This window comes from Micromys minutus (genome assembly GCF_963924665.1).
Source record: "Micromys minutus genome assembly, chromosome: 10".
Classification (NCBI taxonomy): Eukaryota; Metazoa; Chordata; class Mammalia; order Rodentia; family Muridae; genus Micromys; species Micromys minutus.
The window spans coordinates 14449914-14716632 of record NC_137979.1 but is presented as its reverse complement, the minus strand read 5'-3'; the positions used below and the strand labels follow the sequence as shown (position 1 = coordinate 14716632).

Below are 266719 nucleotides of genomic sequence, written 5' to 3'. Positions count from 1 at the left end.
AAGCTGTTTGATCCCACCATTGAATGTAAGCTCACAACCCTCTGCAACTTTAGACCCAGAGGACACTCTCTTTTGATCTCTGAGGTGACCAGAGCACAAGGCACAGATATATATATAATCTGGCAAAACACTTATGCACATAAAAATAAATAAATCTTAAAAAAAAAAAACGGGGGGGGGAGAGATGATGCAGAGAAGCAAAGACTTTCTCAAAGCCCTCCTTGGACTTAGGGTTCAAATGCTTTTCCTGTCTCCAAGTAAAGAAAACCTCTCCCTGTTTCTCAGGGCTGGCTGGTATGGCTCAGTGTTAGAGTGCTTGCTGGCATATGGGAAACTCATAACCCAGCACCCCCACTCTGCAAAATACAAATTTCTCGAGCTAGCTTCAGTCTATGCCCTATTATGCCTTTATTTCATCTCATGGGCTGTAGCTTTTTGTAAATGTTTCTTTTATTTGAATTTATTTTCACATAGACTGGTTGGCTAGTTGATGTGGGGTTTTCAAGACAAGATTATCTTTGGACGCACGCTGTAGACCAGGGTGGCCTCGAACTTGTAGAGTTCCACCTGCCTCTCCATCCTAAGTGCTGGAATCAAAGGCCCGCACCTGTCCTTTACATAGATTCTTTATTCCGTTTTAATTTTGCTTTATGAATATGGGTGTTTTGCCTACATGCATAGTTGTGCACCTCGTGTGAGCAGCAGTTCCCCCAGAAGTAGAATCACAGGCAGTGAGAGCTACTATGTGGATACTGGGTATCAAACTGAGGTTACCCTGGAGGAGCAGCCAGTGCTCTTAACCACTGAGCCATTTCTCCGGCCCCATAGATCATGATTTAATATATATATATATATATATATATATATATATATATATATATATGTATGTATGTATGTATGTATGTATGCATGTATGTATGAATACTCATAGAAATGTGTAGCCTAGGTATCTTCTGGAGAGGGAAGCAATGTCAGAGACAAAAGGCAACTTCCTTATAGCAGTGTTTCCTAAACTGTTTGAAATCACTGTCATCGGATTTATGTGGGAGAGAAGAGGTCACTGGGACTTAGAATAAGGAAAAGTGGGGCCTCTTAGAGTCCTAATTTAACAAGCCAGGACCTGGACTTACTGACTTTTTCTTTGTACCAATCCCCAAACTTGCTTAGAGCCAGAGAACAGTCTGTGTCTACAGGCCAGATGGAGCATGTTGAAGCTGAGTGTCTGATACTGACAAAAAGAAGGGGAGGAGGAGGAGGAGGAGGAGGAAGAAAAGCCAGTTTCCTTAGACTGAATGCTGAACAGGCTTCTGGGATCGAGGGTGGTGAGAATGGGTGTGGTGTGAGAGGTTTAAAACACAGAATTCACAGAAAAAGTGCCCTTAAAGGATCTGTCTTCAAAACCAAAGATCCCTTCTGGAGATAGAGAGCAAAGTCTACCCGGCTAAGGACAATGTGCAGGGCCTGGGAGAATCCCTATTCTCACAGAAAGTAGATTGCTCCTTCCTACCCCTCCCTAGGGAGCCTCTACACAGAGAAGTCTGGATGTGCCTCTTTCTCTCTCTCTCTCTCTCTCTCTCTCTTTCTCTCTCTCTCTCTTTCTCTCTCTCTTTCTCTCTCTCTCTCTTTCTCTCTCTCTCTCTTTCTCTCTCTCTCTCTTCTCTCTCTCTCTCTCTCTCTCTCTCTCTCTCTCTCTCTCTCTCTCTCTCTCTCTCTCTCTCTCTCTCTCTCTCAGGACCCAGAATAGCCCCAGGAAGGCCCCAGGCTAACTTTGAGACCCAGATCCAAGCCCTGACCTCTCTTGGGAATTTTTATTCCAGTCACTGCCTAAAAATGGACATCTGGTTTTAGCATGAGAAGGTCAAGACAGGAAGATGTTTCCTGTCTCCGTAACAGCAACAGATAAAACTGGGAGGGAATCTGATTAGTGGCAAAGAGGGAGCAGAAAGACTATTCCAGGTAGAAAACTGATCCTGGGTCGGAATGACAAAGGACAGGCAGCTCAATCTGGGCCAAAGGTGCATCAGACTGAGGCAGAAAGATGGCTACAACTCAGGAAACAGCCCAGCCTAGAAAGGACCTGGGGAAGCCGAAGGCAGGTGACAGCCCCACTTTACTGCACTCAACCACTCAACACACACCTGAAGCCCACTTCCTCACCCTGCACCCACTACCCAGGTCCCTCCCACTCTGTATCCTCCTCATCCCTTCCTCTCTCCCCTCCCACTCACCCATCTTCTCCCGAACTCCCCGCCCTTGCCCCTGCCTCCTGCACACCCCCAACTCTCCTGCCAACCCCTTCCCACCCATTCCAACCTAGACCTTCCGCTCCCCTCCAGCATCCTTTCCCTTTCCTATGCCTCCTTCTGTGGCCTGCACTTGGACCTCTGCTCTAAGAAGTCAAGGCCTTCCTTTGGACCTCCCTCCTGCTCCACTCCCCACCTACCCAACAAGTCTCAGGGCAGGACCTCCAGGGTGTCAGCCTGGGACTCACATCTCTGCAAGGGAGCTTGGTGGGTGCTGAGGTGGGAAGGGACCATCTAGCTAGCACATCTCCCTCTGACTTTACAGAGCTCAGGGGCTTCTCGAACAAGGTCCTACTAGTATCTTACACATTAAGAGGGACATACATAGAGAAGTGTATTCTGTGGTTAGCTAATTAGATGGGAGGCAACAAAAACCTGTTTGTAAATGGCAGCTAGCGCTGAACCCAGTGGTCAGGTTAATTTCCATGCACTAGATGGGAGCTGCTGGAACTTTTGACTTGCAATTCTGTTTTGCCTGAGGGGGATTTTTTTTTTTTCTTTCTCCAAGCAAAGTCTCTCTATGTAGTTCTAGTTGTCCTGGAGTTTCCTATGCACCAAACTGGCCTCGAACTCACAGAGAAATCTCCTGATTCTGCTTCCTGAGTGTAAGATCAAATCTGTGTACCCCCACACCTGGCTGAGAAACTTTTATGTGGCCCTAGGTGTTTAGATATATGAAATAAGTATATAAATAAAACCCTTGCCAATATAAATAAAAGAATTTTAGACAATCCATCTATCTAATTGTATGCCATTTTTAATTAATTAATTTATATTTGGTTTTTCGAGATAAGGTTTTTTAGTGTAACTAGCCCTGGCTATCCTGGACTTACTTTGTAGACAAGACTAGCCTCAAACTCAGAGATCCACCTGCCTCTGCTTTCCAGGTGCTGGTAAAGGCTTGAGCCACCATACCCAGCTTGTATACTATTTATTAGAGATGACAGCTGATCACATACCAAGATGGAAGAGCTTACTTATGGCTGCAAAAGAACTAAATCTTAGCTGGATTTTTGATACTACACGATGTGAAGCCTTCTCAACTTTATTCAGAGCTGATTGATATTTTGATATTGTATTAATATCAAAGCTAAGAACATGGCTTCACATAAACATAGGGTACAAAATAATAAGATGTTTTAAAGCCATTTCAGAGATTTTTGGAAATTCTAATTCCAAGTCAAAATTCATTTAGTGACTTTAAAAGGAAGCATACAGTCAGCAGAGGCTGGGAATGGAGATGAGTTAGTGAGTGCTTGCTGAGGCTGTGCAGCTCAGTTGGTAATGCCTTTGCCTGGCATTCATGAAGCCCTTTGTTCAGTACCCAGCGTAGCGTAAAAACAGATATGGCGGGACTCAAGTCATCTCAGCTACTCCAAACAGGAGGTAAGAAGACAGAAAATTCAAGGCCTACCTGGGCTACAGACTAATTTCAAGGCCAGCCTCGGTGGTTTAGTGAAACTATTGTAAAACAAAAAGTTGCCAAAGGCCAAGACCTTCACTCCTCCTTGTTTCTGTATTAATCAGAGTCCTCTAAAGAAACAAAACTGATAAAGTGAATATATACATATTAAAATTGGGATGTATTAGCTTGATTTACATGGTGTTGTTTATATCGTCTAACAAAGGCTGTGTTACACTTCAGAGGCCAAAAATTTTGTAGTGACTCATTTTTTTTTTTTTTTGTAAGATTGATTTATTTAATGTATCTAAGTACACTGTGGCTGTCTTCAGACACACCAGAAGAGGGCATCAGATCCATTACAGATGGCTGTGAGCCACCATGTGCTTTCTGGGAATTGAACTCAGGACCTCTGAAGAGCGGTCAGTGTTCTTAACCACTGAGCCACCTCTCCAGCCCCTGAGCACCCATTTCTTGAGGCTGGATGTCTCAGCAGTCCCAATCTGATAGTGCTGGAGCCTTAAGAATGACTGAAGAGTTAGTGGATTTTATGGGGCAGGAGGCAGGGAACCAAGGGAGCCAACCACACTTTAAAGTTTATTTTCTTGCCTCGTCTACAGAGTGAGTTCCAGGATAGCCAAGGCTACACAGAGAAACCCTGTCTTGAAAAATAAAATAAAACAAGACTTTCTTTTCTCTTTTGTCTAATTCATCATCATCATCACCTCCACCATCATCATTGTTTTTGTGTGTATGTGCATGAATACACACAAATGATGGAGCGGGGGCAGAGCACAATGCACCCTAGGGCATGTGTGTTGAGGTCAGAGGATAGCTTTGTGGAGTCGGTTCTCTTCAACCCTTATGTGGGTACCTGGGATCAAAAGCAGCTCTATCCACTAAGCCATCTGGTGACCCTGAGATGTCTGTAACTCTCTTGTTTATTTCTCATTTTGTGGATGTTTGGGATCAAGCACTTGCAACAATTTATGCAAGAGTCTGCTGGTATTTTCCTTGTATTCCTCCAGGGCCATCTGGGTAGGGAGGGGGTTAACTCAGAACAAGCCAATCATTAACATTCCCTGTGTGCTAAGCTAGCAATAGCATGTACTCTTGGATTCCTTTTTGTGACTTGGCACACAAATATGTCTTTTTAAAAAATTAATGTTTTAGGGCTGGAGGGATGGCCCATCAATTAAGAGCATTGACTGCTCTTCCAGAGGTCCTGAGTTCAATTCTCAGCAACCACATGGTGGCTCACATCTGCAATGGGATCTTGGCACCCTCTTCTGGTGTGTCTGAAGATAGCTACAGTGTACTCATATACATTAAATAAATAAATCTTTTTAAAAATTAATTTTTTAGAAGAGAACATTAGGGGGCTGGAGAGATGGCTCAGCGGTTAAGAGCACTGACTGCTCTTCCAGAGATCCTGAGTTCAAATCCCAGCAACCACATGGTGGCTCACAACCATCTGAAATGGGATCTGATGCCCTCTTCTGGTGTGTCTGAGGACAGTGACCGTGTATATAAATAAAGTAAATTAAAAAAAAAAAGAGGAGAGAACGTTAGATTCCCTCCTGAGACGGGGGTTACAGACAGTTTTAAGCCACCATGTGGATACTGGGAATTGAACCTTTGGAAGAGCAGCCGGTGCTCCTAACCAGTAAACCATCTCTCCAGCTGCCTGTCTGGTACTCTTCTTTTACAGAGTTCAGGAGCAGGAAGGGTTTAGTTGTTAGGGGCTTAATTTCAAATTTTCCTATCCTTATTATGCATGTACCCCAAAACAGTTAGGTCTGGATTAGCTCTCTACCATTTGTACTAGGAAATATCAGGAATATGTAAGAATAGAAACTATCCAAATTTGATAATCCTTAAGAGAAAAACTTGTTCCATTGTTTGGGGTGTGGTACAGCCTGATGCAGTTGGAAGTGGAATCTCTGGGGGGCTAACAATTTGCTAGGTACATTGTTTAGAGAGGGCATGTAATACAGCTCAGTGAGTGGAAGTTAGGCTTTCTTGTTGCTAGCAGGTTGCTAGGTAGATTGTTTGGAATGGGGTGTGTATACACAGTGTATGAAGGTCGTGTTCTCAGGCTGCCAAGTGCATTATTAGAATAGGGGTATGTACATAGCCAAAGCCAAGTGGAGTCCTGGGTGGCTAAACTATTCCCCATGCTTGCTTGCCTCTCCTCTGTTTCTATCATGTTTTTCATCTAGAAAAGGTTATTTTATTTTATTTACTTTTAAACCGACTGTGGTGACACATGCCTTTAACCCCCTCACTCTGGAGGCAGAGGCAGGTGGATCTCTGGGAGTTTGAGGCTACCCTGGTCTATAATGTGAATTCCAGTGCAACCGGGAGTGTAGAATGTCAGAGTCTCTGGAGCAGGAGTTACAGGCCATTGTGAGTCTCCAGAAGACCAGAAGGTTAGTTTTGAAACCAATAGCAGAGTCCTCTAGCAGAGTAGGAAGTTCTCTGAACTTCTGAGACATTTCTCCAGCCGACCCAGCATCCATAGAATTCTTATTCTGAAAATAAGACAGTTATAAATTTTTTCTTTAAAAAGTGGCGATGCTCTTGATAACCCGTGTGAGTTGGGAATTCATTTCCTGCAGGGGGCCGTGCGCAGTCAGGCAACTTCCTGTTCTCTCAGAGATGGGGATAGGGTGAGGTAGAGAGAGGGGTGCTGGAAAACATTAACTCCCAAAACAGATTGTCACATTTTGATTTCCAGGGAGCAAGAACATAGGATTCACCCCTAAAAAGTAACAGGGCTCCTGATTATTATTTGGAGTGGGAAGGAAAAGTCGGCAGTTGCTGAAAGTCAGCTGATGCCTGAGTTTTCTTAGAATTAACCGGATCCCAGAACCAGAGGGCAGCCCTGGTTACAAGCCAAATGTGCCAGAGTAGAGGTCTGAGTCACTGGAGATGTGGAGGATAGAAGCTAGTACTCTGTTCGAGTCATGGGGCAGAACCCCACCATTCCATGTTATCTTTCTAAGTCAGCCCAGAATCTTTTCCAGAAGACTGGCCTGACCCAGGGTCCGTATTCCTTGTGCTAATGTATCTGTTACTTCTCTGTAACTGGGCACGTTTCCTGGGAAGCCGGGTGGTGAGAAAGACCAATTTTACTTTTACAAATGTGAGCCGTAGAAGACCCAGGTTCTACTTTATTGTACATCTTTAGGCTCAGGGTCTCGTTAAGTTATAGTTCTACATTAGATTTCCATATTAGAAAATCTGTATCAGGCACCGCTCACTTCAACCCGGTGAACGGAGTTTGAGGCTTCTGTGTGCTCCTCTAAACGGAAGTGGAGAGGACAGTTTACAGTGAAACAGAATTATCTTGGGTGCATGAAATCAGTCTTTCAGTGAAGTAGCCGCTTAGAGAAATTCAACGCATTGCTGGCAACTAAAAAAATAGCCTTACCCTGAGGCCTTGTGGGTTTGTAGCAATAAGAAAAAACAGCCTTGGGGGGGGGTATAGAGATTTAGTTCAGTGGTAGAGAACTTGCCTAGCAAGCTCGAGTCCCTGGGTTCGGTTGGTCCTCAGCTCTGGGGGGGGGGGGGGGGGTGGAAGAAAAAAGAAAAAACAGCCGGGTACCAATTACATGGTAGTAGCCAAGGCCCAGAGAGGCAAGGCAGGTGAGATGTGCCTCTCCTCAGACTTTTTAGGCATGAATGTTGCTCCTCAGATACTCTTTCCCTCCCTCTCTCCTTCCCTCCCCCCCTTCCTCCTCTGCCTCTCCCTGTCTCCAGGGCTGAAGAGTTGACTATGTAGTTAAAAACACTGCTCTTATAGAAGACCTGGGTTCCATTTCTAGCACCTACCTCAGGTGACTCAGCGCTGCAACTCCAGATCCAGGTGTAGTTCCAGCCGTATCTGATGCCCTCTGTCCTCTGAGGGAACACATACACATAAACACATACATATAAATAGAAACAGCTTTACAACTACTATTGTGGTCTGCGTGTGACACACATGTACTTGAGAGTGCAAGAGCACACACACAAAGCCTGCCTATGCTTGCCACGTGAACAAGGAGAGGTTAGAGAACAACTTCAGAAATCATCTTTCCTTCAGTCATGGTTTCCAGGATTGAACTCAGGTCCTCAGAATTGTAGAGCGAGCGCTTTTACAGCTAAGTTTTTACTAGCTAAACCAACAACAGGTTGGTCTTAAACTGTGCAGCTGAGGATGACTTCAACGTTTTTTCTTTTCTTTTCTTTTTTTTTTTTTTTTTTGAGATAGGGTCCTCTCTATGTATGTTGGTGGCTGCTGGCTTATTCGCTGTGTACAGTTTATTTAGTACTCGAGGCTGGAACCAGGGCTTTGTGCATGTTAGTGCTCTACCAAATGTGCGGAAGCCTCAACCCACACCACCCCTTATTTTTAATTTGGAGATTGTCTCACTAAAGTGCTCAGACTGGCCTTGAACTCAGGAAGACTTTGAACTTCCATTTCTCCTACTCCACCATCCCATATAAATAGAATTATAAGTCTGCTTCTCCGGGCCTGGCTTTTTTTTTTTTTTTTTTTTTTTTTTGAGATAGGGCTCTTTATAGCCCTGGCTGTCCTGGAACGCACTTTGCAGACCAAGTTGGCCTCAAACTCAGAGATCTGCCTATCTTTGCCTCCTGAGTGCTGGAATCAAGGCCATCCTATCCAGGCTCCTTTTAAGGTTTTAAATAACATAATTCTAACATATTTCTAGGGTTCCGTCTGACCTTTCCATACAAAGGTGCTGCTCTGACCAGGGTAACTGGCAGAGCTTTCACTCTAGGCATGACCATTTTATGTTGGGAGTATTAACTATTCTACTAGCTATGTTGAAATATCTAATTATTGTCTACAACACCCACTAGTTCTCATCCTTCCTAATCCTGCAATCCTTTAATATTGTTTGTTATGGTGACCCCCAACCATAAAATTATTTTTGCTACTTGATTAACTGTAATTTTGCTAGTTATGAATTTAATGTAAATGTTTTTCAATGTCTTAGGTGACCCGTGTCATTCAATACCCTCTCACCCACAGTGGTCAAAACCTACAGGTTGGGAACCGAGAAGCACTAGTCAATCTCTACTAAAAGCACCTGCTTTTCTTTTTCTCTGCCAGACCTTGAATTTGCTAAACCTGCCTCTGCCTCTGCCTCTGCCTCTGGAGTGTTGGAAATAAAGGTATATGCTACCACATTCAGCTATGTCCTGGTTTCTCTAAGCTTCCTGGATACGTGCCTTCTCCTTTCTCAAGGTCTTGGCTACTGTGGGAATAGGAACCATACATACTATTCCAGTAAATTGTGTTGCCTGCTTCCAAGAAAAGCCCAAGAGTGAGAGGAGTCAGGCTGATCTAAAAATCAATTTAAAAAATTACTCTGTACTGAAGTGTTGGCTGTAAAAGAGCAGGCCATCTTCTGAGGGAGATATCTCAGGCTGCTGTTCTGGGAAGCTCAGGCTAGAGTGTATGTTGGTGGCTGCTGGTTTAATCACATAAGACCTGAATTTGGTCCCCAGTAGAAGTGAAAGGCCTTCCCTTCACACACTCACAGAATAATTAAAAAATTTAAAGGAGCCCAGAGTCATGTGTGGTGGAACATTCCTGTAATCCCAGCAGTTGGGAGGTGGATGCAGAATAAGGCCATCTCAAAAAAACAAAATAAAAAAAACAAAAACTATGGAGGCCTGAGCTATGGTGTGGTGTCATACTCAGCAAAACACACATTCATGAGAGGGAGGGGGGAACAACCCCTTTATTGAATTCCTTCTTAGAGGGAAAATGAGGTTATTACTGAGGGTACCAGCTTGTTCTGTGAATTTTAAGGTAAATGATGTGTCATGCAAATTGTTCTCCATATTAACCATCATGACTTAAGGGTCTATGAGGGGGACTGATGCCAGTCCACCCTTTTTTTTTTCTTAGACAAGGTCTCTATGTAGCCCTGGCTGTTCTTGTCTCACTTTGTAAGTCAGGATGGCTGCACAAAGACACCTGTCTTTCCCTCCCAAATACTGGGGTTAAAGGCATATGCTACTTACTAGGACAGTCCCATGCTTGAATTTGTTTTAGAGAAAAGGTTTCACTATGAAACTAGCCCAGAGCTTACTATTTGACTGGACTAGTCTCACTCAGCTGGAATTGAAGACATGTACCACCCAGATGAGTGCATATTCTTTAGCATCTAGTCTAAGGTTCAAACCAACATTATTTCTAGCAGCTAGAGAACCTGAAAGAGCCATGGCTCCTAGGCTTTTAGAATTGTTTATTCATACATGCATTTATGTTAGAAGACACCATGTGGATCCTACTTGCTACAAAATGGTTCAGCCTAGCCTGGAGCAGCAGTACTGCCTCAGCTTTCAGGGTACTGAGGTTACAGGTATGAACCACCGCACCCAGCTTCAAGAAATCTTACCAACTCTTCTCTTTCTACACTAATCTTATAACAAAGGTCCTAGACACCTTTCCCCATAGAGCTGTACAGGTATTTCTTCCAAAACCAAGAGAATCTGGGACCACAAAGTACACATGCACTTCAATGTGGGGGAATGGAGGCCAACAGCCTTGCTCTCACCCTGACCTTCAACCATAGGTGATCCTGTTTTTGCTTGCAATACTTTTAACAGCTGTCTCTTGTATGCGAAGTTCATCAAGACCTGCAAGGTCCTTAAAGGTTCCCTGGTCAGAGCCATGTGTGGGTAGCACAGGTCTTTATTCTCAGCACTCAGGAAGCAGATGCAGGCAAATCTGAGTTCAGACCAGTCTGGTAACTCCAAGATAGCTAAGACTACATAGAAAAACCATCTGGGGGGGGGGGGGGGATCTAGGTAAGATGACACATTTCTAATACTAACATTTGGGAAGCAGAAACAGTGGATCTCTGAGTTTTAGGCTAGCCTGCACAATGTGTACCACACCAACCAGGGATAAAAATCCATCAAACCACTTGCAGTGGCAGTTTATGCTAAGAGGCAGAGGTAGGGTTAGAAATAGCCTGGGCTTTATGTTGTGGTAAAATTAAAAAGGGATGAGCATCCAATAGAAGGCTGGTGAGATAGCTCTGATTAAGCTGTTTGCCTTAAAGCTAAAGCACTTGGTTTGATCCCCAGAATGCATGTTACACCCACCTTTAAAACTCTTAAATTGGTTTACTACTGGAATGCATATATTTCATATATAGAAAGCTGACATAGGCTAGCACTGAACGAGATTGTAATCTCATTTTATTTTACAGACTGTCTATATACAGCCTTGGAATTCAGTGTAGATTAAGGAGTTCTGCCACTGCTTGCCCAGTGTTAATACTTAGGGCTTTTTTTTTTTTAAACTGCAGCCCTGGGACTGAATGCAGGGATTTCTTCTACTCTACAAACCTTATCTCCAGCTAAAGTACCAGCTACCAAAGCATTTTAAAAATCTTAGGACGTTAACTACAATTAAGTAATTTGGCAGGTTCCAGTTCTTGGTGAACTCCCAAGATATAGCCTTATAAGTTACATTTGAAAATGTAACTATAAAACTGGGAAATCGTTGAGTCTGAGTTGTAGACTAGAGGCACAGAGACAGACCATCTCAAAAATGTTGCTAAAAATGTCTGGGATTGAGGGGATGCAAACATTTCCAATGACAGGTGTTTAAATTTTGTGTTACTTACCACTTCTCCAAGTAGGGGGTCTTCTTCCTTCCTACTCAAAATAATTACCACAGAACACACAACCAGCATTAAGAAATCCAACCTGCCCATATCTTACCCAAGCAATAGTTATGCACACTTCAGTGTAATCTAGAAACCAAACCAACTCAAAGTACTACTGAACCAAAACTTTGGTTGTTTTCCTCTTAACAGAGTCGTTGATGCAGTTCAGCCAAGTATGTTTGCTTTCTCCCAATTATACAAAGGCTGTATGACAAGCAAGCCCCACCCCTTCTGTGGCAAACTGACATTAAGGTTTGCCATTAACCTTTAAAATTTCCATTTTATCAAAGCTGTAAGCAATGTAAATTTTGGTCAATACCAATTTAAATCATGCCCAAAACCACCAATTAAGAGCCCTACTCCCCAAGCCACCAAAGAATTTCACAAGTGACACCATGTATGCTTACCATGCAACAAAACCTTTATTAACATTTTTAACAGAGGTTCAGCTATTATTGGAACTTGTAATTTCTAAACTTAAATTGGGGCAAATGGCTAAGGTGCAGAGTAATGCCATCACTGCCCACTGGGAATGCAGACTGAATAATTAATAGCCACCCCTCAGGCGGAGAACCAGGTGCAGGGTCGACTCCTTCTGGATGTTGTAATCAGAGAGGGTGCGGCCATCTTCCAGCTGCTTGCCGGCAAAGATGAGCCTCTGCTGGTCAGGGGGGATGCCTTCTTTATCCTGGATCTTGGCCTTCACGTTCTCAATGGTGTCACTGGGTTCCACCTCCAGGGTGATGGTCTTGCCGGTCAGGGTCTTCACGAAGATCTGCATGCCACCTCTCAGGCGGAGGACCAGGTGCAGGGTCGACTCCTTCTGGATGTTGTAATCAGAGAGGGTGCGGCCATCTTCCAGCTGCTTGCCGGCAAAGATGAGCCTCTGCTGGTCAGGTGGGATGCCTTCTTTATCCTGGATCTTAGCTTTCACGTTCTCGATGGTGTCACTGGGTTCCACCTCCAGGGTGATGGTCTTGCCGGTCAGGGTCTTCACGAAGATCTGCATGCCACCCCTCAGGCGGAGGACCAGGTGCAGGGTCGACTCCTTCTGGATGTTGTAATCAGAGAGGGTGCGGCCATCTTCCAGCTGCTTGCCGGCAAAGATGAGCCTCTGCTGGTCAGGGGGGATGCCTTCTTTATCCTGGATCTTGGCCTTCACGTTCTCGATGGTGTCACTGGGTTCCACCTCCAGGGTGATGGTCTTACCGGTCAAGGTCTTCACGAAGATCTGCATGCCACCTCTCAGGCGGAGGACCAGGTGCAGGGTCGACTCCTTCTGGATGTTGTAATCAGAGAGGGTGCGGCCATCTTCCAGCTGCTTGCCGGCAAAGATGAGCCTCTGCTGGTCAGGGGGGATGCCTTCTTTATCCTGGATCTTAGCTTTCACGTTTTCGATGGTGTCACTGGGTTCCACCTCCAGGGTGATGGTCTTGCCGGTCAGGGTCTTCACGAAGATCTGCATGCCACCCCTCAGGCGGAGGACCAGGTGCAGGGTCGACTCCTTCTGGATGTTGTAATCAGAGAGGGTGCGGCCATCTTCCAGCTGCTTGCCGGCAAAGATGAGCCTCTGCTGGTCAGGGGGGATGCCTTCTTTATCCTGGATCTTGGCTTTCACGTTCTCGATGGTGTCACTGGGTTCCACCTCCAGGGTGATGGTCTTGCCGGTCAGGGTCTTCACGAAGATCTGCATTTTGACCTTGAATTTTAAAAGGTAAAAATTTAAAGGCCTATAAAAAATTTCGACTCCCTACAAAAATACCTCTCCTGAAAACTCCCGTTTTCGTCACAACACAAAATGCGAAAGCATTTCAAAACCCTAAACAGGCACTCGGAGCATTCATCAACTGCGGGATATAACCCAAGTCGGCTAACAATAGACCTGATACGTTGAAAACAAAACAAAACAAAAAAGAATCCAAACCAGAAACCTCTAATAAAAATTCGCGCAGAAACCTTGCCCAAGTCAGAGGTACCTCTTTCCTGCCTTCCCCCACTGAAATAACCCCGATGGACTCTCCATCGGTTAAGCGTCCGTTAAGCTCCCTGGCGCGCGCGCCAGGGCCGCCCCCGCTCCGCGCACGCGACCAAGGCCCACTCTTCCCGGAAGGCCTGTTGCCGCGTCACGTCACCTCGCTCTCCCCTCCCCCACCCCAAGAAAATAAACCCGCTTAGCCTCACGCAAGCCCCCTCTCTGGCCTGTCCATGATTCAAACGCCGCAGACGGGTACCTGTTAACGAATGTGATGAAAGCACAAACCGCCCAGCGCGTCGAACCACCTCCACGGAAGAGCCGCCGAACCGGACAAAGCCTCTCTTCACTGAGCCGCGGGGCCGCGCGAGCCGCTTTTTATGCAGCGTCTGTGGCGTGACTGCTCACGTCTACGTAGCTGTGGTCTTCCTGCGCCAGGGAAAGTAGTTCCGCGGTCCTCGCCTCCTGCCGACAAATTAGGCTCTCCAGCTGAGCTCCCGAGTCCTCAGAACCGAAGCAAAGAACACTACCAAACGAGAGCCCTTGTATTCCGACGATCCGTCTCCTCTCATACCAAAATAATGATAAAACCGTCACGCGGATGAATCCAAGGTAAAGGGTCCTCCCTCGAAAGCTCTGGAAACTTCCTTGCGGCGCCAGCGCTGATTGGTGAGGAGACAAAGATGAGGCCTGCGCTGATTGGTGGCGGTCGCGGGCCGCTCGATTGTTGCTGGGCTTGGCTCTCGGGCAGTTTAACGTCGACGTTGCTAAGTAACCGAGCGCGCATGCGCGGCCGCTGGGCTTGGAGAAATACCGACGTGTCCTGCTTGGGGTGGGGGAAGGGCGCCCTCTCTTCCCGCGCCCCGAACCCGGGGTCTCGACTTCCCCGTGGTCCTTTCGCACCCCTCGCTGGGCGGGTTTACCCCACCAGCAGAACTGCGACCCCACGCTGCTCGCCCTGGCTAGACTCTAGCTTTGTCCAGGTCCCTCCAGTGTGGACACTGATGCTCCTGTTTTTAGTTGCTTTGTCTTGTTGCTGGCCGCTTACAGGCCCAGGTGTGGGTGGGAGTGGGGTGGCTGCGGGGCTGGAAGCTGAGGACGTAGCTAGAGACCCAGCCCAGAGCCCCGCCGGCCCTGCGAATTCTCTACCTCTTCGGCAATCTACGAACAAAGGAAGGAAAAGGGAGAACTGCCTATTAGACTCAGTACCCGGGTTCACTCCCCTCTCCTCTTGAGGTGCCTATTGTGCAAAGGACGGGAAGGGACCAGTTAATCCTAGAACCTCAGGACTAGGTTCCGAGGTCTTGGGTGTGGTTGCTTTTCCTTCATCGAAATAAACACGGAAGGAGCCGAGCTGCTGGGATTGCGTTGTCATGCGGAGTCACGAGGGGTGGCCATGTAAATAACCTTGAAAACAGCTTTGTTTGCACAGGCTACCGACTTCCGTACTGTGAGACGTCTAGAATTGTTCACAAATTAGATAACCTTCACTCTGGAAAGGTGTACAGCTGCTGAAGGGAACGTTGGGAACATACCTGGTTTTCCTAGCACGAACCAAAAGCCCCGGTGTGATTCCGCAGCCCAAAGTCTGCTTTCTAGAATAAAGAGCTGGTAGAATTTTATTTGAAGTGAATTGAAATTTAGAAAATGTGTACTTCGCATAGTATTTTATTTTTGTTAGGCTGTCTGAATTGGACCTTGTTCCAACAGAGCATGTCCCTGAGTCAGACATTTTGAGACACAGATTGAACTAGAACGTAGATCTTATGACTGATGTGATGACTTCACTGTGGGGTAAGTTCCAGCAAGTGCCAGAGCTGGTTACTGCTTCCTAGTTTCTCGTTTGTTTGTTTGTTTTTTTTTTTTTAAGTAGATCATTGGTGACGTCAACAGTAATGTTTCAAAAGAATGGCTTCTGGACTCCCGCAGTGGATGAGAAAGATTTTTTTCTTTGTTGTTTGTGCTGTGCTGTCCTGCAGGGACGCGGATAGCAGAATAAACTCCATTTTGTTCTTAAGACGCCATTCTTACTTAACTTGACCTTAGAGAGGCATGGCCCCGTCCCTTGAGGTCAGAGAAAAATCACGAATTGTCCCTGGCAGCTGCAAACTAGACACAGCAGCTGCAGCTGACTGATAACGACAGAGTGGACTAAGAAAACATGTCTTTCCCAGGTCAAGGTGCTCCTTTTTGATGTATATACTTTCTCCTTGTGGTTAAACCACATGCTGTAACCAAACAGCTTAAAGACCAACATTTTGTTACCCTTCATGTAATGCCAAGGCTTGAAAACCCCTGCTTGTGTTTTTTTCCTTTATAAAGCCCCTTCACTTAGACCTGGGGGCTCACTCTCTGTTTTATCAGGAAGGTTGGTGGCTCAAACTTGAATAAAAACCCTCCATGTGCTTACATTGGAATTGTGGGTCCTAGTGGTCTCTTAGGGGTTTTTACAATCTGAGCACCACAATCCCCCAGCCCCACCTCATCGAAACTGGGCGCCTGTAACTACTATGTAAGCCATGAGCTCACAGAGATCCTCTTGGTTGTGTCTTCTGAGTGCTGGAATTAAAGACATGGACTATCATGCCCAGAATGATGTAAACAGATTTTTAAAAAGTATTTTATGTCTATGAGTGTTCCTTGTATGTATGTCTATATACTTCCTGTGCACCTAGTACCTGAAGAGCTCAGAGGAGGGTATCACATACCCTAGATCTATATAGACCGTGTGAGGATTCATGTGGGTGCTTGAGAATTGAACAGCTAATGCTCATAACTGCTGAGCAGTCTCTCCAGCCCTCTATACACAGATTAAAAAGAAAAACAAAACAGGACAGTAGAAATTTTGTGATTAGAAATTTAGTGACTTAACATTGTGCTCAACAATGTTTCTTCAATGAAAAAAGAACTGTTTTCCATTTTTGTTCATCTAAAAAAAAAGTTGTGTCATCTTTAGGTACTAAAGACCATCGTGTGTGTGTGTGTGTGTGTGTGTGTGTGTGTGTGTGTGTGTGTGTCACTCTGGCCTCCCATCTCAGAGATCCCCTTGCCTCTGCCTCTGGAGTGCTGAAACTAAATGCATGTGGAAAATATTTATTGGCCAAGCAGTAGTGACACATGTCTTTAATCCAGAAGTAGGGAAGCGGAGGCAGGTGTATCTCTGAGTTTAAGATAGGAAGCTTGAGGATAGCCAGGAATGCACAAAGAATACATTCTGCTTCAATAACAAAAGGAAGAAAGGAAGGAAAAGATTTATTTATTGAAACAGGGTCTTATGTAGTTCAGGCTGGCCTTGAACTCACTATGTAGCCCAGGTTCATGATCCTCCTACCTCTACCTAAGTGCTGGGACCCCAGGCATGTACCACCATAACTGGACTGGCAGGAAGAAGGTATGCTCAGATACCGGTTCTTGCCTCATCGAAATGTCTCTCTTAGGAAGAGATTTCACCTACCTTGAAGGAGAAACTGGAGTCCAGACAGTGTTGACTGTGGAGACCACACTTGGATCATAGCTGTTTAGTTATGCATATAACTGCCTCATACTTAAAAGTTTTTCTCACTTTTAATTATGTGTATATGTGTGGGTACATCCCTGTATGCATGTAAGTACAGGTAGGTGTCGGCAGAGGGCACAAGAGGGTGTTGGATACCTCTGAAGCTGTAGTTACCCCTGAAGCTGTAGTTACCCCTTGAGTTGTAGTTACCCCCTTGAGTTGTAGTTACCCCTGGAACTATAGTTACAGGTGGTTATGAGGCGCCTGATGTGGGTGCTGGGAACTAAATTCAGGTTCAGTGCAAGAGCATCAACTGTCCTTAACCGCATAGCCATCTCTTCAGCCCCTTTATTTAAATCTAAACCTCATGTTGGCTCTTTGAAGATATACTTGAGGGAAGGCACTGTATGCCTTTATATGTTACTCTCCAGTGGCACCACATTGAGTAAATTTCCCTTTTCTGTTTTTCATTATTACTTGTCTGATTGGCCTGTTGAAGACAGGTGGCCGAGCCTAACTTATTAGGACTGTCAGGGCCCAGGCTTTGACTATAACTTTTCAGGTCTGTGATAATATTTAAAATGTAATATTAAGAGGCAGGAGAGATAGCTCAGGAATTGAGCCCTTACTACTCTTGCAGAGGACTTCAGTTTGGTTCCCAGCACCTATATCAGGTGGTACTCTCTCTGTGTGTGGGCACCTGTGTGCACAGGTCTATGTAGCTATTTGTTTAACATAGTTAGGTGACTTACTACAAGTCAGAAATTTTAAAGTAGGTGTAGTCACTCATGCCTGTGAATCCCAATATGTGCAGAGCTGGGACAAAAGGATTGTTAAGAGTTTGATTCTTGCCTAGTAGTACAGTGCTTCCTTAGTAGGCCCAAAAGAATCCTCAGCATATAAACTGTGTTGAGGTCATCCTCTGCTACATAGGATGGAGGACCAGAAACTGAAGGTCATTCTGGCTACTTAGTGAGCCTAAGGGAAGAGTGGGATACATTAGATTGTCTCAAAAACTTAAAAAGGCAGACATTTTTATAACAAGTACCCAAATGAACAAAATTCTATAATGAATCTCTCTCTCTCTTTGAGGTCTCACTACATAGCCCTGGCTAGCCTGGAACTCAATCTGTAGACCAGCCTGGCCTTGAAACTCATAGAAATCCACTTTCCTCTACCTTCCAAGTCCTTAAAGGCTGTGCACCATCATTGCCCAAGAATGTTAGGAAGTCTTGCTTTTCTCACAGAGAGCTAGAATTCAATTCAGTTCCTAACACTTACATGGGATGACTTATACTCTCCAGCTCTAGGGGATCTGTCGCCCTCTTCTAGCTTCTGCAAGCACCTGCACATTTGTATAGACAAATATTTATTTACTTTATATATGAGCACACTGTAGCTGCCTTCAGACACACCAGAAGAGGGCATTAAATCTCATTACAAATGGTTGTGAGCCACCATGTAGTTGCTGGGATTTGAACTCAGGATCTCTGGGAGAGCAGTCAGCGCTCTTAACCACTGAGCCATCTCTCCAGCCCAAACACATGCATTTTTAAGATAAACATTTTTCCTTTCAGTTGTGGTAAGATACAGTATACATAAAAATTACAGTTTTAAACATTGTTTTCAGGAAGTAGTTTCACTATGTTGTCCAGATGGGCTCACAGTCCTGAACTCTCCTGCTTCAGCCTCCTCTTGCTGGGATTATAGGAATTCAATTTCATACCTCCCTTTTTTCCCTCTTTATTTTTTTGAAAAAGTTTTTTAATGTTTTTTTTAAAGATTTTTTTGCTTATTATAGACACTGTAGCTGTCTTCAGACACATCAGAAGAGGACATCAGATCTCATTACAGATGGTTGATTTTTTTTTTGTTGTTTGTTTGTTTGTTTTTTGGAAAATTTAAAAATTACATTGATTTGTGTGTATGTGAAGTGGAAACTTAAGGGTTCTTTGGGAAGTCAGTTGGATGGTGGTTTTGCTGGGACAAACAACACATGAAGGAGTGTTTTCTTAAAGTAGGCACAGGTGAAAGACTAAGGTAGACCTTTGAAGTCACGTTTAAATGAAGAAAACACAGGAGAGAGGATGTTCTGCTAAAGCATGTGATCAAGGATTCTTTGCTAACAACACAAATGTGTTGGTCTGCCATACACTGTGTAGTCGAGCTGCATTTGTCAGGACTAGACAGAAAGAAATGCACCAAAAAACTTGTGGTGTGATGCAGCTTCTCGGACTCAGGCTGATTGGCCGAGTGACGTCAGCTGAGACAGGTACACACACTAAGCCAAGACACATGCAGAGGAAAGACCCACAGAGGACATGCAGTATTTGGAGAATATAAGTAAGACTCCGCAGACAGTGACGGAGGCCGAGCTTGGCTTGATTAAGAAGCTAGCTGTGTAACACTTGTGGGTCTCTCCTCATCCACTGATCCTTGCTTCCCTGAGAGAGACACAGCTGAGAACCCCTGGTTTCTCCTACTGACCAAGGCTGGGGCCTGACTCTACTAGGTAGTACCCCCTGTTGATTTGTGTTTACTATCCTGACTTTAGTGAACTGGACTGGTGGTGTATCCTTGAAGTGTTTTCGAGTGGATCGAGCTGCCGCTGCTGACCTGTGACCTGAACTGCCGATTTTCAGACAACACAGACAGGAGTTGCTCCAAAGAACCTTTCTAAACAGGTCCATTTCCCTGCCCCAAACCTATCTTTTCCACTACCTCTGGTGGGTGGTGGGCTACAAGAGAGGTTAACATCTTTAAGAACCATCATTTAAAAATAGGTTTAAAAAAGTTAAAGTTACATGTATGTGCCACAGTGGATGAAGGTCAGGGAGCAGCCTGAGGGAATTGGTGTTTTTTCCTTCTACTATGTGGACTCCTGAAATCACACTGAGATCATCAAGCTTGGAGTCAAGCACTTTACCCATGGAGCCATCTGGCTGGCTTCATTTTTTCTTTTAGACATTTGAGATGTAGATCTATTTTATTAAATATGTTCATATCATTGTATAATTATCCCTGCTCTCTGGCTTCCAGACTTTTCATCTTGAACGCTGAAACTGACTTCGGAACAAGCAACTACCTCTTCCCATGTCCATAGACCTCATACAGCCCTCATAAAACCATAAAACAACCCTTATACAAGCCCCACACAACCCTCACACAACACCCACACAATCCTCACACAGCCCTTACACAACACCCATACAACCCCCACATAACACCCATATAACCTTCACACAACACCCATACAACCTTCACACAACACCCACACAGTCCTCACACAGTCCTCACACAACACCCACACAGTTTTTACACAACCGCCACACAGCTCTTACCTAACACCCACACAGCCCTAACAAAGCTCTCACACAACACCCTGAGTACTACTCTAGTTTGATCTCTATGAAATTAACTATTTTAAGACAAAAATGACACTTTGTGTCTTCTTTTTTTAAAGTACATTTTTTAATGTGTGTATGCTTGCTTGTTTGTTTTGTATTTTGAGGCAGGATTTCTCTGTGTACCTCTGAATGTCCTGAAACTTACTCTGAAGACTAGGCTAGCTGTGAACTCATAGATCTGCCTGCTTCTGTCTCCAAAATTCTGGGATTAAAGAAGTGTGCCACAGTGTCCTGCTGTTATTTATATTTTATGGGTGTGGCTGATTTGCTTGTATGTATGTCTGTGCACTATATAGTGTAGTACCAAAGGACAGAAGAGGGTGTTGGACCCCCTGGGACTGGAGTTACAGACAGTTTTGAGTAACTGTGCAGGAATTGAACCTGGGACCCTCTGGACCAGCAGCACTGAGCCATCTCTCCAGCTTCCCCCCTTTTTAAAGATTTATTTATTTATTTTATGGAAGTACACTGTAGCTGTCTTCAGACACACCAGAAGAGGACATCAGATCCATTACAGATGGTTGTGAGCCACCATGTGGTTGCTGGGAATTGAACTCAGGACCTCTGGAAGAACAGTCAGTGGTCTTAACCACTGAGCTATTTCTCCAGCCCTCTCCAGCTCCTTTTTATTTTCATGAAAGGACTTTTATTTATTAGTAATTATTACTAGCATTATTTTGATGTTTTAAGACAATGTTTCTCTGTTAAGTCCTGGGCTGTCCTGGGACCCACTTTGTAGACCAGGCTGGCCTCAAACTCCTGAGTGCCTGCCTCTGCCTCCTGAGTGCTGGGGTTAAAGGTGTGTGTCACCATAGCACAGCTTGTATGGACTTTTTATATTGGAAATCTTTTCTCATATACTTCTACCATATGCAATTATAAGACATCGTCTTTTTCCCTTATTTAAAATCCAGGACTTTTTAAGAGGTTTTATGTTTAAATTATGTTTCTGTAGAGGATGTCCAGGAGAATGAAGGTGCCAGCAGAGGCCAGAGGTGTCATATCCTCTGGAGCTAGAATTCCAAGCAGTTGTGGGTCACTGATCAGGGTGCTGGGAACTGTGCTAGGCTAGCGGCTCCTAACTGCTCTTCAGCTTTGGGACAAAATTTTTTATGTAAAGTTTGCATAAGCAAATCTTTTTTTTTCAACCTAAGCCAGCCTTGAACTTACTTTGTAACCTCTTTCTCCAGACTGTTGAGATTGTAAGCAAATGTTATCATGCCCAGTTTTATATGTGGTACTGAGGCTTATATCCAAGACTTCTTGTATGCCAGGCAAACATACCAATTGATCTGTGCCTGCAGCCCATTTTAACATTATTTCTGAAATGTACAGTGCATTGGCATTAAGTACAGAACTTTCTAAAGATTTATGAGTACACTGTCGCTGTCTTCAGACACCCAGAAGATGGCATCAGATCCATTACAGATGGTTGTGAGCCATCATGTGGGAGCTGGGAATTGAACTCAGAACCTCTAGAAGACCAGTCAGTGCTCTTAACTGCTGAGCCATCTCTCCAGCCCCAAGTATAGAACTTTAAGTCAGATGGTGTTGGCTCATGCCTTTAAGAGGCAGAGGCAGTTGGAGCAGGCAGGGGCAGGTGGAACTCTGTGTGTTTGAGGCTGATCTAGTTTACACAGAGAGTCAGAGCTTCATAATGAAGCCCTGTCTCAAAACAAGAAAGAAACAGGAACCCTGAAGTTATTAAATGACTCCTGTTCCCTTTTTCTCAACCTCTAGTAACCTGTTTTTATATTCTGTTTCTAAGAATTTGAATCCAGGCAGAATTTAGTGTCTTCTCTGGTAGGGAACATTTGAACTGGCTGTAGAAGTAGATGGGTTTCCCACTGTCAAATAGGACTCTTCCATTTAGAGGATAGCCCATGTTAAATAGAAGCTATAATCTGACAGTCTCATGGGTGCTGTTAAAAGGGGAAGGCGTCCAGAAATGATGCAGATAGAAAACATAGGCAATCTTAGCTTGGTGCTAGCAGTGCACGTCCTTAGTCCCAGCACTGGGGAGGAAGAGGTAGGTGAATGTCTGCATCCTAGGACAGCCTTGTCTACAGAGTGAGTTCTGGAACAGCCAGGGTGACACAGAGAAACACTGTCTCAAAAAAGAAACAAAAAGAAGTAAAACATGAGATCCTATGATGAGTCACTGAGTTCAGTTTGTGGGTTTTGTTTGGTTTTGTTTCAATACTGGAGATTGAACTCTGGCCTCATATATCATGGATACTAAGGGCCCTACCGCTGCTTTATTCCCAGCTTTGTTTTTACTTAAATGATTATTTTAGCTGTTATTTGTGTATGTGTGTATGAGGCAGACAGAGAGATAAGGGAAAGACACACATGGGCGTATGACTGTGAGCACACCAATGTGGTGGATCACACAGGAGGTCAGAAGACATCTTGGTTCTCTTCTTCCATAATGAGTTCCAGACCTTGAGCTTGTATGGCAAGCACTCTGCCTTCTGAGCCATCTGGATGGCCCATTGTTTACTTTTTATTTTGAGACAGAATTTCAGGGTCTTCCTCTGTGTCCTCAGCTGGCCTTAAACTTGTGGTCCTTCTGCCGCAGCTTCCCTAGTTGCTGGAATGACAGGTCTGTGCCACCATATTAAGCAAGTTTATTCTTTTTCTGTGGTTATATTTTCTTAGTTTTTTATTATATAAATGCAAATTTGGTTTCTGTTTTCTTTGTCAAGTTTTAAAAGCCATTCATCTTGTTTATACAATTTAAAAAATGTTCTAGAAAAATTCCTGAGCTTCATACATAAAAGGAGAAACATATAGATTTAAACACTGAAGGAAGAGACCTGTTTTATGAAAGAAAGCAGGTAAAACTAGTGTGGAAATTCTTGTTAGCTGCACTAAAAGCCAGAAAGTAGAATGTTATGTACAAATTTTGAAGAGAGAGACTATGACAAAAAATATATATTCTAAATAAATCTCATGACATTTTGCGCAAAGGGAAGGCAATTTTAAAATCAAGAGCTCAGAACATTCATCAGCCATGACTCTAGCTAAGGCCATTGTATAATCAATTGATACCTGTATCAGAAAACTGATAAGTATGGCACTGTGAGCAGTTGATATTGTAATTACCTAAGAAGGTAGTTCAGTGATTCATCAAAGGCAGCCTTATGCAGGCTCTGTTCTAACAGTATCAAACTTATAGATGAGGTGAAAAGTATCTCCTGTGAAGGTTCAGGAACAAGTCAAATGGCATGCTTACAGGAACTGGCCATGGCTCCATGGGAAAGTAAGAAGAAAACACAATGTCTGTGTGTGTGTGTGTTATTTTCGTCTGTGTGTGAGCACATGTGTGTTCAGAAGCCAGAGGGAAATGCCTGCTGTTCTGCTGAGACAGTCTCTCACTGAACCTGGAGCTGGGCTGCTAGCCAGTGAGCTCTAGAACCCTCCTGTGTCTGCACTCCTCACCCCCACCCCGACACTGTCCCTACTACTGGGTTGCAAGTGTGCACAGCCACACAGAGTTTTACCCAGGTGCTGCGGATTTGAATTTAGAGGAACTTTATCTGACTTTATAAATAAGGTCTGCCCTGCGTCGGAACGGAAGCAGGACCCCCACCTAACCGTACATAAAGATAGTGGTATTAGTAGGAGGATCGGCAAAATACCAGCAGTGGAGTAGAATGGAAGGTTAAGATAGACTAAAGGGGATGGTCCATTGATATTTGACATGCCAGATGGAATGAGGGGGCTGGAGAGGTGGCTCTGAGATTAAGAGCACTTCTTGCAGAGGACCCAGTTTAGTTCCCAGCACCTATGTGAAGCATCATGACCATCCATACTAGAATTCCAGTTCTAGGGGATTTGACACCCTCTTCTCACTTCTGTGGGCACCAGCATGTGAACGGTATACATAAGTGTAAGCAAAGCCCTCATACACATAAACCAAAAATAAACTTGAGGTAGAAAATAGACAAACATATGAGAAATAACTGTGAAATGCAGTGACCTGTGAGGTAGGTAGAATTCTGTGTAAACTAAAAAATACCATGAAAGAATTTACAAGTTGAACTTCCTCAAAATAATTTCCACTCATCAAAAAGTGATGTTAGGAAAGACAAGGCTGCCAGTGGGAGCTCATCCTCATCATAGGTGTCTGGCAGACACAGAGAATTGTGTATCAGACTGTGCTGGTTAGTTGTTGTTTTGTTTTCTTGTCAACAAACTAGAGTCACCAGGGAGGAGGGAACCTTAGTTGAGAAAATGCCTCCATCAGATGGGTGGGTAGACAAGTGTAGCAGTTCGGATGAGAATGCCTCTCACGTATTTTGAACACGTGGTCCTCGGGTGTTTAAAAATGATCAGATGCATGGCCTTGCTAGAGGATGCTACTGAGGGTGGGCATTGAAGTTTCAAAAGCCTGGACCAGTCCAGTCTCTCTCTCTCTGCTGACTGCTTTTGAACCAGATGTGAACTCTCAGCTACTGGGCCAGTGCCATCCCTGCCTGCCTGCCACCATGCTCCCTGCTGTGAAGATTGTAGACTTTAACCCTCTGCAACTGTAAGCCCTCAGTAAACTAGTATAAATTGCCTTGGTCGTGTGTCTTACCACACCAATAGAAAAATAACGAAGACAGTAAAGTCTGTAGGGCATTTTTTTTTTATACATGATTGATAGGAGAGGGCCCAGCCCATTGTGGGGAGTGTAGCTTTTGACAGATTTTGTAGGTTGTATAAAAAAAGCAACCCAAGAGAGTCATTCATCCATGGTCTCTGCTTCAGCTCCTAACTCCAGGTTCCTGCCTTGTCTTCCTTCTCTGACTTCCCTCAGTGATGGACTGTAAGTTGTAAGAAGAAATAAACATTTTCCACCCCAAGTTTCTTTTGGTCATGGTGTTTATTCCAGCAATAGAAAGCAACCCAAGACATAAACCTGACTTAGAAATGGAGTGTCTTTTTAAAAGCGATTTATTTTCAGTTGTGTCTGTGGCTGTGTGTGTGCATGGGTGTAGGTACCCAAGAAGGACACATCATATCCTTAAGCTCATAGTCAGTTGTGAGCTGCCGGAAGTGTGTGTGTGACCCAGCTAGAGTCCTTTACAAGAGCAGTACCAACTCTTAAGCCCAAAAGGATTCTCAAACAGAAACTGTCCAAATGTTCAAAAGAAGTATGAAAAGGTAGCATTACTACAGGACAAAGAAGTTCGTGAAAGTAATGTCATCACACAGCCACAGAAAGGCTAAGTGTAAAGACCAGCAGTGTGAGTTCTATGAGGTAAGGGGCAACCGCAGTCCTCATACAGTGCTGGTAGAATATCAAACGGGCCAGCCTAGCTAAAATCTGTTTAGCAGTTCCTTAAAAAGAATGGCACTAGCTGGGCCTGGTGGCATGTGCCTGTAGTCCTAACATTTGTGGCAGGTAGAGGCAGGCTGAGATGAAGAGAACACTGACAACCTAAGACTTCGTCACAACACAGTCTTAACCTGGGAACCAGAAATTCCACTGTGAATGTTTGGAGAAACTGATCTACCAAAAGACTTGAATACTAGCTTTATCACATTTGCACAAATTAGAAACAGCTCAAGTATTCATTAAGAGAATAAATTTAAGGGGATTAGGGGACAGCCTGCCACACAAGCACGAAGCCCTAAGTTTGGATCTCTAGCACCCATATAAAGTGGGCACTGGGTCACAAATCTAAACCCCACCACTGTGGGGCTGCTAGGGATAGTCACCTTGAGTTCAGTGGACTTCCATTATAGCCAGAATGTGAGCTCCAGTTTCAGTAAGGAACCCAATCTCCAAATGAAGGTGGGGAACCACGGATGAAGACACCCATCATTGATGGTGACTCTGACACACACACACACACACACACACACTCGAGAAAATAAACAGTGACTTATTCAAATGTTAATTTTCTCCTCTGCTGTGCCACACCAAAAAGTGAGAAGGAACAACTCCCAGTTCGTATTCATTGAGAGACGTCAGGGCAGAAACTGACTCAGAAGCCACGAAGGAACACTGCTTACTGGCTTGCTCCCCATGGCTTATTCAGCCTGCTCTCACAGAGCCCACCATCCCTGGGGTGACAGTGCCCACTCCCCCATCAATCATCAATCAAGGAAATGTCCTACAGACTTACCTATCCACCCACTCCTCTGATAGCTTTTCTTTTTTTTCAGTTAAGGTTCCTTCTCTGATGACCCTTACTTGTGTTGCATTGACAAAAGCCAATCCACACAGATCATACTAACATCATTATATCAACACACACACACACACACACACACAATCAATTTCTAAAATGTTGAGAAGTATTAGACTTAACAGTGTGCATGCTATTTTTGAAATGACATTCAAAGACAGGCCAAAGTAGTGTGGTAGATCACACCTGTGATTCTAGCACTTGAGAGGTTGAGGCTGGAGAACTGCTACAGGTTTGAAGCTAGCCTTAGCTACTTGGTGAGTGAGTCTAGGGTTAGACCAGGCTAGACTAGGCTACAGAGTGAAGTCCTGACTGACTCAAGCAGGCCAGACAGCCTTTTGGTGGAAGAGAACTGAATGTGTAGACTCTTCTTCTCCCTGTGCACCTGAACACCTGCTCCCATCCTGAATAAAGGTTTTTAAAAGCGTAATGTGTTTCAGGAGGCAGAGGCAGGCAGATCACACAGTAAGTTCAAGAGGAGCCTGAGTTGCATAGAGAGTTCCGGGCCAGCCAGGGCTGCACAGTTAGACCTTGTCTCTAAATAAACACACACACACACACACACACACACACACACACACACACACAAAACAGGCAAAAGTAATTCTCAGTGATAAAAAGTCAAAACAGAAGTCACTTCTGTTTTCTCTCTGGAGATATTCAAGTGGGCTAGGTTATGTCACATCTGAATTGTGGATGCAAATCTGTACATTTAAGATACAGGGCACTTTGTTCTATGTAAACTATAACGCAAAGGAAACATCAAAACAAGCTGTGTACCTAGGAAATTTCAATTGTTGAGAACTTTGCGTTAAAACTTAATGATTTATAAATGAATCAGACTGTATTTGGGGAAACCCACAAATGGATTCTATATTCTTTTTTTTTTTTTTTTTAATGTAGTTTATTGGACTCGGACAAACAGCACAAGGCCCAGCACCGAAGCTTGCCCGGATGGAGTCTGAGCTGCTCTGATGACTAGAGCCCTCCTCCATCAAGACGCTTTCTTCTGCTTCTTCTTTTCATTTTCTTCTTTCTCCTTCTCAATTTCGGCAACATACTTCTCAATTTCTTCAGGATTTAGAATCTTGAGGGGCTGATCCGGCCTCATGACAGCAAGTTCAATGTTTTCGCCACCTGACTGGACCACTTCCAGCAGTGCCTGGATCACTAGTTTGATGGTCAGATCATCTGTTTCGATGGCATCATCAGTGTAGTTCTTCTCCAGAAATTCACGCACCGACTTGGCACCCCGGCCTATGGCATTGGCCTTCCAAGCATGGTATGTGCCCGAGGGGTCAGTCTGATAGAGTCTGGGGGTGCCATCAAAGTCAAAACCCACAATTAGGGCAGAGATACCAAATGGCCTGCGCCCATTGCTCTGTGTGTAACGCTGCTTCAGACTGGCAATGTAGCGGGTGATGTACTCCACAGTCACTGGGTCCTCCACGGTCAGCCGGTGGCTCTGGCACTCCACCCGGGCTCTGTTGATGACTATCCTTGCATCTGCAGTGAGACCTGCAAAGGCCACACAGACGTTATCGTCCAACGCACAGATTTTCCGTACTGTCCTTTCATCTTGTAGCTTGGCCACGGATTTTTTCTCCACACCAAGAACGACAATGTCCCTCCCTCGTACACCAACCGCGGTGGAACCCTTCTTGACTGCCTCCTGCGCGTACTCCACTTGGAAGAGGTGGCCGTTGGGCAACACACTCAGCGTCAGCGCCCCGCCCGCCCGGGCCACGCTCTATATTCTAATTAACTTACAAATCAACAAAAATAAAACTGTGTTGAAAAGAAAAAAATGAGTAAAAGAAAACTTTTTGTTTTTAAAAGTATGAACAACTAAAAGTTTGGAGACTCTCTGGGATGTCCCAGTGGGTGGTTCTTGTGATTTTTTTGTCTTTAAACTTCACTACCGTGTTCTGCAAAAGCATGTGAACGGAATATAATCCCGGATCCATTCATTTACTTAGAATTGAAAACAAAATCTGGGGCTGGGAATGTGGCTCAGTGGTAGAGTGCTTGCACAAGGTTCTGGGTCCTATTCGCAAAACCCCCCCAAACAAACAACAAAAACCTGTTGACTCTTGATCAAACTGATTCCAGCTGTCATTTATGCTTCAAGAAGCAGGTGTCCGATAATTTACACACGTTAGCTCACATTAGATACACGACGGCTTCTGCACAGTTGGTAGTGTTACCACCTTGGGGACCACTAAGTCACCCAAGCTTGTCAGCTCTGATGAGGCTATGAATTTATGAATTGAGGCCTGACCCAGGAGTGTGTGGTTGGTAGTTAGTGGAGACCGGAAGTGCCTTTGTGGATCAACCGGGTCGGCTACCTGCAAGCGCAGATGGGGGCGCGGTCTCGTTAGACCCTCAGCACTCGGACACACGGCCCAGGGTCTCTCGTTGGGTCCCGAGCTCGCGTGTTCTGTAGCGCCGCGCACCACCCCCGGGGCCTTCAGGTTGTTGGAAGCGGGGACGCGCATCGGCCGGCGGGAGCGCGCAGAGCGGAGAGGCCTGTGAGCCGGGCTGAGGGAGACATGCGGCGGACTCGCAGCGCCTTGGCCGCCGGCCCGCGGGAGCAGCGGCGCTCGGGGGCCTCCGGGGGCCTGAGCCGCGGCGAAAGTCGCGCGCGGCGCTCCCTGAGCAAGACTAAGGCCGGGGGCGGGGGCGGGGCGGCCGGCCCTCAGCGGTCGGCAAAGCCTCTGCCCAAGCCACCGCCGCGGGCCCAGGAGGCGGCCGCCGAGGAGCCGCCGCCGGCGGACTCCTCCTCCGTCTCGGTGTCGGCGCTCGACCTGGGGGAGCAGCGGGAACGCTGGGAGACGTTCCAGAAGCGGCAACGGCTCAGCTTCGAGGGCGCCGCCAAGCTGCTGCTAGACACCTTGTGAGTGTCGGGGGCGGCGGGCGAGCAACGGGCGGTGGGACCCGAGTCTGAGTGTGGAGCCGCGGCGGGCTGCGTGCGCAGGAGGGCCCCTCCGGGTGAAAAAAAGGCGTCCCTCGGTCTCCCCGCTACCACGACCGTTTTGCCCGAGTTTGCACGTGCCTTCGGGGAGTGGGCGGGAGGAAAGGTCGAAGTGGAGAATTTAGTGGTCCGGGGAGCGGAGGCCGGTTGTTCCTGATCAGTTTCCCGGAGGGAGGTTGCTGGGTACCGTTATTGATCTTGGAGGGATCCGCGCGCAAAGCGCAACGCAGGGGGAACGGGGAGCTGAGGCTTTTATGCTCTCCTCTCGGGTCCGAACTGGCAGGCTTTACTTTACGCTCCTCTCAGACTGTGCTTCTGAAGTGTTTCTAGCTTCTTTGATGGCCCAAGGAGCATCTCAGAGTCCGTTATTGGGAAAAAAGGGCTGATAACTACTCTGGCCAGATGTCTGCTCTTTGCCAAATGTGATGCGTACCCCTTCCTCCTTTACCCATTATGCTCCAAGAAAGGAGTAACCCTAGTCATAGCTCTCACTCGCAGACGAATTAAAAAAGAACAATAAAAGACGAAGAAAACTAATATTACCCTTACAGTTACTTAACAATCTGAACTACTTTTTCATAACAACAAGATGTTCTTTTTGTCTTTGTTCCAGAAGAAATTCTCTTGGTTTTGGTGCATCCTCTCAGAAACAGATTATTTAGCTTGCCATGTTTCCTTTATTCAGTTTTATCCTCTTGTGCTATAAAACGTTTTATGCTTTAAAATATTAAAACAAAAATCAGTTAAAACTTAAACATAACACCGAGTATCTGTTGTTTAGTAGCTACTGGGAGCTCTAAATGATACTATATAAAACTCCATAGAGCTTGGCACGGTAGCACGTGCTTATAATCCTAGCATTCAGGAGGCAGAGGCGGAGGAGTACAGTGATTTCAAGGGCAGCCTGGGCTACAGAGATAGATCCTTTCTCCGAAGAGAGAAAGGAAAATAGAAACAAGCCAGTGAGAAGGTGGAAAGCAGGAAGATCTACAAGTTCAAGGTCATCCTTGTCCACACAGTTAATTTGAGGCCAGCAGAGGCGGAGGAGTACAGTGATTTCAAGGGCAGCCTGGGCTACAGAGATAGATCCTTTCTCCGAAGAGAGAAAGGAAAATAGAAACAAGCCAGTGAGAAGGTGGAAAGCAGGAAGATCTACAAGTTCAAGGTCATCCTTGTCCACACAGTTAATTTGAGGCCAGGTTGAGCGGCAATGACACCCTGTCTCAAAAGGAAACTAAAAAGCCCCAATCCTTAGAAACACAAAGCAAAAATTTGAGGTAATATTTTCCCCTAAAACATAATGGTTTAAAAAAAGATACTAAAAATATTGGCAGGAAAAGAGGAGTTTCACCAGATTAGCATGCTGTATGCTCGCCTACATTTACTTTATGTCCACAAAGCTAACTTTCATATGAAGAAAATGTATGTTATATACATTAACATTTGGTTCAAATATCACATAGAAAATATTGGAGGATCGTATAGCAAATGCAGGCTCTCTTAGTGGGATGGTCTCAGCGGGGGTAGGGGGCTCTCACTTTATTATTAAACTGTTTGGATTTTTTTTTTTTTTTTACAATAAGTATTGTATATGGAAGAAGAAAATGAGATGCTTGTTAGAGAAACTTGCAGGAGCTTTCAGTCTTGCCTTTAATCAGATGGCAAGTTGAAGCTGCCGTGAGCTGTTTTCCCTGTGGTGGGTATTCAGAAGTCACGGGGAAACATTCTCTCGTTTATTTTCGGAAAGAATGTTTAGTCTTTTGGGGAAGGGGCTTCATGATGTTCTTTGAATCTTAGCGTTCAGTTAAGAGGTTCCAACTGTATACAGTTGTGTGAAAAATCATACACTTGAGAAACACAAGGAAAGTGAATGGAGTTAGAGAAGTCTTTGTGGTCCCCTCAGAAGGCAATTGGGCAACCCGTCTTACTTTTTCACAGCCATTTGTACTATCTTTATTATAGTCAACACTGAATATTGTTTGACCAATTTGCCTAGTGGCTGCTTAAGGCTTATAGGGTTTCTTCTTTGTCCTTAGCTTGTAGTTTTTGGGTTTTTTTTCTTTTTTTTTAAGCTAATCAGTTGACATATAAGTAAAAATGTCGGGGGGGTGGGGGCAAACGAGCCAGGCTTCTCTCCTATCCTCATATTTACTGAATCCTGGGAATATTTTATTTTGCAATCCTAAAACTCAAGGCCAATCACAATGAAAGTACTGAACCTCTTTTCTGAAATGCACCTGGTTGTCCTATTTTAAAAAAAAAAAGAAAGACTTTTGTCCCAGGTTGGCTTTATTTTAAGGACAAAGGACAGCGTGAAGGATCAGCCTAAAGCCCCCTGCTTGTCTGTTAGAAATTTTTATGCTCTAGTTTTTATTTCATTTAGTGAGTACCAGGGCCTGGTGAAGCACACAGGAGGCTGTCACTGCGGAGCAGTTCGTTTTGAAGTTTGGGCTTCAGCAGACTTGCACATCTTTGACTGCAAGTGAGTATTTCACCTTCCCAAATCGGCTTAGAAGACTTGAAGAGCCAAAGGCCTGTGTTTCAGACCAATGTGGGGAGTCGGGTACAGATGAAACAGTGCTGGCCAGGAGGTGATAACACTACGTCAGGTACTGAGGGCACCGAGGTTCATTGGCCTGGCCTTTGCCGTGTGTACGACTTGGAATTTTCAGTGACAACTTTAAAACTGTGTCATATGTTATTCATCTGGTGAGTAGATCAGAGGACAAGTTGTGGGATGGAGTCTGTTCCTCCTGGTCCAGTCATCAGGCTGGTGGCAGGTACTTTTACCTGCCGAGGCATCTCACTGGTCTGATTTTTTTTTTTTTTTTTTTTAAAGAGGGGGAAGGCTAAACGTTCTGAGTCGGGCAGAGTAACACACAGTTTGAATGTTCAGGAGCCTGTGTGTGCTTGTCCCAGAGTTACACAGCAGCACAATCACGTGACAAAAAGCAGGGCTTCTAGGGTTGTGGCTTATAGGCTCATGCCTCCAGCTGGTCCCACTGATTTAGGGGTGATTAGAAGAGGTGGATCAGGCTGGCTGAGCTCCCTGTTGGGTTGCTTGGACTCCCACTTTGAGCAGATTCTGTCAGTGAAGATAAATGGAAGTAATCGAATGGAGAGCATTTCTACCTGGAAGCTGTTTGTGTACTGATTCCTTCTGATCTTGGCATGAGGCCCATGATACTACCCTGAACAGCGGGAGGCCTGCTTTTTTTTAAAAGAATTATTTATTTTCTTTATGTATGAGTACATGTTCACTGTCTTCAGACACATCAGAAGAGGGGCATCAGATCTCATTACAGATGGTTGTGAGCCACCATGTGGTTGCTGGGATTTGAACTCAGGACTTCTGGAAGAGCAGTCAGTGCTCTTAACCACTGAGCCATCTCTCCCACTTCCAAAGGCCTGCTTCTTATCTTCCCTGGTATTATGCTAGAGCAGGAACAGGCTTTGCCTTCTGGACTGGCTATGGGCGTGGACTTAATTGCTCAAGAGGGTCAAGTCCTTTTTCCTCTAATGGTACCTAAATCTTACGTGAATAATAAATATTATACATATTGTTTATTATATAAATTACAAATACTCAAGTGTAGAACTGGCTAGGCTACCAATCAAGTCCATACTTGGAAAGAAGCGTTATGGCCTAATTTCTTGGAGAATTCTGTACTAAGTCAGAATACTTTAAAGTGTAAATTCGGGCTGGAGGCAGAGCGTTTGCCTGATATGTACAAAGCTGGGTTTGATCCCCACTGTTGTATAAACTTGGCATGATTATATGCCTGTAATCCCAGGGGAGGTAGAGACAGGAGAATCGGAAGTTTAGGGTTGTCCTCAGCTGCATCAGTGTTTGTGACCAGCTTACGTACATGAGACTCTTCTCAAAATGAGCAAGCAAAGAAGTTCAAGGCCGTCTTCAGCTCTAGTAAGTGTGAAGCCAGCCTGGGGATGCACGAGAACCTGTCTCAAAAAATAAAATAAAGTTACATTTTTATCAGGACCTCTTTATCTCAAAGAACAGAATAAAGTTAAAAATTGTTAAAATGTACTTTATGCATGTAAATGTTTTGCATTCATTTATGTCTATACTGAACACCCCCAAAATTCAGAAAGGGGTGTTTGATACCCTGTAACTGTGAGGTAGATACTGGGAATTGAAGTGGAGTCTGCTCTTCTTAACTGCTGAGCCATCTCTAGTCCCAAGTTTAAGTTTCTTAAAAATGGTGGAGGTGTACTCTAGTAGTAGAGTGCTGCTTAATATGCATGGTACCCGGCTTTCAGTATCCCTAGGGTAGACAGACAAAAATAGTGAGTGGGCTGAGAACAACAAGATATGGACTCAACTCCCAGTTTGGTATTTCTGGGTAAAATGCTTGGAGCTTGATTTTCTTACGAATTAGAGGAAACCTAAGGTTTTCTTTGGTTCTGATATGCCCATCTAAAGAAGCACAAGAGTATAGCAGTGTCTGAAATTAATTTTCTGAGTGTCTTTTAAGTCCACTGTTTCTCTTCAGGGTCGGGAGGGGGGGCAACAGAAGTGAGGTCCAGGATTGTTGAATGCTGTGTGGTCGTCCCTGCTGGCTCTGTCACCAGTAGGCTTCACTGCCACGAAGAGCTGAGGCTTCAGGTGGCCTGTCCAGCTGCCTGAGTCCTCTTCCTTGGATGGTGCTGAGAAGGCTGTCCCACTTGAGGTCAGCTGGTTCTGCAGGCATTGGGCTGGGCTGCTTGGGCATGTGGACAGTGCAGCTGACACTCACAGTCCCGCTCTTGCTCTCTGTAGCTGTAGCATTTGCAAGAAGAAGCAGAACAGACACTTCATCGTTCCAGCTTCTCGCTTCAAACTCCTGAAGGTACGACTCAGACGTAAGGGCCAAAAGCCCCTGCCCGTGTTTAGTCTGCTTTCTGTACAGTGTGAGGGACAGAGAGCTCAGCAGGACATATTAAGGGCTTTGAGATCCTCTTTTTACCCCTTAAATGGAGCCTCAGAGAGTAGCCTAGGCTAAGCCTCAAACTTACAGTCCTCTTACCTAAGCCTCTCAAGTTCTGGGATCACAGAGTTGTGTCACTATTCCTAGTTGATTATTTTTCACGTCTTTGTGTGTGTGTGTGTATGTCTGTGTGTGTTGGGTATTGAACTTGGGCCTGAACAATGTTGCTCGTAGCTTTGCCACTGAACGCTGTCTCTAGCCTACAGGTGTACTTTAACTTAGTTGTTTTTCTTGTAAACTTTTCATTTGCATTTTTTATTTATTAGTGGGTAGGCATGGCACAGCACAGGTGGAACCAGTTTTCTCCTCCTCCTTCCACGGGATTTTAGGCATCAGACTCAAATCACAGTTTCTGTGCTGAGCACCCTTCTCCTGTTGAGGCACTAGTCCCAATTTAGTTACTTTTTCAATTGATAAATTGTTTGTTTTGAGACAGCTTGGCTAGCCTTAAATTCCTGACCTTCCTGCTTCTGCCTCAGGAGGGCTGGGCTCACAGGTGTATACCACTATGCCTGTCTTTTTTTTTTTTTTTTTTTTTTCCAAAGATTATCTGATAACATTGTAGAAACATTTTTAAATTCAGAAATCCAGAAAAATAAACATAATTTTGAAAACTAAAATATCTGAATAACTTGTATTACTTTTGAAAAAATATAAGAAATAAAATCATTCAAAGGTAATCACTGCTATTTTTGACACACTTTTTAATACATTATTCTTCCTCTCCTCCCCTCACCCCTCTCTCTGACTGAGTCTCATGTGTCCCAGGCTGATATTGAACTTCTGATCCTTCTGCCTCCATCTAAGTGCTGGGATTAAAGGTCTCTGCCACCATGCCCAGCTTATGCAGTGCTGGGGTTTGAACCTAGGGCTTCATGAATGCTAGGCAGGCCCTAAAGTAACTTGAGTTATGTTTCTGGCCCTGTACATAACTATTTTTATGTAGATATGTATCTAAACATCTAAGTCATCTGAGTCATTTTACATTTATTTATTGATTTTTAAATATGGGATCTTGCTCTGTGGCCCAGACTGTGTCCTGGGTGTCTAAAAGACACATCTGGCTCAGTCTCCTAGATACTTAACACTAGTGCATGTGACCTTGTTGGTTTGATTATCATATATTTTTTATCAAAATATTACATAAGCCAATGTGCTGGCTAGTTTTATGTTAACTTCACACAAGCTAGAGTTACTAGAGAGAAGGGACTCTTCATTGAGAAAATGGCTCAGTAATACTGGGCAATAGGCACTTCTGTAGAGCATTTTCTTAATTAGTAATTGATGTGAAAGGGCCTGGTCCTTGGTGGGTGTGGCCAATTATATGCTGTCTCAAAAAAAAAAAAAAAAAAAAAAAAAAAAAAAAAAAGGTTGTGGTTGAGGAAGCAAATAACTCTTCTGGCCAGGTGTGGTGGTGCAGCCTTTATCCACTGCTTGTCTGGCCAGGGCCAGCCAGGGCCAAACAGGAATCCTGTCTAGAAAAAACAAAAACTAAAACAGAAAAGCTGTTCTGTTTATAAACTTCTTTTATCATTTCCTAGTTGGAAAACATCATAGTTTTTATTTTATTTTTTTAACTCAGTGTTAGTGTATGCACTGTAACACTGAACATTTTAAGTTTAATCTCCTCATCATGAACTTGTGCGGGTCACTCCCTCTCTCACAGGCCTGTTCCCTGGCTGGCTTGCCCTATGTTGGATTTGCAGCAGTGCAGTGCACTCCTGGCTTGATTTCATTTCAGTTACGAGCACTGGCTGCTCCTGTAAAGGACTCAGGTTTGATTTCCAACACCCACATAGCAGCTCACAACTATCTGTAACTCCTGTTGCAGGGGATGTGACACCTCCTGGTCTCTGGGGGCACTGCACGCATGTGTACAGACACACACACATAGAATAATACAGTTTCTTAAATGAAACCAAGCCAGGAATACACTGCTGGGAATCCAAGAACTAGGTGGTCCCAGTGATATCCAAATCCTCTTAACCTATGTGCCCACCAATTTGATTCCATGTGCTTTGCTCCTTACTAGAATGCATGGCCTGCCATTATCAAAATTTGCTACACGGAGCTAGGTGTGGTGATGCATACCTTTAGTCCCAGCACAGAGGAGGCAGAGGCAGGCAGATCTCTGTGTTTGAGGCCAGCCTGGTCTACAGTGAGTTTCATCATTAGACTCTTGCTTGGAAAAAACAAAAAACTGCCACATGGGTCAGTCCTTGATTTCTTGCCAGGCAGAAAACACCAGTGACAAATCCAGTGACCTCATCGTCTGTCTTTCTTTGGCCTGTGCTGGAAATTTTTATATCAACTTCACACAAACTAGGATCATCGGAGAAAAGAATACCTTACTTAAGAAAAAGCCTCAATAAGATCAATCTGTAGGCAAGTCAGGAGGGCTTGTTTAAACTTTGAAACACATGAATCCTTAAGAGCCAAACCTATTCTAACCACCACAAGGGCCTCACTGACCCTGGTAGTTCTGATGCACCCAGTATGCATAACAAGAGGCCTTGAAGCTGTAGTTACAGGAGGTCCTTGTGTGCACGAATGGCTCCAATTCAGAAGACCTTAGGAAGCTCAGAAGCTTTCTTCCTGCAGTAGATGGCATGTAGTGTGGTCCAGGAGGAAGTATGGGAGAAGTCAGTAATACTGAGTCTGGCTGCAGTTAACTCAGTGGATAAAAGTTGAGTGTGAGCCGGGACCCAGTGTTCCTGATTTCCCCAAGCACCAATAAACACATACACAAAATTAAAAATAAATCTTAAAAAACAAAACAAAACAAAACACCTTAGGGGCTGGAGAGAAGGTTAAGATCACTGGCTGAAAACCTGGGTGCTGTAGACCCAGGGGTCTGATGCCCTCTTCTTATCTTCATGGAATCAGACATGCTCTAAGTGCATATACATACATGTAGTCTAAACACCCAAATACATAAAATGTGAGATAAATTTGAAAATTAAATATATGGGATTGGAGAGATGGCTTAGTGGTTAAGAACACTGGGCGCTCTTCCAGAGGACTCAACTTCAGTTCCCAGCACTCACATGATGGCTCACAGGTGTCTATACCTCTGGTTCTAGGGGATCTGACACCCACATTTAGGCATACATGCAGACAAAGCATAATGCTCATAAAATAAAAATACACTTAAGAATTTTTATGTATGTATGAGTCCTTGTGTGTTTGCATGTATGTGTCTGTATGTGTAAATATGCAGAGGCCCATAGAGACCAGAAGAAAGCATTGGGTTGCTGGGAGCTGGAGTTGCAAGAAATTGTGAGGTGTGCAAAAGTATGGGGCTTTTTACACCCTTCCTTGTTCTCAAATGATGTGACACAGACACCTTTATATTTACTAGAAGCTTCTTGCACTATAGCTGGGCAGATACTCATCTGTTCTAACCTGACTATGCTGATATGACCTACTTCTCAGTCAAATAGCCTGTTATCTGCCATCTTAGCCTGGGCCATGGCCTCCTCTTCCTCCTCCTCCTCCTCCTCCTCCTCCTCCTCCTCCTCCTCCTCCTCATCTTCTCCATTGCCCAGTCCCACCTGAAACCACCCCAGTCCTCTGAAAGAGCAAGAAGTACTTTTCACCATGGAACCATCTAGCCACTCACTGTCACGATTGCTGTTCATTCTTTTTTGAGACAAGACCTCATGCAGCCCAACCTGGCCTTGAGCTAGCTTGGGTTGATATGGACTCTCTGATCCTCCTGTCTCCACCTCCCACGTGCTAACATTACAGGCCTGCAACACTCCCACTGGCTGAGTGTATTTCTGTATCTGCTCTTCAATGCCATGTTAACTATCACTGATTTTTTAAATCATTTTCATTTCATGTGCACTGGCATGTATGTCTTCAGTGTGAGTGTGTTGGATCCTCTGGAACTGGAGCTACAAACGACCATGAGCTGAGTTGCTGTATGGGTGCTGGGTCCTTTGGAAAAGCAGCCAATGCTCCCAAACCTGAGCTATCCCTTCAGCCTCCACAATTTGTGATTTAAAAAAAAAAAGATTTATTTATATTTTTATGCGTATGTGTGCATTTTTATTAAGCACATCAACTTGCCAGTGTCCACAGAGGCCAGAGAGATGTTAGGCCGGTTGCTCTTTTGTATGTGCATGCACACAAGTGCATGGGAGTGCAGGTGCCTGTGTAGGCACTGGCTTGCTGTGCAGCAGGAGTTACAGGCAGTTTCAAGCTGCCTGAAGTTGGTGCTGGGAACAAAACTCACAGGTCTTCTACAAAAGCACTATGTGTTCTAACTGCTGAGCTATCTCTCCAGCCTCATGTTTGTGATTTTTTAAATCCCTTTTCACCAAGTAATGAGAAATATCTTGTAGGTCATCCATGTAAGCATCATTTCATATGTCCTGTTCTTTCTCTCAGTTGTCCATTCTTATACTTTGTCCATTGTTTTCATTTATATTGTCCATTAAGTACACTAACCGTGAGCTGGAGAGACAGCTCAGTGGTTGGGAGCACTAGGTATTCCTTTAAAGGAGCTGTGTTCAGTTCCTAGCACTCACATAGCAGCTCACAAACGTCTGCAACTCTAGACCCAGGGGATCTGACAGCCTCATACAGATACACAAAAGCAAAACACCAATCCACATAAAGTTAAATGAATTATTTCTAAAAAATCTCAGGACATAATCTCCACCTATAAGGGTCTGGGCCCTCCCACATTAAAAAGAAAAAGGAAGAAAGCTCTGTCTATGACATGTAGCACAGCGTTTTTTTTTCCTACTTTATCTTTAATAAATAATTCAAGTATAGTCAGTAGTGCCCTTAAGATCTTGGCCACTGTTTTTGGGAGGCAGAGAGCCAGTCCCTCAGATCTCTTACGGGTCTTGTGTTTGAGTGCACATCAGTGAGGCCTGAGGGCGGTTCGTTCAGTGTGCAGTTGGCATGAGAGGTCCACAGACTGGTGCTCCAGCATGAACCGTGTCTGGGGAGTACAGTCAGGTCCCTGACTTGAAGAAGCTCTCAGTCTTTTCTAGGATCCAGGAGGTGTCCCCATAACCCAGAGAACTGTACAAAAGGGCATCCCCCACTAGTCTTTCAAAAGATTGACTTTGAACAAAATTAAATGATCAATTTGTCCCTGTTCTCCCAGGGTGCTGAGAGCATAACCACGTACACGTTTAACACGCACAAAGCCCAGCACACCTTCTGTAAGAAATGTGGTGTCCAGAGCTTCTATACTCCGCGTTCCAACCCTGGAGGCTTTGGTAAGTGATGAATGGGAGTGTCTGCAGGCTTGGGTCCCTGAGGTACCTAGGGTGCTTGTGGTTGGACAGATGGGCCCTGGCATTTGTCAGAAGAACAAGATTCCTTTGATGTTCGGGCATATGATAAAGTTTTCCATCTGTAGGTGAGTTTTTATCACTGGTACTGTAGGGCTTTGGGGACACCTGTGACATATTGAGAAGATAGGTGGGAAGGGGCTGGAGAGAGGCTGGGTGGTTAAGACCACTGGCTGTTCTTCCAGAGGACTAGTGTTTGATTCCCAATCTCTATCTGTAACTCCAGTCTTTGGGATCTGACACTCTTGTCTCTGTGGGCACTGCAGGCATGTGGTGCACAAACATATCTGCAGGCTAAACACTTAATACACATAAAACATGTATTAAAAAATGGGTAGGAAATGGGCGTGTGGCTTCAGGGGAGGGCACTGGCACAGTGACAGTGGACAGGAGGGACGAGGCCAAATGTTGCCTGTTGCTGGTACTATTTTCAAACAAAAGTAAGGGCTGTGGCTGCCGCTCAGTGGTAGACTGAGCACTTGCCTGGCATGCATGATCCTCACCCTGTCCCTAAATAAATAAATAAAGTTTAGTTCATCTCCAAAAAATAGTCCTCTACAATGGCTACTGCATTGCACGAACTGTATACTGGAGGAAGAGCCAAGTGTGGATGTAGTGGCAAACATCTTTGATCCTAGAACTTAAAAGGTAGAGGCAGGTGCATCTCTGAGTTCTAAGCCAGCCTGATCTACAGATTGAGTTCCAGAACAGCCAAGGCCACATAGTGGGGCCCTATCTCAAAAAAAAAAAAAAAAGCAAGAAAGCAAGGTGTGCAGGTGCCTAACCCTACCACTTGAGAGGTAAAGCCAGAGTGACCAAAAGTTCAAGGTCACCTTCAGCTATGTTACTACTTTGTGGTTAGCCTAGGCTAGAGACCCCCTGTCTTGAAAATAAAGATATGGGGGAGTTGGAAAGTCAGCTCAGTGGTTAGGTTCTCTGGATGATCTTACAGAGGACCTGGGTTTGGTTTTCAGCACCAAAGGGTAAATCAGGGTCCAGTGCTCTTATTCTCTGCAGGCACCACACATACATGTATGCATATGCATGTACACAGACACAGATACAGGAAAAAATACCCATACACAGAAGATGCATATATTTATTTAAAGAGAAGCAAGAGGAGCCTCTAGAGCCCTTAGAGACTGACTGTCCCTGTGTAATAGCCCCGCATGAAACAGTGTGCGGGGTGCAACTGTGACTATGCCTACACCTCTTCTGGCGCAGAGACGAGAAGGCACAGCGTCACGACAGTCTCCTCACCCATGTCTTCAGCTGCTACTGCGAGTCCTGGTCCACCAAACCCTGGGACCTTGGAACAAGAAAGGAGTTTTTGTTGTTCATTTGTTGGATTGTTTTGTGTTTGTTTTGGGAACTGTCTTTTACTGTGTAGCCCAGGCTAGCCTCAAGGCAGGCCTCCTGCTTCTGAGGCCTAAGTGCTGAGATTATGGCATGTGGCCTCATGCCTGATCAGGAGAAAGTTTTTATAGTGATAAAATCCTGTATAAATTGGGAAGTATTTAATTCTTTATCTAAACCCAGGAAAAGCCTGAGGATTTTTCATGCTGCCACTCAAAACTGATTGTGTAGGCCTGAACCTTCCTCATACTTTGTATATTAATAGCCCCACCCCTCTTTGTCCTAGAGACTGAAGACGGCCTCGTGCATACCAGGCAAGTGTTCTGCCACTGAGCTATGCCCCCATGCCTCAGTGTAGTTTTGAAATGCTGTGTAGCATTGGTTGGCATTGAGATCATTCAGGGCCTAAGATCTTCATGTGGAGGAGAGGACCATAAGCCAGAAGGCTGAAGGTGTAGGCCAACAAAAGCAGTTAGTATATCAGCAGGCCACAAGTCATGAGGATGAGCTCATGTGTGGGATAATGGTGCTTGCAGGTGAGAGCTTGTCTGACACATTCTCTGGTCTTTCCACACTTGGAACCTCTCTCTGTTCTACTTGCACCTAGGTATTGCCCCCCACTGCCTGGATGAAGGCACCGTGCGGAGTGTGGTCACTGAGGAATTCAATGGCAGTGACTGGGAACAAGCCATGAAGGAGCACAAGACCATCAAGAATATGTCTAAGGAGTGAGCAGGGCAGGAGCCCTGTAGGCTGCATGGGTGTGTGTCGCTGTGCAGGCCTGGGCTGCCATCTCCACTCCCCGTGTCCCTGCAGTTCGCTCCAGCCACCATTTCTTTAGGCAGCTCTGCCCTTAACCCAGGTTTTATGTAAGACAGTTAACCTTCTCCCTTCCTACTAACTTTTGTGTGATCTTTTAGAAAATAAACATTTCTGACATTAATAGTGTTAATATGACATATTTCTCTGAACTTTGACTTTTGCTTCTGAGGTTTATCACTTCACAGCAGATTAACATAGCAGGCACTTTCAAGATGCCTGCAGCCACACTGAGAAAGAGACGAGACTCAAACAGCAGTTACAGCCAGAAGACTGAATGATCACAGTCCATGTGAAGTGTGAAGATGTGGACTCTTAAGTGCTCTGAGTGCACAGCGCTAGTCCAGGAGGACCTGGGAGGCCGTGACAGGGGTCACTCTGGACATGTGCTTTAGTTAATTTCTTGACTATGTATTTAATTCTTTTTGTTACAGTGGGCTCTTTGTTGGCAGTCTTTCTCTGTTTCCTCTCCTGTAGCCCAGGCCGACCTGCGTATGCATGCCTCAGACTCCTGTGTGCTAGGTTATAAGCATGCACAACTGTGCCCGTCCACATTTCTTAAAAATAAGGTAAAGCAGCAGCTTTGTTTTGATTTTCTGTTGTCAAGTGCTGTGGTTCGATGCTAGCGCCACATGCATGCTAGGCAACAGCCTTGAGCACTTCTGTTCCCTCTCTGTGGTAAGACAGATGCAACACAACATGGAGCATCTTAACCACACACTAAACACACACCACACAAATATACATCCATGAAATGAAAAAGGACCATCAGTTATTTATCCGCTGAGGTTTTAGTATCAGAAGTTTGGCTTTTATTATAAAGGTAATTGAGAAACTGAAAACAGCTTTGAATAAGACAGTCAGGCTGTTTTACAAAAATTTTAATGTAATACTCATTTATTGAATACTTAATATTTTCCAAGAACTATTTAATGTAGTTGAATGAATAACTTGGTCATTTCTTTTTAAAATTAGCAAAGTTTTTTAGCTTCACTACAGCAGTTAAAAAAAAAAAATTAAGCTGGGTATGGTGGCTCATGCTTTTAATCCTAGCACTGGGCAGACAGAGGCAGGCAGATCTCCAAGTTTGAGGCCAGCCTGGTCTACAGAGCGAGTTCCAGGACAGCCAGGGCTACACAGAGAAACCCTGTCTCCAAAGGGGGGAGAAACCATTAGTGTGCTATAACCTGCCTTGACAAATGCTTATTAAATCCTTAGGTCTGTCCAGTACTTCACGGAGAGGTTTGAGGGAAGCCACATGATGGAAGAACAGAGAGAGACATGGAGCCAAGAAAAGACTGCAGGGAGAAAGTCTCCACTCAGAACATGCCGTACTTTACAACTCAGACGCTGAAAGCATGACAACTGCAGCCGGACCCCAGGAACCCTGGGGAAGAGAGAACCCACTCCTGAAGTTGTTCTCTGACCACCACATGCTTGTAGGGTAGACTGTATATCAACTAGACTATCAGAATCAGTCCTAGGGCTACACGATCCATAGAAACTGGATTTTCAGAGTCTGAACTTTATGGTTGCCCATGTCTGTAATCTCAGGATACAGGAGGCAGAGGCAGGAGGATTGTGACAAGCTCCATGCCAATCAGTCTAAGCAGATTTCAGACAATCCAGACTTCATAGTAAGACATAATATGTCTCTAAACAGACAAAGGTGAAGTGGTTCTTTGGAAAGTCAGTTGTGTTTTGCTGGGGCAAACGTGAAGGAGTTTTCACGTTTTCTTGACGTAGACACAGGTGATAGACTAACAGACTCATGAAGGAGTATTCAGCTGAAGCAGACACAGGTGAGAGGATGCTAAAGCAAGCACTTGAAGGAACACGTGATGAAGGGTTCTTTGCCAACAACACACATGTATCTGCCTTACACTGTGTAGTTGAGCTACATCCGTTGGGACTCCATAGAGATTGATGTTAGCTGAGACAGAAGCCACAGAGGACTCATGTTCGGAGGGTATAAATAGGACTTGAGGGACAGTGACAGAGGCTAAGGTAGGCTTGCTTATAGAGCTCGCTGTTAAATGCTTGTGGCTCTTCCGTTGATCTTAGCTTCCCTGAGAGAGTCACAGCCAAGAACTCTTCCTGGCATTTCTCCTGGTCCCTCCTGCTGACTTAAGCTGAGGCTGAGTCTCTGCTAGGTCATGCCACCGCTGCTGATTCCTGTTTGCTATCCCAACTACTAAACTGGACTGCTGGTGTGTCTGTGAAATGTTTGCAAGTGGATCAGGCTGGCTGCTGCTGCTGACCTGTGAACTGAACTGCTGATTTCCAGACAACACGGACAGGAGCTGCTCCAAAGAACCTTCCTAAACAGGTCCACACCCCCCCATCCTTTCTTTTCCACTACTGGTCTGTGGTTGGCTACAAGAAAGATTAAAATGTTTAAGATCCATCATTAAAAACAGACATTAAAAAATTAAAGTTGCAGGAAGGGCCCAGAGAAATGATGCAGTAGTTACGAGCACTGGATGCTTTTCAAGAGGACCCAGGTTCAATTCCCAGCACCCACATGGCAGCTCACACCTGTCTGTAACACAAGTTCCAGGGGATCCGACACACATGCAAACAAAATACCAATAAACATGAAATAAAAAACAACACTGTCTGGAGAGATGGCTCAATGGTTAAGAGCACTGACTGCTCTTTCTGGGGTCCTGAGTTCAAATCCCAACACCACATGGTGGATCACAACCGTCTATAACGGAATCTGACGCCCTTTTCTGGTGTGTCTGAAGACAGCTACACTGTGCTCATATAAATAAAATATTAATAACAAAAAATACCAAAAATTTTAGGCATTCTGAACTTTTAAAGTTTAAAACATTTTAAAGTTTTTAAATTTAATTTTCTAAAAAAGGTTTATATATTTTATGTATATGAGTGATTTATATGCATGTACACTCATATGCCAGAAGAGGGCATCAGGTCCCATTACAGATGGTTGATGAGCCACCATGGAGGTGCTGAGAATTGAACTCAGAGTCTCTGAAATGGTAGCCAGTGTTCTTATCTGCTGAGCCATCTCTCTAGCCCTAAAATTTTGTTTTGTTTTTAGACAGGGTTTCTCTGTGTATTTCTGGCTGCCCTGGAACTTGCTCTGAAGACTATACTAGGGTAGCCTCAAACTCAGAGATCTGTTTGCCTCCTGCTTCCTGAGCTCTGTGATTAAAGGAGTCGCCGGCACCAATACCGACTTTTTGTTTATTTTTTGAGTCCCCTTCCTCCACCCTCTCTGCCCTGCTAGATTTTGTAAAAGGTATAAGGGAGGAGTTTACATCCTACCATTAAAATGGGTAATAATTTATACTGTGTATCTGTGGGGCGCTGCCTGCACATTCTCCATTACAAGATGGCGCTGACATCCGGCTGGAGTTAGCAGTAAACAAGCCATGTGCGCACGTGCTGGGTAACTTTCCACTCCTTGAGCTCTGCCTCTCCCGTGGCGTCATAGGGCCTGATGAGTTTCAACCAATCGGGGGCTCTGCGTCCAAGGCAAGGACTGATCCCTTTATAAGGGGACGGGCTAAATAGTTCCTCTCTCTCGTTGATCTCATCGTCTCGTGGATCTCGTTCGTCTTGTTCGTCCTGTTCGTCTTCTTGGACTTCTTGGTCTTCTTCGTCTTTTTCGTCACGTGTAGCAAGTACTGGTTCTCGAGAGCAATAAAGTTTACCGCAGAAGGATTCTATTTCGTGTGCCGCGTCGTTCTTGCAGGCGAGACGGTTGCTCGGGACATGTATCTTCACACGTATGTGCGTGTGTGCCTCCGCAGTCTATGGCATGCTTAGAGGTAAGGGGACAGCTTGCAGAATCATTTTCTCCTTTGCCCGTGTGGCTTAGGTCATCAGGATAGTGACAAGCATCTTTGCTCACTGGCCCAAGCCTGCATTCTTTGTTGTGAGACAACATCTTACTGTGTAGTCCTTGCTGCCCTGGAACGGGCTTGAATCTGCCTCTTCCACCGACAGGCCTGGGATTCAAGGGGTGATGGCTGATCTTGGTTATCAACTTGTCTACGTCTAGGATCTTCGAAAAACTCAGCTTGGCATGCCTATGGGAGACTTATACTTGATTGGATCATTTGAGGAAAGAAGACTCACCCTAAATTAGGGACATATTTTATGGTGGCAACGCATATGGAAGGAAAATTAAGAAAGAAACTTGACCCACCATTTTGTGGACGCCGCCCGACCGAGAGCATCTGTGGTGGCCGAGCCAGAGGGAAGCGGGTGGGCCTGTCGGAACGTTAGGATTTGAGCTTGGGCCTTTTGAGTCCAGGATCTCAAAATGCATCGTGATTCTTGTCGCGTGGACTGTAAGGTTTATGTAGGTAGTCTTGGAAACAGGAAACAAGACTGAATTAGAACGGGTTCTTGGCTGTTATGGACCACTCCGAAGTGTGTGGGTTGCTCGGAACCCTCCTGGCTTTGCTTTCATCAAATTTGAGGATCCCCGAGATGCTGCTGATGCTGTCGAGAGCTTGATGGGAGAGCACTATGGGGCTGCCGCGTAAGAGTGGAACTGTGGAATGGTGAAAAGAGAAGTCTGGATCGCGGCCCGCCTCCCTCTTGGGGTCGTCGTCCTCGAGATGATTACGACAGGAGGAGTCCTCCACCTCGGCGCAGATCCCCAAGAAGGAGAAGCTTTTCCCGAAGCTGGAGCAGCTCACTTTCTAGAGATAGGAGAACAGAAAGGTCTCTGTCTCATGAGAGAAATCACAAGCTGTCTCGATTCCCCTCTAGGTCTCGTAGCCGACCTAGGTCAAGCGAAAGGAAATAGAAGACCGGTTTGCAAAAGTGTACAGGAAATAACTTCATTTGACAGGAGTATGTACAGGAAATTACAGTTTTGTTTGAGACTTTATAAGCTTGGTGCATTTTAAAAATGTTTTAGCTGTTCAAATTTGTTTTGTCTCTTGGAACAGTGACACACAAAAGGATGTAATTCTTTATGGTTTCAAATGGATCATATGAGGCATCGAGAATTGTTACTTTACAATGTTCCTTTAAGTGAGATTGAATTTTCTTTGAACTTTAGTTTTCATAGACTGAAATAAACCTAGATCCTGCCCAATGTTAAGTGCGATGCACTAATGATATAAAGCAACTGGTGGAAATTGAATAAAGCTGTTGTTCCTGGAGAGAGAGAGAGAGAGAGAGAGAGAGAGAGAGAGAGAGAGAGAGAGAGAGAGAGAGAGAGAGAGAGAGAGAGAGAGAGAGAGAGAGAGAGAGAAGGAAGGAAGGAGAGAAGAAACTTGCCTCCTTTTCCTTGCTTGCAAGACCATCTATTGCTGCCAAGGCCTTATCCGCTATTATTAGAATATATTCCTTCCTTCGGGATTCCAACTTAAGCCTTAGGACTGCTGGCACTGCAGCCTTGTAAACGGAACAGCCACCAGATTCTTAGCCTTCCTGTTTCAAGGCGGCAGTTGTTGCATTTGCCAGACCACAGCCTGAAACCCACTCTCATAAATCTCTCTCTCTCACACACACAGATACAACACACACACACACACACACCATATACACACAGAGAAACACAACACACCATACACACACAGACACACAGAAACACAACACACCATATACACACAGAGAAACACAACACACCATAGACACACACACACACAGAAACACAACACACCATATACACACAGAGAAACACAACACACCATACACACACAGACACACAGAAACACAACACACCATACACACACACACACACACAGAAACACAACACACCATATACACACAGAGAAACACAACACACCATACACACACAGACACACACACACACCTATCACAATTGTCTTTCTGATTTATGGTTATTGGTTTTCTACTGTTTTACCTTTTTAGAGTATATTTTAGTTGTCAAAAACTCAAGTCGGGGGGCTGGAAAGATGGCTCAGTGGTTAAGAGCACTAACTACTCTTCCAGAGGTCCTGAGTTCAATTCCCAGCAACCACATGGTGGCTCACAACCATCTGTAATGGGATGTGGTGCCCTCTTCTGGTGTGTCTGAAGACAGCGACAGTGTACTTATATGTAATAAATAAATCTTAAAAACAAACAAAAAACTCAAACTGGGCAGCAGTAGTGCTTGCCTTTAATCCCAGTACTTGAGAGGCAGAAGCAGGAGAATCTCTGTGAGTTTGAGGCCAGCCTGGTCTGCAGGGTGAGTTCCAGGACAGCCAGGGCTACACAGAGAAACCCTGTCTTGAAAAGCCAGGAAAATAAATCTCATTGGTAAAGCCTCGGGCCGTTGCATATAACTCTGTTGTCAACTGGCTCCAGGTCCTTGAAGAGCTCTTATTTTGACACAGTGGCTAATTTTAAGCTCTTTCTATAGCATAGTATTGTGTGAGTGAATTCAACTGAAACTGGCTTCCCAGTTTGGAACTGCTGTTTATTGCCTGTGTTTTCATTGTGTGAGGACAAAGGAGCAATCTGACTCTTCAGTGTAAAAGACACTTTCTCAACATTTGTCTGCCAGTCCCACACAGGCCTGGACTTATCCTCCTTTTCTCCCTTCCTCCTCATGACAGGAGCTCCCCAGCCTTGTGATCCTGAGTCCCTGCATGTGTCTCTTACAGCCCCTCCTAAGCCAAGTCAGGGTATCAGGACTCGGGAGACCTGGAATTGTCTCCATGGATGCTTGTCTTATTTACTTTTCTATTATTGTGGCAAAACACCATGACCAAGGAGTTTAGAAAGGAAAGTATTTAATTGCCCTTATGGTTTCAGAGGGTTAAAGTCCGTAGCAGAGCAAGGGGACAGTGGCAGAGGCATCTTGATCTATAAGCAGGAGGCAGCTGGGCTGGAGGTGCCTGGCATGAGCTTTTACAACCTTAAAGCCCCAGTAACACACCTCCTCCAACAGGACTATACCTAATCCCTCCCAAATAGTCTTTCAACTGGGGAATCAAGTACTCTAACTGATGAGCCTTTGGGGTGCTATTTCCACTCAAGCCACCATGGTGCTCACTACCAAGGCTCTGGAAGGTCCTAGGACCCTGATTCCCATGTGGAAATGCAGTCTGTCTTATGACATTGAACTGCTGGGATTTGTGGTATTCTAACATTGGTTTAGGAAACCATCTGCTTCCTGCTTGGTTGCCATGAGATTATAAACAGGTTTCTAGTGGTGATTTAATCTGCCTTAGAAACTGCTTCTGCTTTCTTATTTTAATTTAGCATTTTCATGTGCTGGCTTATTCTCTCCCTCTCTCACTTCCCTCCCCTCCCCCTCCTCTCTCTCCCCTCTCTCTTACTGTCTCCCCTTCTCTTTCTTCCTGGAGCAGAACTGAACCCAGGGCCTTGCTAGGTCATTGCTCTACCGCTGAGCTAAATCACCAACTTCATTTTATTTAATTTCTCAAAGAAAGTGGATCCTTTCTACCATTTTTTTTGTTTTTATCTATTTTTATTTTTATTTTAAGATTTACTTATTTATTTTACATATGTGGGTACACCATTGCTGTCCTCAGACACACCAGAAGAGGGCATCAGATCCCATTACAGATGGTTGTGAGCTGTTTGGCCTGGTCCTCTGCAGGAACAGTGGGTACTTAGCCTGAGAGTCCTCCCTAGCCCAGAGCTGATGTTTCTAAGGGCTGTGTTTGAATTTGACTGGTTTGTTAGGTTCTGGATGAGAGCTTCCAGCTATTATGGTGGTTTTGTTTGTTTTGTTTTACTTTTTGCTTTTTGAGACAGAGTCTCTGTCTTAAACTCACAAACTGTCTTCCTCTTCCCCAATGTTGGGATTAAAGGCATGTGCTACCATGAGCTGCCTTACTATTGTGGGCTGTTTTGTTTGTTTGTTTGTTTTTTGTTTTATGAAGATATTTATTTTTAAGTTTCGTTTTATGATCTGGATTCTGTGGTATGTGTACATGTCTTCTCATGGTATGAACCTGTTATGAAAATATGCACCTTTAGCTTAATGGTTTTATTTTTCCTGGAAAAAGGTAGGTGGTTCATGTTTTAATTTTTAACCTTTGTCCCTTATGGATATAGTATGTTCTGGTGGAGAAATTCACCACTTAGCATTTTTTGGCAGTAACTGATACCCAACTCTCTTTTCTGTTACTCCCATTACATTTATTATAGTTTTGCATTTTAGATTTTCTTTTCTCCTTTGTCTTTTGCTTTGAAAGCTGTTTGTTTATATATAGCCAAGCTCCTGAATTCCAGGGTAGCCTCCACTCTGAATGAGGGAGAGCACAACCTTGAACTTCTTCTGGTGCCCCTGCCTTCACCTCTTGAGTGCTGAGCTCACCGGCCTGCAGGCCACACAGCACTAACCAGACACCGGGCTCTATGTATCCTAGGCAACCACTCCTGACCCACATCCCCAGCTGTTGCAGGCTTCATGTTTCCCCTGGATACAATGCTTTCCCACTCACAGAACCCCGTTATTTGTCCCTCAGCATGGTAACACTTTACCCCCTCCCTCAGCAGGCCTCTGCTCCAGAAGAGATCCTTAGAATGCTTTTTATCCCCCTCCTGGCCTGGCAGCACTAACAGGCTAATGAAGCTAATTGAAAGGTGTCTGTCTGGTCACTGGATTTAAGCTTGGGCTCTGCAGATGCAACTGTGACGGGGAGGCTGTTTTTGAGAGTCTGCTGGCCTCGGGTTCCTCACAGGTTGAACGAGGACCTGGAAAGCTAATGAGGTGAATGTGAGCTTATGTTATGTTTGGGTTTTATAGAGAAGGTTTTGCCACTTAGCTCAGCTTTAAATTTGAACATTTAAATTTGAAATGCTTCAACATCCTGAGAGTGCACCACCATGTGGGCTCTCTATGCAGCCGTGGCTGTCCCAGAACTTTGCTGTGTAGACCAGGCTGGCCTATTTATCACCGCCGTCATCTTCATCGTCATCATTAGTAGTAGTAGTTTTCAAGTACTGAGAACTTGATTTTTAAGACTGGGTTTCTCTGTGTAGCCCTGGCTGTCCTGGAACTCACTCTGTAGACCAGCTTGGCACTGAACTCACAGAGACCTGCCATCCTGGGCTTTCTATGTGCCAGGACTAAAGGTGCACACTACCACTGCCTGGCTTTTTTTTTTTTTTTTAAACAAATGAAAGCTGCTTGTGATTGGATGAGTTCTGATGGATTGACTTGTCCTGTTCCAATTATAGACATGGATTTTTACTGTCCCTTCCCACCTGTGGCCTTGTCCTCTTCTGGGGCTTTTCTCACTGATATCAAGACACCTACCTCTTCTAGCAAGACTTCTACTTCTGGGCTTTCCCCACTCTCTCCTCTCAGATACATCTTGCACTTGTGTTATTTTTAAAACAAAATCCCAAACATTCAATTTACCAAATGAAGACTCAGGAGTCAGACACTGTGGTAAAAACCTGCTAGCTCAGGGAGGCAGAGAAAGCATTTAGCTGGTCTTCCTACTCTGCTGACATCCCAGAAGAAAGCTCTGTCTCTTTCCCCATGCAGTCTTAAATTCTCTTCAACTCAAAGACCCTCCTTTTACTTTCTTTTTTTTTCTTTTTAAGCTTGCTGTCAACTGGTTGCTTGCTCTGCCACTTGACCTATATCACTGATTTTATTTAGCTCTTGTTTATATAGAAAGCTCTTGGGTGAGGTGCACTAGGGCTGAGCCACACCTCAACAAAAAACATGTTTACCGGGGCTGGAGAGATGGCTCAGCGGTTAAGAGCACTGACTGCTCTTCCAGAGGTCCTGAGTTCAATTCCCAGAAACCACATGGTGGCTGGCTCACAACCATCTGTAATGAGATCTGATGCCCTCTTCTGATGTGTCTGAAGATGACAGTATATTTACATTAAAAAAAAACAAAAACATGTTTACCTTTGTACAGTCTCAGAGTTCACAATGTGACTAAATACCCTGCAATATACACTTGCTAGTATAGATCAGCCCAATGAGATCCATCCATCTAGCATATCCATGCATTCTTTTTAATTAACTAATTTATTTTTTGGGATGTAAGAAAGAACTAAACTAAAGCCATTTGAACATTTTGAATAAGGGTCAAATAAAGTTTAAGTTTCCAAGACCTCCCTGGGTAACTAACATCCTGCTTGGCAGAAAGAGACTTATATGTGGGTAATGGATATCCTGGTTGGCAAGTTGAAACTTGAATGCTAGGCTAGTTGTCCTGCCACAGTTAGAAAACCCAACCAGTGGGAACAGGGTAAATATACCACAAAGACATAGTCCTAAGGAAGTCCTAAGTCCTGATTGGTGGGAAAATGTAACCTGCCACAGATGTTTGTGGTTTTCACACTTAAAAACTCTGTAACATTCTGGCTTGTGGTGGGATGAGGGGCAGTGCAGCTCAGCTCCTGAGTCTGTCCTGTGGCCCTGACCCATCAGTAGGGAACCGAGCACAGTAACATTTTGTAACATTTGCCTAAATGCTTACTGAGATCAAAGTTCAAAGGTACAGTCCACTCCAGAATCTGTGCAGTTGTTTCTAACCTGTCTGTTTCTCCTGCCTAGCTCAAATAAAGATTTTCTTGCTTTGCATCTTTAAAAAAAAGATTTATTATTTATTATATATAAGTACACTGTAGCTGTCTTCAGACACACCAGAAGAGGGCATTAGATCCCATTACAGATGGTTGTGAGCCACCATATGGTTGCTGGGATTTGAACTCAGGACCTCTGGAAGAGCAGTCGGTACTCTTAACCACTGAGCTATCTCTCCAGTCCCCTATGCTTCTTTTTAATGTCTAAGATTTGAAAATTTTTTTCATAGGTTGTACTGTATGTATATCATAAAAAACTCAAAAGGGTATTGTCAACAAAGCAATAGTTCTCACGTCAAAGAGGATGTGAGGTAGTTTTTCCTGGAGTGAAATATGTGACAGTGTCTCAGGACACACATTCAGGTTACCCCAGTTCCCTGTACCAATGTGGAAACAGTCTCATGAAGTTTTATAGCAGCAGAACAACTTAAGTCATACATGGGCACTTTTCACACACACAGTGGGAGCATCAGGTAGCAGATAACAGGAAAGCAAGAAATCTGAGCTGTAGGCATCAGATGCTACCTGAAAGAATCCTTAGCCTTTTGGTTGGTGGGAACTAGGGAGCTGCTTCTGTATTTCCAAGTATTTACCTAAGGGTCACAAAGATGTTATGTCAGATACAAAAGTGGGGAGTAGACAGATATTAAGATGTCTAAGGACACCCCGATATAATTTGGTTCTGGACTTGCAGCCTTTCAACCTCTCTGTATCATTGCTAATCAGTGACTCAGTTTTGCAGAGGGATCACTGCAGGAGCACAGAACAAAAGGAATCTTTGAAGACATGCTCCACAGGCATGAGGCAACCTCTGCTTGTTTATACTTGTGGGTACGGGAAGGCAGTTTTTCTCCCAAACAAATTAGGTAAAGAAAATGATTTGTACACTATCATGCAGACTTACTTGTGGGTATATTGCTTTATGTAAATATAGTTTATCACTATCTGTCCTATCAGAATACTCATATTTATTTCAGGTTATTTACTTTTTAAAATAAGATTTGAGCCATCTCTCCAGCCCCAGTTTTTACTCTTTGAAGAGTCTTATCATGTAGCCCCAGCTGTCCTGGAACACACTGTGGAGACCAGGCTGGTCACAGACTTACAGATGTCTACCTGTCTGCCTTCTGAATGCTGGGGTTAGACACACACCACTACACAGCTTCCCATACTTTATTTTATACTGGTTCAATATTTCACTATCAGAATGATGCTTATCTTTTCTTTCCATTTTCTATCCTTTTTTAAAATTTTTATTATTATTATTATTACTATTATTATTATTATTATTATTATTGTTATGTTGAGACAGGGTCTTTCTCTGAGGCCTGGTTGTGATGGAGCTCACTGTATAGACTAGGCTGGCCTTAAACTCACAGAGATCCACCCATGTCTGCCTCCAAGTGCAGGGATTAAAAGTGTGGGCCCAGCTCCTACTTTGAAAAGGCAGAGAACCAAGATGTTTATTTGTTCTCTAAAAGGGAGGACCCCCACATGATCATTTCTACACATCAGAACTACCATGGTGGTAAGGTATGGCTTCCTCAGACTGTTAAATTCTCATAAGGGGGACACTAAAACCCAAGGAATTATGGTTGAAGCACCTGAAGACTGTATGTGTGTGGGGTGTGTGTGTGTCTGTCTGTGATAAACCTGTGTTAGGTTTGGCTGTGTCCCCTGGAATTCAAGTGTATTCAAAGCCTCAGTGTGTAGGGTGAGGCCTTTTGGAAGTGACTGAGTATTTGTTGCAGGCATGGCTTTGTTCTAAAGGAGCACTCTGGCTCACTGGCTCCATCTTGCGGTGGCTGACTGCCTCTGCCTTTAAGATGCAGCTGGAGGCCCCTCCCCAGCTGTCCTGTAGAGGCTGCTATGCTCTTGGACTTCACAGGTTTCAGAACCAAGATCCAAGTAAACCACAGATTTACAGATGTTCTGTGAGTGGTGTTTCAGCTACTAAAACAACCTGGTTTGGAAGCAATGTAAAAATCACACCAACCTGCGTAGGCTTTGCTAGATGTTTGGTGCAAACTCTGGTACGCAAACTATGTTGTTGAGAATTGGTATTATTGTGTTGGTGTAGGCTTAGTTTTGGCAGGTTTCAGGTTTTCCCCAGAAGAGGAAGCTGGGTTGGGGTGACCCATTGTCCACCTGGTTCTTGTTAGGCAGAGGCTGCTTTGCTGGGGGTCTCCCTGGGTCAAGCAGCAGGTAAGTCAGTCCGAAGCCTGGCCGGGGGACTTCTTGCTCTGCTTCTCCCTTTTGTTCTGAGGATCTGACAACTCTCTGAGGCTTCAGAGGAAGTGCAGCGAGTTGATTCTCATGTATCTGGAGAAGAGGATGTAGAGGTGACGGAACCAGAGGAGCTGACTACGGTGGCAGGACATGGCTTTCTGGAAGAACCAAGAAGACGTGATGGAACTCACTCTGGCTGTCACTTGCAGACCTTTCCGCTCACCTGCCCCACAGCCAGCTCTCCTTAGATTTATATGTATGTCTGAGCTTGAGTGCATGTACGTGCACCCCTTGTGTGTAGTACCCATAGGGGACAGATCCCCTAGAACTGGAGTCACAGATGGTTGTGTGTGCAGGGAGTTGAAACCGGATCTCCTACAAGAGCATCAAGTGCCCTTAACCACCGAGACAGCTCTCCACCCTTTGTTTTCACTTTACTGATGATGATATGTGTGTCTAAGTTTCTTAAAATGAGCATGTACCAATTATTTACTTATAAATTTTATGATGAGAAAAAAAGCCCAAGTCATTGAAAATGTGTTCCAGTCAGGTATAGCTGGACTAATGTAGCACGTGGGGCAGTGTTGGTACCTGTGGAGACTGCTTTGCAGGTGGTGGGGCTTTGAAGAGCCAAGGGACCTGAGGCTGGGGTCACAGTGCAGTGTCCAGGAGATGCATATCTTACCTTGGCCTGCACCAGTTCTTTGCTGGTGAGCACAAAGAGAACATCCTGGGGCGACAGTAGAGTCCAGGGAAGATCCAGGAGGAAGACATACTTCCGCAGCACGTTCACAGACTGGAGTGTGAGCACAGAGCACCCTGGGCAAGGAGGAATGGCAGATGGGATCATTGTGCTGCTCTTAGCCACATGCTTCCCTGAGCACCCTCCCGCTCCTCATGGCTCAAGGCAGGCAGGGCAGTTGCTCTTCAGCTGCCAGGTACCTCGTGACACCAGAGATCCTCTCTGACCAGTACACACAGGGGTTGGGGGCGGGATGTTGGTGGGACAGGGCTGCCAGTGACAGAAGCACGCCACAGCTGTGAGTGTCCTGGCAAGAGGAAGGGGCTGCTAGAGGGTGGAGGAAAGAGGACAGACAGGAATTTCTGAGTCTAAAGACTCATTCCAGCTCTGCCCTGACTCCAGGTGCTGCCCTCTCACCTGTAATCCCAGCAGTTGGCAGAGTAGGCATAAGGCTTCTTTGTATAATAATGTACATATTTCTGCATTCCTCTGTTCCTCCTGGTTAAAAGTACTCCCTAACGTTAATGACTCCATGATATTCAGAGATGGCACTAGTCCAGGAGGTATAGGTGTGGCTAATGTTTCAGCAAAATGGTAAATGCTGCGATCTACAGGACAGCCCTTAAGGCTGTGAAAAGAACTATAAAACCATGAGTTTGAAAATATGTAACTTCTCAACTATGCAAAACATAAGGATGCAATATAAATTGTGTAAGGAGCCTCACAGATCTAAAGGAACAGAGGCGGCTGTAGGTGAGCCAACTGGTCAGTTATGTAGGGAGGAGATAAAGAGATTTAGGGAGTGGTGATCTCACCCAGCTAAGTTTTGTTGTTGTTTATGCTTACCAAGATTCCAGAGTTCAAGATCAGCCCAGGACAGGAAATTTAGGTCCAAGCCCAACCTAGGTAGAACTGGTCATTTCTGGGTCCCACCCAGTTAGTTTATTGTTTTGCTTAAAAGAAGCAGGCCGGTTGGTCTCTAAATTCTTTTGCAATGTTAAAAAATGTGCTGGCTCTCTGAAAGAATCTCACTGGTTGCTGATTCTTAGGAATAATGAGAAGGAAGCCTGGAGTAAATGGCTGGGTTGATATGTAAAATAAGAGACCGGATTATGATCTGCGGGAGATGAGCTACCCAGAGAATTTTTTAGAATAGCAAAAGAACAGCTGGGAGAACTGGGTCTAGAACAGAGAGAACTGGCTAAAGATCTCCAGAGAAGGAGAAGCAGAGAAGGCAGACTAGAAAGCAGAACCTGAGTCTTTTGTTTCATCAGCCCCCCCCCCCCCCCCCCCCGGAACCTTCCTCAAGCTGAGGCTGGTCCTGGGCACTCTATCACTGAGGACATTTTGGCATGGAAAGTCCCTTAACTGCTCTGGAGTTTAGCTTCCTAGTTGGTAAAGCGGTGTGGACAGTGCAGCCTTACCCACCTCACGTGGTGGGCGGAGAGCCAAACGGAGGCCAGGGGTGTCATAAGGCCTCAGTCTGAAGAGAGAACTCATCTCCTGTGTTTCTCTCATGTCACCCCTGTGATGCAGGCCAGCCTAGGACTTACTCAGAGAGTAGAGTAGGACAGCAGGACAGAAATGGCCAGTGGGGTCCTGAGCCTCCCAGGGATTTAGAAAGTATTACTATTTCAAGTTCATCCATCTGTCAAGAATCTGTGAGGCTCATTAGGTGGGGGATGGGAGGTGAGTCTGGACAGACTAACAAAATGCCAGCAGAGGAAGAGCTCCCTTCTGTGAAGAAATGAGATAGAGCATTTGGCAGTGGATACAGTCTGAACCTGCCATGCACACACAGCTGACTTATAACACTGCACAGCCTAGGGCCACTGTGTATAGGTGTCCTTCAGACACAGCAGTGCTGTTCTAGGACTGCCACAAATATATCAATTACGGATGCCCAAATCTTTCACATAAAATGATGCAGTATTTACATAGGGCCTATCCACAACCTCTTGTATACATTCATTCATCTCTAGGTTACTTATAATCTCTAACATGAATAAATGCTGTAGAAATAGTTGCTGTGTTGCATTGTCTAGGACTAACAAGGAGAAAAATATCTGCATGTTCAGTACAGGTGCCATTTTTTTCCTCCTTGTATATTTAAAAACATTTTTATTTGTGTATGCGTGTGCTTGCATGAGTTTATGTGCACCACACTCATGCATAGCATGTCTGACCACCCTGGAACTGTTGTTACAGGTTGTAGTCTGCTTGATATGGGTACTGGGAACTGAGCCCAGGTCTTCTGCAAAAGCAGTGCTTTGAACTGGGGAGCCAGGTCTCCACATCCTCTTGAATAATTTTGTTCCCACGGTGTTAAGTCCATAGATAATAGAAATGAATAGATATGGAGGGCTGACAATATCTGCAAATTTCCTTGGTAAGTTTCTTACAGGGGTAACCCCCCCCCCGCCCAAAAAAAAAAAAAAAAAAAAACCCCAACCCAGGCCTTCTTTACCTTTAGGCAGCTCCCCTCCTGAGTGCAGGGCCCTGGAAGATGAAGAGGACAAGCATTAGAGTATGAGACACCTGCTCTTCTGTGTGGACAGGAGGAACCTTCAGAGCAAGGCCTGCATGGCCCATGCCTCAAGAAGCACAAAGACTCCCAGTGGTTTCTATTGCGTAAGTCAACATCTAAATCTACAGGATTCCATACTTCTGAGGGGACCAGAGTGGCCACTTCATTCCCATGCAGCTTAGTCCAGAAGTTGGACTGTGGATTATGGAACAATCTGACCTCACGTTTTGCCCATTAGAGAGGAGAATAACTACCCTCAAATTTTTTTTTCTCTAAAAATTGATTAGTATACTAATTAGCTTTCTGTTGCTATGATAAAGACATGACCAAACTCAACTTTGGGAGGAGAGGGTTGATTCCATCTTAAAACTCCCAGATCACAGTCCCTCAAGGAGGGAAGTCAGGACAGGAACTAACAGGAACCTGGAGGTAGGGACTGAAGCAGATGCCATGGAGGAATGCTGCATACTGGCTTGCTCAGCCTGCTTTCTTACACACTATGGTCCACCTGTCCTGAGGGCACCACCCACAGTTGTTTGAACCTTTCCACATCAATCATCAACAAGAAAAATGCCCCACAGACTTGCCTACAGGTCAATTTGATGGAGGCTTTTTCTTGACTGACATTCCCTCTTCCCAGATGGCCCTAGCTTGTGTCAAACTGACAAAAAGCCACAGGCACAAGCCAGAGACCCATTCAAGGGCCCTATCCACTGTTTGCAGAGGTGTTTTTTTTTTTTTTTTGGTAGTAAACTTGGTCTGATTGTGTGTGTGTGTGTGTGGACCCCCGTTGCTACCCAGCAACAGTTTACTTTCCAGAAGTTTCCAGCAGCCCAGTCCTTAGAATAACCATTTGGCTAAAATTCCATTCCTGGGATGTACACTTTTCTGTGTATCTTCACCAGAAAACTGTATCTTCGACTGTAACCTATGGTGTGTCTTTCTTGACTGTGAATGAACCTGATGCAACTGAGAATACATAGCTCTATCAGTGACCTCTGTGGGGCCACAAAGCGAACGATTTTTACAAGAGGGGAGAGGACTGGGGCCTCTCATCATGTCACAGTCAAGGAATTAGGATGAACTGTCTGGGAAAAATGTATGAGAACTATAATGTCCGGTATCTTTCAAAGCTCCATACAATTAAAGACAAGGTGGGGAGCCATCAGGTCAGGTCTGCCTGCATGTGAGCCTCACGGAGGCACCTCACTGAAGGGAGAACAGGATGGCATCCATGAAAGCAAAACACACATATTTTTAAAAAAAGGATGTGGTGAGGTAGGTGAGCATCAGAGCTGACTCTATGTGACACAGGAGTACATTTTCTGGGTGCAGACAATAGGCAGAAAGTGTTTAGTAACTGACTCTTGAGCAGATGGAGGAACCCTTCTCACATCCGTTACCCAGACAAGCATACCTCACAGCTTCGTACAAAGCAATATGGTTGCTGTGACCACTGACTCCTTCTGCATCAAAAGTCACCACCTGTAGGGACAGACCCGGGAGGAGGGGCTTATTCAGAGGTGTTGAATGGCTTCTCCACTGCCTCAGCTTCAAGGTAGTCTTCACCATTCCTTTGGGGGAAGGAAAGGGCAGAGCCCTGAAACTTCTCAAATTTTGTTTTTGTTAGTTACTCTATAGCCTTCATTCACGTGGAGCCCAGTAACCATCCTAAGGGTGACTTGTCTTTTAACCGGTCCCATTTGTCAAAACTAAGAAGCACCTTTTCCTTCTTCCTTGTTTTTGTAGTAAAGAGATTCAAACCCAGGAGACTTGTGCATACTAAGCAAGTATTTACCCACTGGGCTGAAACTCCGAAGCTTTCTGGCATAGGCCTCCTATCATTCATTGGTCTCAAACCATCTTTAGGAAGTATCCTGGAGCCAGGTACCCTGCTGAGGAATTTTTCTAGGGCCAGGCATCAGAACCGGTGAAAGAACTCATTTGTTTCCCCATAACCACAGTAGATCCTTGACCTGCCACTTCGAGATTCAACCCATCAGTACAAAGCTTAGGACCAGTTAAGAGACAAGTCACCCTTGGGATGGTTACTGGGCTCCCTGTGAATGAAGGCTATGGAGTAAGGCTGCTTGTGTTCTGTTGCCCTGAGACCTGAGTTGTTGCTTCATTTAGAAAAGGGATTTTGTAAATGTTATTGAAGATTTCAAGATGAAAAGGCTACTCCAGATGTGGGCTCAATGTAATCACAACGGTCCTAAAAATAGGGGCACAGAGGGTCAGAGGAGAAGGCCACAATTTGAAGATGGAGGAAGAAGAAAGAGATGGGACATGTTCATGCCTGTCATCCCTTACTGAGTACTCCTCTCCCTGAGCTGCAATACAAGAAACTCAGCTTCTCAATGAGGATGAACCCTGTTCTCCCATGTTCAGGATCATAAGGGCCTGATCAAGACAGGCCATGACTCCCAAAACTGAAATGATGAATTTCCCCTACAAATGAGGTGAACGGTACAACAGTTCTAACACTCCGGGATGAGGGCCAGGACTGGAGTTAGTCCTGGGAAAGCCACTACCGTAAGAAATCAGGGTGCTGAAGTAAATGGATGGCTCAGTGGCTAAGAGTGTTTACTCCTCTTCCAGGAGACCCAGGTTCTAATCTCAGCACTCATGTGCAGCTCACAACCACCTCCAACTCTAGTTCCAGGGGACCCAACACCCTTTTCTGGCCTCCATGAGCTTCTCCTGAAAGGCGTGGCTACTCTTCAGTGGGGTTAGCAGAGAGCCTTTTAGAGTGGGCTTGGAGCAGAGCTGGGAGTAGGAGGCAGCCATGAGGCAAACAGCAGAACATAGTCCTGTGATAGAGAGGAGACCCAGGCTTTCTACTGAGAGTGGCACTCCCTTACCAAGTTGGTGCCATTGGCATGTATATGCTGGAGGATGGTCCTGGCCACATGCTCCGTGTCCCACTGCACTTTTGGATTATCTGGAAACTCCCTGCAAGAGAGAAGCACACAAGAACCCTTCTTAAGGTGGGAATAAACCTTTTTTTTTTTTTGCCTTTTTTTAAAAATTTGTTCTGGTTGTTTTCAAGACAGAGTTTTTCTGTGTAGCCCTTGCTGTTCTGAAACTTGCTCTGTAGACCAGACTGGCCTTGAACTCACAGAGATCCAGTCTATGCCTCCTGAGTGCTGGGATTAAAGGCATGTGCCCTTGTCACCACCAGCACCACCACCTGGGCTGGAATAACCTTTTGAGACCCAGTGGGTGTGCCCATCTTTGTGAGGAATTCTATCAGTATGGGGAACCCCCCATTCTTCATGTGCCCAGATTTCAGGTAAGGAAATAGTTTACAGACATGAAACTACTAGAAACTCTTGCCCATCACACACAACACACACAGCTCTCCTTGCTCCTTACCAGGAAAGTTGCCAACACACCCTATGGTGAGGGCCAATAACTAACCTTAGAAATCTGGACCAAGGAGAGTCACATGGTTTTTCAACAGAAAAATGACAGGAGTCTCATCACTAAAATTTATGTCATTATTTCCTTTGATTCATTAGCCACCTCTACCCAGCTCCCCCCACTTTCCATAGAGAACCCGTTCTGTCAGCACATTCGGAGGTTCCTGCATGTGAGCATGACAGAGAGCCTTCAAGTAGAGCTGGGCTTAGAGAGAGGTACAAAATGAGTACAAAATCCAGCCTTGCTCTGTCAAGGTCTGTAAACTTTGCTCTACTCTGGGCCTCTTATTAACACTTCACCCTGTTCATTTCTACTGCTTTTGTCTAACCAACATGTTCCATCCAATACAAGGCCCTCACCCCCTTTAGTGCTACTTCCTCCACTGGGTCTTCTGCAAGGGGCGTGAGGCCATAATTAGTTTAGTGAGTACAGTCCCCTACACTGCCTCTACTGTTCTAAAAGTAAATTTCTTTACTTACTGGGAGATGCACACATGTGCACCAGTGTGTGTGTGTGTGTGTGTGTGTGTGTGTGTGTGTGTGTATGTAGCTTGCAGGAACTAGATGTCTCCTCCCACCATGTAGGTCCCTGGGATTGAATTCAGGTCATCAGGCTTAGCAGCAAGTACCTTTACTGCTGAGCCCTGCCTTGATTTTTAATACTAACTTCAAGTTTAGAAGTCTCCCTAAACCATCAACAATTCACTAGAGATACATAAACTACTCACTGGTAACTGTTCCATGAATGATTAAGCAAAGGTATAGATTAAAGTCAGTCAAAGAGAGGCCTCAGGCAGAGACTAGGCATGCAGATGTTTCCAGACGCAGAGATCCCATTGCGCTTCCTGTGGAGGCAGGACATGTTGGTCCAGCTTCAACATGTGGCAAAACATGGGAGCACTGTCAACCAGGTGAGTTCAACCAAGCTTTGGTGTTCAGAGTTTTAGTGACTGGCTGATTGCCTATGGCTGATCTCAGCCTCCAAGTGACAGATACCATATTGCCCAAAGTCTGCACTGAAGCTAAGACTAGTAGCTCTGACACAGATCATTTCCCAGAACCAAAGGTAAAGTCAAATTCTTTACTGTAGACTATCCTTGTGTATAAGAACCTTCACTGTCCCCCTCTATCAACTACGGCCTGTATTATGTTTGTATAAAGCAAAAATATAAGAATAAAGCTATTTCTTTTGTACTTTGTATAATTCAAGGGAAGGACAATTATTTAAACAAACAGTAAGAATCCATGCCTCCCCATGTGCAAGGCACATTCCCTAATGCACATCAGTTGGTTGTAACTTTCATCTGGCTAAGCCACAGGAAGTTATGCTGGCCTCTTGGTGAGAACTTAGAAAGATAGCACTTTTAAAAATCGATCTTGTTGAGCACGGCAGTACACACCTTTAATACAGCACTCATGAGGCAGCAACAGGCAGATAGATCTCTGAGTTTGAGGCCAGCCCGGTCTACAGAGAGAGTTCTGGGACAGCCAGGGCTACACAGGGAAACCTTGCCTCAAAATAAAGCAAAGCAAAACAAATCTGACAAACTGGATATGTTGGTACATGTCTGGAATCCTCAGGCCTAGGAGGCAGAAGCAGGAGGATTTTCTGTAAGTTTGAGGCTAGCCTGGTCTACATTGAGTTCCAGGACAGACAGGACAGCAAAACTTTACTAGAAAACAAAATCAAGGGCTGGAGATGGTGGCTCCTGACGTAATCTTAGCAGTTGGGAGGCTGAAGGTTTTCATGAGTTTGAGGCTAGCCTGGCTACAATAGTGAGTTTACTATAGAGTAAAACTTTGTCTCAATAACCTCCACCACTGCCAAAACACAGATTTGAATTCAAAAGTGCTAACACACACACACACACACACACACACACACACACACACACACACACACACACACACAAATTCCCTTCAAACCAAATGAGTTATCCTTTGCAGATAGTGCACTTCTAATTAGTACAAAACCTGGGTCTGGGCATCACCTTGGCCCCTTTGCCCGATTTTTATCTTCTCTGGTGGAGCAGGAGTTCTGCTTTGGCAACAGTGCTGATAGAGCAGGTGTGTTAGAGGCAGTCTTTGTACCCTAGAGAAACAGTTGGTGAATGACCTGCGTTCAGTTTTCTTTCCTCCTAATGTCTGAGGTTTACACATGCCAACTAGAATTATACTAGCCATTTTGGTTCACAGAATAGTCAGGTATGAAAAGACAGATACAAAAGAGTGACAAAAGGGAACACAGACACTAAGGGCCCTGGAAAGTCAGCCATACAACTGTCTCAGGTGGCACAGTGGCTTCTACTATTGTAGGTCTTCTGATATCTACAGCACAGAAGCAATTTCTAACTTAAGAATTGATTATGGGGAGCTGGAGAGATGGCTCAGCAGGTAAGAACACTGACTGCTTTTCCAGAGGTCCTGAGTTCAATTCCCAGCAATCACATGGTGGCTCACAACCATCTGTAGTGGGATCTGATGCCCTCTTCTTGTGTGTCTGAAGATAACTACAATGTAATAAATAAATATCTCTTGATTGTGGTGTTGTGTGTCTGTGTAATTGTTGGGGGCACACACATATGAAGGAGCATGTACCCATGTATATGCACGATGACTAGAGAGGACACTGGAAATCCTGCCCTACCATTTTTTATTCCTTAAAGACAGGGTTTCTCACTAAACCAAGAGTTAGGCATGTGTAGCCAGTGAACCCCAACTTTCCCCTCTCCATGCTGGGGTTACAGGCATGTGCAGCCATGCTTGCTTTTTTTTTTTTTTTTTTTTTCTTAACATGGCTATGGCTACTATAGCTTTGAAATTCAGGAAGCATTCTTACCCAATGAGACACTTCCTAAGCTTTGGATTTAATTTTTAAAAAGTTCCACATGATCAGTTATTAGGTTGTTTCCTGTGTTTATTATTGTACTAAGATTATAACAAGCACCCAACACATATAACTCTGTATGTGGCTCTCAATAGTTCCTTGTGATAAAATCAGTGAAATTCAATTTCTGAGTCAAAGGTGAAGTGAGGAGTATGTGTGTAGACCAATTCTTACAAGAACCCTGTTATGGAGAGTAGGTGAAAACTGTTGACAAAGGTGGGGGAGAGTGACAGCGGGTGGGGGTGCTGAGCTGTGCATTTTACAGGCTGAAAGGAAAAACGAGTAAGCACAACACACATCATGCCTGCTCTAAGTATCTATGGGGTGTATGTGTGTGCGTGTTTCTGAGGACCGAGCCTACTGTCTGTTAGACAAGTGCTCTACTGCTGGGAATTGAACTCAGGACCTCTGGAAGAGCAGCAGTGCTCTTAACCACCGAGCCACCTGCCCAGCCCAGGCAGACAGGTATTCTAAAGCAGTTCCCTTGTAATTTATTACCAGCCAAGTCCATATTTCTGGAAGCCTCCCAGAAGGGAGCATTATCGAGCTTTGAGTTCCTAAAAAGTTCCATGACTGAATGCAAGGTGATGGCTTGCACCTTAACAATCTGATCTTACCTGGATCAACCCTGTGATGTTTCCTGAAGGAGCCGGCAACAGAAACTGAACAGAAAAGGCTTAACTTTGAATGGTGTGCCCAAAGAAAGATGAGGACTATTTAAACGTTCTAGTTCTAAAACAAATTAAGTTTCATTTACTTTGTGTGAAGGCATATGTGTATTCGTGTGTGCGTGTATGCATGAGCGCCTGCCATGGTGTGCATGCCGTGGTCAGCAGACAAACTGTGGGAGCTGGCTCCTGCTGGCTCCCTCTTTCCACCATGAGGGTCCTGGGATCGAATTCAGATTACCTGCTGAGCCAACTTGTATACCCTCAGACAGTCTCACTATGTAACTCTGGCTGACCTGGAATTTACTATAGAAATTAGGCTGGCCTTGAACTCACTGAGGTCCACCTGCCTCTGTTTCCCTTGCTGGGATTAAAAGTCACCACTCATGAATAAAAAATATTTTTAATTAAAAATGTTTTAATATGCTGTATGTGTAAATATTGGCTTCATTCATGTCTCTGCACTTGTGTGCCTGGTCCCTGAGGAAGCCATAGAGAAGATGAAATCCTCTGGGACTGAGAATTACAAATGGCTGTGCCTGGATGACAGGCCAAGGCTGTGCAGGTAGGGATGTGTCTTAGGGTTTTACTGCTGTGAACAGATACCATGACCAAGGCAAGTCTTATAAAGATCGACATTTAACTGGGGCAGCTTACAGGTTCAGTCTGTCATCAAGGTGGGGCAGAATCTAGGCAGATATGGTATAGGCAGAGCTGAGAGGGCTACATCTTTACGTAAAGGCTGCTAGTGGAAGACTGGCTTCCAGGCAACTAGGATAAAAGTCTTAAAGCCCATGCCCACAGTGACACAGCTACTTCAACAAGACCACACCTCCAAATAGTGCCACTCCCTGGGCCAAGCATATTCAGACCATGACAGGGTGTGACCATGCAAAGTCAGGCAAATTGTGGCAATGTGCGTCACTACCCAAATAGTCTTTAAAACACTACTGGGGGTTGTGGCTGAAGAGGTGACTTATCCACTAAGAAAACTAGGCTCTTTCAGAGGACCTGAGTTCAATTCCCAGCACCAACATGGCAACTCACAACTGTCTGGTGCTCCAATCCCAGGTGATCTGATATTCTCACACAGACAAAACTCCAATACACACAAAATAAGATTAAATATATCTTTTCTAGAAAAGTCTGTTAAGAGGGCTGGAGAGATGTCTCAGAAGTCAATAATATGTTTTCTGCTCTTTTGGAGGATATGAGTTTGGTTCCAGCACCATGTTAGACAGCCCATACTTGCTTATAACTCCACATGCAGGGAATCTGATGCCATCTTCTGGCCTCCACAGACACCTGTAAACATGTACTCTCACATACCTATTCAGATATACATATGTACATTTCAAAGAATCTTGTAAATAAAGAGTTATTATCCTGATGTGACATGGACGTTGACTTCCTTCCTTCCTTCCTTCCTTCCTTCCTTCCTTCCTTCCTTCCTTCCTTCCTTTTCTTTCTTTTGAGGCAGGGTCTCACCAAGTAGCCTTTGCTGGCCTTGAACTCTATGTAGACAGCCTGCCTCGGCTTCCTGAGTGCTGAGATTAAAGGCTCCAGCCACCACACCCAGCCTGACATTGCATTCTTAAACTCTCAGCACTTGTGATTATGAGCATAAAACCTGCGTAAGATTGAGGTCATCCAGAATTTAGGAGGCCCTACCCAGCCCTGAGGATCTAGAGAGGGTTAATGGTTGTTGGGAGAGGAAGAGACATTTTCTCCAGTGGTGTAAGCATTGGTGAGGTGCCTGTATTCCTATAAATAACCCTCTACCCACTCTTCTGAAACAGCCTTAAGTAAATTCATTGTGTCAAACACACAAACAAAAGAAGACAAAAAGGAAGCCGTGGAAGAGGAGCTGGGAAGAGAGAAGCAGTGGGACAGGAGAGGTGACAAGGGAAGGCCATGGGGGCTGCTGCTCAAAGTACATCATATACACGTTTGAAAATGTCAAAATGAAACTCATTACTATGTGAATTAACATATGCCAGCAAAAACGTAAAAGCCCGAAAGATGGTCGGAAGCTGAATCCGACTCAGAAGACTGAGGCGAGAGTGCACGTTTGAGGCCAGCCTGGGTTAGAACAGAGAAAAGATCATTTAAGGAAAACAGGCAAATGACAAGGAAGGAATGCAAACTCTCGAAATAGAATGTAGTTTTCTGATTCTCAGAAAGAATACAAGAAATGCAAAATTAAAGCAAGATGCCTGTGGAGAAGGGCACAGGCAGAGTTCAAATGGCTACTGTGAGCCTGGCCCTATACTACTAGAAAATTATGTTAAGGAAGTGGAGAAGCTTAAAGGACATAGTCAAGCAAGTAGAGCCAACAACTACATTCGCCAGTTACCAAAGGGCTGACAGTTCTGCAGCTTCACCACCAGGGGGCAATTTCTCTACCCTCTTGCTTAGTGGTTTGCAAAGGTAACACAGATTGATGGGCTTGTTCAGAATGAAAGGAAGGATATACCCAAGACATGGAATATTAATGTTTACACCAGAAAGAGCCCCCAGCCCTGAAACCTTTGCTTGTTTCATAAAGAATAACTCACATGAAAGAAATAGTAAAAGAAATCAAAATTTCAAAACAAGACAACCAAGTGGGAGAGCTTCCAAATGAAAAGCTCCCAATAGATTGAAGTCTTGAGATAACCAAGTCTCAGCTTCTCAGAAAGCAGAGCCTAGACCAAAGCCACACCGAGTGTAATCTGGAGACAAGGACTGTGGAGGGCAGTGAGCCATAGAGGGGGAAATCAGGGAGGGAGGGTGGTTTGACTGATCTGATACAATTACAGACGTGGCTTGTGAGATCCCATGGGTGTCTAAAACGCTGTAGCTACCTTTACACAGAGAACAGACTTTCTCCAGATTTCAGGGTGAGCTCACCTGGGCACTCCAGAACTGAGAGAGCACAGAAGCCCTGAGCTAGAAGCAGGAGATAGAGTGAGCCTGAGCCATGGGTTTGTCAGACAGCAGTGGGCATCTGGAGGTAAGGGCGCAAGGGACCCCAAAGTATCAGTGCAAGGTTCTGAGACTAAGTTCAGTGTGCATTTAAGTACATGCTTATGTACCATACCCAAGGCTATATCCAAACATGGATATAGGTCACTGTTCAATCTCTCAGGATGCTTAGTGGGGCTGAGGTTTGGGATCTTGCAGGATCAAGGAATTTCCCAGGGAAAGGAGAGCCATGAGGCCAGGAATTCCAAGCCAGGCGGTAGACTAGTTGGCGCATGAGCGGCTGGAAGCTCAGGGCATCGCAGGCTGAGGGCAGTGTTTCTGGCAACCATCCAGTGCAGCAGAGGAAGACCGTGACCAGGCCTTGTTTTGACAAGCCCTTGAGAGTGAGGAGAGGGTGGAGTTAGAAAACAGTGTTAGTACTACAGGAAAATGCTCCCAACTCCCAGCTCCACCCTGGACTTCTGTGTTTAGTAAACAACTGGCCTCAGCCTGTGACGCTTGCTTTTCTAACAGTGAAATATCCTCAAACTCTGACCTTCTCCACACATTCTAATGACTCATCCTTACTGGTACCTTTTACAGTCCCTCAGCTGTCCCATGGACAGACTCCGGAAAAAGTGATGCAGCAGACTCCTCTAGTCAGTAGATATAAGGGAGGTCCCTACACTCCACTAGCAAGAGGAGGCTTGGTCTGTCTTCCCTCAGACAGAGCCTCTGCAGAAGCGTCCAGGGTGGATGCTGCACTGGAGCTCCAGCAGGGTTAGGTAACTTCCCTGAGAACTGAGACCTACTTTTGCACACTGCACTCTGAACTCTCATACAGATGGAAGTGGTTCACACACCCTTATTTGGTCTTGTGGCTTGTGTAGCACAGTGCTGGCAGAATCAGCTGCCCCTCCTCCACCCACTTCAGGCTCATTTCTAAGCTTAATTACTTCCTTTGTCATCTAAAGTGGGCAAAGGTCAGTAGGGTTCAGTGTAACTGCTTAGGCAGGCCCAGGGCCTGAAAAGCTTAGCTGGGGCCTAGCACTTGGTTCTTCCCTGCCAAGGGCTTTCAGGGAGGTAGGGACTATCTCCACAAGCTGAGACCATCTGCAGTGTTCCTGCTGGAACACAGAAGAACCAGGGAAGTACAAGGAAAATGGATCTAAGCTAAAAGGTTGGACCCAACATTTGAAAACAGTGTTTAGCAACTTCTGTGGGGGTCTAGAGCAGTGGTTCTCAATTTGTGGGTCTTGACCCCTTTGGGGTTGCATATGAGATATTGTGCATATCAGATGCTTATACTATGATTCTTTGGTGTTTTCTCAAGACAGAGTTTCTCTATGTAACCATGGCTGTCCTAGAACTCATCTGTAGACCAGAACTACAGAATTCTGCCTACTTCTGCTTCCTGAGCACTGTGACCAGGGTGTGTGCTACCACCACCCGGCTAATTTGCATATTTCTAATGGCTAGTTATACATACATGTTCCTTAGCCATTACATTATGATTCATGATTCATAACAGTAGCAAAATTAAAATTATGAGATAGCAGCCAAGTAATGTTATGGTTGGGGGTCACCACAACGTGAGGAACTGTATTAAAGGACCTCAGCATTAGGAAGGTTGAGAAGCACTGCTCTAGAGTGAGACAAATGAGGAGGGGACAATAAAAAATGATGAGGAGAAGGAAAAACATGGTCTGAGAGGTGTAACAAGGAGGTCCCAGAAGTCAGTGTACTTATGCAGTACCTGCCCTGATGAGGGCCTCACCTTCAAGCAATTTAGGAGCCAAACAGATTAAATATCCCAACAGGCCCTTTTCTACACAGGGCTTCAGTCTCCCAAACGGAATCATAACACAGCCTTTTCCTTTCTCCTTTGATGAAAAATGAGCCAGGAAATCACACATGAGGGAGACATTCCCTTAATACTGTCTGCAGGTCACAGGACCTTGTCCTTGCAGATATGATGAAGCTTTATAGGCTGATGATGCAGGAGGGTTAATGTCCACTTACCTTCCTCCAAGACAACAAACAGGAAGAAGGCCTGGTGCAAAAGGGGTTGTACCAATTAGTAGTTAGTTCAGCCTGGAACATTGGGACACTGTTTCTCTCTGCTCTACATACATGTAAGTAATGCTTCTGCTTGTAGACCGGAGACTCTTGTGTGATTTATGAAAGATGCCCACAGTCCTGTGGAGGCCTTTGGCTTTTTTCCCCTGATTTCTCACGAGAGCGATCCCTGGCTGTCCTCATACTCAGACATCCACCTGTGCGTTAATCCCGAGTGCTGGGGTTAAAGGCATGTGCCACCACTGCATGGCCTTTTCTTTGGCATTTTGAAAACGGTACCCAGAGGCTGCTGAGGCTTTGTGCTTGAATGATGGTGCTGTACAGAATCAGTAGTCTAAAACTTCTCCTCCTTCATATTATTGCAACAGGGTTTGCGGAGCTCTTATAGGAAGTTTTGCTTCAGAGTTTGCCAGTGTGGTGTTTAGTGTGTGGTGTTAAGAGCAGGTTGAGATCTGCTATTCTCACAATATAAAACTGTTTTTTTCCCCTTGTCTTGTCCTAAGAGACTCTAATTTACAAGTAACTCTCGACTCAATTTTAAGGAAGAAAGATGCTGGCAGCCCCTGGGTTCACTATCGAACTACTGTCTGTCAGGTACAACTAAGCCAGCACAGGCTGCTGAATGACTTATCCCTGGGTGAAGAAAGGGAGCCACCTTGGGCTGAGAGATGGCTCAGTGATTTAGAACATTGTTCTTTCAGAGGACCAGAGAGGTGTATTCCGAGCACTAACAAGGTGGTTCAAAACCCTTTGTAACTCTAGTCCCAAGGAATCTGACACCTCTTCTGCCCAAAGCAGGCACTGCATACAGGTGTAGGCAAAACACCCACACACATAAAACAAACAAACAAACAAACCACCAAACACAAAACAACAACTAGGGCTGGAGAGATGGCTCAGTGGTTAAGAGCAGCGATTGCTCTTCTAGAGGTCCTGAGTTCAATTCCCAGCAACCACATGGTGGCTCACAACCATCTGTAACGGGATCTGATGCCCTCTTTTGGTGTAGCTGAAGACAGCTACAGTGTACTCATATATAATAAATAAATAAATCTTTAAAAACAACAACAGCAAAACCCCAAAAGGATAAAAAGAAAGAATCCTCACTACTTGTTAAGTTTTAGCATTGAATACAAGATGGACACCCCTTAAAAAGAGGGGTGAAGTGAGATAGTAGGGGCACATGGTTGTATTGAAATTATAACCAGGCTAAAGAACGTATCAGACATACCAGACTAAGGAAAGGGTTTCACTCTCTTGCCTGGACCCTACATGGACACTCACACTGTGATAGCATGGCCTCACAACATCCAGTCATGTATTGATATCTGATACCTGGTATGTATTGACGATGACCTAACAGTCCCTGGAGCTCCAGCTCAGGCTGGTCAACACCAGTCAACCTTGCTGTTGATGAAGCCTATTCTCCTTAGCTTGCTTGGCACCAGTTTCCAGTCAGATCCTGACTCCCTGTTTGTTACTCTTGACCCAGTCTGGCCTTCCATATCTGGGTGCTATATAGCTTTGCTCTCTCCAGCCCTGACTCCAGCAGCTCCTGAGGTAGCCCTTCCTGAACAACCACTAGTCCAGTTGTTCATTATCTTGTAGATACAGACTTCCTCTCAGTCCACTTCTAGATCTTCTGCACTCTGCCGCCACCTCTTTAGCTTGTGACTGTTCTGTCAGCCACACATGTTCATGCTGATACACATTTACTGAATGCTGTGGTGTGAGAGTTCAGATCGCCAAGTGTGGCACACACCTTTAATGTCTGTCTTCATTCTGTCTGTCTCTTTTACTTGCATTCTGCCCAGCTTCACAAGTAGGTACCCTAATAACTGATGGGGCAGGGGGACTGGGTATGTAGTTTAGTGGTGAAGTGCATGTAAAACATGTATGAGATTCTAGACTTGGCATACTGGCTGGGGTAGGGTGAGGGAGAGATTATACCTAAGGCTAGGGGTACAAAGAGGGTTTGCCCTACACTGATCAAAAACATCTCAGACTCCCTCCCAATGAAGGCAAGACTGAAGTGGGAAGAGAGGCTGCAGCCCCTCCCTGGCAGGAACAATCATTGCATGTGAGCTAGGCACAAGTAGGACTCAGCAGGCACAAGTAGGCTAGAGATGAGCAATGGCTAACTAGCCTCAGTCTGACTAAGACTGCCTCTTCATGTGCACACCTGCTCCATGACTGCCTCCTAAACTGGAGAGAGTATGATCATAATGAAAAACAAATTTCTTTCTGTCATGACTTTTCTATTGTTAATGACCAGACCTAATCTGTTGGGTCGCCCTGAGTTGAAGAATACTTAGAAATACATAAAAACAGAAACAAAAATCTGAGCAGAAGGTTGTGCTATCTTGTTTCTAATGGAGAAGAAAGTAGCTTAACCTCTGACTGCACTTAAATTCCTCTTTATTTGCAGGGTGGTGGTGTAGCACGCCTTTGATCCCAGCGCTCAGGGCAGAGGCAGGAGGATCTCTTCCAGGCTGATGTAGAGAGTAAGTTTCAGGACAGCCAGGGTTATAGTTAGAAATAGGGGCTCCTGTAGCCTGGCCTTTACTATGTAGATGAGAATGACAGTGAACTTGTACTCCTGCCTCCTCTTCCCAGTTGCTGAAATGAAGGTGCATTTCCTTTATGCCCTGCTAGGGTTGGGACCCAAGCTAGGCAAGCACACATCCACATGACCCACATCCTGGGTTTAAAGTCTTCCTCCTCCTTCTCCCTTTCTTCTTCTTCCTCCTTCTTCTTTCTAGACAAGGTTCCTTTGTATAGCTTTGGTTGTCCTAGAACTAGCTCTATTGGCTAGGCTGGCCTTGAACTCAGAGACCCACCTGCCTTTGCCTCCTGAGTGCTGAAACTAAAGGTATGCGCCACCATGCCCAGCTAAATTCTTCATTTTAATAAAACCAAAACTACAGTCACCTCATTGAAGGGAGTATTTGATTTTTTTTTTTTTTTAAAGACAGGTTCTCATTTAGACAGAGCTCTCCTGTTAAAAAAGGGTGGCCCCGAACTCCCTCTCCTCCTGTCTCTGTCATATTAAGCAATGGATTGATTACAAATATGTTATCCTACACATTTTATTTTCTTCAATTTTTATTTCTGAAATAAATTTTATTTTATTCTGTTTTCCTAGACAGGGTTTTTCTGTGCAGCCCTGACAACGTGGAATTCACTCTGAGACCAGGGTGGTCTCAAACTCAGAAATTCACCTGCCTCTGCCTCCTGAGTGCTGGGACTAAAGGCACGTGCCACCACCATCTGACCAATTTTTTGTTTTTGATTTTGATAAGTGCCTGAAGTACCTTCATGAGTCAAAGAAATAAGACAAGGCAGAAAGTCAGAGAACAGAGCCCCGAATTCTTACAAACTCCCAATCATTGAATGGTTAGCACCAGGCTACCCACTGGAATCTAAGAGAGCAAGAGAAAAACAGGAAAGCTTTTCCTAGAAATGTGCTTCTGAGTTTTGGGCTCGACTGAGCTGCTAAGCACTGTGAGAGATAAAATAAGGGAGACAGATAGACAGAAGCAAAGTTTTCATAAAATGACATCTCAGATAGAGAAAGGATTGCAAGAAAATGACCAAAATGCTCTGGAGTTTTGTGCAGGAAGACGAAGCTTCTGGAGTACAAAGCAAACGCGGTTTGGTGGGCTGGAGGCATCAGCAGGAGGGCGGGTGCAGCAGAGCTCAGGTTTGCCACCCCAGCTTCACAAAGGAAGAAGCTTTGCTGGAGTAGGATGAAAAGACCCTTCAAGGAAAGGCTGGAGAAGGAGGGTGGGGCTGGGGGAGAGGGACGCAGCTGCTGGAGAACAGGAAATTCAGTTTGCCTGGGGTATGAGATACCTGCCCTGTCACTGACAAATAGTGTCCACTGAGGAATCATGAACAGGTTTTAATAGGGGAGTAGCCAGGTCAAGTATGCCTTAGAACACAAACCTGGAGGATGAAATTGAGGAAGTGGAGAATATTTAGGAACTACGATGGTCTAACCCAAAGGCAAATGCAGAGAGCCGACAGCTGTCCTTAAAGACTACTGGAGTCAGCAGCAAAAGAGATCTTAGGAACAAGGAAGAACATGAGACCAAGGAGGAGTCTAGGGCTCAGCAGGGAGCTCAGTAGCAGGCCATCTGTCTAACACGGTGGAGACCCTCGTTCACTGCCTGAGCTCCTGCATTAGAAGCACTACAGCCTCTCACACACTACCATGTTATTTAATCACAATGTGGCAAGACAGTCTGAAGGACAAGAGGCAAAAGATTTGGTGGTTCTTAGGTGACACCACACTTCTAGTTGAAGGTCTCCATAATTAAACTAGCATTTAGGAGTAGGGAAATGGCTCAGTAGGTCAAAGTGATTTCCATACATGTCTAAGACCTGAGTTCAAGCCCCAGGACCTACATTAAAACAAACCAACTACCCTGGATGTTGTACTGAGCTCCATACCCCAGCATTCCCTCAGAGAGATGGCAAGCAGAGGCGAGAAGCTTTGGAAAGCTCACTGCAGGTGGAAGCAAGAGCCAACTCCTCAAAGTCATTCTTCACCTACATGCAACTCTATCTGCACATGCACATGCACACAACAAATATACACAACACATTTTCAAAATAGAATATTAAAAATACGCTCATAAACCCAGATGCTCTGTTAATTCCAGTTGTGTAGGAGGGTGGGGTAGAAGGACCAAAAACTCCAGACTGGCTTGGGCAGTGGAGAAAGATCTCGTCTCTACTTGTTTTTTCTTTCTGAGACAGGGTCTCCTGTGTCTCACGCTGACTCTGGACCTGCCATGTAACTAAGGCTGACATTGAGCTTCTGATTTGTCTGCATTCTCCCAAGTGCTGGGATTATGGGAGTGTGTTTTAATACCGCACCTGTTTTAATGGGATGCTTGAGACTGAAGCTAGGGCTTTGTGCATGCGCAACAAACTGAGCTAACATCTGTTCCTGTTTTTTTTTTTTTTAATTAAATTTATTTTAATTAATTTTATCATTTTTGTTTTATGGGTGGGAGGGTAGGGGTCAGAGGACAACTTGTGGGAGTCAGTTCTCTCCTATCATGTGGGTCCCAGGAATTGAACTCTGGTAATCAGGCTTGGCAGCAAGCACCCTTACCTGCTGAGGTATCTTGCCAGACCCTATTTAAATGATGAGAAAACTTACATAGATATTGAAAGAGCTGAAAACAATAAAATTTCAGAGGTAAATGAAAATGTCTACTAAGGAATATTCCAAGCAGAAGGAATTATGTGGTAAAGGTCAGTGGTGAAGCTGTAAATTACAGATGTGTCAGGTGGAGTATTGGCAGCTGGTTTTAGGAAATAGGTCACCGGTAACTTTCCTCCCTGAATTCTGGGAATTTGTTTAATAGGTAAACAACAGAGTAAGCAGTAATTTGATATGCACAATCTGTTTCCAGCTAAGCAGATAAAAGACAGGTTGAGCCAGCAAGATAGCTTAGAAGGGATAGGTACTTGCTGCTGACCACGGTGGGGAGAATGACTCCTGCAAGCTGGCCTTTCCTCTCCACACGTGCTGTAGTGCTACACAAGTGTGTGCTGTCACACACACACACACACACACACACACGCACACACACACACACGCACACACGGAAGAATGAGAGGGGGCAGGGAAAGACTGGAGAACTTGCATAACATCTGTGAAGCCCTAAGGACCCTAAGTGCCATTAAAATTCAAGTTTCAGGCCTGGACCGGTGGCTGTGAAAGTCTTTCATCCATCACTCAGGCAAGTGAGTCTCTGAGTTCCAGGCCAGTCTAGTGAAAGGCTATAAAATAAGATGCTGTGTTGGAAAAACAAACCCTAAAACTGCATGGACTAATGGCTCATGCTTGTAGTCTCAGCACTGGGCAGGCTGAGACAGGGCTGCCATAGATTTGAACTACTCAAGGTTACAACTGAGTCAATTCTAAATAACAGCTTGGTACAGTGTAAGATCTTGTTTACAAACAAAACAAAAAATGTGAAAAAGATATGAATTTCAGTTAGATCATCAATAACCTTTTTTTTTTTTTAAATTTGTACTACTATGGCTAATGATTGTGGGCTAGTTTCTTTCTTTCTTTTAAAATATTTATTTTTATGAGTACATTACAATTGGTTGTAAGCCACCATGTGGCTGCTGGGAATTGAACTCAGGACCTCTGAAACTCAGTGCTCTAAACCACTGAGCCATCTTTCCAGCACCCTATCAATAATTTTTTAAGATAATTATATTTCATGAAAAGCTAGGGTAATGTTTACCATTAAATAAAGATTTAAACTAAAGCACAAGTGTAATTGGGCATTTTATATTTTATTCCTGAAGCACATACCTTTTTGCAGGTCAATTGTTCTGTCTGGTAAGCAATAAAGTGGTTGTAAAAAAAAAAAAAAGAGATAATTTAAGAGAACATGTATTTTATGAACAGAGGACTGGAGATGGGAGTGTGTGGGTGTGTCTGCTTGCCTCATGGGCCATGGGAGTCCAGATCTAAAGTCCTGCTGCTAGAGATAATTTCCAGGTCTGCTAAGTTTGTTTGCTTGAGATAGTATCTTACACTACAGTCCAAGTAGGCCATGGACTTCCAGCAATCCTCCTGCCTCAGCCTCTCAAGTGCTGGAATTATAGGCATGTGCTACTGTGCTTTGCCCAAGTCTATTTTGAAAATTACTTTGTTTGGGGATGAGAGATGTCTTACCCCTAGAAACACTTACTTCTCTTCCAGAGGACCCAGATTCAATTTCCAGCACTCACAGGAGTCTGTTACAAGTCTCACGTGATCTGATGCTCTCTTCTGACCTCTTCAGGCCAATGCCACATGCATAAGTAAATTAACTGTTAAGAACTAGTTTTATTTATTTGTGGGTGTGCACGAGTACACGTGCATGAATGCTACAGTGCGTGAAGGTCGGAGGACAACTTACAGAAGTCAGTTCTCTCCTTCCATGTGGGTCTAGGGACCAAACCCAGGTTGTTAGCTTTACCTGTTTGTGTGTGTGTGTGCGCCTGTCTGTCTATCTACCTATCTTATCCACCTATTTTTGTTTTTTGAGACAGGGTTTCTCTGTGTAATCCTGACTATCCTGGAACTCACTCTGTAGACCAGGTTGGTCTTGAACTCACAGAGATCTGCCAACTCTGCCTCCCAAGCGCTGGGATTAAAGGTAAAAACCTGGCCCCAACTTTCTTTTTAACCTAGTTTCTGGAGATGATAAAATCATCTGGGATATCAAATTTTTATTTATTTACATTTTACTCTGTTTTGTGTGTGTGTGTGTGTGTGCATGCGTGCGCGCGTGCGCAGGTGAAGACTGAACCCACAAAACCTTATGACAGACAGGCAAACACTCTTAACATTACACCTCCAATCCTAAAATTAATTTTAACAATTCTTTAAAAGAGGAATAAAGGGATGGGAGTTTTAGAGTCAGTGGTAGACCTTAGCATGCCTAAGGTTCTGGGTTTAATCCTAGTAACAACACAGAAAAGAGAGACAGAGAGGAGAAGGGATGTAGGGAAGGAGGGAGGGAAAAGAGGAGGGGCTGGAGAAAGGGCTAAGCACTTAAGAGAGAGTGCTGTTCTTGCAGAGGACCTGGGTTTGGCTCCAATACTCATGACAGGTGCTCACAACCACCTGTAACTCTAGCTCCAGGAGATCTGACACCTTCTCTGCCTTTGTGAACACTGCACTTGTGTTCACAAATACTCTCTCACACAAACACATAATTAAAATAGTATTTAATTTTATTTTTTAATTTTTTAAAGGGTCTCACTATGTAGCTTTGGCTGTGCTGGAGCTGACACCGAGATCTACCTGCCTCAGTGGTACTAAAGGCATGGCCATCAGGTCTGTTTGTCTGTGTGTCTATATATCTACACACATGTATAAAACAGCCATATCTCCGTCCCCTGGCAGAATCTTTTATTTTTAAAATGTTTCTATTTATTTATTTATTTTCTGAAGTTGGGTTTCTCTGTGTAGAGCTGGAAGTTCTGGAACCTTCTCTGTAAACTAGGCTGGCCTGGAACTCACAGAGATATGCCTGCCTCTGCCTCCTGGGTGCTGGGCTAACAAAATCTTTTTAAGGAAAGAAATAATACATATCCTATAATGTCTTTAGAAGCTACTAAGGAACCTCTGTGTGTGTGTGTGTATGTGTGTGTGTGTGTATTGCTAAGGATCAAACCCATTGTCTCACATGTTTAAAATATGCATGCTACACTGAAGTACATAAACCTTTAGGAATTTCCTGAGTCCAGGAACACAGCACTTTCTAGTACACTGTATCTTCTGCACATACTTTACTTCTATCCTTTATCTGCTCGTCAGTACTTCTCTAAAATGAAAGGGTCTCCTGTAGCTCAGCTGGTAGAGGGCTTGCCTAGCATAAAGTCCTAGCTTCCAACCTCAGCCCCATAACTGGGCATGGTGCCACGTACCTGTAATCCTTGCATTTAGGACGTAGGGGCAGAAAGATTACAATTTTGAGGTCAAAAAAAAAAAAAAAAAAACCCAAACAAACAAACAATATTCAATTACTGAAAGCAAAATGATTTGGTGGAACTGCTTTGAGAAATTCCTGAAATCAGGTGGGGAAATGGTTCAGTGTAGTTCTTGAGTTTGGATCCCCCAAATCAATGCAAAAACCCAGAAGTGGCTGTGCCTCTGTTAACACTAGGGGAGCAGAGACAGGGGATCCTCCAGAGGTACTGGCTAGCCAGTCTAGCTCCAACTGCGAGCCCCAGGTTCGATGAGATCTGGTCTCCAAAAATATGGTGGGGAGCATCCAGAAAGACAGCTGATGTTGACTGCTGACCCCCATGATCATATCTGTATTTACACCTGCACACATGTACGAATATATATGTGCATAGACAGAAAGACAGACAGACAGACAGACTCCTCCCTCCTGTATTCTGATCTGTTTGTCTGAATTTGTAGATGTAGAACTTGTCGGCATAGAGTGCTAACACAATCCATTAAGTATACAGGTGACAGAGATCTTCCCCCTCCAATCACTGTCTCTGTCCCTCCCTTAGGAAAGGGTCTCACTGGTCCAGGCTGGCCTCTGACCTGCTACACTTATCTGGAGATGACTTTGAGATCCAGATCTTCCTCTGCCTCCAACACTTTTGCTGGAATCACAGGCATGTGCCACCATGTGAGACTACAGATATTTTTATTAATTAAAATATTTATTTTCTGTGTCATCAGTGTTATGCCGAGTATATGTAAGTTTACCTTGTGTGTGCTGTGCTTGATATGTCAGAAGACGGCACTTTATCCCCTAGAGCTGGAGTTACAAACAGTTGTGAACCACCATGTAGATACTGAGATTCCAACCTGGGTCCTGTGAAAGAGCAACAAGAACTCTTAACCATGGAGCCATGAATAGCTCCAGCCCATTCAGATACTCTGAAGTATATAAAACTTTAGCAATCAAAGGGTTGGGAAGATGGCTCAGGAGTTAAGAGCGTTTACAGCAAAAGCACAGGGACTGGCATTTGGATCCTAGGAAATCTGATGCCTCTTCTGGCCTCTATGTGTGTGTGTGTGTGTGTGTGTGTGTACATGTGTGTTTGTGCTTCTGTATGTGTACACTTGTGTGTATTTGTGTGTGTGTGAGTGCACACACTGCATCCATGCATTTTCCACTCTTCAAAAACTATTGGGGCTGGAGAGATGGCTCAGTGGTTAAGAGCACTGACTGCTCTTTCAGTGGTCCTGAGTTCAATTCCCAGCAACCACATGGTGGCTCACAACCATCTGTAATGAGGTCTGATGCCCTCTTCTGGTGTGTCTGAAGACAGCTACAGTGTACTTAAATAAATAAATAAATAAATAAATAAATAAATAAATAAATAAATAAACAAATCTTTAAAAAATTTGGTGAGTCAGTGAATTTCTGTAAAGTCAATGAAGAGTAAAAGCCAGGAATTGAGAAGTGGTCAATCATGATTAAAGACAATTGTTCTCTGATTAATTCACATACGGTTAAGAACAAACAATTGAGAGAACCCTTTTTCCCCTTTTCTTTTTAAAAATAAGCAGAGATTATTTTTAATATCTCTGGAGGCTTCAGAGTCCAAGATCTGGTAACCAGTGTCTGGTGACAAAACTTCTAGAAAAGAATGTGTCATAAACACCAGCAAAGCTCAAGTGATTCCACTGTGAGGGTTTGTGGAAGTCACTGGGAACTTGTTCAGGTATGCACAGAAAATAGGTTAATTTGCTAACCTGAAACACAGGCCAAAATAGCAACAATAACAACAGCTCTCTAACTGCATTCTCAGGGCTTTTCATTTGAATTATTCTGGACTTAGTTTCCTCTCTCTGAGTGGTATATGTCTGTATCCATGTCTGTGTCCATGTCTGCCTCCAGGTACATGTGTTTTCTACATGCAGAGGCCAGGAGAGGCCATCCAATGTCTTCTGTTTCCTTGAGACTGAACCTAGAGCTGTTTCACTGAACCTAGAGCTGAGCATGTTTTGGCTGGGGACTGGCAAGTACCATAACCTTATTCTCATCCCTCTGTCTCAAGACAGGGGTGGGGGGGAGGGGAAGGGGAGGGGAGGGGGGGAGGGTGGGGGGAGGATTACAGGCACATGTTTTTTGTTTTTTGTGCTGGGAATTCTTCATGCTTGCATGGCAAATGCTGTTAGCCCCTGAGCAAGAGATCCTCTTGTACACATAAGCACAAGAGAAGCCAGGAAAGTTAAACACACAGGCTTGTCTCTTCAAAGAAAGAAGAGGTTTACCTTCCTTCCTCCTAGAAACTGGAAAAGGATGTTTTTATAACCCGGTGACCCTTTGTCATCTGGAGGGCAGGCTTCCGCTGTATCCCCCAGAATATTATGTTTGTTTATTCCAGATTCTGCCCCACCTAAATCTTAAGCATTGCTTCTCAGTCCATATAACCCATCCTATGAGAGATGTCACTTGCACTTACAACAGCCGAAGTAACATTTATGTTATTTAGGGCCAGGCCAATCCTGACTCCCACTGGCAGTATCTTCACCTCAGTCATTAACCCTAGACCTGTATGTTGAGCATTGTTTCTGAATCAACAGTACCCATCTTTATGGAAGAATCCATATATACTTGGTAAAAAATTATAGTGTAATCACATCTTGAGCTTTGTTGTACACATGGGACTGAGTTAACTGTCACCAGAAAACTTTTTTTTCCCCCTCACAATTGTGCTGTGAAAGTTTGGCCCAGCAGCTGCTAAGTCAGGCTGAACCAAGTCTCATCCCTGCTTCACCTAGATCAGTCCCTTCCAGCCCTGAGGCTTGCAGGGACACACACGGAACCAGCTCCCATCTCAGCCCTCATTTTGCTTCTGAATTTTGGATTAAAAAGAAAAAACCTCCTTAATTACTTACATTACTTAATTTATCATACGTAAAATTTTAAGTTTTATTGTATCTAAGCATATCAGGTGTGTGTCAAATGCCCTCCCTAGCTAGACAAGACCACAGGATCCCTGGGACCGGGGGAGTTACAGATGGCTGTGAGCTGCCCTGTGTGCTGGGAGCTTTAATCCAGGTCCTCTGCAAGAGCAGCAAGTACTCAACTGCTGAGCCATCTCTAGCCCCCCTTTTTTATTTTGAGGTAGAATTTTCAATGACCTCACTATTTACTTATTATTTACTGTCATGGTTACTTTTTTGTTAATGTGACATAAGCTAGAATCTTTTGGGAAGAGAGACTCTTAATTGAGAAAATGCCTCTATAGACCAACCTATAGGAAAGTGTGATGGTTTGCATACACTTGGCTCAGGAAGTGGCACTACTGGAAGGTGTGGCCTTGGAAGAAGTGTGTCACTCTGGGGGTGGGCTTGGAGACACTCCTCCTAGCTGCCTGAGGATGTTCAGTCTGTTCCTGGATTCCTTTGGATGAAGACGTAGAACTCTCAGCTCCTCCTGCACCATGCCTGCCTGGATGCTGCCATGCTCTTGTCTTGATGATAATGGACTACACCTCTGAACCTGTAAGCCAGCCCCAATTAAATGTTGTCTTTTATAAGACTTGTATTGGTCATGGTGTCTGTTCACAGCAATAAAACCCTAACTAAGACAGAAAGTCTGCTGGGCATTTTATTGATTACTGATTAATGTGGGAGGGCCTAGCCCATTGTGGATGCTGCTGGTTTGGGGCAAGTGGCTGTAACTTGTATAAGGAAGCAATGCTGAGCTGGGCGGTGGTGGTGCATGCTTTTAATTCTAGCACTTGGAGAGGCAGAAGCAGGTGGATCTCTGAAATTGGGACCAACCTGGTCTATACAGGGAGTTCCAGGATAATCAAGGGCTACACAATAAAACTCTGTCTAAAAAGATAAAGAAAGAAAGGAAAGCCAGGAAAGCCATGGACGGCAAGCAGTACTCTTCTGTGGTGTTTGTTTCAGTTCCTACTTCAAGGTTCCTGCAACAAGCCCTTTCCTCATCAAGTTGCTATTGGTGACAGTGTTTGATCACAGAAATAGAAACCAAAACTAACTAGCTTAGGCTGGTCTTGAACTTGAGACCCGTTCTCTTCAGCTTCTGGAATAGGCATGAAGCTCACTCTTATGAGTTGGTAGACATTGGTAGTGAGGGCCACTGAGATTAAACCCAGAACTTCATGAGAGTTAGGCAATGTTTTAGATCTAAGCTGTATCCCAGACTTCCTTTTTCATGTTTTATATTGAGAGTGGGCCTTACTAAGTTACCCAGTATGGATATGAACTCACTGTGTAGCCCAGGCAGGCCTTGAACTTGTAATTCTCTTGCCTCAGTCTCTTAAATACCTGAGAATACAGCCTCATATCATCATGCCTGAACTTCTTGTTTTTTTTTTTAAGATTTATTTTTATTTTATGCATGTGAATATACTGTCACTCTCTTCAGACACACCAGACAAGGGGATGGGATCCCATTATAGATAGTTGCTGGGAACTGAACTCAGGACCTAACAGCCAGTGCTCTTAACCTCTGAGCTATCTCTTCAGCCCTTTGTTTTTTTCTTGTTTTGAAACAGGATCTCATGAAACCCAAGTTGGCTTCAAAAATGCTAAGTAGCAGAGGCTGTCCTTGAACACCTATCTTCCTGTTATCTTCACCCCTCTAGTGGTAGAAGGTGGTTAGCTTGTCTTTTCATAACGCATGCACACAGGCATGCAGAGGATTTTTTTTTTTAAAAACAAAATATCAATTGTTCCATTTTACCAATGAAGACTTGGGAGCCAGATGCTGGGGTGAATGCCTGCTAGCTTTTCAAACCAGACTCCTCAAACTCAATATCCTTTCCTCTGCTTCCTGTGAATGCTCTCTATCTGTCCTCTTGACTCCCTCTTATTCTCTAGGGTTTTTTCCTTAATAATCCTATGTTCATTTCCTGTCAACTGGTTGCTTGCTCTGCCTCTTGACCTATGGTTGACTTTATTTAATCCTGTTTACAATACTCAAGCAGAAAGATGCTGGATTAAAGGTGTATGTTAAGGCTGAGCCACACAACTAAGAACAGGTTTTTCCAGTAAATAACACAATCTTGAGGTTAACAGTATGATCAAATATCCTGCAACACACACACACACACACACACACACACACACACACACACACACACACTTTTATTTTTATTTTATGTGGCCATGCATGCACTTGTATGTTTGGCATGTATGTATGTCTGTACACTACCTGTGTAAGGTGCTTGAGATGACCCAATGCTTTCATCTGGCTCTGCTGGAACTAGAGTTATAGATGTTTGTGAAATGCCAGGTGCAGGTTGGAACTAGAACCTGGAACTAGGACCTGGGTCCTCTGGAAGATCATTCAGTGTTACTAACCACTGAACTATCTATCCAGCCCGACTCTTCATTTATTTATTTTATTTATGAGTACACTGTAGTTGTCTTCAGACACACCAGAAGAGGTCATCAGAGCCACCATGTGGTTGCTGGGACTGAACTCAGGACCTCTGGGAGAGCAGTCAGTGCTCTTAACCGCTGAGCCACCTCTCCAGCCCTGGATTCTTTATAAAAAAATAAAAATAAAAATAATGGACAAATAAGATACATTTGATAATGATATAAAATAAGTCTAATCTAATTTTTATTAAACCTATAAAAACATAGCTGTAATAAAGAAAGTATTTTAAAATTCATATTACACTTGAACAATGTCTATGGTTATTAAATATGCACAGCAATCTCTGGATTATGGTTGTCTTAATCACTTAGTCACTGTTCTATTGCTGTTTAGAGTTACCATGTCCAAGGCAACTCTTAGGGGCTTGCTCGAATTACAGACGCTTAGTCCATTATCATGTCAGGGGACATGGTTGCATGCATGGTGCTGGAGCAAAAGCTGAGATTATATCCTGGTCCAAATGTAGAGACAGAGAGGGACAGAGAGACACAGGAAGCCTGGCTTGCTTGGATTTTTGAAACCTTAAAGCCCATCTTCAGTGACACACTTCCTCCATTAAGGTCATACCTCTTAGTCCTAATCTTTTCAAATAGTGCTACTCACTGGTGACTAACATTTACATGTATGTGCCTGTGGGAGCCATTTTTATTCAAACTACCACAAAGATTTATTAATGGCCTACTGAGAGACGGTTGGCAACTACTTGCTATTTTACGCATTAATGAAGGCCATAATAGACAATATCACTTCAAATCCTACTTTTATAATATTTGAAAACCTTCTCTAAACTTTCAGTCTACAGCATCAGTCTGAGTTTGGTGACATACACCTGCAAGGGTAAGAGGAACACTGCAGATAGGTCTCATAGAAAGTTCCATGTCAGCTAGGCCTATAGAGTGAGACTCTGTTTCAGAATAAACAAACCAAGGGCTGGCCAGATGGATCTGTGGGTAAAAGCCTTTGCTGCCAAGCCTGATGATCTGAGTTCAACCTCCCAAGGCTCATACAGTGAGAGGAAAAAACCAACTCCCAAAAGTTGTCCTCTGGCATCTACGTATGCACTTTGGCATGTGTCTTTTCACTCAAAAAAACCAAACCAAACCAAAACAAAAACCAAACAAAAAACCAGCATGTAATTTAAAATTAAGTACAATTAAAAACATGTTATAGTTAACCATAAAATCCCCACATGTATTTGTTTATATGCTTTTTGCATATGTAGAGGTCACAGGACAACTTGCCAGAGTTCTTTCTACCACCTAGGCTCTAGGACATGAACTTTGGTCCTTATACTTGGTATCAAGTGCCTTTACTCACTGAGCTATCTTGCCAATTCCACAATTATCAATTTGATAGGATTTTGAATCACTATGGAAACAGATCCCTGCCTACATCTGTGAGATTATCTAGATTAGTTTAACTGAATTAAAAAGAACTATCCTAAATTTGGGTGGCGCCACTCCATGGGCTAGAATCCCAGTCTGAGAAGGGGTTAGGGCAAGCTGAGCATTTACCACCATGGGATCCCTGGCTGCAGATGAAATGCCAAGTAGCTACTTCCTGCTCCTACTGCCTGCCCTGACCTAATGAACTTCACCCCCTTGGAAATGTAAATAATAATAATAATAATAAAAGGTAAAACCCCAAACAAACCAACAAACAAACCCCTTCCTTCTTCAGGTTGCCTCTGGAGGGGGAAAGTAACACAGCAGACCTCACAGACGCATAAGACATGCTTCCTTAAGTGGGTCCCTCCTTAGACCCAACTCACTTCTTTTGCATTGACTCCTCTAATGTCATGTGGAAACCCAGCCTCTTGTTAGTTCTCAGAAAAATCTGAGTTAAAGAAATAGGACAGCAGCCTGAGCGTTCACATGGTGACTTTATCAGAAGGTCCACTGTGGTCTCCTTTGCTGCTTTCTTTTCTAGGAAACATTCTTGTCCTTTGCTTCCTCTTGGCAGCAGGGAGCCCAGTCTTGCCAGCAGTGCTGAAATCATGTCTTTGAACCCTAGCCCAGGCCCTCTGAGAATTTGGAAAAAAAGGACTACAGGTTTTATCTCACACATGTAAGAGGGTGCTAGGTCAGACCACTTTGGCTTCAAGTTTACTACTCTCTTTTGGTTTCCTACTGAAGGAGGAAGGTTGTGGGACAGGAGGAGCAGGGGCTGAGGTATATAACAAACAGGCCAATGGTTCTATGCTCTGCCTCCTGGATTCTCTGCCACTGTATGATCTGTATGGATTTATTGGAGAAGAGTTCCAGGAAGTGCTAGCAAGCCAGCCTAATGTATGCTCCTTAGTGGACAAAAGATAATATTTCCTTGCTCAGCTAAATTATTAAAGCTATAGGCTTTCTAATACCACACTGCTGTTAAGATAAGCAATGGGAAAGAGGAAGATGTTTTAATGTGCTGAACCCTTAGAATTATGTAGGCTAATCAACAAAATGGGAAAATAAATAGACGCAGAAAGATCCTTTCGGGGCTGAGGCTATAACCCTGGCAGACCACTTGCCCAGATTGCATGAGGTCCTGGGTTCCATCCCCAGTACCACAAACAAAAAAATCCAGCAGGCAGCAAACAGGCACGAGACACCAGACACTCCTGTACAATTTTCTACAAGGTTAAGAAGACAACTGTCAAGCTAAGGATTCACATTTTAATTGAGGAAAACGATGAGGCATCAGGGCTCAGTTGACTCACACATGCTCAGTGTGACCAATGTGGTCATGGTGATGGAGCCATCTGTGCCTACTTTCGTATTCTATACGTTAAATTGTTTTTCTTTTTTCCAAAATGTTGCACGGCACTTTATTTATTCTAGACTTTTAGTGACATTTGCAGAACTGTTTTTTTTTTCTTCTTACTGTTTTCGTTTTGTTATTTTCAAAACAGGTCTCTTTGTGTAGACTTGGCTGTCCTGGAACTCACTCTGTAGACCGCCAGGCCTCAAACTCAGAGATCCTTTTACCTTACCACCATACAGACTTTCTGTGTTTGTTTTTTGTCATTGTTGTTTTGTTTTGATTTTTGAGACAGAGCCTTACTATCTAGGTCTATCTTCGAACCCCCTATGTAGACCAGGTTGACCTCAAACTCACAGAACTCTTTCTACCTCTGTGAGTAGCAGGATTAAAGGTGTGTGCTAACAGGCCTGGTTCTCTTTCTATTCTGACAGAGTTTCCTTATGCAGCCCAGGCTAGCCTCCAACCATAGAATAAACTAGCCCTGAATTTAAATTCCTCTTGTCTCTGCCTCCTAAGTGATGAAATTACAGCTGTGCACAACTGTGCCTTATTTTGAGACATGCATTTTAATGCTTTCTTTTATGCAGTGATTAGTGCATTATTATATGACTCACTAAATTAGCAAAATTTACCTTTAAAGGAGCCCTGTAAGTAATCATTTAGTCCCTAATGACTGAGACTATTCTGTCCTAGTTTGCTGTTGCTATGCTCAAGCATGAGCAAAAGCGTGGTACAAAGGAAAGGTTTCATTTGCCTTACAGCTCATAGGCCATCATTGAAGAAAGCCAGAAATGCAAAGCAGTAACCTTTAGGACCTAAAGTAGAGGCCACAGAAGTGCGACTTACTGGACTGCTCCCCGTGGCTTGCTCAGCCTGCCTCGCTGTAGTACCCAGGACCACCTGCCCTGGCAGGCCAACCATGTGTTTGGCCCTTCCACATCAATCCTTAATTTAAAAAATGATCTACACATATTTCCCTAGGCCAATCTGATGGAGGCAATTCCTCAACTGTGGTCCCTCTTTCCAGATGGCTCTAATTTGTACGTGTAAGAGGTAGATGGATCTGAGTTCAAGGCCCGCACTATCTACAGGGTGAGTTCCAGGACAGCCAAGGCTACACAGAGAAACACTGTCTTAAAAAAACAAACAAACAAACAAAAACAGTTTCAAAACCTAGCTAACATACACTTTCCTTGAAAGTTGGTTTTCCCACCAAGGGTTTATTTGGGTGTTCACTCAGCTGGTTAAATGTATATCCTTGAAATCAAGCATTGGGGCTCAGAGCAGCAAGAACAAACAGCTGACCTGGCACAAAGCACTTTAAACCTATGATGGTCTTTCAAATACACTAACAAGGCTGTGACCTATTTCTCTCTAGAAAGCCAGGATCTATTTCATCTCCCTTTCTGTCTTTGAACCTTAGCTAGCACTGACATTTCGTAAATGTGCGTCTTCAGACTCTTTTCTCTGAGCTCTTGTTTCTTTATGTGCAACACAACAAAGGAAGATCATAAAAGCTGTCTTGTGGAGTGAGCCTACGAGTTAAGTGGTGTGACCTTTGGAATCATGCATGCAGCCCTGTGTCTGGGCTCCGTACTTTGAGAGGACTGAGTAGCCAGTCCTCTGGTTGAAACTGCAGCCTGATGGTCTCCCTGCAGTTGCCAGGGCTCCGGCCTTGCAGCTGAGTGACCTTGAGCAAACCACTCAGCCTCACCAGGCTCAAACGTTTTATCAGTAAAATGGAAACTAATTGGATCACCTTCAGGATTAAGCAAGATCATGTATTAAGTATGTGTTTGGCACGGATAGGATTTTCTATCAGCTTATTATCATCACAGGTTACAGGTCCTCTATAAAGCTTCCTTCTTCCCTTTCCCTTTCAGTTTTCCTTGTGACACATCTAAAGAGTCTCAGGAAATGAGATGCTATGAGGCTTGCCTATTTCTATGGATTAAATTGTGCTTTCCCTCGGTTCATAGTAAGTTAAGGCACTATTCCCCAGAGTAACTCTTAGGAGGCAAATAAGATTAAACGAGCACACAACTTGTCCCACATGAAGGCACAGCGTGAAGGTGGCCATCTGCAAAGGAGAGGACCTTCACCAGAGACTAGCTTTCCTACTTCCAGTATGAAGAACTGGGAGAATCTATATTTCTGTCTAGGCTGCCTGTATTTTGTTATGGCAGCCCAGGCAGAATGAGTAATAACTAAAAAGGTGGACATGGCTTTGGAGCTTTGGAGCAAGGAAACAGTAGCGGCTGGCTGGCCTTTGCTAGTGCATCAGGTCTTTTTCTTCCTTTGTCAACTTGATGCAAGCTAGGGTGATCTGGGAAGAAGGAACTTTGACTGAGAAAATGCCCCCCATCAGAGAGGTCTGTGAGCATATCCATAGGGCAGTTTCTTAATGATTGAGGTGGGAGAGTCCAGTAACTGGGGGCGGTGCCCCCCTGGGCAGGTATCCCTGACTTGAACCCTTTTCTCCCTTAGTTGCTTTTGGTTGTGTTTTTAATTTCATTTTATTGTTGTTGTTGTTATTATTATTATTAACCACAGCAATAAAATACAAAGTAGGAGTGTTAGAAGAAGCTTAGGTTATTTTGAAAGGAGGGTCAATAGAAATATGAACATAAAAGGCTACTCTGGGGCTGGGAAGACAGATCAGTGGGTACAGTGCTTGCCATGTAAAAGTGGGGACCAGAGTTAGGATCCTCAGAACTCACATACATGCCAGCTGGGTATGGTGGACTGTCATGATTCTAGCACATGATGTCAACCTCAAGCCTCTCTCTATGTGTGTGTATATGAACATGCTCACATATATGTGTGTCTCAACACATGAGAATACACATCCATGCAAACTATAACACATAAGCATGTGATGTGAAATAAATACATACAAATTAAAACAAAACAAAACAAAAACAAAAGGATAAACCTATTCTGGCCTGATCTCTGGAGAATCAGCTTCTGCAATCTGTCTTTTGATTTCCATGTTCACATACACACATAACATGGTATCAATGTATATTATATGCATGTACACACAACTGTAAACATAATAAAACAGTTAAAAAGCAGACCAATAAAAAATCTTATTCAGCTTTAGCAACGGGGATATCTCTAAGGTCTGCCCTGCTCAGGACAGCAGACAGTGTGGAATTCTACAAACTTTCCCCAACCATCTGAATAAAGTGTTTCAACAACAACAAAAAAATCTTATTCACAACCGTAGCAAAACTTAAAATTACTCAAAACCAACAGCAAGAACGCTTTAGCTCCTACATGAGGAGAACTGCAGGGCTGCAGAGGAGTGGAGCAGGCCACTGGCTGAGCAGCACAGGTTTGGTCTCCTGCAGGGTGGAAAAAAAAATTAAGTCTTATTCTTTGACCTGCTAAATTGTTACTGGGTAACCTAATGGTTTAAAGATTTATTATAACATGTAAGTCATTAGAAAAAAATCTAAGTAGCAGGAAAATATAAAATAAATTATGATAGATTGCCTAGACTGGCCTCAAAGCCACAATCCTCCTTGCTGGCTTGCATTATAGGAATGTACCACCATGCTAGGCTAATTATGGTGTCTTTATGGTAAAATCTTCACAACCACTGTAGAGTTTTGATGATGCTACTGAGCTACACTGGACTCACTCTGTCTCAGGATGACTGGCAGAGCACAGATGATACTATTAAAAACTGTCTTAAAACAATTGCAGCAGATCAAGCATTCATTTGTAATCTATCACTCCCTTCTCTTTCTTTTCCAGGAACATTAAGATCCTAATCTTCTATGGTCAAGAAACAAGCTGCCCCAACCCCAATCCAAAACAGATGGAGATTAAGTTTGTTGGAAAGATGTAAAAAATAAAAATAAACAAGTGGTAAGGATGATGTATCCCTTCTAGGTGTCTAGACTGGAGAGGTCTTTGCTTGGCAGGCCTTCCTGTCCTTTGCAATGTGTGTATCCATTAGATGAGTGAATCTTGTCTTTCTCCTAGGCTCCTTTGTATGCTCCAAAACATGACATCAGATATGTTTGCAAAGTTACCAGTTCACCTTCACCATTGACTAGAGTTTCCCTGCCAACACTAAACTAGGGTTAGCTCTTGGACTGTGAGCATTGAGAGACAGCAAAATAGAACTTCCAGTAAAGAAACTATCCCTGACTCAGAGGGTGATAGCAGTTGCCACCAAACCTGATGATTTGACTGAAATTTTTGTTCTTAATTTATTTTTTTTTTGTGTGTACAGGTGGTTTGTCTGTATGTTATCACATGTGTGGTGTGTGGAGAAGGGGGTGTCAGATTTCCCCTGGAACTGGAGTTTTAGACAGTTCTGAGCTGGCACATGTGTGCTGGGATTGAACATGGACAGTTCGTGTTTACTGTTGGACCATCTCTCCAGCCTACAATTTAAAATGTTTAAAATGCAAATTTATTTTTGTGTATGTATGAGTCACATAACCATGCCCGGAGATCAGTTCTCACTTTCTACTACATGGTTCTACGGGATTAAACTCAAGTTGTCCAGGTACCATCATCCTCTGACCCTTTGTAGCTTTACACTGGCCTTGAACTCAAGGCACTATTTCTACATCAGCCTCCCTAGAGGCAGAATATTTTAAGAAACATTTAAAAATTACTGGTTAGAAATTGGATGTGGTGGCAAATGCTTTAACCCCAGCACCAGGGAGGCAGAGACAAACATATCTCTGTGATTTCAAGTTCTAAGACAGTCAGGGATACACAATGAGAACTTACTTCAATAGTAAATAAATGAACCCTAAGCACAAACCTCAGTATGTGGCAAACTGGTAAGGCACAGGGGGCTTTAAGCTCTCAAACTGTGAAACTCACAAAACCCACTGGCACACTGCAAGTTTTTTAAGCCCAAAATTTTGTGACACTCATGAATCCATTGCCTGGTTTTGTAAAAACAAGTAAGCAGCAATAAGTATATTTATATAGAAAAGTATATATGGTATTTAAAAGTTTTAGTTCTTTTCATTTTTGAATGAGTGTTTGCGCATGGGCATGTGTGATGCTACACAGACGTAAGTCAGAGAACATCTGCAGAGGATGACTTTAGGAACAGTGCTCATTTCCCATCTTAAGACAGGGTCTCTACCTGTCCCTCCACTCCTGGCGATTCTCCTGTCTCCATCTTTCATCTTACTCTGGATGTGTGGGACTGACTTTCACTTTTACTATGTTGAGGGTCTAAACTCAGAGTCTTGGGCTTACACAGCAAACATGAGTCAGCTATCTCCTTAGACTTCCTCACAATATTAGAAAATAAAATGAGTAATTATGTTCTTGTTGTTGGAAGCAAGATGGTCAGTGTAGGAGAAAAAAAATTCAATTGTAAAAAATCAGGGACTTTAAATAAAGACCCTGAAATACTAGTGTTTTATTGTAACCATCAGTATAAATTCCCGATTCTTTCAACTCTTAAATAGATGTCCTAGCCTTTTCATTGCCAAGGTAACAATGAGAAATAACGACACTGTACAAATGGATACACTTCGCAGGTACGAATCTACACTTTTCCCTGCTAAGAAAAGCCAAGCCTTGTGGAAATTGCTGCTTCCAGGCCTGGGAAAGGAAGCTTACAAGAAGGTCTAGAGGCTGGAGATGCAGCTGGGTTAGTTAGTACTTACAGCGTGTGCAAAGTCCTGGGTTTGATGCCAACACAGCACACACCTGCAGGTGGATCAGAAGCTTAAAGTCATCCTTACATAGTTACACAGGGTGTTCAAGGCCAGGTTGAAAAACCAACAAACCAAATAACAACAAATGTAATGATTTTTTATTTTTTGGACGTAAGATTGATTTATACTGGGATGGAGAGATGGCTCGGTGGTTAAGAGCATTGACTGCTCTTCCAGAAGTCCTGAGTTCAAATCCCAGCAACCACATGGTGGCTCACAACCATCCGTAATGGGATCTGATGCCCTCTTCTGGTATGTCTGAAGACAGCCACAGTGTATTTATATATAATAAATAAATAAATCTTAAAAAAAAGAGATGGATTTATACTGACATTAGGTTTTGTGTTTTTTCAATGTACCAATGTATACTTATTACCAACAGATTTCTATATTATTAAAGGACAAATTACCTCTTGTCAATAATCATTACACGGGAAGGTGGAATCCCCAAGACAGCACAGCTCTGCACAAGTTCTTTCTTCCGAATCTCACCTTGATTGTAGTAATTTCCTGAGGAGACAGATAGAAGGGTATGTAATCCACAGAGGCTGGTCTGCTCACATATCCCATCTTGTTCCCTGGGGGATTTAAAGTGTCTGAAAAAGCCATGAGTATAAGAAGCTGAAGAAAATGGAAATTTAATGTTGAGGTATCCCTATTAGCAGATGACCAAACATTTTAGCACCACCATTTACAATGCTTATGTATCAAATCATGTATACATTAATACATAAATCTATCTATCTATCTATCTATCTATCTATCATCTATCTATCTATCATCTATCTATCTATCTATCTGACCTCCAGCTTCACCTTTATAGACAAAACTGTCTCCAGATTAAGACTAGTTTAAAGAAAAAAAAAAAAACTAGTTTAAAGGATAGGGTGCTACTTTTAGGTGTTACAGGAAAATATGCAGGCACTGTTTACGAAGATATGCTGGCTAGTTTTCTGTTAACGTGGTACAAGCTAAAGTTATTTGAGAGGAGGGAAACACAATTAAGAAAACACCTCCAGAAGACTGGCATATAGGCAAGCCTGTAGGGCATTTTCTTAATCAGTAATTGATGGGGGAGGGCCCAGTCCATTGTACCACTGGGTTGGTGGTCCTGGGGTCTATAAGGAAGCAGACTGAGCAGGCCACGGAGTGCAGGCCAGTATGTAGTACCCTTCCCTGGCCTCTGCATCAGCGCCTACCTCCAGGTTTCTGCCCTGCATGAGTTTTTGCCCTCACTGCTTTTGATGATGAACTGTTATACAGAACTGTCAGATAAACCCTTTTTCTTCCTCGAGTTGCCTTTAGTCATGCTGTTGTATCACAGCAATGTTAATCCTTACCCCAAGACAGAAAACTAGCTCTGTCTGTCTGTCCGTCTGAGACAGGGTTTCTCTTATGTAGCTCCAGCTGTTCTAGAACTCCCTATGTAGACCAAGCTGATAGAAATCCACTTTCCTTTGACTCCTGAGTGCTGGGATTAAAGTCTTGTACCAGTATACCTGGCACATTCTCTTTTTAAAAGTTTAATAGCCAGTTGCCCATCAATACCAGAAGAAGTTTATAGATATTCTTTACTTTCCCAATATATTTACTACAGCCCCTATGAATTAATTCTCCTCTGTAACAGATAATAATACAATGAAGTTTTGGTGTCACTTAAAATGCACTCATTTTGAGCATTACCTAATTAAATTTCCTGAAAGTAGTTGCATGTATGGTTTGTGTTCTTTGACTTGTAGTGTGTGGATAATGACTAATTCACAAGGTTTCCTGGAAGGTTACTTAACACACATTAAAGCACTCAGTCAAGCAGTGTTGGCTCTTTTCTTCCTTTACCATCTTTGTTTGAGATAGGGTATTGATGTGCAGTCCTGGCTGGCCTGAAACTTATGATCAATTAATTTTGAAGTGCATTTGGAAGAAAAAGGTTCAAATTTCTACCACTATAAAATGAGGAATTACAGTCCTGATGACACAGTCTCCTAGAATAATGGAACTACACTGCTTACTTAAGACAATAACAACTCAATAAAGACTTTCACATATACTACTGGGGGACTAACAGGAACTAGTGACATGACTAACATACTGAATGCAGCATAAAAACTACTCAAGCTATTAGAAAAATACAAATCAATAGAGACCACTTCATACCAACTAGGATGGGTGGAGTTCCAAAGTGTAAGTTGTGAGTGTTGATGAGGATGTAGAACAAGCAGGGACAACAGCACGTTGCTGGTGGGAACATAGAAGGGAACAGCTGCTGCTATGTGCCAATCATTCAGAAATTTATTTATTTATTTATTTATTTATTTATTTATTTATTTATTTGAGGCAGGGTTTCACTCTGTATAGCCCTGGCCTAGAACTTGCTATGAAGACCAGGCTAGGTTCACCTGCCTCTGCTGGGACTAAAGTCATGTACCATCAAGCCTAACCTATTCTAGAAATGTGAACACTACCACAATATGACTCAAAAGTTACATTCACAAGAACATACTTAAAAGACTTGGAAGCTGGTATGCCAATAGGTACTTGTAGGACTTAAGTTTATCCAGTCCTTGTTCACAGAAGCCAGGGTAGAAAAAGCCAACTGTGCAGCATCAACAGAGGAATGAGGAAAAAAATGAAACATACACAAAACAAAAACATTATTCAGCTTCCAACACAAACGAAGTGAGGCTGGTATATAGCTCAATGATTGAGGGCTTGCCTAGCATATGTGAGGCTCTGGGTTCAAATCCTGGTACTGTAACACCTGCCTCACCTACAAAATAGGGATAAAGTAGATGGGCATGATGGTATAGGCCATAATTCCAGTACTCTGGGAGCTAAGACAGGAGGATTGTGACTGTGAGGCCATCCTAGGTCACGCACTAAGTTTTAAGCCAGTCTAGAATAGATAGGAGATCATAATACAAACAAAACAAAGTTCTGAAACATTCTACTGTCAATAATGATGAGCTTAAAGATACTGAGGTAATAAAAGCCATATATAAAATAACAACAACCACAAAATGCTATTTATATGAAGCACCTAAACAGACAAAGCCACAGAACAAAGTAGAATTGTAGTCATCGAGCTAGAGGAAGGAAGAGATGGAAATTATTGCTTAATGCATTACAGGGTTTCTCTCTGGAGTGATGAAATCGGAGTGGCGGTTACATAATCTTGTGAAGGTACCTTAAGAATGTTCAAAACACAAATGAAAGAAATGTTAAAAACAAACAGAATTTCACTCTATAAAACTCTTCAAGGGGGAGTCTGGGACAGGATCCTTCCAGTTTCCACCTGCATCTGGAGCTGACCTGGTGCCAAAGAACTCTGTACCCAGACCCTGCTAGGAGAGAGCTGGTCCCCCAGAAATGCTGACACACCTGAGAACACAGGAGAGTCAAACCACTGTTAGATTCAGTGAGAATAGCTAACACCAGAAATAAGCAGATGGTGAGAGGTAAGTCCAAGAACCTAAGCAACAGAAACCAAGGCCACTTGGCATCATCAGAACCAAGGTGTCCCATAACAGCAAGTCCTGGATACCCTAACACACCAGAAAAGCAAGATTCTGATTTAAAATCACAACTCATGATGATGTTAGAGGACTTTAAGAAAGTCATAAATAATTCCCTTAAAGAAAAAGGACAACATAGGTAGAAGCCCTTGAAGAGGAAACAAAAAAATCAACCAAACAGGTGAAAGAACTGAACAAAACCATTCAGGATCTAAAAATGAAAATAGAAACAATAAAGAAATCACAAAGAGAGACAACCCTGGAGATAGAAAACCTAGGAAAGAGATCAGGAGTCATAGGCGCAAGCATCACCAACAGAATACAAGAGATAGAAGAGAGAGAATCTAAGGGGCAGAAGATACCATAGAAAACATTGACACAACAATCAGAGAAAATGCAAAATGCAAAAAGCTCCTAACAGAAAACACACAGGAAATCCAGAACACAATGAGAAGATCAAACCTGAGGATAATAGGCATAGAAGAGAGTAAAGATTCCCAACTTAAAGGGTCAGTGAATATTTTTAACAAAATTATAGAAGAAAACTTCCCCAACCTAACAAAAGAGATGCCCATTAACATACAAGAAGCCTACAGAACTCCAAATAGATTAGACCAGAAAAGAAATTCCTCATGTCACATAATAGAGTTAAAACACCAAATGAAGAAAACAAAGAAAAAATATTAAAAGCAGTAAGGGAAAAGTATCAAGTAAACTATAAAGGCAGACCTATCAGAATCACACTAGACTTCTCAACAGAGACTATGAAAGCTAGAAGATCCTGAGTAGATGTTATATAGATTCTAAGAGAACACAAATCCCAGCCCAGGCTACTATATCCAGCAAAACTTTCAATTAACATAGATGGAGAAACCAAGATATTCCATGACAAAAAACAAATTTACACAATATCTTTCCACAAATCCAGACCTACAAAAAATAATAGGTGAAGAACTCTAAAACAAAGAGGGAAACTACACCCTAGAAAAAGAAAGAAAGTAATCTTTCAACTAACACAAAAGAAGCCACACAAACATAATTCCACCTCTAACAACAAAAATAACAGGAAACAACAATCATTCATTCCTAGTATCTCTCAACATCAATGGACTCAATTTTCCAATAAAAAGACACTGACTAACAGACTGGATACGTAAAGAGAACCCAACATTTTGCTGCATATGGGAAACACACCTCAGTGACAAAGACAGACATTACCTCAGAGTAAAAGGCTGGGAAAAAACTTTCCAAGCAAATGGGCCCAAGAAACAAGCTGGAATAAGCCATTCTAATATCAAATAAAATTGACTTTCAACCAAAAGTTATCAAAGGGGGTGGGGGGAGGCTACTTCATACTTATCAAAGGAAAAAGTCACCAAGATGGAATTTCAATTTTGAATACCTATCCTCCAAATGCAAGGACAACTACATTCATAAAAACAAAAACAAAACAACAACAATAACAATAACAAAAAACTTACTAAAGTTCAGAGCACACATTGCACCTCACACAATAATTGTGGGAGACTTCAACACCCTACTCTTACCAATTGACAGATAATGAAAACAGAAACTAAACAGAGACAGTGAAACTAACAGAAGTTATGAACCAAATGGATTTAACAGATATCAATAGGACATTTCACCCTAAAACAAAAGAATATACCGTCTTCTCAGCAATTTATGGTACCTTCTCCAAAACTGACCATATAATCGGTCACAAAACAGGCCTCAACAGATACAAGAAGATTAAAATAATTCCATGCATCCTATCTGATCACCATGGACTAAGACTAGTCTTCAATAACAATAAAAACAGCAGAAAGCCACCATACACACGGAAGCTGAACAATGCTCTACTCAGTGATAACATGGTCAAGGAAGAAATAAAGAAAGAAATTAAAGACCTTTTAGAATTTAATGAAAATGAAGGCACAACATACCGAAACTTACGGGACACAATGAAAGCAGTGCTAAGAGGAAAACTCATAGCTCTGAGTGCCTCCAAAACGAAGCTGGAGAGAGCATACACTAGCAGCTTGATAGCACATCTAAAAGCTCTAGAACAAAAAGAAGCAAATGCACCCAGAAGGAGTAGAGGGCAGCAAATAATCAAACTCAGGGCTGAAATCAACCAAGTAGAAACAAAAAGAACTATACAAAGAATCAACAAAACCAGGAACTGGTTCTTTGAGAAAGTCAACAAGATAGATAAAGCCTTTGCCAGACTAACCAGAGGGCACAGAGGCAGTATTCAAATTGTCAAAATCAGAAATGGAAAGAAAGACATAACAACAGAAACTGAAGAAATTTAAAAAAATCATCAGATACTACAAAAGCCTAAATTCAACAAAACTGGAAAATCTGGATGAAATGGACAATTTTCTAGATACATACCAGGTACCAAAGTTAAATCAGGATCAGATAAACCATTTAAACAGTCCCATAGCCCCTAAAGAAATAGAAGCAGTCATCAAAAGTCTCCCAACCAAAAAAAAAAAAAAAAAAAGCCCAGGACCAGACGGGTTTAGTACAGAATTCTATCAGACCTTCATAGAAGACCTAATACCAATACTCTCCAAAATATTCCACAAAATAGAAATAGAAGGAACACAACCCAATTCTTTCTATGAAGCCACAATTATGCTTATACCTAAACCACACAAAGACCCAACAAAGAAAGAAAACTTCAGACCAATTTCCCTTATGAATATTGATGCAAAAATACTCAGTAAAATTCTTACAAACCGAACCTAAGAACACATCAAAATGATCATCCAAGTAGGCTTCATCCCAGGGATGCAGGGATGGTTCAATGTATGAAAATCTGTCAACATAATCCACTCTATAAGCAAACTCAAAGGAAAAAAAAAAAAATGACAATCTCATTAGATGCTGAGAAAGCATTTGATAAAATTCAACATCCCTACATGTTAAAAGTCTTGGAAAAATCAGGAATTCAAGGTCCATACCTAAACACAGTAAACAATATACAGCAAACCAGTAGCCAGTATCAAACTAAATGGAGAGAAACTTGAAGCAATCCCACTAAAATCAGGAACTAGCCAAGGATGCCCACTCTCTCCCTACCTATTCACCATAGTAATCAACCTCCACATAAAGCCAGATACATTTAACTAATAGAAGAGAAAGTAGGGAAGAGTCTTGAACACATGCGCACTGGGGAAATTTTTCTGAACAGAACACTAATGGCTTATGCTCTAAGATCAAGAATAGACAAATAGCACCTCATAAAATTGCAAAGCTTCTGTAAGGCAAAAGATACTGTCATTAGGACAAAATGGCATGGGAACAGATCTTTTCCAATCCTACATCTGATTGAGGGCTAACATCCAATATACACAAAATACTCAAGAAGTTAGACTCCAGAGAATCAAATAACCCTATTAAGAAAGTGGACTATATTTATATTTTTACTCACAGGAATACCAATGTTAGTTTCTCTGGCTGTCTTTTTCTCATAACAATAGGTATATATACCCCAGACAGAATAAGATGTCTGAATGAAAGCAGTGCCTGCTCACTGAAGTACAGGTCCAAAGTGTTTCCAGTACTAAGTTCTTCAAGGCTCCTGATGTTTATTTGACCATATCTATTCTACACTTCCAACAGAGGAATGCTATTAGCATTTTATTTGTCTACACCTGAATCTTTAAGGTTCACAGGTAATGTTTGTCACTGTAGAATTTCACTTTGATCTCTTCAACTAACATTTTTTTTTTTTTAAAATAGCTTTCCACAGTTTAATAAAATCTTCCAGTTTTACACATAAGTCTAATTTGGGGTCTGGGTTCTGACACAGTTGGGTAGAGTGCTTAGCTAGCCAGCATGACTCCCTGGGGTTAACACCCAGGACTTGGGAAATGGAGTCAGAAGGATAAGAAGCTTACGGTTATTTTCAGCTACATAGTGAGTTTGAGGCTAGTCCCGGTTAGATGAGACCCTGTAGCAACACAAAAACAAACAAGTACACACCTACCACACAGACACAAAATAAAATAGCCTTTCCCATATCTAACTCAGTTGGGGATGTAGCTCAGTAGCAAGATACTAGACTCAGTCTCCAAGACTGCAAAAACAAAACATTACAAAACATCAAAACAAAACAAAAAGACAGCAATATTATATTTACTTATATAAACTTACATTTACTTATTTGTGTGTGTCTGACTGTCTGTGTGTGTGTGTCTGTGTGTGTGTGTGCACATGCATGCATGTTACAGCATGCATTTAGAAGCTTAGAGAAAACTTTTGGGAGCTGGTTATTTCCTTCTACCATTTAGATCTTGGGGATCTAAACTCAGGTGTCAGGCTTGGTTACTGGTGTCTTTAGCTGCTGATCGATCTTACCAGCCCAGCATTTCTTTCTGAGACAGGTATGTTGCTCAGACTAGTCCTGAATTCCTGACCTCAAGTGATCCCTCTTCCTTCAGCCTTCCAAGTAGCTAGAACTCTAGGCAGGTCCAACTAACACCAATGCTTTCTTTTTCTTCTCTCTCTCCCATATTTCCTTCTTCACTCTGACTGTTTGTCTATCTGAGATAAGTCTCAGGTATCCTGTAGCCTAGGCTGCCTTTGATCTAGCTATGCAGCCAAGGATGCACTTGATCTCTTGATCTTCTTGCTTCCACCTCCCAACTGCTTGGGTTACCGGCCTGCACCTGACTTAACAATAACATTTTTACAAGCACTTATACACTGTTTTTTGTTTGTAGACAAGAGTTTCCTCTGTGTAGCTCTAACTGTCCTAGAGCTCACTCTGTGGAGTAGGCTAGAATTTACATAGATCTGCCTGCCTCTGACTCCCAAGTACTGACTAGGATTAAAGGTGTATGTCGGTCTCTCTGTCTCTCTGCCTCTCTTGTACACATAAACACAAATGTTAAAAAAAAATAGGGCTGAAGTATAGGGTTATTAGGCATATATTTTTTTTTAAATGAAAATAAGCTTTATACATCAAGTAATAAATACAAAGATGCAACGGTTTCAGTCGTTTATTTCCAGATGTTGTGATTGGCTCACAGTAAACACGGAACTAAGATCTACAGTCTCAGGACGGACATTTGCAGGGTGCTTGGTAGGTTGGGTAGATTGCTCTTTCTTCTGTATTTATAACCTGTGCATTGTAAAGATTGACTTCAAAGCACTCAGTCATGCAAATGTTTAAGCAGAGAAGCTCCATGAAGCAGGGGCTAAGCAAACGTGCTGTGGTTTGTACTCAACTCCTGAGAGGCAGGTGAGCTCATGGAAAGGAAGTGAACTGGGGTGATGTAAATGGAAAATGTATTCAAAGGGAAGTTAAAGGGGACACTGGTATTTGGGGACAAACAATAGCTTGCTGTGAAGTGGCTTCACAAACATCTTTCAAATGCTTGAAAAGAAAAGAGCTGGGTCATTCCTAACTACTTAAAATGCACATCATCAGTTACTGCAAAATATTTTCCCAATCTTTTGAGCCTGGGTTCAGAGCTTAATGACTGTGGTAGAAAAATTACTGCCATTTTTAACAAAGCTTCTCATCTCCATGGGGTAGCAAGATGGGCCTTCAGACTGACCAGGGGCTAGGACCTGGCAAGCACTCCCGAACCAGGCTTCAGGCATGAATGATGCCCCGTTTTAGCCTCTCCATGGCGCTCTTGCTCCCTGTGTACGTGGGTCTGATCTCTTTCCTCAACTCTTCAATGATGGCCAGCAGCTCTGCATATTTACTCTGAGGCACCTGGCTATTTCCAGTTCCCTGGGTGTAACCTAGGGATGGAGGCCCATAGTCACTCAGCAGCTGACAATATTGGAAGGAGGTCGCCATGCTAGAAGACGGTTAATGCACACTTCCGGCGGGCGCGGTCAACTTCGGCTGGTATGACATCCCCGCCGGCAGAACCGGGCCAGGCCAATAGCGTGACAGCGGCTGCAAGGCCGAGGCCCCGGCCGGCGGCCCTGCGTCCCTGCGTCCCCGCACCTGTCCGAGCGCCTGCCGGGAGCCCGCGCACATTTTGTTGTCAGGCATATAATTTCTAAGGTAATTATAGTTATAAGGAAAAGAAAAGTAAACAAACATTTTTCAAATACACAAAGTCCTAATAAGGAGCTGGAGAGATGGCTCAGTGGTTAAGAACACTTACTGCTCTTGTACTTGGATCTAGTTTCAACCATCCATAAGGTACCTCATAACTGCCTTTAACTAGTTCCAGGCCATTTGATGCCTCTTCAGGCAACAGGCATGCATGTGGAACACTTGTGTGTAAGAAAACATATTCATACACATAAAAAAAACTTTTATTCTAATAAATAATCTAGCAGTCAGTCTGTCAGCACAAGAGCTCATGAAGGGGCATTTCCTTCTGTTAGTCACCAGGTAGCTCTGTACTCTTGGTTGCTGTGATCACATGGTAACCATATCATGCTGTGATGAAGCTATTTCCTCTTGGGACTGATACTCTCTCTGTAGGCCATCATGGAAGCAGACGGAGGTAGTGACCTATATCTAGCCATGGCAACAAAATAAGCAGAACAGCGATAAGTAGGTCTGAGGTAAAGAATGACCCTGTTAACACTCCCTGCAATGCAGGGAGTGTCATAAGACCCTCACTTGAGACTCAGCCTCTACTTCCTATGCCTGGCTGCTTGTGGCCATGCTGTCCCTCTCAAGCCCCCAGCATCTAGGATGGAGAAGGCTGGAAGTAGTCACCGTTTCTGGGATGGGGCTTTCTGGTGATGCATTTGCCTTCGAGTCACCTATGTAAGGCCACTGGCTCATCACCTCGACTTGGAAAGAATCACTTCTTTGGTCTGCTGGTCTGGGGTCAATATTTATGTCTTCCCAGGAGAGGCCATGGGATATAGTCTGTGTATTTAGACAGTGATGTGTTGTACATGCCTGTGTTCATGCAGGAGGAGGCCAGAGGCAATGTTAACTGTCTTCCTTTATCATTATCCACATTCTTTTATCTTTTGGTTTCTCAAGACAGGTTTCTCTGTATAGCTCTGGCTGTCCTGGAACTTGTTCTTAGACCAGGCTGGCCTTGAACTCAGAGACAGGGTTTCTCACTGAACCTGTAGCTTCCCATGGGCAAAGCTGGATGGCCAATGAGCTCCAGGGATCTAATTTTCTTGTTCTCTCCCATCCCGGCAGCGCTGAGTTTATAGGTATGTGCCAAGATCTATGTGGCAGCTGGGGACCTGAACTCAGGTTCTTATGCTTACTCCCGACTGAGCGCTCTCCCCAGCCAAGATATCATACTCTCATGTTTTCCTAGCTCATGACATTACTAATTTATTCAATTCCTTTAAAATAGTTTTAAAGTCCTTATTAAATTTATTCATTTTATATGTGTGTTTTTAGCCTGCCTACATGTATGTGCACCATGTGCATACTTGATGTCCATGGAGGTCTGATGAAGGCATCGGACTCCCTGGAAATGGAATTATGGCTGTGAACCACCATGTGGGTGCTGGGAATTGAACCTGGGTCCTCTGCAAGAACAGCAATCTCTCTTATTCAATGAGCCATCTTTCTGCTCGAAAGTTATTCCATTCTTATCAGAATACAATCAATACTTAGGATTGTTTTTAACAAAAAGAAATTTCAAATGCATTGGTTAGAAAAAACAGTGTTAAATTGTCATTTCTCTCTCTTCGTCCCACTTGAAGATGAGGTCTTATGTAACCCAAGCTGGTCTTAAATCAGTATGTAGAAAGGATAACCCTGAACTTAATCCTTCCACTGCTACCTTCCAATCAAGTACTAGGGTTATAGCTATTGCATGTGCCTTAGACTACACCTTTAGGCTGAGTTTAAATGTTTCTTAAGAAGCAAAACTGTGAAGAGTTGTTAATGACTAAAAAGGAATTATTTAAAATAACCTAGTAATCTTTATTTTAGGAAATATGGTGAGTCAGATGTCTGCTGAAACTCTGACCATAATGAGATCAGAGGCAAATGTGTTTGAGAATATATGACTGAGGGGAAATTTTTGAAGGATGGAGACAAAGTAGCCTGAGTCCCAAAGGAGTGTGTCATAGACCCAGGGCACTTAGAGGACATCTTCACACCTTGTTTTGCAGTAGGGCTTGGACCTTAGCTACAAATAGAGACCTCTTCACAAAGAAAGCCTCAGAAGCCTCCACTTTCAGAGATGGACAAACACCAACTACAAAGCCCACCCTACACAGGGATGCTTGGACTTCACTTGGTCATGAGGCAAATTAACAAAAATGTTAGCCCTCTGGTTTAAACTCCCACTCAACTTTCCTTGCTGTTAAACAGATTTGTGTATAATTCAATTTTAATAATTATAGTATAAAACATAAGACCAGGGGGCAAGAGAGATGGATGGTTGCCGTTTAGAGCACTCAGCGCTCTTCCAGAGGACCCAGAACTCAGTTCCCTGCACTCTCTACCTTCCCCAGGGTTTCTTTGTGTACTCTGGCAGTCCTAGAACTCCCTCTCTAGACCAGGCTGGCCTTGAACTCAGACCTGCCTGCCTCTGGAATGCTGGGACACCACAGCCCAGCAAGTTCCCAGCACTTTATCAGAGTTCACAACTGGCTATAATTCCTGTTCCAGGCACTCCAACATCCTCTTTGTGCACACCAGGCACACAAGCACTGTGCATTACATGCACACAGGTAAAATATTCATACACATAAAATATATCTAAAAAGAGGGTACTCTTTCTTTGTTTGGAGCCTCTCCACTCTCAGGAGTTTTATTTATTTATTTATTAATCACTTTTCTTTAATAAACCTGCATTAACTGTTTAAAAACCAAGAATAATTCTCCCAAATTCAGCCAATTTTAAAAATCGGTCCTGATGACAGTTATCTAGAATAACGTCTAGCAACGATATATACTAAGTAAATTGAAAGTGGTGCTAAGGGAAAAGAATGTATAAAATGTGATTTTTGTGAAAAATCTGTTATTAAAAAGCAAATGGAACAACACACAATCACATGGGAAAAGAGGTCCTGAGCAATTATGAAAATCAGCTTTCTTGAGGTATACTTTGATATACCATAAAATTCACCCATTGTATGTATACACTTTAAAACTTGCAGTCCTCACCATATTTAGGTATCATGGTTTTCTTGTTTGTTTTTGTCTGTCATTATGCAAGACTTACTTTTGAAGAATTCTTTTAATAAAAGTTGGGTGCAGATGAACTCTAAAATTATCTCTCTATATAATTTCTATTTGAGGTTTAAAAATATCTTCCAATTTGACATGCACATCTTTGTAGTGGAAAATGAATTTCAAAGCAACAGGCAGGTCTCTTGCTGTTATTAGGAAAGAAACTTGGTGGGTTGAGCAGACACCACACAGCTCAGATTGTTTGGTGCACTATTATATTTGATCCTTCTGCAAATAGCTCCTCAGGATAACAAGTCAGGCACAGTGGCTCACGCCTGAGAAGCTAGGCTGCAATGAGACTGTTTTAAAACAAAACAAAATAAACAAAAACCCCCAAAACATCCAATACAGTCGCAGTTCCCAAAGGACGTGAACAGAACCAGTGATGAACAACGACTTTTCTGCTCTTCGATTTGGCTAGGGAAGAGTGGAATTCGCTCGGGGTTCCCCAACCATTCTGAGAAGCCGGCTGTTTCTGTCCCCAGTCTGTGACAAGCACAGAGAAAAAAGCTACCTACGACAGAAAACCTTCCGGGAAGAAGTCAATAGATATCAGTTAGCTCCCTAACCCGGCGACCCTCCTACAGTCTCCTACCTGAGGAGAAGCAGAGCAGGGACACCTGCTGCTCCAGGCGTGCCAAGCCTAGCATCGTGGGAGCAAAGAACATGGCCTCATCGTCCGGGTGCGCGATCACTACAAGGGCCCGGCTTCCGGCTCCCGGCAGGCCCGCCTGCTCCGGAGACTTGATTCGTTCCGCCGAGTTCCAAAGCCGGAGGAAGCCCCAAGTCAGGACAGCCACTGCCACACACAAGAGACCCACTACTTCCATGCCGGGTAAGTGGCACTGCGCCTGCGCAGGAAGGAAGGTTTGCGGGTGGACTCGGGCTCCCTGCGGGAAAACTGAACCGGCTGAAACTGCGTTCCGTGGTTAAGAGCGCAGCGGCTGGAGGACGAGATTCGTGGTCTAACGTGGAAACTTCCACCCGTACTCCGCCGTATTCTGTGGCGAAATACTCTACCTGCTCCGGTTTCAGTGCTAAAGCGAACTCTGCGGTCTGTGTCTTTCTTACCGTCCAGTCTGCTTAAAAGGAAGCATTTTAGAATTATTTTGAGATAGCGTTTCGCTGCGTGTACTCCCCGAACTCACTATATATAGATCATATTGACCTCGAATTTGCTGTTTCCCATTCCCTTGCCCCGCCTGAGCTGGGATTTCAGGCGTGTCAGCACGCCGGCCAAAAGGGACGCATTTTAAAACAAACGTCAGCATTCTCCCTTCAACTCATTTTTCTAAACCATTTTTTTTTAACGTCCCCAAACTTCGTATAAACAGCCCGTTATCCGGAAAAAAAGTTTTCCGAAGCGGGTCACCGTTTGTTCTTTCTCCGATGGCGGCTTTGCTAAGAGGGAAAGGTAAGCGGCTCAGCGGAAACGTCATTTCACTAGAAGGGTGAGGCCGAGAGTGCGGTCCCGGGGCCCCCTAAATACTCTTAAGAGCTAGAGATTAAGGAGACACGCCGCGGAGGCCTCGCCCGCCATTCCGACGATCACTCGGTGTGAAATTAACGTGCATCCCAGCCACGTGGGCTCGGGTTTCTCTCTTGGGCGAGGACAGTGCAGCCGCTGTGGCGGCGCGCAGGGGTCGCAAGGTTAGCCCCGCGCCAGACGCCTGGTCCTTTCCCACGCCTGAAGGGAAGGCCCCAGGCGCGCGGGAGCGGCGGGCTCGCGGTGACGCTCCAGGCCGAGTGAGCGATGGCTGCCGCGGCGGGTCAGGCCCGAGGCAGCGCTGCTGGGGTGGGTCTGAGGGTGGGGGACAACTTGAAAAGAACCGGCGCCGCACCCGCGACCCAGGAAGCTAGGCCGAGGTAAGAGCCGCACTCCGCCCGGGGAGGGAGTCGTCTCCCCTACCCTCCGGAAGGAGGAGGAGCCGGAGTTGGAGCCGCCTCAGCGCGGCCGCCCGGCCTGAGGGGGAGGGAGTGGGGTTGAGGCAAGATGGCGGCCAAGGTGGCGAAGCTGCGGCGGCGGCCGGAGTGAGCGCCCAGCTCGCCGCGCCGAGCGAGGGCCGGGCGGAGGGCCGCGCGCCGGGGCCGCGCCCTGGTCGTCGGGCGGTGGGGCGCGCCGGCTTTCACGCTCCGCCAGCTCCCGGTGAGTAGGCTCGGCGCCTGCAGCCCCGGCCTCCGGGCCCTGCTCGCCCGGGAGCTTCCGAGGGCTCCTAGGGCGCCAGCCTCGGATCGGCCGGGCTAGGGGCGTCGCGGACTACGCGGGGTTGGGGCCCGTCCGAGCCGTTGATCTGTTACTCTCCCCGATCCAGAGGCGAGTCGGGTGCGGCGGGGAGTTGAGGCTAGGCGAGTGGAGGCTTCTGGAGTTTGGAGGAAGAATGGCCTTAGGCGGGCGGACATCAGCCCGAGGTATCTGTCCGGTGGGGAGGGGGGTGTGCGGTGCCTGCGGGACCGAAGGAGGGGGTGCGGGGATGGAGGATCTCGGGTGGGGCCGGCGCAGGTGACCCGCCTAGGCCCACTCTGAGGGAAGAGTTGGTAGCTGGCTGGCGAGTGCGGAAGGGGTTAAGGAGGGTGACAGCGATGGGCAAGTGTGTGTAGAGCAAACTAGTTCACCTTTCTAACTGGCCCACTTGAGGTATAATGGCGAAGGGTTGGTAGTGGTGCAAGATGCAAAGAGCAGCACCCTCTGTCTCCTGCCGTTTGTTATTGGTGTTTTCTTGTGCCAAGTGGGAGAGTGCAACCCCCCCCCCATTTTTTTGGGGGGAGACAACGACGGTCGGAATTTGAGAAAGTACTTGAGAAAGCAACCTTAACAGAAAGGACACTGCGTACTTACGATTAGTGTGGACCAAAGAATAGTCAAGCCAAGAAGTGGATGGGATATAAGTGATATTTTTGAAAAGTATTTGCCTAATAAATGGCCAGGTTGTATATGCCACGGTGCCTGTTCAACAGAGTTAACATTGGAGAGTAGCGCTATGGGTGATTTTTAAAAATTTTTGGGATTTGTATATTCACTTGCATCAAATCTGGTTGCTACCCTAATTATATCCTATTGTATTGAAATTTACATTCCATGTGTGCACCCTAGTGAGAGAAGGGTGAGAGACTGAACGTCCGTTGTGTGCAAAGAGCAACAGGCCTAGGACGTACAAGTGCCCTACACAGTCATTCATATGTTCAGGGTATTCTGACTAATAGCTGATGGTGAACTCTGAGACCCAAGGACTATCTGGAACATAAATGAAGAGCTGATAATTTAAATTAATGTTTGTTTTGAGACGGTTCACCTTGTAGCTCATGCTGGCCCGGAACTCCCTATGTAACATAACTCCTTATGTGCTGATGCTTGTACCACCACCTGGCATACTTTATTTAATTTTTAATAGTTTGGGGAACTGTCTTAATATGTCTCCATGTCCCTCATTTATAATATGTTAAGATTTAACATACATTTATTAGATGAGCCAGTTCATATTTTAGGCTCAAGCTCTGACTTAATTAGAGATGGGTAAAAATTACAGAAGCGATAAAGCTAAGTTACTAGAGAAAAATCTTACTTTTATTCTATTACAGTGCAGTGATTGAATCAGCTTTAATTTCAGCAGTCCGGAGGCAGAGGCAGAGGCAGAGGCAGACAGATCTCTGTGAGTTCGAGGCCATGCTGATCTACAGAGCGTGTTCTAGACCAGCCAGGGCTACACAGATAAACTTTGTTGTGTCAAAACCAAAAAATAAATAAAATAAAGTAAATGAAAGAAAAAAGAAAAAACTCTAGTGGCAGTGGTTGTTTAGTTTATTTTAATATTTATAGCTTCCAGTTGCTTTGTCTTAAGTGCACCTGTTAATGAAAATCAGACTGTGTGCATGTGCATGTATGTATATATACACACACATATCTAGAAAGTGATTACTTGCCATACCAAAACACTTCTTATCTTTTAGCTAAAGCTTACTGTATGTTGTAATACTCCTCCTGGGAAACTGTAGTACTATGAATCGTAATTCTCTCTGCAATTAGCTGGCATTTAGAACATGTTCATTTTTTTTGCGCTTTAGTTTTCTAATCTGTAATGTTAGAAAAACCTCTGCTTTCACAGGTTTTGTAGTTGTGAGTCTAGTCTGAGTAGTTATGAAACTCGAACGGGGCTGCAGCCCAGTTGGTAGAGAGCATAGCTAGCATGCATATAGCCCCAGATTTGATTCCTCAGCACCACACAAAAGCGGGCACATGTCTACTTAGGAGTTCCAGGTTGTCTACAGTTATATATTGAGTTTGAGGCCAACCTGGGATATTTATGACCTTGTTTCAAAAAAAAAAAAAAAAAAGAAATTGCTTTAAGCAGATTAAAAGGATTATGCGTCTGTGAGAGTACTGCTTTATTTCCAAATCTCATGGTGTAGTTAGAGGAATAAGTATTCACATTACAGCTCATCAGAATATACCTGTTGCTCATGTATTTATATAGGTATGATTCTCTCTTATAAGCTTTAAAAAAGATTATATTGCCTGGCATGGTAATCTTAACACTGTGTACATACAGATTTCTGTGAGTTTGAGGCAAGATTGATCTACATAGTGTGTTTCAGGCCAGAAAAAGTCTAAATAGAGAGATTGTGTCTCAAGGAAGAGGAGGAGAAAGGAGTAGATAGTATATAATTTGAACTGAGTACCTTGTATAAGATAAACTTGGGCTGGACAGATGGCTGCACGGTTAAGAACACTTTCTGCTTGGTTCCCAGCACCAACAAGGCAGCTCACGCTGTCTGTAATTCCAGTTCTAGGGGATCTGATTCGCCAGCTCATGTAGGCAAACACTTAATACACATAAAATAAAAATGAACGAACACACAGTGAACTGAAGATGTTGAGTTGTCAGCAGTAGTTAGAAAAATGAAATGCTGGAAGTTAGGCTGTTTGGAGTCAGTTGGATTGTAGTTTGTCCCGGGCCAGCCACTGCAGCTTATATAGCTCACGTGTTCCTGTGCTCATTTTTGTGATGTGATGAATTTTTTTGCCATTGTAACTTGTTTTAGAAATCAAAGGCCTTTGTTTAGGCCAGAGATTGATGTAGGTGAATATCAGACTGTTCTTTTTTAGATCTTTCTTTTCCCTCTTCCCTCCCTTTGTTTTATTGTTTTATTACTCATTTTTAGTTATATCTTCTAATCTATCTTGGTTGTTTTTCATTTTTATTGGTCCTGGAAATAATACTGTTCTTATACACATAGTTACCTCTCATCTTTTAAAAAAAATTTGTTTAAAAAACAGCTGGACTGTGATGGTGCATGCCCTTAATTCCAGCACTTCAGAGGGAGAGACATGTGGATCTCCGTGAGTTTGAAGCCAGCCTAATCTATAAAGGGAGCTAAGGCTACACGGAGAAACCCTGTCTTGAAAACCAAACCCAAACATTTATTTACCGTGAGCATGCATGTCTGTGGTTTGGGGAGAGAAGGACAGCTTTCAGGAGTTGGTTCAGGCACCTGGCAGGCAGCCTTGGTGGAAGTGCTCTCACCTGCTAAGACATCTGCCCACTCTGTCACCTATTGAGATGGTCTGTGTAGTCCAGGCTGACTGCCTAGAACTGGACTCAGGTGATTCTAATATCACAGCTGTGTAGCTGAAAGTCTAGGTGGTACCACAGCACCTGGCTCAGCTGTTCTTTTAGTTCACACATAATTTACTAGACTGTGTAAAAGTGATAAAGGTTGATCAGAAGTACTATTAACAGACTTATTTAAGGGTTAGAGACTTGCATATTTTCAACTAGTTGTTCTAGCTAGTATGAAGTACTTTTTATGTTAAATGCTATAAAGGCACAAATAAGCTTTTAAAATATATTTAGTTTTAAATGGATTATAGATACAAGTAATGGCAGTTGTCAGCATAATTGATAAAGTAATTTTAATGGTTAAGAGGGCGTTTCTTCTCTATCAGGCCTCCTTAGGAATGTTGAAAAACCGTGAAAACCACTGCAGTGTAGCAGCAGCTATGTGGATTGTCTATTTTTATGGTCTTGTTTTTTTGTCTTTTTTTTCTCCTTGAGCATTTGTTGTATTCTTCAGCCTTTTTTGCTACCCCAGGAGCTCCTGTGGTCAGAAAGTTACTTGGATAACTTATGTCTCAGCACTTGAGAGGCAGAAGCAGGTGGATCTCTGAGTTTGAGGCTAGCCTGGTCTACAGCGTGAGTTCCAGGACAGCCAGGGCTACACAGAGAAACCCTGTCTTGAAAAACCTAAAAACAAGAAGAAAGAAAAGAAAGTTGCTTGTATAGTCTTCAGATACAACCTGTACCATCCACACACTTGCCTTTGAAAGTCAGAGACACAGCAAACACACTAATGTGTGTCTGTGTAGTTCTTCAGTTTAATTCCATATTACTGTTAACGTTTCATTTAGCTGTGATCTCAAAAACAAATTAAACTGGTTAAAATAAGTAGCTTACAATTTGTAGAATTTTAAAATGTATAGCCATATATAGATGTAGTCATGTTTTATATTTAAATACTTTGAGGGTATGAATAGCTGAGAATGAAATAATCTGCCCAAGTTGTTGTTATTGGGCAGAAACAAAAGCCATATTTTTGACATCTAGTATGGTGTTCATTATATATACCATATTATACTTGGAACAGTTGAGTTTGATGACGAATTTTTTTCTTTAAAATTTGGATTGACTAGAAAAGGAATGATCACTTGGATGTTCAGTGTAGGTATCGAATTTAAAACACTTTATAACATTAAATTTCTGCAATGAATATACAGTTGGAAGAAATTGCTACCGATATGTTTGTCATTGGGCATTATTTAGTTTGCTTATGTTTCTCTCTGTTTTGATGAACATTTATTTTATTCATTTTTTAGTTATTTGAGACAGCTTCAGTGTATAGTTTTGGCTGTCCTGGGACTCATTCTGTAGACCAGGATGGCTTCAGACTCGTAGAGATCTATCTGCCTCTGCCTGCTCCTTCTTCTAGAGTGCTAAGATTAAGGTCATATGCCACCACTTGATGAACATTTTAAATAAATAGATATTTTTTAGGTTATCCTGACCTACTTACATTTAATGGAATTGAAGTATTATAGTGGTGGAAATTGTATTATCAGTAATTTGCTTGTTTCTAGATATAAAAAAAATTTGCATTTAAAATTTTTAATTTGATTTTATGTGTATGGATGTTTTGCCTGTGTTTGTGTTCCACGTGCATTTTGGTGTTCATTGGAGACTAGAAGAGGCCATGGGTCCCCTGAACCTGGAGTTACAGAGGCTTGTGAGTTGACAAGTGGGTGTTGGGAACTAAACCTGGGTTATCTGGAGGAGCAGCCAGTGCTCTTTACCACAATGCCATCTCTCCAGCCTACATTTTATTTAAAAAATGTTTTAAGCAAGGTCTTGCTGACCAGGCCGGCTTCAGACTTTGAATTCTTTTGCCTCAGCTCCCTTCCTCTTGGCAATTGCACTGGGCCTCGATTATTTTACAATGAGAAGTCCATTGTAGGCAGTTTGTTGGCTGTTGTTTTCCACCTACCACATCCCAGTCCTGGCAGTCTAACTGGGGGGCCTAGAGCATGTCAGGCAAATATCCTACCACTAAGCAGGATCCTTAACCATGTAATATTAATTTTCTAAAAATACTCATGCCATAAAATTTATTTTAAAAGAAAAGTTGTATTATTCACTCATTCATTCATTCATTCATTCATATTCTCTACCCCTCACTCCCCCATTTTTGAAACAGGATCTGTATAGTTCTGGCTATCCTGGAGTTTCACAATGTAGACCAGGCTGACTCCAAACTCAGAGATCCTCCTGCCTCTCCCTCCAGAGTGCTACCATGCCTGGCTGAATTACTCTGTTTTAGTTCCTAATTTTTTCGTACATAATAGTGAAACATGGCATATTTGCCTATTTATAACATCTGAGCTATTAAGTCTCCCCATTTTGCATTTTACTATGAGTTTTCCAGATTGGATGTGGTGGTTTATGCCTACAATCCTGTGAAAGCCCAGGCAGGGGGATCAAAGCAAATTGAAGGTAATCTGTTACACACAATGAGTTCTAGGCCAGGTAGGACTATGTACCAAAACCCCCCCTCCCCAAAAAGTGTATTTTTCCCCTTTAAACTGCCCTCTTGTGGATTGTTCCTTTTCCACATTGCTCTCCCAAACCCTGCTATTTTCAGTGATTTAACATGTTTTACTTCAACCAGGAGGTCTCCTCCTGCCTCCTTTTCTCTGAAGTGTATGTTTGGTTTGGTTTGGTTTGGTTACTGAGTTTGTTTATTGTTGAGATAGGGTCTTAAAGGGTTGGACTGGACTTGTTCTGGAGCTCAGGCTCTTTTGAGAATGTGGTGCTGGGATTGTAGGCATGAATATATGCGCCTGGCTAGGAGCTGCTGATGGGTTCCGAATGTGAGCACTCAAGGGCATGTCCATTTGGTCTCCTTTAAACTGTAAGACCCTTGTAAGTTTGTATGATTTAAGTTTAATAGCATTGTGTGTCTCTTTACCTCATTCATGGAGTAGTGGATGTTTGTTGAGTGCATAAAATATAAGAGCCAATGAGCTAGCTTTAGTGTGTTTGTTATAGAAGAGGTCTAATACAACACATGACAATTAGTGCTGAATAGTTTTTGAAAATGAAAAAAAAATAGAAGTGTACTTACATTATTGAAATAGCAGTGAATTATCAAAGAACTCTTTCAGAAAAAGTTCTGCCAGTTATTGGGATTTTTGTGAGGATGGGAAAGCAGACAGGGAGATTGATTGTTCATGATAGCATTTTAGTTCTAGGTACTGTTGGATGTAAGAATGTTTTAACAGGTATGCAGGGAAGGAGGTTTGGGAGTAATTTCAGTGCTAGAAAAAGCATATGAATTAGAAATTTGGAGTGCTTGGTTTATAGGATGTGATATAGAAATAAATCTTTAAGTAGGTTTAGTCTGAAACAAAGGGAAAAGTCAAGGCTACCAAACGATTTTGATTCCTTCCTCTACTTGTGTACTTGAAATGTAGACTGCTTGCCTCTGTGAGTACCTGCTTGCCTGTCTACCTGCCTGTCTACCTGCCTGCCTGCCTGCCTGCAGGATGGTAGTATAGGAATGCAATGGAACCCAGGACCTTGTTCACTGTAGGCAAGTGCTGTACCCCTGATGAAGCCTCAGTTCTAGAATATATTGTGCTTTTTTTTTTTTTTTTGTTTGTTTTGTTTTTTTTTTGAGGCAAGAATTTGCTGTGTTGCCAAGGCTGACCTTGAACTTTTGAGTTGAAAAAAGTCCTGTCTCGGTCTCCTGAATAGCTTCAGGCATATACCATAATATCAGGTTTGGCTCTTAGATTGTTATAAGGACATCATTATGTTTGTGGACTGCCCTTTTCCTCATGCTTGTTAAACTGTTGAGATTTTTTGCTTATCCATAGTTCAGATTTGGAACAATCTGGTTTTAGGCAGTTTATACCCTTTGTCAATAACATAGATAGCATAGCTTTGAACATGTTTGAAACAATAATAATCATCCATATATATCATTATGCATCACACAAAAATAAAAATATTTTAAAATAATGGAAATTGAAATATCTTTAAATAGGAGTTCAAAGATATGATTATTATTCAAACATGTTTGAGAATTTGATTTGTCTAATTATTTCCTCTTGATATGTATATTACATTTTCCTTAACATTGCTTTATGGTTTTAGCATTGGTAGGATTAGTCACTAGTTCCTTATTCTATTTACTTCAGACTTTGTTCTGGTCTGTGAATTCTTTAGGTGAACTTTACATTTTGTGGAGTTCAAAAATTGTGGAGCTGAAAAAGATAGTTTTGTGGGTATGTGTGCTCAGACCCAAGTTTGAGGCCCCAAGTTCAGATCTGAAGTACTTGTAGAAACTGGGAAACCCTAGCAACTGTACCTCAGCACTGGGGCAGGAAGACGGGGGAAAGGCAATTTTCACAAAATTAATCTTATGATTTCAGTATTCTCACTCAATATTCAGTATTTACAATAAAAACTTAAGCAAGGTGTTCCCCAGCCCATGTGACTACAGGCTGGGATTCAAAACATGTGCCACCACCGTGTGGCCTGATCCATTTTTTCCCAATACATTTTAAAAATAAATTATAATTTTAAAATACTTTTTCTTTTTAAATTTTATGTACATTGGTGTTTTGCTTGCCTTTATGCCTGTATGAGGGCATTGAGTCTCCTGGAACTGGAGTTACAGAAAGGTATGCACTGCTATATTGATGCTGGGAGTTAAGCCTGGGTCCTTTGGAAGAGCCACCAGTGGTTTGTTTTGTTTTGTCTTGTTTTGTTTAAATTTTTTTTTTTTAAAGTTCAGAGGACTAGGCATACAGTGGTCAATTTCACAGTAACTGTTTAATGCTGCTGCTCTGTGAATCTTCTCACTTCATGCACAAAGGAGCTCCTTCTTTTAATTCATAAATTCTTTTTTGAATACTTACTGTAAGTCCACCAATTACTTATGTTCTATGAAAGCTTTTCTTTGAGTATCTTACTTTCTAGAGTCTCGGGTAATTTAACTTGATTTTCTGTTTTGTTTCTATTCATCTGTCTTTTATTATTTTGCGTGTATATGTGTGTGTACCATATTGCATGCAAAAACCCACAGGAGGTCAGAAGAGCCACTGAATTTCCTGAATTGGAGTTACAGGTGTTTGTGATTTACCCTTTGGGTGTTAGAGCTGAGTCCTGGCTTTCTGCAAGAACAATACTTAATCTAATTGCCGATCTTTATCTTTCTGTGGCTTTTTTTTAAAAAAGAAATGTTTATTTACTTTTTTTTTTTTTTTTGGTGTGTGTGTGTGTGTGTGTGTGTGTGTGTGTGTCTATGCAACTTTTGGGAGATTGTTCTCTCTTTCCATCATGTGTGTCCCAGGATATACCTTAGAATACATGGCTTAGCAAGTACTGGTGAGCCATCTAGCTGGCCCCATTTATCTGTATTCTAAGACATTAAACTGTCACAAAGGGTATGTCATGTGTGGCCTTTTTTGTTTGTTTGTTTTTTTTTTTTTTTTTTGAGACAGTCTTTCTCTTTATAACAATCCTGGCTGACCTGGAACTCACTTTGGGATTAAAGGCATGTGCTACCACTGCCTGGCTTGTTTTTTGTTTTCATTTTTTAACAGTAATGCTTTTTATATTATGAGAAAATTTATTCTAGCATTATACAAATTACAAAATTTAGTTACATGATTTCTAGTTTCTATTCTTTTTTGGAAACTAAACTTCTAAGTAATTGTCTTTCTTTAAACCAATCTCAGTTTGGAGAGCTTTAATTTGTTAGTTTGAAATTGGTCCTCCTTAGCCTGCCTAACATTCTTTAGAGGTTAGACTAGAACCTTGGGCCTCTCTTTGGGAACCAGTAAAACTTCAATAGTTTGCTGTAATTATTTTATTAGTTAAAAATTGAACTGTAGGCGTTGGAGAGATGACTCAGCAGGTAAGAGTACCTGTTGCTCTTGTAGAGGACTTGGCTTTGATTCCTAGCACCCACGTGGTGGATTGCAGCTACATTACAGATGTAGCTCCATTTTCCAGGGAATCTGATGCCTTTTTCTGACCTCCATTGGTACCAGACATGCATATGCTCATTCATACATACATGTAGATAAAACACTCAGATACATACAATAGAACAATATAAAAGATTAAAAATAGAACTGTATTTACATTGGTGAAATGTGGTCTTTTCATTGGTAGAATCATTCTTGCTTCTCTAAAGAGTCATCTGAAAACTTGCCACAGAGAAGTATATTTTTAGATATTTTTCCAAGATAGCGTAGGCCACCTTGAAAACCTGCCCAAGTACATTTTGGTTATGCAAAGACTATAGGCTAAAAGCCAGGAGTTCCTGGTGAGAGGAGGATTAGCCTTTTATTTTTGGCAGATTGTATTTGAAATTTCGTTGTTTCAGGGTGTGTGTGTGTGTTGGTGTTATGAGAAGATTCAAACAGGTATCTAGTATCTAAGTAGAATTTTATTTTGCCATTTTTTGTTCTTATTGAGACAGGGTCTCACTGTGTAGCCCTGGCTATCCTGAAACTCACTGTGTAGACCAGGTTGACCTCAATTTACAGAGATCCACCTGGTTCTGCCTCCCCTGTACTGGGCTTAAAGGTATGTGCCACCATTGCCTGGCTCCTCTCGCCATATTTTATCATCTGATTGTATAGTGTAAGAGTCTGATTTTATCTGTCTGTGGCAGCTAGAGATGTGCTCTTCTCATAACAGTAACATCTAGCTTTAACATTTTCAGCCTAAAGCATTATATGTGTCGAAATTTATATGAGGCAGTTGCTTATAAAATCTTGGTTTCTTTAAGACTTTTAATTTTGGAGATTCAGGGTTTCATGTAGCTCTTGCTGGCCTCTTAGGTACTGAGACAGAAAAGCTGACCTTGAACTTCTGGTCTTTTCTGCTCCACCTTTGAGTGCTGAGACTACAGGGGTGCACCTTGATACCTGTCTTGACCAAGTTTCTTAAAGAGTTCACAGAGCTGTCACATTTTATGAGTTAAGGATACTAACCCTGAGTTATTGGGTTTTGTTGTCAAGAACTGAATTTACAGCTCATGGGATGCCTTAGCAGGTAAAGAAAGGCATTTGCCACTAGGCCTGACAGCCTGAGTGCAGTCCCCACAGCCCTAGTTGTTGGAAGGAGAACCAATCCTACAAGTTGTCCTCTGCCACCCCATCCCTCATGCACACACACATACACACTAAGTAAGTAAATGTAAAAGTAATTTTAAAAAAGAACTGAATTTATTGTTTGACATTGGCATTGAAAATGTCATCTTTCCTTTCAGCTATAGCTTTAAACTGGGTTATTTTTATTTTACTTGGTTTTAAACTGCAGGGTATTTTATAAAGGTATCTCGATGCCCCAGGACCAGAGTGAGTAGTAGGAAAAAGCGGATGTTAGAAGACCTGAAAAGAGAGATTCTAGATTGGCACAGACTTATTGAATCAGGTTTTGCCTTTGTATCTTTGGCTTGTGTAGGAAATGTTTGAGAGATGTGCACTAGTTAGGAAACAGAAGGTCTGAACTTGCTGTTTGTGTTATGGATGAGTTGAGGGTGAGGTCATAGAAAATCTCCAGGCTGCAGTTACGTGAGATTGGAAAAGGCTGCAACTCACAAATTTGTATACCACTAAGGGCTAGTTCTGTGATTTTGCTACTTACTGGCTCTTATGTTGGAAATTTATTTTATTTCTGAGATATCAAAGTCAAATTTTACTAAAATTATTTCTCAAAACCTAAGACATTCTGAAGTATTACTGATAAAAGAGGGAAACAAAAAAAAAATCACTCAACTTATAGTCATAATTGAATTCAGGTGACAGATGGGGAACATTAGACTGCAAACTAAAACATCAAAGCAACCCTTTAACTATATAACATGGATTCCTCTGATTCCAATTCTTTGCTTTTAGTTTGTACATAGCTCAGGCTGGCCTTGAACTCATAATCCTCTTGCCTCATCCCCTGTAAACCTTCAGAAAATATTCATGAACACTCATATATAAGAGCAAGATCCAGCATAGTGTATATGTGGTATGCTGTCATGTAATTGTGCTTACATGTGCATAGAATGTTTTAAAAGGACTCTGCTTTTTTGGTTGCTTTCTGGATTGACAACCTGGTAGCTCATGGAGGACAAGGATGTGAAATAGATTTTTAAATTTTGTAATCTTGGTACTTTAAAAAACTTCCTGATTCAGACCCATTTTACTTACTTCTAAAAACAAACTCAACCCTCTACCTCCACCCAATAACCCACTACTGTTGGCTTTTTAAACCTTACTATCCAAGCAAGTGCAGGTCTATAGAGGAGGCATGGCCTGAGTGGGTTGAGTGTCTGCTTCTGCTACAAACCTGCACTTGATATTAGCCAACAGGCAAGACATGATTAAGCTTCTGCTTGCTACAAAACCTACAAAGCACTGTAGAGAATTCCAGATTCTTTTGTTGCTACCACTAATGATTGATACTAGAAAAGTTGCAAAATTCTGTTCCTCAGACATATTAAGTTAGTTGAGTGATCTCAAAATCTTTGCTGACTTGCATGCCTTGTGTCTTGGAGGAAACAGGCAGAGGCCACAGCTTATCAGTGTTCTCTTCCCTGTATAACAGACAGGAAAGAGTTTTAAGGGTAGGATGGGCTTTTAAAGGACACTCCCCTTACAGTCACATAGGTGACTTTTAAAGGTTTTTTTTTTTTTTCTTCTCAAAATTGTTTCAAGTTAGATTGAATGTCACTTCTCTGGAAATTTTTGTTTTCAAACCCTAATTGGGTAAAGACTGAAACGAAAAGATGATGAAATTGGCTCAAGTTTGCTTACTGCTCTCTTCTTCAGTATCTTTGCCTAGCAGGTACAAAATCCTGGATTTGATTCCCAACATGAAGAGAAACAACAACAAAGCTAGAGTAGAAAACTATTGGGCTGTTGGTAGAAGGCCTCCCTGGCCCTGGGGAGGTGGAGCCAGGAGCAGAGGGCCAAGTCATCTCCAGCTATCCAGCTGGTTCAGAGCTGTCTACAGGAGACCCTGTCTTATCTTAAAAAACAAAAGCTAGTGTGGATAGGGGTCCCAAAATACTAAATGTGGAGTGGGATAATGAATATATTATGCGTTGTATGTGTGTATATACATATGTGTATATATACTTAATCTTTACATATTATATAATTCTGTCCCCAAATTAGTTTATGTATACATATATATGCATGTAAGTCATATTTTGTCATGAAAATCTTACATGCTTTTATGTTACTCAAGTAGGGTTTCTATATATGTTCTACATGTATCTTTTCACTATTTATAAAGTATTTTAGTTATGTTTGTAAATAAAGTATTCCTGTTTTTTGTTTGTTTGTTTTGTTTTTTTGAGACCTGGAACTGGTTCTGTAGACCAGGCTGGCCTCAAATTCAGAGATTTGCCTGCGTCTGCCTCCTGAGTGCTGTGATTTATGGTGCGATGCTGCCGCTCCTACCCTAATTATACTCATCCTTGCAGCATAAGCTTAGTTATGTTCTAGGATGGACTATCCAGTAGTAGAAAGATAAAGATCTCATTTCCCTCTAGCTAGTCTATTAATTCAATATTTAGATTCTCCTAGAGGGTTTTTTCCTTTCTTTGAGGTACAGTCTTGCTAATTATTGCTCAGGCTGGCCTTGAAAATTGTTTTATATCCTAGACAGGCCTCTCCTACCTCAGCCTCCTGAGGAGCTAGAATTATAAACCTGTGCTACAAGGCCTAGTTTTATCCAGAGATTATGTTGGGCTTTTTTGGGCTACTTTATTGGGTTCTTCTATCTACCACCTTTCCAAACCTCATTCCACCTTAATCGCTTCTAATCCCCCAATACTAGGTAGAAGAGAAGGAAAGGGGAAAAGGGGACATAGACCAACTACTTCCTGTTGATTTGGGACATAGGGTTCAGCAAATCCAATCTCTGTCAACCAGGATATCTCCCACCATCAATCCAGCAATGTAGGAGGAAGAACAGTTGCCTCAGGCTCTCAATAGTCCCCAGATTTCCAAACATAAACTATGTGCAGCTGGCAAAAATCATGCCTGTCCTAGCGCATGGGACCGTCATAATAGTTACTGGCTATGGGAAATCTGAAGCAGCCCCGTATTCCATAGCTGGGCTTAAAACAAAAACATCCACATAACATAACTGAGTTTTTAAAGAAACCAAAATTCTCACTACAATTTTTTCAAAGATTTATTTATATTTATTTTATGTACACTGTTGCTGTCTTCAGACACCAGAAGAGAGCATCATCTCATTACAGATGGTTGTGAGCCACCATGTGGTTGCTGGGAATTGAACTTAGGACCTTTGGAAGAGCAGTCAGTGCTTTTAACCGCTGAGCCATCTCTCCAGCCCCTCACTACAATTTTTATTGCAGCTGAAAGATTAGTTCAGTTCTTGAGTGAAAGAGACAACTTGTTATATGCAAAAGGCAAAGGCTTTGAAAGAGAAGCAACTACAGACACAGGGAAGGGAAACTTGTCCTTCCAGACAAAAAAGTCACCACACTATCTGTTTTAAAGTGTCAGGCTAGTGTAGATGTTTTAGACTGTGCTGTGTGTACACATGCATATACAAATAATAAACGTTTTTTTTAATTGTAAAAAACCATGACATGACATAGGAAAAGACCAAATTAATTAGTGAGCAGGATTATCACACTTGGTAATATAGATGACTTTCCTTTATGTATTGTTTCAATCTTATTAAAAAGTACTGAGAGGGGCTGGAGAGATTACTTAGGAGTCAAGAGTACTTGGTGTTCTTGTAGAGGACCCAGGTTTAGTTCAGCACCCACTTGGTGGCTCACAGCTATATATAACCCCAGTTCAAGGTAATTCAACACTCCACTCTGACCTCCTCTTGCATGTTCTTCTCATACATACATTCAGGTTAAATACATAAATGAAGTAAGTAAATGAAATAAAATAAATAAAATGCGCATAGAGCAGTATAACCAATGGTTGTATGTTGTTGGTGTTCAAGAAAACAGCAGTATTTTATTTACTTGCTTTGGGCTTAAAAACGTTTAAAAAATATTTATGTGTGTGTATATGTGCTATAGTGTACCTGTGATGGTGAGATGAAGCCAGTTCTTCTACCATGTGGGTTCTGGGATGGAACATAGATTGCCATGCTTAGCCACAGATGCTGTTATCTGCTGAGCCATCTTGCCAGCTCCTCTGTTTTGAAAAAATAGTGCTGTAGATTGTTATCCTTCTTGAGATGTTATCCCTGAGTAGGTGATTTTTTACATATGTGTGTATCATAAATTATAAGTCTTTTGTTTGTAATACATGCTAATATTTGGTGAGATGTCAACATTTTTGAGTTCTGTCTATTTTGAAATGTGTAGCTGTAGCTATTGTGACTCCTGTACAGTTCTTTGTTATATAAATGTGCTGCAGGCTATGGACTGGAGTTTAGTTTCTGATATTTGCCTTGTGGTGCTGCAGTAAATACCTTTTGAATGCCAGTATGTGCTATTTCAGGACTTCTAAGATACTCAATTATTGAAGAGTAACAAAGATGCTATATTTTTCACCAAGTGGATAAATTGAGACAATTAACTGAATTAAGAAACATTGGTGGGGTAGGAGAGAGGCCCAGAGGGCCAGGAGAATGAATGGAAGAAAATATGTAGCCGGGGGTGCAGGGTGGGGTGGATGCAGGAGGGCACCTCTAGAAAGTCCCAGAGACCTGGGATGTGAGACGCTCTCAGGACTCAATGGGGGTGACCTTAGCTGTGACTCAACAGTGGGGAGAGGGAACTTGAAGAGTCTACCTCCAGTAGATAGGCATGGCTCCCAGTGAAGGGATGGGGGCCACCCACCCATCTTCGAAAGTTTTGACCCAGAATTGTTCCTGTCTAAAGGAAATGCAGGGACAAAAATGGAGCAGAAACTGGAGGAAAGGTCATCCAGTGACTGGCCCAACTTGGGATCCATCCCACACATAGGCACCAAACTCCGACACTATTGCTGATGCCGTGTTGTGCTTGTAGATGAAAGCCTATCATGGCTGTCCTCTGAGAGGCTCTACCAGCAGCTGACAGACAGATGCAGATACTCATAACCAACCATTGGACTGAGGTTGGGAACTCCTGTGCAAGAGTTAGGGGGAGGATTGAAGGAGCTGAAGGGGATGGCAACCTCATAGGAAGAACAACAGTATCAACTAACCTGGACTCCTGGCAACTACCAGAGACTAAGCCACCAACTGAAGAGCATACAGGGGCTGGTCCGTGGCCTTCAGCACAGATGAAGCAGAGGACTGCCTTGTCTGGCCTCAGTGGGAGAGGATGAGTCTAATCCTGTAGAGACTTGATACTCCAGGGAAGGTGGTTGCTGGGGGAGGGGAAGGGATGTGAAGAGGGGTGAGTGGGTGGGTGTGGAAGCATCCTCTCAGAGACAAAGGGGAGGGGGGATGGGGTGAGGAATTCTGGTACTACAGGGAAGGGGGGCAACATTTTAAATGTAAATAAATAAAAATTTAATAATAAAAATAAATAAATAAATAAAACACAGTTATGCCTTTTTTGAAGCAGAAAACCAGTGAGTGTTTAAGAACATAGATGTTAATAGAAAAAACCTAAACCTTGAAGTCTAATATTTTTAGAATGTGGCAATGGAAAAAATCTTTAAAAAGTTGAAACAGGCGTACTAGAATAAATAAAGATGCCACATAAAGATGGATGTAATTAAAATTCAGTATATATGTGTGTATGTATATGAGAAAGGGCTTTCAATTTTCAGACAACTTCTTACAATACCCACTTGGTTTCTCTGTTCTCTTCTGATATGTTTGCTTTTGCCTTGGACTTGTGTAATTCCATTATGCAGACTGGAGCTGTTTCAGAAACTAGGACATGTGACATCGTAGCTGAGACTGGCTTTCTAAGATCACTCTGCTCAGCCTGCTCACCTATTTACTATTTTACTTACAGCACTTTTTCTTTTTTATAAATATGACACTATTTTTCACTCTCCAACGATTGTTCTTTATTGTCTTGTGTCTCCTCACAGTAGGAAACAGGCCTTGGTCAATTCTGTGCCAGCTACTAGAACAGTACAGGTATACAGAAGTGTGTAGAAAAGAAGGCATTTTACCCTTTCTCTTAAGTCATACATAAGGGTGTGAATGTATTTAATACTATTGTACAGTGTCAATGTTTCACATGGTTAGGAAACGACAATATCCTCTACCCCATACCTTTGTCATTGTGTCATTAGTTGATAGACATGGCATTTGGGTTGTTACCGAGGCTATAGTAAAAATCTACTTAGCCTCAGTTCATTAAAGGAAGGCTTTTTAATAAGGACAAGGGAAGGCCAATGCTGTGCATGGGCACTGACCCTGGAAAGAAAAGGCAAACGTCAAAGTTGTTTCTGGAGTCTTAGGGGCTACAGTGTTAGACCCACTGGAACTTGAGGTATAGACAGTTGTGAGCTGCCCTGTAGGTCCTGGGAATTGAATCTTTATCTTCTGGAAGAACAGCCAATGCTCTTAACTACAGAGTCATCTTTCTAGCCCCCCTTATCAAACATTAATAACCTCTTTTAAGTAAATATTTGAGGAGCTTTGCCTGGAAATTGTGGTTTTGTTTGTATAGCTACAGTTATAATTTATTAGAAGGACAATTTCATGTTTTTAGTACTTAAGAATTCTGTTTTCCTGTTCTGTGTAGGTTGCTGCCTAGAAACATGGTCGTTTGTTGGACTTGATCTCACAGCCCAGTGAGGACATCTTTACTGATAATGTCAAGTTCAGGTTACCCTCCCAACCAAGGAGCTTTCAGCACAGAGCAAAGTCGTTATCCTTCACATTCTGTCCAGTATACCTTTCCCAGTACCCGACACCAGCAGGTAAGGCATAATGCTGTCAACATGCATGCATATATATGCATATATATATGCATATATATATATATATATGTATATGGGCTAGTAATGGAATGTGTTTGTTACTTTTTTTTTTTTTTGTGTGGGTGCAGCGGAACTTTATTGATGGTATTCAAGAGAGTAGGGAGGGCTCCCTAGACCCCTATTATTATAGTCTGGGATGGAAATCGTGAGGGAGATGCTCAGTGTTGGGGGCCGAGTTGGGATGGGATTCCTCAGCAACTGAGGGCCTCTCTCTTGCTCTCAGTGTCCTTGCTGGGGGAGTGGGTGGTCCAGGGTTTCTTACTCCTTAGAGGCCATGTAGGCCATGAGGTCCACCACCCTGTTGCTGTAGCCGTATTCATTGTCATACCAGGAAATGAGCTTCACAAAGTTGTCATTGAGAGCAATGCCAGCTCCAGCATCAAAAGTGGAAGAGTGGGAGTTGCTGTTGAAGTCACAGGAGACAACCTGGTCCTCAGTGTAGCCCAGGATGCCCTTTAGTGGTCCCTCAGCTACTTGCTTCACCACCTTCTTGTTGTCAGCATACTTGGCAGGCTTCTCCAGGCGGCATGTCAGATCCACAACAGATACATTAGGAACACGGAAAGCCATGCCAGTGAGTTTCCCATTCAGCTCTGGGATGACCTTGCCCACAGCCTTGGCAGCGCCAGTAGATGCAGGGATGATGTTCTGGGCTGCCCCATGGCCATCACGCCACAGCTTTCCAGAGGGGCCATCCACAGTCTTCTGAGTGGCAGTGATGGCATGAACTGTGGTCATGAGCCCTTCCACGATGCCAAAGTTGTCATGGATGACCTTAGCCAGGGGGGCTAAACAGTTGGTGGTGAAGGATGCATTGCTGACAATCTTGAGGGAGTTGTCATATTTCTCATGGTTCACACCCATCACAAACATGGGGGCATCGGCCGAAGGGGCGGAGATGATGACCCTTTTGTCCCCCCCCCCCTTCAAGTGGGCCCCGGCCTTCTCCATGTTTGTGATGGGTGTGAACCATGAGAAATATGACGCCAGTAGACTCCACGACATACTCAGCACCAGCATCAGCCCATTTGATGTTAGTGGAATCTCACTCCTGGAAGATGGTGATGGGCTTCCCATTGATGACATGCTTCCCATTCTCAGCCTTGACTGTGCCATTGAATTTGCCACGGGTAGAGTCATACTGGAGCATGTAGACCATGTAGTTGAGGTCAATGAAGGGGTCGTTGATGGGGACAATCTCTACTTTGCTAGATCCTGAGCAGAAGGCAACCCTGGTAACCAGGCGCCCAATGCAGCCAAATCCGTTCACACCGACCTTCAGCATGTTGTCTAAGGGATGGGGCTGGCACTGCACGAGAAGATGCGGCTGGCTGTAGAACAGGGAGGAGCAGAGAGCCTACTTTTTTTTTTTTTTTTTTAAATGGCAAGAATCATTTGCAGCTGGGTCTGGTGGAACATGCCTATAACTATAGCACTTGAGGATCAGAGGCTGGAAGCTGGACATTCAAGACCCACTGGCTATGTAGTAAATTTGAAGCCAGCTAGGGTAATTAGACCCCGTCTAAAAATATACATATGTGCATATTAATATATATGCATATGTCTCCAAAAATTGTATGTTCAATATATACACACAGACACAGAGCCATCTATTCATTTATCTCTGAGGATCCAAAGTTAGAGAATGTCACCTGTCTCCTAACTGACGTTTTCTGCTGGATTTCAGATAGTGAGTGTGCATATGCTCCAGGACACATGTAGAAGCAGAGAACTTGCTACCATGTAGGTTCCAGGAATTGATCTCGGATGGTCAGGCTTGACTATAGGTGCCTCATCTGCCGATCCATCTCACTAGCCCCATCTCTCTGATTCTGATTGTAGGAATTATTCATAGGAAAGAGTAAGTTGTCTGCAGTTTCTAGGCTCATGACCATATTTATATCCCATGTTCTGGTTGAATTTGAAGTTGGCTAGATAATTTGGCCTCTCCTTAGTTTTAGAATAAATGAGAGAGTTGACGGTAGGAAAGTGAAAAAAATTCTCTAAGTAACTTACCTTTTGAAAAATGAAATCTGAGGTAAAATTGCCAGCTTAATGGACAAAGGCTAGCAATGTAAAAGATTTTTAAAAATTAATTATTAATTATTAAATTTAAAAGAAAATTAATGTTGGGTATGGTGGTGTCTGCTTGTAACCCTAGAACTCAGCAAGTGGAAGCAAGCATACTTCAGGTTCAAGGCCAGTCTGGACTACACAGACAGACTATTGAAAACTAAACAAAACAAGGAAAGGAAGAACCACATTTTAGTTAGGGCTTCTACTGCCGAGAGAAAACACCATGACCATAAGCAACTTGTGGGTAGAAAGGTTTTTTTGTTTGCTTGTCTTTTTGTTTGTCTGTTTTGCCTTATTTTTGAGACAGAATTTCTGTGTAGCCTTGGCTGTTTTAGAGTTCACTCTGTAGACCAGGCTGACCTCAGACTCTCACAGACCCACCTGCCTACTGAGTGCTGGGACTAAAGGCGTGTGCCTCTACTACGCTGATGAGGTTATCATATCTTTTTCTGCTTCAGAATTTTGTTTACTATTACTGTGCTGTGTACATGTATGATGGATGTGTGTGAGTGCTGAAGAGCATGTGCCATGACATGAGTATGGAAATCCAAGGACAACTTTAAGGAGTCCCATTGTAGACTCTGAGAACTGAAATGAGGTAGTTGGGATTGCTGGGCAAGGGCTTTGCTGGTTAACTCATTCTTTTCTCGCTCTCTTCTTTCTTTCATCTGATCCTTTACATCTTTTCTTGAATATAAGCTTTTAAATGATTTTCTTTCAATTTTAATTTTTCAGATTTGTGAGGTATCTTAAGCAGTCTTTAAGTTCCGAATTTCTGTTATCTGCTTTTAGAGAACACTCTTCCTATTTGAGCCTTAGTTTATAGTCTATTTATGACTCTCCCAGTAAGCACAATGTAGTTCTTCAGCAAGGTCTTGGTGCTTATTGGATACACTGTAGACAACTTCCGTGATCCTTGTTTTGTGGTTACAACACTCAGAGCCCCAGAAAAAGTTCCCCACATCCAATCTCAGAGCCCAGTAGTTCTTATTGCCTCCTCGAACCCGGACTGTGTATATGAGGCGGAGGGCTGATCTTAGTGCTGGCAGCAGGCGTCCCAGCTCATACTTCCACTTTCTCTTACCAGCAGTCTTGTGCCAATTGTCCCTAGAGATACCCATCACTCGACGCTGACTGGAAAGAGGAAGCGCCCTCTCTGAACATTTTTTTATCACATGCAATGAAACACCATTTCTTAAGTGTCCAGTGATTTACTTTCTGTACCAAGGAATTTGTATCTTGTATTTCATGTAAATGGAATAATATAATAATAATAATGTTTAGTCTTTGAATCTGGATTAGTCACTGTAGCATCTATTTCTAGTATGTTCGATGCATTATTTTTTTATAGGTGCGTAGTATTGTGTGTGTGTGTGTGTGTGTGTGTATATATATATATATATATATATATATATATATATATATATATAAAACATTTGTTCATTCATAGATAGTTTTTTTTTTCGGTGACTACTATAAATAATATGTGAAAATTTATGTTTAGGTTTGTGTTTATAGTTACATGTTTTTAATTGCTTTCAATATATACCTTAGTATATTCTGTGTTTTTTAGTAACTTTAAATATTTGCTTATGATTGAGTTAGCACTATTTTTAAAGATGTAATTTATTATTTGTTAGTTTTAGTGCCTCTTTGTGTGTCTGTGCATGTGAGTGTAGTGCCTGCAGAGAAACCAGAGGCATCAGATCCTTTGGCACCGGAGTAACAGGCAGTTGTGACCAGCCCAACATGGGTGCTGGAACTCAAAATCAGAGCCTCTGTAAGATTAGTACATCCCTATGCTCTTAACTGCTGACCCATCTCCCCAGCCCAGTGTTTGATTTGAAGCCAAGCTCTTACTGTTTCCCCTCATCCTCCAAAAGCAAAAAACCATCACTAGATAAATTCTTTTTTGGCCTCTTTGGGCACCAGGCACACATGGTACACAAACATACATGTAGACAGAATACCCATGCACATTTAAAAAACAAAAACCAAACTCTTTTAGTTGTGGTGGAAGAAACTAATACTCTTTACATAGTAAGTTTATTTTCTTAATTTCAGCTTTTTTATTTGTAAATAAACATGGATCTAAACTTCTGTTTCTGTTAGCTGATTTGTTTTGAACTTACTACTGGAATGCTTACTTTCTTTTTCTTTTCCTTCCTTCCTTACCTACTTTTTTTTTTTTTTTTAACTTTTAAAAAGAAATGAGGTCAAAGTCTAGGTCTAGCTTATGTAACCTTGCCTGGCTTGGACCTCCTATGTAGACCTGGCTGGTCTTGAACTCAAGAGATCTTCCTGAATCTGTGTCCCGATTATTGGGATTAAAGGTCCGAGCTATCACATCAGGCTTCTTTTTTCTTTTCCTTCTTCCTTTCTTCCTTTCTTCCTTTCTCTCTTCCTTCCTCCCTCCTTCCTTCTTTCCTTCCTTCCTTTTTGAGAGAGAGAGAGAGAGAGAGAGAGAGAGAGAGAGAGAGAGAGAGAGAGAGAGTGAGAGAGTGAGAAAGACATCTGTCTGTCTTATTTTGAAGCCCTAGTTTGGCCTGGCACTCATTATGTATCCCAGGCTGGCCTCAAACTCAAGGTGATGTGTTGAGATTACATATGTGTACTCTGAGATTTGAGAGTAGACACATGAATTTTGGACTTATTTATATTAACAATATAGATCAGGAGTTACCATAATATATTATGAGATAAATCAATAAAATGGAAACTGAAATTTTATATTGAATTAGTTTTTTTTAAAGATTTATCTATTTATTTATTTTATGTGAGTACACTGTTGCTGTCTTCAGACACACCAGAAGAGGGCAACAGATCCCACTACAGATGGTTGTGAGCCACCATGTGGTTGCTGGGATTTGAACTCAGGACCTCTGAAAGAGCAGTCGGTGCTCTTAACCACTGAGCCATCTCTCCAGCCCAATTAATTTTAACAATAACAATTAAAATGGTGAGCCAGCAAAGTGGCCTTGCCTGACAACTTGAGTTTGATACCCAGAACCCAAATCATAGAAGGAAGGAATCGGCTCTCACAGGTTGTCCTCTGATCTCTGTATAAATGCTGTGACATGTGTACAACCTGCACTTACCCCCACAGTAACTTAACTCAACGTAAAGAAATGGAATAAGGGATTGGAAAGATGACTCAACAGTTAAGTGTGCTTGCTGCTTTTTCAGAGGACTGGAATTGTGTTTCTTGGACTCCTGACTATAATTCCAGCTCCAGAGGTTTCAAAACCTTTTGGGGTCTGAAGTGACCTACTGCATGTGTGCATACATAAACACAGGGTCTCATCTATATGTAAAGGAGAAAATCTTACTAGAAATTACTAAAATGTTGGTGAAAAATTGACTCAGTAAAGGATTGAAATTGTCACTGCTGTTTGTTTTCATACTAACTGGTTCTTAATTACTTGGTTAACTTCATAATACTGTTCTTATTGGTGGTTAATAGTTAACTTACAATCATTTTAATACCAGGAATTTGCAGTTCCTGACTATCGCTCTTCTCATATCGAAGTTAGTCAGGCATCACAGCTTTTGCAGCAACAGCAGCAGCAGCAACAGCAGCAACAACAGCAGCTTCGAAGACGACCTTCCTTGCTTTCAGAATTTCACCCAGGCTCTGACAGGTAATGGAATTTCTTTTATTTTTCTGCTTAGGATTAATTGAGTTATGTAACTTATTTATATTTTTAAGTTTCTACTAACAAAGCTACATCTGGCATTTTAGTTGTATTTTGAGCTCTATGAACTCTAGATTCTCCTTTTCAATCTCCCATGTGATGGCGAATTACAGGTCTTGGCTACAACATCTGGCTCACATCTGTTGTTTTTGTTTGTTTGTTAGTTTGCTTTTTTTTGTTTTTGTTTCATTAAAAAATTCTATGGTTACATTTTTAATGAAATTTGTTTTACTTTATGTTTATTGGGGGTATGTACCATACTGGTTCATATTTGTAAGTCAGAAGACAACTTGGTGAAGGGTCAGTTCTATGTTACAGATTTTGGGGAATCAACTAAGGCTGTTAGACTTGGTGGCAGTCACCTTTAACTGCTGAGCCATGCCTTTAGCTCTATTTTTTTGTTTGTTTTGAGGTAGCGACTTAATTGTAGTTTTGGCTGGTCTGGAACTTGCTCTGTAGAGCAGGTTGGCCATAATTTCACAGAGATCTGCCTGCCTTTGCCTTTAGAGTGCCACCATGGCTGGTCCATTAGTAAAGTTTATTCTTCCATAATTTCATACACATCCACACATTCTCTCTCTCTCTCTCTCTCTCTCTCTCTCTCTCTCTCTCTCTCTCTCTCTCTCTCTCTCTCTCTCTGTGTGTGTGTGTGTGTGTGTGTGTGTATTCTGGTCACTCCTTCCTCTCCTATTTTTCTTCCATTTTTGTAGGCCCCTTTCCTTCCTGCAAATCATTTTCCTCTGTTTATTACTTTGGCTTTGTTTTGTGTTTCAGAAATTTACTAGTGCCACCTGTGTGACTAACTACCAGAGCCTGGTAGGCTCAATAGTGGGTATGCAACTAGATATTCTGCCTCCCCTCTCCCAGAATCTGATGGTAGGCCACCGTGAGTCCTTTTCCCTTCTACAGCTGACTTTTAGGAGGACCCATCTGTTGACCCAGAGCCAGTGTTGCTGTGAGTCATGGTTGCCATGACCTTGTTATACTTAGAAGATGGTATTTTGTAACCTTTTTTTCCTATCATCTGGCTATTGCATTCTTTTCAAGCCTTAAGAGGGTGGTGTAAATGTCCCATCTTTATCCTCACATTTTGTGTAGTCATGGGTCTTTGTATTTACCTTTATTCTCAATAAAGATTTCCTGTTTAAGCCTTTGTGGGTAAAGACAGATATTTAGGAGATGTTTTAATGCTGTATGAGTTCAGCTAAGAAGCCACCTTAAGTTCTCCGGAAGGGTTTAAGACCTCTTCAGTCATGGATTTGAACTGAATATACAGTTTAGATATGGAATTCCTCTTGTGGTATTGCTCTTATTAACAAGTGCCAAATCTAATTAGGGAGCCCTTGGTGATGAGGCCAGGTTAAGTGGTCTAGGTACTGAGGGTGAGGGAAGCTAGGGGATAGGATGTACAGAGTAGCTGACAAATGCTGTGTAATTTATTATAGGGGAAAGCACGCACCCCTGGTCCCAAGGACATTTTATAGAGAATCACACAGAAGTGGACTCTTTCCAGAACTGGTTACATAATGAGTTGTGTAATTGTCACTTTTTTGCTTACTCATGGTTTTTTGAACATACTGTAGTAGTGGGCATTTGAACTAAGTTATTCCTGATGCCTATACCAGTGCCATGTTACCTAAACTTTTGTCTGGCTCTTATGGCCTTTATTCTCTTAGTTGTTAGACCTTTAACAGTCTTGAAATTTCACCACTGAGCTTTCCTCTCTAGTCCCTCATTTTCACTCTTAAAGCCATTGACTTAAATTTAAAGTGGGGGAAGGGTGGCTGGGGATATCTTAGTGGTACAACACTTGCCAGACAAGCTTGAGACCTCCAGTTCCATCTCTAGCACAGGAGAAAAAAAAGAATTATGTATATTTAAGTGTGTAAAGGATGTTACAGAAGAATCTATGTAGATAATACTGTTTTAGAACACATGAACACACCCATTCTTTCCCTTTTGTGGTGGTAAGAAACTAGTCTTGTACAATTTAGCAAGAATCCCAAATGCTGGAGAGATGGCTCTGAAGAATACTTGTTGCTCTTGAAGAGAACTCTGGATAATTTCTAGCACCCATATGATGGCTTATAACCAACTGTAACTCGAGTTTCCCGGGATCCCTTCTAATTTCCATGAGTACCAAGCACACTATAATTCACATGCATACATGTGAGAAAAACAATATTAGATGAAATAATATGTTTTTTTTCTTTTGGTATTTTTAAGATAATATTTCTATGTGTAATCCCGGCTGTCCTGGAACTCACTCTGTTGACCAGGCTAATCTTGTACTCATAAGAGATCTGCCGGCCTCTGCCTTCTGAGTGCTGGGTCAAAAGGCATGTGCCATTATGCCTGGCCCAAAAATTTTTAAAAATATTAATTGAAAAAACCCAATCCCAAACATCGTATAGTTTTAGTACATTCATTCTTAGTTTTGTGCATTAGATATTTGGGCTTACCACCCATTATATATGCTGTTTTATAATTTCTGGTTATGTCTGCTTTACTATATTTGAATGTGTTTTTAATATGCCAAATACGTAAGTGAGATCTGTCTTCTGGCATATCAATATTGTAATTAAAGGAAGATCCCATTTTTTATTTAAGACCTAAGTAGCATTTTCTCATGTATGTGTTTATACATATTATGCAGTTTATTAATTTGTTTAGCAACAAATATTTAATTATTTTGTCTTGACTGTTGACATTACAATGAATGTGAAAGTACAGATATATTTATTTCTTTAAAAATTGTCATATTCTTTTGAATAATGATTATAGCAATCTACACTTGCCATCACTCCACAAGAATTTGTGTTTTCTACATCCTTGTCCATATTGATAATAGGAATCTTTTAAATTTTAATTTAATTAATTGGCTTGGTAGAGACAGGGTCACTATGTTGCCCTGTCTGGCCTGTATAACAGGCTGGTCTTGAATTTGTAGAGATCCACTTGCCTCTGCCTCCTGAGAGATAGAATTAAGAGTATAACACCATGCCTTGCTATTTGTTTATATTTTATATAGGTGTCTGTACATCATATGCATGCAGTGCCCATAGAGTCCAGAAGAGGGTGATGGACCTCCCAGGGCTATAGCTACAGGCAGTTATAAACTACCATGTGGATTCTTGGAACTAGACTTGGATCTTCTGAAAGAACAGCCAATGCTCTTAACCATAGATCCATCTCTTCAGCCCAGTGATAGGAATATTAATGGATGCTAATGGGACGTGGTATCTCATAGCCATTTGATGTTCATTTTCCTATTAATTAATATTAGGTGCTATTTCACATACCTTATTGTTAGAAAAATATGTAGCTATGATGTGTTCTTCTTTTAAAATTGTGATTTGTGTGTGTCCATGTGAGAGAAGTGTATGGAAGCTTTAGAGGTTAGATGTCTTTGTATTTGCTTCTGTCTCCCTGTCGTGGGCAGACTGTCTAGGACTTTGAACGAGGTAACAGACAGTTACCAAAACATAGAACTTGTTTGGTGAATCCTCATTCTCATTATATTTTCTGGACAAATGTACTTGTATATAATATAGAACATCCCTCATTTTTTTGGCAAGCTTGGTATAGTTATTCACATCCAGAGTCTCCTCCTTAATGGCAGACTCCTGGGTTTCTTTGAGTGCCTTAGGGGCAAACTTCTTGAAGCCCACTTGAAGTCATGTGATTCTGAATGTAATGGTATATTCTTGGGTCACCAACTCTTTGATGGCAGAATGGTCCTTTTTCTTTCTACCCTTCTGCTGGAGCTATTTATTCTGCTTGTCTCAAGTTGAAGCTCTACCTATTTAAGTTTTTAAGGTGGGTTCTTTCATTGAAATTGTAACTCCAGCAATTTGCCCATTTCTTGGCTTCCTCTAGGGGAATCTTGACTCAGTTCCTTATGTCTGTGTGGCAGGTGTAATGGACTGAGCCATTTTTTTAGCCCCATATGATTAACTGTTCTTTTGGGTCATTTGAATTCTTTATGAATTTTGCATATTAGGTGTATATTTGTGAACATTTTTCTGGTTTACTGTTTCACTTCATTCATTTTTTTTCTGCAGAAACTTTTGAGCTTAATATATAATCCCAGTTATTTATTTTTGCATTTGTGGCCTGAGATCTTGTTATGTTAGCAAAAAATCATTGCCAAGGCCAGTGTGCTGCCTCTGTGTTCTCTGTCTGGCTTTATATTTAATCTTTTTTTATTTTCAGTTGATTTCTCTGTGTTGTATGTCTAACTTCATTTTTTTTTTTTTCTGTATAGAAATCCATTTTATCTAGCATGATGCCTTTTCCCCCTGCTGTGGTCTCTTGCTACTCCTGTAAAAGATTAGTTTAATGTATATGTTTGGATTACTTTTGGGTTTTCTGTTCCTTTCTGCTAGTCTGTAAGCTTTTAGTCAATACCATGTTTTGTTTAGTTTCAAATATGTATGGGTGTTTTGCTTGTATGTTTTTCTGTGCAACATGTATGCAATTCCTTTGGAGGCCAGAAGAGGACTTTGAGTCTCTAGAACTGGGGTTATATGTGGCTGTAAATTGCTACCGGGGGTTTGGAATCAAACTTGGGTCCTCTGAAAGAGCACCCAATGCTTTTAACTATTAAACCATTTCTTCAGCCCCTCAATATGTTTTTTATAATTATATTCATGTAATATAATTTTAAATAAATATGTTTGATGCCTTTCACAATTACTTTGACATTTGGGGTATCTTGTATATGAGTTTAGATTTTAGAGTTGGTTGTGTGTGTGTGTTTGTTAAGAAACCCTTGCTATCGATAACAGTATTTGTATATTACTGTAACCAATGGATCTCAATCTGTGGGTTTGGGACCCTTTTGGCAATCCTCTGTCCTGAAAAATACTTACATTATGATTCATAACAGTAGCAAAATTACAGTTGTGAAGTAGCAATGACTTTTTTTATGGTTGTGGGTGGCACAATATGAGGAACTGTATTAAAGGATCACAGGATTGGATTAGTTAAGAACCCCTGGTGTAGGTAATATGGACATTTAAACAGTATTCTACTGATTGCCCGTGAAATCTCTCAGAGGGTAATGGTGCTTGCTGCAAAGCCAGATGGCCTGAGTGGGATCCCCAGAACCCACATCGTAGAGGAAGAGAACTGTCGCTCAGAGGTTGTCCTCAGACCTGCATGCTCACAGTGTGTTCTGGCACATGTGTGCACACATTAAATAGTCAGTCAACATGGTGTTCTTTCTCTTTTGTGTTAATTTTCCTTTTTTAAATTATTTAGCAAATACACAAACACATTTAAGAAGGAAAAGGACTAAAAAAATCTTGAATTAAAAACATAAGGTGTACAATTGTTGCCAGAAAATTGAAAAAGATTCAGGGAAGGAATTAGAAAAATCTTGAATAACTTGACTTTCTATTTCCTAACTTTACTCTCAAAGAAATAGTGTTGAAAAGGGAAGGAAGTCATTAAAATTCTCAGATTTAAATGGGGTGATGGTAAATTACTTATTTTTATAATTTTTATTATGTTACTTGGTTTCTCAGCTGCTCCATGAAGGGCACTCATGATGGGTCAGTTTGTAAAATAATAGGCTGTGTAGGCGTGTTTTACAAGTCTGTCAAAGTGGAACAGGATATCAACAAAGAATTTTTCTTCTTGCTCACCCCTTATGGCAGAAAGTATGTAGAGAGCTATGCCCTTCACAATTTGTGGTACATAGCAGGCAAGCACATGACATTCAACAAGACAATTGCAAGGAAAATTCACTGGAACAATTTTCACACCAAAGAGAAGGTTTAAAGTAGGGCTGCCACAGTGCTCCTGAGCTAGAGAAAATAGAGGACACACTCCTGTTTAAATTATTAAAATTGGAGGAGAAGTAAAAGAATAGGAGGAATTCAGGAAATGTTCAGGTCCTTTTCAGGGTAGGACAGAGTCTGATTGTAAATGTGAATAGAGCTCAATCTAATGTCTGGAGATAATGACTGTAGCTTAGAGTTCTGAGAAAAGAAATTGAGATTCAAAAATATTCTACCAAACAAGATTAAGCCTCCAAGCAACAGGTAGGTACTTTTAGATATGAAATCACTAATTATTGTAGAATTAGTAGGTTATGGAGTTAGTTAAACAAAGAATCAAAGCCATGGTAAAGGACTGGTAGTTATAAGCCAGTGTAAGTGTAAACAATTCATAGTAAGCAATATTAAATGTTCACTTAACTTTTAAATAATGGATTTTTTAACAGATGGAAATACGAAACATTGACAGAGTTAATAATGGCACAGCTTGCAAATACATACACCTTAGTGTGTTTAGAATCTTTAAAGGCATGCTTTTGAAAAGTGTACACAAAGTGATTTTCTACTTTTTGTTGTCCTCTGAGTGTAGCCCTGGCTGTCCTGGAACTCACTCTGTAGACCTCCAGGCCAGGCTGGCCTTGAACTAAGATCCACCTTCCTCTGCCTCCTGAGTGCTGGAATTAAAGGTGTGGGCCACATGTGCCTAGCTTTCTTGCTCTTACTCTTTGGTCCATATTATCTTGATTTTTAAAACAAGATATCTTGACTCTTAAAACATTAAAAAGAAGTCTGTGTGAGGCTGTAGACATGGCTCAGTGGTCTTGTAGAGGACGCAGGTTTGGTTTCCAGCTTCCATATCTTGGCTCACAGCTATTATAAACTCCTGGATTATTCAGGTACTGGTCATGCATGTGATGCACTTATGTATGTACAGGCAAGCATTCATCCACATAAAATACAAACATTTTTTTTTAAAAAACCAACCTGTGTATGCATGTTCACATTTGAGTGGGCAAGTGGCCATCTGTTTATAGATTCTGGTGATCTGAGCTCAGGTCCTTGTGCTTGTATGGCAAGTGACATCTTAGCTCTTAAAATGGACTTTTTGACTATATATATATTTTTGTAATTTAAATAGTTTTACAAATAAAAATCTGTATTAAGCTTTTTATTTATTTGTCTTTTTTTTTTTTAAAAAAGTCTTCCTGGGGCTGGAGAGATGGCTCAGTAGTTAAGAGCAGCACTGACTGCTCTTCCAGGGGTCCTGAGTTCAAATCCCAGCAACCACATGGTGGCTCACAACCATCTGTAATGGGATCTGATGCCCTCTTCTGGTGTGTCTGAAGACAGCTACAGTGTACTCATATATAATAAATAAATCTTTAAAAAAAAAAAGTCTTCCTCTTCATCTCAAAGAGACATTCTGTTAGAAGTATTAGTGTTTAGGTGATATTCAGGTGTATCTAACTTTTTGACATTATGACATAACTTTGTTATCTACAAATGTGTTGTGTCTCATGCATAGTTATCCTGGGATGCATATTGTGTATGGACAATGAGTTGGGCATGCCTGAATATTATTCTGGAGTAGTTAGAGTGAGCAGCAATTCATGTTGAAAGTAAACGTGACCTTTCATTTACTCTGAAGTCTCACTGGGATATTAATAAGGGTTTAAATGTCACTTAACAAATTTCAGGTGTTTTTTGCTTTGTCTTTATTTTTTTGGGGGGTATGTATTAGGCCTCAAGAAAGAAGAACTGGATATGAACAATTTCACTCAGGACCCTCACCGGTGGATCATGATTCCTTGGAGTCCAAGCGTCCACGCCTGGAGCCAGTTTCTGATGCCCATTTCCAGCGTGTTAGTGCTGCGGTTTTACCTGTAGTTCACACGTTGCCAGGATTGAGGTCATCTGTAGATGCTAAGAAGGTAAATGTTTGGTTTTTTTTCCTCTATGGAACTTAGGTTTGTAATGTTTATTATGTAACTAGTTTTAGGCAGAGCACCTAAAAGAAAAGCCAGCATTCTAGCAGTCTCTAAAAGGCTAGTGCTATGGGAGTAAATGTGGTGTTAAATAAAACTACAAACCACAGACTGCATGCTTCAGATTTCAAAATTGGTGGTACCTTTGACTTTTGAGGAGTTCAGTAATTCTCATGCATTGTTTGCTGTACTGTAAAATGTGGTCAGTTACTGAAGACTCCGCTTTGTCACATTTATTTGATCTGTGTGGTGGCAGGGAGGGCTTATGTACCATGGCATGCATGTGGGAGGACCGCTTTTAGGAACCAGTTCTTTCCTACCGCATGGGTCCTAGGATTGAACTCAGTGCATTAGGATTCTTGGCAAGCACCATCACTGTGTTTTGTTTCTGGGGAAAGTTTTCCCCCCTCGTATTGAGATTAGAGTGTCCATATCTAGTCCCAGTGGTCTGGAGCTCACTATTAAGATTAAACTGGCTCACAGAATTTCTCCTGCCTCTGAATTTCCAGTACTTCACAATGCACAGAGAAATTTGTGAGATTTTAAAAAGCTCTTTTAATTTATTAACGTAGGATGCATAGGTTCATAGGATAAGTTTATAGAGTTATGTAAGTATCACACACTTAAGCCTTGGGTTTGATTCCCCAGCACTGTATAAACCAGTCATGGTGTTGTGTGCGTCTGGGTTTTCCTTGGCCTGTCTGGGATATATGAGACCCTGTTGTTAATTTTTTAAAGTGAAAAAAAAAAAGATTTCAAAGGAAAAAAATTCTGTAAATTTATACTTTAAGAATGACAACCTCCTGTTCTCTTTAGTTAATTAAAAGCTGTTTATAGTTGTAGTGTACAGTGTGATATTTTGGTCCATGTACATTGTGGGATGATTAAATCAAATAATTGACATAGCTATCACTTTGATTTTTGTTTTTTGTTTTTTTTTTTGGGGGGGGGGGAGGAGGGTGTTGAGGGGGATGTTGGGCTTTTAAGACAGGGCTTCTTTTTGTATCCCTGGCTGTTCTGGAAGTAACTCTGTAGACCAGGCTGGCCTTCAATTTCCAGAGATCTGCCTGCCTCTACTTCCCAAGTGCTAGGATCATAGGTGTGCGCCACCATGTCTGCATATCCATTGCTTTATGTACCTAGAGTCATTTTTGTGTCATAAACACTTACAATCTTAGCAACTTTTAAGATTTATTTATTTATTTTATGTATATGGATGCTCTATTTACATGTACACCTGCATGCCAGAAGAGGACATTAGATGACATTGTAGATGGATTTGAGCCATGACTTGTTTGCTGGGAATTGAACTCAAGAGCTCTGGAAGAGCCAGTGCTGCTGAGAAGTCTTCACAGCTGCCCACAAAGCATTATTAATTGTAGCTAAACTTTTACTTAGCTGCTTTAAATATTAAATGTTTTATGACATTTTGAATAATGTATTAACTTAAGACAGTATTTTTTGAGATTCAATAAGTTTTTCCTTGTGTTTATTACCTTCTCTTGTGAATGTTTGTCTCTGTTATGCTCTTGTTATATTGTTGTAGTTATAGTTTTGATTATCTGTTTTATATCATTAAATCTTTACATTAGCAGATGTTTTGTACAAGTGAATATTTATTTTAGAAAAAACAATTTAAGAAACTCTCCAGCAGGCATTATTCTTTCCTTTCATTTTTTTGTGATATGAGGGCCTTATATACTACTCTAGCACTGAGCTGCATTTCTACCTGGTAACATTTTTATTAAACTATAAGTAAAAATTGTGATTATCTATGTGTGTGTTTGTCTGGATGTGGGCACGTGGAAGCCGGAACAGGACTGGGATGCCCTGGAGCTGGGGTGTGGAGTGCTCAGTACCATGAACCTCCTAATACGAGTGCCAGGAACCCAGCTTGGATCCTCTGCAAGAGCAGTAGGCACTCTTAACCTTTCTTTCCAGCCCCAAAATTATTTGGTGTGTGTGTGTGTGTGTGTGTGTGTGTGTGTGTGTGTGTGTGTGTGTGTGTGTGTGTGTGTGTGTTTTGCTTCTCTTTTTCTATCATGTGGATTCTGTTAAACTCAGGTCAGGCTTGGTAGTAAGGGCCTTTACTTGGTGAGCCATCTCACCTTGTCTTCCTCACTGTGGAGTCCAGGGTACTTTCTTGTAATAATCCTTCTGCCTCTTGTCCTTCAAAGAACTTGGATTATAGATGTAAGCTACCACACCCTGCTACTTGTTTATTTTTGTACAAAGAAGTAAATCTTTTTAAAAATTTTATTTATATGAGTATACTTAGCTGGTTTCAGACACACCAGAAGAGAGCATCAGATTCCATTACGGATGGTATAACCCACCATGTGGTTGCTGGGAATTGAACTCAGGACCTCTGGAAGAGCAGGCAGTGTTCTTAACCACTGAGCCATCTCTCCAGTCCAGAAGTAAATCTTGTTTGAATACTATATGCTCTGGTGTTTTTCAGGGTTTATTGGTATTTTTGTTTTGTAATTATTAATGCTGTGTATGTGGATTTGTACAAATGTCTGAAGTATGTTTAGGGCTATTACAAAAATTGTTGGAAAATTTGAATTAATCCCAAGTAACTATTTAGTGACTCCCCTTTTCTTTCAAAGATAAGATCTCACAGTCCAGGCAGACCTAAGATTTGCTTTTTAATCAAGACTGGCCTTGAACTCCTAATCTTCCCCCCATTCCCTTCCTAGTGTTAGGATTAGAGGCATGAGCTGTTATGCTTGGCCTCAGTTAATCATTTCTTCTGAAACTCAAGTCAATAACTCATCCAGTAATATCTAAAACCAAACATTATAACAGTCTTAAGTTATAAAAGTAAATTTAGTTTTTATTTCTGTAAGTAAACCATTTTATTTCTAAGAGATCAGAATACTGTATAGTAAAAATGTTGCAACTTACACAGTAGCCTTTTTAAAAAAGCGTGTGTATGGAGTATGTACACTCATGTTTGCATATTTGTATGTTTGACAACTTGTATATGAGTGTGTATGTGCCTTTCTTGATAGCTCTTCATTTTCTTTATGGAGGTGGGATCTTCACTAACTCATCCATTCAGCTAGTTTACCTAGCCTGCTTACTCTGGACAGTTTTGTCTCTGCTTTCTGAACATTGTGGTTATAGGTAGTCTCCTTCATCTGCTTGGCCATTGTAAATGTGTACTGGCAATCTGAATTTCTGTCCTCACTTTTGCATAGCAAATGCTTTATCCTCTGAGCCATTTACCAGCCTCAATATATAGTACCTAAAACACCTGAGCCTGGGGATTTTAGGCAACATGTTTTATAGCATGGCATCCATAGCACAGAGGGTGTGTGTATGTCCAGGAACTACTGGAATAACGCTGTAAATCCAGTATGGCAAGTACTGCCAGAAACTAGGCTCTTTAAACAGTTTTAGTTAATGCTCATTCAGACACCTCTCATTATTAACAAAGTTTTCATGTTCCTCCATTTAATTACACAACCCCATTGGGGTCATGACCCATATATACTTTGAGTTTTTATACTTTAAAAATTAATTTAATGGCAGGAGAGATGGTTCAGTGGTTAAGAGCACTGACTGCTCTTCCAGAGTCCTGAGTTCAATTCCCAGCAACCATGGCTCACAACCATCTGTAATGGGATCTGATGCCCTCTTCTGATCTGTCTGAAGACAGCTACAGTGTACGCTTGTACATAAAATACATCTTTAAGTAAATAAAATAAATAAATGTAACTTTAAAAAACTAACTTAAAAGTCAGGAAATATATCTATAATTTATTTTCAGGAAGTTAGCCAGAAATGAAACAACTGTGTGTGTATAACGAAAAAGCAAGCATAACAGAGAACCAATGAACCTACATGAAAGATAAATGGGTGTTATTATGTTTTTGTGTTTTATGTATACGGAGTTGGTATGTTGGTATCATATGTATATGTATGTTGGTATCATATACGGAGGGAGTACAATCTCTTTGTGGTAAGTTAGTAATGTGGTGAGCCTCTGAGTTTTGAGATATACCACACTGTGGAATATCAGTATTAAAATGTTTGGGATTTGTAAGAAAGACTTTGCTGCACTAAAAGGAACAAAATTTAAAAATAATATCTTCTGACACGGAGTAAATTATCTCACATACAATTTACAGCTGTAGAAAGAGTATCTTAAAACTCATTCATTAAAATGTGGCATGCTAATCATTGAACATGAGTTATTGCCAATTTGTAGCTGAGAAAACATGCTAGCAAAAACTTCAGTAACCTTAGGTCATGTCTTCTGAGTTAGAACGAAAATGAAGAATTCCTAACTCCTCTGGATTTCATGGTCCATTTACCCTGTTCTCTTCTTCCTTTGTATCCTTCCTTTCTTTATATTTCTAAAAATAAACTCTTAAGTATATTATGAAAAACATAGACACATATACATAGCCCCTTTCCTCAAAAAAAGAAATCTAATTCTTATTTTAAATAGTTGTTAGGCTGTTCCAATACAAGGCTGTCAGCTCAGTAGCATGTACTGATTACCACGCATGTGCATGCATACACACAAGTGAGTGAGAGTGAATAAGAGAGCAAGAGAGAATCTTCAAAAAGAGTAGTAAGTGATATATTCAAACTGTAACAGTCGTATAATCATCTATGTGTGTATATTTGCAGGTATGCGTGAATATGAAAGTTGACTACCATAAGAGAAATAGCTGTTGCAGGGCAGGAATGCTGTCTGCTCATGTCACCCCAGGCGCAGTACTTGGCGTATTCCCTTCATCATTGCAACCAGTAAAGGCTGTTTGTGTGCTGAGAGACAGAGACAGACAGACTCTGCTGTGTTTTAAAGTTCATGTTTTCTGTTAAGACACGCTTTAACATTGGCTGTTAGTGAGAAGTAAATTTTTATGATTTTTCTTCTAAAGGATTCAGCATTTGAAGGCAAACATGAAGCTCCATCCTCTCCATTGGCTGGGCAACCATGTGGAGATGATCAAAATGCTTCACCTTCAAAGCTTTCAAAGGAAGAATTAATACAGAGCATGGATCGGGTAGACCGAGAGATTGCAAAAGTAGAGCAGCAGATCCTTAAATTGAAAAAGAAACAAGTAAGTGTGGCACTCCTGTTTACTATAGTCTGTGTTCTAGAAGATGCTATGAGAAGCCTTTTATGTGCCTTAAGTTCTGTTTTCTGTCATTGCTGGTCATTTCTTTAGTTTCAATCCTTCATTTCTCCTGCTGTACTGTACTAACCTGTACTAAAAGATAGAATGATACAGTATGGCGGGAGTTCTCAGCCTTCCTGATGCTGTAACCCTTTAATACAGTTCATGTTGTGGTGACCTCAACCATAACATCATTTTTTTGTTGCTATTGTTGTGAATCATAATGCAATTATCTGTGTTTTCTGTTGGTCTTCGTCAATCCTTGTGTCCTATGAAAAGGTTGTTCACCTTCCAAAGTGGTTGTGACCCACAGGTTGAGTATAGAAGATGGTTTTAAGGTTGCTTAAATGGTAATTTTATATTTCTACTGGCTGAACATTTGCTTATCAGTTTGTGCATATCCTTGTCTTTACATGATAGGTTTTTTTTTTATATAACATTTTGATGTAAAATAGTTTTTACTGTGGTTTTAATTACTTTGCATTGTCTTGATTAGAATGAGACAACTTATTTTTATGTTGGGGCTTACTATATTCCTTATGTACAGGTAGTCTCATTTTGTTTTTCTACAGTTAATTTTCTAGCATGTCATTTCACTTTTTAGTAGTTTTATTTGAGGAGGTAGTTGCACTTTGTTTTGTTTTTGAGATAAGTGCTCAATAAATACGTTGCCTAGGTTGACATTAAACTTAAGTGATTGAATTGATCCCCCGTGTAGCTATACTGTAGAGCCGTTCTACCAAAGCTGGATCAGTGAAGCACCTTTTAAAATTGGGATGTAATTCACACCACAGTATTTATTCTTTCAAAATGTGCAATTAAATACTTGCATCAGTAAAATTTTGCAGGTTGTCACTACTATTGAATCTAGAACATTTTTATCACTTTTAAAGAAACCCAGATTTGTTCAATCTTAATCTCAGTTTCTATCACTTCCTATCTTCTAGAGTCCACTTGCTTGTTATTGTCTACGTGAATTTCCTAGTTAGGTAGAATCCTATGACATTGTTTTCAAGAATTGCCTATGTTATATTTACATCAACACTTAAAAATCATTACTGACTGGTTCTATTGTAGAATCATACCATATTTTATTCATCTATTCATTAGTTGATAAACATTTGGTTTGTATCTGTCTTTTTTTAAGATTTTTTTATTTATGTATATGTGTGTGGATGCCTTTAGAATTCAGACAGAGTATTCAGTTACTGGGGTAGGAGTTAGAGGTGGTTATGGACTTCCTCACATGGATGGTGGGCACCAAACTCAGGACCTGTAGAAGAAACCATCTCTGCAGCCCCATACCTACTTACATCTTAATTTTATTTTAAACTTTATTATAAAAATATTATACATTTTTATAATAACTATATAAGTAAAACACACAAACTGAAGTTAACCCATTTTCTTCCATGGTTACTGTAAAAATATTATGTTGTCACATTCATGTACCAGTTTTTATGTGGATTTTTTTTCCCAGTCTTCTTGGATATATACATAGGAGGAGAATTGTTGGGTCATATGGTGAAACCATGTTAAGCATTTTTAAAGCTATACATACAGTTCAAATCACCCTCAGCAACACTGTCTTCCATATCCTAAGAGGATGGTCCATTACGCCCCACTTTACACATTTCTTGACTTTCCAAATCTAGAGTTTCCAAATCTGCATTCGTCCAGACAAAAACATGGTCAGGCCTATCACAGTCCCTGGTACCAGTGTTTATCTTAAGAGATCCCATTGCTGTGAATTGACACCACGACCAAAGCAACTCTTATTAAGGAGAGCATTTAACTGGGGCTGGCTTACTGGTTCTGAGGTTCAGTCCATTATTATCAAGGTGTGAGTATGTCTGCGTCCAGGCAGGCATGGTGCAGGAGGAGCTGAGCCAGGAGCTGACTGTCTTCAGGCAGCTAAGAGGAGTGTCTCAAAGCCCACCCTCAGTGACACACTTTCTCCAACAAGGCCACACCTTCTAATAGTGCCTTTCCTTGGGCTAAACATATTCAAACCATCATTCATGGGTTTGGAGCCTAGTGCTCAGGCCATTAGGCACTATTTCTTTCTTATCTTTCCTTTCATATTTTAGTAAGATCTGACCACATATTATTTCTAAACTCTGAAAAAGTTAAACATTGTAATTATTTTGTTAATGAGTGTTTAGCAGAATGTAAACATTGGTGAAATCAGCTTGATCTAGTGGAGATATTTGTGTGTGTGTGTGTGTGTGTGTGTGTTTATGTTTATGTGTTTACCTGTGTAGTTTTCTTTTCTACTGCTGATTCAAGATTTCCTCTTTTGGTTTTACATCTGTCTATATTAGTATTATTTGCGATGTTGAATTGCTAAAAATGTGTGTGATTATTTTTCTTTAAGCTCTTGGACCCTGGAGGCCCTTGCAGAATAAATGCTTTTCCTGTGGAAGCAGCAAGTGCACAGTCCCTGTGCTCTCTCTGCCTAGTTAGTGACCTGCAGCAGGGCCTTAACATTTCTTTCTGGGTTCTTTAGCAACAGCTAGAAGAAGAAGCAGCTAAGCCCCCTGAGCCGGAGAAGCCTGTGTCCCCTCCTCCTGTGGAACAGAAACACCGTAGTATTGTCCAAATTATTTATGATGAGAATCGGGTAAGTTTACATTTCCTCTGACAACATAGGCTTTTAAACCTGTTTGACTTTATTTTCCAGTATATTTCTGAGTATATTCTATTGTAATCATATTAAAATGTGAGTTGCTTTGCCTTATATATTATATAAATATTACTCACTGATTAGAATTTTGTTATCTAATTCTCCTATCAAACACATATTGCTATACAAATTGGATAGCACATAATATAAAACAGCCATTCAGTAGCTTTTTGCTTTTACTTATTTATTTTTTAGACAGGCAATTACCATGTAGTCCCAGATGGCATGGGGCTGTATAGACTTGGCTAGCCTCTTAAGTTGAAGCAACCTCTTGCCTTTGCCTACTAAGTGTTATGTATCATTATGCTTGCTAGCAACTTTTGTTTTTGTTTGTTTGTTTTGTTTTGTTTCATTTCAAATCAGGGTCTCCCTTTGTAGCCCTGGCTAGCCTGTGTGGATCAGGTTGGCTTAAAACTCACAGACCTCTGCTTGCCTGTGCCTCTTATACTAGGACTAAAGGTGTGTGCCACTCTGTCCTCTCTGCATGCTTGCTAATATTTGCTTAAGGTGCATTTACTATCAAAGCCTAATTGGTCACATTTCAGTACAAATGACCTTTGGATAGAGGAAAGAAATTTATTATTAGCCTGAGAGTTAATAACTGGGTTATGGCTGACCTTAAAAAGTTCAGTGTGGACTTTGACCTTTAGGTGGATTTTGTCTTTTTATTTTTTATTAAAACAATTTCTTGTTTTATTCTCTTAAATTGGAAATTTTCACCACTTAGGAAATCTAGTACATAGTTCTGTAAGTTGTGTTTGTAATGACAGTGTTGGTTTCTGATCGGTAACTTGGCAGTTAAAGGGAAACTTATTTCACCTTAATATAAAGAAAACATTGCATCAAAGAAGCTTAGCAATGAACTTCTAGAAGACCTTAATCTAATAATAGAGTTTAAATATTATGGAAAACAATAGCTAATGGTAATCATAAAGTGAAAATCAAAATTATTGTTTAAATTCATTTTCTTTGTTCTAAGTTGATTTATCAGAATATGTTTTATACAGATTGTCAGTAGCATAATAGCCAGATCTGAAAGTATATTGTCCATATGCAAAGCCACTCTTAGATGAGGTATGCTATAAGATTGCTAGCTATTTCAGAACAGTAACTAGTTCTCTTAACTCCTTGCCAACCCTCCTCCCAGGTGAGCCCCTTCAAACGATTCCCAACCATTCCTTCTTCAGTCTGCTTAAGCAGTGCCTCCAGTTTTCCCAATGCCAGCAGTTCCAAATGATAACAGCCGTTCTGGCCTCTCTGCCCAGCTCAGCTTCTCCTGGCTCAGCTGTCTCTTAACCATATCTTCTCTACCATCTGCCTTCTCTTCTCATTCAGCTAGCACAATTCACTTTCTCCATCTCAGGTGGCCTTTTAATATCTTCTCCTATTCCCAGAAATCCAAAAGGCAATCAACACTATGTACTTTGGTGGAGTATGTATGTCCCTAGTGTGTCTAATACCTCATTTGACACTAGCATTACTATAACCAGTCTAAGGAGAGTGAGGCAACCCTATCAATACTTATATAGGCAAAAATAAATTAGATTGTTATCAGATTTTCAACAATATCTTAGGCCAGGAAGAAAGTGGAACAGGCTTAAGAGACTTAAGTAAGGTATGAAATATGAACAAACAGTAAGAAGGCTTATAGAAAAAGTCATTGAATAATAAATAGTTAATAGAAAGAAATTAGAGAATTTGTTCTTATTAGCTCTTCCTAAAGAATGGCCAAGTGAATGAGTTTTAGGAAATTAAGATAAGAGAGATTTTAGGAAAAGGACTAGCAGTATAGACAGTTTACCTGAAGAAGCAATTCTAAATAAGAGTCAAGAATACATGATGGGTGAAGCTCTGTTTTTATCTAATGCAGATATAGAATGGCAGGGAAAAGTGTCAGAATGGGAAATATATTAAAAATACTTTAAGGTGTTCTGTGACATTATGGTGCTAGAATATTTGTATTGCTAATCTGAGCTTTTTATTCCAATGATGTGTTCTACAGTAAATGAATAATTTTGAAGTCCCATCCACACAAAAAAGTAGGTGCTAGGGAGATGCTTTAGTCTGTAAAATGCTTGCTGAACAAACTTTAAGATGTAAATCCAGATCCCCAACATTAAAGTTTGTGTGTGAGAGCATTTACCTGTGATCTGAATACTGGGAAGTAGAGATAGGAAGATTTTTGGGTCTTGCAGGCCATCCAGCCTATCCAAATTAGTGAGATTCAGGTCCAGCGAGGGACCCTGTCTCTTCTCCCCCCAAAAGTATGCAAAGCAACTAAAGAGGACATAGGATATAAGCTTTTCCACATGCACATGTACCATATACACTTTCAAAAAGTAAGGTGGGAAAGAGGGGAAAATGGAATTCATCATTAAAAAAAATAGAAATGTAATCTTGAACTCTTACTATTTGCATAAATAGAGAGTCATATATAAAGTATACTCCTATGCTGGTTAAAGTATAGACAATTAATTCCTAATTGGTTGGGCTTAGAATGGGCACAGTTTATTGACTAGCCAGAATAAACTGCATGAAGATGCATCTGATGAAGTTGAAAGACAGTAAGGGAAAAGAGAGATGGGTACCACCTCATGCCATACCCAGAAGAAGGTTGTAGTTCAGAACAGACAGTTTGCTCTTCGTTTGAGGGAAAGGGAAGGTTTATGGTATACTTCTGGTTTTTAAGAAATACCTGTCAGAGTCTGGTGGTGGCAGAGCACACTTTTTATCCCAGCACTCAGGAGGCTCAGGCAGATGGATCTCTGAGCTCAAGGCCAGCCTGGTTTACAGAGCAAGTTCCAGCACAGCCCGGGCCAAACAGAGAACCTCTGCTTCAAAAAAACCCAAATCAAACAGAAAAGAAAAACCCTTCAGGAGTACATTACTAGGGCTAGTAACCTTCTTGGCCAGTTTTTGACCTCTATGTTAAACCAAGAGAGTGGAGCTGATAGACAAACTAAACTTGTTTTAATGTCTAAGATTTTAGTCTTAGTTTATTTTAAAACAAAATGGATTCAGTGATACTTAGTGTTATATTTTAAAATAAACAATTGTACACACTAAACAATTTTAAATTAGCGAATGTTGTAGTTCCCTAATTGGGATGTGAAGACAGAAAAGTACTAAGAGATAGATCTGATAGAGAACTTAGTATGTGTTTTTTATTTATATAAATGTTTTCATTAGGTAATGAGATAAATGTTTCTTAATGCCTGTCATCAAAGCTGAAACTCCTTTTAGACTCTTTGTTTTGATCTTTTACTTTTGGTTTCTTGTTCCTTCCACAAACAAAGAATAGCTAAACTTTGTCTCAGTATGAGATTTAACTTCCCACATTGAAATTTTTTTTTTCATGTATGAAGAATATTCTTAACTTACTCAAAATACGTTTTCTTTCAGGTGCTTTCTTGGTACACCCTACTGCTAGTCTGTAGTTGTTCTTCTGTAATTCTATAATCATAGCAGGTGGTCCAGAGTAGTGGAGGGACCTCCTCAGGGTACCTCTGCCAGCTCTGTGCTGCCAGCTCTGTGGTGCTGTCCTCACCATGCTGCCTTTTGTAAGACTACACTGTTTCTGCAGCTTTTTTAAAATGAATAACCTTATCTGTCCTGTGCCATAAGACAGAAGTATGTCATAGTAACAGAAATGTATCTTTTACGTATTCCTTGTGTAGTGTCTTTAAGTGCTTCTTTCTGTTCAGATGGAAGGCTATCCTGGGACTCAGAAGCCATGTAACCATTCGGCTCTGAGGCGAGAAGGTATCCCAGTAGAAGGGCATCCTGAGACAGGGGAGCTCAGGAACCACACAGCTCTGAGGAAGTCTCTGTCGAACTCCCTGGGGTGGGGATCCCCAGCTGAGCTGAGGAGCTCAGGAGCCTCAGCCCTGCTTGCTCTTCTCTTCTTCATTGCTTCTTCCAATGAGAGAGTCACACCAGTCAGGATATCTCATAAGAGAGGTTTATTGGAGGCTCCAAGGTGTGGAAGGACAAATCCAGGAATGTCTGCCCTCTGCTCTCAGGAGTTGGGACAGCAGGAAATTGAACAGAAGCCTATATTTTCTGGGGGTGGAGATTTTTCAGGGCAGAGATTTCCAGATTGAGGATTGGTAGAATTTCAGGTCCTGAGTTTGAAGAGTTCAGGGTTTGTTTTGTTTTTCCAGGGATTGGTAGTTTTTCTTCACCCACTTTTCCTTGCTTCAGGTCCATGAGTTAGGGTGGGAAGTCCTCAGCTGGCTTTTGCTGAAGCTCCATCTCTGGAGAAGGCTGGAGAGAAGATGCTGCCACTGTGGACATCTCTGGCAGCGGTGTTTTACCAAGGCTATAGGCACAGGCAAGAAAGACATGGCCACTGTGGTCAGCTCCTGTGAAGGTTTTAGGCTGAGAAGATATGGGAATTCCATTTTTATGGGAGCTGCCATTTTTGACAACTCCTGGGGCCTTGTGTGTGGGGGGGTCTTGTTGTAGCTGTAGGCTGGAGCAGAAAGGAGGGACTGACAATTACAGATTTGAGCATCTTGGGGACTACGGTGCAGACTCCATTTACTTTGGGAATTATGCTTGTTGCGACACAAATAATAGACACCATTATCACATATAAGATCTTCCCTCACTTACAAAGTTAGTGGGAACTGCCTAAAAGGAGACCTTGAAATCTGGCATCACAAGAGAAGATTCACCTTGGTTCGTGTTTAAACTTTAGACTTCAGCTTGTTTTCCCTCTAAATGAACTATTCTTCTGAACAACTTTTAAAAAAAATTGTGAGTTGCTTTATCTCTGTTTAGTTATATATTCCCCAAATATTTGTAGGTGCTCCAATGTCAGAATAGAATTCTGTAAAATAATCGTTGTTAATATGTAATGGAGAAGATTGTGAAAATAGTTTATATTTTGACTGGATGGTTTGCCACATGGCACAGAAGAAAAAAATGCTGGGCTGAGGGCAACTGTTGAATCAGATCTCTCTCCTTCCATGGATTCTTGGGACCAGAATCAGGTCTTAACCGACTTCTATTCATCAAGTGCTTCTATCCACTGAGCTATTTCTCTGACCTTATCTAACATTTACCAGAAAACTCCCTCCCTAACAGAGGGAGTTCCATTAAGTGTTTTTAGTACCTTTACACCATATTGTTTTGTCTGTCTTCAGGTAGTCTAGTGTTTGTCTTATATGTGAAGAACACTTGTACTCTAACATCCAGCTCAAGTATTTTATTTTCTCTGTGAGTCTTTAGGGAATGTTTTTTTAAACTGGAATTAGTTATTTCTCCCCTATTGTTTTCTTAGTGTCTGTAGGTGCCTGGCACATAAACACATGCAGTATGTGTTTGATGAATTAATTGCTTCCGTATGTAGACTTAGACTAAAAAGTATATGGAAGTGTGAGAGGGTTTGTCAGTGTGTGTGTGGCATGGTGTGTATAGGTTAGATGCTGGAGTCAGTTCTTTGTTTGATTATATGGGTTCCAGGGATGAGACTAAGGTGGTTACTTTTGACAGCAAGCACTTTAACTTATGGGTTTTCTTGCTGGCCCAGTTACTTTATTCTTGGCAAGGATGATTCTGTTACAGGGACTTGGTTTCAAAATGACATGTTAAATATGTGATTAAATTTTTATTTTACTCCAAGTAATGCTTGGAATAAAACTAGATATTTCTTTGTTCTTCAGTTATTATGTAGGTTTCCTTGTAACTAGAAAGTAAGAACATTATGTTTATTTTGGAACTTTATGCTCTAAGATATTTATTAACAGCAGCATGAATTAAATATTTAAAATACTTGGGATATATTTCCCAATTTAAATTAATTCCTTCTCTCTAAATTCTCAATATTTTATTAACTTCTTAATTGTTTAGATGTTGCTTTCACTACAGATACTTGGTTTTGAATTGAGATGTGGTTGATTTGGTAAGAAAAGCCCATGAAAAATTAAGTTAGAGAATGCAGGTATTATATCAGTGGTAGAACACTGGCCAAGCATGCGTGAAGGCGGTTCAGTTCCTAGGATAAGTGGTGAAATTAGAGAGTGTTTCAGCATAAAGTAAGATAAATTCATCTCTACATTAGTCTTAGGCAAGTATTTTCAAATAAGCACTTATTTTTCTTTAAGGTAATATAATTTTAAATTATACAATATAATAATGTTTTTCTCCTTAGAAAAAAGCGGAAGAAGCTCATAAAATATTTGAAGGTCTTGGCCCAAAAGTTGAACTGGTAAGAAATTCCTGTTTTTTACTTCTAATGTTTGGTTCTTTGTTTGCTTGTTTTTTAAAGTAATTTTTCTTGGGATAGATGGTCTATCCACTTATTTTTGGATAAAAGTTATACGGTTGGGCAGAAAGTTTGTTATAATCTTAAGATAATTGTGAGAAAACTTGTTTATCTTTGCCTAAATATTATCCTGAGCATGCTTTGTCTGAACAGCCATTTGCTCCTTTCAGGTAGTAGGAGGAAGAAGTAACTAAGGCAAACAGAAGTAAGCTAGCTTACTGAACATACAGTGAGGATAAGGACAGTGTGTCATTTTCCTTTGCCTTTGAAATCAAAAAGTATGATTATGAGTGTGATGATCATAAGGTACAGCAGGTTTGCAAACTTTCCTACTGAAGTAAGAGGCAGTAGGAGGTAGGGTTACAGGGAAACCTGATACCAAAGATTTTGTTGGGATGCAGTGGTACATGTTCACGTAGGTAATCTCACAGTAACATGTTTTTTTCTTTGTTGTTATAACTATATAGAACGCCTTACACATAAATATGTCATCTATTTTATAGCCACTCTATAACCAGCCATCAGATACCAAGGTGTACCATGAGAACATCAAGACGTAAGTACTTACCATCTTTGAAGTTCAATTAAAGAACATGTATAATATAAAGAAATCATTTTTGTATCTGCGGACATTATTATAACATTGTAGGTGTGTTTTAGATTTGTGTAATTTGCTGTTGTTTTACTATATGTTATCTTCCTCTGGCTTTTTGGGGGTTGGGGTAACAGATTTGAGTTTCCGAGGCCAAAAAAAAAAAAAAAAAAAAAAGAAAGAAAGAAAGAAAGTGAAATAAATTATTGCATAAAACTAGCTGGTTTTATAATCTGCTAGTAAAAAAAAAAAGGTGAATACTTAACATTGAAACGGCTTACCTTGAGGCTTGAATTCTTTGCCTCCTGTTTTGTGTTTTTTTCAGTGGAGTACCTGCAAGGCGCATGATGAAGTAAGATAATGAAGCTTTTTCATTTAAGACTAGTGATGACACCGTCCCCCACCAAGCCACATCTGCCATTGCAAAGTAGAAGTGCCACGGATCATTTTATCATTATTCAAAACCCTATTCTAGGGAAATCCCTTCCATGACTCTTGCTAATGACGGTATTTGTAGACCCTTCTGCCATTTAATGTCCTGGTGCCTTGGAAGGCTCAGCCCCCTCATGTGGGTGAGGAGGCTGTTCCAGAATGTAGTTTGCTTTGCCTTGCTCATCCTAGTACCAGGCCTTTTATGGATGCAGATCTTGGAATAAGAAAATAAGTGAAAAGTGAACTTAATTTCTTGATCTGATTGAAGTAAGAGAAGCTAGATAGGCTTTTTTTAAAAAAAAAATTGTTGTTTAATTATCATACTTTTAGAGAAGTTCAGGTGAAGTAATAATAGTTGGTGACAAAAATGTGATATTTCTATTTATTTGCATTTAAAACAATATCCAGAACATTTAATTATTTACTATTACAGTTACTAATGAGCACATTATTATTTATATTTTTCTTTTAATTTCTGAGGCTGTGTACAATAATTGACTACTTTGCAGAACTGGTGGCAAATATATTTGCATGGTAGTATGCATGACAACTATTACAACTTAGTAATTTTAGTTTCTGTTAAGTAAGTAGCTCATAATAAAAGTCATCTATTTAAGATTTTTTCTGTGAGATATTGCCATGGTCTTGAGAACCTTTAGGAGTACATTTGGCTGAACACATAAAATACATTTTGATTTAGAACTATTTAGCTGTTTAAATGTTTTTAAAAGGAGGATATCAGATATAATTTAGTTGGCTATTTTTAGTAACTTACCCCCTCAAAGCTTCAGTTTGTGTTTTGTCTTCTCTCCCTCATTGTAAGCTGGAAAGCTACACTGTTTGGTTTATTTTATGTTCTCCACATTGCTTGTGTTAAACTGTGCTGAGATGGGTTACTGACCAGCTGACTTCACTTAAATTCTCAGTAAATATTTAACGTTTTATTTCCTGGGTGACATTTACTCTTGAGTAGCATATGATTGCAATAAGAATAAACTGGCATGGAGTGATGGGCCACTGTATGTTCCTTTTGAAGTACTCAGAGGCACACATTTGCAAAAATCATTGAGTAACTGTTCACTAACATTTGCTTTGTATGAAGTATCAGGTGTGCCTTTTAAAACTTCTTCCAGTCTCTTGACTCTTTATCATACGTGAGGCTGCTGATGTCTGTGCATATTTGAGTGAAGCCAGTGTCATTGTTAGTCCTGAGTGACAGATAAGCCATACGTTTATTTCTACTTTCATTGGCTTTGTATTTATGTCTGAACAATCACTTGAAGTTATTTCTGGAAGTAGGTGGGGTATAAATATTTATATATTTGAACCTGCATGAAATTGTTTTAGATCACAGTGCTTCCAACTTAAAAAGCGGTGTTGTTACATTAAGACATGTGAGAAAATTTTGTCTTGTCAGATTGTTGCTCTAGAGTCTGTTGTATCATATCTGTGGAAGAGAAACCTTCTGTTTTGAGCAGAAGTCACCTCTTTCTAAGTATGTTGGTGTGCATTCTCCTTTTACAAGGGAAGTACCTGCTAAAGGTTTTTTTTTCCTTTTACTTCCCTTTTTCAGAGTATATTCAAAGATGATGTATCATGAGAATTCTTAAGAATTAGTTATCCCTTAATTATAATTTGAAAATAATGTCTTAAAATTAGATGCATGAATTAAATATTAACTGGACTATCTTGTTATAGAATGGCAGGACTTTTAGTCCCAGTTGGAAAAATTATGGAGTTTTATTTTGCAGGGTGAAAAATAAATTAAGGTTAACTCTGATTGCACCATAAAATTTTAAGTGGTTTGCCTGTCTCCAGTGTGTGGAGAAAGGGAACACGTCATTAAGTTGTGCTTTTTCTTAATGTTCTGCAACCATATTTTTCTCTTCTAGAAACCAGGTGATGAGGAAAAAACTCATTTTATTTTTTAAAAGAAGAAATCATGCAAGAAAACAAAGGGTGAGGTCCTATCCTTGTTAACTGAAATCTGTACAGCTTTCCACCCATGTCATTCAGGCAGTCTCTCCCTTTCCCAGTAGCGATGGAGCCTTGGCTGTATTGAGAACAAGTGCTGATTAGGAAGTAACTACTGTATGTGTGACTTACCGTAATACCACATGTAACATCGCTACCAGATTAATTTTTATTAGTTATCTATATAATATTTTCATTCAGCAAAATGGTGAGTAGTCAAAAAAAAGGCTAAGTAGGATGATGTGCTTTCAGTCTGTTAGGGCTCAAACAATATCGGTAAGTTATGGTCATGCCAATGAGATCTTACTCTTCTGTCCTTAGGAAAAACTGTTCAGTCTTCACACTGGAATAGTTTCTCATTTAATTACACAGTTCACTGTCTAATAGTTTTATGGTGATAATCATAAAAATTAAATTTTGGAAAATATTCTTATTTTTGTAATGCTAATTTTACAGACACATTTACGTTCAGATTTTTAATGAAGTTCCTTGAACCTGTGTTAAAAATGAACTTTACCTTATGTTTAATGGCCTAACAGCTTAACACAAGAAACAGCAGCTTTTATTTGGTGTAAAATTTCTTAGTTCATATTTACTAGTCTTTTAGATACTATCTTAAATAACTGGGGTTGAATATTTTTTTTTCTTCCCAAGAACTTACTAAGTGAGAAACCAGCTGTTTTGTTCATTCATTTTATTGTATTTGTGGTATTTGATAAATTAGTCCTAGTAATGTAATCACTGGCACATAAACTTTTTCATGCTTTGGGATAATTGTAGCTTGTGTGTTTACTGCTTTGTTTAATAAATGTTTATCAGTTGTGGACAGTGTTCCATGTATTATTCCAGAAAAGCAAATGAGATAGCCATACCATTTTCTCTTAGGGAAAAATGACTGCAAGAGTGTAAAGTGGGATGTCTAAAGCAGATATGAATCAAGAAGGGCCACTAAACAGGAAAGCCAGCACACTGCAAATGTACATACGCAGATAAAATAAAATACTATGACAGGCTTAGAACTCGCTGAGTTAGAGTGAGTGAGCTGGGTAGTGGGACGCTTGATGAGGAGGCTGGAGGTCACCTTCACCATTTTGTATTAGATTCTCAGGGCACTTAATATGCTTTTAAACTAAGGTATGAGGTTCAGGTTTGTATTTTAATTATTTACATCTGGGGTTGCAGATGTAACTCAGTGGTATAGTACTTGCCTAACACGAAGGAAGCCTTGGACTGGATCACTAGTACCAAATGAACTATATGGTTTCACATGCCTGTAATCCCCACTCAGTAGGTTTAAGCAGGGAGAACAGAAGTCATGATTAAGTTACCTAGTGGGTCTGAGGCCATCTCCAGATAGAGGAAACCCTGTATCAAACAGCAAAAGAATTTGCATCTGGTTGCAACAGTGAGAATTCATGGGAAGATCTGAACACTGACCTAGCATGAGCCAGGCCCTGGCTTCCATCTCTTCTGCTTTGGAAAGCAACAGAAATGATGTGAACCACATTTGCTAGATGTTTGCTTCACTCTGGGTGATGACGGTGTTGACTTGAATTAAGGAGGTGGGAGGAAACAGAGAAAATGTGAAGTGCACAAAAGGCAAATAAATGGATATTGGAAGGAGTGATGAGGGAATGTGTGAGGAAGAAATACTCTCCTAATGCTAGCAGTGTCCCTAAGGCCTTACTTTCTTTTCTCCACTATCAGATATTTACATAGTTCTCTACCCATAATGGAGAGTTCTTCTGCCTTTTAAATTCACTTATTTAAACATAGTATTAATTTTTTTCATGTTTTTACCAGATTTATTTTTATGATGATGGATAAATAGCTAATTCCAGCTTTTTCTGTGCTATCAAAAAGATTGACTAGTTAACAGCAACAAAAAAAAAAAAAAGTGTGAAAAACCTCTAGTAATAGAGAAACTGTTAAAGGTGCATGTTTTCTCTGGCAGTATGGACAGGGACCATACAATAGCTGTCTTTGAGATTGATTGGAACAGTGCTTCTCAGCCTGTGGGTTGTGACCCCTTTGCGCTCAAGCAACCCCTATCACAGCAGATGTAACCTTAGACTATCAGAAAACACAGATATTTACATTACGATTCATAACAAGTAAAATTACAGTTATGGAATAGCAATAAAAATAATTTTATAGTTGGGGGCACCACAGCATGAGGAGCTGAATTAAAAGGTCACAGCACCAGGAAGGTTGAGAACCACTGAATTAGATGATGAACTATGTAAATGTTTTCCTTTTTCCTTTTTTTCTTTTTTTTTGGGCAAGGCATATCAGGAAAGTAAAAATAACTGTCAGCCACTGCTAGTGTTTGTTGTCAATGAGTCTGTTAATTTGTATAGTGCTAATGGTTAGTAAAGTCTCCAGGGAAAGTATTCTTGGTGAGTTCATCTAAGGAAGTGGCTCCATCTCTCCCGTTAGACCAAGAACAAACTGTTATCCATATTGAGTCATACAAGCCAAATGTACTTCTGTTTTCAGTTTAAGAAATGGAATATATTTTAAAGGGTTAGGCTTACCAAATCATGAGTTCAGTTTAATTGTTATTAATTTGCTACGGGTGTTTAATAGGAACAAAAAATCTGCCAGCGTTATGATCAGCTCATGGAGGCATGGGAGAAAAAAGTGGACAGAATAGAAAATAATCCCCGGAGGAAAGCAAAAGAAAGCAAAACAAGGGAATACTATGAGAAGCAGTTTCCAGAAATTCGAAAACAAAGAGAACAGCAAGAAAGATTTCAGCGGTATGTAGTTTGATGTTTAGTAATTGTGATTTTTTTTCCCCTTCAAATCATAAAATTTTTTAAATTTAACTTTGTATTGATTCTTTGTGGATTTCATATTATGTACCTCATTTCCACTCATGTTCCCCTTCCCTTTGTACCTGTCTTCCACCCTCGCCCCCAAGAGAAAATGGAAATCTCATTGTGGAAGAAGGTGTGGTGTGTCAGAGTGTGTCCCACAGAACACCCTTTGTCTATACTTCATTGTAGTGAGCCATTGGCCTGAATCAAGGTCTCTGGCCTCTGCTATACTATCAATATTGGATCCTCACTGGGACTTCTCTCGGATATCCTGTTGTTGCCCTGTGCCATGGAGATCCTTCTGCTTTTGATCTATAGGACCAGCCCCTTCTAGTGCTCCAGCTGTTCATTGATGGGGTAGATATTGGGATGGGCCAACTCAAAGCCCTGTGTCTGAGCCTGAGTGTTATCTGAGCTAATAAGCCTGCCAGCTCTCCTGCACCCACACCACCAGGGAGGGCTCTCCAGCACTGCCTCAGCTAGCTCACCCAATGCTTCAGGCAAGAGGCAGAGTTGTCTCTCTCACTCTCATGCCCTCTGCTGAGGCCTTGCCAGCAGGACCGCTCTATTGTGCTGCTCAGGTCAGGTGCAGGGCCTGCTCTTCCAAGTGCTGTGGCAGGTAAGGGACTGGATGGTTTGTTGTTTGAGACAGGGTTTCTCTGTGTAGCTTTGGCTGTCTTCAGATTCTATCTTGACTGGCCTCAAACTGAAGAGATTTGACTGTCTCTGCCTCTGCCTCTGCCTCTGCCTCTGCCTCTGCTGGGATTAAAGGTATGCTCTACCACTGCCTGCAAGAAATTTTAATTTTGAGCTTAAGTTTTAAAAATTATACTTATTATTCATTTTGAGGGTTTTTTTGTGGGAGGCTCAATTGTCATAGTAAATACTGATGTGAAGGTCAGGGGACAACTTGTGGGAGTAGGTTCTCTGCTTCCACCTAGTAGGATTAGCTTCAGTCCATCAGATCTGATAGCAACCCCATGAACCATTTTGCCAGCTCTGAGGATCATTTCTTAGTGAATTTAATATTATTTTGTATGTCCAATCTAAGTGAATATTTTCTTTAATGTTTTTCCTGTGTGTATGTCTATACCATGTACATGTCTGGTGGCCATGGAGGCCAGAAGAAGGCCTTGGATTCCCTGAAACTAGAGTTACAGCCACATGTGAGCTGTCATGTTGTAGGTGCTGGAAACTGAACCTTGGTCCTTTGGAAGAGCTTCCAGTTCTCTTAAACTGCAGAGCTATTTCTGTGGCCTGCGTCTTTAATTCTTTTTCCCCCCTTTGGGACAGGATCTGGAGTAATTCAGTAGCTGGTGTTTTATTTACTACGCGGCTGTGGTTCTTCTGGTTCTATTTTCCAAGTGCTAGCCTTATAAGTTCCTGTGTGTCACCACGTCTAGTTTATACAGTGATGTGGATTGAATCCAGGGCTTTGTTTATGCTAGGCTACATTTCTGCCAATTGAGCCAAATCCTCCCTCATCTTAAGCCTTTAATTCTTGAAAGCACCAATTTTCTTCAAAATGACAGTTAACAAGAACAGACCTGACTGTTCCTTAATAATCAAACATAATGAAACACCATGAAATTGATTATTGAATCCAGGAAGTTTATGGGGATGAAAAAAGTTGGCTCTGTGGTTAAGAGTACTTGCTGTTTCTGCAGAGTTACGGTTGCAGGTGATCTGTTGCCCTCTTCTGGCCTTGGTTGTTTCCAGGCAAGTGTGTAGTACACAGACATAAATGTAGGCAAGACACCCATACACATAAAATAAAAATAAGATTAAAAAATTCTTGGGCATTTAGTAGATAATTTTTGATTCAATGTATTTATTTATTTTAAAGACAGTCTTTTTATGTAACCTTGCCTGTCCTGAAACTTGCTATAGAGATCTGTCTTAAGTCTTACAGAGATCCATCAGCCTCTGCTTCCCTGGTGCTGGGAGTGAACCACATTTTGTATTTTGATTTGCTTTTATGCTTAGAGAATCAGTATGAATGAAACCTCATCAGTAATGCCCATACAAACTTACAAGCATCTTAAAACTGATTTTCTTTTTTGGTAATTTTTCTTATATTTTAGAAATGTGCAGTGTATTTTTCTAAGCTTGCTCTGTCATTATTTAGAATGCAGACAAAAATATAGACATGACATCAATAATTTCTTTTTAAATACAGGTTCCCCATTATTCATTGCACTATTTTAACTAGAATATATAACCTTTTTGTCTTTTTGCTGTGGTGCTAGTGATCAGACCCACGTCCTGATGCATGTAGGGCAAACACTTTACCAGCTGAGCTGTATCCCCAGTCCAACTTGTAACTTAAATCTCTTAGCACTTTAGTTGTTGCCAATTTGGTAGTGACTCATGTACCTCTTGAAAGTATTCACTGAATCTCAGGCTGTTGTTGTTTTTGTTTTTTGATTTTCTATTGGTTTAGGAAAAAAATTCCATTTAATAAAGAGTGATCAAGGAGACACCCAATATCTGCACACATTTACAGGCATGCCTGCATTACAGACATGTGTGCACACACACACAAAATGTCTCATCCTATGTCTTATTGTGTGGACATGGACATGATTTAGATATTTTACTAATGAACTTAAGAAGCTGTAGGTATATGTACAGATTTATACATGATCAACCCAGCATCAGTCATCATTTCATATAGCACAAACTGAACCCAGTGGGATACATAGAAAACTAAACCAAACTCCAGTAGAGATCCTGAATGGGAGGAGGGAGGAACTGAAGGTGGATATGATCAAGATAAATTGTTCATGTGAAAAAAGTTTCAAAGAACAATTACAAAATAGTTTATTTTTGAAGTCTCACTTTAATTCTAGCATTTGGAGGCAGAGACAGGGAGATCTCTGAGTTAGGGGCCAGCTTGGTCTGATGGTTCCAGTATTCATACTAATTTGTTATGTCTTCCTAAAAAGCTTTTAAATATATTTGTATTTCTTCTTCATATTTAGAGTTGGTCAGAGGGGAGCTGGTCTTTCAGCCACCATTGCTAGGAGTGAGCATGAGATTTCTGAAATTATTGATGGTCTTTCTGAGCAGGAGGTAAGAAAATTGGTTAATTCAAGTTAATTCTTTAATTACATAAGCATTTTAGTCCTATAGCTCAGGGGTGTAAATGCTGATCAGTATGTAATTGAGGTTACTTTAGGTAATAGAGCTCGAAGTATTCTAGAGACTTAGGGTCATGCATGAATGAGTACTGAGTGGGGAGACAGCAGGGACTAGGAGATGAACTCAGTGTGGAAGTGAGCTTCTGCTTTGTTCTCCAAAGGGTGTGGTGAACTGGAGTAGTGACTTCAGTATATGTACATCTACAGGCAGGTAAATTGTCCCAGGCTAAGATAGTTATACAAGCAAGACAGTTTATAGAAAATGACCACTGGAGGACTAAACACTAACCCAAACTAAAGCACTCTTACCAATCTTCTGGCAGGCCTGAGTTTACCTCTTAAAACACAGAGCAGCAGGATGTTCACAACTGTTTGTGACTGCATCTTCAGGAGATCTGATTGTTGTCTTTGGCCTGAGAGAGAGCACCTGTACTCACACACATAATTTAGCAAAACAAAACCCCTCTCCTGTGGTGCATGCCTTTCATCCCAGAGGCTTGGACAGGCTGATCTCTGAAAGTTGGTCTAGCAAGTTCTGCTCAGCTGGGACTGCTTAATGAGACATTGTCTCAAGCAAAACAAATCAAAATAATCAAAAACAAAAGCAATCAAACAAGGATAGTAGCTGGGCATGGTGACACCAGCTTTCAGCCCCATCACTTGGAGGCAGAGGCGGGTTTATCTCTGTAGAGAGATGAAAAAAATGTCAGGACACAAGAGTTTTCAAGTATAGCCTGTGGTACGGAGACAGAATAACAGCAGGCTTCAGTTTCCTATCACAGAGTCCAAAGCTGCTTACTTTGGTTTCTTTGATACAGAGTTTCTGAAATTTTGTTTCAAAAATTGAAAGCTATTTTTGCTGTGGTTTTCACCTAAGGATAATTATTTATAGTTGTATATTTTAAAAATAAATGCTTTGTGTAAACATATAGTTACATAAATAATATGTAATCTTTTAAGGGTAGAGTTTTTTTTTTTTTTTTTTTTTTTTTTGAGAACTTAAATATCCAAGTAGTAATTCATTTGAAAAATTAAGGTAGATTTAGTTTAAATTATTGAAAGAGTTACAAATCAGGTATGTAAAACCAGTGCTTTCATGTTTTTAGTACACTAACAAGTAAAAAATAATGGATGTGAGGGGCTGGAGCGTAATTAAGAGCACTGGCTGCTCTTCTAGAGGACCCAGGTTCAGTTCTTAGCACTCACATGGCAGCTCACAACTGTCTGTAACTCCAGGTTGAGGAGGTCTGGCACCCACTCACAGACACATGTGCAGACAAACACTCATGCACATAGAGTGAAAATAAAAAGAAATGGTGTCATGAACCTGTCCTCTTTGATCTCTACCCATCTACTCATACCTTCTTTTTCTTTGAGTATTTTGATCAAGTTGTAGTAGTAGATTACTATACGGTTACTGTATTGAAGAGTGGACCTGGTATTTAAAAATTGCTCTGATAAATACATTAAATATTATCTCACTAAACTAAAATATAAGAAAGAGATTCTAGTTATTACTATACAAATGGTGAAACTAAGGCACAAGTAGGTACAGGGCCACAGTGCTGTGGGTAGCAGAATCAGGTGGCCATACTAGTGACTCTTGTTCCAGAATTCTATGTTCTTTCCTTTATCCATTGAATCAAGTTACATTTTTACAGGCCTCTGTTACAAGTTAGTTTGCTCTAGGTATTGGATTCAAGTCATGGAGTAAACTGTCAAATTATTCAATCTTACCAAGTTAGATTTCCGGTGAGGGAGAGAAAAATTTTAATTAGTTTGTACATACTGCCTGTATATTTTATTTAATCCACATTTTAGAAGCAGTTTGTATGAGTTATCTTTGGGGTGTGGAGATATCTTGTTCACATAGAGTGTGCATTTGAATTGGTGCTGGTATTAAAGCGTCTGTTGGACCTATTCATAGTGTGTCATATGTTCCTATATTACTTGTAAATTTCAGGCACTCGAGCCATGCAGGAGGCAGAAAGTCCTGCAATGGCGTCTACGCGCTACCCCAGTTCTTAGGATTGTGCCAGTTATAATAAATGTGAGCTTGTGGTTTTGTCCTCTTTCTCACTTCTGAGAATGTTTTCCTGAGGACAAGATCTCAAGTGCTTTTTGATCTCATGGAGTGTGTTACCTTTGGGAGAGGATTGTAATACTCAGCTACAGCAATGTAGAAGGCAGACATTTCCATGCATTGTTACATAATGGTCAGTTGTTCTCAGCCTTTTCTTTTCTTTCTTTCTTTCTTTCTTTCTTTCTTTCTTTCTTTCTTTCTTTCTTTCTTTCTTCCTTCCTTCCTTCCTTCCTTCCTTCCTTCCTTCCTTTCTTTCTTTCTTTCTAGTTTTTTATTAGTCTTTATAACAGTGTTCCTGAGCACATTAGAATCATTTCCATTTAGAATAGAAGACATACACTTTTTTTGCAATATATTGTAGTTATATTTGAAATATATTTTCTGAAATCCTAATACATAATTCATATAATCTTGTGTGCTCTTTGTGCAAGTGATACACTCAGGAGCTTTAAGGTACCACTATCGTTCTATATTTCTGTTAAAATCAACCTGGAAAATTCACGATTGACAACCATTGAAATTTATAACTATAATTTCTATAATGACTATATCTGCATTAAAGTTTTTTGCTTGCTTTTTTGTGAATTTCATTAGGCTACATCTGAAAGCATTCTAAAAAAGCTTATCAGTTGAAGTGATTCCCAGCTAATATGTCAATCCAAATACTGACCTTCAAACTGTGGAAAATAGCCCCTGTAGCTAGACACTTAGTAAGACTTGACAATTTAGAGGGGAAAAAAAAGCTTATTTTTATATAAACACTATAGTTTTATAAGCAATTTTGTTTTATTTTTCTATGCAAGCTTGTGTTTATAAACATCTTAAGTTATACTTTGGGAAAAGTCATACATATGTAGTATATTAAACCAGCTTAATTTACAGTGATAACAATCTTAAATTTTTGATGGATTATATAAAGTTAGCTAGAAGTATTTAATATGTGAGTTAAATAATTTAAGAAGATCTTATTACCTTTGTTACTTGTTTTTCTCTTTCTGAAATGATGCTAATAGTCTTTTCTTTACAACAATCTGGAAATGGCTCAGTGGATAAAACCCTTGCTAGGCAAATGTAAGGACCAGAGTCTGTAGATGACAGGTTGGGTGTGGTGGCCTGTCTGTATGTAGCTCAGTGCTTAAAAGGATACCTGGTAAGACTAACCTGCTTAGGCAAGCTGTGGGTTCAGATAAGAGACGCTACCTCAATGAATAAGGTAATGAACAGTGTGGAAAACTCCTGAAGATAGTCGTTGGCCTCCACATGCATCTGAATACACAACTTTAAAATAAAATAAAATAAAATGATGTTAAGACTGGTATTTAAATGAGACTATTTATTATATATTAAAACATTAAAATGGCTGTTTCATAGGATGCCTACTTTATCAATATATTATTTTCTGTCTTCTAGATTTAAAATTTCATTATTTCCAGAATATCTGCCCTATAAGAAATTTTCAGAAAAGTAAAGACTAAGCTAGGCATGGCACCTCATACTTGTAACCCATCTCAGCACTGAGGATCATTGCAAATCTGAGGGCACGCTGAGCAATAGGGACAATGTCCAAAAAGGAAAGAAAAGACAGACAAAATCAATCCAAACAGAACCAACCCAAAAGTAGTAGTTTTTAAGTGAATTCTCTGTAATTCATATAATTTAGTATAAATGTGTTAGAAATAATCATATAAGACATGCTATAATTATGATGTATGACATTGTCATTAAGTCACAGATTTTTTAACTGTTAAAGTCTACATTCCCTTAAAATTTTAATATTGTCCCAACTAAACTGCATTTATTTTTTGCAGAATAATGAGAAGCAAATGCGGCAACTTTCTGTGATTCCACCTATGATGTTTGATGCAGAACAAAGAAGGGTCAAGTTCATCAATATGAATGGGCTTATGGAGGACCCAATGAAGGTTCATAAAGACAGACAGTTCATGAATGTTTGGACTGACCATGAAAAGGAGATCTTTAAGGACAAGTAATTTAACTGTTAAATTATTCTCTTATAGAAGTTAGTAAAAGTGTTTGGCATTTACGTGAGAGTGAACTTTTTCTACAAAGCTTTTATTCCAACTTGCCATTGGAGTAAATACTGTGAGAAGTATACACTTACCTTCCTATAAGCTTGTAGAAAGGATAGTGGTTAACAGAAAGATTCTTAAACTTGGGTGCAGTTCAGATTAATTTTTGGAGGCTTGTTATAGGACAAGTTTCTGTGCCTGACAATAACTAGGTTCAAGTGGGCAGTTTCCTGTAATTATTTAGCAGTCACAGGGTGCGGTGGTGTGTGCATTTTTAATTCTAGCATTCCAGAGACATCCTGGTCTGCACAGTGAGCACCAGGACAGTCAGGGTTACATTTCTGTTTATCTTGAATAATTTCATAATTGCATATGATTTATTTTATTATATTCATCTCATTACTCTCTCTCCCATCTCTTCTACTCCCTTTCAACTTCTTCCTAACATTCACTTTCAATTTTTGTTTATTTTTTAAAAATGTGACCTATTGATTGGCCATGAGGTTATTTCCTAAAGCATTGCCAACTATGTAACAGGAAAAATAGCTGTCCCCTTCATTATCAGCCATTCAATGGCAGTAGTTCCTCCACTGAGATTGGGTCTCAGTCTTGCTGGAATGTGAAAAGGACTTGATAGTGGCATAGGTCGTGTGCAGGTGACGTCCGCTTTGAGTTTATGTGTGCAATGATGATGTCATGTCCGGAAAACAGCAATTCACAGCATTCCTTTCCATCTTCTGCCTCTTTGATTTTTGTACCCATGTTTTCTTTGTTATTTCCCAGGCCTCTGGGGGAATCTATGCTGTTTTAGAAGTCCTCTTGGGCTGAGTGATGTATCTCAGTACTGTTTCTGTTTTTAAACTCAGGTTTATCCAGCATCCAAAAAACTTTGGACTAATTGCATCCTATTTGGAAAGGAAGGTAAGAAAAAATACTGAGGTGTATTTAGGCTTGTGATATATTTGGATTTTTTTTCTAATTCTGTCAGTTAATTAGAACTGAATTTACAAAGGACTGTGATAGATGAAAACATCCTGGTAGTTTTATTAATGTGTAAAATGATAATTATAATCCTAAGCACGGGGCTGGAGAGGCTACAGGCTAAGAAGCCATACAGCACTTGCAGAGAGCCACATAAAATGGTCACAACCAGTTGTAATTCTAATTCAGGGTGACCTTAACATGTCTGGCTTCTACATATGCCTACATATGTGCACACACACAAACAAGAAACAAATATTGCCGGATAATATTGGTGGTATCAGCATTGCAGAGATAACAAGGCTAGCCTTGTCTACATAGTATGTTCCAGGCCAGTCAGAACTACGTAGTTGAGTCCCTGTCTCAAACAGCACAAACACATTTGTTTTTTAAGTAGCCAGGAGGTGGTGGTATATACTTTTAATCCCAGCAGTGTGGAGGCAGAGGCAGAAGGATCTCTGAGTTCAAGGCCACCCAGGTCTACAGAGCGGGTTCCAAGATAGCCAGGGCTACACAGAGAAACCTGCCATGGAAAACAAAATAAAACAACAAGAAAGAAATTAAGTGAATGTAGATTTTATCAGAGAACCAAAAGCTGCTTTTTCATCCTTTTCTCAACAGTGATCTAGTGTCTGTCCCCAAAGAACACAGTAGTAATTACTTAGAGTTTTAAAGGTCACTAGTTCTCTGGCTAAAGCAGCAGTCCTGATTTCCTTTTGCTTCTTTGCTTTGTAGTCAAGTGGCTTTGATGTTTTTGATTAAAATATCATAAGAGACACTTTTGAGCAATTACATATATAGTAGAGTAATTGCCAGTTCATAAGACCACACTGAATATTTCCAGTATCATCAGCATAATTTGGATGAAGACAGTTGCAGATTTCTCGTATACTAGTTCTCTTGTCTGTCTTGCTTAGCTATGCTTTAACTTGAGGCCATGCAGTTTTGTTGTTTTTAATTTATGATTTGGTTACACTAGAAATTTGTCTTTAAATTTTTATTTATTTATATTTAAACATGAAATGCAAAAAATTTCAGCTATTTTTATTACAGAATTAAAATAAAACATTAAATAAAACTTTCTTTTATTACAGAGTGTGCCTGATTGTGTTTTATATTACTATTTAACCAAGAAAAATGAGAATTATAAAGCTCTTGTGAGAAGGAATTATGGAAAACGCAGAGGCAGAAATCAGGTATATTATTTTTACTAAGTAAATATTTCAAAGTTGATGGAAATATGAAGACCAAAGAATATTCAGATAGGTGTTATTTGCAATCCACAATTAAAAATATGCTTGGGCTGGAGAGGTAGCGTGGAGGTTAAGAGTACAAACTGTTCTTGCAGGGTTTTGTTGTTAGTGCCACTGTGACTCCAACTGGGAGATCAGATGTACTCTCTTTGCCTCCAGTAGCACCTGGGCTTGCACATGTCTGTACAGAGGCACACATACATTAAAAATAAAGGTCAACTAAGAATATTATGTAAGAGCACTGAATGCTCTTCAGAGGACCCAGTTTGGTTCCTATCACCTGGAGTAAGGTTGCTTACAACTGCCTATAACTCCTACATTCAGGATACCTGATGTCTGCACTCTTCTGGTGTCCTTGGTGCACGTGTACATACACACGAGTGTGCACACACACACACACATATCTTTTTTTAAAAAAGGAAACAAAAGAATTTGTTTTGTTAGGATGTGGTGTAATTTCAAACATTGACTCACACCTGGTATACTGCAGCCAGGGTTTTTATATTGCCTGTTTGTGACCAGAGCTGTCACACAAGCCATTGTTAAATAACACTTTCTTCATTTTCAAATACTTGGTTTCTTTTTTCAGGATTTTTTGCTTTTCCTCTGTGTTGATACTGATTCTCTGTCTTTACACCTGCATATTTTATCTCTGAGTGTATCCAGAAACGTATTTATCATTTAGTAGTTTTGAAGTTGGAAGGAAGTCTGTCTAAACTGTTAAGTAATCAATACTTAGCAAGAATGCTTTAGAGAGGATAGAATTTGAGTATAATGCCAAGGGCTTTATACCCTTACCTTTTCAGTGTGCCTGTGCTTAGAATGTTTTTTTCTTGCATTTGTGGTTGGCAACAGTGCTATGTATATGCTAGCATCAATATGGAAACGTGTGCTGCCGAAAGCCTCATACGTAGTAGTCTTTGTTGTTGTTATTGCTGACACCAGTGTGTACTTTTGTTGACTGGTAGCTTTTGCTCTCTGGAAAGTTAGTCTGAAATTTAGTTACCTTAAAACGTTTTCTGTTTATTATCTGAATACATTTATAAGAAAACATGCCTGGTAATAAAGTAGTTCTGCATTTTCATTACAGTATTGGATAACTCAGTCATTTTGCACTAAGTGGCTTAACTTGAGAACTTTTGGCTAATACAAATAGACTAGGAATGCAGTTCGGTACAGCAGTGCTTGATGCTGCTCCAGAGCCCCCGGGCATTGCTCACACTGAGTACAGACACCTATTTTTTAAAATTTTTATTTGGTTTTAAATTATGCTTTTTTAATTTGTAGATAATCTTATTTCATGCTAGGTGGGTCTCCCTAGCTGAACGAAACTGGTTTACTTGACTGTATTACCAGTTTTAAAGGAAAGAGAAACACAGACAAGAACTGCTGTGTCTGTTGAAGGCATTTAAAGAAAGTTTCCTTTTGAATTGTCCTATTCAGCTGCAGCCAGCCTGTCAGGACTGTCAAGGTTAGAACCTCTCACATCCTAAACCACATATGCTGGTGGGTCTCTTATAGATTTGCCCGGAAGTAAAGGAACTTCTGCCGCCTCTTGTTTAAACCAGATGTATTTCCTTCTCTTTAATGTCAGTGTTAGGATAGGTCTTCATCAAATTGCCCACAAGTAAGACTTAGATCTCTGCTGGCTTTGCTACGACCACTACTTTACCAGTATGCAAAATGGTGAGCTATCCTCTAGAAGTCTCCCTGCACTTGAGCAGACTGTGGTCCTTTCCACAGTTTCTGAGAGTTGGGAACCGCTGCCTTATTGCCACTGTCTGGGCTGGTGCAGCAGTGTGTTTGCTTGTTACCACCCAATATCAGGGAACTGAAATCAGAGCTTGTCTAGGTTTCAGGTAGCAGGGAATATGGGGGATTTAAAAACAATGAAGAATAAGGGAAAGAAGATTATTTGTATCATTGAGTTCTATGGGAAATTTTAACCCTTTCTTATCTTATGTTTCATTGCTATGACCTATCATGTTTTTGAGTTATGAATCATTTTATTGATCACATATAACATCCTAAAGAAAAAGCAGACTTTGCCCTTAGCATGCCATCTTGCTGCTTCAGAGCAACAGACTGATGATCTATTTGTCCTGGGATTGGGTTATTAGCATTTGAACTTCCTTCCTTCCTTCCTTCCTTCCTTCCTTCCTTCCTTCCTTCCTTTCTTCCTTCTTTCAAAGATTTATATATATATATATATAAATGCTAGGTTGTTAGCATTTAAAACAAGTCTTGTGCCTACCTCCTGTTAATGATATGAAGTCAGAGCTGAGAAAAGCATTCTCAATTGTAAAATCATTTTATAGTTACAAGATAACGAATTTCAAAGTCACCTGATATCTTGTGTTTTTTTTTTTTTTTTTTTTTTAGTAATATCCAGATGCAAGTAAAATTGGTTAGGTCATATACAAGTGAGAGAATTATGGCATTAAATCTTGATAGACTCTGAAAAATTGATAGAATAATGATGATTGCTGCGATGAAGTCCAGTGGATGAGCAGCATGCACAGTGTAGGATGAGAGGAATGTGGGCTTCTGTCAGGAGGCAGTGCCTATAGGGAAGGAGGCCATCTTTGCCTTTTGCCTTCAGGAAGTTTAGTGGGTGTGGCTCACAGTGTTAGAAAAGATGTGTGTTTTTACACAAAAACAGTAGGAATACTACGACACTAAGAAATAGGGAACAAGTCCCAGGATGGCCAGGACTACACTGAGAAATCCTGTCTCGAAACAAAACAAACAACAAAAAAGTCATTGGAGCTCTGCTGGGAATTATGCTGATTCCTTAGGTCACTTTCATTAGCATTGCCATTGTAATGTCTGCACACGGGAGGTCTTTCTTGTTCTCTGTATTGTATTGCTTTATTTTATTCTTGTTTTCTATTTGTTCGTTTATTTATTTATTTACTTATTGTATGTGAGTACACTGACGCTGTCTTCAGACAACACCAGAAGAGGTCATCAGATCCCATTACAGATGGTTGTGAGCCACCATGTGGTTGCTAGGAATTGAACTCAGGACCTCTGGTAGAGCAGTCAGTACTCTTAACCACTGAGCCGTCTCTTCAGCCCTTGTTTTCTTTATTGTAGAGTTTCCTTCTTTTATTCTTAGGTTAGGTTTATTTTTAGTGTCCCCATCAACTACTGTAAATGGGATTCTCCCAATAATATTGTTCCAAGAGAATATTTTAATTTGCCATACAGTTTGATTTCTTTTACTTTTGTGTTTTATAATTGATGGTGTGTTCTAGCAGCAGATTGCCCGTCCCTCACAAGAAGAAAAAGTAGAAGAAAAAGAAGAGGATAAAGCAGAAAAAATAGAGAAAAAGGAAGAAGAAAAGAAGGATGATGAAGAAAAAGATGAGAAGGAAGACTCTAAGTGAGTGGAGGGTTAGATACAGGTTATAGTTTCTGATCTGATGCTGTATCTAGTACCCATGTAAATATGTGGTACGAGTCCACAGGAATATATGCTTTGACATTTTCTTGACATGATTAAGATTGCAGTATTAGTCATGCAGTGGTGGCATGCACATGCCTTTAATCCTAGCACTTGGGAAGGCAGAGGCAGGGTGACCTCTGTGAGCTCTAGGTCAGCCTGGTCCATAGTGTGAGTTCCAGGACACCCAGGGTTTCAAACAAAACAAACAAAAATGAAGAAAGAAATACATATTTTAGTAAATAGAATGTTTGACTTAATGGTCTTATATTGTAGGAATATTACATGTACACGTGCACATGTAGCTTTTGCTTTGCTTTATTTTGTTTTGTTTTCGATGGGTTCTTTGTGTAGCCTTGGCTGGTGTTAAACTCACTATAGATCAGGCTGGTTTTAAACTTAAAAGATCTGCCTGTCATTATTTCCTTCATGCTAACACTGACATAAAGACCTACTAGGTTCTATCTCTTCCAACACTTCTAAACAGCACCCATTAGGACCAAGTCTTTAACACTTAACCATTTGCAGAATGTTTAAGAGCCAAAGTTTACCAGGTTTGTAGTCTGTGTGGCTTTTTTTTTTTATTTAGCCCAATAGCCTTCTAGGCCATTGTGTATTTCAGTAGTTTGTACCTTTAAAGGTATTTATTGTGGGTGGGTGGGTGGGGGAGCACCTCCATAGAAGCAGGGGAAGAGGGATGGGATAGGGGGTTTCCTGAAGGGAAACTAGGAAAGGGGATGTCTTAGTTAGGGTTTTATTGCTATAAACAGACACCATGACCAAGGCAAGTCTTATAAATGACAACATTTAATTGAGGCTGGCTTACAGGTTCAGAGGTTCAGTCCATCATCATCAAGGCGAGAGCATGGAAGCATCCAGGCAGGCATGGTTCTGGAGGAGCTGAGAGTTCTACATCTTCATCCAAAGGAAGCCAGGAACAGACTGAACATCCTCAGGCAGCTAGGAGGAGGGTCTCCAAGCCCAGCCCCAGAGTGACACACTTCCTCCAACAAGGCCACACCTTCTAATAGTGCCACTCCCTGGGCCAAGCAAATGCAAACCATCACAGGGCATAACATTTGAAATGCTATTAAAGAAAATATCCAATAAAAGAAAAAATAAATAAGGAATAAGCACAGCTACATAGAACTGAGTGTATAAACCAAAATTTGAAATGTGCAAGTGAATGAGCATGAATGTCATAGCCATTGATCACAGAACAGATACTAAGAGTCAAGGATCAGTCTCTCATGCCAGTAACAGAAGCAGTGAGGTTTGATGTTATGGAGAAAAATCACTTAGTAAAGGTGAGAAGATGAAATCTGGGGGTAGAGCTGTAAACTTTTATCCTTAGATTTAGACAAAATACAGTAAGAAAGAACTTAATAAAAATATTCAAAGAGACACACAAAGTGCCAGAGATAATAAACCCAGTACTGGCTCCAGGTGTGTCATATCTGATCTGAACTTCTAATTCTTTCCTATCAGTTTAGACAGCTAGGTGTTGCACACTACTATATATTTGCATTCCTAGCTGAAATAGTCATATACATCAGAGTTTAGGACCTGTGTTCTTGTGTTCTTCATTCACCCTAAGATTTTGATGAACAGTAGCACAATATCTTATGCAGGGCATGCAGCAGAGATCGAATTATGGAGCTATGTCTTCCACATGGACAGAGAGGTCTTTTAAATCTTCTCTATGAAGTCCAACATGATCTAACTAATCTAAGAAAACTGCCAGGGTCACAGACCTTCATTTGTCTTTAAAAAAAAAGTCTTTATTGTGTTATTTATATAGACTCTTTAGAAGTATTTACATTTTGCCTGTTTTTTTCTTTTTTTTCTTTCTTTGTCATTTAATATCTCATAAGTCACTTGAATGATTTTATAAGAAGTCAGGGCCTGGAGAGATTCCCCAGCAAGAAAGAACACTACCTGCTCTTTGAGAAGACTCAGATTTAAATCTCAGCATCCATGTGGTAGTTCACAACATTCTGTAACTTCAGTCTCAGGGTTTCTGATGCCTTTTTCTGTAACAGGCTGCACGTGGTGCATAGATGTAATTCATGCAGGTGAAATACTCATACACATAAACAAATAAAACAAGAATTAAGAGTTAGACATTTGTGCATTTCTACCTTAAGAAGATACTTATAACGAAACAAAAAATGTTTTTAGATTCAGGGTAAACATTTTTATACCATATAGTCATGGTTCTTCTCATAAAGAAATGTTATCTTTTTAAAAGGTCTATTTTTGTTTGTTTTACTTTTTTGTTACAGGTTTTTAAGCTGCCTGAAAGTGACTTAATTTTTTTCATAAAAAGCTTAAGTTACATAGCATGCATTCATAGGTAATAGTATATGGTTTAGGTTATGGTTTAGGAGGATGACAAAATGCATAGGATATGTCCTATTATTGGACACTGTAAGTAAGAAGGAGAACACTGGGCAAGGTACAAACAGGATTTAAAACATAAGCTTGAAATGTAGAAATAGCAGAGCATTGAGACTTGTTTGAAGACACTGTCCTTAGGTGAATAGTAAGAAGAGGCGCTCACAGCTAATGTGGCAGAAGAACCAGTTTGAATAGCTCTGCATTGAGATTTCATTAGACTGAAGGAGTAGAAGGTAGATTGCCTTTTAATTCATTTGGTAGAGCCTATGTGAAAGCGGACATGTTTGATTTTATTCAGGAGATGGTGGGCATGTTTGGGAATAGGCAGGGAACAGAATGGGGTGGATAGTTTGCTCATTTACTTGTTTTTTGTTCTTTGAGAGTCTACATAGGCATACTGTTCTGAAATTCACTCTCTAGATAGGCTGGTCTTCAATGCACAGAAACCTTTTTGCCTCCGCCCCCTGATCTGGGGTTAAAGGCATTCCCTACCATTCTCAGCTCCACATTTATTTTTAAAACAGGCATTAGGTTGTAGCATAGGCTGGCCTTGAATCATCTTGAATCAATCCTTCCCACATACCAGATTAAAAGAGCATCCAGCATGCTCAGGTTTGAAGTGGCTCATGGCTACAGCTGAGTTAACTCTTTGTGTGTTTCTAACTTATACTATGATATAGAGTCATTGTTGAAACATATGTTCATTATGAGAGAATATCTATACCTTGATAAACCTCAACAGGCTTTTACCTGAAATAAATTGTGAAAATAAACGGCATCTTCCACTAATAACCGACTCTTGCAAATGTGTGCTTTAATAAATACATTGACTCATCCTTTGTAGATTTCATACTTACACACAGTGTATTTGATCACATTTATCTCCTTTTATGTCCTTTCAGACACAAAGTACCATAACTATTGTATTTTCAAATATAATAAGTATCAGTAGTTCAGAGAATATTCTTCAGATACTCAATATATTTTTATAATAATACTATTAACAATATTCATCAGGAATTAAATTTTCTTAAGTACTTGATTATACATAAGCTCTTTATAGACTGAGAGAAGTTTTGCAACAATAATAATAATAATAAATAATAATAATAAAAATGTGTATGATGATCCAGGCACCTTATTAATTCTTTCAGTTAATACCTTTAATCCTTGCAACTAATCTGTGAAATATATTATTGCTATCTTAGGATTTTATTGCTGTGAACAGAAACTATGACTGTGGCAACTTTTATAAGGACAAAATTTAATTAGGGCTGGTTTAGAGGTTCAGTCCATTATCATCAAGGTAGAAATATGGCACCATCCAGGCAGGCATGGTGCAGGAGATGCTGAGAGTTCTACATCTTCATCTGAAGGCTGCTAGGAGAAGACTGGCTTTAAAGCCCAAGTCCACAGTGGCACAACTACTCTAACAAGGCCACACCTTCAAACAGTGCCATTCCCTAGCCTAGGCAGACCCAAACCACCACAGTCACTAATCTTGTTTTACAGAACAGAAAACTGAGGTTCACAGATCTTTTTCCAGGTTGTGTCATGGGTAGTAAATCACAGGTCTTAGAGGAACTCAGGCAGTCTGACCCAGAAGCCATTCTGCCAACCACAAAGCCATACTGCTTTGTTTGTACATAGTCATGTCTAGAAGTAGTTCAGAACCCTGGTTCTGATTTAATAGACTTGTATTGTAGATTATTATTATACAATAGGCACCAGTCATAAGATTTACCTGCCTGAACTTCATTTCATAGAATAAACTTTCACAGAATTTATGCAAAAGCAAAATCTCAGGTCTTTTGCCTTTGCTATGTATTAAGTCTTCTGCTCAACTGCAGGCCTGGGTAGTTCTGTTATCATTTGATATATTTTTTATGAATATCCGGTTTTAGGTTAATACAAAATGTGTTTAACGTTCAAGTCTTATTATATGATACATGTCTTCTGTCGTATCTTGAGTCAAAGCTATTGAAAAATCTCACATGATAAAGTTTTTCACAAGATGGAGTTTAAAAAAAGTAAAAGATTGGATAAATTTATAGTTTCTTTTTAAAGAATACTCTTTGCTGTATCCATACTTCTAAATCACAAAAGCTTTGATTTGCTTTTGTTTCCAGAGAAACAACCAAGGAAAAGGACAGAACAGAAGCCACAACAGAAGAAACTGAGGAGAGAGAGCAGGTTACTCCGAGGGGGCGGAAGACTGCTAACAGCCAAGGGCGCCGGAAGGGCCGGATCACCAGGTCCATGACAAGTGAAGCTGCAGCTGCCAGCGCTGCTGCTGCAGCCACTGAGGAGCCCCCTCCACCCCTGCCACCGCCACCAGAGCCCAGTTAGTAGAAGAGATTGTTTGTGCAGGGTGTAGTTTTACCAGGGTTCTGTTTGATAGGCAGAGTTAGGCAGCGGTTGCCAATAGTGGTAACCAAAAAGTGATCTTAAAAGTCTGCCTTTTAATTTATTAAACTTGAACATAAAATTTGTTTGGAAAAGAATAATAGTTACAGTGTAGCTTTTCTGCCATTAGTTAGTAATCCACTTTGTTCTCTAACTTATTTGGCATATAGCATAAAATATTTTCTATTTTTATACATTAAGATATTAATTCACTTATGTATGTGCATGTGTCTGGTGTGTGCAGGTATACACAAGCCATAGGTCATATGTAGAGGTCCAAGGACCATTTCCATGCCTGAACTCCAACTGACAGACTTACAGCCTAAGTTTCTCCCCTCTCTTTAGGATTTTTTTTCTTGAGATTTGAGATTTAATTCTTTTTTTTTTTTTTTTTTTTAAATAGAGTTATTTTTATTTTGGGAGGTCACAGTGTCAGACCCATCCCCAGATCTGGAATTCCAGGTTGTTTTGAGCTGTTTCATGTGGTTGCTGGGATTTGAACTCAGGACCTCTAGAAGAGCAGTCAGTGCTCTTAACCACTGAGCCATCTCTCCAGCCCTGAGATTTAATTCTTTAACGAATTGTGTATGTGTACTTGACCTGTATGCGTATCTGTACAGCATGTGCATTCCTGTTGCCCTTGGATTCCAGAACAGAGTATTGGATCCTATGGAACTGGAGTTAAAGATAGTTGTTAGCTGGCATTTAGGTGCTGGGAATTGAATGTAGTTCCCTTCTGAGCCATCCCTCCAGTCCTGTTCTATAATTTTTTAAGTTTTCATAATTTCTATTTTAGTTGTTAAATGCCTGCTCTGTGTTGACATTTTGCTTCTGAAGCATGATTTACATAAACATTTTCTACTGCTGAGTGGTTAAATTGTTTCCTCCTTTTTAAACCAGCATGGATGCAGTATAATCAAAGATGTGCTGATTAATACTTTATGCTTATTTAAGGAATAAATTCTTAGGCAAAATATACTGGACTAAGAATATAGCTATATTCCTAAAAAGTATTTTCATTGTTCTTCATATTATCCTTTACCAGGATTATTGAACATTTTCCTTAATTACATCATTAACATTATCTAACAATATTAGCATTAATAATCTAACAATATTCTTTAAGTAGATTATATTAGTGATGAAGTAATCTATCTGTGTGATTCAGTGCTACCAACTTTACCATGAAGTGAGGTAGAAAGACAGTGAGAGTTGTGTAAATGCCAACTGGTGGAACCAAGCAGATGGATATGGGGTAGCTTTCCCTTTAATTGTGTCTTCTGCTACTAAGCAGAGAGCCTACAGATAGTTTTCATAAGTGAGTGCTCTGATTAGGTTATATATTCTGGTGGCAAGCAAGAAAGAGGCACTGTGGTTTTTTGGCATTATAGGGACTAAGCATATGGCTAAAGGTGTCTGTCAGAGAAGATTGAGAAAGATCTTGACACTAAGAAGTGTGAATTTTTTCTATCTCATTGGCTCTTAAGAGACTGATACTATCTTACATGAATTTTTTGAATAGATGGTGCAATTTGGATTTCTTTTGCCTGAGTTTTCTTTTTATTTCAGTTTCTTCTGAGCCTGTTGAGACTTCAAGATGGACAGAAGAAGAAATGGAAGTTGCTAAAAAAGGTAATGAACAATTTGTAAAGTTTGGAGTTTTATTTTTTTTTGTCTTATTTTTAAGATTAGTAATGGTGAAATAAAACAATTTTTTTTTTAATTGAAAAGAATAGGCCAGGGGCTAAAGAGATGGTTCAGTGTTTAAGAGGTTCTTCTAGAGGACCTTGTTTCAGTTCCCACCAGTCACATACAGACCTGCAACCATGTGTAGCTTTTATATTTATACACACACGTATGTATGCACATGAACAAAGACTAGACCAGGCTTGGCTACTTAATAAGGTCAAGATCAACCTTGGCTGTGTGACAAGACCCCATTTATATTCCTAAAATGTTTTCTAAAACGGTAAATAGAATTTTGAAGTAAATTTAAGCAATTAGTATCCAGTAAATAATTAACTTTAGTATAGTCAAAAATGCCTATGTTTGAAGAATTTATGATTCTGGAGTTTTATTGGAGAGCAGAGTACTATTTTGATATTTCTGCAGTAGTTGTGATTATATGCGTTAGAAATTATTTGGGGGTAAATTATGACAGCAAAATATATTTCTATTATTTACAAGTTGTATTAAATGAATGGAGACTATTTCCTTGTTTTCTGTTTGGTTAAGTTTTTTAATGATTGGTTTGTTCATTTAGTGTGTGTGCTTGACACATGCAATGGAACATAAGTGAAGGTCAAAGGAATCCTGTTCTCTCCTTCCATTTTGCTTTTGAAGTGTAGTCTGTTCTTTGTGTTTTTGCTCATTCCATTGATAAGCTTCCAACCGGTTCTGTTTTCCCCCATCACTCATGTAGGAGTGCTGCCTTCTAGTGTATGTGTCATTGTTCTGTCTTTGTATGTGGGGGATCTAGGGTTCAATTTCAGGTCACTGGGCTCATTCAGCAAACACTATCCACTGAGCCTTCTGCCGAGACTTATTTAAGTCTTCTAATTATATACCACCAAGAAAATGAGTCAGAGATGAGATTGTAACGTTTGTGACAAATTTGAGTCCTGTGTCTGCTGTTTTAGTAGTTGGGTGATCTTCATCGCACATAGCACTTTATAGACTTTGTTTTTCCATCAGTGTTTACTATTGCAATACAATTTGAAAATGGACTAAAATTTTCTTACAGGGAAATAGTAATTTACAGCAAGCTAATCAACACTATCTTACAATCCTTAAAAGAAATTATAATATGTAGCCTTGCTGTTTATCAGGTAATGATGAAGCCTTGCATCCTGGGGCTGGCCTTGAACTCACAGAGATCCACACGTCTCTGCTTCCCAAGTGCTGGGATTGAAGATGTGCTCTGAATGTTACATTTTAAAATCATACATTAAAAAAAAAAATCATACATAAGCAAAACTTTCTAAAAATTAAGTAGTTTATAGTGTCTGTCTTAAAATATTTTTAATATTTTGTTAAACAAACATACATGTTTGTTCATTTACCACAAGTGGCAGATGTTAAACATATATAATTATTAAAAAGATTTGTACTTCTCTCACATCATCATCAGCGTGTGGGTTCTAGAGATTGAACTCAGATTGTCAGGCCTGAAGGATGAGCTGTTTCACCTACTGAGCCACCTCCCTAGCTCCATACCCTTATATGATTGTCCAGATTTAAGTACAGCTTCTTTGATTGCACTGCAAGTGCTTCCTGATTGAGTTATCCTCCTAACAACTAATTGTATTTTATTTTTTAGAGAATTTTTGTTTTTGATACCACAAATCATGTAGCTTCAAACTTGGCCTTGAACTTCTGATCTCCTGCCTTAGCCTTCTAAATATTGGAATTACAGGTGTGCGCCACTGTACCTGGCATGTAAATCTTTAAATATGTACCAATGTTTATCTCTGTTCGTATGTATCTCATTTTCTAAAGCTCTCCATATAATCTATTTCATATTTTTCTTTTTTGAACACACATATGTATGTTCTTGCATGTATTTAGTGTGTATGTATGATTAGGGAAATACTAAATTGGGATTTATTTGGAGGTTGAGCCTGGGGACTCATGTATGCTAGGCAATTGCTTTACCCTTAAGTACTTTCCCTAGCCCCCCTCCCCCTTTTTTTTAACTTTTCATTTTTTAAAAGGTATTTGTGTGTTAGCCAAAAAGTTCTGTTTAAAAGTTTTATATATATTGAATAAGTTATATTTATTATTAAAATACCATTTCCATGAATCTAGAAATAACAATTTCTCTACTTTCCAAGTATCTGAGCCATTTTTGTAGGTCCAGTTTTATCCTTATCCCTGTGAGGGATTCATGTGAGGGACAAAGTTTACCAAATGTGTTAAATTTGGGGGAATATATAAAAGTACAAGTGAGTTTTATACCAGCAAATATTTCAATAAATATTGAAATATATTAACAAATATCTGAAAGTATACTCTTATTTGTTATTGGTTTTGCTTGCTTAAACAGGTGACTTGATCACTTAATATTTGATCTGTTTTTTAAATGCAGGCCTGGTAGAACATGGTCGTAACTGGGCAGCCATTGCCAAAATGGTGGGAACTAAAAGTGAAGCCCAATGTAAAAACTTCTACTTTAACTATAAAAGACGGCACAATCTTGACAATCTTTTGCAGCAACATAAACAGAAAGTGAGTAGAGCAGTAGTGGTAAGTGTTTTACTTATTTTTTACTTAAAAGTGTTTGATCCCAGAATCCATGTAGTAGAAAGAGATTTGCCTGCCTCTGCCTCTCAAGTGTTAGGATTAAAGATGTGTGCCACCACCACCTACCTAAACTACCGTTTTAAAACCTCAGTCTAGTCATTTTAGTCATAAAGACTTCAATTGTGTACTTATTAATTTTTTTCCAAAAAGATCTCAAGAAGACATTACATAATTTTAATACTTGTAAGTTCTCAGTATAATTTGCAAGATAGATAGAACATTTCTTACCAACAAAATCTTTGCCTTCGTTAGTCATTAAAAAATGGAATAGTAATACCAAGAACAATTTTCTTTCTTTGCAATTGTTTTATTCTTTAGTGTTCATTGTTCTATTAATAATATTAAACATTGAAAATTACTTAAGTCCGGTATAGTGGCACATGCCTTTAATACTAGCACTCTGGAGGAAGAAGTAGATGGATCTCTGAATTGAGACCAGGCTGGTCTACAAAGCAAGTTCTAGGTCAGCTAAAGCCATGCAGGGAAACTGTCTTGGAGGGGAATGAGAAAGCAAGCAAGCAAACCACTTAAGTACTTTAAAGCAGAACTTTAATTGCATGTGAATTAAAATAATAAAAATTGTTTTAAAGACTGTAGCAGGGATAGTGTATAGGTAACTTGGGTTTCAAAGTAGAACGTATTACTATATGAACCTATGCAAGGTGTGCACACGAGGATGTAAGTGTATGTCTGTGGAACAGATTTAAAACAAAATGGACCAGTCAGTATATTTAAGATGTTTAGCTACTTTGGAATTATGAAAAGTTATTTTTCAATTATAATTTTCTGTCTTTTACATGTCATATTTGTTATCTTTATTAGAATGTAACCATATGTCCTTTTTTATTGGATATAGTAAATATTATCTGAACTGACTGTGGTCTTAAAATTACAGTTTCCAAAATGATTGGGATAAAATGTTTTGGATAGTATAGGGGTTGAAACAAGGTCTTGTTAACCCAGGTTGGCCTTGATCTTGAACACTCTACTGTGGCCCAGCTTCCCGAGTGCTGAGATGCAGATGTCATTGTGACTTAGTGTTAACTTTTGGTCGGGTTTGTGGAAGTTCTCTGTTGCCCAAAAGGCCAGATTGTAGTTGCCTATACTCAAGCATAGATTCTGTCGTACCACATGCTTTCTGACCACTATGTAATACTATATTGTTTCAGGAATAAAATGTTTTGCTTTGTTTCTCTTTTGGTTATTTAACTCACAATAATTGAATTACTGTTTTGTACCTTTAGGCTTCACGAAAACCCCGTGAGGAACGAGATGTGTCTCAATGTGAAAGTGTTGCTTCTACTGTTTCTGCCCAGGAGGATGAAGATATTGAAGCCTCAAATGAGGAGGAGAATCCAGAAGATAGTGAAGGTATTTCAGAATTCTAAATTGTGTGTGACTTTTGTTACCTTCAATATGAAATCTTAGATTAGTTGTTGATTATGTAGATTTGAATTTCTCCACTGAGGAAATAGTATATTAGTGCTTTCATGGCCTAGATTTAAAAACAAGCTATTCATTTGTTCAACGAGTATTTGTTTCTGTGTACTTAAGATTGCACAGGAAGTTTAACCAGAAGATCCTGACAATGACCTTCCTGCTTCAGATACTATCTTTGTAGACCTCTGTATGTATCATGGCCAAATTTACTCATTCTGTTGTAAGTTGATATATATTTTTTTCATCTTACTGCCTCAAGGTTGATTTATTTTGTATTTTAAGATTTATACATCATACTTACCATGCTAGACATCTGGATGACATTACTTCCCTGAGCTGAAAAAATACCCACCTAAGAAACCAAGGGACAATTTCTTAAACAGATCAACACAGCTTCCTAAAATGTTGAGACTGGATGTGCTAGTTATAGAAAAATGAAGACAATAATTTATTTCAGTTTATATTAGTACTCACTAGTCTATGTAAATTTTCTGAGCTGAGTGCTTCTACTGTGAGAATTGGTAGAGTATTGTTGGTAAGTGCACACTTTACTGTTAGAGTTGTTTGTGTTTTCCTTGTTGCTCCTATAGTTTAGATAGGCTACAGTTTTAGAAATACTGATTCTGCATGTCTTTTCTGAAAGTCATTGTCTTTTAACCTTCAAAATCTAAACTTCAAATGAGTTTTAGCTTTTTTACAGTAAGTTAATGTTTTTTCCATGAGTTTTTGTGTAAAAAAAAGATTGGGCAATTAGTACAAGTTTAAAGAGACCACTGGAACAAATTTATTCTTGGAGGAGATTGAGAATGGTTTAGGGCAACTTGATCTTGTCATGATAATTTTAAGGTCCACAAGCAAGCATCATTTCACAGCTCTGTGTCTGTTAAGTGCTATTCCTTGTAGTTATAAATGTAAATAAAACCTTTACTAATTTTAGTTAAATGCAGTTTCCATGGTCTGAAAATGGTAAATATTAAATTTAATAGCCTGAGTGTTAGAAACCATACCAACATAGCTTTTATTAAACTATAGTTTTGTAATCATTCCATTTTACTATTAATTTCTTTTTGTGCCTAATTTTTAAATTAAACTTTATTGTAGCTCTGAATATATGGAAATGTATATGAAAATACCGGTATGCACTAGAGTAAGTACTACCTGAAGTTTTGGAAATCCACTGTGGAATTTGAACAGTACTCTCTGTGGATAAGGGGACCGCCGCCTTATTAATCTCTTTTGGGCTACTTTAGTAGATTAGTATATATTAAATTGGTTAAACTACAGAAACATACTTTTACAATTCTGCAGGTTAGAAGTTCAAAGTCAAGGTGATTAACAGAGCTCCCTTGTGAGGAAATTTCTCCCTGTCTTATAGGCTGCCTGCTGCTGCCTCATTCTGTGTTCACATAGCCTTTATATGTGCATTTCTGGCATCACAGTCTCTGAACAACCCATGCTCAAGACCTCATTTCACTTCAGTTACCTCTATGAAGCAGTTGCAGTTACACTGGAAGTTAGGAATTTAACATTGGAGTTGTGAGGAGGAAACACAGTTCAGTCCACAGTAAAGCCAGGCTAGTTTCATCCATGGGCAAGGCAGAAGATCTGTACCATGCTAGGTCTCCAAATCAAAATGAGACACATGTACACACAGACATGCACACACACACAAACACACCCTCTCCCACCCTACCCAACTCCCTACTTTAAGTATATTATTACTTCAGTTTTTTTTTTTTTTTGTTGTTTGTTTGTTTTTAATTGTAAGTATGAAAATAAGGGATGGTGAGTTTGATCTGGTGTTTATGCAGTTGGCATCCTTGCCATCTACAGTAGTCTCCTCATGGTATCCTGTGCAGTCTATAGAAATGCATGTGTCCAAAGATTTTTAGGCTTTCTTCTTCTTTTTAACTCAGTTTCTTTTACAAAGTATCTTAGAGAATGAAGTTACAGGAATAGGTCCTATGACCCCATGCTTCTTGCTAAACCTACAGCTGCATATTGGTGTACTTTTTATTATGTAGCAAGGCTCTTATCAGTGGAAGAATAAAGGTTATAAATAGGAGAATTCCTGTCCATCTTTCTCTAAAATGTCCATTTATCTAGGGTGAGAAGAGTTAAATTTGGAAGACTGAAATTTTACTATTTCTGGACTTTCCTCTTAGAGCCTTGCTGTCAGTCACTAAAGGTTTGCCTTTTTTGAAGAATAATTTTTGCCTATTTGAAGAATAATTTCCTTATTCTTCAAAAAGAAAGTTGTTAGCTGGTGCATTGTGAACCACTAGCTAGTTTTCTGTGGTTTGGAAGAAGATAACTGAAAAGGGATATATATTGGATTCTTTTAATGTTTTTAGGATAAGTAAGTTGTTAACTTTCCTCACTGTATAATCAAAATAAAGATTAAGGCAAGCTTTTGGGTATCTTTTTATCTTTTTTTTTTCTTTAATCTTACGTTCATCAGTTGCTGCCATTTAGTAAGCTTGGCCTGAACTCTAGGCTCATCCTCTGCCTTGTAGAAGCCACTTTAGAGTTGGCATAGAGAGCAAATGCTGTAGCCCCTGCAGCTGCGCTTTTTCTCCACTGTTACCTGTGTCAGTGCCTTGACTGCCGTTCTCTGATGTCCCAACAATCTGTCAGCAGTAGTGCCTGCTTTGTTTTACGTATACTGTGAATATTGCTGTCCTGACTCTTCATTTCCATTATTGGTCTCTCTGTGTTATTTTCTTGTTTGGGTTCCTTGGTTCTTTTTGTTCCATTCTGGTTTTTCGTTTGTTTTCTATCCAGCATTTTATGAAATAAATCCAACCATGTTTATTCTCTGTTCCAAACCCTAAACACTTTTCTATTTCTTCAAGAGTAAAAGTTCCAGGCTGTGTTGGTGACTAATGGATGACTACATGAGGTCACTGTTGTGCCTCTGAGCTCTTTGTTGGTTATATTTCCGTTTGTTCTCTGCTCCAACCACACTGGTGGTTCTTCTGTTGTTTCTGAATAAAATAGTTCCATTCCGAGCTTTGACACTTCCTGATAGCTACACCTGAATTCCACCATCTTTGTCCAGAGCTCACATTCTCTCTTTAGGCCTCCTTTTGGGACACCTCTTTACTGTTTGTCGTCCCTCCTTTTGCTGCTTAGTTTTATTGTCACTGTGCCATCACATAATATGGTTGAAATATTTATTATTCTATCCGTTCCATGAGAATTTGTAATTGTGTAATTTATGGGGGTTTGAGTGATGGTTCAGTAGTTAAGAACACTTACAGAGGAGCCATAGTCGTTCCCAGCACTCATGTGGTGGCTCACAATCATCTCTAGTAACTCTGGCTCCACGGGATTTGATGCACTTTCCTGGCCTCTTAAGGCATGTGGTCCATATGCATAAATACAGCCATAACACACATACATACAAAAAAGAAAAAAAATTAAGAATATAATTTGATTTTTAGTACCTTTAAAAGCTCTGTGTACACACACACACACACACACACACACACACACACACACACACACACAGATACATGAATAACTGAATTTCCAGTTTTAAATTTATTCTGTTGAAAATATTTATTCACAGATGATTGTATAGCCTTTATTTTTCATCCCAACAGTGTAACTTTATCATAGTTAGGGTTTCTCTATTGCTGTGATAATCACAATGACCAGAAAGCAACATGAGAAGAAAAGGGTTTATTTCATCTTATAACTCTAAGGTCACATCGCATCCCTTAGGGATGGCAGGAACTGAAGCAGAAGCCATGGAGAAGTGCTGCTTACTGGCTTGTTCCAGATTAAGTGTTACCAGTGTCTTCTGCTCCCTAAGCCCACATGCTCAGGGATGGCCCTTCCCTCATCAGTTACCAGTCAAGCAAATGCTTCACCGTCATGCGTACAGGCCAGTCTTATGGTGGCAGATTCTCAATTATAGTTCCCTCATCTCAGATAACGCTAGTTAGTATCAAGTTAACAAAAACTTCTTCTACAAGGGCAAACTTCATGGTGTCCATGTGAGCCTGTTTTTCTAAGCATATTTCTATGTGGGTCTTCAGACATGTTGTATATTAATCTTATGTTAACTTTTTAACATTAAAAAATCTTCCACCTGAATGTTGTCATTCATGGATTAGTTTAGATTTTTTTCCTCCATCTTTCTCTGACTTTAAGCCATTTTTATTTAGACAAGAAACCATTTTAGAAAGAATTTTTACTTTCAATTTCAGAAGGTCAAGACGATTTGATCTTTCACTTTTACATCTTTAGAGCATGTTAGCTTTGCCAGAAGCTGCTCTTCCCTGATGTCACCACAGGAGTCAAGTTCATCCTAACAAGTGCTCTCAAGCATGGTTTCTGTCACCACCTGAAACCTGTTCATTATCAGATTTTTATGCTGTATCATTATCTTTAAGGTGCTGAAAATAGTTCTGATACAGAAAGTGCTCCCTCTCCTTCACCAGTTGAAGCTGCCAAGTCCAGTGAAGACAGCAGTGAAAATGCTGCTTCTCGAGGAAACACCGAACCTGTGGCTGAGCTTGAGGCCACAACTGACCCTGCACCCTGTGCATCTCCCTCTTCAGCAGTTCCAACCACAAAACCAGCAGAAAGTGAAAGCGTGGAGGCCCAGGTGACTGACAGCGCCAGTGTGGAGACTGCAGAGCCGATGGATGTAGACCATGAGGAGCGCGGTGCCGAGGGCAGTTCTGTTCTTGATCCACCAGCCCCTACCAAAGCTGACTCCGTGGACCCAGAAATGCAGGTACCAGAAAACACTGAGTCTAAAGGTGAAGGGGATGCCAAGGAAAGAGACTTGGAGAGCACCAATCAGAAAACAGAGGCTAGAGATGAAGACTTGGTAGTGGCTGAACAGATCCAGAGGCCTGAACTACAGTCAGACAACGACTCAAGTGCCACATGCAGTGCAGATGAGGATGTTGATGGAGAGCCAGAGAGGCAGAGGTGAGACTTGACCTTGTTTCCTCTCTACTGCTTTCTGGCTGATTGGCAGAGCAGTTCTGTCCACAGAGATGGCTCCTGTAAGAGATTGGCAAGCTCCTAGCAGTCCATGATTTTAATATTAAACAATTGTGTGGTTTTGTTTTTTGTTGTTTTTAAATGATACAAATGATGAATAACCTTTTTATATGTATTGGTACTTGTAGTCTGTGATAAGGAGGGGCAGGCTGGTTTTCAGCCACCAGAGTTGTGAATAACATCACAGGCAAATTGTGGAGCCTAACGCTGGCTGCAGTGGTAGGTGGTAAAAAGGTAGAAGTGAAGGGACTTGGCTTCTAATTCTGGGTTTGTCTAAGTTGGTTGGACCTTGAAACAAAGTTTTCTAGCCCATTATCATAGATTAAAGAGAATGCTCTAAGGAGAAATGTCATTGTTAAAAAGGTTTTTATTTATTTATTATTTTGGGGGTTTGAGGGACAGGCTTTTGTTATGAGGTCAGGTTGAACACGAGTGGACTTGATATGTATCCCAGGCTAGCTTTATATTTGTGTTACTCCTTCTGTGTCTTAGTACTAGGATTAAAGACATGTCTGTGAGGGGTTTCTTCCTTCCCTACGTCCCTCCCCTCCTTCCTTCCTTTTTTTGCATTGTTGAGGATCAACTCTAGGGCATCACACATGCAGTGTAAGCACGTTCACTAAGCTGTATTCAGCCCCTGAAAATTCTGGAGCTCATAATTAATTAAATATACAATATAAAAAGACATTATTATATTGTCTTTTTATATTGATTATAATTTTAAATTAGTCAGTTATGATATAAAATATCAGATATAATGTAAATTAATTATTTAGATTTTATTTGTGAGGAAGGAAGTGTGTGTACCATGGTCAGAAAGCACTTAGGGTAGTTGGCTTTGTCTTTCACCATATGTGTTCCAAGGATTGGATTCTGTTCATTAGGCTTAGTGACAGGTGCTTTTTCCTGATGAGTCATCTCACCAGCCCGCAGATGAATTTTGTCATTAAAGGCAAATTTATATAAAAATGCATAATAACTGCCAGGGCTTTTATAATGACATTGTACAGAAATAGATAGTAATTTGATATTTTGATATCAGGTGTTCCATTTTCTTTGAAATAAATGTAATCAGAGATGTTGGGTTGTTGCAGATTCCAGAGGTAAAGTAAGACTAAACTAGTTATAAGATTGAACCTTCTCCCCTCAAAACCTGTTTACTTTTAATAATATTAAGATGAATGAGCTTCTCATTAGAAATCATAGTCTACCCAGAGCTTACCTTTGTGCAGTGTGCCCTGACATCACTGTACGTGTTTACAGTTTATTCTGTGTTAGTGTTGATACAGGTACTGTAGTGACTCCTGAAGAGAGACTGCTGCTAGAATCTTCATCAGTAAACACCGAAATAGGATGAGGGGTTCGTCTAATACCCATTTGTCAGAAAATGCAGTCGTCTAGTTCACTCCTTTTTATCATAATAGTCTAGAATTTATTTTAATTGTCCATATTTTTTATACATGCATGTGTGCGTGCATGCGTGTGTGTGCGTGTGTTTGCCTATCTGTCTGTATCTATTTTCTATGTGGAGTTGAGAACAACTTGCAGGAGTCGGTTCTACCCTTCCACGATCTGATCTCCAGGGACTGACTTCAGGCTGTCTATTTGGTGGCAAGCATCTTTACCCTCTGAGTTAGCTTGAGGTCTAGCCCCAGTCTTCATCTAGAATAATTAATATACATGGATTAAAGCATTGGTGCCTTTTTGAAAAGACTTTTTAATCTTTAATAAGAATTATCTATGTTTTGTGCTGTTAGGTTTGTTAACTTTATTATACAAGAAGAAACATTAGGATGACAGTGACCTTAGAAAGTGAGCACCATAAGATGCTCACTTGGTATGGTTGGCATGTATGTGCTCAGTGGCAGATCATGACATCCTTGGTTTGATCCCCAATACGACCACCGCCAAAAAATGAGGAGCTCCTCAGGGGGGAAAAAAAAAACAAAAAACGTAAAATTATGGTCAATTCTGAATGAAATTCTAAAATCTATAAAACTTTTAAGATGTTAAAATGATGTTTTTGTTTTTCTACATCAAGATTCAGTTTTTAAATTAATTTTCCTTATAAATTCTTATTTTCTTACTAATCCACAGATTTTAAAACATTTCCCTTTATCCAGTGTCCATTATAGCATTGAATAATGTGACAATGGCTATAAAACACAGCACCATTTTATTGTGTGTATGTGTGTAAAATATATCAAGTTCACATATATTGGACATTCTAAACTCATGTAGATATTGGAGACGAGTGAAAGAGGAGCTGTGTGCGATGTCTGGGAGGATGGCAGGCGCAGATGACACATCTGTGTAAACTGCTGTGTGGAAGTGCTGCCTTTACATTTTCACTTCCTTAGATTTAGGGTTAAATTCTCAAATTTGAAATGGCAGTTGCTTATAGCCTATGATCCCAGGATAATATTCTATAATATGGAACTAGCTTTTTGTCGTCATTTTTGTTTTTAATTATCACAGTTATACTGTGTGTGTGTGAACAGCAGTCATACACAATCCAGTGCACATGTGTACCCCAAAGGACAAAGCTGTGAGATTTGGTTCTCTCCTTTTACTGTGGATATCCTAGGAATTACCTGTCTTGGTGACAGTGGCTTTACCCTCTGAGCCATCTCATTGGTTCACGGAACTAGTTTTTAACATATGTTAAATGTTATATGTTAGTAAATTGATACTAAATAGTTTTCATGGGTTTTGTTGATACTTTTTGTTCATTAGATGTATATAATTAAAGTCAGATAAATATCAACTTGAAAGTCAATATTAAATTTTTTTAATCTGGAAAATTGGCGTTATAGGCCCTTTGTTTTTTCTCCTACTTTCAAATATTTATTAATTGTACTAGGATTTGAATGTAAGGCCATTCTCATAGTAGGCAAGTATTCTACTATTGAGCTATACCCCAGCCTTTCTCACATCTTATTAAAGCTAATGTCATATATACACACTCTTAAAATGAAGACAAAAATAAAAATAACTTATTTTATCTTTATTTGAAACTGCCAATTATAGACTGTTTTCCATGGATGCAAAGCCCTCATTGTTAAATCCTCCTGGGTCTATACTGATCTCATCCCCTGTTAAACCAAACCCATTGGATCTGCCACAGCTTCAGCATCGAGCTGCTGTTATTCCGCCAATGGTAAGTGCCATTATTAGACAAGTAGAACTGAAACATAGAGACCTTCATATTTATTCTCTCTTTTACTTGGCTTTTAGACTTTTTAAAATATTGTGGTGAAAAGCAGGCAATGTGAAATTAACTATTTTAGTAAAAAAAAAAAAAAAAAAAAATTATTTTCATGCACTGTGTTGTCCCAAAAAGTATCTTAGAGAGGCGGAAGCCTCTTAGTTAGAAATGTAAGATTCCACATATAATTTAAAATTTCTGTTAGACCACAAATTGTTTGGTTTGGTTTGATTTGGTTTACAAGGAGGAAAAGTAGTGTTCACATGTAAAGCAAAAGACAGTCATATTTGGCCATTTACAGTAAGGCAAAATCTATACTAGTGCTTAGAGCATAGATTTATGTTAGCACTCAATGGGATTTTTATGGCTGTTTATTGCATATCAAGTATTTAATAATCATAAAGAAATAAAAACATAGTTGCAAGCTCTCTTAGGGTTTTACTGCTGTGAACAGACACCATGACCAAGCCAACTTTTATAAGGACAACATTTAATTGGGCCTGGCTTACAGATTCAGAGGTTCAGTCCATTATCATCAAATCAAGGTGGGAGCATGGCAGCATCCAGGAAAGCATGGTACAGGAGGAACTGAGAGTTCTACATGTTCATCTGAAGGCTACACTAGTAGAACACTAGCTTCCAGGCAGCTAGGATGAGAGTCTTAAAGCCCACACCCATATCGTCACACCTACCACAAAGTCACTCCAACCTACTCCAACAGGGCCACACTTTTAATAGTGGCACTCCCTTGGCCAAACATATGTAAACCATCGCACAAACCAAGTAGCTGGTGCACCTTTGTCATCGTAGTGTCAAGAGGCTGAGACAGAAAGGTTGCTATAAGTTTAGGTCAGCCTGAGCCATAGGGCTACCTATCTCAAAATCAAAATAAAAACTGTAATTGCAAAGCAGGCCAAAGCTGTGTGCTATGAAAATCATGTCAAGGACTGAATGAAAAGTAAATCAGAGTGGTTCTTCTGGTCCAGTCTGTCCTGGTGAGTTAGTTTTGGGTAGGGAAGGTTCAGGAGATGAAGAAGTTAAGGATGATGGCCACATTCCTTGTTGATATCTGTTTCTAAAAGTAGCATAATAAAAAGAGGCAATAGGTTGTTGAGTAGAATGTTTTTTTGAGCTATTCAGCTGAAAAGTAGGCAGTTTACTGTGAATGTGAACTTTGAGTTGTTGTCACAGAGGACACATAAATCTATAGAAATGCATGTGATTGGAGAAAGAGCAATGTGCAGTGAGACCAAAGGCAGGTCTATCAAGGAGGACTTGATTAGATAAATGGTCTTTAGTTTCTGGGTTTGATTTCTTTTGTCACAGCCCTTATGATTTCTGCTGTGATCAGCTCTTCAGTAACTACCTATCATCTTTTAAAGAGTTCTTTAATTAATACATGGTCAAATAATTTTACCCTCTAGCATTTCAGGAGTAAGTATTAGTTTTAACAGTTGGTAATTACTTTTGTAATGGTTATTGGCACATTTCAATTTGATTTTTTTTTTTTTTTGTTTGTTTGTTTCCTTGTAGGTTTCTTGCACCCCATGTAATATACCAATTGGAACACCTGTGAGTGGTTATGCCCTTTACCAGCGGCACATTAAGGCCATGCATGAGTCAGCACTGCTGGAGGAACAGCGGCAGAGGCAAGAACAGATAGATTTGGAATGCAGAAGCTCTACAAGCCCATGTGGCACTTCTAAGAGTCCAAGCAGGGAGTGGGAAGGTAGGTAGATGAAACCATCACTACAAAGGGAGTCAAGATAAACCCCAAGTTAGTGTCTGTCTCATGTGCTGTGTATGTGATTCCAGTTTATTATATATGTCCCTGAAAGCAGAGTCCGTAAACTGATAGGCTGGCTATACTGTTAAATACTGGTGACTACCAAAAAACAGTAATAACGTTGTTAATAGCATTCTAGGTAATAACTTTTCTGAATTCATTCTTCTTTGGAAAGTATAAAAACCATGCTTTAGCCTCCACTAATATGACTTTTCAAAGTAGAAATTGATGTTCTGTTATTGAAGTAAGTCACCTGTGCCTATGTAGTGTTCTAGCAGATGTGATGAAGGCATCTTTTTGTAGCAGATAGTTCTTACCCTGACTCAGTGCTCAGCCTGTTGGCCATGTGGCTGTGGGCAAAGATAATCTAGCTTTACCTTAGTTTTCTCATCAACAAAGTGAAAACAGTAATACATGCATACCTTGCTAGGGTTATAAAGTTAAAGAATGAACAGTCAATACTGTTATATAATGCATGGTTCAGGTTTTATATACAGTGTAGACTACTATAGAAGTTCTGGTCACTGCCGTATCACTTACTAGTTCAAATGATATATTTGAATTGATGCATTCTGTTACAGTTGGAGCATGATATATTTTTACTTAGTATAAGGAGAATTAGCTCGTGGTTGGTATTATTTTCAAGTATGCTTAGAACTTATGAATACTAAGATTGTCTATGAAAGCCATGGATGCATGTTAAAGGCTACTTAATGTAAAAGTGAGATTGAAGAATAGTTGGTCCTACCGACTCCTTCCTCCATGTTACCTAGTGATGTGCTATTCGCTCCATAACATGCTGAACCTCTTATAGTAGGCTTGTTATGAGTTCACTGTCTTCAATATGAATTGGTTTTTAATTGTCATGTATGTGCTAATATAATATGCATTTGGAGGATTAGAATCTATACTCTCCTTCCACAATAGAATTTGGGGGTCAGATTTAGGTCATAAGGCTTGCATAACCAGCACTTTAACCTCCTGAGCTATTTCAGCAGCCCTTAAATACAAATCTTATGCTAGCAAAATTTGAACTAGGGGAATAATATTAAGGCATAGAAAGAATGCAAAGTAACTCTCCTTCTCTGTTAACAATTGAACCCAGGACATCACAGGCAGCTGCCACTAACTCACATTCCTAGTCATAAGTAAATGTTTCTTTTTTGTTATTTTCTTTTCCTTACCTTTTCCCATTCTCTTTCCCTTCCTCCTGCACCTACTGCTGGGTTTTCATATCTTATGTCTCAAAAATTTCTCCTAAGTGAATATTTCTTGAATGGGAGTAGGCAGAGATTTTGATAACTTTTAGGCTTTTTTATTAAATTGCATTTTTAATCCTAGTTACAAAATCAATACAATGGGTACTTAGATGTTATATGCTAAAGTAGTGGATCAAGTGTTCAACCTGACAGGTACTGGTGACACAGCCTTAATCCCAGCACTCTGGAGGCAGAGGCAGGCAGATCTGAGTTTGAAGACAGCCTGGTCTACAGAATGAGTTTCCCGACAGCCAGAGTTCAATAGAGACTTTGTTCCAAACCCTTCCCAGCCCTCAAAAGTGATGGTGTATCTTGCTTTCTACTGGATACTAACTTAGACCAAGTGCTGTGCCCTGCCACATCCCACCCTTAGAGATGATAATCTTTTAAATATCACAGTTAGGATGAAACCTAGTGCAAATAAGTTATGAAACAGAGAGGCCTGTTGACTTAGTCCTTATATGTTATTTAGAATAAGTTGGTTTTCCCCCCCTTTGGTTTATTTTTTATTTTATTTTATTGGTAATTTTTTATTTTATTGTTTTGGTTTTTGGATTTTCGAGATAAGCTTTCTCTGTGTAACAGCCCTGGCTGTCTTGGAACTCCCTTTGTAGATCAACCTGGCTCTGAACTCACAGAGCTTCTTCACCTGCTTCTGTCTTCTGAGTGCTGAGATTAAAGAAGTGTGCCTCAACCACTACCTGGCTAGGATGGCTTTTTATAGAATCAAATAAAACTTATTAAGAATGACTTTTACTTCAATTATTTGTTGAGCTCCTGCCAAAGCCTCATATTCAGTTAGTAATTTGTGGATATTTCTGATCCAATAGCGTAGTTTAGAACACTAGCATCTTTGCTCAGGCTACTTTGGAACTGTACTGAGGAACTAGAGTAGCTGAACCTGGCCAAGTCTCTGGGCAGTTAACAGCCTTATTTTATCTAAAGGTTTTGCTTTGCTAGCCTACCTAATGCATGCCTCCAGTATTGTTATTTCTGCAAGTTGCATGTCTCTCCTTTAGTATTTAGATTGTTCCTAAATACTGTATAGTTCCGTGTCTGGGGCACTCTTCCAGACAGCATTTAAATGTTTACAGTTGAATTACATCTGTACGAAAACATGACAAATATTTTAATCACAACTTCACAAAACAGTTTATAGACTAAAAAACAGCTGATGTGTCTGTTTATATATAAATACCATCAGCTCATCATGACAAATCACTTGTAATTCCAGTACTTGAAGGTTAAGGCAAGGTGTTTTTTTTTCTCCCTCCCTCCCTCTCTCCCTCCCTCCCTCTCTCCCTTCCTCCCTCCCTCCCTGTCCTTCCTTCCTTCCTAAACAAGTTTGAAGCCATTTTGAATTACATACTCTGTTCTAAGCCAGCCTGTCCCACAGAGTAGGACCTTGTGCCAAAATAAATTAGCAAACCATACCACTAGCACCATTTCAAGGGAAGAAGAGATAGATGCTGGGACTAGATTAGGGCGTGTTTCACTTTTGCTGTGTGCTTTCCTTTGAGTATATTGTTGCTTTTTAGATGAGTTTGGTATAAGCAGTTATTGTAGGCACCCCCCTTTTCATTTATGCTTTAAAAATCCTTTAAAGCTTGGGCATACAAGGTTAGAAGTTCTAATGTAAATTTAACAAAATCTATTCAACCAAAATAGGTTCCTGCTTCTGTGCCACGAAGACAGTTTTCTTTTGTGCTTGTTTTACTACTTCTCTATACACAATGATTGGAACTGATGTGGTTAGAATCTTCCCAGTTTCTACCACTATTTTTAATGAAAGTTTCTACATATTTATAAATTATTTGAAATAGTAGACCAGCGAACTTTGAGTTTTTCATATAATATCATGTTAAATCCTCTAGGAAAAAAAGAATTTATTTGTTTGTATCCTTACACCGGCCAATCCTTTATACATCAGCCTCCTAAATATTGGGATTATAGGTGTGCACTGCCATAGGCTGTGTGAGCATCACCATTTTGATGGGTATCCTTTAACCTTTTCCATTGTGTTAGCCAAGTGAGATAGCTATGGCATTATATTGTGCTTTTCCAATGACTTAGATGTTAATGAAGGAAAAGCTCCTGGATAATAGCATGTGACTAGTTCTGGCTAATGCCCACAAGGGAACTGAGCCTGCACAGAAATCGTATTAGTGTATATAGGCGCAGGCCCTAAGTTACACTTTGAACAATTAGTTATACGTTGTTCTACAGAGACAGAAGTTCCAAAGCTTGGTTGTTGGAGAAATGAGGAGTGAAACGTTGTCTTGGTTTTCCTAAGTTTTCCCCAGCAGATGGTAGGCGGGGTCCTCCTGGCAGCAGCCTCTCACCTTCTGGTGGGATGCATTCGCACTGCCAGCCAGTTGTGCTCTCTGAGCTGCTTGGCAGAAGCAGCACTTCTCTGTTGGCTATCTTTTACTTTTGTTTTCTGAGAAAGTTTATTGATAAATCTTTCATAAGCTTATTAGTTCTATTTCCTCTTTTAAATTAATGGAAAACATGGCATCTAATCATTGATGATCATTGTTTCTTATTTCTAAAAGTGCCATACTATATAAAAGAACTACGTGTTCCTGTGATAATATGTATTTGAAACCAGTCGTGGGCTTTGACAATTGAAGAAGATCTAGCTGTAAGGTAGCCCAACTGTTAACATAGTATAATAACAAAAACATGAGCTTAGCTATTTAAAGAAGACTGATTGTTATTTTGCATGGTAATATTATCTATAAGAGACTCGGGAGGTGGTTCAGGGTAAGAATGCCTTCCTCCCTAAGATGGACCACCAACCTTCTGACCTTAGTTTGGTAGGTTCGGGGAACCTACAACACTGCTATGGGAGGTAAAGATGGGGATCATTTGGAAGCCTGAAGGCAGGCTATCCTCTAGTATGCAGCATGTCAGATAAAAAAAGAGGCCTTGTCTCAACAAGAGGGAAAGCAAGGACTCCTGAAAGCTGTCACCTGACCTTCACGTGCATTCTGTAACACATGTATATCAGCAATCACATACGTAATAAGCATAAACACACATACAATTTATAGTAAATAAAATTCAAAAAACAAATATATAAAATTAGCTGAAAGTTATTTGAATTAAAAGGAAGGTTTTCTTAGAAAAAGGTGTTTTATAGAAAACCTATATTTTTTCTATGTATCTGAAGTATCCAGTTTATATATATATATATATATATATGAGAGATAATTTTCCCAGCAGGAGAACATATAAGACCTAGGAATAGCCTTAACAAATGTGGTTGCTTATTTTTAATTCATTATTAATTCTCCTGTCCTTCATTTGTTCCTAAGTTTAGTGCAATCCAAATGAAAATACCAATGACATTTTGGGTAGGAAGTACACCAAATGACTTTAAATTTACTTGGTAATCTGAGTGTGCTGGCACAGATCTATAATCCCAGCACTTGTGAGGCTTATTTCTTTTTATTTTATGTACACTTGTGTTGTGCCTGCATGTATGTCTGTGTGAGGGTGTCAGATCCCCTGAAACTGGAGTTGCAGACAGCTGACAGTTGCCATATGGGTGCTGAGGATTTAACCTGGGTCCTTTGGAAGAGTCACTGGCACTGCTGAGCTGTCTCTCCAGTCCCCAAAAGCCTGTTTTAAAAAAAAATCAGTGAAACAAAAAAGCTGGAAGGATAAATGGATAAGATCAGGAAATGAGAAAAGCAATGACATAAGTGAGCATTTGTGCAGTTAGACGTTAACATGTCCTGCATCTAAGTGATTTGCGTTACATCTGAGTTACACTTTGTGCTTTTCTGGTTTGCAAAAGTTAATCACAGTATATCATCAATTTTAAAGTAAAGATTTAGATGGCATGATACCATATACCCATAATACGAGTATTTAGGAGATATAGGAGGATTTTTAGTTTTAGGCTGACGCCCACACCACCCCTCCCCTACCACACCCAAAAAGGAAGAAGAGAAAATTTTATATCTATATATTTGTTATTTTTAAAAACCTTATGTGTTAGAGTGTGTATACGAAGTGTACAGAGGCCAGAGATCAGCCTTGGGTGCCCACCTTGGGTTTCCTAGACTTTCTCAGAATTTCTTTCTAGTACTAACTACAGTTTCTTACTCCATGCTAAGCTGGCTGGCCAGAGAGAGTCCCAGTATTAGTTTGCCTCTACATCCCAACCTCCCGTTCCACTCCCACCCCTCAGCACTAGGAAACGTCACCACTCCTGGCTCTTTTGCGTGAATAGTCTCCTCATAGTTTGTGAGGATGTTACCAGCTGTAGTGCCTGCTCAGTCCTCTGTAGTGGTTTGACTGCAGTATTGGCATGCCATTGAAATAGGACATTTTAATGTGGAAAAAAGTTTCTTGTTAAGTAATTACTATTACTATTACAGTTATATTTATAGGTTTTTGTTTTTTTTTTTTTTTAACCTGTGAGGTTTTAGATAAGCTTTATTTATCTACATTTGTTTGAAAATACTTCTGTTTCTAATTTTACTTTTCTAAATATTAGGCAGTTAACATCCCCAAGTTAATTATAAGAATTGAAATTCTCAGAAAACTGACTTTGTAATTCAGGACAGACTTGAATTCACAGATTCACTTGATAATTCAGTGTTTGTCTGCTGTAATTTTATTTGCACGTCAAAGCACTTGATATTCCTTATGACCTTTTGTCCTTTAAAAGTAAAACTTGTCATTGAATTTCTGAGGGTTTTGAATCTGAGGGAAACATAACAGATTAAGATTTAGTAGAATTTCTTAATTCTGCAATTTTAGTCCTTGTTATTAGTATATAGATGGATCTGCCCTTGGATGGTGTGGGCTTGGTCCTTTCACAGTATTTTAATTTGGGGTTCTTCCCTTATTGTGATAACTTTAACTTTCATAGGAAAATCAGTCGCCTATATGCCTTATGCTGAGGTCAAACGTGCTCTAGAACAGGAATCACAGATGCACAGTACCGCAGCAAGGTCAGCCTCACCGTGTAGGCTCTCTCCAAGAGAAGTCAGTAAAGCCGCTTCCCAGCCTGATATGAGTGCAGCCCGCTATAGTGTCCCTCCAGGTAAATATTGCCTTTCTGCAGTGGCTGCCAGCCATCTACCCACAGGTGTTCCACGTGGTGTTTTAATCTCATGAGTGACTTGCTCTTCCAGGACATGTCTTTGCTGTCTTAGAGTGACGTTCTTGTTCCTTTGCATTTCATTGTCAGTTGTATTCAGACTCACTGTGCCGCTGGGAGATCTGTATAGACTGTGGTTGGCTTTTCTTTTAACAGTACAACTGTTTTGTAAAAATTCTTGAAATTTTTCCCCCTCAGAAATTCAAGTGTACTGTGAAAGCCAGAATCAGCAGGTATTTATCGAATTATGCAGCTACACAGAGGATTTATGCCAGGTTGTCAGCCAGGTCTCCTACTGTGTGAAGCAGCAGCTCTGGTCCTTGTTTCCATTGTAAGTTCAGAGGGTGATGAAGAAAGCCAAAGTCACTCATAACGATTGCCTCTGTTAAGCAGAGTAGTTGCTGAGAAATCAGCTTTGAATGCTGTAGTTTGAAATAAATGAATACATTTACCTCACAACCATTTGAGATTTGAGTATGCTCATTGAAAGAACTTTCAAAAGTGAAAATACTCATCTTTAGCTTCATCTGACATTTATAACTTAATTTGTGATCTAAAGATTCAGGAATGCTTACTGAGAAAGGTAGTAGCCTGTGGCATACTAGGAAATTGATCATTTTAAATTCTTTTTTTTCCTTTAAAAAGTCCTCCAACCTGCTCCACATCAAGTGATAACTAACCTTCCTGAAGGGGTTCGGCTTCCAACAACAAGACCAACCAGGCCACCACCTCCCCTCATCCCATCGTCTAAAACCACAGTGGCATCAGAAAAACCATCCTTTATAATGGGAGGGTCCATCTCACAGGTAAACTGCTTTTCTTTATAGCAGATTTCTGTTGAATATTATTTTGGTTAGCCCTTTATTTATTCTCACTAACTTATTAGTGTACTAATAAACAATCAGGTTTCTTCCTAGGCTGTCTTTTCTCTTATTTTCTGTGGCCATGTGTTTGGTCATCCTTACTTTCCTAGGACTCATATGAACAGGACCTTACTCTGTATTCTTTTGTTTGCCTTGTATCTCAGTGTAATGATTTTAGAGATCTAGTCAAGTCTCAGTGTGTACTTTGTATCCTTTTTAATGTTAAATACTCCTCCTGTGGAGGGAAACCTGAGGTGTTCTAAATTTAGGCTCCTTACAATTGGAGCTGCTGTGAGTACCTTTGTTCTGGTGTTTGGATTTTTTAAATGGTTAGGTAGACGTGAAGTTGATTTTTCAGATGTGATCCTATCATTCTATAACCAGCAGCACTGGAGAAGACTGAGGTTTCTGGTTTCATTCTTTGTTTCATGTATTATTGGTTTTCTTCCTTCCCATTTTAGGTGTACTTATTAGACCTATTGAGTATATTATACTCAGTAGGTATAATAAGTGAGATACACATTTAATTATTAGTACATTTATTGATTTCTCATGTGGAGATCGAGGACAATGCACGGGGATAGACTATCTCCTGTTACCATGTGGGTCTCAGGGATCACACTAGACTTTCTGTTTGGTGGCAAGCATTCTTCACTCACTGAGACATCTCGTCAGCCAGCACAGTTGCACATTTTGTGTTATATGGCGTGGCAACACTAGAAATCGTATAATTATCTCCCAGGGATATGATAGCTTCTTTTTTTCTATTTTTTTTTTTTTTTTTTTTTTTTTTTACTTGCTTAGTAGCTTTTGAGAACTGATTTGTAAAGTCTGTGTTATTTATGTGTGCTGACCGAACAGAGATTTCCTTAAATGATTTGGAACCAGAGTCCTTGCTGTTGGAGTTCTTTGTGTGTTGAGGTACGCCTTCATATTACCCTCAGTCCTTCTTTTTTTAAAAAAAATTTCTCCTTTGCAGGGTCTTATGTCAGCCATAGGTGAGAGCTCCTTAGGGTTTTGTTTAAGGCATGCATATAGCCTTGCACATACACACAACTTTCTGGTTCCAATGGATGTGTTGCAACTTTTCAAATATCTTCTGAACTCTTGCCATTTTCATTGATGTTCTTTTTGCATTTTTTAAGAGATATAAAATATTGTCAACAGTAGCTTACATTTTGAGCACCTTGTGCTAAATGCTTTACGTAATTTAATAAATTCGAAAAAGCTTTGAAAGCAAACTACTTGAAGTCAAACCTGGGCCCAGGTTGGCGCCTTGTGTTCTGCTAGACAGCTTTCCAGCCTGCCTTTGAAAGACCCCCACAGAGGGGAGACCCTCAGTCAAGTCTCAGGATTACACGACCCCCCCCCCCCCCAAGAACTCACGATAGATCGACCTTGCTGCAATTACATGAGGTTTCTCTGGAAACCTCCAGGCAGTTCTGCTATTGTAGAAAAGTCTCCAGGTAGCTCATCTCTTGGAGATCATAAACCCAGTCTCTTATTTTACATATTGATCCAGTCTTTTACTCCAGGCTTCCTTTTGATAATCCTATCAATCAGCATCCTGTTGTCACAGCCCCTTAATTCTTAGATGGCAGCAAGCACACGTTCTTTTTAACACTGCAAAAGCATTGAGAGCATAGACCTGAGAACTACCTGGCAGACCCATCCTGAGATTACCATTTCTACCACACCTTGGCCTAACCTTGCTCTGTCTCAGGCCAAACCTGAATTCTGTAATCTGTCTGCCTTTGTAGGCATTAAAAAAAAGAAAAATAGCTGGGTGGGATCTTCTGCAATTACCACTTCCTGAATTTCTTATTTCCTTCCTTAGTAACTTCCTGACAAGTTTGCTCACAGTGCCGCTGTTTTTGTTCTTTAGATTGTGAATCCCCGTATATAATTAATACTGCATCCTTATTTTTTGAGAAGTTGTATATTTTGAACACATTTTAAGAGTTCTTTTCCACAGCTTTAAGGGGCGTCCTGAAGGTCTCAGTATTTACCATCGTGCTGAGACATTGACCACACTCTGACCTCCCCATACTCCATGCGGTCTCTGATTATCATGGAGCAATTAACATTAACAGGGAGGAAGGAATGTAAAATATATACATTATTATATGAACAAACCTTACCTGCACAGCAGCCACCATCTCTCTTGGAGGTCATATCTCTTGGCTCATCCCAAGGGCAGGAACCATGTCATTCTCTCCCTAACTAGGCCATGGCAGACTTGGTTAATAAATATCTATATGTAGCATATGATATTGTTAGCATGCGTATTTTCTTCCCTTGTGTTTTCTAACTTCATAATCTATGCTAAAATTTTTCTTTTCAATTACCTTTTAAATTTTTGAGTGGCAAAGATACAGATTTTTTCATAGATAGAAATGTGAATATTTACTTTATTTTCAGGAAAGATAACACTTAGTCTTTTGACCCTTTTATTTCTTTTTAGGGAACTCCTGGCACATACTTGACTTCTCATAATCAGGCTTATACTCAAGAAGCAGCTAAGCCCTCAGTGGGGTCCATCTCTCTAGGGTTGCCACGGCAGCAGGAATCTTCCAAGTCAGGTCAGTGAGTGGCCACAGTTGTGTCACATCTATTTGGAGCATCATGCTCAGCCACCCAGTGGTCGGTCTTTTCATGGTTCTCTTTCTTTCGTCCATAGCTCCTTTGACCTACATCAAGCAGGAAGAATTTTCTCCACGAAGCCAAAACTCACAACCTGAGGGTTTATTGGTCAGAGCGCAGCATGAAGGTGTGGTCAGAGGTAATACTATATCCAGTTTAATAATTGTGTTAAACTTACTAAAGTAACTCATTAAAATTCTTTTGTGGGTACATCCTAAGTTGTGGTAACACTGATAACTTTAATGGCCTTGGATGTGTTATATAGACAAGTTTGGACTTGGATTCTCAGTCCTCCTTCTGCAGCCTCCGAAGTCGATTATAAGTATTCATGTATAGTAATACATTGATACAATAATACATTAATGCTGCAGCACAAACATTAGTGTGACAAACAGTACAGTCATTAATATATTTTAATGCCTAATTTCTTCAAGTTACTGATTTTTAAGTTTTTTGCTTCCATGTAAAAGTAAATTTAAAACTTTGAAATTTGATGGGCATATAGTACCACCAAAACAAAAACCAAAAAGCCCCACCAAACTCTGAAGTTATTTATGTCAGTATTTTTTAATAATATATTTATTTACTCCACTATTTCATATATTTATATAATGTATTTTGATCATTTCCCCAACACCAATCTTTCCCCCTCAACATGCTCCCTTCCAATTTCATGTTTTTGGCTACTGTTCTTTCTTTCTTTCTTTTTTTTTTTTTTAAAGCCTATAGTGCAATTATTGTTGCCTATATATGCATGTATATAGTGTCATCCACTAGATCATAGGCGGCCTACATATGGTTCTAGTCCCCTAATAAAAAACTGCTATCTTTCCCTAAACAACTATAAGCTACCAATAGTTCCTCCACTAGGGATAGGTCCTTATGAATCCACCCCACCCATCATCCATGTTAGGATTGTAACTGGCTTGACCCTTTTCAGGTCTTATGTGGGTAACCATAGCTGTTACGAGTTCATGCATGCAATAGCATGTCACAGCACTTCTCCCTGTACTCTGGTCTTTCTGCTCTGTCTTCCACATTACACTTTGAAACTTTGGGAGGGTATGGTGGTACAGGTGTGCCATTTAGGGCTTCACACTCAGTTATTCTTGGTAATTTGGACAGTTTTTGTATTCACTTCTGCCCATTGCACAAAGAAGCTTTTTTAACTAGGCTTGTGAACAATCTTTATCTGAGACATTTTATTAGAACATTTTTTTTTGTTATTTCTGCCCCCATGCTGCTGTGTGAGAACTGGTATTATGGAGTGGGGCTGTCAGGAAGAAGGTAATGATTTAGTGATGGTTTTGTTTTTATTCAGGCACTGCAGGAGCTGTCCAAGAAGGAAGTATAACTCGGGGAACTCCAACCAGCAAAATCTCAGTGGAGAGCATCTCATCCTTGCGGGGCTCAATTACCCAGGTCAGTGCTGACCATCATCTCTTGCTTGCTGACCAGTAGCTGTGAAAAAGCTAAACTTCTCGGGAGCTTTAGCTGTTACAGCAGAGCTGTTCCCTGGTTCTTGTTCATTGTGCTGTTATGAATCCAGCTCTCACTAATAATAAACCTCGGATCTGCAGGCTGTTTCCTTTCCTGCTATATTTTAATTCCAAGCCATTTATCTAGACTGTAGTTATTCAAGGTGTCACTACTCATTTGGAAGTTGACAAAAGAAACTTGCAGAAGATGTTCTAGTCCTTATGGTGTTCCTCGAAAAGCTTTGATCGTGTGCTTAGGTTAGATAGAAGCTTTAGAAGAAAACAGCTAAATGCTTGTTACTGCTCCTCGGAAAAACCTAATAGAAGCTTTAGAAGAAAACAGTCAAATGCTTGTTACTGCTCCTCGGAAAGAACGGTATATTTGTCATCTCAATATGTAAGCTGCTGTGTTCAAATTCAGTGATACACCAGAGATCAAATATATTTGAAGATAGACAGAATCCTAATTTTGATTAATGAAAAGTATTTCTTTTTCTAGCTAGATATTAATTTTAACTTGAAATGTAAAGCAGCTCCTTTTACATAAATGAAAAAAGTAGTGAAGTCCATACATATATTCTGCCTTTTAAAAACACCGATACAAGTGTTTGTATATTGTTACTAGCTTGTTCTTCTGTCCTATCCTTGTTGCCTAAGGTATCAGTACTAGTGGTGTGGGCCCCCAAACCATTATCATCAGTATCACTTGAGAAGTTGCTAGCCATAAATGCTTAAGCCTTGCGCTAGATTTACTGCATTCAGACCCTTGCGATGAGTTCCCAAAGTCTCCTGAGCCTTTGGTTGATTCTGATCAGGACATTGGGAGTCAGGATCCCTCTGTTAAGATAACCCCAGTTATGCATTTGCTATGGTTTATGTTCATTTGGAACATTAAATAAAGAGGAAGCCCATGTCTGTCTTTGCATATTTGGTCAAACTTTGCCATTTCAAAGTAAGTTAACACTTAAATGTAGACAGAAAAAAAAGATGTTATATTTATCTTTACATCTTTGTTACTGTCCCAGCATCCAACGTTTTGTTAGGAACGTAGTTTTAACTGGGTCAATTGATGCTTAATTGTGTCTATTTTAAAATTTGCTCATTTGGCATAGGGTGCATGTTGAGGATTCCCTGAAGTTTTCTACTGAACTTTCATCATGACTGGGTGTGACATTGCTTCTGTCACTCACCCTCTTGAAACATCTGTTTCAGACCATACTGCCTCAAGTTCTAGGGGTCTTCCAATTAGTAGAGACCCTATACAGGGGAGTGGGTTTGATCTGGTCCTCCTTTTCTTTACAGCCCAATCTACCCACAGCATTGTATAAGACAGAGTAAACAGTTTCCCTAAAAAGAAAGCCACAAAGACCCACTGTCAGGCTCATGGAGGACTGATGATGGGGGACTAAGATGATGTGTCTTGACTGAATATCACTATACAGGGTATCCAAGTTTTTCCTCCCCTTTTATTGATGACCAAAGCCAGAGTACTAACCACACAGGCAACTTGATAATCCACACTTGTTTTACTTTCATTACAATATGAAAGTTAAAGTACATCACATTTAAATTTAGTATTACTATTATTTTCTTTTGTAAAAATTAAACATTTACATGTAGACTTACAACATATTTCTTTTCTGAAAACTAAACTCCTCAATAGGGATTGCTAAGGGGTGTGGGGGACAAAGCTATTTTACCTCACATGCTGTAATCATCTCAAGCTCTCTGGGTAGTAGATTTGAAGGGTCAAGGTATGGGATTTGTTGATGTTTATAGAAGTGAAATGTCTTGTTTTTTCTTGTGTACTTTGCTTTATTTAAAGACTGACCTGACTCTCAGGTTCTATTTTCTACACATCTGTGTGTCTTCTAAGCATAAGTGATTGACTCTTGGGTGCTTGTGTTTGTTTTGATGATAGGGGACCCCAGCTCTGCCCCAGGCTGGCATACCAACAGAAGCTTTGGTGAAGGGACCTGTTTCCAGGATGCCTATTGAAGAAAGCAGTCCTGAGAAAGTCAGAGAGGAAGCTTCAACCAAAGGCCATGTTATCTATGAAGGCAAAAGTGGACATATCTTATCATATGATAGTAAGTATTATTTATTCACTGATGCCAGTCCTAGGACATGGACTGAAACATAAGCTCTGATTCTCTTACCTTCTAACTGTAGGTCAGTCAGTTTATCTCTTACCTTCTTACTATAGGTAAGTTTATTTTTGCAGACCTATTTTTTCCTTGTGAAAGGGGATCTGTTGTGAGAAATCAATTAGGACAGTTAAGAGTTGTGAGAGCGCAGAGCACAGGAGAAGTGTACTGTAATTAACAGTTGACATTGCCAGTGACCAGTCATTCCTTAACTTAGAAAAAGAATCTTCATTTAACTTAAATGGAATAGCTTTTATTTTAATTGGGTTTTTTTTTTTTTTTTTAGGTTTAAAAACTAAGAAATAACCTGATAAGAAAGATGAGAATGTTGGACTAAACTCCCTTTAGTAAAAATATATCTGTGCCTGTTCTTTGATCAAATCTAGCCATCTGTCTTTTCCTTTGAGTATATTTTCTAAGAATAACTAATATCTGCTATTGTCATCAGGCATAGGGCTGAGTTTGAGTTTTTTGACTACAACCTTGAAGTAGTCATTAGTGATATCTTTGTTTCTAACACAAAGAGATGAGCATAGTAACTGATGTGTAATCTACAATAGTCTTATTTCTTATTTTAACAGACCTAGCATAGATGGACATTTTACTTTGGGAAGAGGGAAAGAAGCTAGAAATCTGGATATCTCTCTTTTCCCCTTTTTTTCATATCCAGCATATTATTAAATCATTTAGATTGTTTCCTCAAGTTTCTGCAATCAATCCCTTATTCTACCTACAACCATTACTTTTTGTCTGGACAACTTAGGGTGTGCTAACTTCCTTGGAGTAATCATCATGCTTCCTGCTTCCCTTTCTGTGGCCTTAAAGGGTGACAGTACTGTCCCATGGTGTCAGCTCACTCCACAATCTTTTGCTTACCCCATACAGGTTTTTTTGATTGCTACTTTTCCTCTTAGCCCCAAACTTTTCTACCTAACTCCTATCTTCACATTGGCTGTATACTGAGCTGACAGATGTTCCTTTAGGGTAGCTTGCTCTGTCATTCTTGAGATACCTGAGCCTATTCCTTCTGCCTGTGCCATTGTGTCCTGTTTTCACACTGGACTTGAGTATGTCTTACTCGTCCGTCCTTCAGCTTGCCTTTGCTAGATGGACCTGGACAAGTCAAGTTTCACATCGGACAGTAAGGCCTACACATTTGTTAGGATTTGTGTGTATGTGCATATGTGTTCATACACATACGCACATGCTTACATGCCATGTGTCTTTTGCACAATTGCTGTTGGTTTCTTTGGAAGCCAGAAAAGGTCATCCTTTTGAGCTGGACTTACATTTCTTAACCTTATCTGGAAGCCTAACCTTTGCCTGGCACACAGGAGCCATTCAATTAATACTGCAGTGAACAAAAATGTTTTCATGGATCTTGTCTACACAAATGTTAGGTCAAGTTTTTGTTTGTTTTGGTTGGTTTGGGACAGAGTCGTACTATACAACCCTGTTTTACCTGGAACTTACTATGTATGTAGTAAACCAGGCTAGCTTTAAACTCATAATGATCCATCTGTCTCTGCTTCCTGAGTGCTGGGATCAAGTTGTTTTTATAAGACTAAAACTAAAATGACTTAGTTTACTGCACATTATAAATTGGCCTTGGGCTCTGAATAATTCTTGTTTCTATATTCTACAGATATTAAGAATGCCCGAGAAGGGACTCGGAGTCCAAGAACAGCTCATGAAATGAGTTTAAAAAGAAGCTATGAGTCAGTGGAAGGAAATATAAAGCAAGGCTTGTCGATGAGGGAGTCTCCTGTATCAGCTCCTTTAGAGGGTAAAACTACCTCAAGTGTTACTCAGATGCATTTAATTCTGTATAATAGTTTTGTTATATTGGGTCTAATCACTAGCATTTCTACTTGAAATTTATTAATATAATTTTAAATTTACATCATATCACTGTATGAATCATGTGGTACTTCAAAGTAGAAGGAAGAAAAGCTGTCTGAGGTGACTGTTAGTTTAGATGCTTTGGCTATTATTGTAGAATTGCCTCCTGATTCAATGAATCTAAGAATTTATACCCTGTGGGGGGGGATACAAAACTCATTTTCAGAATTCCCTTTTAATACATGAGGTAAAAATGATGTATGACAAATGGAGCAGGGACATAGATTTTATTTTTCCTTCAGCTGAACTTTCCCTAGAGTATTTCTCTGCACTTGTCTCTTCAACTGGAAATTAAAGGGTTATGTTCATCAGTGTAATCAAATTATAAGCCAGCATCCGACTTGATGCTGATGGTATTATGAATTCATGGATCAGTATGATTTGGTTTACTTTTAAGTCTTAGCCTGCCTCAGATAATTTAATCTAGTTAAAATATTCTGGACTAAGGAAGGCCTGTGTGACTTTTCTCAGACTTGTATTTTCTCTATTTAAAAACCAAAGCAAGACGTCATCTGTGGCTGGATAGGTGGCACAGTGGTAAAGAACACTTACTGCTCTTGCTGAGGACCCAGGTTTGATTCCCACCACCCACACAATGGCTGCAGTGATTTGCAGCTCCAGTTCCTGCATATCTGATGTTTCCTAGCTTCCATAGGGACTTTAGCCTACAAAGACTCACATACACATAAAGTAAAAATAAAATATCCTTTAAAAGTAAATGTATGTGATTATTTCTAAGTTTTAATTAGTATTTGTTAATGTGAAATGTGTGTCTGTTCCATGTTTTTACCCAAACCAGAAGTCACTGTAGTCTATTTCTCACTGTCAATAAATTAAAGAGTTAGGCCTTTGGGCCATACTGGCTAGCTTTGGAGTCCTTGGGATCTGTGCCCTCCAGCTTTTGGGTTCACAGATGCAGTCCACATGCATGCTAGATTGTTGTGATTCTGTAGCAGGTGCTTTACTCACGGCAGCTCCTGAAGACATATTGTAAAACTCCTTATTTAGGTATTATATTCATTTTGGGGGGGGTTGCAATGTCCATATTTTTCTCATTTTCCTTTCCTCCAGGTATATTTCATATTAATAGTGATTTATTAACTAAGATTATTTAGAGTTTAGATTCCCAGGAATGTTTTATTTATTTCTAATTGGAAACTTTGTAGTTTCTGTAATGTCTACACTAGTTCATACTCCTACCACCAGTGAGTAAGTGTTCTTTCTCATACGTTATCTTCAGCATTTCTTGTAATTGTTTTCTTTATGAAATTCACTCTGGCCGGGATGAGACAGAATATCAAAATAGCTTTAGTTTGCATTTCCTTTGTGGCTAAAGTATGTTGTATACTTAAAATATTGATTGAGACCTTGAGACCTCTCTATGAGCTCTCAGCCTATTTTTTGATTGAGTAGTTTAGGGTTTTTAGTTCTTTGTATAATCTAGATGATACTCTTCTTGAATGTATAGTCAGCAAAGGTTTTCTCCTTTCTCTGGCCTACTGCTTCACTTGTAATGGTTACCAGTGTCTTTTGTGGTATATATTTTAATTTGATGAGGGCCTATTTGTCACAATATTGGCTTTGTTTCCTTAGTAACCCAAGTCCTATTCAGAAACTCCTCGCCTGTGCTATATCTTGAAATCTCTTCTCTCCTTTTACCTCTAGCATTTTCAGAGGTTTAGGTCTTATATTTTGGTCTTTAACCATCTGGAGTGCTGATGTTTATGCCGGTTAGAGGTCTGTTCATCCATTCCCCAGCTTCCATCTTCCTCTGCTCACTATTTTTGTCACCTTTGTCAGAAATGAGGTGACCACAGCTCAATGGAGTTATGTCTTGGTCTTATGTTCTGTTTCATCACTCTACGCGTCTGTTTTTGAGCCAGTGCCATTTTGTTTGGGATTCACCCAAAGGACTTTATGGACTATTCCAGAGATATTTCCTCACCCGTGTGTATTGCTGCTCTCTTCCCACAATAAATAACAGAGAAGTGGAATCAGCCTAGATTTCCATCAGTAGATGAATGTGGTCCATATCACAGTCGACTTTTATTTGACCATAAAGAAAATTGAAATTAGGGAATTTAGGAAGATGTGTGGAACTTCAAAATATTAAGTGATAACCAGGGCTCAAAAAACAGTGCATGTTTTCTATCACGTGAATCTTCCAAATTTTTGTGTATATTTATCGATGTAGGAGTAAAAGAAATAGATTCTAGCACACAAGAGACCTTAAGGGGAAAATTATTCTACGCGAAGTTCTATAATTAAATCATAATAATTGTTATCTATGCTGTATTTAAAACCTAAAATGTAATGATAAGTTGAATTAACAATGATATTTATAAGATTTATTTTAAAGCTTTTTTAAATGCTGTTCAAATTCATGTCTAATTACAGTATAATTATAATTAGCAAGGCTTCTCTGTGCCAGGAGTTCTAGTCTACTGTTAATTACTTTAAGTGGGTAGAGGTGGGTATCTGGTAGGGCTTCACTGTCTAAATTGGTAAAGGGAAAGAAAGATGGTGGGATAAAAGGAAAAAAAAAAAAAAAACCCAGAAAAAAAAACAGAGGGTCTCACTCTCTGGTCCTGGCAGGTCTTGAACCCAATGTCTGACCCACACTGGCCTTAAGCTCAGACATTAGCCAGCCCATCTTTGCCTTCTGAGTGCTGGGATTAAAGGTGTGCACACCATGTATTAAGTCCAGCTAAATTTTTCTGTTTTAAACTAAAATATACCTTTCCTGGTCATTTTGTACTTGGGAAAAATGTTGTGGGAATGTACTTATGGGCAAGAGAATGACTCAGCAGCTGAGAACAGCTGCTCTTGCAGAGGACCCGGGCTCAGTTCCCACCACACGCACAGGCTCACCGTCATCTGTAGCTCCAGCATGCACATGGGGCACAGAAACTTAAAAATTATAGGTAAATAAACTTTAAAAATATTTCTAAATGAATTATATAACTATATATTAGTTATTTCTGATTTATTCCTTTTTGAACATTCATTCAGAGAGAATAATGAGAGTGAGTGTGCACATGCTGTGCAAATGTCGAGGACAGAAGATAACCTGCAGGAGTTAGCTCTCTCCTTCCACCATACAGGGCCTGGAGATTGAGTCCAGGTTATCTGGATTGGCAGCAAAGTTCCTTTATACACCCAGCCATCTCACCGTCCTTTGGATAGTGTCTGAATCGTGTACAATTACCCCTTCCTTCATAGAACTTTATCAAAATCATATTCTCTGTAGACAACATTCAGTACTGTAAGTTAACAATTGTTTAATAATTGGATTTAATTTAATTGTTTAATAACTGTATTTCTTTACTGTTTTGAAAGGTCTGATATGCCGAGCATTACCCAGGGGCAGCCCTCATTCTGACCTCAAAGAAAGAACTGTGCTGTCTGGTTCCATAATGCAGGGTACATGTGTTTTGCCCTTTTATTATAAATTGATTCACTGGCAAGGTAGTTTAATGTTAATTTTATGGAGTATTAAACCTACTTTTAAAGATATTTTACCCTTTGAAGTATTAAGTCTTAACTTTTCTCTTAGCTACATCATTTATCTGAAGGTTTTACTCACCTAATCTTTTAATATTAAGGTATCTTTATAAAAGCCATTCTGAAATTATTAATTTTGAGTAACTATAATACCAATGCCTACCTGAGGGAGGGGGGTCTGTTGTAGAAAATGAATGGCAGGGCTTTGCAACCATTAGAGAGCATTATTTAACAATTGTTTCCTGACCTCTTTCTAAAGGCACACCAAGAGCAACAGCCGAAAGCTTTGAGGATGGCCTTAAATACCCCAAGCAGATAAAAAGGGAAAGCCCTCCTATACGAGCATTTGAAGGTGCCATTACCAAAGGAAAACCATATGATGGTATCACCACCATCAAAGAAATGGGGCGCTCCATTCATGAAATTCCACGACAAGACATTCTAACTCAGGAAAGCCGAAAAACACCAGAAGTGGTTCAGAGCACGAGGCCAATAATTGAGGGTTCCATTTCCCAGGTAAGTAAATTATACCTCGTTTTCTGTCAGCAGTTCCACTTCAGAATGACATTTATGAAACAATTTTTAAAATACGACTCAGACTTCTTGGTAGAAAATCTTTCACATACACATCATCAGATTTTCTTGTATACAAATAATTTGGGGGTGTGTGTATATAAGGGTTCATGGGCTGATTGATGTCCCCACAGCAAAGTATAATTGCCATGAGGCAGATATAAACCTTAGAAGGAACAGTATCTAGATAACTTTGCTACCTGTAATGTTTGTTTCATTCCCCTTAGGGCACACCAATAAAATTTGACAACAACTCAGGTCAATCAGCTATCAAACACAATGTGAAGTCCTTAATCACAGGGCCTAGCAAACTACCCCGTGGAATGCTGGAAATTGTACCAGAGAACATAAAAGTAGTAGAACGGGGAAAATATGAGGATGTGAAAGCAGGCGAGCCAGTGCGACCCCGGCACACGTCAGTGGTGAGCTCTGGCCCCTCCGTTCTCAGGTCTACACTTCATGAAGCTCCCAAAGCCCAGTTGAGCCCGGGAATCTATGATGACAGCAGTGCTCGCAGGACTCCTGTGAGTTACCAGAACACCATATCCAGAGGCTCCCCCATGGTGAACAGAACTTCTGATGGTATGGTTTGTTACCTGGTCTGATTACTTCTGTAACCTTTTTTTTTTTTTTTTTTTTTTTGCCTCCAACAAATACAAATACCAAATCACTACCTCTAGGTGGACTCCAGATGCACAGGTTGTAAGGCTAGGGAAGCAGCCCAGTCAGTGATCCTCAGTCTGTCTCTAGAGCCACATGTCCAAGTTGGGGATGATGTCTGCTTATAATCTCAACACTGGGGGGGGGGGGGGGTTAGTGGGTGAGTTCTCTGGGGCTTAGTATGTACATTTTGAGATCTTACCAGTTTTCAATCATGGGCCATGTCTCAATTGTGGAATGCAAATCAGTTACACTGACTGTCAGATGTTTCCATTATAATTCATAATGGTAACAAAATTACAGCTATGAAGTAACAATAAAGATGATTTTATGGTTGGGGTCACAGCACTGGGAAGGTTGAGAAGCACTTCGTTAGCATTAGGTCACGTGGTGAAAAGCTGGAGGATGTCTTAGGGTGGCACAGCAAGCAGAGGAAAGGGAACTGCCCACAGAAGGACAAGGACTTGGCATCAGGCAGGATAGACCAGTAATACTTTATTTTGATACAGAATTCTTGTTTATGGCCATGTTTGTACCAGCAGGATTTCAGTTAATGGCTTTATAGCAGTTGGGAGTGGTGGTCCACACCTCTAATTCCCATACTTGGGAGGCAAGGCAGATGCAGAAGCAAGTTTAAGGTATACCAAGTTAGAAACTGGGTAAACTAAACAGAAGCATTTAATGATACTTGTATATTATGTATAAATTTAATATCAATGAATTTTTTCCTTCAGAATGTACAAGGTATATGGGGTTTAATAACCAACAGTGAAGAAATGCAAAAGTAAAGAATTAAGTAGGGCTGAAGAGATGGTTCTGCAGTTAACACTGGTGTCTCTTCCAGAGGACCTTGCTTATTCCCAGCACCTACGTGATAGCTAACAGCCACCAGTAACTCTAGTCCTGGGGCATCTGATACTCTTGTGACTTCTGAGAGCACTGCACACATGTAGTGCACAGACATACTACAGGGCAAATACGTGTGCGTGCGTACACACACATACACACAGAGGCACATAGACATTTCCACAAGGAGGTTGCTGCAAACTGCTGTAGTTGTGATAGGTGTGCAAGAGCCAGTTGGATCACTGAAAAATGAGTAGGGGGCGAGTGGATGTTTATGAGGTAAAGAATCACTGAAGGGCAAAATTTGGGGTAAATTTATGAATGATAGGTAGCAAAGAGTTTAGAAAACATGAGGAGAGAAGAATTTGAGATTTACTACAGGTGGGGCCAAAATAGATGTTATTTTGTTTTTTGGGTTTTAGTGTTAGTACCATGTAGGAAAAATGGTCACTTACTGTGGACTATGAGAAGATTAGTGAATTGTATGACCTTTCATGGTCTTATTTTTATTTTGGTTTTTCAACATGGGGTTTTTCTGTGTAGCCCTGGTTGTCCTGGACCAGACTGCCCTCAAACTCACAGAAATTGCCTGCCTCCTGAGCACTGGGATTGAAGTCATGTGCTACCACTCCCAGCTTACCTTTCAAGATCTTAACATGATTTGGTTTAGAACTGCTGCTATGCTCCAGAACCTCACAGTGGTCTCATTTTTCAAGACTCCTACTTGTTTTCACCTAGGATATACTACAAGAGTGAATTTTAAATGCTGGGGCATATGTTGAAGCTTTCTCAAGGATTTGTGGCATTGGTGCTTTGTTATTGCTGTTACAGTCTCTTCCAGCAAGTCTACCAGCCATGAAAGGAAATCGACTCTGACCCCAACCCAAAGAGAAAGTATACCAGCCAAGTCTCCAGTGCCCGGGGTGGATCCTGTTGTGAGTCACAGCCCATTTGATCCCCATCACAGGAGTAGCGCTGCAGGAGAGGTTTATCGGAGCCACCTTCCCACGCACTTGGATCCAGCCATACCCTTTCACAGGGCTTTGGATCCTGGTAAGCCCAATATTTAATGGCAATTTATAGCAAATAAATATTTTATCTTCATAACTGTTGAAGCTATAGACCACTGTACAAGCCATTGCAAATAGAATACCCCATGTTCCCCACACTCCAACGTAATAAAATATTAACAAAGCTTGAACTAAATCAGTAAAGGCCCGAAAAGCGTTGTTCTTTATTGCACTTGGTAAGTCTAATTGAAAAAGTGAGTTAATATGATGAATGAAGTATGCTAATTACAGCATAGTGTTCTGATTGAAGGTCAGTCAGTTCCTTTTTGTAAACAATTGATTAAATCTCACCATTATTTCTCTGTTATAAAAGAAATTCCCCATGCTTGTTAGCTTTGTTTGTTTGTTTTTAATGAAGGTATAGTTTAAAAATAATTAAGTGAAAAAACATGTCTAGACAGGTGGGATCGCAGTGCACACACATCTCTTATGATGTCATTGTAGCCCATGTCATGCTTTTTCATAAAACAATATGTCCTTGATGTAACCCTGTTCCCATGGACAATTTTTTAGAACATGACCCCTAGCCATGTGTTTGTTTAATCTGTAGCTTCTTCTCAGTACTGACAGAATCAAGCAGCTGTGGGAAATGGTGTTTAGCTCTTCAAACTTCAAATAATTGCATCTAGACCTTTATAGTAAAGTTTCCCATCCCCCTTTTTTTTTTCTTCAAACTTTTGCATTACTGAATGTTTGTATTCAGTTATTTTTACCTCTAGAGAAATAAAATTTCTATGTTAGAAATGGTTTCCACATGGATTCCCCCTGTTGTCAAAAAGGTCTTTAATTTTCAATCACAACTATCGTGTAATTCGGGTAAAAACATAATAAGGTTTCATGGTAATGTTGAAACAGAAGTATTGTAGAAATGTTCAGATGGCCTTCCCCTTCCCATTACATGTCTGGCATTAAAATAAGTTGATTTAGAGGATATGGCAGTGCATACCTTTAATCCCAGCACATGGGAGAAGGAGGGGGGTATAGGCAGGGGGAAATCTACAGAAGGAGTTCCAGGACCGTGCTACTGTTCAGAGAACATGTCTTGGGGGAAACGGAGTTAGATTTATAGTGCTCAAGTGTCAAGGTTTAAAACGAATCCTTGTACTCCCTGGAGTTGGGTGGAAGTGGCCTGTGCCCGGCAGGCAGTGTTTTCTTTTCACTCTGTCCAAAGATAACATTTAGCAAATTAATGTCATACACTCAGTACATTTTTTTCTTTCTTTCACTCAGCAGCTGCTGCTTACCTGTTTCAGAGACAGCTTTCACCAACCCCAGGATACCCAAGTCAGTACCAGCTTTATGCAATGGAGAATACAAGGCAGACAATCCTAAATGATTACATTACCTCACAGCAGATGCAAGTGAATTTGCGCCCTGATGTCTCCAGGGGACTGTCCCCACGAGAGCAGCCACTGGGTCTCCCTTATCCAGCTACAAGAGGTGTGTAGAATGTTGTCACATTTGCCAGTGCTTGTTAAATGAATGATGGAAAACCATAAAAGAAGTTTCCACTTGCCTGTGTAGACTTTTGCCCTTGAAAGCAAATAAAATAATATATTGAGATGAGATCTTATATTTTGAACATCAAAATAAGCTATTTAATTGTGGAAGTGTTTGAAGTCCATGTTTTCTTTAATATGTTCATACCTAATGTTCCCTCTGTAGATCTCAGCGTTTTCATATCTTGTTTAGTTTTAGAAAGGGTCTTAAGAAGCAGTGATAATTTTTTAAACCTTTTTGTTTATATTGAATGCAAATTATCAGTGTGTTATAAAGAGACAAAATGGAAACCCATGTATACTTCTGGAGTTAGGTGTCAGTTTATAGTAATGCCTAACAAAAAAACTGTATTTGTCTTTGGATAGGAATCATTGACCTGACCAATATGCCTCCAACAATTTTAGTGCCTCATGCAGGGGGAACAAGCACTCCTCCCATGGACAGAATCACTTATATTCCTGGTACACAGATTGCTTTCCCGCCTAGGCCATACAACTCTGCTGCTTTGTCTCCAGGTAAGGTGCTCCATGATAACATATCTGGCTTGTTCTAGAAGAAAAGGGAACAAATGTTCCAGAAAAGAAGTCAATGACATTTTTTTCTAGGGAGAACATATACATATAAAACAGTGCTGTCTGTTTCTCAGACAAAATTTATAACAAGACTGTGGTAGCCTGTAGAAGAATTCTGGGCATCTTTCTCCCCTTCTGTTTCCCATTGACATATTCCTATAACTAGATTCTTCACATATACCCTAATTGCTTACACTGTGACCCATTTGCTATTCAAGATGTCCATATTTGGAGCTTTTTTTGTGCAACTTTTCAGTCATTTACACATGTAACATGACAGGCTGATGTTTTTAAGTTGCATGTTTTACAGGACACCCAACACACCTTGCAGCAGCTGCAAGTGCTGAAAGGGAGCGAGAGCGGGAAAGAGAGAAAGAGCGAGAGCGGGAAAGGGAGAAGGAGCGAGAGCGGGAGCGCGAACGTGAACGTGAGCGGGAAAGGATCACCGCTGCTCCCACTGACCTCTACCTACGACCAGGTCAGTAAGAGGCTTTGACCCTTAGGGAACAGGTCTTGGTAGTTTCCTGTGGAGCAGGATGCTTAATTACTCTATATAGGCAAACAATAATTGTAAGATAAAAAGACAATATATGTGAAATACAATCAAAAGTACTGTAGAAGGTGGAAGAAACTTTCCATGGTGTAAGTATTATTCCGATTTGGCCGGAGTAACATGGGTCTTCAGTTGCTCCTGAAAATACTGGGTATGTGACTCTTAAAGCTCAAAGAACATCCCCACTTCTAGTTTAAAGAATGAATGGTTAGAAGTAAAGTACTGTCATTCTGTTTAGGAGGTCAGTCATGTGACCAGAAGAGCGTTTCTTAAAGAGCGGTGTGGGATGGGTTTGAACACTGAGGTTCGGTATGGGCTGTTCAGTGAAACTGTCTCAGGAACTCATGTATGTGCAAATAGTAATGTGCAACATTCAGGTGCAGAGAATGGCCAGGAAGAAATAGCTGAGAACACAGAAGCAGAAGCAAAGGATGTTGACAGTAACTGAGTAGGTTATAAAAGAAGAATAAGAATAATGCAAATTAAGCTGAACTAGACCTGATGGCACTTGCCTATAACCCAGTGGGCTTAGGTGAGGCTTTATTGTTATGAGACACTGACCATGGAAACTCTTAAAGAAGAACACTTAAGTGGGCTGGCTTATAGAAGTGTAGTTCATTGTCATCATGGCATGAAGCATGGAAGTGTGCAGGCAGACATGGTGCTGGAGAAGGAGCTGGAAGGTCTACATCTAGATCTACAGGCAGCTGGCACAGAGAATGACATTGAGACTGGACTGAGCTTCTGAAACCTGTGACACACCTACTCCAACAAGAACACACCTCCTAATAGTGCTAGTGCCTATGGACCTATGGGGGCCACTTTCATTCACATCACCATACTCAACATTCAGAAAGCTGAGGCAGGAGGATTATACATTTGCCACCATCCTGGCATTCATAGCAAAATCATGTCTCATAATAGTAAAAATAATAGTAGTAGTAGTAGTAATAACTATTAATAATAATAGAGTAGGAATTATTGTATATGTGACCACAATTAGGGAGAGCAAAGATTATTTTTATTTAGACATGTGTGACTGACAGATATTTGAGTTTTCTTATTTTTAATCCCTAATATGATACACTTGTCTTTCTCAACAGTATTAACAAAAAAAAAAAAATTAGGTCATTCAGTAGTCGCATATTGTCGGATATACTGCTCTGATACTTAAGAACACAGACTGATCTATAACTGTTGGAACCCTGGTCAAGAGGTTTCCACTGGTAGGTGTGAAGAGAGGAGGAAGTCAGTCTCTAGATGCCCTCCAAAGGGCAATGAGAGTGTAGGCAAAAGGAAGCAGAGATGATGGTTGCACAGGTCGTTAAAGAAATGAAGATATTGTGGCAAGAGGATGTTGAGTTTGTGTTTTCATGAGGGACAAACCTGTTGAAATCAGTGGTATTGTTGCAGATAGAAGGACTTAAAGCTAATCATCACATTTGATCAATCTTATTACTGCTAGTTGAGAAACCAAAACATATTTAAATGTAATCTATTATTTATAAATAAGAAAAAATTACTACTAGTCTGATCCTTAAAACAATGCCTATAACTAATAAATTATGCGGTAATACTATAATATTAGGTCCATGTAGATTATGTAAAAAAAATAAAAATAAAAAATTAAAGTCAAATTCAAATGATAAACGACTTTAGTAGAGGCTAGGTTTTAAAAAGGTGTTGATCTCACTGATCTACAAAGTAGCAAGTAAAGACACCAAATACTGTTTTCCTCCTCAGATACTGAATTGATCTTCATTCCAGCTTCACAGAAGCTGATAGATAATAGATGCCATGTAAATAGGTCATTCTTGTGCATAAAAAATGTAAAGACTAATTGATTAGCAATTCTACTTCTAGGAAGTGGTCCTGTAGAAATACTAACATGTACCAAAGTGTATTCAGAAGGGGGGAAAAGTCTTGCTGAAGTCATACTAGTTGTAAGAATAAGTTTGTGCAGAGAAAGAGGTAGAAAGTTGGAGGAAAGACATACAAGGAAAGTAGAGAAGAAAGTGATCAGGGAATCGAGTTTCGGATTCTCCTGGCTCAGCTACGTTAAAGCTAAATGAGTAAAACTCCTAAGACTCAAAGAAGGGTAGCTATGGAATCTGGGGGATAGGGCAGGGTACTGCAAATACATGTAATCATGGGACAGAAGTAGAAGAGCAGGAGGGAGGTAAGACAGCAGCATAGTTGGTAAAGTGCTTGCCATACAAGCACTGTGTTGACTCCCAGAGCATGTAAAACTCCAGTTGTGGTGCTGTGTGCTTGTGATGGCAGAGCTGGAGAGGCTTACACATGGGCTCCCTGGCGCTCCCTGCTGAGCCTGCCTACCCCACATCTCCAGATTTCAAGCCAGTGAGAGTCTGTCTCGAATGTCACTTTCACTGCGATTCATGGGCTTTTGTACCCACTTTGGCTGGGAGGTCATATTAAATTTAGAACTTGCAGCACAGTCTGCAGGGTGAATGCCTGAAATGTGTAGCATGTCCTTGTTGGTTCTTCTCTTTCCTTTTTGGAATCAAGATGGAAATTCATAACAAATGGGAATGACAGTAAATGACAGCTGAAATTTTGTTTTATTTTTGTTGGGTTTTATTGTATCAAGTTTCTTATTTTCTGCACAGTAATACTAGGAATTAAAAATTCTGTAAACTTTGCTGCCTTAATTTCTGTAGCTGCTTCTTTTGGATTATCAGTCTGACTTTTTCTTTTGTCCCCATTCAGGTTCAGAACAGCCAGGCCGCCCTGGCAGCCACGGATATGTCCGCTCCCCTTCCCCTTCAGTAAGAACTCAGGAGACCATGTTGCAACAGAGACCCAGTGTTTTCCAGGGGACCAATGGAACCAGTGTAATCACACCTTTGGATCCAACTGCTCAGCTACGAGTCATGTCAGTCTCTTATACTTATAAATCATTTGACCAAAATAAGTACAGCCCTTGCATGTGTTTTTAATCTTACATTTATGATGGACTATGCATATGTAAGGACAACCTGTGCGAGTCTGTTCTCTCTCTCTACATGTGGGTGGGTCCTGAAATTAAAACTCAGATTATGAGCCTTGGCAGCAAGTGCCTTTATCCGCTAAGTCAAGAGTCTCTACTATGCTCTTTTTAAATAGTTTGTTCTTTCCGTCCCCTAACAAGCATTCCCCCATGTTTACAGGCCACTGCCTTCTGGGGGCCCTTCGATAAGTCAAGGCCTGCCAGCCTCCCGTTACAACACTGCTGCGGATGCCCTGGCTGCTCTCGTGGATGCTGCTGCTTCTGCACCCCAGATGGATGTTTCCAAAACAAAAGAGAGTAAGCATGAAGCTGCCAGGTTAGAAGAAAATTTGAGAAGCAGGTCAGCAGCAGTTAGTGAACAGCAGCAGCTAGAGCAGAAAAAGCTGGAGGTGGAGAAGAGATCTGTTCAGTGTGTGTGCACTTCTTCAGCCCTTCCGAGTGGCAAGCCCCAGCCTCATGCCTCAGTAGTGTATTCTGAGGCTGGGAAAGATAAAGGGCCTCCTCCAAAATCCAGATATGAGGAAGAGCTAAGGACCAGAGGGAAGACTACCATTACTGCAGCTAACTTCATAGACGTGATCATCACCCGGCAAATTGCCTCGGACAAGGATGCGAGGGAACGTGGCTCTCAAAGTTCAGACTCTTCCAGTAGCTGTATGTATCTCAAACTGAGTTTCACAATGTGATGTCTGAGTAAAGAATTACTTTATTCCCGTCCTGGTATGAAACAATCCTAATGCTTGACAGTAATATGGGAGAAGTATTGTGGGCGCAAAATGTATCTTCCAATATTCTTATGACTTACATGTCCCCATGTCCTAAGTATAATATATCATCTAGGGAAAAACAGGATTATAGTTAAAAATGGCTAGATGGGCAGTAGAGCTTCTGTAAAGTAACAGGATCTGTTAGCTTCAAGATCTGTGCTACCACTGTGTTCTCTTAGGAACTGTTTGCTATGTTCACTGATCTCCCAAGGCCTCCTCTGTCCTTTTTCTAAGGCGGTTTAAAAGCAGGCTTATAATTAGTGACTTGTAATCTTTCTTGAGAATCCAAGTTAGAATCAAAACGCTACACAAAAGTGCAGAATCTTAGGAATGTCTCGAGTGTAAAGGTCAGCTGGTAAAAGTGTTTAGCACCAAAGCTGGTGATCTGACCCCACGGTGAAAGGAGAGAACTGACGGACTCCACCCACTGACGAAAATGGATGAGTTGATAAATGTCATTCAAGTTTCTCCTGCATATAACCTGGATTCTATTCTAATGATGCTTTAGAAGGGCACAGGCGGTGTGATATGCGGGGCAGTTTCATCGCACAGCCATTTCTTTGGTGTTTCCAGTAAGGAAACACTGGAGTAGCAGACAGGTCTTATCTGTGCATAAGTCCACTTATGCAATTACAAGTTGTCAAAATTTTCTGAGAAGTAGGCAGCTTGGTAATGAACTACACTTCCTTTAAGCTAAAATTTAGACCATGCACAACACAGCCTGTCGTCATGCAGAAAACCGCTAGCTCAAGGGGAAGAGAGCAGTGCAGGACCTCTTAGAGGGGAGTCCTGGACTAAGTACTCTGGCTGGTGTCTGACACCAGACTTTGCTTTGGGAGTATTTTCAGCTGTCTGAAAATAGCCACATTTTTAGATCCCTGTGTATTGAGTACAGTTATCTTTTCTACCACTGGGCAACATCCTGTGTGATACACACAGCCTAGTGACCACCACTCAGTGTAACTCTTTTCAGTATAACTCTTGAGAGCCTCCCTCATCTTTCCCCTTGCATCTCAATCTTCAAGAGCTACACGAATGTAGTTTGCACTAGTATGCTGACAGAATACTGGCAATTCTTGACATCTAAGATGTTGGTGCATAAGCAGTGATGACTAACAGTGAATACAAGCCTTTCAAGTCTGAGTTACCCACAATATATTTTATTTACCTCCTAGGCATTATTTTCCTGACAGATACCTAGAGATGTTATTTAAATAGTAAGAGCAGTATGCAGTGACCATGTAGTTATCTTCTATGCCTATGTTCAACCGAGGTTACAGCCCTGACTTAGGCCTCTAACAGGAGAAGTTACTCAAAGTAGTAGTTCTACTTGACTCTACCCAAATGTCAGCTCTGAAGCATGGCAAGGTTATAGAAAAGCTGTCCATGACCATCCATTTTCTTGAGAGTTGTCTGTATCTTAGAAGGATCAGTGTGGGCATCCTCCAGAATTGGCTGATACCCTTCCTCTCCTTGAAGTTATTTTTTCACGTATTTCCCACCACTTTTGTTCACTTTCAGAATGTAATTAATACTTCAGTTACTTGAGAAAATCATTGTAGCATTTTGGTTTTGGGTGTTTTCTTGTTTTTGTTTTTTTTTTTTACCAGCACATCAGTTTTACTGGAATCAGGACTATCCAACAAAAACATTGTTGGTCACTTAATTTTGTTTTTTATGACTTCAAATTATGATACACATTAAAAGTTATGAGACATTTGTCTTGTAATACGGCGACGGAATTAATATTAGTAGCTTTTAAAAGATGAGCTATTAGGTCTGCCCTCTTCTTCTTAATTCAGTGAAGATCATTTTTGTCCTAGGGGTGTCCTTTTTTAGGATTCTCCAAATACTCTAGCAGGGTGTCCTCTGTCCAGGTCATGGCTTTGTTCTTGCTAGCATCTTTGTAAGTGAATAGCAGCTTGACCTGTCTTCTGCCCAAACAGACCATAAAGATTTGGTCCAGTCTTTTGCTTGCCTCCCTTTACATAGTGTGGCACATGTCTGAACAAAAATCTTGTCTTTCTCAACATCACTTGTTTTTAATTCGCTCCTGACTGGTCACTACTACAAATGTGATGACCCGAAGATAGACATGCTACTCTCTCCACCATAGTGCTTTACAAGCAATAACAGTCTTGGCATAATGAACCAGCTTTATGGCTGTTTCGCTAAGATCAGATTGTTCCACAGAAATGGAATTATTGGTATCAATTGTTGAGATCTTTCCCTCACTCATTACTAATCTCCTTTGATGATGTTAGCCTGTTTTTTCTTTTTGAGCTCCCAGAGGCTTATCACAAATATGTTAATTCTATTTCTCATGTTTTAAAAACCTACAACCTTGCACCGAGGCACCTTTAACAGTCTGTTGAGTTTGATTAAGTTTTATTTTATTGCTAGTATGGAATGCTACTGGACTTTTCTTTAGCAGAATTAAAAAAAAAACCTAAAATATGCAAATAGCTTTGAAGAACTTGGACTTTTGAAACTTTCCATGAATTTATTTTAAAATAAGATTCTTTTCTTAAAGTGTCTTCTCACAGGTATGAAGCACCTAGTGATGCTATTGAGGTGATAAGTCCTGCCAGCTCACCTGCACCACCCCAGGAAAAACCGCAGGCCTATCAGCCAGAGATGGTTAAGGCAAATCAAGCAGAAAGTATGTCTGTCTTGCCACTTCTGTGTTTAATATTTGTATTAACATTTGCCTCTAATTTCCTGTCTAGGCCATGGTAAGACTAACTTGTTGCAGAATAATCACTTTAGAAACACTTAGAGCTGCACTAACAAAATATACTATTAAATAGTTATTATCTTTTTGTGCAGTTTATTGAAAATAGATCTAAAGTAACTGGTGCACAAGCGTGAGGACCTGAATTTGGATACCCAGACTCTGTGTGAAAAACCTAGCATAGTAGTAAGTCTTGTCACTCCAGCAAGAGCTTACAAGGAGTGTTGAATGGTAGATCCATTCCAATCACTAGCCAGCCAGTCCTGCTGAATCCATGAGTTTCAGGTTCACCAAGAGACCTTGTCTCAAAAAATAAAAAGGTGCACAGCAATAGAGGAAAGAGACTTGACACCAGCCTTTGAGTACATGTGTACACATACAAGCATGTGTGCACATACACACACAGAAAAATGGCTGAAAATGCACTCAGAAGCATGAAAACTAGTTGAATCCTAAGATATGAACACATCCATTATGTGTATAGGTGCATATCATATCTTAGGTTTTTCTGAGTTATGCTCTATATTTGATACTGAGTATGGGGCAGCAGCATTCGTGGGATAATATATCTACCTACTGTCTATTAGATGAATCCACTCGACAGTATGAAGGGCCACTGCATCATTATCGGTCCCAGCAGGAATCACCATCTCCACAGCAACAGACACCACTGCCCCCATCTTCCCAGGCAGAGGGAATGGGACAGGTGCCCAGGACCCATCGACTGATCACCCTTGCTGACCACATCTGTGTAAGTCTTATCCTACTTCCATTATCATTATTATTTAGTTATGCAGAGAGCAGGTTTTTCTTTTTTTTAAACAAGAAATGAAACTATCACACACACAAAAGAATGCAAAAGAAGCTGAGTTTATAGCTGCCCTCTTGGGAGGTATTTAAGAGCTTCCTGACTTCCTCCTCTTCTCATTTACAGCAAATTATCACACAAGATTTTGCTAGAAATCAAGTTCCCTCGCAGCCTTCTACTTCTACATTCCAAACCTCGCCATCTGCTTTGTCATCCACACCTGTAAGAACTAAAACATCAAGTCGATACAGCCCAGAGTCTCAGTCTCAGACTGTCTTGCATCCCAGACCAGGTCCTAGAGTCTCTCCAGAAAATCTTGTGGATAAATCCCGGGGAAGGTATAGTTTTGTTTTGTACCAAACATAAATTTTGCAGCAATAAGATAATTTAAATATGTCTGTAAGTTTTCCACTCTGGAAAGTGGAACTAGGGGTATTTTCTCCTGTCTGTTATTTTCAGGATGTTTACTGTCTGGGTACTTAGCACTGTATATGTGGATCAACATACACTCAAAAGTAGCTGGGCAGTCTTTGTGCAAGTTTGAGTAATCTTTGAAAACTCTTTCTCAGGCTGGGCAGGTACATGTCTGTATTTCTAGCTACTTAGAAGGCAGGGGCAAGAAAATATGAAGCTTGGGGCTAGTCTAGACTAAATAAGGAGACCATCTCAAACATTTAATAGCAAAGGCGGAAAACAGGCTGTGAGCACACTTTAGTTTCAGCACATGCCTCACATGGACAAGGCCTCAGGGCTTGGTCACTGGTACTATTTGTTAATAACAATGTTCTAAATTCTATCAAAAAGGAAGCAGAGGTTTTAATACAAAGTAGTACATTAAACATCAATTGATGTAAAATTATATTTAAATAGAATATTAATTTGTAAGATTGCTGAGAACAAGAATGGCTATCAATAAAACAAAGATAGCAGATGCTCTGAATATACAGAGAATGGATAAACTAGACAAGTGGAAACCAATGCTTAGGTACAAACTTTGATTTATAGGATATGAATTCTCTCTCTAAATGAGCCAGACCCAGAAAGGTAGATAACTGACCCTGTCACAAAAAAGAAGTTGGTTGGTGTTAATAGTAGAAAACCACCAGATGTAGTGACTCACATCTTATATCCCAGCGTGTAGAGACAGAGGCAGGCAGATCTATGTAAGCTTGAGGCTAGCCTGGTCTACACAGTGAGTTCCATAGACATCCTGAATCAAACAAAACAAAGTAGAAAACCTCATGTGTATCCATAGCAGCAAGTGGCCAGCTGTTTTTGGTTTTATTCTTTTATTCTACCCTACCCCCATCCATGCCATACTGGACTATTTTGAAGCAAATACTAGACATACTCATTTAAAAAGGCTTAATGTCCTTAAAGGTCTGATAAAAGCATACTTATCCTCTTTTTGGGGGGGGGTGGGTAGGGGTTGTCCTTTGAGACAGGGTCTTTGTATATAGCTCTTACTGTTCTGGAACGAAGAGGCCCACCTGCCTTTGCTTTCTGGGTATTGGGATTAAAGCTGTGCACCAGCACACTCAGTGTATATTTTTCTTTTCAAAAAAGAAAAGTGAAGTTATTAGGAACAGAAGGCTGGCTGTAATCTATATGTCTTTCTTCAGAGGCTGAAGAAGGAAGACACGTAGAACCTAGGAGTTTGTTTAAGATTAATCTAAAAAACAGTAAGACACCCATACCACGGGGGGGGGGGGGGGATACATACATTACATACATACATAACATACATACATACATAGGCAGACAACTACTATGTTACAGATTTGGAACAATTGATGACATTTATGAAGAGGGAGTCCAATTGGCTTCTCTACTTATAACCTACATCCATAAATCTGAAAGAAGACAATTTCTTTTCATTGCTCTTAGTTACCTGATTTATTGTTTAAAATGTTTACATAATCCATTTTGCTGTCATAGTTCTGGGAATACAGCTGAGGCTAGACAAATGGCATACCAATGATCCACCCGGGGAGTCCTGCAGCTTTAGAATAGAATGTGCATCATGAGCCATATGGAAATGGCTGATAATAAGATATGTGTGATGATTTGAGTTTATGTAAACTAAGTTTATGTAAGCCAAAAAGGACAAGACTTGAAGATAAGTCAGGCCTTTTCTCCTGCATGTGGGTGTTGATGGATACAAGATTAAAGGTTCACAGATAAGTGTCAAAAAAAAAAAAAAAAAAAAAGCTAAACTACCATTACGATTTTAAGAACAGGTAGAATTGATTGGGGTAGGAAATACCATCATTTATAAGATTACATGTGGCTATAACAGTAAATGCAGATGTTAAATCAGGGGAGGCCTCAGATGAAGTACAACCTAAAATATTGCCTTTTCTATCCCAGTAGGCCTGGCAAATCTCCCGAGAGGAGTCACATCCCATCAGAGCCCTATGAGCCCATCTCCCCACCCCAAGGTCCTGCTGTGCATGAGAAGCAGGACAGCATGCTGCTCCTGTCACAACGGGGAGTGGACCCTGCTGAGCAAAGGTGAGAGGATGCACAGATAGATTTTAGGGGCAGGTTGCGCCTGAGGCTTTACCTAAATCTCTGTCTCTCTTCTCTTTTTAGCCTTTCTTATAAAGAATAAGACTCTGGGGAACATCTAGGAGTGTTTTTCTCATGAGCTAATACTACTGGATGATATTACTACTACTACTACTAGATAAAACACCGCATTTCAGTAAACTAGAGAAACTTCCTCATCACTCCCGAAAATTAGTCATTCTACACTTTTTCCAAAATCTTACCAGGGTATCTGGTGCAGTGGTTCAGCCAACATAGAATACTTACCCTGTGCCAAGTATTCAGGACTGCACAGAGACAGTGCCTTGTACACTCTGTCTTCACCATTTTGACCTGAATTACTGAGTGGTCTTCATTTGTCCCTAACTGCTCTGTACCTCACCAGAGTTAGCTAAGACACAATGTGTAAAACAGTGGCAGTGTGGCATTTGCATTCGTTCAAGACCAGGCTTACAAAGCATCATCTCTTCCTCTTTCCTTTCCGCGTTGTCCGAGTTCCTTTTCTTCAAAAACACACTGTTTTCTTGGCATTAACACCCCAGTGGCAAAAAAATGATCTGATGGTGGCCAAAACTCATAGAGAAAGGAAAGTACAGTTTTAAAACAGGTCTAACTCTGATGGTGAATTTCTGAGAATTTATTGTACATAATACATGTTAAGAAAATAATTACACATGCAAGGGGACCATTGTTCTTTGACAAAAAATGTTTTGCTGAACTCTGAATATAGGAAGTTACCAGTGAAATACGAGATTCTTTGTATTAAGACTTAGTTCTTTTGTTGTTTGCCTTATAGTTAGGCCATTTTAAGTAGATACTGCAGCTATTTTGCTAAAGTCCAACTAATAAGTGGCTAGATGTAAACTTTTGTAATTTTACAGGCAAGTGTGTTATTAGTCACAACTAGTGTACTTAAAAGACATGTTGCTATAAGTTAGCTCTTAGCTTATATAACCAGTTTGTGCTGTTAAGTTTTCCTGTTATTAGTTTGCCATTTTGTCCTATAAGAATTCGTGCTATAGATTAGTCAACCATGGTGGCACATACCTTTAATCCAACACTGAGGAGACAAGAGGCAGGCAGATCTGAGTTCAAGACCATTCTGGTCTACAAAGTGAGACAGTCAGAGCTACAAGTGAAACTCTTGTCACAAAAAACCAACTGGATGGGTGGGTGGTTGGATCTGTGTATATCATCATTTTAATCACAATTTTATACCATTTCATTTTAGAGCCAAAAGTTATTAGATAGATATAGATACATAGACAGACAGAGTGAGCTGTGAATCATCTTTAATACTGATTTTGTTGTTTCATTTTTCAGAACTAAGAAGCATTAGACTATTTCCTAATGTCACGCATGCTTTGTAGGGTTTGTAACCAAAGACAGAATAGAAGGCAGTAGTTTTCTGAGTCCTCTGTGCCTCTTATTCAATGGAGTGTTCCTAGGGTTAGGTGTACATAATTATAACAGACTGAACTCTGTTCCCGATAGGAGTGATTCTCGATCACCAGGAAGTATGAGCTACTTGCCTTCATTCTTCACCAAGCTTGAAAGCACATCACCCATGGTTAAATCAAAGAAGCAGGAAATTTTTCGTAAGTTGAACTCCTCTGGTGGAGGTGACTCTGATATGGGTAAGTGGGATTTCTTTCATGAACCCCAAATAAAACATGCATTAACAATGCTATCTCCAATGCTGCCTTTTTATAGTACTTGAGCTTGATGGTTTTATAGTGCATTTTAATTATATACAATGTCAGCAAATTCACAAATAGTTCCTTCTTGGGTGTTTTCTGAAGTCATTCATCTTCATGGAGAACTAATGCTGAATCTAGGGCACATGACCAAATTAATTCTATATAGGCTTTTGTTGATTCCTGTCTTGTTTTCAAGCCCATTTGCCCCACTTTTTTATCTTCAAATATTTGAAAAGCATGTTCTTCATAGTCTTGCCTCTAAGTCCTGTTTGATCAATTCTTCTTCACATGTCCTTGTTAAACTACCTCACTTATGTAGCTTATCTTTTTGGTTATCTTCTGTATAATACAAATGGTATGACCTGTGCTAAATGTATCATTCTTATAGTGTAAGAGACCTTTCCATTCTTCTTAGTAGTCTGAACAGCTGAGTTACAGGACATTGTATCTAAAAAACAGATGGGCTATTCTGAAACTACCTCTCCCTTGCTCTGTTTTGGGGATAACTAGTTATCTGTTGGACAAGGCAGTTTATACTTGTTTCCTGCTAGCTGTTTTCTAACCTACCAGGGTTCTCAGGGGTCTCAGTGCAATCATGTAGCATGCAGATGCAACTATGATAAACTTGCCTGTTTTTAAAAAATAGTAATTGTTGAAAAAGGTTAAGTAGCTATTGTTGTGCACAACACTACATGTAATTATCTTCATTTTATAAATAAGGAAATTAAGTCAGTTTTAATAACTGATAAAGGCCACACAAGTAGTAATAGGAATGGAACTCAAACCAATTCCACCAATGTGTACCCCTAACTGTTATGTGCTTGGTCTCCAAAGCTGTTGGTAATGTATTCATAAGGCTGTAAGGCAGACTCTTTCCTTTGGGCTGATGTCCCTGCTCTGATCAGATTGCTGCTAATTTACCGATAGGAACTCTATAGAGACCCGTCTCTGAGCTATGATTTGCTGGTCTCCTGACTGAGCCATCTCTCCAGCCTTAAGAACCTGGGATCTTTTTTATTGTAAGAGCTCTGACTATACAAAATGGAATTTATAAATATTAAGGAAGCAATGGCTCTAGGCTAACATTCAGCCTTCCCTGGGAAATAGAACTGAGAATTCAAAAACCCCCAAACCACTCACTCTGCAGATGCCTGGCCCTGGGTTGTTTTCTCTAGGGCCCTCAGCACCTTTTGCCTTAAACACTGTAATTTTGGAGCATTTAAAACTGAATTTCATACTGAAAACCCTTGAATTTATATTTGAAGTCCAGTTCTTTTATTCCCCTAGAGTATATTACTGGGTCTTTATTTTTATTAAAGCTGAACATCCCTCTACTCGCCATACAAAGTTCCTGATCATTCAGAGCTAGTCAATGTCAATCCACTCATTTCTGTTAAGTCAGCTCTCAGGTGCTCCCCCCCCCCAATCATTATAAACAAATGTCATACCTCCAGGTATGAAGAGTACATAAATAAATCTTAAAACATGTACATTTTAAGGCCCCATGAATGTAGAAAATGGCAGTTTGAGACCAGCCTGGTCTACATAAAGTGCCAGGACTGTAAGGGCACATACCCTGTATTTATTTTTTTCAAAAAGTAGAAAGTTACCAGGCCATTCTGATCTATATATGAAAACAGCATATTTAACTCTAAGCTGTGGGAGAGTATGTTACAATTGTGAGTATTCCCATTGTTCGAGCTAAATAAAATTATATTCGTCTGAATTTTATTTATGTGTGTGGCTTTTTGATAGAGTTTATAATTCTGGCACAGAGATCCTCCTGCCTCTGCCTCCCAGGTGCTGGGCTAACACATGCCATCACACCTATTCTCATTGGGTTACTTTTTACTCTACTGTGGTTCTGTCGCAATGGTACACTGAGCAAGTTCTGTAAACTTTGTTATTTCAGGCTGACTTCACCCCGTGTTGCTTGTAGTTGCTGTTTTACAGTACTCCCCCCTCTTCTTGTCAGTTTCAAACTGCTCTAATCAAGAATGTTAATTTCTAGGCATGTGTTCTTCATAAATGGCTCTCATCCTTTGGCAGAAGTCTACCTCCCATAGTAAATAGTGCTCGGGTATCCTTTATTTATGCATTTACATACTTTTTTTTTTTTTTTTTTTTTTTTTTAATGTTCTCAGTAGCAAATAAGTGACAGGAACAACATAGGTCTCCAGGTCCCTTCCCTTTATGACACAAAATGCTTTACAGTTATCTTTTTTTTAATTCAAGTTGCAAATTATAAGTTGTATAGTTACCAGTGGTGGATCTAGGCAGAACTGTCTTACCCAGGGAGCCCCTGAGTGCAGAACTTCCACTACTATCCTTGAGAACCTCTAACTTGGATTACTGGCGTTTTCCAAGGGTTCCTGAAGTCTAAGCTTTCAACCCTAGGAAGCCTGGATTCCTGTTCTGCAAATAACTTTCTCCTCTTTTGTATGTGTGCTTTCGCCCTTCAGCAATGTTACAATTCTTTCTCTTTTCCGAATTACCTTATTTGTGTTTTGAGTGTTCAACCTGACCTGAATTTACTTCCTAATATCCTCCCTACACCAAGGGGATAATAAATCCATCTCTACATAATACATGAAATAGATGAAGAAAATTAAAGGTTAACTTTAATTCTAGATCTTGAGATTTTGTATCATGATTATCTCATCTCAATTAACCTAATTTGTTTGAATACAGCAGCTGCTCAGCCAGGAACAGAGATCTTTAATCTGCCAGCAGTCACTACATCAGGTAAGATTCTTAAACACTTGATGAGACGTGAGCAGAACCAGGAACAGGCAGGGATGAGACTGCTGAGCTCAGCATCTCACTGAAGAGCTGGGGAGCCCATGCTTCCTTTTCTGTTCCTTTCCCTGTGCCACGATCTGCCTCAGAACCAAAAATACACTGTTTTGTCTCCTCAGGTGCAGTAAGCTCAAGAAGCCATTCTTTTGCTGATCCTGCCAGTAATCTTGGTCTGGAAGACATCATCAGAAAGGCTCTCATGGGAAGTTTCGATGATAAAGTTGAAGATCACGGTGTTGTCATGCCCCATCCTGTCGGAGTTGTACCTGGCAGTGCTAGCGCCTCAGTTGTGACTACCAGTGAGACACGGAGAGATGAAGGGGACCCATCACCCCATTCAGGTAAGGTTTTTTGTGGTTTTGCTACTACTTTAAGTTCTGATGGATCACTGAAAAAACTCAAAAAAGTGTTGGATCCACCTGAACTAGAGCTACAGAAAGTTGTGAATCACCAAGTGGGTGCTGGGAATTTAACCTCGGTCCCAGGCAAGAGCGACAAGTGCTCTTATTGGCTACTACACCACTACACTACTACACCATCTCTCCAGACCCACTATTGGTTTTTGCTATGTCATTTACTATTCTAATAAAAATGCCCAAGTCTCAGTGCAGCTGCAAGCCACAGAGGAGACTACAGAAAGGGAACAAAAGGCCATAGTGGTAAATGCATGGGCCAGCAGCTGTGCCGCTCACCCGGGCTTGGTCCCTAGGAGCAATATAGGACAAAAGGAAGATCTGATATACCTCAGAGAAAAGAGAAAAAAGAAAACTGTCTAAACCTACAACCCTTGAGATCCGAGAACCAAGAAAGATATTGGATAGATAGCAATTACTCACGTGTCTTGCAGACAGAAATATTCCTGTGTCTGCAGTTACACAACATAAAACTCTAGGTGCCAGTATGACTAATACAAGAGCATAGGAAATCATTTACAATCTATACATTAAACATACAAAGAATCTTAATACACTATTTATCTTAATACACTACCTTTTATCTTTTAAGAAGTTATCTCTTACAGTTTCCTGTTTTCTGGTAAAAAAAAAAAAAAAATCTTGCTGTAATTAAGGGTAAAAGCAATGCCCAATTAGCATTTGCCTCCCTCCTCTTGTAACTTACAGTTCTGTTTCTGCTCTTCCAAATCTTACTGCTTGCATATTTCTGTGCTTTAAAATCATTTGGCAACTACTAGGGAGTTAAAGTAGTATGACTGGGGTAGGATGCAGCCTTTGGGGCTGATGGAAACCATGTGCTGAGTGTGTGGGTTGAGTCTATACTGTGTGTTATAGAGTCTCCTTGCTGTGAACCTTGTGGGGGGAGGATAAAAAGCCAGTGAGCTGTGCAGAGGATCTGCTAGGTGCTGGAGAAGAAGGCACAACTGCTGCAGGCCTGTCCTTCTTGTCCTTCTTCCTGTCTCTCCTCTTGCTTCTTTTAAAATGGGGTGAAGGTGGGGGCAGAGGGATGTCTTAAGGCTAGCAGCATTTCCTTTGCCACCATGATTTTAAGTTTAAAATGTTAGCATTTTGGGAGGGTTTGTTTTTGTCACTGAGAACTTACTTATCAGTAATCAGTAGTTTAATTTGAATTTCAATTTTAGGAGTATGCAAACCAAAGCTGATCAACAAATCAAACAGCAGGAAGTCTAAATCTCCTATTCCTGGGCAAAGCTACTTAGGAACTGAAAGGCCTTCTTCTGTCTCCTCTGTACATTCAGAGGGTGATTACCACAGGCAGACACCAGGATGGGCCTGGGAAGACAGGCCCTCTTCAACAGGTAATATTCAGTTTGTATCAGTGTTTTCTTATATTACCTGTTTGTGAATTGGATGGGCGAGAACTGTTGTTTTCTATGTGATAGTGTAAAACCTATCATGAAAATGTAAAACCTCTTATGACAAGTAATTACATAGAAAACGACATGATCCATACATCACTGTGTGCTATGCTGGTGCTTCCAGCTCTTCCACAGACTGTGGTAAATGACCTTTAGCTCTTACTAAGAAATCAAAACCGTAACTGGGCATTGTAATGTTTTAACAAGAGTGTGTGAGCTATTGAGATGGCCGAAGTGTAAAGTGATTGCAGGCCTTCCTTGTGGCCAGAGTTCAACCCAGCCACATGAAGGAAGCAGAGGAGAATGAACTTCCAAAAGTTGTTCTTTGTCCTTCACCCATGGCATGGCATAAGCATGTCCATGCATAATATACAACATAATCAAACAAGAATTAAATATTTTAAAAACTAGCCTTTTTTACAAAAGAAAGTTGTCTAAAAGTTTCAAGGGACTGTATGCTTTTCTTTCATATGTCCCGTTTATACACATGTCCCGTTTCCCTCCCTCAAATCTGAACTGAGCCCCTCTTCCTCTTGCTGTGTGTGTGTCTAACAATTTCACAATTATCATCCCTGTACACTTTAAACCTCTGTGCCGTGTAAGGATTATGTATTAGTAATCTCTCACAACAGTGACATTCATTAGCGTGTACACTAGTATCAACAGTGCTACATCTTCACACAGTATGTCAGTGGACTTGGCTCTCATTTCCTGCCCACACCCCTCCCTCCATCCTGCTGTTTTCTTACCTTGTGGTTCTATTACATTATTTTGGAAGGAATTATTTGATAAAATATATGCCTTATGGTTTTTGTTTAAGCTGAAAGATATACCATGGAGAAATCCTAAAGGGAAGTGTGGTACTCTTTAAATCTCATACACATTTAGGTTGGCCAAGTGAGACTGTGTAGAAATCTCAGCTAAAAATTTTGGGTATTTGCCACATTCTGAGTGCTGTCTTTCTGATTTCTACTGGAAAGTCACATATAATATGATATCACAGATTTATCACCCCATACATGTGGCTATTAATCCCTTTAAAAGGTATCTCGAGACCATTTTACTAGAGCAAGCACTCCTGCCTTGTTCCACCTGTGAAGACTACATCGATTACTAACAACACTGAAAACCTCATTTCCTTTTATCAGGTTCTACTCAGTTTCCTTACAACCCTCTGACCATACGGATGCTCAGCAGTACACCACCAACTCCGATCGCATGTGCCCCATCTGCCATCACCCAAGCAGCTCCGCATCAGCAGAGCCGCATCTGGGAGCGGGAGCCTGCCCCACTCCTCTCAGCGCAGTACGAGACACTGTCTGACAGTGACGACTGAGCTGTGCACAGGACATCGCTCTGGCTTTGGTTTTAATTGCAGATTTAAAAAAAAAAAATCATCTGCCCTCCTACGATTTGTGCCCAGAGACTTCTCAGGAGAGCCAGGGCCATGGATGAGGAAGAAATGATGGGAATTCATTTGGAAAAGTCAAATGGGGGAAAAAAAACAAAAATCTGCCTCTAATACAGGCAATTCAATGGATTGTAACAGTGGAGGGTTGAAGTGTAGAGTTTTTTTTTTAAAGTGGACAATTTTTGTTCTTACATCTGTTTGTAAAGAAAACCATGTCTTTAAATCACTCTTCTGTAAATAGATGAACTTTTTGCAGTGTATCCCCTTGCTGTAGTATCTGGTGTACTTAAATTTAAATCAGCGAATCAACACTGGGGGAAATTTTTAAAATTCTTTGTGTATCTTTTTAACCCCAGCCTTCTAAACAACCTCACACAGCCCAGTTCCACAGTGCTGGCTGTCATGGGCATTGTGCTTTTGTTTCCTCAAAATTTCCCAGTGATGTTTAAATCTTGTGGAAATACTTAGGTTTTTAACACATACCCTGTCATAAAGCCTGTATGAGGTCAAAAGGCAGGAGCAACAGAGCTGTCATATTGGGAGTTTCCAGTGCAGGCTTTACATTAGTAGCACTGAAAAAACAATTACTGCATGGGTATGTTCAGTTTTAAAGTTTAAAGGCTTATTTGAGGCATACCTCACTGTTTATGCACACTGGTGACTTAACTATGCCCCTAAGCATCCTTCTGCATTTGATGCAGCCCAACAAAGCTTTTGTTCTGAAATAAATTTTGACTATCCTGTCCATAGCTACAGTACATCATTTGTGACATAGGAGTCTTTGTTTCTCAGGTTTCAGACAAGTATATACGCTTCTCTTCAGAGACAGAACTGGCGGAGTTAAAAAGATAACCATCTGTATAGAACCTGTCTTCCAGGCGTGTTTCTATGCTGCATTCTGAACTAACCATTGAGCAGTCCTCTCCTCTGCGTCAGTGCCCACTCTGCTTCAAGGGGACACCAGTAAAGTGTTTTTGTTACAGATTCTTAAGGTGCAAGTAATTTAAAGAGTAAATTGTAAACTAATTATGGTACTGTAGAGTCATGTTTATTCATTAAGAATTGCTTGCTATATTTCAGATTTGTTCTCATATGTCTTTGTCATGGTGTTTAGGCTTCCTTCCACTGCACACAGATGCTTAGTGGTTTGGGGGATAATGCCACTAAGAACTAGAAGGGAAAAAGAGGTCTTCAGGAAACCTGAACTTCTAGAATACAAGTCTCTAGAACCACTGCCTGAGCACCTCTTAGCATATATCTATACTACAGGTTTTCTAATCCGTTCTTTATAGATGAAGATGCGGGCTAGGTATTTGTCCATATAACTCAGCAAGTAAAAGACATCTGAGATCTGAAACTTTAGCTATGCATCATAGCACACACCTTTAATCCCAGCACTCAGGAGGCAGGCAGATCACAAGGCTAGCTTGGATTATAAAATGAGTTCTGGGCCAGCCAGAACAGGATTCTTATCACTTGTAAAGTCATTACAACAGTCACAAACTGCGAAGACTAAATGTTCTGATTAGATTTACTGCTGAAAGTGTTCCCACGCCACTGTCCGAGAACTTAGTAAACCACTTTGTCAGCTGGCCCAAAAAATGATCATGATGTCACATGACTGTTACTGTGTTTCAGGTTGGGTTCATCTAAGGACCAGTCAGCCTAGCTTGTTAACCTACTCTCATAGCTCCTCCTGTAGACTGCTTGTGCCATGTTCATGACAATACAACATGAAATCCAGAATCATTTCAAACAACAGAACAGAAAGTTCTTACTGTGATACTAAGGGCAGAAGCAAGTACTGAGTCATCAGCTGCAAATAAAGGTGTAGCATTTGTTGTGAGCCAAAACTTATCTGTAACACATGCACATACAACTAAATCAAGGTCTTCCAGCAGAGCTAATATTCTGACAATTTTCCAGTCTATTTAGTGAGAAATTTTATACTACACTTTAAATTTTCATATGCTGTAATTGTCTTACATACACTTAAGCCTTGAAAACCCCAGTTACATGGTATACTTTAAAACTTTAATATGAAATTAAATGTAAATTGTTTAAAGCTGTAATCAGTAAAAGGAGATGAGTCCCTCTGTCTCACTGGCTTCTTTATAACAGTGCAAATGAATGCTGCTGGGGACACAGCACAGTCTCCCCAGCCACAGGACACGAGGTCAATCACCATGGAACATTAAAAAGCCTAACACCTAACCTCGGTAACTCTGGAATTGTGTAAGAGTAAAAACATCTTCCAAGCAGAAGGTGACTGAACTCTTATCTGCTTATTCATGTTAGTGGGATCCCGTGTGGTTAGCTAGGAAGTGAATGGTAGATGGGCTAAAACAGAAGGCGGGGCTCTCCCCACACGATACAGACTCTGGTGCAGCTCTGAGGATTTGGACCTTAGTATGTCCGTTTAGTAACTTGGCCATAAATTTTCTATGATTCAAAGATTATTAGAATACATACAATATTGTGTAGTCTCTAGTTTATTATGAAGATTCTCCCAGTACAAACAAACACATGAAACACTCACAACGCACACCTCCACAGTCATGCCAACACACCAGGGTTCCTTCATGGCACCCAGAAAAACTATCTTTTTCTTGGGCAAAAGATTGTCATACTGCAAAGGTAAAAACCATCCATCCATCCATCCATTCATGTGTCTTATATACTCTGAGGCAGTGATAAAGTCATCAGACAAATAATCTAATTGGTTTCAAACTTCACAGCTGTGAATACAGAGATTGCAAAATAAAAAGGTAGAGCTAAACAGGATCTAGGTCATTGCTACAGTGCACACTGGTGCTGGCAGCATCAAGTGACTCCACTGTGTGCCTGTGGTTATAAAAGCAACACAGTGCTCAGACAGCACTGATGAGGGCTTCCTTCCTTCTGCTTTAGTAGTTACATATGAACAGGTACACAGTCCTGTCTCATTTCCACTTCAGAAGTGAATGCTGCCTAATGGTGGCCAACTAGAATTATTATCCCCCCCCACACACACACGCGATAGTCATTAAACTTCACAATGCTTCAATAAAATAGTGTGTAAGAGAACTCACCAAAATCCTCCTGTGTCATGATACAAGTAACTTGTTTGCCCGGGATGGATAAAGAAGAGTGAGCATGGATCGAAATCTTACGGAAGGTGTAATGACCATATCGTGGTCATCTGTAATGGCCATCTGTAATCTCTAATTTTTGCAGACCAGCATGGACTGCACCTTACATACAGTCAGTACAGGGTAAAAGCTGTTTCACCTTTAAAAACAAAAGTAGGGCCAGGCACTTGCGAGGCTGAGGGAGGAGTACTACAAGTTGGAGGCCAACTTCAAGCATACAGCAATTTCCGGGCCAGCCTACACATAGAGATACCCATCTCAAAGTAAAATAAATTTAGAAACAAAAATGGCAGTGTATACAACATGTCCTTCACCAAAGCTGAATTGAAGATCGTTGAATTTCAACAATGATTGACACCACTGATTGAGGTCCAGACAATGAAGGAACAGTTACTACTTTGGGTTATCAGAGGTTAACCTCTCTACAACAAAAGGAACTATAGCGTAACAAAATTAAGTCAAAAGTCTACTTTTTCTTGACAGCTCAGCCAATTCTTCCCTGATGTGCTGAACAGAAACCTCATCTCTTTTCAGCTGTGCTTGCTTCAGTGCTTCCTGGTAGATCTCTTTTGCTTGTATATATCGTTCTAAAATAACCCAAAGAGAGGGGAGAAGAAAATACGTGTTTTCACTAGGAACCACTAGTGAGGACACTGTATGATTTGCTGGATGCTTCAAAAGTGACATCTAGTGCTGTCTGGTGTCTTAGGCATGGCAGCTAGGTGAGAGAAGCTGACCTTACAGTAGGTGCCATCTCTAAAGTACTTAGTGCTGTGGATTACAGTGGGCTCTCCCTTGGCCAAAGATTTCACAATGGTGCTACATGCAATAAAGACCTATGTTTCCAGGTGTATGGAAACTTTAGAAGCCCTGAGTAATGTGGAATAGCAGGAAATTGATGTTTTATCATACTGTGGCTTCAGAACACTGAGAAATCAGAACTGTGAAAACACTACAGAGACAAGGACCCTTCACTGCAAAGTAATCTCTGCCTTCATATGGTCGTGAAGAAATAGGGACGTTTTGTGAATTAAGCAAAATAGTACTTTAACACACATGCATTTTTTTTTTTTTTACTCTTATTTAGCCAGCTTTTTAACTTACAGCAGTGTTTCTGTACCTTCTTAATGCTGCGACTCTTTAATACAGTTCCTTAAGTTGTGGTGACTCCAATCATAAAACTACTTTCATTGCTACTTCACAACTGCAACTTTGCTGCTGTTAGGAATCATACTGTAAACATATTTCCAGTGGTCTCAGGCAGCCCTGTGAAAGGGTCCTTCAGCCCCAAGGGCCTCACTTACAGGCTGGGAACCATTGACTTAAGGGCTTTTCATTGTCATTGTCTTCCCCAAAACCATTTCACTTCAGAGCGCAGCAATGGAAACTTCCTCAGAATGCAGTCCATTTCCACTGCAACCTACCTCTGTGTATCAAGATGGCAGCCAGATTGCTGAGTACCATGTGCAGCTCAGGGTGACTTATCTCTCTTGCCAGATCTGATGCCCTCTGCATATAAATGTAGGCATCATCAAAGTGGCCCTGTGCATCCAGAGTAGTAGCCAAGTCACTCATCAGCACAATGGTCTGTAAAGAAGAAAAGAGCCTTTTCTTTACAAATACCTGTACAGAACATTGACTTGAAGCTTGTTTCACTGCATACCCACAAGTCCTCAACTCCACTAGACTTCCAGTTACAGCAGCTCTCCTGCTCCAACCCTAATCCTCCCTGGGAAGAAACATCACCTGTACTATGGAGGGTTTCATTAAGACTTTGGAACTAAGAAACAGATTGTGCTTTGAATTCCAAGTTTGCTTCTGACTATTCCCAATGACATGCCTCCAGCTCTCTGCATTAAGTCCTAAATAGTCCATATTCAGTCTAACCTGTTTACCTGGTGGACTGCAGGCATCAGAGCAATCAACTCCTACCCCAAGAATATTTTCTGCCAGAAGCAGAGATGGTCTCAATTCTGTGATAATCCTTATTAGTTTTCCAAGACAGGATTTTTTTGTAGCCTGGCCTTGAAGTCACAGAGATCCACCTGCCTCTGTCTCTTGAGTGCTGAGATTAACTACCACCATCTGGTTTAATTCTACATTTAATATTCTAAAAATAATTTGTTTTGCCCACTCTGAAAAATTATATAAAATTATGTAATAGTTGTTTTTAAAGTTATGGTCACAGCTCAGTGGTAGAGTCCTTGCCTTGAGGACTTAAGAGGCCCTAGTCCTACCAAAAAGAAAAACAACACAAAGTCTACTTCTTCACCTCCCAATGACACAGGAGAAAAATATTTATATATTAACTAAACAGTTACTTACAAGGTTCTGACTGGTATGGAAGAAGCCCCTGGGTCTAGTCCCCAGATCCAGGAAGGAAAAAAAAAAGTCTTACTCAGAGTCTACAAACCACTGTGAACATGAGACTGCATATTCTAAAGCTCTGGGTACAGACCTGGGTTAAGCCTGCCTTGTACAAAGACTACTGTATAAACCTGTACTGTATATGACTCAAAAAAGGGTCTATGCAGAGCCAGTGACTACTCAACAATCTCAAACCCTTCTTGATACAAGTAGTTGGGAGTAGTGAAAACTGGTGGAAAGAAAATGAACAGACCAGGGAGTGGAAGGATTCCACATACATCAACCGTCATTCCTCATAACAGACAGTTCATGGTGGCTAATCATGTCTTACCCCCCCCCATAACTGTTCCTAGACTCTGGGTGCAGAGCTTTACCAATGCCATGCACGCTCTACCACTGAGATACACCCCCAGCCCTTTTCCCTTTTCTCCCTTTGGCATGGAAGTTCACCTACTTTGCCAGACACCCTTGAACCTGTGACTTTATGACCCTCTGCAGAGTACCTGTGCCACCAGGAGGGACTACATACATTGTTTCATCTCTTACCTGTGGGTGTCTTTCTCCTTGTATTTCTTGACAAATCTGCAGGGCTTTTTCATACATCCTTTGTGCCTGTGACAGCTGCTTGGAGAAGAGCAGGTAGCGTGCACAAGAGTCTAAGCACATACCAAGGAGGAGGTAAGTATTGGCTTTTTCTTCTAAAAGAAAAATAAAAGTTACATACAAAGGTCAAAATGGAAACCAATATACTTCATTATTGTGGCTACCAGGCTTCACTGAATGCTTCAGGTCACTTAGATAAACTCTGAACTACAAGAAACTGTTTGTGTGGATTGACAACTAATTAAATGACAAGTAGTTGCCTGAAATCATGGAACTCCCATTTTGAGTAGATTAAAAGAGTCCACAGTTCCATTTAAATATTGAATATCCTAAAATTGAGAACTAGTATTCAGAAAAGATGATTAAGATAAACCCAAAGAAGAATGAGCTAACCCCAAAAAGTCCAGGGCCAATGAATGCTTGTTGAAGGTTTAAAGGAGAAAATGCAGTAAGAACCTGTATTGGAAATTCAGATGTTGTAATGGAAAGAACATGATTCAGTTTTCAGAGACTATGGGCTGGGAGAGTGTGGCTCTGACAGCACTGACTACAGATGCCACACAGAGAGCAGAAGACTGCACACTAGACAACAGTGTCCAGAGTCAGCTACGTGTGGCCCAAATAACGCAGAAGTCAAAGTTCAAAAAGAACCACAGATAGGATTTTTGAGCATTCTGTTTTGTTTTCTATAGTCTAAGCTGGCCCCAAACTTCTATAAATTCCCCTGCCTTAGTTTATTAGCTAATTTCAGGTAAGTAAACTATCAGACAACCCCTGAAGATGGCCAGTTAAGTTCACCAACAAAGCTATCATTCCTTCTTCATCCTTTCAGGTTCCAGAAAATTTACAAATGTCATCCAAAATTTTGAAAATACTATTTGTTACTAACACTGACTAGTTATTGAAGAAGACAGTTCAAGTAAAGTATGGTGGTTGTGGTGGATGAGCACAGGAGTCTGGATAGTATCAGGTTAGGAAAGTGAGAAAAACACAAGTTTAAAATGCAGAAATCTAAAATAATTTGCCTTTGCTTAGCCATAAAAAGTAAATAACAACATTGAAGGCTGGGGCTCATTTGGTAAGATGCTTGCCTGTCTTTCATGAGACCCTGGGTTTGAACACAGCATAGGCCAGAGACCCCCGAATTTGGAAGCAGAGTTGAGCGGATAAGCTGAGTCTCCTCGGCTATAGTTATGGCAGCATGGGACTCAAAGTCTTTCCAGAAATCGAGGTAGGGGTGGTTTAGAGAGATGGCCCAGGAGCTAAGAGTGTTCACTTGACAGGCATGAAGGCTGGCATCAGATCCCAGAACCCATGTGAAAAAATTGGGGCATGGCCATGTGTGACACCCCCTCCCTCGCCGCTCTTCCTTCCTTGAGGCAGGCCTATAGCCTGCAATCCTCCAGGACTTCAGGCATGTCCTATCATGGCTCACTTAATTATCTTTAAATGGTTCTGTATTTTCTAAATGGTTTTTAAAAATTGTACAACTATAAAATTCATTCATCAATACAACTTAGAAAGACGGAGATCTGGGCATTGCCTAGCCCGTGTAAGGTCTTGGGTTCAAAACTAAACATGCAGACAAGGACAAATGACAAGCAATTTTAGGGGACAGTTATTACTGTCATATGTGAAGAGGAGGCAGAGAGTACAATTAATGAAGTACAACTCTAGTAATATTTTCTAAAAAATACTTTAGAAATATTTTTTTAAGTTCATCACACATTCTGACAGCAAAAACATTTGGTTCCCAGAAGCCACACTGGGTGCTTACTCCGGCTCCAAGTGATCCAGCAGCCTCTTCTCGAATCTGAAGGCACCTGTACTCATGTGCACATATCTACACACAGCAATATAACTTACAAAGACAGAGGGCTGGGCATTGCCAGCATGTGTTAGGCCTTGGATCCTAATACACACACACACACACACACACACACACACACACACACACACACACACACACAAAACTAAAATAAAGTAAATCAGCTAAAGAGGGCTCAATGGTTAAAAATACCTGCTGCTCTTAACATGGTAGCTCTCAAGCCATAACTCCAGTTCACACAAACTGTACACTTACTTAATTAAATGTAGGCATATATATATATATGAATATTGCTCTTACTCTCCTACCAGAAATCAATAGATTAACTAATCTGACCAAATTAGCTATAACTCCGTCCCTGCCTGCTGCCACGCTCCCAACTATGAGGGTCACTGACACTAATCCACTGAAACCATAACCCTCCCCACCAAACTCTTTTTCCTACAAGTTGTCTTTGTCATGATGCCTTGTCACAGCAGTAAAGTGAGAACAAACAAAGCCCATGTGCTTTTCCACTGACCTTCACAGGCACTGTGGCACATGTGAACGCCTGGGCATATACACACACATAAATGGATGAATATAATAAAAGTATTTCAAAGTAAATTCTAAAAGCAACAGGAAAGCAAGTTAACGCCAAAGGAAACAAAATGCTGAAAAATTTGGAAATAAAAATACAATTATGTTACTTGGCTCAGTAAGTAATGTTATTTATATGTTTATATGTAGACATAATTAAAAACTATACTCTTAACACTTCAATAAGTCAATAGTTTCCAAAAATTAAAATTAGGAAATGATAATCTCATGTTTTCAAGAAAAATATAAGAGTCAGCAAGCACCTCTCATATAACCAGAGGCCTTGAACTCAGTTTCAGAGCCCACACCTGAAACAACAGGGGTACAGTCCACTGAAAAGAGAGAAAGAGGCGGATCCCCAGGGATGCTGGCCAGCCAGCAGAGCCAAATAGACAAGCTCCATGTCAAGAATATCAACAAGGTAGAATGATAGCCAAGGTTGACTTACAGTTTCCACTCACAAGTACACACACCTACACAAGTGCATGTGTGTGCACCCACACAGACAGAAAAAGGGCCAGAAGAAATTAGTTTAATTGACTACAGACAGATAAGATGAGGTGTGGCAAGGGAATGCTATTTTAAAGTAAGTCTTATAATACATTTGATTTTTAATGCTATAAATATGAGCTGTAGAGATTAAATTGGAAGAAAAATATATATTCATAATAAAAATAAAATATGCAGAAAAATCACAAATGAACTATAAATTTATAAATCTCAAACAACCAGAAAAAATATGTCTACATTTTTAAATTATTCTGCTTTTGGTCTATGTATTACAGAAAATTAAGCTCTTCTAAACTAGATATGCTACTCTGTAACTGAACTGTGTTTGCACCAGGCCAGAGGTTCTTACCTCCCTACTACTGTAGTTACCAGAATGGCACCACACCCAGCTTTTTGACATGGGTGCCAGGACTAGAACTTGAGTTCTCTCGCTTGCATAGCAAGCACTGTATCTCCTGCACTAGCTCCCCAACGCTCATTATGCCATGATGATCTCCTCAGTAATTACATATATGTCTACATCATGGAGGACAAAATACCCCACACCATTCTAATGTCATTTTCATTAATGTCCTGTTGGTACAGGACTAGTCATACAGAACACACACAAATTTTGTTTTCATTATGTGCCAGGTTCATGTTATGTGAATGGTATGCCTACATATGCAGGCCATAGATCAACCTTAGTGTTCTTCCTCACGAGCTGTCCACTTTGTTTTTGAGACAAGGTTTTTGAGACACTGGGATCTAAGACACACCAATTAGGCTGGACTGGAGGCCAGGAAATCTCAAAGGTCCTGCCTCTGCCTCCCAGCTTCAGGATTTTAAGCATCCATCTAAATGCTTGTCTGTTTTCACAGGTTCTGGGAACTGAACTGAACTGATCCTGTGTGCACGGTGAGCACGCTATGGTCTAAGCTAGCTCTACAGCTTTCCCTTTCTTTGCTAAGACAGAGTCTCACTCAGAGTAATACTCTTGCTTCAGCTTCCCAAACACTGAAAATGCAGGCATGAGCCATCACACCTGATTTGTTAAGTCATTTACCATGCCAGAATCTGATGCCAGAATTCCTATTTTAAAAAGCCAGGTGTGGTGGAATATGCTTGTAATGCCAGCACTAGGGAAGCAAAGACAGGTAGATTACTAAGGCTCCATGGCCAGCCAGCCTAGACTACTTGGCAAGTTCTAGTCCAATGATTAAACCTGTCTCCCCAAAACACAACGGATAACATCTGAGGAATAAAATTCAAGATAGTCCACTAACATAGAAGACTGTCCTTCCATATATGTTCGCACATGTGCCCAAGTGCGCACACACACACACACACACACACAAACTGGCTTCCATACCCATCAAGAATTCTTTTGCCAAAATAAATAAATAAAAGTCGGGTTACAATAGAAAGTAAACAGCTGTTCTTTCTTAGCAATAGGGTTATCTTTGTTCATAATGCTTTTCAGAATTTTCTTTAGAAAATTAGTAACTATTTTGGGGGCTGGAAAAAGCTTTATCCCCTTAATAAACTAGTAACAAGGGATTAAAAATGCAGCTCATTTGGTAAGTGCTTTTCTATCCCTGATCAGTCCACAGCACAATACAGAACAGTATGATATAATACTAGCACTTAGAAGGTGGAGGCAGGATGCTGAGAAGTACACAGTAAATTTGAGGCCAGCCTGGAATACACGTGACAGAGTGAGACAGAGACAGGCACAGAGTTTGTCAAGAGAAACTCACAACGGCTCACAGCAGTTGAGAGGCTTAAGCATGAGTGCCATAGCTTGATGCCAGTCTGGCCTATACAGCAAATATCCCATCAGAGAGAGCACAGACAGACAACAGTGTGAGGGAACAGGAGACACTCTAATGTCCCAGTGCACAGTGGCAAGGATCCTCTGTGGCTGGGCCGTGATCTGCACTGCTCTGAACTGTGTTTACTTGCTCTTTGCCAATGTTTGTTCTTTCAGCAATTACTGAGCCCCTGTTAGAGGCTAGGCTTTCTTCCAGGCCCATGGTGTCTTGTCTGCTCTTTGGTAGAGAAGACAAATACTAAAAACAATTAACAAAAAGGTACTTCTGTTGGTAATACAGAAACAAGCACACCACACTCATACTTCTACTTCAAGGATGGTAAAGAAGAATTAGAGGAGACTGAGTGAGTCCAAGATGGACTTCGGGTGTCTGAAGACAGCAACAGTATACCCACATACATAAATTAAAAAAAATTTTTTTTGAAACAGTACTTTTACATTTAAACAAAATACCCTATTTCAAACCCATGGCATCAGGATAGCCACTGACTCCCCAAAATGAATAATTTGCCCTCCCCCAATGTAGGCTTTCCATTAATAAACATCCAGCAATGGAAATGTTTGTGGAGAAAACCCAATGTCTAGAAAAGTCAAGTTTCCTACCTGACATAATATCTTCTGCTAATTCCTTTTCTCTTTCAATTTTTCCCTCTAGAGTTGAAATGCAGAATTCATAGCCAGCAAGGGCAAACTCCTGTCTGGAAACAAGTATCAGTAGTCAGTCAGCTCTGCTAACCTGTGACTCCTTCCCCACCTTTACTGCTCTACTCTGAGCGCTACCAGCGGGGGAGTTTGTATCTCTACTGTCCATCTGAGCTTCTCTAAAGTTTGTTTTTCAGTCATTGATTTAACGGAAACTAGTGGATGTGTCAGCATTCTCCTGACTATATAGCCATTGGTCTGTGTCTCCATATAGCAAACCCTGACACTGAGGATCTGACTCCTGGACCTATCTGAGGTTCCCAACTGGTATCATCATGCTCTTCCGGGAAACTCTGGGGGCTTAACAAGTTCTCCCAAGCTATTCTTATATTTTTTTTCTACGCAAATCAAAATGCTAGTTATAGCATATGAAGGCGTGACATACAGTGTTAGACCCTGAGACAAACCGAGGAGGTACATAGGCACCCACACTGATGCTAGATAGCTTCAATAAACATGCAGAGGAACATGGAGAAACTCTTTCTGTAACTCTAGTTCCTGCTCTTCATGGAGGTTCTACCTTCTTGCCACAACTGACATTATAGAGCTCATGCCTTCTCCACTTTTTTGCCAGAAGGGATGTGATGACCCACTGTTCTACTTGATCCTCAGAACAAAGTATCTTCTTCCTTCTCAAGTTCCAAACCTTGGTAGAAGAGATGCCTCTAGCCTCATGGCAAGGGAAGCTACCAACAAGATGAAACCACTCCCTATCTCAACATTTTCCTCCAGTACCGGGGCCTCACACTTGCTAGCAAGGGCCCTCAGTCAACATCTCTAAGCCCCATAACCATTCTCTTATCTCATATATCCCTTAATAAAACATGAAGAAAGTAGAGTAACTTAGGTACTAATTACTAATGGACACTGTAAAAGTTTTTGGCTTTGAATGTCTTACTTCTCAGCAAGTATTTGCTTTGAGCTTCTACTTGTCAGAGGCCTTGAGACATTATTAACATATAGTCATGTATGACACTACTCTCAAGAAGAGTGTCCCCAGATGTAGTGTTCTCTGACACCAGCCAAACTTGAAGTTCAAGATTTAAATCAAGAGCTATGTTGTGTTTTGTGTCTGTAATACAGGCTAACCTAGGTTACCCAACAAGCCCTATCTCAAAAAGGGAGAAGGTTTGAAGTCAGAGACCCACTCAAAATGCAGGAAACTAAGTAGGTGCTGAAGAAAATAGCATTGTTGATTCTGACAGGGACTAGGGTTGGGATCTCTTAGCCTCTAAGCACAACTTTTCTCAACAGCATCCAGCTTAACGTCATCAAATCTCTAGCATCAAATTTCGGCAGCAACTAGAAATCTAAAGGAAACCATTCTCTTCCTAAACCTTCTGCCAAAACACAACTTTCCAGAGACATTCCCAAATTATATACCATGTGCTCCCCCTTTGAATTCTACCTAGAAATAAAAAGGAATGGAAGGCCATGCCAGCTAAGGTGAGGAAGAGCTGAGACAGTGCCTTCAGACTGGCTGTGAAGGCAAACGTGGGGCCTTCCCTTGACAGGACTGCTATAGGTGGTGCCCACACCAGGTGGCTGAGGGGCCAGCCAGTAAGCAGTGCTCCTTCATGGCTTCTGCTTCAGCTCCTGCCTCCAGGTTCCTGTCATGACTCCCTCAGTGCTATTGGATGACTTAAGAGTTGTAAAATAAACCTCTTCCTCCTGATGTTTTACTACTGCAAAAGAAACTCTAAGACCTGACCTGACCTGACATGGCCATGTTTTTGGTGGGGGGGAACTGTGGAAGGATGTGTGAGGTTTAGGCTGGGGAAAGGCATTCAGTTCTCCTTCAGGCTGTAGTAGACAAGAAGACAGGAATGCTGTAAAATTTTCAGATGAAGGAGGCCTGGCTTGTGAAGTTTGAGAAAAACAAAGACTATCAGGGCTGTTCATGTGGTATTTAATATTAAAAATCTTGGTTTCTCATCAGCTGGAGCCGAAATATCAGCTATGATTAACACCTCTGAGGTGAAACCTTTGCTTTGCTGAGACAATTAATGTTCCTTAGCTGAAGCTGAGAAATAAGAGGTGATTTAATACCAGCATCATTAAGGTGAAATATTCTAGGACTATGTCCTAAGAGTCAAACACAGAAGCTCTGGTCCAGAGGGAGCCAAGGCAACATCTTATGTCAACAGCTATAGTCACCAAGGTGGTGCTGGTTTTGAAGACATGAAGGGAGGTCATGGGTAGCAGCTGAGGCTGGCCACTCTATGACAGGGTGGAGTTCCTGAAGAGTATCCATGCACAATGGCGAAAGTGCAGCTCAGCTGCAGGGACGACCCATAGCACACTGCAGACTAGTGTCAGGAGCAGCTGTGGCGTGGAGCTGGCTTTAACTTGTAGGCCATGAATGCAGAGAAGGAAAGCTGGAGAACCAGAGCTGCCCGAGCCCTGGAGGACCTTGAGTCTCAGACATAGAGCTATTTATACTTCTGAGAAGAACTGGGTTTTGCTTTGATCATAACTATGCCCTGGTTCGTCCCTCTTAGAATAGACAGGATGTAACTTACTTTGGTTTTACAGAAGCCCACAGCTGGATATTTTAAAGGGACTGAATTTTAAAGTGTTTGATTTCTTTAAAGACTGTGGACTTTTACAAGTTATACTGTGCTGTGTGCTGGGTGTTATAGTAGCACACACCTTTATTCCAGTACTCAAAAGGCAGGCAGATGGATCTCCATGAGCTGGAGGCCAGCCTGGTCTTCACAGCGAGCACCAGGACAGCTAGGACTATGCAGAGGCCTTGTCTCAAAAAACAAAACAAAAATAAAAAACAAGTTACGTTTTATTTTGTAGCAGTATTAACATCTTGGGGACAAGTGGGAAAGGAAAGGTTAGTGATCTAGTTTTTATCATCATGACACAAGCTAGAGTTAAGAGGCCTCTCAGCTGAGGAAATGCCTCATTAGATAGCCTGTAAGCAAGCCTATGGGGACATTTTCTTAACAGAAGATGATATGGAAGGCCCAGCGTATTGTGGGTGGTTTGACCCTAAACAAATAGTCCTGCGGTGTATAAGAAAGCAAACTGAACAAGCCAGCAGTCATCATTCCTCTGTGGCTTCTACCTCAGTTCCTGCCTCAACTCTCTACCTTGGCTTCCCAACAGATTTTACCTTATCACAGCATATGAAACCTAAGACAAGGGTCTTAAATCCTCATAGGTGTTTCTAGCTTTTGGCAACATCTTAACTGTTTCCAAAGCCTTTCATGTAGCTGATGGGCTTCTTCTTCTTTATAAGAATTTAGGGTCAAATGTTTTGTGGGTGGGTTGGTGTCCCTATCCTCCTGAGGTTCTTGTCTGACTACAGGAGGTGGCCTCTCCAGGTTCCATGTCTCCAATGCTGTGAGTTACAGCTAAACTCACACCCACTGATTCTTGGGTGCCTTCCTTATCCCAGGTCTCTGTCTTGTCCTGGTGATGCCCTCTACTCCCCACCCGTCAGTTACAGATTTCCATTCTACTTAGCCATCATCTACTTTCCATTCATGGCTACTTAGCCATCACTCCTGTCCCTTGCCACAAGTGATCTTGAACCCCCCCCCCCCCATTCCTCTCCCTCTCTCCTCTCCCACAGGGGACAGAACAGAGACTGAGAAAATGGCCAGCCCAAATTGAGACCCACCCCCATGGGCAATAACCAATCCCTGATACCACTGATGATACTTTGTTATGAATGCAGACAGGAGCATGTTGTCCCCTGAGAAACTCCACCCAGCAGCCGAATCAGACACAATATAGACACCCTCAGCCAAACAGTGGATAGAACTTGGGGACTCTTATGGAGGAACAGGAGGAAAGATTGAAGGCCCCAAAAAGGACAGGAACTCCATAGGAAGACTAACACTCAACCTGGACCCTTGGGACTCTCAGGGCTTAAACTACCAACTAAAAAACAGGCTGGACTTAGGCTTCCCCATACATATGTAGCAGGTGTACAGCTTGGTCCTGAACATCTGGAACAGGGTTATATGGGTCCTGAAACAACTGGAATGGGGACTATGCCAAAAGCTATTGCCTATGCGTGGGATATGTTCTTCTAACTGAAGCTACCTTGTCTGGCCTCAGTGAGAGACTTTGAGCCTGGGGGAGCGGGATGGGAGGGGAGCTACTCAGGAGGGCCCCAACCCAGAGGAGAAGGGAAGAGTAGAGATGGGGAAAGAACTGTGGTGGGGGGTGAACGGGAGGATGGTAATGAGCAGGATGTAAAATATTTTTTTTTTACTTATTTAATAAACAAATAAGTAAAAACTAAAAAGTTAAAAAAAAAAACTGTATTAAAAGTTCATAGTAGTACACACCTTTGATCCCACCCAGCACTCAGGAGTCAGAGACAAGTTTAGGGCCAAAATGGTGAGTTCTGGGACAGCCAGAACAACATGAGAAACACTGTCTCAGAAGTAAATAAATAGAACTCAAATTTATCTACTATTTTAAACCTGGCACTTCCTAACTTACATATCCAGTGTTAGCTTACAGGAAATTCCACTAGGCTCCTTCCAGAGACCTGCAGGCCTTCAGGTGTGGGCTGCATATAAAAGGACTGCCCCACGGTGAGCTCACACCCCTTGTGCTCTTTTCTGTGTGACTGAGTGCATGAGTATGTGCGTGCATGTTTATGGTGTGAGCCACCTTTCTCTGTCCTCATTTCTCAGCACATAGGCATTTGTCTGCCTATGTGTCTGCCTCTGCCCCTTCTCCAGGCTTCTTCTCTCCTCTCTTCCCCCAATAAGCCCCTTTATATTAGATCTGTTGCAGGGTATAATTACCCAGGGGCATCCCTTGGCATGAGCCCTCTAGGTACCCCTTGCCACATTATATTTCATAACTCCCAGATTTCTCTTTACTACTAACTGTAGCCCCCTCCAAAATCCTACTGATGATTAATCCCAAGTGCTCTGAAAACCTTTAAACAAAACAACCAATTCCTTGAATGGCCACTCGTGCTGGGTTAGTTTTATGTCAGCTAGATATAAGCTAGAGTCATCTGAAAAGAAGGACACTCAACTGAGAAAATGTTCCATAAGGTGGGGCTGTAGACAGCATGCAGGACATTTTCTTAATCTGTGAGTGACATGGCTGGTGCCACCACTGGACTGGTGGTCTGGGGTGCTGTAAGAAAGCAGGCTGAGCACAGCAGTAAGCAGTACCCCCCAAGGCCTCTGAATCAGCTCCTGCTTCCAGGTTCCTGTCCATTTTGAGTTCCTGTCCTGATTTCCCTCCTTATATACAAACCAAATAAACCCTTTCTTCCCAAGTTGCTTTTGGTCTTAATGTTTTATCACAGTGAAGAAGCCCTAACCAAGACGCCAGTTATTTCTGGAATGGATAAGGAGCTAACCCAGAAGTAATTATCACGATTTCACCTCACACGTCTTCCTCTGCTGGCGGTGTAGCTTCTTTGAGTGTATTATCTTCAAGTACTTCTTACACTGTTCCCTTTGCTTCTAGGAAGAGTTAACTACAGTCCCGACTTTATTTCCTTTCTCATTTCAAGCAAGAATCAAATACTTGATAAACTAGCACAGTTCAGTTACAGGGATGAGGGCTGTGTTACACTTAGGCAAATGGAAACCAAAGGAGGAAACAGGAAAAAGTTGAGAAATGCAACCCTTTGAGTGTGGCACTTGATTTCTGGAGACCCAGATGATTGACAGGTAAATTAAGATTCTATAATATCCCAAAGTCTGAGTTTCCTGTTCATCATTCTACATGACTGCTATACTTACATTCTGATCGTACTTACTTATTCTGAGCAGCATAGATATTGGCCAGTTTCAGAGAGATTTCTATTATTGCATTGTCTTCCTGTTGAGATAATTAAAAAAAAAAAGGAAATTCATGAGAAGTTAAATTTTTTTTACTTTATTTTAAAAAACAAAGATAAATTTTCACCATTTTTGCATAAAAGTATACGAATACATTTTTAACGTATTTAAGGTAATTAGGTATTTGTGGGTATATATACATACACATATGTATATATGTAACAGCAATATAGGAAAAGAGGCTATTAATTTGAGGGGATAGGAGAGAGACTAGGAGGGGCTGTAGGGAGGAAAGGGGGATGTGATACAGTTCTATTTTAATTAAAATATATTCTTTTTTTTTTTTTTTTTTTTTTGGTTGAACTTCATACAGTCTGTGAGTTGTTTCTGGGGTGTTCAGAGTTTTCTGGGGTTAGTATCCCATTATCAGTGACTGCATATTATGTCTGTTCTTTTGTGACTGGGTTATCTCACTCAGGATATTCTCTAAATGCATCCATTTTTCTTAAGAATTTTGTTAGGTCATTGTTTCTGAGTAGTACTCCATTGTGTAAATGTACCACAATTTTTGTATCCATTCATCTACTGAAGGACATCTGGGTTCTTTCCAGCTTCTGGCTATTATAAATAGAGCTGCAATGAACATTGTGGTGCATGTATCTTTGTTGTATGTTGGAGCATCTCTGGGGTAAATGCCCAGAAGTGGAATAACTGGGTCTTTCAGGTAGTATTATATCCATTTTTCTGAGGAACCGCCAGACTGATTTCCAGAGTTGTTGTATCAGTTTACAACCCCACCAGCAGTGGAGAAGTGTTTCTTTTTCTCCACATCCTCGCCAGCATCTGTTGTCATCTGAGTTTTGGATCTTGGCCAATCTGACTGGTGTGAGGTGGAATCTCAGGGTTGTTTTGATTTGCATTTCCCTGATGGCTAAGGATGTTGAGCACTTCCTCAGCCATTTGATATTCCTCAATTGAGAACATTTTGTTTAGCTCTGTACCCCATTTTTTAATAGGGTTGTTTGATTCTCTGGTGTCTAGCTTTTTGAGTTCTTTGTATACCTTGGATATTAGGCCTCTATCTGATGTGGGGTTGGTAAAGATCTTTTCCCACTCTGTTGGCTGCCGTTTTGTTTTCTTGGCAGTGTCTTTAGCCTTACAGAAACTTTTCAATCTCATTAAGTCCCATTTGTCAATCTTTGACCTTAGAGCTCGAGCCATTGGTGTTCTGTTCAGGAAATTTTCTCCTGTGCCGATGAGTTCTAAGGTTTTCCCTACTTTCTCAACTAATAGTTTCAGGGTACCTGGTTTAATGTGGAGATCTTTGATCCACTTACACTTGAGCTTTGTACAAGGAGATAAGAAAGGGTCTATATATAATAAATTCTGCCTGAAAGCCAGTCTTTCATCTTTTAAAGGAATTAACCAGCTATGAATCCTTTAACAACCATTACTCAGAATTAGTGAAATACTAGCTATTTTTATATGTTTGGGGGTGAAATAACCACCTTTTTGGTTTAGGTACATAGGTGCTGGGCCCGGGGTGAGAGAAGGAATCCTGGTTGGATTTTTGGTCAACTAGATACAAGCTATAATTATCTGGGAAGACAAAAAAAAAAAAAAAAAAAAAAGAGGCTGTGCCATTAGATCAGATTATAGACAAGTATGAGACACTTCCTTGATTAATGACCAATATGGGAGGGCCCAGCTCACGGCTGAGCAGTGCCGCCCCTGGGCAGGTGAGACTGGGTGGCATCAGAAATCAGGCTTAGTGAGCCAGTAAGCAGCATTTCTCCATGTCCTGTGTTTCAATTCCTACTTCCAGACACCTGCCTAGAGTTCCTACCCTGACTTCCCTCAGTGACGGACCATTACCAAAAAGTCTAAGATGAAATAAACCCTTTCTTCCCCAAGTTACTTTTGGTATTTTATTACAGCAACACAAACTCTAACTAAGATAGAAGTTTTCTTGTCATAAACTGCTTTGATGAGGGGTAATACTAGGTGATGTCCTTACCTGCTTCATGCCTCCTCCAAGCAGGTAACTCATTGTTGCTTTAAAAAGCTGTTCTGCCTGAAAGCATAAAGATTTTCTTTAAACCATCTACATATAACTTTTAATTGAGGTACCAATTTAATGTTGAGTGTGCACATACACACACATGTACACATACATGTACCTATGTAAGGAGCACTGAGATTTTTATAAAGTGACCAAAAGCTGAGGACCTCACATCCTCTGTATACCTTAAAGTACCCCGTGATGAGTGAAAACTAACTTCAACAGGTTAACCACCTCAATCAATGGGGCAGAGTGCAAACTGTTCCTAATATACACCCCATCAATCAAGTTATTTAAATACCCTCAATTTTTAAATCAACCTTCCTTACAGCGAGGTGCAATCATAGCACGAATTTAAGTTCTGGCTAATAGTACCGGGCAGGGAGAACACTGACCCCTTGAAGACATTTTATAAGGATGTCTCTTGCACTCTGATCTCTCCTTTTCCTGTCTTGTAGGCTGTAGGTGAGTCAGCTCACTCACGCAGATGAAGTCTTATCTTAATATGAACAGAGGTGGCAATCTGTTTGTAGTCTTTGGCATATGTGTAGGCTGATCAATTAGAAAGAAACACACCTATATCTTCGGCCACTGTGTTTTGGGGACCTTTTTGAGGAAGTACCATATACCCTCATAGTTAGTTCCCTTGAGGTACTACCGATCAAGATATTACAAAGCAATTTACTTACATTTTCAAGCTGCCCTCGTATAAATGCCAAGTTGGCCATCTGAAAGCAAATTATAAATGGCTGTTCAGAGTGTTGTGATTTAAAACTTTTAAGTAGAAGATCCTTCCCTGTTTTCATAATGTTAAAAAAAATTCAAAACAGATAAAACATCACTCGTTAATCTGCTAGAAGCTCAGCACAGCAATGGTGAAAGAGGCATGCAGTTTATTTTAGATATTCTGTTAAAAGCAAACTAAACTCAGATCGTCACTGAAAAGTACAAAGATATTTGCTTCTTTATGGTTTGAAACTTTAAGTGACCCTGCAGAAGGTACAGAAATGAAACCGAGAGAAAACTTAGACATCATGAAAGTCAGGAAGATAAAGCAGCAAGAGCACTTGCTCAGCACCCACCCACCCTCAAAAGCTCAGTCAGAGGGGTTACCAAGTCATAAGTGTATGTGATGGCCTTCTTGTTGTCACTCTCATATGCAAGGCGGAGAGCATCATGCAAAATTAGCTCAGCCGCTTCTGGCTCATCTTTCATGATGCTCAGCTAGAGAGAAGACAAAGGATACATTAAATGAAATGTAAGGAAACAGATGCACTCTGCTGTTGGGTGGCTATGTCATAAAATGTGTGACAAAAGTACTCATTCACCAACTACTGAAGCCCAACTATGTCCAGGTACCCTGTCCACCGAGATGAAGGAGCTCATATAACAAAGTTTAACTAACGGACCAGACAGAAGGAATGTGAGCAATCTTTACTGTTTTTCCTCCAAAGACTGACTCCTGACCCACAGAGAACTATCTGCCTCTGGCTCCTGAGTGCGACAGTTAAAGGCATGTACCACCACACCTGGCACCGTGTTTATACAGAAGCTGTTTGCCTCCCATCTTCCTCTTCCTGGAGATTATAGGGAATCAGGAAGGACAAGTAGGCGTAATTAAAAATCATGAAAAGAGGAAGAAAAAAACATAGAGGAATGGCAAGGGGAGGCAGGAATGTGTTCAAGAAATTGGGAGTAAAAATGAGGTAAGGCTACTAAGGAGTTAACCACACAACAAAACGGCCAGAACAATGACCTCGAGAGACATGCATGTGTGAAGCCCTGTAGGCGGGATGGTTCTTCAGAAGACATGCAAGGAAGGTGGACAGAGGAAAGTGAATCACAGCAACAGCCACAGGACAAGACAGCTGGCTTATATCACTTCCAGTCCTGCAGCCCCTGATGGGGGTTTGTGTTTTCTCACAGATACGGGGAGAAGTCACTCCACTGTCACACAAGAAGGCACTACAGTCTAATTTACATTTTCAGACCATCACTTAGGCTGCAGTATGGGGAAAGGACTGGAGTTGGGTCAAGAGAACAGGACCTGTGTGAGGAAACACTGGGGAAACAGAGGGAAAGGGGGAGGGATGGGGATGGTTGTGAGACAGGATTTCTCTGTGTAACAGAGTCCTGGCTATCCTGGACTTGCTTTGTAGACCAAGCTGGACTCAAACACAGAGAGATCCGCCTGGATCTTTCAGGCTTAATTTTTTTTTTAAGGTAGTAAAGAGGAGACTGCTAAAGTCAGATTTGGGGAAAAGAATTTAGGAAAAAGTGCTTAGAAGGGGGCATGATAAATCTGAAAGTTGGGGCCTTGAAATAGAGACAGCATGTCAATAACACACTGTAGTCTGTGAACACAAATTTGGACGTTGTTGGCATTAAGTCGATATTGAACCCGTTGGAAGAGACGAAATAAACCTGGAGGGGAAAAAAGGGATGTGGAGAAACAGATTTAGACACGAACCAAGAGGTGTAAACGACACTAAACTGCATTTTCGGGACGTCATACATATTCTATGCACAAAATGTCATTTCGGCTTAGCTGTTGGCTAATTAAAGCCACCCCCGCAAAGCATCCTCAATCAATACGTTTGAACAAAATAAATAAGGGAAATGTGAGAGTGCTGTCTCCACCTGCACCCACAACTGCAGCGGTTTTGCTGCAGAATTCGCCCTGGACCTGTCTGGATGAATCCCAACCTTCCACCCAGGGCCAACCCATCCAGACCTCGGGAAACCAGAGTGGAGAGCGCGCACGCCCGGTGGATCCCCCTCACCTTGGCTCGCTTCAGCAGCTGGATGATCTCTGCCTCCGCCTCGTCTGTCGCGTCCTCCCCCGGCTGCTCTGCCGCCGCCGCCGCCGCGGGTCGTGAGAACCAAGCGAGCGCTGCGAGAAGCGGCTCAGAGGTCACCGGGACCGGCCCGTGCCCGCGCCCCCGCCCCCGCCGGGCCGGCCCCGCCCGGAGCGCTCCGCTCACCTGCCAACAGCGGCAGCACCCCGTGTCCCCGCGCCGGCGCGCCTCGGGTCCGCAGCCGCTCCGTGCGGGGCCCGGCGTCGCCCGTCCGCTCCGGCAGCAGGCGCGCCGTACAGCCCCCGCACCGCCGGCCCGCGGCCCGCAGCAGGGTTCGACCCAGACGCCAGCGAAGCAGCCGGAACATGCCGACGCGTCCTCTGGGCTCCGCAAGCGGCGGCTGGCCCGGGACGCCCCGCCTGTCCGCATGCGCGATGACGTGTGTTGACGTCACGCAGCCTCGCCCCGCCTCCGGCCTGCCGAGCGCGTGGAGTTTGCGGCGCCCGGGAGGAGAAGGCCTGTGGCGTGCCATGGCGGTCACGCTCCCGGAGGTCGTGGAGGAGCTCCTGAGTGAGGTGGCCGCCGCTGTGCGTGACAACGCGAGAAGTATGGCCCGCGGGCTTTTATTCTTACCCCGCACGGTTCTGTCCCCGAAGCCTGTGCTCGTTAAGTCGCTTAACTAAATGTAGGAATTTGAGTGAACTAGACGTCAGATCCCTGAGTGCGAGCCGATGTGGGGGAACCCGGGGCACTTGAAGAGAGAGCCACTGGGTGCACCCAAGGAGTTGGGCGAGGGCAGGAATGCGGAACGGCAGGTGCCTAGACAATTTTGAGGTACTCATAATCTGTATCCGCAATCCGTGATGCAAAGTTTAAAAACAGTACTCTTGTTTACTTTGCTTAGTAAATATATTTTACTAAAAACATTCTAGGACTGCAAAACCTTTAAAAAGACATCTGCGAGCTGAAAAGTACTTCTTTCCTCTGACCTGTAGAGGTCGCCCTATGCCTGTCTCCAACAAAATGACTAACCGAGGATGATCTTTGGTTACCAACCAGAGTAGGAGAATCTACCAAAGGGAAAAACTAGTAATGAGGATCTACTGTGTAGCTCGGCTAATAGAGGGCTTGTCTAGTTTAAGGGCTGCCGTTGGATTCACCGCCGCCGCATAAGACTGGGCACATGTCTGTAATCTCTGCACTTGGGAAGTGGAGGCAAAAGAAGGAAAAATTCAAGGTCAATCTCAGCTTCATAATACTAGGCCAGACTAGGCTACTGGAGACTGTCCCAAAAAGGGGGACGAGGGCAAGGGGAGGGAGCTTTTGGCGTGTAGACTAGTTAGAAGTACTCTGCCAAAAATAGCCTCTCTAAATGATAGTCAAAAATAGAGCTCAAACCTGCTATTGCCCATTTATTCTGCTCTGTGAAAAGGGTTTGTTTACAAGAAAAGTAAACAAACGAATAGTCTCACTTTGGCCTTTTACATATGTGTAAAAGATTCAGCCAGCCAGGTATTCAGACATGTTTTGATTTCAAAAAAGTTGGGTGTCAGTCTGTGGTGAGCTCTTGCATCCAGGATTTGACCACAGATGTTCTGAGGTGTTGGAAGGCGATCAGCTTCACAGATCCATTGCCGGCACAGGGCTGTTGGTGAGACCCCTCTCAGGAACTTGACTCGTGTTTACTTTTCAGCAGAGCAGTTTTCAATATTGGTTCTGGGACTCCTTCCTAATCCCCGGTCTTCCTTGGTAACCTTGCAGAATAAAAGTCCAGGTTGCACATATACTATTTTGAACTAGTCGGTACTGAGCTTTGTAGGAAGCTATGGTTTCCTTTCCTGAGTTACTTGGTTTCCCTGAATTACAACATACATCTTGGCTTTGTATGCTCACTTTGTTTTCTACTTACTTGTACTTCAAATCTTCTACCACTATCACGGGTCCCCACTCAAAATGTTAAGGTTAAAAAAAAGACATTTTGTCAGTTAAATTTTTGTAAAGCAATCCGCAAAGAGCCTGCCTACTTGCCTAGTCTGGACTGGCTGGTGTCGGTCAGGCTCCCTGGGAATTCTCTTTTCCCATTTTGGGTCATGTGTTTAGCATATCCTACAACTTACTTTTCCTCTTGTTTATCCGCTTGTGTATTGTTACCAGTCTCATCTTATGCAGCACATACTTGAGTTGGGTCCCAAAGAAGGTATGAACTGTGCTTTTGAGGCTTTGAATGTCTGAAAAACGCTTTTCTGCTCTCACAGTTGGTTAAAAGGTATTAAGTTTCATGTTGGAAATAACATGTCTTCAGACATCTGAAAACATTGTTCCATAATCCTCTAGCATTCTTCGTATAGCACTGCTCCTGGGTTTTGTCTCTGGGTCTTTTTCCCCTCTGGGTATTTGAATTGCAGTCGTTCCTAAGTGTCCATGGTTGTCCATATTGCTGCTGTACAAGTTCCTTTGGTAGGACAGCATGTAACCCATGCTCACCTCCCTTCGTACTTTAATATGCTTGAAATCACCACTAGGTTACTCACAGCACCTGACCTCTGCAGTATGAGCACTGGGTAGGTAAATGGTGCCCTGGGTTGCTTAGGGAAAATGGGAGAAGAATGGCATGTTTAGTAGAGGCTCAGAGGTTTCTGGGGTTGGTAGTGCTGGCTTCTGTTTGGTTTTGTTTGGCCTCTTTATAGCCCAGGCTGCCCTTGAACTCCCTGCGCTCTTGCCTTAGGCTTCTGAATGTCACAGTCACAGGCATGTTCCTACCTTTCCTTTAAAAAAAAAAAAAAAATTCTGTGTGTATGGTTGTTTTGCCTTGCATGTGTATCTGTGTACCATGTGGGTACAGTGCCCTTGGAGGCCAGAAGATGGCATCAGATCCCCTTGGACTAGAAAGTGAACCAGCTGGGGCATGAATGCAATTCCTGTCTTAACTGCTGAGTTGTGGCCCAGCCCCCCTTCCCCCTCCCCTGTTCTAATTAACTTCCTAGTACCCCTGTCACTTGCCTGGCCCTGAGTGATTTATCTTCTATGGTTAATCTTTTTGTCCCTGCCTCTACTTCTTGGGAACTTCCTTTAACTGTGTCTTCCAGATTTTCTATGAGGTTTTTACTTCTGATGTTATATTTAATGTATAATTTTCCCCTGCCTGTTTTATCATTGCATTCGCCCGTTTGTTCTGATATTAATAATAGTCGTTGGAACTTTCCCTCCGACATCAGTGTTTCCTCTAACTAGTTCTTTTGTTGTTTTTGTTCTCTTTTTACTTCGTTGTAGTAATTCATAGTTGCCATGTTTAAGAGTAAAAAACTCAAGCAAGGACTTACAGATGAATGTCACTGCACTTCTTACTAGGTGACTTAGCCGAACCTCCATGACAGTACTATTCCCTGTCAGCTGGGTCAGAGTCCCCAGGGAGTCTCCTGCCTGGAGGGTAAAGACCTGGGACAACAGCTCAGCAGCAGGGGAAAAGGACAAGGGCTGATTCTTATAAGAGCCATGTTGGAAAGAGAGTAGTCAGTCCCCCTGTTTTTGGTGATTTCCTGGAAGTCATCTTCAACATCATCAGTCATCTGCCAGAGGGAGCAACAGCCATCCATGGCTATGAAAGGAGCTGAGACTTGTCCTTCTGCTTGTTTGTTTGTTTTCTTTTTTAGGCATTGTCTGCATAATCCTAGCTGTCCTTGAACTCTATATATAGATCAGGCTGGCCTCAAATTTACAGAGATCTGCATGTCTCTGTGCAGAGGGGGTTGTGGAGGGGGTAGTAGGTTCTGGAATGTGTGCCAGATGTGTGCTCCGTTCTTTCTACAGATAGCTAAGATCCATCTTGCTGAGATCTGTCTGGAAAGTTATGTTCCACTTTTGTGTTTGCCTCCAGTGTATTTTAGCTGTTGCTTCCCCTGCCTCTTCGTTCTTGGGAACTAACGAGTCTTTACGTAAATAGACCCTCTTATTATTGTTCCAGTGGCTTGGGAAAGAAGTAGAGTCGGATATGTAGGTTCTGTTTCCATCCTATGTGGTGATTTGGAATAGTTGTTGTAAGATCTTCATGTTTGCATTCACTAGTCTAACATGATTAATTCTCCTGTTCCCACCTTACAGTTCCTGACGAGCTTCTCTTATCGTAAGTACAGACTCTTCTTTGATCTATAAAAGAAGTTATACAGCTTTAAGAGCCAGATCCTTTCAGTTTATTTTTTGGTTTTTAAAAATATGACGGGGGCTTGAGATAAGACTTGCTTCTCTTCCAGAGGACCAGGGTTCTGCTCTAAAAGCACATAACCACCTATAACTCCAGCTCTGGGGGATCAGATACATCTTCCGGCATCTTGGTGCACAGACCTGCATGTAGGCAGAACACCTATACACACGTTTTTTGACATTTGGGGGGGGGGGTTGGTAGCACACTTTTCATTGCAGCATTGGAAGGTGGAAGCATGAAGTCAGTTCAAGGTCATCCTCAGCTACACGAGAAGTTTGAGGTCAGCCTGACCTATGTAAGACCGTGTCTCAAAAAACAAAAAAACAAAAACCCCAAGTCAGATCTGGAGAGCATTTGGTTTGGTTCCCAGCACATAGCTCGGGAGGTTCACAAAAGCCTAATATCCCTCTCTGACCTCCATGGGCTCCTGAACACAAAATACACTTAAGTATACTCAGACATATGCACTTACACATAAAATAAATCTTTTTAAAAGTAAATAAGTAGAAAATAGGCAAATAATAAAAGAATGCAATTAGCCAAAAAACTTCTTGGGGAAAATGATAAATATTACTAATAATCATAAGATACAAATTAAAAGATAATTTTTCCTATAAAACTAGCAACCTGGGAAGAAATGTTGACAGGAATATGGAGAAATAGAGGAGTAATACCTTGTTAGAGATGTCAGTTGGAAGGTATCCTGGTGTCTTGGTTAATGTGCTGCTGTGGGGACCGTCATGACCAAGGCAACTTATAAAAGAAAACCTTGAACTGTGGGCTTGCTTCTGAGTCCTTGACCACCATGGTAGGGAAGATTTTCATGATAAAGAGAAGTAGCTAAAAGCTTTCATTTCTCCAATCCACAAGCATGAAGCAGGGAGAGAAAAGTAAGGAGAGGTGAGAAACCTTGATGTTCACGTCCAGTGACATGCCTCTTCCAAGAAGGCTACCCTTCCTAATCTTTACCAAACAGTTCCAGCTGTGGCTCAATATTCAAATTACAGGAGCCTGTGGGGGCCATTCTCAATTCAAACCACCACACCTGGCAACTGGCAATATGGCTGTAAAACATATATATTCTTTGACATAGATATTACACTTACAAGAATGACACCCAATGAGGTGACTGTGATGTTCCTAAAGACTTTACAATGAGCAGATTCACCCAGTACTGAAGGACAACACAAAAAACTGAAAATAATCTACTTGAAAATAGTTTACAGAGAGAAAAATGATTCATTTTTACAGTAGAGTTATTTTTGTAGCTGTCAGAAGTAATAAAAATATTTCCTGTGTTTGAGAAATGTTTGTAGAAATCATGAAGTAGACAAAGCCATTTTTTAAAAAATAATTGAAGTTAACCGTGGTTATCTCTGATTAAGAGGCTCTTCAGCAAATTTCATTTTCTTATTTTTGTTGACTAAATAAATCTTTATGTATTTGGTATAAGAAATTCAAAAGCTTTCTCCTCAATTCTTCTGTTGTGTGTGAGACTAGATTCTGGGGAAATGAAGCAATACACATGTTATATTTTAAACTTTATAAGCAGTGTTGTATTGCATAGTATATACATACACACATGTGTACAGTCAGTACTGTATGTGCATAGTACATATTCACGTGTGTGTACATGCAGTCATTCCATGAATAATAAGATACAAAAACATGAACAGGAAAGAACCCAGTAAGTAGCATGAGGTCATGCTGTGGATGTAGCTCAGAGGCAGAGTGTACTCTGAACGTGTCTGAGGCCCTGGGCTCACTCAGTGCAGGATGGAGAGAAGGGCAGAGGGAGCCCAGGCGGAGGAAGGGACGAATAAATGTTTGCCAAAGAGTCGGAAAGGAGTGAAATGTCTGGAAGCTCTTTAGTGAAGAAAGGGTTGTTTTTTTGTTTTTTGTTTGTTTGTTTGTTTTTTAGATACAATAGTACAGTCTTTTATTTTAAAACACACATAAAAAATCTGAAATAAATGAACAAGCTATTAATTAAAAACACTTATTCTGGGAAACAAATGAATCCATGGATTTGGTTTCATTGATCGGTTGTGTTTTTTTCTAAGTTTTTATTTTCTAAGTATGAATGTTTTGTTTGCATGTTTGTCTGTGTGCTACATGCATGCAGTGCCCACAGAGGCTAGAGATGGGCATTGGATCTCTCGGAACTGGAGTTACAGATGGTAGGGAACTGCCACATGAGTCCTGAGAATCAAACTGAGAATCAACCAGTGCTCTTAACCATGAGACATCTCTCCTACCCAAGTCCATGGGGTTTTGTTCTAATATTTTTCCCAAATTAAAATTTGTTTTTTGTTTTAAGTGGGGGGTTGGCTGGAAAGGTAGCTCAGTTGTAAACTGTTTGTCGTGCAAGCACAGGAGCCTGAGCTCAATCCCAATGCCACTTACTAAAGCTCTGATGGCGTGTGCTCGCAATCATAGCACGGGCCTGAAGACATGCAACGGAGGTGCAGAGACCAAGGCACAGTGGTAGAGTGCTTGTCTACCATGCATGAGGCCTCAGGTTCAGTCTCCATCATTACACACACAAATAGGACAGTAAACATTTGTGCCACGTTCTTGAGGCGACTCAGAATCGGCCATTCTAATCCAGTGTCTCTGTATTCCCTAGGCTGAAGTTTGTGTTTGGGTCATCGGCCATCCAGGCCTTGGACCTAGTTGATCGAGAGTCTGTCACTTTAATCTCATCACCCAGTGGAAGGCGTGTTTACCAGGTAAAAGTCTAGAGGTGGGGATGATCAAAACAGAAACCCTTAGGACATAAATCTATTCACAGTCTCTGTGGAAGCTGATGACTAACCTGAGTATCTACTAAGCTTTGTGGCCTAACTTAGTAGTGTTAATGTAATTATAATTTAGAGATTTATATTTATTTTCAATTGGCAAAAACTATATATGATAATACAAATGATATCTTGATGTATGATAACCTTATAGTTTCATGTTGTTGACATATAAATCCATCTCAAAAACCTCGTATGCTTCCTTTCCTGTGATGAGAACACTCCCTTACAGATTATCAAGTGTGTGATACATTGTTAGTTACTATAGTCAGTATCTCTCCTGAGCTTCCATCCCTCTATCTCCCTAAGTCTCTCCTCTCCACCCCTGAAACCCGGTAACCACCATTTGACACTTGCTTCTGTAAGCTGGACTGTTTTAGATTTCATATACGAGGACACAAAGTATTGGATCTTTCTGTACCAGGCTTGTTGTACTTAACATAGTGTCTCCAGGCATTTTAGAAACTAAAGATAAGGCTGGAGAGATGGCTCAGCAGTTAAGAGCACTGACTGCTCTTCCAGAGGTCCTGAGTTCAATTCCCAGCAACCACATGGTGGCTCACAACCATCTGTAATGGGATCTGTTGTCTGTGTGTCTGAAGATAGCTACAGTGCACTCATATACACAAAATAAGTAAGTAGTTTTTTTAAAAGTCATATTTATCTTTAATTTCTAATCTATTTTTAAAGACGTTTTTATGTATATGTCAGACCAGAACAGTAACTCTTATTAAAAGGAGCCAGTTAGTTCTTAGAGAATGACTTGAACAGAGTCTGCTTTGACAAACACGTGTCCCTGCTTAGGAATCAAATTGCCTTATATTGCAGCCCACCTTAGTTGACTTGTCAGATCACCACATGTTTCCATTAAGGAAAATGGAGTGTGGCCAAATTTATAATTTAGGGATAGTACTTTTCTATTCAGAGGGGGTTTTCTCATGGTGGATTTATAGATAATCAGTTGGAGCTGCTGTTTCTTTCTTGTGTTATCTTTTTGTTTTTTACATACTTAAGCTATCCAAGACTTAGAACCCTCTGTGGACACCAGGTACATACATGTTACCCATACACAGAGGCAAAGCAAGACTCTCACATATAAAATAAAAATAATATAAATGTTTTTAAAAGTGTCAAGGTAAAAGAGGTTTTTTTGGTCTCAGCTCCATTACCATTGTAATGCTTGACCAGAACAGGCAGACTTCTGGCTGTCCCTTGCTTATGTGATCTGACTGCCAGCTACAATTTTAAAAATCTTGTCAAAATCTATTTTAATTATTTTTATGAATATGACATTTTTTAAAAAGATGTATTTTGGAGGTTTATTTCCTTTGGAAGTACACTGTTGTTTTCAGACACACCAGAAGAGGGCATCTGATCCCAGCACAGATGGCCGTGAGCCATGATGCAGTTGCTGGGAATTGAACTCAGGACCTCTAAAGAGCAGTCTGTGCGTTTAACTGCTAAGCCATCTCTCTCCAGCCCCAAATATGACTTTCTTAATGATCGTCTTTAATGTCCTTTATTAGATTGTGTTGCTTTGCCATAAAAAAATAAAAAAGAAAAAAAGAAAAGCCTCTCTAGATACATAGCTGTCAGCTTTGACTTTGACTGGAGTTGGAAAGACTAGAAACCTCAGCCAGCCTCACATCAGTCTTACTGTGCACTGTGCGGTAATACAGTAAAATCGGCCTTGATTCTTGGTTGTAAAAGATGATAAATGCTGAATCAGACACTGCCTTGATACCCAGCTAGTAACCATTCTGTGAGTCAGCCTTTATTCCACAGTTCAACCCAATATTTTCTCTGTCCTCTGGGTGTACTGTGTGATTAAAGTCATCCTTTTGTTACTGTCTCCTGAGCTGCTTTCTAAACACATCCTCCTCCCTCAGGAAGGGGTTGCTTCCCCACAGCCTGAACATCTGCAAAGCTTACAGAAGAAGGCTGAATATCCTCCTGTACATCTATAGAAGGCAAATGTGGTTCCAGTCCTAAGGTCCTCATTCAGCAATCCCAGTTCCAAAGCAGCCCTCCTATAGAACATTAGTCAACATGGCCTGCTTCAATTTTTAACACTTCTACTCAGATACTCACATTCTATGAGCTAACAGGACTCATATGCCCAGTCTGTATCAGAACAGGAATGTAAACTTTTGTTCAGAAAGAAGCAAGAAATTATAAATGTAGCTTCCTACCATGCAGTGGCCTAGGGGGCCTGCAGCAGTTAGAAGGTTGTACCTGAAAGGAAAAGATGAAGGGGCACCAATGAAAGGAAAAGTCACTGAAAGGAAAAGTCACGGGGCACCAATGTTGTAAAAAGTCTGGGTTTTGGCACCAATGTTAGAGAAAGATGAAGAGGGGGGGGGCACATGGCCCATGGAGGTGCGAGTCCTGGGGGCAAGGGAGATGCCTCTGAGGGGCCCATGTTGGGAATCCCTTCTCCCTGAGGGACCAGCCACACGACGGTATAGTACAGAATAGTTTATTCAGGTCATGGGGGACTTAAGAGGGCGGTAGAGGTGGGGGGGGGGGGATAGAGGAGTAGAGGCCGGCCATGAGCACGTGGAGGGAGGGGGGAAGGGAAGGGGAAGAGGAGGGGTAGGGGTGGGAGAGCAAGGCTGCAAGAGGCCAAGAGGCCTAGAGAGGCAAGAGAGACAAGAGAGAGAGGGGGCAAGCAGCCCCTTTTATAGTGTCAGGTCACTGGGGCGGAGCATACCTGGCTACTGCCAGGTAATTGAGGGGTGGGGTTTGCAGAATCCCAACAGTACCAGTGAGTAGATGGTGATCAGGGGCCATCTTACAAGTTCCCCGTACTCACTACAGACTTCTGCCAGTGAGGCTTCTGTGAATCCAGCCCAGGTCTTGAGTGTGTTCTTTCCGGTTTGTTTCTTTTTTAAAATCTCAGTTGAGTGGGGATCGGAGGGGGCACATTCCAGCCCATGCTATGGTGAGTGGAAGAACTCGGAGCAGTTCCTGTAAGAGAGGGTCCTTCTTCCACTGAATTAAAGAACCCCTAAGGTCAATTTCCAGTTCTAAACATTTCTAGCTCAGATTTTTGCCTGATTATTAGGTTCATTAGTAGTCAACTGCTAGATAAGGAAGAAGCAAATTAAAGCATTTCCTGTCTTTAGAGTTTCTATGGCCCCAGGCATTTGACCAGTTTACTTTGAATCTCAGACAGCCTTTGAAAGGGTAAAGCATGGGAACCTCTGTAGAATTTATCCCTGGGGGGCTGGAGAGAAGGCTCAGTGGCTAAGAGCACTGACTGCTCTTCCAGAGGTCCTGAGTTCAATTCCCAGCAACCACATGGTGGCTCACAACCATCTGTAATGGGATTCTATACCTTTTTCTGGTGTGTCTGAAGTCAGCTAAGTTTACTCATATAAAGAATTTATCCCTGTCCCTACATTGTCAGACTTTGATTCAGTATGATCCAGGAGGAAGCACTGTGATAGATCCCGACCTGTAGAGTCCTGGAGGCTTTGCCTGCTTAAGTCTAAATCTAGAGAGAACAGGCAGGCAAGCCAAGTAAAGAAAGAACTTTAAAGGTATGTTGTTGGTAGTCTGGAGACAATTCTTACCCATATCACTGCTGTGTGCTGGTGACTTTGCTTTAGGATTAAGTGGGAAATGGTCAGCAGCATTAATGTCCACCCCACTGTTAAGACTCACTAGGGAAACTGTACTGATAGCGTCATGTTCCTAACATGTTTTTAATACTTGATGTAAACTAGGTCTAATCTTCAGTGGTATGGAAAAAGGACATTCCTAGTAATCTACAGTGCCCAGAG

General features: G+C 41.1%; 6 protein-coding genes, 2 long non-coding RNA genes and 2 pseudogenes across 34 annotated transcripts; 5 read left to right on the top strand and 5 right to left on the bottom strand.

The window, feature by feature from the left end:
* Nucleotides 1-11811: 11811 nt before the first annotated feature.
* UBB (ubiquitin B) lies at nucleotides 11812-13762 on the bottom strand. The gene is made up of 2 exons (XM_080923603.1): nucleotides 13640-13762; nucleotides 11812-13107 (listed from the first exon to the last, which is right to left on the bottom strand). Exon 2 carries the CDS (start codon nucleotides 13099-13101, stop codon nucleotides 11956-11958), a length of 1146 nt encoding a protein of 381 aa, XP_080779729.1. The 5' UTR covers nucleotides 13102-13107; nucleotides 13640-13762; the 3' UTR covers nucleotides 11812-11955.
* A 1109-nt stretch (nucleotides 13763-14871) lies between these two features.
* LOC308426512 lies at nucleotides 14872-20451 on the top strand. Its single transcript, XR_013975210.1, has 3 exons — nucleotides 14872-15174; nucleotides 19431-19560; nucleotides 19916-20451. It is a non-coding gene; the product is annotated as an uncharacterized lncRNA (long non-coding RNA).
* A 6928-nt stretch (nucleotides 20452-27379) lies between these two features.
* On the bottom strand, nucleotides 27380-28966 carry LOC308426351 (proteasome subunit alpha type-7-like; the record flags this gene model as incomplete). The annotated part of the gene is made up of 2 exons (XM_080924070.1): nucleotides 27380-28218; nucleotides 28817-28966. 2 exons carry the CDS (start codon nucleotides 28964-28966, stop codon nucleotides 27463-27465), a joined length of 906 nt encoding a protein of 301 aa, XP_080780196.1. The 3' UTR covers nucleotides 27380-27462.
* On the top strand, nucleotides 28819-43249 carry CENPV (centromere protein V). Its single transcript, XM_080924309.1, has 6 exons — nucleotides 28819-29364; nucleotides 31826-31924; nucleotides 34223-34292; nucleotides 39556-39670; nucleotides 41709-41862; nucleotides 43139-43249. The coding sequence occupies exons 1-5, from the start codon at nucleotides 29021-29023 to the stop codon at nucleotides 41831-41833; spliced, it is 753 nt and encodes a 250-aa protein (XP_080780435.1). The 5' UTR covers nucleotides 28819-29020; the 3' UTR covers nucleotides 41834-41862; nucleotides 43139-43249.
* A 2939-nt stretch (nucleotides 43250-46188) lies between these two features.
* On the top strand, nucleotides 46189-46712 carry LOC308426511 (serine/arginine-rich splicing factor 3-like; annotated as a pseudogene). The gene has a single exon. The product of its transcript is annotated as a serine/arginine-rich splicing factor 3-like (transcript).
* A 5773-nt stretch (nucleotides 46713-52485) lies between these two features.
* Nucleotides 52486-106807, bottom strand: PIGL (phosphatidylinositol glycan anchor biosynthesis class L). The gene is made up of 7 exons (XM_080923806.1): nucleotides 105590-106807; nucleotides 92742-92841; nucleotides 60810-60900; nucleotides 59363-59430; nucleotides 57886-57917; nucleotides 55362-55495; nucleotides 52486-54834 (listed from the first exon to the last, which is right to left on the bottom strand). The coding sequence occupies exons 1-7, from the start codon at nucleotides 105822-105824 to the stop codon at nucleotides 54736-54738; spliced, it is 759 nt and encodes a 252-aa protein (XP_080779932.1). The 5' UTR covers nucleotides 105825-106807; the 3' UTR covers nucleotides 52486-54735.
* A 175-nt stretch (nucleotides 106808-106982) lies between these two features.
* NCOR1 (nuclear receptor corepressor 1) lies at nucleotides 106983-234978 on the top strand. 25 transcript variants are annotated; one of them, XM_080923443.1, is made up of 48 exons: nucleotides 106983-107140; nucleotides 124255-124432; nucleotides 130058-130209; nucleotides 137791-137980; nucleotides 142936-143118; nucleotides 145685-145798; nucleotides 152019-152075; nucleotides 152636-152688; nucleotides 153050-153076; nucleotides 155049-155115; nucleotides 157720-157892; nucleotides 160937-161027; nucleotides 164987-165165; nucleotides 166075-166129; nucleotides 167284-167385; nucleotides 170706-170830; nucleotides 175420-175634; nucleotides 177266-177328; nucleotides 179784-179941; nucleotides 181243-181369; nucleotides 185842-186388; nucleotides 189494-189623; nucleotides 191205-191400; nucleotides 197605-197778; nucleotides 198481-198641; nucleotides 201163-201280; nucleotides 201379-201480; nucleotides 202663-202763; nucleotides 204741-204909; nucleotides 206612-206752; nucleotides 210208-210291; nucleotides 210632-210888; nucleotides 211173-211527; nucleotides 213283-213504; nucleotides 214752-214961; nucleotides 215387-215536; nucleotides 215904-216071; nucleotides 218877-219042; nucleotides 219317-219810; nucleotides 222457-222585; nucleotides 223245-223408; nucleotides 223592-223803; nucleotides 225836-225979; nucleotides 227510-227652; nucleotides 230407-230460; nucleotides 230634-230855; nucleotides 232112-232288; nucleotides 233497-234978. In XM_080923443.1, the coding sequence occupies exons 2-48, from the start codon at nucleotides 124325-124327 to the stop codon at nucleotides 233682-233684; spliced, it is 7617 nt and encodes a 2538-aa protein (XP_080779569.1). In that variant the 5' UTR covers nucleotides 106983-107140; nucleotides 124255-124324; the 3' UTR covers nucleotides 233685-234978. The 25 variants fall into 25 exon arrangements, with proteins under 25 accessions (XP_080779569.1, XP_080779580.1, XP_080779572.1 ...); XM_080923454.1 differs by having other exon boundaries at nucleotides 170703-170830; nucleotides 179784-179923; nucleotides 214755-214961; XM_080923446.1 differs by having other exon boundaries at nucleotides 170703-170830; nucleotides 179784-179923; nucleotides 225839-225979.
* LOC308426373 (glyceraldehyde-3-phosphate dehydrogenase-like) lies at nucleotides 124725-125777 on the bottom strand (annotated as a pseudogene). Its single transcript has one exon. The product of its transcript is annotated as a glyceraldehyde-3-phosphate dehydrogenase-like (transcript).
* A 126-nt stretch (nucleotides 234979-235104) lies between the features above and the next one.
* TTC19 (tetratricopeptide repeat domain 19) lies at nucleotides 235105-256534 on the bottom strand. Its single transcript, XM_080923458.1, has 10 exons — nucleotides 256119-256534; nucleotides 255918-256027; nucleotides 254248-254358; nucleotides 253824-253862; nucleotides 253090-253146; nucleotides 251051-251112; nucleotides 245194-245288; nucleotides 239804-239955; nucleotides 238315-238477; nucleotides 235105-237477 (listed from the first exon to the last, which is right to left on the bottom strand). Exons 1-10 carry the CDS (start codon nucleotides 256462-256464, stop codon nucleotides 237344-237346), a joined length of 1269 nt encoding a protein of 422 aa, XP_080779584.1. The 5' UTR covers nucleotides 256465-256534; the 3' UTR covers nucleotides 235105-237343.
* On the top strand, nucleotides 256404-262864 carry LOC308425855. Its single transcript, XR_013975178.1, has 4 exons — nucleotides 256404-256538; nucleotides 258455-258493; nucleotides 260031-260052; nucleotides 262760-262864. It is a non-coding gene; the product is annotated as an uncharacterized lncRNA (long non-coding RNA).
* The last annotated feature ends 3855 nt before the right edge of the window (nucleotides 262865-266719 follow it).

Excerpts from the sequence above, each read along its gene's own strand:
- UBB (XM_080923603.1), bottom strand. The coding sequence starts at position 13,101 with ATGCAGATCTTCGTGAAGACCCTGACCGGCAAGACCATCACCCTGGAG.
- CENPV (XM_080924309.1), top strand. The coding sequence starts at position 29,021 with ATGCGGCGGACTCGCAGCGCCTTGGCCGCCGGCCCGCGGGAGCAGCGG. Across the intron at positions 31,925-34,222 it reads TTGCACATCTTTGACTGCAA|CTGTAGCATTTGCAAGAAGA; the intron begins GTGAGTATTTCA and ends TGCTCTCTGTAG. Across the intron at positions 34,293-39,555 it reads CTCGCTTCAAACTCCTGAAG|GGTGCTGAGAGCATAACCAC; the intron begins GTACGACTCAGA and ends CTGTTCTCCCAG.
- PIGL (XM_080923806.1), bottom strand. The coding sequence starts at position 105,824 with ATGGAAGTAGTGGGTCTCTTGTGTGTGGCAGTGGCTGTCCTGACTTGG. Across the intron at positions 92,842-105,589 it reads CCTGCTCTGCTTCTCCTCAG|GAAATTACTACAATCAAGGT; the intron begins GTAGGAGACTGT and ends CTGTCTCCTCAG. Across the intron at positions 59,431-60,809 it reads ATGCCAATGGCACCAACTTG|GTGGTGACTTTTGATGCAGA; the intron begins GTAAGGGAGTGC and ends CTGTCCCTACAG.
- NCOR1 (XM_080923432.1), top strand. The coding sequence starts at position 124,325 with ATGTCAAGTTCAGGTTACCCTCCCAACCAAGGAGCTTTCAGCACAGAG. Across the intron at positions 152,689-153,049 it reads TACCATGAGAACATCAAGAC|TGGAGTACCTGCAAGGCGCA; the intron begins GTAAGTACTTAC and ends TGTTTTTTTCAG. Across the intron at positions 222,586-223,244 it reads TAAGGCAAATCAAGCAGAAA|ATGAATCCACTCGACAGTAT; the intron begins GTATGTCTGTCT and ends ACTGTCTATTAG.
- TTC19 (XM_080923458.1), bottom strand. The coding sequence starts at position 256,464 with ATGGCACGCCACAGGCCTTCTCCTCCCGGGCGCCGCAAACTCCACGCG. Across the intron at positions 254,359-255,917 it reads AGCTGCTGAAGCGAGCCAAG|CTGAGCATCATGAAAGATGA; the intron begins GTGAGGGGGATC and ends TCTTCTCTCTAG. Across the intron at positions 245,289-251,050 it reads ATCTATGCTGCTCAGAATAA|ACAGGAGTTTGCCCTTGCTG; the intron begins GTAAGTACGATC and ends ACTTGTTTCCAG.